The sequence below is a fragment of the Dermacentor andersoni genome, chromosome 8 (assembly GCF_023375885.2).
Source record: "Dermacentor andersoni chromosome 8, qqDerAnde1_hic_scaffold, whole genome shotgun sequence".
Lineage (NCBI taxonomy): Eukaryota > Metazoa > Arthropoda > Arachnida > Ixodida > Ixodidae > Dermacentor > Dermacentor andersoni.
The window spans coordinates 11565734-11854091 of record NC_092821.1 but is presented as its reverse complement, the minus strand read 5'-3'; the positions used below and the strand labels follow the sequence as shown (position 1 = coordinate 11854091).

The 288358-nt window shown below is 46.6% G+C and overlaps 1 protein-coding gene and 3 long non-coding RNA genes across 7 annotated transcripts; 2 read left to right on the top strand and 2 right to left on the bottom strand.

Moving 5' to 3' along the window:
- Window positions 1-2319: 2319 nt before the first annotated feature.
- LOC129383615 (uncharacterized) lies at window positions 2320-4782 on the bottom strand. Its single transcript, XR_008611481.2, has 3 exons — window positions 4696-4782; window positions 3708-3846; window positions 2320-2705 (listed from the first exon to the last, which is right to left on the bottom strand). It is a non-coding gene; the product is annotated as an uncharacterized lncRNA (long non-coding RNA).
- Window positions 4783-9713: 4931 nt separating this feature from the next.
- On the top strand, window positions 9714-16175 carry LOC129383616 (uncharacterized). The gene is made up of 3 exons (XR_008611482.2): window positions 9714-9770; window positions 10909-11045; window positions 16130-16175. It is a non-coding gene; the product is annotated as an uncharacterized lncRNA (long non-coding RNA).
- A 41310-nt stretch (window positions 16176-57485) lies between these two features.
- On the top strand, window positions 57486-227378 carry LOC126526600 (uncharacterized transporter YutK-like). 3 transcript variants are annotated; one of them, XM_055068336.2, is made up of 8 exons: window positions 57486-58127; window positions 83474-83635; window positions 142511-142636; window positions 146799-146923; window positions 159765-159933; window positions 172057-172209; window positions 196187-196367; window positions 227202-227378. In XM_055068336.2, the coding sequence occupies exons 1-8, from the start codon at window positions 57897-57899 to the stop codon at window positions 227216-227218; spliced, it is 1164 nt and encodes a 387-aa protein (XP_054924311.1). In that variant the 5' UTR covers window positions 57486-57896; the 3' UTR covers window positions 227219-227378. The 3 variants fall into 3 exon arrangements, with proteins under 3 accessions (XP_054924311.1, XP_054924309.1, XP_054924310.1); XM_055068334.2 differs by having other exon boundaries at window positions 227185-227378; XM_055068335.2 differs by lacking the exon at window positions 142511-142636 and having other exon boundaries at window positions 227185-227378.
- Window positions 227379-248777: 21399 nt separating this feature from the next.
- LOC129383617 (uncharacterized) lies at window positions 248778-256297 on the bottom strand. 2 transcript variants are annotated; one of them, XR_011896225.1, is made up of 5 exons: window positions 256208-256297; window positions 253778-253920; window positions 252743-252811; window positions 251607-251687; window positions 248784-249301 (listed from the first exon to the last, which is right to left on the bottom strand). It is a non-coding gene; the product is annotated as an uncharacterized lncRNA (long non-coding RNA). The 2 variants fall into 2 exon arrangements; XR_011896224.1 differs by lacking the exon at window positions 256208-256297 and having other exon boundaries at window positions 248778-249301; window positions 253778-254246.
- Between the last annotated feature and the right edge of the window lie 32061 nt (window positions 256298-288358).

Genomic DNA, 288358 nt, shown 5'->3' with positions numbered 1-288358 from the left:
TAAAGATAAAGCTTTGTGCCAAATATGGCACACCATGAAGATGGCTGAGCGCTCTTGCTGCCATGGGCGGAAACCAAAGCTTCACGGACGGTGGCCTTTTAATGTGATGTGGGGAATGAAATGAAACAGTTGTTTGCTGCGTTCAGGCACAGATGAATGTTTCACTTCCTCTATCTTACCAACGACTTGTTTGTGCAAGGTGGCCGCTTACATCTTTGTTTCTTCTCTTCAAATTCTGGCCAGTGGCTGACTTGGTCAGATCGGTCGTCTTTGGGTGGCATTGCGGCCGCTGGTCCCTGTGCTTTTTTGACTTGAACATGGAATTCGATGTCCTGACTAGAAGTCCTTCCTGGTCGTTAGTTGGGTAGGCACTTGTTATGCGAGGTAAGGCATTCTGCAATTTCTGCTTTTAATTGAGCCAGCGGTAGTACTTGTCTCCTCCTAAGCTGCTCCTGCACCCTCCTGTACAATTCCCATGCTGTTAGTACCGATAAGTTTAGCATAGGCGTAAAAATTCGAAAGTGCCATTTCTTCGACATCTGATATGTATGCAGTAAAGTCCAAACAGAGAGTCTAGCAGGTCGACACCACCCATGTGCCTGTTATGGACCTTTACTACGCTGGGGCAATCAATTTCGCGAAACACCTTGGCGGAGGTAAACCAGCGCTGAGTCTTTTGGACTGGATCTCTCCCAACAAAGCTCGACAGAAATGTCACGGCGCGGTTGTCGTATCAACGCACGCACGATAACTCTACGTCATCTATCGCGCTTGTGAGTGCCTCTGAAGCACCACTTCCTTTACATTTCAGTTCCTTTTCACTTTTCAGGCGGCTGTTTGGTAGACAATTCGCCCTCACCGTACCGATCGTCAAAATTACATCTTGTGATAGAGTGACCTGCAGCTTCGGGCTATTGAACAGATGGCAGCACGTTACCATATTTTGTATTTCAAGTTCATACTGTGCCAAATATGGCACACACCGATTTCGGTTTCTCTGCTGTAGTTGCAGGCAAAATTGAGAAAACTAGTAACTGCCTTGAATTGGCGAGGCCAAAAAATATGCCAAAATAATTTTTCTACGTTTCTGCGGTCGAACTTTTCAGAGAAAAAAAAAACCCAATTGCTCGTGTTTGCCCCCTCCGAGTTTCATGTCGCATCCCAAAATCTACTTCACCTCTGTTTTGCGAATCACTCAAGAGATGGCAGCACTTGCCCATAATAAGTGCGCATAACTACGAGATTTACTCTGACGGTATCACATTCTCAACTGGGAATCTCACACACGCGAAAAAGAATGGTAACCGGTATGTGCCAAATATGGGACGCCATGCAATAGAGGGTTAAAAGCGACGCTTTCCGCTACTCTATGTTCGTACTATAAGAGACTGGAATACTCTACCACCTGACACTGTCTGTATTTGTTCAAATGATGATTTCTTCCATGCTTTATGAGTGTAATTCTGAGTGTTCATTTATATGAGTTGTACCCTCCCTGCTGTAATGCCTGAATGGCGAAGCAGGTACCCAATAAATAAAATGAATAAATAAAGAAATGTTTCATTGTCATGATTTTGTTTATATTGTTGCACCTTGTTAAGCAGCAATTACGAGCACTATGTGAAATCATGCGTGCAAGAAATGCAATGTTGAAGCAACTCTTGAGTTTAAACAAAGCAGTAGTAAGCATGAGTGTCTGCTATTTAAAAAAATCCTGCTCCAAAAAGTGCTCGGCATGTCTCGTTTGTTGCTATACGTTTTAATATGTGCTATACAGATTGCTCTGAACGACATTTCAGTTGCTGTGTAACTCGTGCTGTGCTTGCGTGTCACACATGAACAGACATCTTCAGCTTTGGAACAATGCATACTGCACAGTAAAATAGGCATCGCAAAGCAATATTCAACAATGCAAGATTGGTTGCCATTCACCTTGGAAATAACCTTTATTTAAACAAAATTTCCTGGCGAGACAATATTCAAAAGCACAGTGAACAAAGCAAAGGAGTAACATAATGGCACATGGTTACTTGTCACTGCATGTGTATCTGTCATGCTCAACACAGACAAATTATGTGCTTTTCACTACTGCAGTATGCAGCATACTACGATTAGCCACATGTGAGCACACGCAATGTGTTATCTTGAAGTGCACGGCCTATTTCATGAAAAGAACAACAAAACATGTTACACCAGCACACGTCTCCGCCTCATTTGCCAGCGAATGCGCCGGCGCACACTTCGCAGGTAGGCAATGCGCAAATTTCTGGGCAGCCAAAACACACCAACTATGGATTCGCGCACCGCACGGCCTCTTTGAAACAAAGCTTGAGAAGGCTGTACAGGGTGCGCCTGCGGTGGCACCTGTACTTGAAGCGGCACTTGTGCCTGGGCTGGCTCCTGTGCGCTGTCGTCATGTGCACCGTCGTCACCTGGGTCGTCTGGCAGAGGCACGCCTGCTGCAAGGCAGAGGTTATGCAGCGCTGCACAAGCTGCAACAATAGTGGCTGCTTTCTGAGGCGAGTAGTGGAGCACCCGATACCTCTGCAGGCATCGGAAGCGGCTCTTGACGACTCCTATGCACCGCTCAACGGCATTTCGCATTGATGCGTGTGCCTCATTATAGCGCCCCTCTGCCGTGAGGCGATTTGGGTGACCAGGCACAGGAGTCATGATCCATGGCTCTAGCGGGTACCCAGAGTCCCCTGTAAGGTGTTGCACGTCAGTGGACGAACGTGGATACATTAAGGCACAATGCAAGAACACAGTCTACGCCAGGGCCCTTTTACAACAGCAGCGGGTCTTGGATTTATTGTTGCAATATCTATCGAACATTGACCTTCCCAAAAAGTTGTAAAGAAAGTTCGACTCATTTTAAAGAAAACCCCAATTTCACCTGTTGTCTCGGCTGCAAATCTCATTCTCGGGTTAAGTTGGACATGTAATATTTATTTCATACTCGTGGTTTTCTGCTCCGCTCATCCCATTTGCTTCTCCCTAAATGTACATCCTCCACTAAAACTAATTAGCTCTTCTCTCTTCAGAAGTGTTATTTCATAAAACACTTCTAAGGTCTACTCTCGAATATGCTGCCAGTATCTGGGATCCTTACTCTACCTTTCGTACCTCTTCTCGTGAAGGTACCCGAACTCGAGCTACCCGTTTGATCCTTTCTAATCACTCCAGCACCGCATGTCGCTGCAACAAAAAAATTGCAGACATTGTGACACAAAGAAAAATAGCGCAACTTGCACTATTCTACAATATATACTACACCGATCACTAACGTCGATGCCGAAAGTTTCACGCACACGCTTATTCCTTCGTTCCAAGGACAGTGACCAGGAACCAGCTACCCGAGTCCATTGTCACCAACCCTTTTCCATCATACTTGAAAACTGCCATTTCGACGTGTTCTGTAGAATTACACCCCTGCCTGTAACGCTCCACGTGGCATTCAGTGTATTGAAATTAATAAGTAAATAAACAGAATAACATGTCAGCTGTTGTATACATGCTGGTAAAAATATCTGCCTTCTAAGAGAGACATGTTTCTCTCGACAGTCGCTGCAGGTTCATTAGGTACTGCTGCATTCACAATACATTTCTAGCAAATCACGCTTTCTTAAAGCTTGCTAGGATGCAAAACTATTTGACTGTGTATGTTTTACATGTGGAAGAAGCACTGCTACTTTAGGTGCACTTACCAAGCAAGACTTCTCCATGAAGTAACAGGCCACGAGTGAGGCGGCGGCGAAATGCAGAATGCCTTCAAACGAAATAATCGTGGCACGATCCCGGAAACCGTGGGTCAATTGCCAGGATATTCAGCTTTGCATCACACACCTCGTAAGGGAAAGCAAAGAGAAGGTGTCAATGCCACTGCAACAAATATCTGGCACACACTTTTGCTTACAACACTACTTGCTAATCAGTTACTGTTCAGTCAGCCAACACAATTACAGAAAAGGAGATATCAACATACGCAGTAGGCAGTTGAACTAATCATCGGCATGATAACAATGTCATCTTAACCTACAAATGCAATGTTGGCATGTGTACATGTGCTCATGTATGGCGTGCGGTCACAACACAATGTGCAAAATAATTCCTTTGGTTTCTTCCGTCCATATTGTACAAGATTCTGCTAGAGAGTGCCACCTGTGTTTTTTTCTTGTTTTTCCAGACAAAGTGCCTATTACAAGCGAAAGAACGTGGAAGTGGCAGCATGTGCCGTATTAACAGCTAGAGCAAATGGGTGTCCACACATTCTCATTCGCCCTCACACCATTTTCATTGATGGGATGCTCCTTTTCACGTTTACACTCTGTTGGCCACAATGCTTTAGTTTTACATCGAATAAGAATCACAAGGGCTCGTCTTCTGTTAGGATCGCTCGCAGACGAAGACTCCCTTCACTGCTACGGCGTCTATTCCGGTTTAAGTCGCGCGTAATGTGTTTACATTGTAGCATCGAAAAGGCTATTCAACTGTGATTAGAGAGCACTGAAAAAGTGCGGCCGGGTTCTATTGCCAAGATGAAAGTCGTCATTACACATACAACACAAACGCTACTTTCTCGAATAGGAACGCAAGTATTACCGGCAATTGATGAAAAATAACGAAACGAAGTTTTTTACAACGTGCACTCGCGCAATCACATATCGAAAATATTTGTCAATGAACAATACTCACGACCATGCAGTTGAGGGCGTAATACCCTTTACGGCTCCAGTACGATTCCGTTTCGCCGGGGCCGAGCTTCTTAGGGCGAACGATGGCTATCAGCGTCCACACATCCTAGAAATCCTGGAATTTTTCCACGGCTAAGAAAGCCTTCCTTGACGGCGGCTTTCTGTTGCGCCGTGGATGGGAATCTAACCCATCCTTTTTCTTTGCCCACAACCGTAATGGCCTTGGCGACGGCTGTAATGATCCGGCTGACCGAAGGCTGCGACAGTGCAATCGCTTCTTCATTCCCGACGCAGTGTTGAAAGCTCCCGGTGGCAAAAAACCGCAGCGCGCACAGCACTTTCATCGTAGTGTCGACACCACGAAATCTTTGACGTCCGAGATGTCCTTCCAGCTCATCGCAAAGACGTCACACTATGTCTTTGGAGAGCCTAAAATGCCTTCGAAACTCTTCTTCGGCCATGCCGAACGCGTCGCGTCGTTGCCTCTCGTCGCGTCGTTGTCTTTCGGCACTCGCCAGCAACACAACCAAAGGAGCCGCCATTGCCGTCTCTGTCTCGTCTCGTCTAGGTGCCGGCTCGCCAGCTGGCGCGAGATTAGCCGGCAGCCACGGTTGCCCTAGCAACCCTCGACATCTTGTTCGCCCCCGCGCGCGACCCTCGAGAGAACTACTTCTCCGCGGTTCCTCTCCTAGCAGGGAACCGGTTCCTTTCCAGAAGATTGGCAACCTGTGTGACGTCATCAAAATTTGTCGTCCCGCCCACCAGGGATGACGACAACGAAGCGCCGACCAATGGCAACAGCCAAAAGGAACCGGTTCCAAAAGGAACCGCTACAGAATACGGCCCCTGGTTGACATTAGGAGGAAGAAGTCGTGCTTGGCAGACATTGCAATGCGTAAGGGAGAGAACTGCTGGTCTATTGGAGTTGCAGAATGGGTGCTAAGGGAAGGGAAGCACAGTCGAGGACGGCAGAGAATAATGTGAACGTGATGGAATTGGGAAACTTGAAGACACATGGAACCAGTTAGCACAAGGCAGGGGTATTGGAGATCGCTGGAGAAGCTTTCGTCCTGCGATTGACGTCAAAATAAGCTGATGATGATGATGATGATGTGAAGACATCCATGCCAGCTTCGCGGCATGTCATTCATGTTATGACATGCATGCGTGTCATGCACGTTCTGATAGCTCGATTTGCGTCGATTGCGGGGTGGGGGCTAGTAGCGGCGTAGCCAAGTGGGGCACGCCGGGCACTTGTAACGCTCACTAATAGTAAATTTTTTGCTACTATGGCAATGGCCCCGTCCTTCCCCCTCCACGGTCAATTGGGACCCCACCCCCCCTCACACGAAAAAATTTTCTGGCTACACCACTGTGGGGAGGGGGGTGTAAGATTGCTCCTGACCCCTCCCCCCACTTGTCAACGGAAACGAGGGAAGGTTGAGCCGCTGCCACCGGGCCGCAAGCCTTAGGCAGCCCAATTACCGGCTGCATTTCCCCTTGGACGTGAGTACTGCTCTAATATCATTACACTGTAGGATTCGTGGCGGTTCGAGGGCCCCCATGCGACAATAAAAAAAAAAAACACATACAGCCATCAGCAAGTCTTAGCTTGAGCAGATGTTCGGGAGCTGGGCAAGACTCTCATAAAAAAAAAAGCTTGGCACCCCTCTTACATGCATTGTCAACTCTCGGTCACCGCTGACTGCACATTTCCGGTAAAAAAAATCACACAGGAACTCCTCTCGGATTTGTCTAAGTATGCGTAAGCATAGTGACTCTTCCTCATCCACACGCAGTCCATGTCGTTATCAATGTTATGAGACTTGATCCGACGAGTATAAGCGACAGCGCTGCGGCGACACGAGCTGCTGTGGTCGGCGGCACCAAGTGAATGGCGCAAGCAAAGTACTGCAGGTGGCGGGGCCAGGTGCGCTATGACGTTACGTTCGTTTTGAGCCGTTATCGCTCTTTAGCACTTCTCAACCACGTCGAACCATTATCAACCGTTCTCCGGCGGCGGCGGCTGCTTGTGGCACGGCCGCGCGAACCGTATCTCGAAAGCGAACTGCAATTTGGACAGAGTGCGCCCACTGCTGAAAACTCCACGCGCTGTGTTCTCACCGTTTACTTCGCTTTGAAAACAGACGCACGTACACCTATCATGAAAGTGATCTGCGAAAAGAGCATAGTGCGACATAAGCTGAGAGCTTCGTGAGCGCTGTGTTCTCGCCGCTTCAGTCGCGTTGAAGCGAGAGCTAGCACGAAGGTGAATTCACTCGCTGCTGCGGGTTCTATTTTGAAAGGTATCGTGCGGTACGGACTGACGGACGGATGGTTTTTATTTGTGGGTAATTATAGAAATGCTTACGTTATAAAAAAAAATCGCAGGGTTCGCGGATGTCGCGATAACAACCAACTCCGTCTTGATCGCACCCTCCCCACCCCGGGAAAAGGGACACTACGCCTCTAACTCAGTTGAAGAAACGATGATGAAACGTTAACGACAAGAACGGCATTTTCTAACGCGTTCTCTTATGGCCTCCGAGATTTGCGCGCAAAGCTGGCGCGCGCGAACCTGGGGTGCCATAATTGGCTGCTTAATAGCATTAAAGGACAAAAAGATAATACCAAACGACACAGTAAAAATGCAAACAAAGAACTGATCTTCGCTATACTGTTTGGGGAAAAGAAATAAAAAATTAGACAGCCGCAACACACGCCACTAAAGCCACCACCGCCGGCATAACGCGGAACCAACAGTTGGCAACATTCATTCGCGCGCCATTGCTTCGTCCCACGGAGGAAGGAAACTAAGGAGAGGCCCTACCCCCTCCGCGCGCTAGGAGAAAAGTGTGGCGGAAATGACGTAGTAGGTTCTCATTTTATTGCTGCTTTTTCATTTTTTTTGTTGTATGGCCACGCCTTTTGGGCCACAATGGCGGCGTTGTTATGGTTTTGAGCGCTCACACGTGTTGCTCTGGTAGGTTTCGGGCCGTGGCAAAGGCGCTGAGTGGGCGGGTTTGCGTTAGTCACCGTGTCTTGTTGCGTTGTGTTACCTGCACCGTGCTCTGCCAGATGTTGCGCGAGCGCGCGCGCTCCGCGCGCGACACCACGCGCAGCGCGGCGTGGTTTCGCGAAAGATGTAAACAAGAGAGGAGGGTGGCCCAAAAGGCGGAGCATCGCCATGAGCAACGCCAAATTCCGGCTTCACTTTTGCTTCACAAAGAGTGAGGTCAGGGCCTCTCCTTAGTTTCCTTCCTCCGTTCTTCGTCCGCTTCGTCTCCGCAACGAGAGCCGCCATCCTTTCGCGCCGGCCGTATTGTCATAGTTTTGTTTTTCTGCAAGTCCGCGCACGCAGCTCATCGGTAGCTGCACGGGTGCACGGCGTCGCATTGCGACCTGCGGCATTTTCTCGTGTTCGCGCAATCGGTGTGAAACATGTCGCATGTGAAACATTTGATAGAAGTGCCTCACGTCCAAGTCAAGCCGCCGTACGGGTGTATGGGCGTCTTGCGCTGGAGTTTGAGGTATAGTAGCGGCGCCTGGTGGTGGCGCGGGAAACGACGTCTGGGTCGTACCAGCTTGGGTCGTATTGAGCCCTGGCTGTGGCGAAGCACGTTTCTAGGCCGAGTTTTGCGTCGATTCGCACTTTTTTCTGCCCTGTTGCGAGTGCGAAAAGGCTCGTCACTTCTCACAGACCACGCCGACCACGCTGCGAGCTAGCCGCAGCCTATAGTTTCACGAAAACGGACTCTCCGTGAGACGTAATGCTGGAAGCAGAAGGAATCGGCGACGCCGATCCGGAGGGACCTATCTCAGCATCGAAAAAGCGTCACCATCGATACTGCTGCGTCGTGGGCTGCCATGAACAAGAAGGCCTGAATCCCAACATCCGATTCTATCGTTTCTCTTCAAGGCCTCACGAAGCGGAGCGTCGGGCGCGCTGGATAACTGCAGTTCGTCGCGCTGGGTAAGCGAAACTTCGCGCCATGCTGACTGCTTCACCTGTCTTGAAGCTTGCTTGATTATAGATCTGCGTTGTAAAATTAGGTCTTTTGCACCTACAGTCCCGACGGCAGACCGACATAGCAGCAGGCATGGCTAGTGATTCACGATTCGAAACCCGGCCACAGTGACAATTAACAATTCGACCGGTGCGAAGTGGTGAGGTGCCCAGGTGTGTGCAAATGACCACAAATGGCCGGGCTGATTAGGTGACAATTTACTACCCCACTACGAGCAGCACAGGTTAGAGAGTTAAATGTGCTCATACTAGACCTCAAGCCAGCATGTTGAGGCAGCGCAGCTAGACAGTATTGAGTACAGCAGATCGATGTTCGAGCGTTGTCATTAAAAGCTACATCAAGCGAGCAGCGCACAAGCTCGTGCTGCAGCGCGATTCGCACGTACGTGCGAGCTCATATGCATTGCATCCGTTATTACCAGTTACTAAAAGGGACAGATGGCCGCTACTACAACGCAGGCATAACTACTTGTTTAGCGACATGCAGTCAACAAAGATTGCAGGAGACCCGCCGTTTCGCGGCATGTCGAAAGACCGCTGCCGTCGCGGCGCGTACCGTCGTGTGCTCGAGCAGTTCCGTACACATGATGTCTGCTTATCGCTGCTGTGGATTCATTTATAGCAAGCATTTCCTCGCGTTTGTGCGCCTGAATCTAGCAGCGTGCAAACCTTACCTGAAGTTCCACTTCGTACGCGACTCGCTTCACTTGCGATTGACACCGCGCTAAAACTTCGCCGCTTAATTCTTGAACGGCATACACGTATTCGGCACTGCATAATTTCTTGCCTTTACGCAGCGTGCCACCCTTGAAAAATATCTCCGGCGCCCGATATTCGCTGCAGGCCGTGATACAACACAACCGAAAGTGGCGGGTCCATATTGTAAACGTGCTTTCCGAAGCAGACGACCGAGCTTGGTACGACCCATTTTAGGACAGAGGGCGCTTTTTAGCGCCTTTTTCGCAGCGCCCCCTGGGCAATGTAAGAGCCCCATGGCTGTGTGCCCCGTTCTCGGAAGCGTCGACGGGTTTCCGGCATGCGGATTTCAGGTACGTGCAAATGCGTTTCGCCCTCCTATTGAGCTCCGGAGCAAAGCGTGCAATATTTCATGTGAAATTGCAGTGCCCGTCATCATGGTGTGAATTTCGAGCGGCAAACGAGAACTGTGGCACTTAGAGCACACCGCGGCTGCTAAGTCAGCGTTGAAATTGTCTTACGTTACCGTAATATGTTGCTGTCTGTCTAATCTGCGGCTTGTGGACAGCTAGCCCATTGACTTTTGCTTGTGGCAGCGATAGGTATATAAATGGAAGCGGTAATAATTTTCGAAAGCAGACATTTGTTTCGCGCGATGTTTAGTCGTGTTCATGGCGTTATGAAAGCTAGAAAACTAACTGGCTTGATCGTGCTTAGTCCAACTCTAAGAGGCGTAACGTTGGCGCTGTATATGTTTGTTTTCCGTGCCGCGAGTACCACTTTCATGCTTTTGTTGCATGAGAGTGGTAGCTGCTGCATGCCGTCTGGGCAGAATACAATAAAAGCAATTTCCTCACTTTCATACGTATGCAATGTGACGTAACAAAATTTCCAGTGTTTTATTCGGAGCGTAAATGTCCAGTATAGTTTAGTAAGAAACTCAAATTCTGTCTTAGCTTAGTAGGCGTGAAACAAGTGAAACTCTCATTCCTTTTTGAATTGTTCGCCCAAACCGCACCGCCCGCAGATGCGTCATCGGGTAATTGACAGTAGCTTCGCTACGTGAGTTGTTTTATGCGCCAATATTGCCCGGTTAAGTATCCTGTTAATTTATGCCGACGCTCGTTCATCTTGATTTTAAGCGATTACTATCCCCGAGTACCGGACGATGCCAAACTTGTTGTGAGGTGTAGCAAACGCGGGAAATTCAAAGTGGCGTGGCTGCAAGTTCCTGTGTTTACGTTTCTTGCATTAAATGCCAACAGACACAGTATCACTGATTTATTTCCATTTCTGCTGTACTTGATCAATCTAATGTGACAGCTGCATTTACTCTTTATTGTTCTCCATTTATGTTTATTCAGCTTGGCTGCCAGAAAATGCTTGAATTTTTTTCAGTATCCAAGTGACGAAATATTTCACTTACGGCCGTGTGTGAAACACGCAAGATGACAAAACTGATAGCAAAATGATGAGATGTTTCTTTTATAGCGTTTGGACTCGACTTTTGGTGAGGATGTCGATCGACCTTGGGCCTGGTGACAGCACACCCGACATGGCCAAAGTGCAGCCTATCAGTTGAGTGCCCCCGAATGGACCATCAACATCGGAAAATGAAACAGAGCCAGGTAGGGGCAATTTTTACTTTGGAACAGAATACTGACAGCTGCCTCTTTTTTTAAGAACTAAATAACATATTTACAAACCCATCCTTTCTCTTTGTGCAGCCTACATAGAATTGTTTTTTGCTTGTTATACAGATCTTCAGAAAGCAGTTCTTCTGAACCCTTTCTGCATGCACAAATAAATAAAGAGGAGTGCACTTTCTGAAGAAATTGATGCACTGAAATGTGCGTTCGACACACAATGAGATGCAATATAACCAATAACATTAAAGCGGTAAAAAAAACAAGTTTGAAACATGTTCTAACATCATAACCCGCCTGGCATACGGATCTAAATATAACAGCAACAGAGGTGCATGCAGAGAAGTGTTTGTAAATGTTTGCAAGATATGTACGTTGTCTAAGAAATTGTTTTTACTTACTCGGAGCTTCTTGGTGCCGTGGCAGTACAGTGAAAGCCCAAAATGATGCCCCTGCTCCTAATAAGGCACCTTTAGATATTAAAATAAATTATGGGCTTTTACATTCCAAAGTCACAACCTGAAGTTTTGGGAACCTGGCCTTCTTTAATGTACACCCGAATCTAAGTGCATAAGCGTTATTGCATTTTACCCCCATTTGAGGGCAGCTGCCATGGCCTACATTGAAGTTAGGACCAGCATGACTGAGCAGCATGGCATCATAGTAAGTGGGCTATAACACCAGGTCAAAATGAGAAATACTGCTTAGAACTACCAACTTCTTGGCTCACAAGCACTTTGCACTAAGTTAAAGGAGTATGGAGTACTGACAGCGACCACTTATGTACCAATTTCTTTTTAGGCTGACTCTGTTATTAGGGTGCGAAGCTTCAATTAGTCAAAACCAGCCTAAATTACAGAACCAGCTCAAAACATGCACCATGTATAGCTGGATTGGGACATGAAAATGGAGTCAATTCATGTCGCCGAAAATGGAGGTGGCAGTCACACTATTTCATGCATTTTGCCTAAAACATAGTCAATAATAATTAATCGATTTGTAAAATATTCTTTTCAAAAAGTTTTTTTCAAGCATGAAAGGGGGAGCCAAATGGTGTTCAGGTGCACGAGTGGTTAGTTGCATGGCACTTTTCGCATGTATTCACTGGCTTCTTTCAAGCTTGAAAAAAAAAACTTGTTGCACCTATTGAGCAGTAGAAAGCTGGATTGGTAATTTTTCAGGATGCTCTACAATTTTCGCACTGACACTCTTGCTTTGAATATAATATTTGAGCAGTTAAATAATCGTTAATAACTAATTACCTAATTAGGAAAAATGCAAGAATTGGTTTCACTTCCTCAAAACAATGGCAAACGACATTACCTTGGTGCTTTCCAGCTACGTGGCACTTTTTCATATTTAAAGCTTGCACATGTCAGACAGACCACCTGGTAATTACAAGGCATATATAGCAGTGGCTAAGTTGTGTGAGCCAGCCATGTGTAGCGAATCATGCGAAACGGCCATGTTTCTTTGACTTAAGGGCATGATAAGATTTACATGCTCGACACCTTGTATCAGTGGGTTCTAGGCCTGTTCGTAGTTTAGCTGCTACATGAACAATATTTCTCCACGTGTAAGCTCATATGCATCTTTCAAGTATATTCCCTCATGTGTCCAAAATAAACCATCCTCGCGCTTCCTTCATTATGTCTTCATCTGTTGCTGTGCTAAATTTTTAACATGCAACTGCACAAATTTTCATCTAGTTTTCATATTTCCTCGTTGTTTCGTGGCTTTATTTCTGAACAAGTTGTTTTCGTTAAACCCTGTTGCACACAGCAGTACACAGCATTTCTGCCTAGAGTGGGAATTTTTTTTTCAAATTGACATTAATACACCTTGCCTGGGCAATGTAAGGCATTCTACATAACACGGCCCTGCAATAATGTTTTATATTGCATTCCAGCATCATGCAAAAGCTGTTTACTTACCAGATTAGAATATGTATAAGTGTTGGAAGTAACAGAACTGGAAGAAGCCAGCAGATAATGAGGCCAAGGAAAGCATACAGGAACATGTTTTAAGTTTTTTATATGAAGTATAGAAATGATAAATTCTAGGTAAATGAAAGTGGATTAAAAGATATCCACCTGTGGGTGAGGAACGGACCCATAACCTTCACATTACGCATGTGATATACTAACCACTGTGGTACTACGGCCGTGTTCGAGCGTCGACAATCTGAGGGGCCATTGTGGACGGTTGAATGCTGCCTCGGTGGCACAGTGGTTAGTGCATCGCATGCCTAATGCAAATGCTGTAGGTTCGTTCTCCCCCATGCCTGTTTTTTTACCATTTTCATTTCTCTTTATCATTTCTACATTTAAATAGAACATTACAAATAAGTTTCCACGTGCCTTCCCTGGCATCTGCCAGCTGTGATTCAGAAAAAGTTTGACCCTCAGTATCCTTTCTTCTCATTTGGAAGAACAGGAGCTTCATTTTAAAAATGATGAGTTCACATTGTTCAGCATCTCAATGTGGTCTCAAATCTTATCACAGCATGTGTATTACTAAGTGAAGTTTTTGTTAAGATGATGATATAGCATGGGACCTAATTAGTAGCCTTTGTGTTCAGATATATGACTAGTCTAATAAATAGGAGGATTTGAAGAAGCACTTCTAACATGGTCTGATCATGTGTTTAAAAAAACTAATCTAGCATGATTTCAGGTATAACTGTTGCCCCTGAAAAATATTTGAATCATCTGCATTGGTATTGTTTTTAGAGAGCACCAATACTGCTTTGGTTGAAGTAGCCTCGTGGAACATGAAGCATCGCTTCTTGCTGAGTCAAAGAAATATCTGCATATCTGAGGTGCATGTGTCATATGCTCGAATGCTGTTTAAAGGCTGCTAATAAGAAAATTACTTCACTTGCCTTCCAGAGATTGCTTCAGTAGTCTATGCTACTCGATCATAAACAATTTACCAGCGTGAACATTCATCACAGTTGGCTTTGCAATGTTTATGCAAAATACCACAATTGCCTACTAGACATGTGACTGCACTAAAACTTGGAATTAATGACCAGTAAGATTTATGGGACAGCAAAACTTGTGTTTATTACTCCAGAACAAAATGCCAGCACTTCGGTTATTTCTGCCATAGAATTTCTTACAGTAATTACTAGACGGAACTCTGGCGCTCCAGTCGTACCACCATGGGAATGATGGGAAGCATATGGATTTGTCTGATATTCGTGCTTGTGAATTCAGACGTTCTTGTGGCTTCGTATATTATACGCTATATAAATCTTATTGTCGTAAATTTAAGCGCAGTCTATACTCTTCGAAGTGCAGAAGACGGCGCCAACACGCACAATTGCTATTAATTGCAACGATTGAGCTTGTCCAGGTGGCCAAATCGAAAGGCGCCAAGCGTCTCAAGGCACTGGTATGCCCGCGATAACTTCATCAGGGCGTTGCACTCGCTTGTCGTTACATGCCTCCGTGGCTTAATGGTTTCAATATCAGACTTCTGCTCAAGAGTTCCTGTGTTTGAATCCTGTCGTCAGACGATTTTAATGTTTATTTATTTATTACACAGTATATTGTTGAAAATGACTAGTTTACAAAGTCACAAAGCCACTTGAAGCCAAACAGACGATGTTTAGGCAAATCCATGTACTTCCCATAATTTCCATGCTGGTACAGCCGTTCTTGTTTGATCTACTGTAGACACTAATGTCAGAGTTCCCTCTAGTAATTATTGTATGAAACTGATTTCTGCACCTCACTCTTGCAAAAGCGGCACCACACCTGCTGCGTAAACATGCACTACCTTTCGTCCAAGTGCACGGACTGCTGTGAACTCGCCCTGTACAAAGCCTGCACTAAGTAAAACAAATCACAACGTGCAGTTGCTGTCACGTTGAACTGGTGGAATGAGTATTGAAATGCAGCACCTCCTGAACTAGTTCAGGAAGTGCAGGTTAATCAAGTGGAGATTATATAGTAACAGAAGTTGAGTGATTCTGCATTATATTCACGAAAGATATTTCATGATACTTTTCCATTTATTTCCTCAGTTATTAAGAATCCATTTTGCATTGTTGGACAAAACTACAGAATGCCAACATATTTTCTAGCATTCACTGGTAGCAAACATGTCAAAACTTGTTCTAGTTTCTGGATTGCCGCTTCAACCGTTAACCCCCTAGTTAATTCCGGAAAAATGTACAAAATTTTCCAAATTTTTTACGTACTCAATTTTTCGGTGTCATTCTCATTCTAAAAATAATCACTTCATTGGTCTCTGGTTAGAAATAACACAAAAATAAGAGCTGCTCTTGAGGGCAGCTTTCCCTCAATGCCGACTGTAACTCATCTTTGACAATAAGAGCAGCATAACATCGGGCAGAAAGAGTGCGACTCGTCATTGGCGATATTGGTACTACCTGCAGTCACTAGTACAGCTTGGGATCAAGGGTTAAAGGTTGCGACTTCGTTGCTGCCCAATTTTAATTCTGCAGCTGTTACACTTGGGTGTATCGTGTATATGTACGTGTGCATGCATTAAAATGACTTCACGCTAGAGCAAAGCAACTGTAGCGCAGAGAGGCATTAGTCATCTTTGTATATTTGCTTTGTAAAGATGCGCTAAGTTTATCTTTTGCAATATAGACTTGGTGCTCTTTGGCCAAAGATGACCTTGTGCTACTAAAACCTATCAATTAGCTTTGTGCAGTAGCAGGTGCTTATTCCTTTTTTGGGATTGGTGTGAGAGTTTTAATTTGTTTTTCTTGAACTGTGCAATTCCCACTCAGAGGACTGCATGTGATCTGAGGTGTTCCTTTTTCAATCAAGAATGTTGAGGTTGTGTTTGTGAAACTCGATTTCTTGCCTCAAACGAGCTTGTACAAACTGACCAAGCTGATAATTCTACCTGCTTATATATGAAATATGTTGCGGTTATGAACCCTCATAATGAATGACACATAGTACCAAAATTTTATCTATTAAAACAATTTAATGAAATTTTTCACGTTTCTCGCGTTCGTGTTCACTTCTCTACTCTCGTGTCCTGTCTGCATGCCTCACCTCTTTTTTACCACAATGCAGGGGGAAAAGGTTCCGGTAACACCATGCATTCAGTATGATGGCCCAGACGTGTATGCAAGCAATCTCCTTCATGTGGACCAAGAGCTACTCTGCAGTGTCTCGAAGACTTCCATGCGAAGTCCTCAACATTCTCGTCTCAGTGGAATGGCTGCTCATCTATCTGCGTGTCCATCACCAAGACGGCCAGTTGTAAAGCTCCTGTACCCGTTTAAGAAAGCTTAATGATTTTTTTATTTAGTTTTCACGGTTGGCCGTAGAATCTTAACATTTTTGATGTTTATAACATTTTTACCTGGCACAAAGTGGTGCAATAACTTTAAAACAGTGTAATGTATTTAAGTGATGCTCACTCTAATGCCTATCTGGTTTTGTTAGTGTTTAAGAAATTTGTATGTCTGATGAGGTAACAGCATTTGAATTTGTCATCGTGGCTCGTTTCAATGAGCTGCTAGGAAAAAATGTCGCAAAACTTATCACACGCCAGTTGTAGCATTTTTGGTTTCATGACTATAGTATACACGTTTCAAAAGATGGAAAGTGGGGAAAAAACCTGAAGAACATAATCATCCTAGGATTGTCATGTCCTTACAACTCTGCAATGATAATGCCTCATACATCTTGGGAGCACATTGGTCACAATGCCTACAGGTATACTTGATAAGAGAATAACTTGCACCCAGATTTGCCACACAGTTGATAGCTGATGGCTTTTGTTTATCGTCTTCATGTTACTACTATATACTCAATATTCATTTAGATGTAAAGGACACTAGAGGCACTGAAGTACCAAATGGCACTTGCATTTCAGGGGACAAAGTGCCCAGCATGCCTGTCACAAAACGTGTTCTAGGGGCTACCTTGCCTCTATAGGTAAATGGATACCAGATGCTCTGTGTACAGTGTAATCGGTGTACTTGTCTGGAGTGCTTGAAAGATGTGCTACGGGCTGTACTGGCACTGTCTGAAGATAAGGCATGGTTCTAGAAAGCCTGCAGCTGAGCATCTGCCACCATACTGAAGGAACTGTCCTAATTTTGTTGATGTTGGAATGTAGGAGCTGCAATGAATGTGGCCGTACTGCCAAACTAAAGCACAAATTACACACCTCGACTCACACAATGCACTCTGAAAATTTTGCTACGTGGTAACTGTGTTTGCTGCCTGACCTTATGGCACCTTTACGAGCAATCACAGGTGATTGCAGGTGCTGAGGCTTTATCAACTGGCAAGTTGAAAAAATAATGCTGTGCCACCAGTGTGGCTGCACATTCCGAGATGCAAGCTATATTGAACCAGGTGTTCGGTAGACAGTACCTGTGCAGCCAAAACATGGTGTTTGAGCCCTATAGGCAACTACGTTCACAACTGCCCACAAGTGTGCTGTCGGAACAGAAAGTTGAGAACAAGCAGCATGTTTACCGGGGTTCAAACATTAGTGCAAGTCATACTTTCACCAAGGCTGGTAATCATGCATATGTAATGAGAACAGGGCATTTGTTACACACAAGGGGTCATGTGTCAAGTTTAATTAGATCAGTAATTTATGAGATGGAATTATAAAAAGTGTACCTTTCGTTCCTCAGTGGTCTCTTGGAGAGATGACCAGTTCCGGCAGTTTAGTTTTGCCTTATGTCTAGATTTGGTGTGCATATTGCAACTATAACTAACAGTCAGTGCTCTGTCCTGCCCAGTTTTTATGCTGCTTTTGTGATATTTGCAATATTTTGCAGTTCAGCTGCAAAATATTGTCTATAGTATTATATATTGTCTATGCAAGTATATGTCTTTACTATTACTAGTTTTCATGTTCAACTTTTGTGCAGTGCTCACTAGTTATTACTAGCCATGTTTTGTTCACACATGCTCTTGGATTGTTGCGCGAAGTGACACGGACACAGACTACAAGCACACAGGATGAGCGCTAACTCTCAACTAAATATTTCTTGAAACGAAGAACATATGTATATATATATATATATATATATATATATATATATATATATATATATATATATAAAGTGATTGCAGAAAACCGCAGCATAAGAACATGACAAGGTATGAAGAAATCAGTTAAACATATCAGGAAGTAGGGAAGTCAAAAAAGGAAACAACAAAAAGACACTACTTCAGATTAACACACGTGTTGTGAAGATACTGAAATTCGCATTCTAACAGGCAAAGATGCATGACTAATGCAAGTCTCTCCTAATCTTTTAATGTGGAATGCCTTGATTATTTCCCGTGTGGTTTGACATTTGTCTCGAAAGAATTTTTGTGTCTTCAAACAAAGGTTTACAACCGCACTTGAAACAATGTGATGCTAGATGTGAAGCATTAGGGTTGTAAAGTGAATGTTTGTTTTCTTTTAGTCTAATATTAATGCACCTGCCGCTCTGTACAATGCAAGTCTTCCCGCACTTGAGAGGATACTGATAAACTATACCATTGTTACAAGGCACAAAAAGGGACACATGTCTAACGCCGCAATTATCTTTTCTGTTTTGCCACCCTGTTCAAGTTTCCTATTTATCATAGGCACATGATAGACAACTTGCGGGGCCAAGAAAACGTTATCCACATCATATGTATTGGCCACGTTCCATAAACCATCTGATAATCTATGTATATAGGGCACCACAGCAAACCTTTTTCTGTTTTTCTTGTTTCTTAGCCTGGCCTTTTACCCATTTTAAAAGCTTTTTGCAGGTTAGTGATAATAAATGCACTGGATAACTAGCCTTCTCGAGCCTATTTGTTGTGAAAAACTGTTTCATATTGTGTGGACATGACTAGCTTACTCAGCTCTTAAGTTTGCCATTACTAATGTCCACACAATATGAAACAAAGTTTTTCACAACAAATAGATAGAGAGGCATTCCACATTAAAAGATTGGGAGAGACTTACATTAGCCATGCATCTTTGTCTCTGTTAGGATGCGAATTTCAGTATCTTCAGAACACGTGTGTTAATCTGAAGTAGTCTTTTTGTTGTTTCCTTTTTTACTTCCTTACTTCCTGATATGTTTAACTGATGTCTTCATACCTTGTCATGTTCTTACGCTGCGGTTTTTTGCAGTCACCTATACATATATGTTCTTCGTTTCAATAAAAATTTAGTTGAGAGTTAGCGCTCATCCTGGTCTGCTTCTAGTGTGTGTACGTGTCACTTCGCGCTACAATCCAAGATCATCTTACTGTACCAACTCGCCCAACTTTCTATCCTTGTGTTAACATAGACACACTCAGACTTGTTCTTACTTATGTGACCGCTTATTTTTGTACTTTATAATAAGATGCAGTGCTTTTCGAATGAAAACGTGATAGTTCGTAGCGAGATTATTTTAAAAAAACTTTTCTGCTTAAAATTTATTTGAACAAGCCTGTGCCATTATTCGGCGCTTATGTCTTTGTATTGGTATGGTTTAACTTCTTATCTTCCTTTTTACTTTTAAAATGTGCAAACATTATTATGTAAGCATATCTCTTTAATGAAATAATAAATACTTTTCTTATGACTTTTCGTCACAAATTTTACAATGATTTTGTTCAATTAGGTAAGCTTAGACTAGCTGATTGTTATTCTGATAGCTTAACTTACTATGCCTGTGGGATATTCAATGCAAGCACATGGTGAAAAATAAACTAAATTATTGGGTATAAGCAGGTCACTGGCAGTAAATGGAGCATACATATATTTCAGGAAATAGTGCATGCTTATATATTGAACAGCATGCACAGCTACACATGCTGTTTTGTTCGTAAATGCTGAAACAATATTCGAAGTGGAAGCGCTTTGTTGCACTTTGTTCTTTGGCTTTCAGTACTACCTTTAAGTCCTATATGTGAAAGTACTAGTAGAAGCATCCCTGGAGATAAATGACAACTTTGATGAATAGAGGTATAAAATGTGTGCTTAAAACGGCAAAAAACTGCTTCACAGGCAAACGTATGCTTCTGTAGTACTGCACTTGTTACCGTCGCCAATCCATGCATTGCTTGCGCTCTATTGCATTCAATATGAGCTACGACAACGAGCTGTGGTGTCTTTCCCTCCTGGTCGAGGTGGTGTTGCGAAAAAGTTTTGACCAAGTGGAGGTTTTTATTTATTTCTGAAATGCATGCAACCATGCTTTTGGCTGTGTGCTGTTTCCAGGGAGTGATAAGTACTGGTGCACCAAGGTACGGGAGATCCTGTGTCCTTTGTGCAGCACGTGTTGTTATTGCGCTCTGCATCCTGCCGGCAGTGTACTATCACTGCAGAGGAAGATTACGAAAAGCATAGGATGTGTGCATTTCTGCGATCATGAAACTTAAATTTTTTGCCTGAAAGGGTCGCACGTTATGCTACCACATGACGGACCAGAAGCGCAATATGACGACGCCTTACAGATTCTGGCTCATACTGAACAAGGTAGTACCATAGCTAAGGCTAGGCAGCATTCACAACAGCTAGTCTGCCCATTAACTACATGGCTGTAGTGAACGCTAAAATACTTGCAGGGATAACACCCTTTCGGAAGGGTGTTGTCCATGCTACACCCATATTGAAAGGGTGGTGTCTGTGTTACACCCCATATAGAAAGGGTGTCGTTTGTTTTACACCCATAGGCAAGGTGACGTCATATTAACACCCCTTCTTTTGTGGGGTGTTAATTTGCATCCCTTTGCTTGGGGTGTAGCAATACACCCAAAAAGGGTGTCACCCATGGGACAAGTCATTTACACCCTTAAGGGTGTTAAAATTTTTAGAGAGTGTGCATATTCGAAGCCATTCGCGGTGTCTTTTTTTGCAGGCGTAGCTTTATAGTTCCCCCCGTCGCACCGTGGAGATCAATGTAGCGGCCGCGTTTGCACCATTTCTGTTGGTGTTTCAATGCCGTGGTGCTCGCTGCGCATATTCGAAGCCATTCGCGGTGTCTTTTCTTTGCAGGCGTAGCTTTATAGTTCCCCCCGTCGCACCGTGGAGATCAATGTAGCGGCCGCGTTTGCACCATTTCTGTTGGTGTTTCAATGCCGTGGTGCTCGCTGCGCATATTCGAGGGCATTCGCGGTGTCTTTTCCTTGCAGGCGTAGCTATATAGTTCCCCCCGTCGCACCGTGGATATAAATGTAGCCACCATGTTTGCACGCTTTCCGTTTGTGCTTCGATGCCGCAGTCCTCGCTGCGCATATTCGCGGCCATACGCGGTGTCTTTTCATGCGTAGCTTATGGTTGGCCCCATCGCATCGTCGAGATCAATGTAGCAAGCATGTTTTCACCCTTTCCGTTTGTGCTTCGATGGCATGGTGCTCGCTGTGCTTATGTGCGGCCATTCGGGGCGTCTTTTGTTTGGATGCGTAGATTTATGGTTCCTCCCCTGGCACCGTGAAGATCATTTAGTGATCGCGTTGTAGCCTTTTCGTTTGCGCTGCGATGCCGCGGAGCAGGCCACACTTGTTCGTGGCCTCCATACGCTTGCGTGTTACCAGCGTTCGCGAAGTGAAATGTCGCGTTAACATTTTTCTCTCCTGTACATTTGTCCTCGGGTGCGTGAATACATACACATGCATATACTTACTGACATTCTCTCTCGTCTGTCATGGCCTCCATGCTTCTATTTCCCTTTGCAATATGAATAAAGAAAGTTGTGTAAGTTAAAGGATTTATTTAAAATAAAGTGTGAGTAGACAGAACGAGAATAGTTGTGAAAGCACCCAAAACAAGCACCATATCAACCTTTTCGGGCTTCACGATGTGCCATTCTTCACTTAGTGCAATAGGTTGTATGCAGGAAAGCAACGCACTAAAGATTGAACAAAGATAGTCGCATATAGATTTCCTTCCAGACTTTCCCTTGTTCAATGCTTTCTGGAATTGTAGAAGGCAGACTGGTCAAGAACGTTTGACAGTTTTTTCACCAGCAAAAGCCCGAAGTTTATTCCGAGACCAATTGAACTTTCGAACTAATTCTGGGCAACAGGTCCATCGCGAATGGTGGTGACATTCCTGAACATCCTAAATGAAGGGTCATGTGTATAGCCCTTGAATTCAAGTTTCTCAATGATGCCGGCTGAAAACGTGAGCGAGCTAACAATTAAGCTAACCCGCGTATTCGACCCTCCAATCAAAATGCACCTTGAGGGAGGGGTTTCGTTTCAAAAATCGTCCCCTACTCGAAACGCGCCATGAGTGAAGGAAAGCTCTAGCGTTTCATTCAAGAACCTCAAGGGAGCCCCGCAGCTACCTTGAATCGCTGCTTTAGTGAAGTTAGTGCGTAAAGATGGCTTCCTTGTGATCTGTTGTTAGACTCGTAAGTTTTTTTCCGATGGACGCCAGATGCTTCCGTAGCTTTTCTTTAGTTAACGATGCTGCGCCTTTTCAAGGGTTTTGTTTAGGGACCCACACAACCCTCTGGAGCGCTGTGGCAACGGAATTATTCCACTTCGGCGCTGAGATGGATCGGCCGTCCTGTCAAGAAGATCGAGCTCTTCGTGCGAGTTCTCCAAAACTACTGTTGGCTACGATACATGGTGCCAGAAGTGGGATGCGTATTCAAGCACGGCTTTGATATTCGATGGACAGCGCAGCAAGGATTATGCAATGGATTCATTGATGTCGCCTGGTCCGCTAAGCACGACGGGGGAAGCGAGGAAAAATTCGCTGTCATTTAAGGAGAGATTCTAGCTCTTCCTTGTGGCATCAGAACCGAATGACAAGACGCGATGAGTATTGTCGAAGACAGCGCTCCTTCACAGTGTCGCAGGTGATGACACCATCGAGATATTTAATGCACTGAGTTTCGCAGAAGGTGAAGACAAAACCGACTGGACGACGATCATCAAGAAATTTGACGATTACTTCAAGCTGCAGACCAACGAAGTACATGAACGCTACATATTTCGAAAGAGAGTTCACAGCGAAGGTGAGCCATTTGAACACTTCCTGCGGTACCCGTAGCCGCAGGCACGGGCGTGCAATTTCGGCACGCTTCTGGATTCCATGGTCGAAAACCAGATTGTGTACGGATCTAACGACGACAAGGTCAAAGAAAAGCTGCTCAGGAAATGTGAATTGAAATTGCTGAAGGCTGAGCACATTTGCAAAGCAGCCGAAACATCAGCTCTCCGCAAAGAAACCAGTAAAAGAGGTCAATAGCAAGTAGACACGGTTCGTAATGCTTACCCGAACTCCAAAACGCGCAAGCCAAGCTTTACAAATGCTTCACGTGCGGACGCACGCATCAGCCTAGAAACAGCCTCGCGTTTCGATGAACGTGCAGAAAATGCCAAAGGAGAAACCACTTTGCAATATGTTGCAGAGCTTAAATGATATTGCGCGGCAACAAAAAAAAAACAAAAAAAAACGACACGGACGTGAGAGAAGACGACACACAAAGCGCTTGGTGTGTCGTCTACTCTCACGTCTGTGTCGTATTTTTTTTTTTTTTGTCGCGCAATATCATTTAAGTAATGGATTACCAACTCGCCTTATTGTATTTATTGTATTTTAACTTATTGTATTTTAGCAATGGAAACAAATAAAGAAAGAAAGAAAGAGTGTTGCACTCATCATGTTGCAGAGCCTCAGCACTGGTCGGTGAAATTCAAGATCACAAGAATGGCTTGAGTGTTTCAAAGGTGTCTGCAAGAGGCGTAATAAGCCAACGTGACTGGATGGTTTGAACGAACGCCAACAACGTTTTGTTCGAACTAAAATTCGATACAGGCTCTAAGGCGAACTTGCTGCCCGTTGGAATATACAATAGGAAGCGTCCAAGCACTGAAATAAAGCATAGTAGCGTGGTGCCATATTCATATCGTGGAGACGCAATCAAGCATCTTAGAGTCATCCGAACGGGAGTAGGGCTGGGCGAGTGAAGTGTTTCTCCCTCTCGAATTTTTTTATGGCATGCAAAGGTCGCAGAATCCTAAGCCTGCAAGCAACCGAACAACTTGGATTGCTCTCGTGCGTCCACAGCGTATTACAGGACGACTGCGATGAAATCGTGAAAGACTTTCGTCACCTTTTCATCGAGACTGGCTGCTTGAGAAAAGTGTATTACATGGCTCTTCGAAACAATGCCGTGCCAGTCATCGAACTACTTCGACGTGTGCAGTTGGTCCTAACAGAAATATCATTAGGGGGTGAACTCAAGAGGATGGAGACCGCCGGAATCATCACAAGAGGCACCGTGCCTACTGACTGGGTGAGTCCCCTGGTGATTCTTCGGAAAAAAGAAAGGGAAAATTTGTGTCTGCATTGACCCTAGGAAAGGCGATGAGTGTGTAAAGAGGGAGCACTACATGATGCCGCAACGAAAATAGAAGCCGAGTTAGTTGGTGCAATTCTGTTCTCCCACTTAGAAACTAAATCTGGATTCCACCAAATACCCTTGGTTTACTCGACATCGCGGATTTGCACGTTGTCTGAACCGTTTGGTCGTTACCGCTTTTTACGATTACCCTTCGGTATATCGTCCGCCCCTGAGGTGTTCCGAAAAAGGCTGAATGAAATTTTCGGGCCTTCCCGGCGTTAAAATATACGTGGACGACATTTTGGTATGGGGCTCGTCGGTAGAAGAGCACAACGAACGTCACAAATCTGTGTTTCTAGCAGCAAAACGCGCCGCAATTACCTTCAATTCTGATCAGTACAGTATCGGGGTCCAGGAAATTAGGTTTCTTGGAGATGTAATCGATAAAGCAGGCATAAGGCCGAAGACGACACTGACTGTTTTGTGCTGCACATGCCGACGCCAGAAGACGGGCTCGCGGTACGTAGGATGCTAGGTGTCAATTATTTCGGCAGGTTTCTTCCATCATTAGCTCAAACAGCTCTTTTGAGGAGCTTGATAAGACAAGATGCCATGTTTGAATGGACCGATAACAACGAGAAGCAATGAAAAGAATTGTGTGACTACCTTAGCACACAACCCTTGTCGGTTTTTGATCTGGCCAAAGCAACAAAAGTGTGATGCGTTGCATCCCGAAACGGAATAGGTACCGCTTTTTTGCAGTGTCAGAACGACCGATGGCGTATGCGTCGCGAGCGCTTAAAGAAGCACAACAGCGTCATTTTGAAATTCATAAAGAAGCTATGGCCATGGTGTTTGGCTGCAAAAGATTTTTTCACTTCGTCTACGGTCGCCAGTTTACTGCAGAAAGAGACCATCGCCCTTTTATTGCTATCTCCCAGAAGGCGATGATTTTTCCTGAAATTGCTGCTTTATGATGTTAAATTAAAATTTGTTCCAGATAAGCAGCTCCTCCGGGCTGACATGCTGTCACGTGCCACAACAAAGACAACGGCTTGCGACCTCGACAGCAACAATGTAGAAGTACCTGCCCCGAGTACGCTTGTCTCATTTGTTAGTGAGCGCACATGGAGGCTGCTTGCTGCGGGAACGGCGCTTGACGAATAGCTAAGAAGCGTGCTGCGAGACTTAGAAGGTGGAAAATACTTGAAGGGGTGGTGGAAACGATTCGGGGGTGAAATGTCACTCGTGAAAGGAGTCCTGCTCAACGGCTACAAATTGTTTATTCAAGTTAGTGTGAAAAGTGCAACACTGGAAAGAATTCAACAAGGGCACTTGGGAATCAACAAGAGCAAAGCTAGATTTTTGGCCGGGAATGAACTCCGACATGCAATGGTTCGTCCACACGTGTTCTATCTGCAAAATGTATGCATATACCCAACCTTGAGAGTCTTTACTGATTCGCCTCATGCCGGAGTAACCGTGCTAGTGTGTCGGCATTGACATTTTTGAATATGGCGGGAGGGGAGGTCGTACCTGTGTGTTTGCGACGCCTTGTCAAACTTTTCCGAAATTGAACTGCTCAAGGACACCACGGCACAAACCATAGTTGACGTAACAAGTGCGGTCTTTATTAGGCACGGCATTACCATAGAAGTATGTTCTGACAAAGGCCCTCCATTTTCATGTCCTGAATTCGCGTTGTTCTTAGAAATGTACGATTTTGGGCATGTCACGCCTAATTCGGGATACCCACGTTATAATTGGCTGGCAGAAAAGGGTGTTCAGATAACTAAGCGTATCCTCAAGAAAACGACTGAAGCGAAACAAGATTTACGGCGTGGACTGCTTGCTTTCAGGACCATTGCACTCGACTGCGGCGCATCGCCCGCTGAGCTGCTGATGTGACGACTGCTCCGCACAACATTTCCCGGCGTTCAAGGCAACCCCACTCACGCGCTGCTCCGGTGCCTTCTCAAGATAGGTGCATGGGCGACGAAAGCGAAGAGTCTCAAGCTTGCTGGCTACCCCAGGTCGTATGCAGTCATAACAGAAAATGGCACGATTTTAAGGCTCAAGAGGCAGCACCTGCTACTGACCCGCGAGCCCTTCCGACGCAACGTCCAGGAAGACGGCGACGACGACTTCGAGTGGAACTCGGGCCAAAAAAACGGGTCGGTACTTCGTTACAGCGAATGCACGGCCCCATGTATTCCCGCGATGCCCGGTGCCCCGAAAATTGCCTCGTCCACACCAGCCCCATGGGAATAGCGCAGACAACTTCGACAGCCTCAACGTCTGGCCTATGACCAGAACTTCGCGCAAGTGCTTTGAACTAAAGTGCCTGACAATTTTCACTGATATTTTTTTTCCGTTTGTTGTTTTGATATTTCGAACGGAGGAGGGTGTATCGTACCTTTGGCGACGAGCGCTATACGTGTGCCACGCAAGTGCCTCGCATGTCAAGCCACATGCGCCATGTGTTTAGGATTCTAATGAAACAACTTATCTGTTATTGACGAAAAGACACACCCCTTTCGAAGTTCTATATGTGTACACGTGGGGAAGAAATCGGCAGTTCTTGCCGCACTGCCCTGGTGCAGCATGTTTGGCTTGCTGCACGTTACTATACAGGGCAGACTTCGAACCTATAAAAAGAAAACTAAGGAGATTCCTGCAAATAGCGCGTGTATTGCTTGTGCAAGCGCCGGCAGTTGCACGGTTTGTACTAAGGTGGATCGCCAGTAACTACGCTAATCCAAGGACGGCGAAGCTTACCGCAGCAGAGCGATCGTCTCTATCAACGACCAGGTGCGTTCATTTCAGTTTTATTGAATTTTCTTTAATATTATGCAGCTAGTTGCGCTAAGGAAATCAAAGAATGTACTGTAATATTGCGTGGACCGGGCGCATTTGGTAAAATTTTAAATTGTATAAAGTAGTTAAGTCAGCCTTGCATCAAAATATTCAGTTTAATGAACTTATCATGCCTATGAACATCCGAGCCAAGCGAGGAACTGACCAACCATGAAACGGCATTTAGAATGATACACGCATGAGTGAATAGCTAAATGGATTGTTTTATTTGATTAAAAATCACAGACTAGCAATACAACAGAGTACAGTTTTTGTACATCACATTATTTTTATTGTAATAAAAATAAAGCTGCACCAGTCCAGTGACAGTTCCTAATACAGACATTGCTAGCAAGTGGTAGCAGATACATCTCGCATATATTTGTTGCGAAGAGTCCTGTTGTACCCGCCGTGGTTGCTCAATGGCTATGGTGTTGGGCTTCTTTGCACGAGGTCGCGGGATCGAATCCCGGCCCCGGCAGCCGCATTTCGATGGGGAGAAAACCCGTGTAATTAGACTTAGGTGCACGGTAAAAACCCCAGGTGGTCGAAATTTCCGGAGTCCTCCACTACGGCGTGCCTCAGAATCAGAAAGTGTTTTTGGCACGTAAAACTTTTTTTATTCCACTTCTCTAGAGGCTTCATTATGTGTGTGTGGCAGCTCGCTGTATGTCGGTCTGGCTGCGCAAGCGCTATACCAGCCTAAAAGTGTTTCTTTGGAAATATTGTCACGCGGTGGTGATGTTGAAGAACATAGTAGCAATACTGTGAAAGACGAAACTAACTTTTATTGGGCGAACCTGTGCCCACAAAAACAGGCTACACTTATAGCACAACGATAGCGGCGAACACGGTCGGCGATCGTCGAAAATCTGATGAGCAGGTCAAGCGCGTCGGCTTTTATACATCAGTCGTCGAATGTTCCAGAGTAATCACTGGGACCCGAGTGCCTTCCTCAAAGTTCTAAATTATTCGCGTCGCACGCACATGCAATCAGACTACACAAGGTGCGGTCACAGACAGCGGATGGAACCATCGATAACATTCCAGAAACTTCCGATACATGCAGGCGCGTCGTGCGCTGTGCGATAACATTTGTTAGGCGGTGAAACATGTCGCCCGTTAAAGACAAACAAGTACACGTGTGAATACCCCCCTCATAAAAAGCATCGACCCGATGCTGCAAGCAAACGAAAGTAATAAAGAAAAGCACTCGTGGCAAAGAAAACAGCAACATAAGGAAAGTTTGTCAGCGTCCGTAAAAGGGTTTAAGACGCACAATGTGCACCACTTCAGATCGTGCGCGCCGCCGCTGTGAATGCGAAATGCCGTCTGGCACGACCTGATAGTCCAGCGCGCCAATACGCCGGATGACCTTGTAGGGTCCGAAATAGCGTCGCAATAGTTTCTCACTCAGTCCTCGTCGGCGTATCGGTGTCCATACCCAAACACGGTCGCAGGGCTGGTACTCGATGAAGACTCGTCGGAGATTCTAGTTTCGGGTGTCGGTACGCTGCTGGTTCTTGATCCGAAGGCGGGCGAGCTGTCGGGCTTCTTCGGCGCGCTGGAGATAGATGGCGACGTCAAGATTCTCTTCGTCGGTGACGTGTGGCAGCATGGCGTCGGGAGTGGTCGTCGGGTTCCTGCCGTAAACCAACTTGAACGGCGTAATCTTTGTTGTTTCTAGCACCGCCGTGTTGTAAGCGAAGGTCACATATGGCAGGGCGGCGTCCCACGTCTTGTGCTCGACGCCGACATACATTGCTAGCATGTCGGCGATGGTCTTGTTCAGGCGCTCCGTGAGACCATTCGTTTGCGGATGGTAGGCAGTTGTCCTCCTGTGACTTGTCTGGCTGTATTGCAGAATGGCTTGGATGAGCTCTGCTGTAAAAGCCCGTCCTCAGTCGGTGATGAGGACTTCTGTGGCACCATGTCGCATCAGGATGTTCGCGACGAAAAATTTCGCCACTTGGGCTGCTGTGCTGCATTTTGGTAGAGCTTTAGTTTCGGCGAAGCGGGTGACATAGTCCGTCGCCACGACGATCCACTTATTCCCGGATGTTGGCGTCGGAAACGGCCCCAACAAATCCATCCTAATCTGCTGGAATGGTCGGCGAGGAGGTTCGATCAGCTGCAGTAATCCTGCTGGCCTTATCGGGAATGTGTTGCGTCGCTGACAATCTCGGCATGTCTTGACGTAACGGGCGACGTAGGCGGTCAGACGCGGCCAGTAATACCTTTCCTGTATCCTCGACAGCGTCCGGGAGAATCCGAGGTACCCAGCGGTTGGATCGTCGTGTAGGGCGTGCAGTACTTCTGGACGCAGCGCTGATGGTACAACAAGAAGGTACCTCGTGCATACTGGTGAGAAGTTCTTCACGAGCAGGTTGTTTTGTAGCTTGAACAAAGACAACCCGCGCTTAAATTCCCTAGGGACAACGTCGGTGTTCCTTTCCAAATACTCGACGAGGCCTTTTAGCTCCGGGTCTGCTCGCTGCTGCTTAGTGAAATCTCCCGCTGATTATTGCGAGGAAGGCGTCGCCATCTTCGTCGTCTTCCGGCGGGGGATCGATCGGGGCGCGTGATAGACAGTCGGCGTCTGAGTGTTTTCGTCCCGACTTGTAAATTGCCATGACGTCATATTCTTGCAGTCTGAGGCTCCACTTCGCCAGCCGTCTTGAAGGGTCCTTTAAGTTTGCTAGTCAACACAACGCGTGATGGTCGCTGACGACTTTGAATGGCCTGCCATATAGGTAAGGGCGGAATTTTGCTGTAGCCCAAATGATGGCGATGCATTCCTTTTCAGTCGTAGAATAATTGCCTTCCGCTTTTGACAGCGACCGGCTACCGTATATCACCCGTTTATGTCCGTATTTATTCTTGACTAGGACGGCACCGAGACCTAGGCTGCTGGCGTCAGTGTGGATTTCGGTATCGGCGTCCTCGTCGAAGTGTGCAAGTACCGGCGGCGATTGCAGGCATCGTTTGAGTTCTTCAAATGCCTCCGCCTGAGTGGTTTCCCACTTGAACTTGGCATCACATTTGGTTAGATGTGTTAGCGGCTCAGCGATGCGGGAAAGTCTTGACAAAGCGCCTGTAGTACGCGCACGTACATGCCAAGGAATTTACGCACTGACTTCTTGTCGGTGGGCTGCGGGAACTCTGCGATGGCAGCTGTCTTCTGCGGGCCGGGGCGTACTCCAGATTTGATGATGACGTGGCCTAGAAACGGAAGCTGATGGTAAGCGAAGCGGCAGTTTTCCGGCTTCAGAGTTAGCCCTGATGAGTTGATGGCCTCTAATACTGTCGCAAGCCGCGTAAGGTGATTGTCGAAATTTCCGGCGAAGACAACGACGTCGTCCAAATAAACAAGACACGTCTGCCACTTCAATCCTGCTATCACTGTGTCCATGACGCGCAGAAACGTTGCAGGCGCCGAGCACAGTCCGAATGGCATGACCTTGAACTCATAGAGGCCGTCTGGCGTGATGAAGGAGGTCTTTTCGCAATCTCTCTCGTCGGCTTCTATTTGCCAGTAGCCAGGCTTGAGGTCCGTCGACGAGAAGTATTTAGCGTTGCAGAGCCGATCCAATGCGCCGTCTATCCGTGCAAAGGGCTACAGGTCCTTCTTCGCGATCTTGTTCAGTCGACGATAATCGACGCAGAAGCGTAGGGTTCCGTCCTTTTTCTTCACCAGGACTACAGGAGACGCCCACGGGCTTTTCGACGGCTGGATGATGTCGTCGCGCAGCACTTCGTCGACTTGGTGCCTAATAGCTACACGTTCTAGCGTCGCAACTCGGTAAGGGCTCTGGCGGAGCGGTTGAGCGCACTCTTCGGTTATTATGCGATACTTTGCAACTAGTGTTTGTCGAATCCTCGATGACGTAGAAAAGCAGTCTTTGTATCGTCGGAGAAGACTTCTGATCTGTTGCTGCTTACTCATAGGAAGACTTGAATTTACATTGAAGTCTGGTTCGGGGACTATTCTCATCGGGGTAGATGCGGCAGAATCTGAGAGGATAAAGGCACGGCTGGTTTCCACAATTTCCTCGATGTACGCGATTGTCGTGCCCTTGTTGATGTGCTTGAACTCTTGGCTGAAGTTGGTTATCATAACTTCCGCTTTCCCACCGTGGAGTCGAGCGATCGCTCTTGCCACGCAAATTTGACGGTTGAGTAGATGTTGGTCGCCCTCGATGAGTCCTCTTACGTCAGCGTGTGTTTCGGTGCCGATGGAAGTAATAATGCTGGAGCGCGGCGGGATGCTCACTTGATCTTCGAGCAAACTGAAGGCGTGGTGACTACGAAAGCTCCCCGGCGGTATCGCTTGATCTTCCGACAGCATTATCGATTTTGACTTCAGGTCTATGATTGCGCCGTGTTCGTTTTGTAAGTACATGCCGAAAATGTCGTCTCGTGAACATCGTTGGAGGATAATGAAGTTGGCAGGGTAAGTCCGGTTATGAACAGTAATTGTTGCCGTGCAGATTCTACTCGGCGTAAAGAGGTGTCCTCCAGCGGTTCGAATTTGAGGGCCTTCTCATGCAGTTTTAACTTTCTTCAGCTGGGCGGCCATGTGTCCACTCTGTACGGAGTAACCGGCCCCTGTCTCCACTAAGGCGGTAACCCTTGTCTCTCTACTGGTGCCTCCGTTGCGTGACACCGCGGAAAGGTACCCATCCTGTGACTTCACAAACGGAGACAGCGCCGCCTGGAGCAGACTCACCACCAGGGACGCCTATAATAACCTGTATTGTATATTTATAAGTTTTCTTTGATGAATCACCCCTATGTAATGTCCGCATGGGCCTTTAGGGTATTGAAATAAATAAATAAATAAAAAACGGCGTGGCCGTCGATAAGCTCGTCGAGGTCGGTGGTTCTCTGTCTTGCGTTACAGTTAGGTCTTGGCGTCGGATCACCGCTGCGTCCCGTTGACCTGTGGCTGCTATGTGGCGTCCTCAGGTCGTCTTTCTCGGGTGTAGTCTTTGCTTCCTGACTTCTCGGGACGACGGCGTGTCGTTATTATGTCGTCGAGATGGTCTCTTCGTCGTCTTCGTCAGCGGCGGAGGATCTTCGTCAGTTCGACGAACAGCAACCACACCTCCATCGCTTGCTGCCTTTAGTTTTCCGGATATGGGCTTGCAGAGCGGCCCAGGCTGAGCCGGTGTATGGTTGGCGTTGCGGCGACAGCTAGCGGCCTGGTGACGGCGAACGGGACGGTCGTCGAGGGCTCCACTGAGTGGCGGCGTTGTAGTCGGCGACATCGCGAGGTCCTTCGCCAATCTGTGGTCGCAGCGCGTTAACGGCGAACCCTCGTAGTCCCATCTCCCGGTGCGGGCATCGACGGTAGATGTGCCCGGCTTCTCCGTAGTGATAACAAAGCGGACGGTGGTCGGGGGCGCGCCAAACATCAGTCTTCCTTGGAATGCTGCGTGGGGCGATGGCTTGGCGTGCTGGCGGCGGGGGTGGTGGCGGACGACGGAACTGTGTCGTCACTGGGCCCTGCTGTGGGCGCGGAGGGGGTACGTGACGGCGGGCTACAGCGGCGTATGTCATCGCTTGCGGCTGAGGCGGCGGCGATTCAGGGGATACTCCGAGTTGATGTTGGAGCTCCTCACGGACGGCGCCGGCAATTAAAGCCACTAGAGGCTGTGATGAAGGGAACAGCTTTTGTAGCTCCTCCCGCACGACCGCTCGGATAGTCTCGCGCCGGTCGTCGGTGGCCAGTGACTCAACTCCGGCGTAGTTTGTCGAGTTAGCGCGGCGGTTGAATTGCCGGTTCCACATTTCCAGTGTCTTCTCAATGCTGGTGGCCTCGCGAAGAAACTCGTCGACGGTCTTAGGTGGGCTCCTTACCATTCCGGCGAAAAGTTCCTCCGTTACACCACGCATCAGTAGGCGGCCTTTCTTTTCCTCGGACATTTCCGGGTCGACGTGGCAGAATAGGTGGCTAATTTCTTCTGTAAAAATCGCGGTGGTCTCATTAGGCAGCTGCACTCGGGTTTCTAGTTGTGCTTGGGCTCGTTCTCGGCGTACGACGCTTGTGAATGTCTGCAGGAAGCCGCTTCGGAAAAAGTCCCAGGTCGTCAAGTGGCTTCTTGGTTCTCGAACCACGTCCTGGCAGCGTCTTCCAATGCGAAGAAGACATGTCGCAGTTTGTCGTCGCAGCTCCAGCTTTTAAACGCAGCGACCCTCTCATACGTCCCAAGCCAGTTTTCCGGGTCCTCGAATGTTGAACAGCGGAACGTCGGAGGCTCCCTGGGCTGCTGCAGCACGATGGGGGACGCTGGGGCTGCCATTGGGGTTGCCTTGGCCACAATCTCCTTGGTCTTCTCAGGTAGAAGTCCGTGCTCCGGGGGCAGCTGTTGAAGACGTGGGCTTGCTCGATGGTCCAGGACTACGTTGGTGTCTTTGCGGTCCGGGCTTGGATCACGGCTGGTCGGGGGCGTCCGGTACATGAACGAAAAGCACCTCCACCAGAATTTCACGCGGTAGTGACGTTGAAGAACACAGGAGGAATACTGTGAAAGACAAAACTAACTTTTATTGGGCGAACCTGTGCCCACAGGCTACACTTATAGCACAACGAGAGCGGTGAACACGGTCGGCGATCGTCGAAAATATGATGAGCACGTCAGGCGCGTCGGCTTTTATACATGAGTCATCAAATGTTCCAGAGTAATCACTGGGACCCACGTGCCTTCCACAAAGTTCTAAATTGTTCGCGTCGCGCACACATGCAATCAGATTACACATGGTGCGGTCACAGACAGCGGAGGGAACCATCCATAACAGTCCAGAAACTTCCGATACATGCAGGCGCGCCCTGCGCTGTGCGATAACATTTGTTAGGCGGTGAAACGTCTCACCCGATAAAGAAAGGTACACGTGTCAATATAAATATAAACAGTTGAGCGCATGAAAGTAAAAAAAAATCGTGTTCCAGAACACAAGTCTTAATCGAATGTAATAAGTAAAAAAGCAAACTAAACAAAACGAATACAGTACCTAAGCTTCTTTTCATGGGCCTTAACATCATTTGATGTTTATCACGAACCTCTTGTCGTATGCAGGAACGAGGCTGCCAACACGAGCAGGCAGAGCAACTGCCTTTCCAAGTGTGCTGTGTGTGCTGCGCTTGCATTCCTGTGAAAATGGATAAGAGCCCCAGTTAATGTGTCCTGCTGGACTGCAATATTTCTCGCGCTATTCTCTCTAAGATGTCTATGCTACCGCACCTGACATCTTATCAGCTCAAACGTCACCACTAAAAGCAGTCTGAGTACATGCATTTGCCTTCATAGGCACGTTGTAGCTGAAGACATTGTATTTTTCCTCCAGGTTTGTTTTGTTCAGCCATATTTATTAAAATAGTATGTACCCCTTATTAATTTCTGGTCAATCTATGTGCGAATTTTTTTTCTGAAACAACAAATTGTCATTATGCTTGTCTTTCCGTACTTTATAATATGCAAATACAACATAAACTCTGATCCTATAAACAGGAACTTACAAATATATTTTGGTATAACACACCATCGGCGTTCTAGACAGGAGCCTGTCGGGTGTAAGCACCCGATGGCATACAATGGTAAAGTCTTGCAGAATATAGGCTGTTTCTGCTTGGTGCTAGCTTCAGCTTGAAAAGAATTATGAGGGCCGGAAGCATGAATTTCTTCCATTGGATACTGACGACAGCTGGCTTCCATGGGGCTTGCAGAACTTCAGCAATTGACCGAGGAACAATATACCGGGTAGTAGCGTGTCTTATGGGAAGCCGAAATGGGCCAGTTGGTGATGCGGACTGTCACAATGACTATCATGAAAAATATAGTATAGAGTGCATTGCTAACGCTACATCAGACAAGCCAAGATCAACCATCAAAATCATGGCATATTTCTTCATGTACACTTGCTCATATGCGATAAAGTAGCTTCGGTATACCACTAAATACTAAAGTGCTGTATGCAAGTGCTGCGAAATTGCTTCATCACAAATTGTGGGCAGTAGAAAGCATACGTCGCAATCGCAGCACATCACAATCGCACATGATAATCGTGAATATGTGATTTCCAAAACAAGTTTATGCGACAGTTGAAGAGGAATAAAATACCAATTTGATTTCATTATGACATAGCTATTTCACGTTGATGGTTCGAAATAGCATGGCGTCGATTTCGCTATTTTGTCCGTGTAGGGAGGCGTGACATCAACATTATTACAAAATTTATTAAAATAGGCACAGATAAATTACAGTGTAGGTTAGTCAAGTAATTCAGCACCTAGGTTCTTTCAGTGAAGCGAGGTGGCGCAATTGCAACAGGCAGGCGCCGTATCTATCGATGCTTGCAGTTCTGCCACAAGCCTTACTGTGCAGCACAGACCTTGATTGCAGGTTTGCCACAAGCCTTACTGTGGAGCACAGATGGTGATTTTTTTTACCAGCTGGCCCTCCCAAGGCCCACATCCGGCACGAGAATGCCAAAAATTTTATGTCCACAGGGCGTTCGCGCACAAAAGGAATTAAGCGTACCTACGCAACGGAAAAAAAAAAAGATGACACGACAAAAAAAAAATGTGGCCATTGCGTGAACTTGAAAACGCAGTTTATGGAAGGTGCCTCAGATGCTCCCACATAGCACATTGAAAAGAGAAGGTAAAAAACACTAACGTTGGTGATAAACTACTGACACGTGCATTTTTAGAAGAATAAAGCTTTGCGTAGCGTATATGTGAAGTGAGGAAGCACTAGAAATGCAGGGACAAATGCTGGTTCATTGATCATATGTGCTAAAAGTTGAACAAACCGACTAACCACCATGGTTTCTAAAACGAAGTACAGAACTCAAAATCACTTTTCTTCAATCTGCTCGTGCTACGCGCTAAACCATATGCACTCTGCCACATGTATACTATAACTGCTTCTCTACTGAAAGATTTCCTTACCGATACTGGAATGATCGTTGGACACAGGCGCCGATCCTTACATTCTGCATATTTGTTTAAAAAGCGGAACCAATAACAGATTGCCGTGCCGAATCTCCCACAAGCTTCAACTTAAAAAAAAAATGTTTTGCGCAAGATTATGCTGCCTCGAATATGCTTCAGGTGCTAATGATGGCATATTGGAAATGTTTTATCGGCAGCCCCGCAGCAACCTCGTGAAAACTGCTTCAACATAATGTGCTTCCATGCAGAAATGGCTCACTCACTCATATTTTCTGTCCTGGTGTTCCTTTCAGCAAATTTTCAGGACCACTTGTTATTGGAGGTAAATAAAGCTGCCCATCGGCCGTTCCATCTGTGGTTTCCTCGAAGTCAAACCGACTCGGTCACCATACACACGCGGTCAAAATCGCCTAAAATAACCGCGCTTAACAACCGCAACGTGAACCATCAATCAAGCACTAGGAAACAACGAGCAGCGGACAAGTGCCGGCGTAAAGTTTCTTTCTTTTCAGCCAAGCGCCATGCTCTCAGCTGTTGGAGTTTGATTGTAGCAGAACCTAAAACAGTGCTCCGGCTTAACCTATCAGTCGAATGCTCACAGTCACAGCGTTGCGGATGTAAAGTTGTGCATTGCGCCATGTAGTCTCTTTATTAGGAAAACGAATTAACGGTAACACATGCACGTCTTAAAGAATTGTAGTTTGGTAAGCACATTTAAACGCGTTTCTCGGTCAGTGCACTTCACTCGAGTCGAGGGCATATTTTCAAGGCGTTCCTCGGCGGAGAAAAGGTGGAGTAGTGTTCTTGAAACGCAATGGCAGCTTGACAGATGGAAGCCTCGTCGCCTCGACTTGGCTGAATGGAGGAGAATAGTTCAGTGAATGCGTGTTTAGGAATACTGGGCAAGTCGCCTTCAAGTCTAGCGTTGTCTGGCGCAGTTTCAGTCTTTGTCATTTAACGTGTATATATATATATATATATATGTATATGTAGTGACACGTTTGACTGTCTTTCACGGGTGACCTCTTTTCACCGGCATGTGTTATCGGTCAGCGCTTGACGCCCTCGCATGTATCGGAAGTTTCTCACTGGTTCTATTTGTTGTCTGTTATCACCAAAACTTGTGTAGTCTGATTGTATGCGCAACGCGAATTGTGTAGTACTTTCTGGAAGACACGTGGGCACAGCCATTTATTCTGGAATCTTCCATGACTAATTGTTGTGATCGGCCGTTTACCCGGAGACAACCTCCGGTCACGGATAGCGCGATTTTGGGGAACGGACCAACAGCGTCGCCCAAATGTTTCTCAAAACGGTTGATTTATGGCAGGCACTGGAGTACCTCGGTCAAGAGAGGTTTGGATAATTAGCGAGGATATGGTCCCGTCACCTGTCAGCCGCCCAAAGTGGCACGCCTACACCAGAGACGGAGTCAGCGTACGATCTCCCATCCCCTGTTTGTGCCCTGTGATGTGCGTGTGTTTCCGACAAAACTATCTTCGGATGGAAAGGGTAACAAACTTCCGGATTGGTGGGACCTGAGGTCATCCGTCTCCTGAGGCTGGTCTCCTATCTTCATCATCTGGCGGTTCCCCTTCAACTAACGGCGCAGATCTTTTGCTGTAGCAGGCGGAGCGTAGTTTTTATAGGCGAGGGTGCGGTCTGGCAAGGGTCTCGTCCTTTCTGAAAATATTTGATGACCAAGGAGGTTAACGACTGGGGTGCCGAGGGAGCTCTTCGGGACAGTTATGAGTAAGCCGTGGTTGTCGAGACGATGGAAAAGTTGGTGAAGGTACTGGCGGTGATCTGCTTCGTTGGGATAGAAGACCAGAATTTCGTCTACGTAGACGAAGCAGAGGTGCAAGCCGCGGACGACGTTGTCGATGAAGCGTTGGAAAACTTGTCTCGAATTGCGGAGGCCAAACTGATGAAAGAGAATTCAAATTATCTGAAGAGCGTGATGATTGCGGTCTTTGGGACGTCATCCGGGTTGATCGGAATTTGCGTGTAGTCCTTTACGAGGTCAACAACCCAGAAGATGGTGTTGGAATGCGCTGCAAGGCTGAGCTGAGCGAGTATAAGCAACCACGCGTCCCAAACAACAACTGAACTTTTATTCACTCCGAAGCTCACGAAGAAAAGTCTGGTGATTCCTCGCGCATGCGCTCTTGGCATTGTGCACGGAACACCTTTTTGCGGCGCTACAATACTCCACCCCTAGTGAATGGGTCAACAATGAGCTGTTCATAAATTCATTCGCAACGGAGGTCTTGTGCGCCGTCCACTCCGTGTGAACCTTTCGACGACTGGTTGGGCCGGTTCAGTCTGGTCTGCTGGTAGTCCTTGTGGCTGTGGAACTCGAGATGATGCACGCGCTTCAATGTTGCTGTCCACGTGCGCTGGTTTTACGCGATCAAGCGAAACCACGTCGTGACGGCCAGCTCGGTCGATCGTGATGTGCTTTTCTCCGCGTTTGAACACTTTGAGCGGCCCTTCAAACGGGGCTGGAGTGGACGCTGTACGGCGTCATGCCTTACAAACACGTAAGAGCAGGAGGAGAGATCACTGTGGACGTGAACAAGCCGTGGTGCCGGCAGACGTGAGGGACAGCGCGTAGCTTGCTCATAATGTCCCGCAGTCACAGAGCGTAAGCGTTGGTGGCCTGGGCGTTTGCGTTTTTACTGTCAGCGACAAACTCTCCAGGAAGCCCAAGTGTTGTGCGTACACGAGTTCAGCTGAGCAGCAGCCAATGTCCGCTTTCAGAGCCGTCCTAATTCCCAATAAAACCAGGGGTAGCGCCTCTACCCAACAGTGACTTGAAGTTGCCGTCAGGCTAGTCTTCAGCTGGCGATGGAATCTTTCCACCAAACCGTGGCTGATGGGATGGTATGCCGTTGTTCTGATGCGCCTGATTCCCAGGAGTCGCGTAGTGTTCCCGAATAGGGCAGACTCGAATTGCGTTCCGCGATCCGTTGTCACTGTTGATGGAACTCCGTATCGCGCTACCCAATGGTAGATGAGAGCACGGGCACCAGTATCTGCAGTCATATTTGGGATGGGGACAGCTTCCGGCCACCGCGTGAAGCGCTCGATGCAATTTAGTAAGTAGTTTTGCCCTTGGCAATAAGGCAATGGTCCCACAAGGCCCAAATGCACATGGGGAAATTGAGTGTCCGGCTCGGGGAAGGACCCTAACGGGGTCACAGTATGACGCTGCACTTTGGAGCGCTGACATGATATGCAATCCCGTATCCAACGTCGGACGCCCCGGTTTATTCCGGGATACACGAATCTAGCTGTGCACAGCCGTTGAGTGGCTCGAATCCCCGGGTGCGAGATGCTGTGCAGCAATTCATAAATGTTGCGGGGAAGATCGGGGGGCACGAACGCCCTGGCCCTGCCTGAGGACATGTCGCAGCATACAGATCCTGTCAGTCCATCCACCCATTGCAGTTTCAAGGGGCTGGTTGTGGACTTCAGCAGGTGTTTCAACTCCTTGTCTCTGCGTTGAGCTATCGTTAGTACGGTGAAGTCGATGCCGCTTGGTAGGCTGATGGCGTTCACTGGGCTGCGTGAAAGAGCATCCGCCGCTGCATTGTCCTTCCCACTGACATGTCGTATATCCGTAGTGAATTCTGCGATGTACGACATTTGGCGGAGCTCTCTTGTCACGTGGGTACCCTTATCTGAGTTGATCGCGCGCAATGCGTAGGTCAGCGGCTTGGGATCAGTGAGTACAAAGAATTATCGCCCTTCTACATAGTGGCCGAAATGTCATATAGCAGCGTATATGGCCAGGAGCTCCCTACCAAAGGTGCTGTACCTTCGTTCGGACGGACTCAATTTTCTGGAGAAAGAAATCGGCCACTACCTCCCGCTCGACTTCTGCTGCAATACGACTCCAATAGCTGCGCCAGAGGCGTCTACCGTTACGCATTGCGGAACACCGGGCGGCGTGTATGCGAGCCGAGCAGCATTTGCGAGAGCCTCCTTAATATGCAGGAACGCTTCTACGGATTGGTCGTTCCACTGAGTGGTGCTTGCAGCGTTCTTGATGCTGCTAGTAGGCTGTGCAGCGGGTGAAGGATGTGGGCGCACATCGGAACGAACCTACGGTAGGCGTTTACGAGTCCCAGGAACTCTCGGTGCTGGCGTATGGTTTTTGGCTGTGGAAACCATCGTACTGCTTCGACCTTGTACTGATGTGGTCGCACTCCCGCGCTTGAAATGCAGTGGCCCAAAAATTATAGCGACGGCACCCCGAACACGCACTTGGCCGTATTGATAACGATGCCGCGCTCTCCCAGTCGCTGTAGCACACAGCGTAGAAGACTCTCGGGCTCTTCTGGCATGCGGCTAGCAATCAGCAGGTCATCCAGGTAAACCTTGCAGAAGTCGAGGCCCCGGACAACTACATCCATGAACCGTTGAAAAGTTTGGCCTGTATTCTTTCAGCCGAAAGGCATCCGTAGAAATTCGAACATTCCAGAAGGCGTTGGTATTGCAGTCTTGGGAACATACTCTGGTGCTACAGGCATCTGATGATATGCTCTCACCAGATCAGTTTTTGAGAAGATATTAGCATCATGCGTGCAAGAGGTGAGGTCGTGGACGTGCGGCAATGGGTAATGGACCGGTACAGTCACGCGGTTTAGTGCCCTATAATCCCCATAAGGACACCAATCGCTTCCTTTTGTTTTGGGGACCATGTGCAGAGGCGACGCATGTGGGCTGGACGAAGGGCGTACTATACCGAGTTCCATCATATGCGAAAACACCTGTCGGGCTAGCCGCAGCTATACGGGTGAAAGGCGCTGTAACTGCGCGTAGACCTGTGATCCTGTTGTTTCTATGTGATGCTGAACATCGTGTTTCACTTCGGCGAATGCCTGTTGCTGTCGCGTGAGCTCTCGGAACTCTTGCACTATGGTGGTGAAGCGCGATTCTCCGGACGGACGGAGTAATGTCGGGCTGAGAAGAGGACGCGAACAGGGCTTGCCTTGTACCACTGCACGACATACAGGATGCTGAAGCCGTTTGTTCCGAACATCAACCTACAGACCAAAGTATTGCAGAAAGTCAGCGCCCAATACGCCGAACTTGTCATCAGCTGCTATGAACATTCATTTGAACGTTCAGTTGAAACGGAAGTCCAGCGTGAGCGAACGATGTCCGCATGTTTGTATCACCGTGTTATTGACGGCTTGTAGTGGTGATGTACTAGGGTTCTTCCTATCGGTTTGTGACGCGGGTATCACGCTCACCTCGGCGCCTGTGTCGACTAAGAAACGAGCCCCGTTGTTGCGGTCGGTAATAAAAAATACCGAGGGACGACTTGAAGGTAACGTAGAAGCAGTGGTCGCCTTCGGTGCTTGCCGCCGTCGTTTCCCGAGGGTGGAGCACATAGAGTCACAGGAAAAAATTTCAGAATACCGCAAAGGTCGGGATTTCACTGGCAACACTGAGCGGCCACCGCCATATACCTTCCAAGCCGACTGCGTCGCGGGAAGGCCGCCGGGTTGGAGGAGCTTGATATACGGTGACACATCGGGTTGAGTGTTTACTGAAGTACAAATACTTTGTGGCCGGAGATAATGGTTGCTAAGAACGAAAATAAAATGTTATTTTGCGCGAAGTAATGCAACTGGTCGTTGTTTTGCACGCCGATCGTGTTTACTGCTGGAACTGTGCTACGATTGTAGGCAGCAGCTTAGCGCTGCTATCGGGAGCTTATGCACGCGTTTTTTTCCCTTCCGCTGAGCGAGCTACAAAGGAAACATTTCGTCACTTCGAGCCGCAATGAGCCAAGCTTGTGCTTTTGGGCATGAACATCGTGTACCACCGCCGGCTTTTTTTGAATGTTTCCAAGCAGGACGAAACTAACACCTGACAGTGTCACAGGTACGTACGTTTATTGTATAATTTCACAAGCTACATTGGATACATTTACTTTAGCTTGTAATCGGGTACCGTGCGTTCCTGACTCTGCCGGGCGACTTTGTCCGCCGTATACGCACGATACACTGCGACTGCCGTGTGCGCACCGGTGTTTGGCCGTGATCGTAAGACGATCTGTGCACAGCAGGTGTAAAAACCAACTTCAATGGCCATTTTGCGCACTAAATCTTGTGGAAGGCCAATATGAGCCATTTGCGTGATTACAGCAACGTATATGTACTTCTGTACACTGATAATGAGCGAGAGTTTGCTACATTGTGATTTATGAACGCGGCTGTCAAGTGCGTTCATGAGCGGCTACTCTTTTCAACTTATTTATGACTGTTTTCTTAGACTGCCAAGACTTGCTGCCTGTGTAAAAACAAAGGCAGCAACGCCCGCTGGTGACGCAGCACTTTTCTTCCTAAGTTACATGGGCGATGTATAAAATTCTTGCGCTTGTAGAGCGGTTTATGTAACATGCATAGTGACAGAGTGAAACTAAAGCTAATGGGTGTTCTGTTGTTTTGTATTTCTTGTTATGCATCGAGCACAACATTATTTGGGTATGCACCGTAGCATTTCAACATAAAACATAATATGTATGCTGACTTCAGTTCATTGCATGTGCTCGGCTTACAAGCTCAAAATTTGAAGCATGTGTTGTGAAAATCACCTTGTCGTTGGTTTCAACCTCAAAATGCGTATGTATAAATGAGCAAAGGATAAGTGGAATGGCCATCCACTCTAGGCTTCTCAAAGTCTTCAGCACAAAAGTGGTCCTGCAAATGTTTGTTGTATGGTTAGAAGCGGGATGCTGGTCACCCTAACGCTGGGCTGTCCAAGGAGGCTCCCAGGGCTTTCTTCAATGAAGCCCTGTTTCGGACATGTGAAACAAGAAAACATGGAAGGTAGCTGTAATAATAAGTTGAAAGACAACTAAAGAGTCGAAGAATACGTTATAAAGGTTTAGAAGTTTACGCAGTGAGACAATTAAAATAGCTCAATTGAGGTGTAAACGCGCATGTGGCCGCAAATGCGCAGCTTCAAGGATTGCTAACATTTAACCCATTTCTATTTTTCTACCAGTGCCAGCACAACTGCACAGAAAGCGGCCCTTATGTGGACTCACGACAAGCACTGACCATGTATTTATTGACTGCAATCGTCACAGTCTGCGAAAAACAAGTGCCATATGGGTCGAGTAACTCGAGGCGAGAGCGCGCTCACGTGCGCAGAGAAATAATGCGAGCACCTGGTGCACGTGAGGACGCGGAATTCTCGCACGACAAGTGTGTCTTCGCATGCCACGAACACGGAATAACCGCGTGCGTCGAGCAACAAACGCGTACACGTGTACCCGCGTCAAGCATGCTAGACGCGAACGATCCCTGCAATGAACTCCTATTTTCGTGGCATCGCTAACACCGCGTGCACTTCGCTTAAATATCTTCTAAAACAGTGCCTAAAAGCACAAGCAAGGTGTACTTATACCTCGCACACGCGGGTGGTTTTTGTAGGCTCGAAGTTCTCCCCGCCGATTCTGTGTAACCACGCAGAACGACGCTCTCGGTCATTTTCCCCGGTCGGAATCGAGAAAAAAGTCTTTCCAGACTCGGTTCGGTTGCTGCATCCGAAGGCTCAGCAGCCAGGCATGATTTCCTTGCAGTCAAACGCGAGCGCGACAATCGGAACACAAAAAAACGTAGGGAACCAGCGCTTCCTTCGCTCTAAGCCGGCGCGCCCGGCGCTTGGAAGGTATATGGCACCCCAAAGTCACGTGGTACGGTTGGGCCAATGAACGCGTCGGCGGCGCGGGGAAAACGAATGCAGTACTCTGAAATTTTCGCCAGTGATTCTAGGAGCACAGTTACGCGCAGCATTTCCGAACCGCTGATGATACCAGAATATATTCTTCCGCTGAGGTTGTGATAGCGACGTATTTGGCTCGCTTAAATGTTGTGCTTTTCTGCTTGTGCGCAAAGCTGATAATGTCTCGGTAAGTCGAGAAATATCTTCACGCATTCGCTGAAGTGCGTCCTGAGCCTGAGGTGCTCGCACGGCAGCCGGTGATGTGGGCGTAGTGATCGCCATGAGCCGGTCTGCAAGCTCGGCTACCGCAGGTTGGTCTTTCTGCTCTGACGCAGCGACAACCAAGCGGACACTTGATAGCAGCTTTTACAAAAACAGTTCGCGGAATAATGCTCCGTCTACAGCATTTGTTGTTTCGCCGCGCAATAGTTGCATGTGCCGCAAAAGCTGACTGGGAGTACGGTCGCCGAGGTCCGTGTCGCGAAGCGATTGCTGTAGTCGCTGCCACTCGGGGGGCGTGGCACCGCGGATGAGGGTTTCTTTTATCGTGGCATATAATGTTTCAGCAGTTGGGTCGACTAAAAGATCCCGTATTTCACTGGCTATGGGCGGCAAGAGACTGCTTACGACGCAGTGGTATTTGGTAAGGTCTGCAGTGATGCGTCGTGCTGCGGACTGCGCTTCTACTTGAATAAACCAGAGTGTGGAGTCTGCAGTGCAAATTGGGGGCAGCTTACCGTCGACTGAAGAGACTGTCGGCGTAGCGTCGGTCGTGCACGTCGAAGTCATAGTCGTGGAGTCCGTCGTTGACGTCGAAGTCCATAGCGACGTTGATGCTCTACCCCGGTGGCTGCTTATTACGTCCGGGTCACCAATGTTAAAAATTGGAGGACGCTTAAGCTTCGTTTTCGCGCCCCGTTCGCACCGCCTACTCAAACGCGCTACGCCAGCCAAACGTCGCGATCGGCACAGACAGCCGGGCCCTGACGCGCCATGAACGCGGACGCGATCATGGGGCGAGTGGCGCGCCACGTGTTGGGGCGGCGCCGTACATTGCGAGGAGGGCGTCTTCTGTGTTTGCCGCAAGATGGCTCTGCGTGTGCGCAGAGCGCAGGAGAAATGTACCGGAAACGTACTTCGCTACTCGTGAAACGGCGACTTCTGTAAGTTACATGGTCATAATTACCGATATGCACCGCAGTATAACTTTCTGCGGCACGTTTCTAAGGCAACACCGCATTCACTAGAGGCGACTTTGTCCCGTTTTGAAAGAACTAGCTCGTGGCTGAATGGTAGCGTCTCCGTCTCACACTCGGGAGAACCTGGTTCGATTCCCACCAGCCTATCTTCCAAGATGTTTTTTATTTATGAAGTGCCTTCTGGGATTTATCGCTCAAGGCGCTGACGCCGACGTCGACGCCGACGAAACCGGCTTTTCTGCGACACGAGCTCCTTAACGCTGTCGCGTTAAAACGCGCTGCAAGGCTGAGCTGAGCGAGTATAAGCAACCACACGTCCCAGACAACAATTGAACTTTTATTCACTCCGAAGCTCACGAAGAAAAGTCTTGTGATTCTTCGTGCATGCGCTCTTGGCATTGCGCGCGGAAGCGCCGTTTCGCGGCTCTACAATGGTGCTTTTCGTGTAAGCGGTGGGCAAATTCCTCTATACGACAGACGGGGGGTACCTGTCGGGGATTGTGCGGGCGTTGAGAAAGCGATAATCTGCCCAGAGTCGCCGACCATCGGCTTCTTTGGCACCAGACGAAGCGTTGAGGCTTAAGGTCCCTCCGAGCGGCAGGTAATTCCTTTGCGGAGCATGGCTTCAAACTCGGCTTAGGCGATTCGCAGGCGGTCCACATGAATTTCGTAATTCAGCTTATGTTTTCTTGTATAGGTGTACGGTAGTGGGATTAAAAGACGGGACAAAAGAAGACACACAAGGACAAACGCAGCGCCAACCTCCAACAATTTTTATTATCGAAATCCAGGTAATACTTACACACTCAGACAACGTGAGTCACAGACACGTGAACAGATAAACGCTCAAAGCGAAACATCTTTACAAAGGATATCTGAAGCCGCGCACAAAAATTTCAGTTCTTTTTCACAGAGAGCCCATGACGGTTTGCTGATACAAGAATCCCCCATGGGCAGCAATCTGCTCAGCTTCTATTTGAAGTCTTGTCAGTTCGCACTTACTTCTACCAGTAATGGTAGTTTATTCGAAGAGGGCTGAGCTCTTATGCTACTTACAATGAAGAGAGAGAAAGCCATCTGACGCAAATCTGTCGACTTTATTTTTGTGTCCGCGCAGCCTGTCATTAATGCATGCGCCCTAATGTCCGACGTAATACTTTCCACACGATAGGGGTACACAATGTATAATTGAAGTCTTACATCTCTAAACTTTTTCTTGTGTTTAACTTCGCAGCTAGGATCACTTTCTTTGTTTTCTGATTTGTTTTCCTGCACACGACTGGTTACGACCTGCTTTTCAATAACAAACATTGTTGATATTTAGCACTGTATGCCGCTGTTTGTCTTCTTTTGTCCTGTCATTTAATCGCGCTACCGTACACTTATTCATGATGTGTTACCGACAAGCTCACATCGGAACCCTCGTGAACTTCATGTTTTGTGTCGTAAGTTGGAGGCACAGCTCTCATGCAATGGTTTCCATAGTAATGCTTCTGAACTTCTAAATCTTCAGCTTGTAACTCTCTCTTCATAACACCGCTTTCAATCATTAACGAGAAGAATGGGGGTTATCCAAGGGGCCCGATTTTATTAGCCATATCATAAGAAGCCAACAAACACTGACACCAAGGACAACATAGGAGAAATTACTTGGGCTTAATAAATTAAATAAACAAACGATAAATTAGTGGAAATGAAAGTGGATGAAAAAACAACTTGCCGCAGGTGGAGAACGATCAGGTAGGGAACTTAATCTTAATCCTAACCTTTTCGTATGGCTTGAGCATTTTCTCCTTAATCGGTCACAGTATGTTGTGTCAAACAATCAAATGTCCCCATCTAATCCTGTGGACTCTGGTGTGCCCCAAGGATCAGTTACAGGCCCTCTTCTTTTCTTAATTTACATTAACGATTTACCCAATGACGTTTGTTCTAATATTTACCTTGTCGCAGATGACTGTTATCCTTCGTGAAATCTCGGACAAATCTGATAACAAATTCTTAGAAGACGATATGAACGCCATCTCTAACTGGTTTGACATATGGTTAATGCAACTTAACGTAACTAAATGTAAATGTATGGGTGTAACTCGCAGCAATATTCATCCGCCGAACTATTACCTTAATGATGCTCCCCTAGAGGTCAGGTCGTAACTTCCTATAAATACCTAGGTGTCCACGTATCCTCGTCACCTTCCTGGTCGTTGCACATCGACAAGGTAATTAACAATGCTAATAGCATGGTAGGTTATATTGCCCGAAATTTTTCTTCTGCTCCTACATCATTAAAATTAATCCTATACAAAACGCTTATTAGGAGTAAAATGGAGTGCGCCTCATCCATCTGGGACTCGCACCTCGAAACCCTTATTCAATCACTTGAACTAATCCAAAACAATGTCACACGTTTCATTTATAGCAATTACGGCAGCGCATCAAGCATAACTGCCATGAAAAACTCTAGGCTACTTGCTCCTCTCTCAGCCCGGCGTAAGTGCTTTCGCCTTGCTTTATTTCATAGACAATATTTACACAATTCCTACCTGCGCGATAATCTTATATCATCTCCTACCTACATTTCCTCTCGCATTGATCATAGCCGTAAGGTTGGAATCATTAAATGCCACACAAGAACCTGTAACAAATCATTTATTCCTAGGACCTCTCAGGAGTGGAACCACCTTCCCGCCGCAGTTGTCACAATCAAAGACAACTCAAAGTTTAGTTAGGCCTTATCAGACATCATCACTCCGGGATACAATTAAATAATCAATTTCGCGGTAATAAATAACCATTTCTTGATGCTTTGTATATTTACTTGTGTATGTTTTTTACCCACTCCCCTCTGTAATAGTTCCGTGTTGAAGGTATAATAAAATAAAAAAAATATATATAAAGAAAGGAACGGCTTTTATAGCGGAGCTTATTCAAGCCATCCTGCAGTATAGCCATTCAATTCACTGGAGGATCACTGTCTACCACACGCAGACGAATGGCCTAAGAGAACGTCTGAAGAAGACGCTTAGCGACATGTTAGCAATGTACGTCAACGTCGAGCACAAGACGTGAGATGCCGTCCTCCTTTACATAACCGGGATCTACCTAACAACGCAGATCACGCCATTCAAGCTGGTTTACCGCAGGAATCCGCTGACGACTCTCGAAGCCATGATGCCTCACGCCACCGACCAAGAGAATCTTGACGTCGCCGCCTATCTCTAGCGCGCCGAAGAAACCCGACTGCTCGCCCGCCTGCGAATCAAGAAGCAGCAGACGGCGGACGGCCGGCACTACAATCTTCGACGATGCTACGCGGAATACCAGCCCGGCGACCACGTTTCGGTTTCGACTCCGATATGCTGACGAGGGCTTAGTGAAAAACTGTTGTGGCACTATTTCGGAGCTTCCTAGCTCAACCGACGCATTGGCGCACTTGAATACGAGGTCGGGCTAGACGGCCTTTCGCAATCACAGCGACGCCGCTAACGACGTGACATAGTCCATGTTGTACACCTGAAGCCCTTCTACCAACACTATCCAACTATGTGACTTTATTTCTTTGTCGCTTTATTACTTCTTATTTACTAAGTGTGATTTGGTTTTCGCTCTCCTGTTCGTAGCATCTGGAAGATGCTTTTTAAGAGGAGGGCATTGACCCATGTGCTTATCTGTCTTTCTCGAGTGTCTTCTTTTCGCAAACAAATGTTATCGCTGAGGGCGGGACGCACGCGCATGTAGAAGGTGATTCAGGAATGGTACCAAAGTCCTATCCATTGTCATTTTTTCGCAGTACCTTGTGGAAGAATGTATGGACATTTTTCTGAGCTAAACTGCGATAGGCGAAAGCCTATCGCAGTCATAGAGGCTGTTAGGTTAAAACCTATCTATGACGGCCTCTGTTGCTGTTGTCTGATGTTCTGCAAACGGACGCCCCCGTGGCCCTAAGCATGGGATGCAATCACCGCCATATGACTGCAAGGTTTGTCGTTGATGTGCGCGCACCCCACGCGCCTGTCCGCGCTCTCCCACGCGGCTGCTCGCACAGCGTTACTGACATGGCGCCTCCTCTCCTTCCTCCCCTCGCCGGTGGCGACTCCTCTCCATGCTACCCTTGCCGATGATCACCGCTTTCCCGCGTCCATCACAGATCGCGCCCGGACACTCATGAACCACTAAAGGCTTACGCCTTAATATGATTGCATGTATGCGCAAAGCGAATTGTGTAGTACTTTCTCGAAGACACGCGGGCACCAGCGATTATGCGGGAAATTTCGATGACTTTTGTACAGAATCCGACGCGCTTGCCCCGGAGATCAGATTTAGATGATCGCCGACTACGTTCGCCGGTATCCTTGTGCTTTGAGCGTAACTTGCTTTTGGTGGGCACAGGTTTGCCTAATAAAAAGTTTTGTCATTCACCGTTTTGCGAGTTTTCTTCATCGTCACTACAACGTGGCAATCTGCATACATATATATTTTCAAACAAGTGCTTCTGTTTCTCTCATTGAGTAATTCGAAAGAACAAGTGCGCATTAGTTCGAGGTCTGACAGTAAAATTTATAGAACGTTATGTTTTATTTACACAAGGTGTCATTCAAACCTACTTTCAGATGCATGCAGTCGGCTTCATGCCTGCACAAATAAAAACAGCTTTTTCTTCTAGGTTGTTGCAGTGTAGTCCGAATACTGATACGGTCAGACTTTGCCAGGCGCAGTTGTGGCGGTAAGATTGAGCTTTTCCCGAACTTTGTTCCCCGGAAGAACGCTGCCTGGACAAAGAAGAAGCCGTGTACTCGCTGTTTTCTTGACCATGAACGGGCATGGGGTGGGTGGCAGCGAGAAAAGGGTGGCGCTCGGCCTCGCTTCGACCATAAACTCGTACTCGTACTGTTCTGCTATAATGGGACCGAGGTTGTGGGAAGCATGAAAGTGTCGTCCGAGCACAGATTGCCGTGGTAGAAGCCGGTACTACAGACAGCATTAGTGGCAAAGATTACACGACGTCGTCTGCACTTATGCGTGACGGCTGGGCCAGTTTACTCGCGAAGTATGGACTTCTGGCCTTATTGATATTTCATGAATAGCAAGGCCAGTTACTATCGCTCGAGGGCAGTTAGGGATTTTGAGTCTTGCGTGGCGGTGTCTCAGAATTTGTTGGTGAAGTTGCTTACACAAATTCATTATCCATGACGACAAACCCAATGACACGGTAGTGTTCGTGGAGCTTCGGGAAGTTTCACAGCCGAAGAAGCTGTAGAGGCACTCGTATGGCGTAGAGGCGGCGCATCTGACGCGGCATTTGTTGTGCCATGACAGCATCGCGGGCCTGATCACTGAGCCTTCTTCTAGCCAGCATTTTTTTTTACCTTCATTGGAGTCACTGCTCAGTGCAGTTCCACTACATAATCATGCACGTACAGCATCACCTTAGCAGCGTTGTAACTGAGGCTGTGCGCGAACAATCGTCCGCAATAAATGCGCGGTCAGATGATCTCGAAGACCGATCGCGATGGAAAAGTCTTATCTTTCGCGGCATGAAAAGCAGTGCTGACGAAAACTAGTTCCGGTCAGGGAACCATGTTCGGGATATCCTTCGTAACGTTCTGAACCTTTCAACGCCTGATGAAAGCATATGTCGTGCATATGTCAAGCTCGTACATGGCAGAGGATTACATGCTTGTTATTGTGAAGTTCGCTTCCTCAAAACTAAAGGACAACATTTTCTGCCAGCGTTCCAAACTTAAATATTAGGGCTTTTCCATAAGTGAACACATTTGCCGCGCCACTAGGCAGTCCAGGCGGAAACTAAATGAAATTTCCAAGGCTACTGGCCGTTCGTGTTCTTTTCGGTCAAATAAAATGTATACCGATCATAAATGCTCTGAAGAATCACCGACCGTGTCTGCCACTTATATCGCATGCCTAATCGCGCCGCTGCTACGAGGACCACGTCTTCTATAGTCACCGACAGTTCCCCGACTTCAGTCCCATAGGAAACCCAAAGGTGCCAGGGCAAAAATCACTTCTGTTGTTTTTTTTTTTTTGCAATGTACGAAATGTTTTAATAAACACGTTAATCTGTCCGCTGCCATTGACTCGTGCACTGCAAACGTCCTCGTTCTGACCAAGACCTGGCTTTATATAGCCAACGATGAAATATTTGAGTGCGAATGTACTTCACGTTTTATCGCTGGGATCATAACTTGCAGTCAGATGCAGACGTACTGTTGGATAGAGGTACGTAGTTAGCGAATGCAAGAATTTTATCTTCTGTGCCCGCCACACTCTCCCGCTGCGTTTTGTGCCGACCTACATGATGCACTACAGAAGCTCGTCACGCGCTTTTCGTCATCAGCTCTTTTCGTTCTACATGATTCTAACTGCCCGGCTATTACATGGTGCAATGGTTCTTTGCCTACGTGTGATTGTTCTTCGAAGTGCTATTCACTTATTATTCCATGTTTGGGCTTCAACCTTAAGCAGCTTGTATTTCAGCCTACCCGACGCATGCAGCACTCTGCTGACATCTGAGGCCTTATTCTAACGATTGCGCCCAATTTAATCCCTTCCTTATCTTTCCTACCGGGATTCAGTATTAATCACTTTGACATTCAAGCTTCAGTCTCTACCAAAAAATCATTGAAATTCGTTCGCGACTACAAAAATGCTCATTTTGTTGTTATAAACATCAGACTGGAAGAATTAGTTGCTTACTATGTTCGAAGTTTTCAAACCCAGTTCGTCAAAGAAAATTTGACTTTACTCAACGAAAAAGTCACTGCGTTAATTACTGGGCACATTACTCAAAGACTAGTTGAATTGAATTCTAAAGCTCCATTGTTTAACGCACCCCTAAAACGCTCCCTAGACAAAACAAAAAGACCATTTCGGCGTGCTAAGGTGACATAGGTAGCTGATCGTAGCGATGCTTACTTTATTGCTTATGATGCATATAAGGAGGACATTAAGCTGAGTTTGGCCAGCGAACATTAACGCCTTCCTTAAAAATAATCTTAAAAGATTTTGGAAGGTGGTTCGTGATAAAAACCCCAATGCAGTAGTTCATTACAATTGGTGCAATAACCCTATAAATGATCATGACAGCTGCAATATTCTCAATGATCTATTTTCCTTGTGTTTTTCAACCACTTGTAGTACCAATCAGCAAACTGTTCGTAATTCTGAATTTATTGCGATATACTCTCTAGTTATTGATTCTAGTGGCATTGCCTCTGTGGTGTTAAAACAAGCTTTCCTCCTCCGCCGGCATCAACGGCGTTGTTATCAAGTCTCTGCAAAATAGTTTCTTACTCGTCATTCATTTTGAGTGAAATATACGCTGAACCAGTGCAGTCTTACCTTCGGCTCCTTGAGCATGTCATCTACTCGCACCTTGTTTCTTTTCTTGAAACTAATTAACCTTCCACATCATGTCCACATTGTTTCAGAAAATCTTTGTCGTGCAAAACGCAGCTGGCTGCTTCCACAAATGATTTGTTTCAGGCCATTGACGACGGAAATATTGTAGACTGCATTTCTTTTTTAATTCGTCGTAGCTTTTGATAATGTTTCTCATTTACTCTTTATTAAACTCAATGCTCTTAGTATAGATGACGACATATTAGGTTTTAGTGTTTTTTGTCTAACCGTTCTCAGTATGTCTCCCTTACAACTATAACTCGGCTACTACGCGCGTAAAATCCTGTGATTCGCAAGGTTCAGTTATAGGGCCGCTTCTGTCCCTAAATTTTGTTACTTACTTACCGACACAAGTAACCTCCGATGGAACATTATTTGCAGGCCACTGTGTCATGTACCGCGTTATTTCTGACCCCACTGACAGTGCCGCTTTATAATATGAACTTAAGCCAATATTTTTCTTGTGTACAGATTGGTTCATAAACTTTAACGTCGCTAAATGTAAACACATACTAGCCTCCCGCCGCCTATATAATCATCCATGCTCCTATTTTATCGGAAGTTTTTCATTAATGTAAATAGCATCGTATAAATATCTTGGCGTTCATATCAGAAATAATCTCTCATGGAAAATGCACGTTAACTTCATGGAAATGCACGCTGATTGCACGCTTCGTTTCCTTCGCCATCATTTTGCTCTGCCACCATGCCTGTAAAACTTCATCTTTATAAAGCTCTAATAAAGCCCAAACTAAAATATGCATGCACAGTTTGGGACCTTGGTCATCTAATCCTGTCGCAGGCTATTGCATCCATACACAACCGTGCTACCCGCTGTATTCGGTCTAACTACTCAAGAACTGCAAGTGTATCTCCTGTGAAAATTGCGCTTAATCTTCCCGACCTTGTTCTTCACTGCAGCTACTTTCGGCTTCGTCTGTTTCGTAAAATTTGCCATAACATCACTCTTAACAACTAATTGCTTTTTTCTCCATCCTACGTGTCATCCCGTACCGACCATCAGATTAAAGCAAGTGTTTCGTTGTGCCACACCGATACCCGCCTGAATTCCTTTATTTTTCGCTATTGTAACAAATGCTATCACCTCCCTGCCTCCAGTGCCACCACAATCAACACTGACACTTGAAAAAGTGTGCCTACAATTTTGTACGCCCCTCCTCTGTGTAAGATCCTCAGGCCTTCCAAAGTATAAAAATCAATAAATAAATAGCGCAAAAGTGTAGTCAGAATTTTTCTTATGCGCTTCTCACCGCAGACTATTCTTGTGATTTCATGCAGGAATTTTGCGACTTACACCTGTTATTCGGTGTAATCTCATGCAGGTTGAAGCCCATCTCGTGCGTAGTCGTCGTCGCTCTTTTTCTCGCCGTCGTATACGACGCGCGAGACAGCCTGATGAGGCTCAACTCGCTCGGCGGCGTCCTCGTAACTCTAGTCATCGCCGTAGCTGCATCTGATGACTGGTCGAAGGTGCGTCGGTGAACCACTTTTGCCTCGATTACGTACAGTATAGCAAAAGGACGTTCGGAGGAAACTATACAATATTATGTCTGTAACATTGAACCTGCCCAGCAGCTTGCAGCCAAGGGTCTACAGCGTGTACTAAGTAAATAAATACTCGCGCAATAGCAAATGAGACCTAATATTTTTAGCAGTTTGAAGTGTTCCGTTGGCATGCACCAATCCGCATCTGATTTCAAAGAAAATATTATTTTTATATTTGTTATATAGTCGCGATTCCGATACCCTCACCGCGGACCTCAACAGTCCCAAATAGGGCTCCACGTGCTGCGGTTACCACTTAGCTGACGAACACTAATAGCGGACGGATGAGAGCTCTCCAGTTTGTGCATGATTCAGATCAATAGTTTCTATATGCGTGTTTCGTGTCGACGCGAGTGGAACGGTCTCTCTTATCACTCGCCGCCAGGGCTCTCTGTAAGGCAAGAAATTTGTTTGTCCTAGAGAATACAAAATTTATGCTGGAAGCGAGATAACCGAAGCCTTCTGGGAACGGCACTGAGTAAAATGAGTTGTTCCACAAAAGAGATCCCTACGTTTCGCTGGCCGAGATTTTCAATACTTATTACGGTGGAAGCAACGCTAAACCAAGTCAATAAACGCACAGAAGCAAAGAACGTCAGAACAATCATTTCAGTCCGGTAGTTCCATCGCATGGTTTCGCGTTGTTTCCACCGTAATGAGCGCAAGAGGAATCACCTTGTGTAGGAGTCAGCCCTGGCTTTCTTGAAAAGCTGCTAGGCAGTGATCGAGTGAAGCCGTGATCAATGAAAGTGCCCCTACAGCTTCGAAAATGGGTGGTGTTGGGAACGGGTACACGTGGGCAGCCACTCAGGCCAAATTGTACGCCCTTCCACATTCGTCACGCAAGGGAAACATACTGGGCTGACTGGTGCTGGTGTTATTATGGTGACTTCCGGCTTTCCTAAGCAGTGCCTGGTATTCTTGCATCCCGTACACTGATCGGAAATGTGCGGAACCGGGCTGGTTGGTGCATGCTTAGAGGCATTCAACAGCCCAAAAGCCGGGACGATTTGTAGACGACAGACACAGCGCTTTACCAATCGTCTACAGTCGGTCTCGTATTATGGGCGACTCGATCATTTCTAGGAGATAACAGTTACACGAACTATATCGATTGATTAAAGCTCTTTGACATTCCAAAGCTGCACGGCTTTCAGTGACGTCGGAGTTCTGGAGATCATATTAAATGACCTAACCTTATTTATTGTGCACTTGAAGCAAAGTAAGGGAGTGTTTTTATTTCGTCTCCATCAAAAGGCGGGCACAGCAGGCAGGAATTGATCCCATGACCTATTGCCCAGCAGTTTAAGGCCATATTCACTGGGACTGCATGAATCCCTACAATTGCAAGGACGACAGCAAGAAATATGGCAGGCTTTCTTAAACTCAAGAAGTAGAAAGCGATCACAATCGAGCCCCACCTTCACTTTAGATTTCTCAGCGTGGGACCGTTCTAGGTTGCATACCCTTAGGATACCCTTAGCCACGTTCCTTATTCCGCACTGCTTGTTCTATTTATTTTGAATGCGTACTGAGCTGATCCCCGATAAATGTCAGATGTGTCACACACTCGTTTTTTATGCGTTATTCGACCCGCCCGATGACATCGTAAAATTTCAGTATATAGTACATAAGTAGGTAGAACATATGGCAGGGACCGCCTGTGAGCAACGGGGGGGGGGGGGGGCGGGGGGCCGGGGGGCCGTGGGCCCCGGGTGCAAGAGGCTAGCGGGGGGGGGGGGGGGTGTCACATACGTCTGAAGACACCCGGAACTTGTTGATATCCTCGCGTTCCTCGACTACACCCGGGGGGGGGGGGGGGGGGTGACAGAACACCTATGGGCCCCGGGTGCCAGAGGATCTAGCTGCGCTACTGCCTTTGTGTCTCTTTTGCCTGTTGTGTGTGCGCCTTTTGCGGCAATTATGTAACACATATTGCAGAGAGCGGGCCTAATTGGAATTTCGACATTTGATGCATTTCCAGCGTTTAGGTGGAGAAAATAAATACTAGGAGAAAAAACGACAACACTACAGGGAGGACGCTGGTCTTCAACTGATTTTACTGCTCAAAATATACACCCGTTGGTCACCTCCCAACCGACGCCAGAGCTTCAATTGTGACGCGTGCCTGTGACAAGCCACGCGTCACAGATGTGTGGCGAACAAGGTTAAGCACAGATAATCGGCCCCTTTAATTGAGAGTGTGATAGAAACAGTGATAAAATATTTAACGGACTCTGTTTTGATTCCGTAGCCTCCAAGTGTCAATGTGCGTTTTTCATCGTTGTAATTTTACGGAACACGTGTGCTGTGACATAAACATAAGGCACTGGTACTGCTTACTGTCGTCTGCGATGTAAAGGGTTCCGCCAATGCTCGTGCCTTCTCGCGATGACGTCTTTTTTATCTGTCATTAATGTAGCACACGGTTTTGTCGATACGGCATCTGCCACTCGACAGAGGAATGATATAAGGCACCCCTATACTACAAGTAACGAAAAGGGTTGCAAGCTTTCCTTTCGCAGGCAGCACCTGCGAGCGTTTTGTGGTACACGACTGGGCACATACGATTCATCTGCTCCTGCGCTAAGAACGACACGAGAGGACCGCCTCAGTGGCCGTCCTTTTGAGGTGCTGCTGCAGGTGGTGCACATCTGGCACAACTGGCTGTTTTCTGGTCGAGCCCAGATGCCTTTTTCTTTGTGTTCCTTGCAGTTTACCTCTTTGAGAAGGCTTTCTAGCGCAGAGGTAATGATCTGTTGCAGAAAGCCTGCCTTGCACTGACGTTACAAGTACTTGGTTTGCCAGGCTCCTTGCCAATCAGTGCTCAAATGATTTACTGAGGGTCGAGAGCAGGTAGTTGGAACCTATAGCACGCTGGATCGCCTTTTATGAGCTAAATTTGAAGTTAATATGTCCTTTCTTCTTTGACGGGGTTTCTGCTAGCATAGGAATTCGCCGACAAAAGTCGGGAGGCCCTCACTACAGTCGAACACTTTTGAACAGTGTTCTTAGCGAGCCCGAATGCTTCGCACCAAGTCTTAAATTCACAAATGAGATGCCTGTTTACGTGCGTCTCAAGTTTCCTGAAAAAATTTTTTTCTGCAAATTCGTATGCTGAAGCATAACTGCGAGTCGGCCTAGTTGGAAGAGATTCATTATTTAAAAACGTTTTGTGCGCAAACAAACAGGGACAAAGAAGAGGAGCAACACAAGGACGAGCACTTTCTAACAACTGTTTCAGTTGTTAGAAAGTGCTCGTCCTTGTGTTGCTCCTCTTCTTTGTCCCTGTTTGTTTGCGCACAAAACGTTTTTAAATAATGAATTCGTATGCTGTGTGTATTATGCACATTCGAAAAAGTGGATTTCAAATTATAGTTGACCTCAATAAAATGTGGCCAAGCGGCGCATAGCTGCGAACTGCCTGGGCTCAGTCCTCATTAATTCGTGTGAGCACCGCCTGGTAACAAGGTTGCAAGAGCAAGTACAACGAGTGAGCAAGGAGGACTTTCTGCAACAGCCAATTGCCTCTCTGTTAGATAGCCTCCTCAAAGAGGTGGTTCAGGGAACTGAAGCGAAGAGGCGTCTGGACTGGGACAGATAAACGGCCACTTGCAGTCTCTCATCGGTATTAGTTATACCTGCACGATACATGCCCACAAACATATGCATAAATCTCTGAATTGATAAATATAGAACGCTAAATTGCATATACATGTCTTTTCTACCCCTGTTACACACTATCCATCACCACCTCACAGATTGACTGGGTACTGGTGGCCCGTGGCATGACGTCACAGTACGCTATTGCATTTCTTCTGCTGCGCTGGACATCCGGCCGGGCGGTGCTGTCGTGCATCGCCGGTCTTGTCACCGGCTTCTTCGGTTTTGCTACCGATGGCTCGGCACATCTCTTCGACTACTTGAGCACAGGCCTTAACTTGAGCGCTGTGATGAATGCTTCTTCTGGTGATCCAGAGGTCGTGTACGCAAGCCTGGGGCCCATCTTCGCCTTTCGGGTGAGCTTGTTATCACGATCTCACAAAACACTTATTCCTTTCGCACACGTAATGCACAAGCATCGCACGCGTAATTCGAAGACGCGCTATCGTTCCCCACCTGCGGCTAGTTGTTTTTTCATCCACTTTCATTGCCACTAAATTATAATTTTCTTTAATTCATTTAGCAAGTACAAGTAATTTCCCCTATACTTTCCTTGGTGTCTTTGTTGGCTTCGCGTGACATGATTAATAAAATCGGGCGCCTCGGTTGACTCCCTTCCTTCTTATTCTCCCCTTTGTGCCTTTTGCCATGAGTGCACTAGAAAGAGTGATTTTTTTATGCGGCACAAGCTTTCTGCAGTACCATTTATAAAAGGTGTCGAGTCAGCCTGATTTTGAGCGACAAATCTAATATAATGTCGAACATGTTTTCTAATAAACACTGTATGAGCTGAGCTAAAGGCAATCTGAATGTTCCATGGCTCTGCGACTCTGCACTCTGGTGAGGCACTGATGGCCAAAATAGGCCTATACCGAAATCCGCCTCTAAGATCGAGAACATTACCCCGCGGTCAACGAAGAATTGATTGCTATCACTACACGTGTGAATGAGGCGTCGAAGATCGCTCTTTACAAGAAAAGTTATAGCTTTTGAAAATATGACTGACGTCGAAGCTAAGTTTATTCTACTAATAACAATGTGTCATGGATTAGGACTGCACTAAAAGAACTAGTCGCCATAACGAAATGTCAGTTCCGCTGCGCTAAGCTAAGGTTCTTAGCAAATCCTCTTGGGGAAGTATTGCGAAGCAACATCGCCTAATTTGCAGCTGTCCGTCATCAGAAGCACTCATATTTAAAATTAAGATTTACCTCGCATGATAACAAATAGTAAAAAAAAGTTCCTCCCGAACTCATCTTTTTAAAAATTGTTTGTGGCCAACAGCGTAATTGTAGTCCTGGAGCTGAATGAAACCATGCGACCGACGTTACTTGCAGGAGATGTCTAAATGCATGATTCACTTAATTAGCAAAAATCACTTCTTAACTATTTAAATATTGACTTTCCTGTACATGTTGCTATTTATAAATTATAGTCGAGGAGTTCTCATGGCACATCACCGTGCACCGACTGCTAACAAACGCAAACGAAATTAGACAAACCGAAGTACCTTGGAAGCGCACTGTGGTTTCTATCTCAGATCTGCTGGTAATTACCTGCATCTAAACCAAGAAACAATAAACAAAACTGCGCGGAAAGCAGTAGACATACGGTACGATTCGGCGTCCGATCCGACGTGCGGCGCTGCATGCCGCGCCGGAGAGTGGCGTGAGATTTTGTGGCGAATGGACGTGCTTTTCAGGGCTCTGCGGCGGTGACGAAATCATAAGCTTTTGCGCATGCTTTGAGCTTGCTTCTGTTATTCATGTGCAGATTTTTTTAGACTTGAATTAATAATTGGGTAGTTATTGTTTTTCTCTCTCTTTTTCGTGTGCGCGGGTGTGTTTCGTGTGCATTTGGTTTTGCCGCATAGTCAGAGCGTCCATTCGCGCCTCGTGCTTCGAAACGTGCAACCGGGTGGGACGTTAAGTCTTTATAGCCTTTAAATAGTAGCTTGGGGGTGGCAAGACTAATAGCTATTACTAGTTTTACTGTGCGTGCTCTGGTGTCGGGAATATTGCTTTGGTAGGCAAGTAAGAACGTGGCCGCGTGATTGAACACGTGCGAAAACGTGTCATACGGTAAGTCTATGCTTTGCATTAATTTCATTGATGCTTAAGCATTGATTGTTTTTAAAACATTCGTGGGAATGACATTGCGACATTTTAATGATTTAGATCCTGTGTGTATCGGTTTTTGCTAGAGGGCACGTGCTCTGCATTATTATAGTATTATAGTACTATAGTATTTCCACTAAAAGAAGCCGTGCAATACTTGGCAGAAAAGCCGGGAAAGCGTGAAGTGTTCGGGGGGTCCTTTAAGCCAGACGAGGGGACGGCTGAGAATGGAGAGGGAATCGAGTCAATCGGCACACACTGTGAAGTCGATGCTAGGCTGAAGAAAATGGAGGCTTTCCAGGAGGAGCTTGCCAGAGAGGTTGAAGAGTTCGAAAATGAACTAAATAGGGAGCGTAATGCGCGGAATGTAGTGGAAAAAAGACCTCAAGCAGGCGAGGAAAAGCTGAACAGGGCCGCCATTGTGATCGAGAATAATCGTTATAATGGAACGGAGTCCCCCAATGTGACAGGAGATGGACCGTCAGCAAAGCAAATGGAATGCGTGCAACGTGGGGAAGAGGTAGCTGGAAAAAGCGGCACCTACCATGAAAGTGCCACGCACGAAAAACAGGATCGCGGGGGTCAGTGCCTCTTTTCGAGTGTTAATGACGCGGTAAAGGACAACGCAAGCAAGGAGAGGTAGGAGACAGCGAAATGGTGATTATCGCCGGCGGCTAAAACCTGGCTAGGTGCTCACAAGGAATTGTGGAGAGGGTGAGAGGCGATAAATGAGTGGCTGTAGGGACATTTGCAGGGCGGACACTGGGCTCTGTCATGGAGCGAGCAAAAGCAAAGCTCGCGGAAAATACCCACGTGCGCAACCATGTCACAGTAGCAGGTAGGCTAAATGACGTCCTAAACAGGAAAGGGACAGGACTAGCCCAGTGCTTGGCGAAGGGGTGGACGACTTGCCCGAACTATCCCTTTAGGTGTAGATCATGGTGTGCACAGTGCCGGAGGGGCCTGTACATGACAGTCACGTACAAAGAGCCTTAGTGACTGCTAATGAGGCGATATGGAAAATGTGCCGAGAGAAAGCTTTCGAGGTTGTCGAAGTCAACAGGGTGGTGAGAAGGTGTGGTGGTTTTGAACAAGACGGGATCCAGTTGAATTACAGGCTTTCGCGAAAAGTGGAGTGGCAACTTGCTGGTCGCACTGTTGCTTTTTTAGGGGGCCCACGGGCGCTCAGAAGACCAGAGTAGGTAGTAATCAAGAAGGTCCCCTAAGGGAATCTCAAAATAGCATCGCTGTCAATAACAGAAAAAAGAGGAAAACAAGAAAGAGAACTCGCCATGCAATAGGCTACATAAACATGCAGGGCTGCAGAAGAAAGGAAGTGGGCAAAGCTTGAGGAGCAGTTAAATAGAGAACAAGATGGTTGTATGCGGTTGCAGAAACGTACCTTAGAAAATCGGAAGAGCAGCGAGTGATTGAGAACTATGTTTGGGAAGGGTGGAACAGAACTAAGTCGTAAAGAAAGGGAGTGGGAGTTGGAATGCTCATCCATCAGGGAGTCAAATGGAAAAGCGTAAATTCAAAATGTGAAGAGCATCTTTGGTTATCAGATACAATGCGTGGGGAAAAAAAACTTGGCTGGTCGTTACGTATTTGTGGACCGGAAATAGTTGCACAGAGAAAAATAAAAAGTTAGTGGAATGCACAAGTGCTAATATGACGGGTTTCGGGAATGATGCTGAAATTATCCTATTAGGTGACATCAATGCCCACATACAGGATTTAGATCTCTATACGGACAACAACGGGTAGTCAATGCTAGACCTTTGTGAGCACCATAACCTTGTTACCGTGAGTACAGGGCCTACGTGTTTAGGGCAGATGACATGGCAAGAGGAAAACCGGCAATCGACCATTGAATAGTGTTTGATGACAGAAGGAATTCATGATAAGTTGAGAGAAATGGTCATTGACGAGAAAGTGCATAGCAGCATAGGGAGTGACCATAAACGCATCATTTCGAAAGTTGGATTTGTAGTTGGGAAAGAGAGCAAGGAGTGCAAAATGAATAGTCCACATTTGCACGCTGTAAAATAACAAATATAGTCACTATAGTTGAGGAAGAACTTGGCAAATGGTCAAGGGAAGAGTGGAAATATAGCGAGCTTCTAAGTGTAATAACGACAGAAATATGGAAAGAGAAACATGTTCGTTGGAAAAGAAAAAAAGAAACCGAAAAGCTGGTGGAACAGGGAGATACGAGAAGCGATCGCCGAACGACAGAATGCATTCCGAGAGTACAAGCAGACAAAGAAGGCTATGTTGCCGCAGGATGATGTAGCCATTAAATTGTTAATATACAGACAGAAAAATTTTATAGTTTAAATACTGGTGCAAGCAAACGTAAAAAATGAAAGTGAGCATTGGTTGTTAGAAATACGTGATGAAAACAAGGCCGAACCTCGAATATTTTTGAGGCACATAAAATTATTAGGCAGGAAGTCAACAACAATACAACAACATATCCTAGACGAAGATGGAAACAAACTGAAAGGGAAAGCGGCAATAAATTACGTCCAAAAAGTAACAGCTGATTCTCTCCAATGTAATGAAGAGGTTCTCGTAGGAAGAAACAAACACCATGAAGGAGAACCAGATGGTAAAGGAGCTGGTGCTGACAAATCTCAACTGGAAGAAAGCAGAAGAGAAAATTCGTAAGCACAGAGCCACAAGGCTAGACGAGGTTCCAGTTAGGCTGATTAATGAATTAGGATAAAAAAGTATGGAAGCTCTGGTGAAAGCAGTGGAAAAAAATTTTGAAGATAGACGAATACCACACAGTTGGCGAAAAAGCAGAATGGATTTAATTTATAAAGGTAAGGGGGAGAAACATAGAATTCACTCGTATAGACCGTTGACCATAACATCGGTAATATGCAGGCGAGCAATGCAGGCAATCGAATTAAAGCTGCAAGCAAGAGAATAATGGCATTTTGGGAGAACTTCAGAATGGCTTAAGAATATAGGTAGGCGTTTGGATGACAACGTTTTTGTTCACACTCAGTGTATTGAAATATCAAGAGTAGAAAGCAGACAGTTATATGTGGCCTTTTAAACATTACAGGAGCGTATGGCAACGTAGACCGCAACATTTTGTGGAATATTCTGGAAAGGGAAGGCTTAGATGACGATCGTCCAAAGCTTTTGAGAGAGATTTAGCTAGAAAATACCGTTTACGTCAAATGGGAAGGGATGAGGAGCGAGGAGAAAGTTGATATAAACAAGGGACTGAGGCAGGGGTGCCCTTTATCCCCACTACTGTTTGTGATGTACATGGTGAGGATGGAGAGGGCGTTGGAAGGAAGTAATATCGGGTTTAACCTCCGATCAGAACAGCCGGGTATAGTAGTAGAGCAGCAGCTTCCCGGTTTATTTCATGCGGACAACAAGCAAAGTGATCGGAAACGCCTGGCTAATATCTGTGGACAGGAAGGCGAGAATTTAGGTTTGAAATTTAATGTTAGAAAATCAGGTGTTATGGTATTCAATGAAAGCAGTGAACAGACAGTGGCAATGCCGGGCCTGGAAATACCTCGGGTAAAAAAATATAAAGACCTTGGTATACGGATAAACGAAGGCAATAGATATATGTAAACAGAAAAAAAGTCAATAACAGTAAAATAGAAGAGATCCGTAGCCATAATAAGGCGCAGAGCGCTATGGGGACACAATAAACGTACAATAGGTACGAGGTGCTCCGGGGTACGTGGAAAGATGTAATGCTTCCAGGACTTACATTTGGAAATGCGGTTGTTTACTTGAAATCAGGGGTAGAATCAGGACTCGATGAGAAGCAAAGGTCAGTGGGACGCCTCGCACTGGCGGCCACGGGAAGTCTACAAATGAAGCTGTGCAGGGTGATATTGGCTGGACTAGTTTTGAAGTGAGGGAAGCTCACAGTAAAATTAATTATGAAGAAAGACTGAGGAACATTGAAGAAAGTAAATGGGTTGGGAAAGTGTTAAAGCATCTCTACAGGAAAAACAATGGTTCACAGTGGAGGAAAATAGCTTACCCGCAAGTATGCGGCCTGTAGAGTGAGCAACACAGCAACAAAGAATGTCTAGCGGAAAGTCAAAGAGGCTGAAATAATCTCATGGGTGGCGGTAGTGGAAAAGAAACCTGCCATGAGTAACTACTTAAAAAGAAAAAAACAAAGTCAGGAAAGAAACACTTTATGGTAACTCAAAGGGAAGCTCATTATTTTTCGAATCGAGATCGGGATGCCTTAGAACACGCACCTATAAAGCGAGATATAAGAAGGAAGAAGAAGCATATGCTTGCTGCCGTAAAGCCTGGGAAACGATAGAGCATATGTTATTAGAATGTGAATACGTCTACCCAGCGGTCGATTTAGGCACCACTGAACTCCTTGAAGCGTTTTGGTTCAACGAGAGCAGTGGAAAAGTAAACACGTCCACAATAGAGAATGGTAAGAGGCGATTGGAAGATTGGTGAAAGAAAAGTAGGGTAACGACAAAAAACGGAGGCGCACAAAAGCAAAGTTCGGAATAGGGGGTCAGAAATTTTGGTTGTGGGTGTTCATAGTGTTTTTTTTTTTTCTTTTTTTCTTTTTTAACGAAGGTAGGACATCAGGCAGTATAATAAAGAGCTTGATTGGGCAACCGAGCGCCCCGTTCCAAAGGGGACGCTCATAACATCCATCCATCCATTCATCCATCCATCCATCCATCCATCCATCCATTCGGCAAACGACGATGTGCACTACTATGTCCAACCTTGTCACATGATCAGGTAGTAATCTACTTGTACTAACGGAAACGTGATGGAGCTCCGACATCAGTTACTCAGAGATACTGTCCGATCTGCCCAATTTTCGTCTATTCTGTACCGATCGCAAAGATACTCACGGGGAAGGAGAGCTCATTGCCGTCAACGACCTTTTATCATGTTCTCAATTTAATGTCCCATCCGACACGAAAATGCTGTTGGTCATGTACCGTCGTGCTTTACCACTAATACTATTAATTTGTTTATGTTATAAGCCCCTTCGCAGTAGTCCAGGGGCGCTATAACGTAGAACTATTCCAATCTTTTTTTCTTCCAATTCTGCTATTCTGCTATTCTTCCAATTCTCCACTATTGGTCAAAAACTTTTTTCGACCACCCCCACTTCACCTGTCTGTCACACGACGTCACGAAAACCGCGATACGTCCTCATCTGATATGATGCGTACACACTTGTCATGCATGATTTGACAGAAAAAAGAAAAACAGTTACTTTTGATTCGACGGCTTTTCGCCATTAGTCTCCGGCTATTGGTCTAAAGTTTTCGGGCTGCACCCACTTCACTTGCCTGTCACGCGACGTCACAAAACCGCGAAAACTCACCACGTCAAAGTGACGTGTACGCATTAAAGATGCATTAATATGCCGAACAAAACTGAATTTTCTTCTGAATAGCCGCAGGCTGCCCCGTTCCTAAAGGAATAAAAGATGGCTGCCGCCGATCGCTCAGGCGCTGGCTACTCGCACCTGCCGGAGAGCATGGGTGTATTTGCGCATAATAAAACTTCTTGCGTGGCCGTGTAACGTTTTCGAGCACTTTCGGCACGTTTACCACCTCATTCTTCCAACTCTTCTTTGCTGAGTGTCCCTTTTAGCGTCATTCTTAAGCTTCCGTCGCATGCCGCCGCGATTTTCGACCAGCCACCGCAAGCTATGTAAGGGAAAGCCGACCAATCGCAGACGCCGGCACCACCCTCTTTATCTGGTTATCGATTTTCAGTGCACTGGCTCTGCCCCATCGAATCCCTCTCCACTTGAGCGTTCTCCTCGCCTCTTGTCAGCCAATTAGATACGACAAGCCGCTCAGCGTAGGCAATGTTATTCGTTTTTCAAGCAAACAAAAGTGAGCCTGCCGTGCGACAGCACCGAGGCACTTCTCTTCCCGGAGGCGCATTCATCAGTGACCGTGCGCGCCTTCGCGGCGCTGCTCGAATTCTTGGACGGCGCCGAACTGTACGAGCGGCTGTAGCCGCCGCGCCTTCATGACGTTCCTTACCGCTGGGCTTTCTCAACTCTATACTCTGTTTTCTTCGCTACACTTTTTACCCCTCTCCCCTCACCCGTACAGCGCCGTGGAGGTGCCCTCGCACGAGAGGCAGTAACGGCGCTGTACTCATCTCTTCCTATTCTCCTTTAAAACCACTCACACACACTCCTATGAACGAGGAGAGCGTTTTATTGGTGTGTTCAGACAACCCTGCGGGTGACCGCCCGGTGCTTGCGTCGGTGGTTACGCTAATTTGACGTCAGGAGATTGGAATAGAAACATATTGGAATAGTTTTACGTTATAGGGCCCCAGACTTGCCCCACAAGCTTCACAACTCCCTAAATTTACTATACTCAAAGCACCTAAGCGTCTTGCGCTCAGAGATAACTGAGTTGTTAGTGGCCGAAATGCAGCCCCCGAGAAAAGAATAAAAAGCGCACGTGTCAATAACGCTCTCTTAAAAAGTATCGTGCCGAAGCTTCAGACACATACGAAAGTGAAAACAAAACCATGTATAATAAAGAAAGAACAACAAAGAAACGAAGTTACTAAGTTCGTCTGTGGGCGTAAAAATGCTAAAGCTCACCGCATTGGTGACTTCAGGTCGTGAACGGCGCCGCTCTGATTGCGAAATGCCGTCTGCCATTACCTCTTAGTCCAGTGTGCCAATACATCCGATGACCTTGGAAAGTCCGAAATAGCTCCGCAAAATTTTCTTGCTAAGTCTTCGTCGGCGTATCCGAGTCCAGGGCCAAACACGATCGCCGGGCTGGTACTCGACGTAGCGGCGTCGAAGGTTGTAGTGCCGGCTGTCGGTCCGCTGCTGGTTTTTGATCCGCAGGCGTGCGAGCAGTCGGGCGTATTCGGCGCGCCGGGTATAGACGGCGATGTCTACATTCTCTTCGTTCATGACACGCGGCAGCATGGCGTCGAGAGTCGTCGTCGGGCTCTTGTCGTAAACTAGCTTGAACAGCGGGATCTCCGTTTTTAGGTAAATCCCGCTTACGTAAGGGAAGACAACATCCCACGTCTTGTGCTCAACGCCGACATAAATTGCTAGCGTGTCGGTGAGCGTCTTGTCCAGACGTTTTGTTAGCACATTCGTCGGCGTGTGGTAGGCAGTGATCCTTCGGTGACTTGTATAGCTCTGCTGCAGAATGAATTGGGTGAGTTCTGCTGTAGAAGCCGCTCCTCTGTCGGTGATGAGGATTTGTGGGGCACCATGTCACAGCAGGGTATTCTCGGGGAAGAATTTCGCCATTTCTGCTGCAGTCTCTTTCGACACAGCTTTCTTTTGAGCTAAGCGAGTGAAGTGGTTCATCGCCACAATGATGAAATTGTTTCCGAATGTTGACATCGGAAATGGTCGCGACAAATTCATTTATATTTGCGGGAACGGTCGTCAAGGAGGTTCAATCGGCTGTAGAAGTCCCGTTGGCCTTGTGCGTGGTGTCTTGCGTCGCTGGCAGTCACGGGATGTATTTACGCAACGGGTGACTTCGGCGGTCAGGCGCGGCCTTCAGTACTTGTATTCTCGCTAACGTAATGAAAAAACCCCAGGGGCCCGGCGGTCTGATCTTCGTGCAGGGCGTGGAGTACTTCCGGCCGGAGTGCTGCGGGCACAACGAGAATGTAGTTTGTGCGAGCTGAGAAGAAGTTATTTCTTACGAGGATGTCGTTGTGCAAACAAATGATGACCGTCCACGCCGAGATACTCAAGGGACAACGTCGGTCTTGCCTCCTATGTACTCCAAAATGCTTCGTAAACCCCGGTCTCCTCGCTGCTGCTCGGCGAAGTTGTATGCTGTTATTGTTCCTAGGAAGGTGTCGTCATTCAGTTCGTCTTGCTCTGGCAGGTCAATAGGGGCGCGTGAGATGCAGTCGGCGTCATAATGCTTCCTCTCGGACTTATACACCATGTTGATGTTGAATTCCGGAAGTCTGAGACTTCACCGTGCTGGGCGACCTGAAGGATCCTTTAAGTTTGCCACCCAACACAAGGCATGGGGGACGCTTACCACTTTTATGTTCCTGCCGTATATGTAAGATCTAGATTTCGCCATAGCGCAAATGATCGCAAGGCACTCTTTCTCTGTCGTAGAATAATTCGCTTCCGCTTTTGACAGTGAGTGCCTAGCGTAAGCTATTACGCTTTGAACTCCATCATTCCTTTGAAGTACCACGGAACCCAGGCCTATGCTACTTGCGTCGGTGTGGATTTCCGTCTGGGCGTCTTCGTCGAAGTGGGAAACCAAGTTTGACTCCAGCCGTCATTTCTGCTCTACAAATGCATCATCTTGCCGTGTATTACATCACCTGTGCTGTGAAATCTGTATCACTATATGTTATACTTAGTGCTGCTGCACCATGCCGGAGGACGATGTTGTGGATGAAAAAGTGCGCGACGTCACTGGTAGTGGCTCGCTGAAGGCTTCTAGTTCGCAGTATCGCGTTACATGATCAGTCACAGCCACGATCTAGCGGTTGCCAGAAAAACACTTAGTGAAGGGCCTGAGCGAGCGCATGCCGATCACTTCAAATAGTTGTGTTGGTGTAACATGCTTCAAGAAACCGGCTGGGTACTAATATGGAGCCTTTCGATGTTGGCAGAGACGGCACATTTTCACGTAATGCTTGACTTTCTGGGCCAGCTTAGACCACTAGAAATGTTGCGAATTCGGGCCAAGGTACGCGCGCATTCCAAATGGCTTAAAGAGGGCTCATCGTGGCAAGTGGACAGAATATTGGCATGCAGAGTAGACGGAATGACAAGGATATGTCCAGTCACTGATGGGTACTTTTTTGCACAACCAATCGCTGCGGAGACATAACGAGATAGTGAACGCGCGAATGCCCGTCGGGGACGTGAGCTGCGGCCTTCAAGAGAGTCGATAAGTTGCCCGAGTTGTAAATCGTGTCGTTGTTGTTGAGCCAAGTCAGACATTTTGAGAGACCAGAGGAAACGACTGTCGTCATTGTATCACTTGACACGTTTCAAGTGGAGCCCGCGAAACACGGTAAGCATCAGTCTACCCCGGCCAGATTTGTAAACTACTGTTTCATCAAATTTTTGAAGACGAAGGTTCCATCGGACGACACGTCCTGAAGGGTCCTTGAGGTTTGCTAGCTAACAAATGGCATGATGGTCGGTAACAACTCTGAACGGACAGCGGCGTAAAGGTGGCGGGAACATAGCTATCGCCAAGATGACAGCTAAGCATTTCTTTCCAGTGATGAGTAGTTCGTTTCTATAGAAAGTTTGTTACGGCTAGCGCAAGCGATAGCCCATTAAACAGCATCTTGCCACTGCACGAGGACTGCACCAAGGCCGATGTCGCTAGCGTCAATGTGCATTTTAGTGTCGGAACATTTATCAGTGTCCAAGTAAGGGCTGTGTCTGGAGAAACCGCCGGAGCTCGGAGAAAGCGTCCCGCTGCTCCAGTCTTGAAAAAAGAAAAAAACGTGATAGCTTCCTTTGTTAAACAAGTCAGAGGTTCGACGATCTTGAAAAAATTGTCCACAAAGCGTCTCTAGCATGAGCAGAGGCCCAAAAATCGGCGCAAGTCACGTTTGTTGACTGATGGTGGAAATGCGGCAACCATAGCCTTATCCGGGTGTGCCCAAACACGTTCACTACTAACATGGTCGCCGAGGAATTTCACTTCCTTATAACCTGAATGGCACTTCTAAAGTTTTATTGGTAGGCCTGCACAATTAATTACAAAGAATACGGGCTGAAGTGGCTGGAAGCGTTGCTCAAATTCAAGCGAACAAAACAACCACTTCATCCAAATAGACGAGACATGATTACCACTTAATAGCGCGGTGTCCATCATTCTTTGAAAGGTCGTTGAAGCTGAACATAATCTGAAGGGCAGCACCTTAAATTCGTACAAGCCGTCAGGAGTTGCCGCGACGTCGTTCATGAACTTCTATCTGCGAGTATCCGCTGTGTGAATCCATTGAGGAGAAGTGTAGGCGAAGAAAAACCAGGCAGACACTGGTGCCTCGGTTCCACAAATTATATTTTTAGCGGAGCCCGCTCAACCAGGCTGAAGCCTGATTCCACCGACTGCACTGCTCGCGCTCCGACAGCGTGCCGGACATGTCCTCGTCGTCTTTTTTGACCGGACCATTGCGGCACGTAGTAGTGCACTACAGAATTATCGGACATGTCGAAGACGGTCTAGAGAGTCATCTATGTGGTAAACAGGCTAGACGTCCTTTTTCGTCACCTTGTTTTCGCGGGAAGTAATAAACATAAAACGGAAGAGTGCCGTCCTTCTTCACAAGTATAGCGCGGGACGCCCATGGGCTGGTTGAGGGTTGAATTACGTCGTCGTCGAGCATTTGCTTCATTTGACGAGGAATCGTCTCTTGTTCGTTATGTGGCACTCGGTAGGCGTCCTAAGGCACGGGATGTTTGGTCAGGCCCGTTATCATACGGTGCTTCGCGAGGGGGTCTCTGTTACTTTTGACGTGGATACAAAACAGTCGCTGAATATGCATAAGATTCGCTGTTTCGATGTTGTTGAGAGCTGAGCGTTTACGTCAATTGTACTTACAACCATGGTGTCGCTCTCGACGTCTGCAGAAAGCTCAGCAAGCGTAGAGCATATTGCATTCCCAATATTTTCTAAAGTGAGCAATGGCCTTTCACTTTGCCAGGTATGAGCGAACGGCAAGTGCTGGCCAGATGACATAGGATGTCGACGAGACGGAAAGCGGAACTGGCGCTACGGGAGGGTCGCAGGCTTGTGGCTGGCCAATTACTCGGCAATAGCTCGGGGACGCTCACCATCCAGTGAGCGACTCCGAGTTGGATGACTGGTTTACATGCGTCTGGGCGAAAACCGGGAAGGCCCATCTGGAGGTATGGGCACTCTCCGAATGGTTTACAGGCTTCACCACAATGGCAGCATAATGACCAATTGTCTGGAGTGCGCCACACACTGGATTTCTGCAAATTTCGACTTGGGCTTGCGGAAGGCAGAGTGCTTGTGAAGTACAGCGTCGTATGTTGCGTGGATGAACAGGACGGGTAGCCGACTTCCCGAATGGGAGCTCTTGAAGCTTTGGCGCATGGAGAGAGCACTGTGGTTGGCAGCGCGACCAGCGGTTATACCAGCAGCCTGACCGCTTCACAAACCATATCACTTCAAACAGTAACGTGGGATTGACGAGATACTGCATGAACTTGTTGCAGCTTCTCACCTACAGTAGGGCGCACGAGCTCCCTTAGGGTCGTTCATTCACGGGTTGCCATCGACCCCGAGATCCAAGGTTGCTTGGCCACTTGTACTAGGACGACCACTGCCGTAGTATACGCTCCATCGCTGTTACGTCGTAGATGAATTAGGCTCCAGTACCTAGTAGATTGAGCAGTGGACCTGCGAACTACTGCTCTTTCACGCCCTGCATATGCAAGCGTACTTTCTTGTTATTCCCGGATCAGCTCTACGGAACAGCCACGACATGTTGTCAACGAACATGGCGACACTCACTTTTGGTCTCTGATTCCTGGAACTGAGAGCACGCTCTGCTTGCTCCTTCTGGTCTGAACTTCCATAGGTATCGCGCAGCTGGCCACGCAATATTCGGTTTTTAAACGAGATGCTCGCCAAGGTCCTTGAGGGAGAAGTAGACAAACCGGAGCTTCCGGTGATCGTCCATTCCATTGACGCGGCCAACTCGCTTGTAGTTCCCCAGGCAGTCTTCCGGATCTTCGAAAGCGTCACCGTAAAAAAACTTTGGGGCTTGCGGCGTGTTCAAAATCCATGGAACAGGCGCAGAGGTTGTCTCTCCATTCTGGCTAGCCGCTGAATTGGTCGGCATGGTTCTACACTTTAGTGAGAGAGGGTCCAGCTGTAGTGGCAGCCCTAGCTGTCACCCGCGGCGCCGAATGGCAGCGCCCAAGGTGTCGCGATCGAAGTTGGGAGCTTCCTGTTGGTCGCAGTCCATTGAACAGTTTACCCGGCACCTCCACCAGTCACGCTACTATATATGGCAAGGACCATTGAGTTTTTTTCTAATCGAAGCACCCGGTTTCCGTCCTACACCTTCGCAGAGAGTGCGTCTTCATCGTCATCGACACCCAATTAACGTCGTCCTGTTCAGCTTCCGCAGAAGATACAAACTCACAACATAGCCAGCGGTTATGCACGAGGCCATATGTGTATGTCATATTTTCAACAGAGGTTATTTGTTCGTTTCCACTACCGAAGAACATGTGTTTCTTCCCTCTTTTCCTATGTCTGCATCGAGCCTGAGATTGCCTGAATACCTGATATTTAATGCAATTAGCATGCTTCGGGTGCCTTACGCACTACCTAGAACTGACTATTTACCTATGGAAAATCTTTTCTGTGAAACCCCTTGGGTGGCTGAAATTAATGAAAGTGAATATTTGACATCCACCTACTTTATAGCATGAAGGTACAAAGAAAACCCGCATGGGTTTCTCAGAAACAAACCTTCGCAGTTGAAGAAAACTTCTCCCCGGGCGAGGAGGAATTTCTGAAAAAATTAATTCCGACAACAATCTCAGACAAGAACGAATTACCTTTGACATTTACAGAAGCAAATGTTGCACATGAATCGGCTACCAGGGCGTCCTTCCGCATATAGCTGTTTATCAGACGTTCAGAGCGCCAGTTAACTCATGTCAAGTCATAATGGAGTGGCTTATGATGGCCTGCAAGGAACTATGGCCGGAGGTCAAGTTGGACTTTCAAGATCTGAGCTTGTCAGGAATCGCCATCCAGCGACGTATGCATGATATTATTGCACAATACTTCACAAAACACATGAATATTTTAAATTGTGGCCGAAAATGCCGGTGAAAACTTCCGAGTAGTGGGCGTTGCGTTTGATTACGAATCACGAGTGCAAGTTGAAGCATGCAGAAACATATGGAGACGATGGGCAGGTGGCTGACGCAACCGGAACCGTGTTCTTCAGGCCTGAGTCATTTAGCATGAGGTGTTCCCTACCCGTTTTGCTATACTCGTGTCTAAACGGGAATGGCTCACAACAACACGGCCACGTTTAACGCACCTGATCAAGTTATGCCGTTACAAGTGTTATGTACTGGGAATTACTTTATTCCTCACATAGTACACATAAAGAACGTAGGCTTGTCGGTGAGATGGCGACTACACTACATCATTTGGCGCGAACACACTGTCCACATGATTGTCCCATACCAGGGCTTGCCAGGGATGTGGCTTCACCCATCGGCACAGGGGGGAACGTTCACACGTAGTTCTGAACACTGCCACTATGCGGCGGCACCCGTCCGCATTCGAAGACCGAAACCCGAACTCATCACGGACACAACAACAAGCAAAATATTCAGGTCATGCGTGCAACGTACCCTGCGGGCTGTGGTTCTGGCTTTTTGTGTGGTGCGCAGGCGTTATATACGGGTGCTTGGCTTGAGTTTTCTGTCTTGTTGTTTCAAGTGTGCGGAACGCGTGTGGAACGTGTGGTGCTTCACTTTGTAACGGTACTGTTCGTTTATTACCCCGGCTGAAAGCATACTTGCATTCCCGTGGGTCAGGAGAGAGCGGGGTGAAAGTACACTACGCAGAACAATGTTTTCCGTACATTTCGATTAATGTTACATGAGAAGCTATAAATGTTTTTAGTTTGCGTTTTTCACACAAGTTTACACTTATCTGCTAATGAATAAAAATGAGAGACAAAGACTTGCAACGGCATGAAGTGGAACAATAAATACGGTCTTTATTGAAAGGATGGCCTTACGTTCTGTGAGTGGATGAGGTAAAAATATCGCCACACAGAACTGTACACAGGATGGAGCCCAAAGCAAAATATTACAGAGGAGCGTGCTGTACGAGGTGATGTTCATCACCATTTTTGTCAATGCAGACTTTCTCATAGGCGGTTTGACGACGTCTTGTGGAATCCAGGAAAGTCTACAGGAAGTGCGTGGCGTCCACGGGTTCATCACAGTTATGGCAGGGGAAGCGGTTAGCTAATGGCAAGAAGTAGGTAATATTCATTATTTGTTGGGTTCACTGGAACCACGGTTTCGCTTATAATGTTAAGTAGCGTCAGGTGTTATGGTGTTAACGAAGCCTGTGTGGAATCACCTGTCTTTTTTGGTCATCCCACGATGGTCACAGCGCGCGGAGGATTTAGGCCACATGTATATAGATGGTGGTCGTTTTTGTGGACTAGGAGGCGTAGTCTGGGGTCAGTAATAGAGGGGGATGTGACATGGTTTGTAGCTTGTTTGAGAATAAGCGGGATGCATTATACATGAAGCGGTATGAGCCTTTGTATGAGGATAATGGAACGACCTATCCTGAACTGGTATGCATAGGAAGCTATCCACCAGCGATGACGTCACACAAGGTGCCTTTCGAACTAACCGACAAGACAGTCATCCGAAAATCACCTTATAGCATGTCAAGAGAGCGCAAGATATGGTTGAAGAAGGAATTGCAGGAGATGCTAGACGCCAATATAATCCGGCCTCCGATGTCACCCTTCGCCTCTCCCATAACTATTGCGCCGAAAGAAGATGGAACTTTCAGACTGTGCACAGATTACAGGGTTCTCAACCGACAGACAGAACTTATACCATTTCCCATGCCGAAGATAGACACGATTATAGATGAGACAGGTGGTTGCCGATGTTTTTCACGTATCGACTTGTGCAAAGGTTTCTGGCAGATCCCGCTAACCGAAGAAACAAAGATGTACAGTGCTTTTATCACGCCCTTCGACCTGTACGAGTATAACCGGCTTCCTTTCGGCAAGAAAAACTCACCAGCATGGTTCCAGAAGATTATGAACGAAGTCCTGAAGCCTTTCCTAGGGGTCTTTTGTAACGTGTACATAGACGATCTTATCGTCTTCTCCAAAACAGAGGCGGAGCATCAGGAACACCTGTCCCAGGTATTAAATGCCTTGAGCTTGGCACACCTCAAGGTAAATTTTAAGAAAAGTGCGTTCTTTCAAAGAAAAGTTGTGTTTCTTGGAAGAGTCTTTGATGGGACTACCAAAAGCACGAAACAAGAGTCCGTCGAGAGGATATCCCAACTGGTAAAACCATATGACGTAGACTCATTGCGTGTGTCTTTGGGATTAGCAGGACATTTCAGACCATTCATAAAAGACTTTGCCATCCAAACAAGATGCCTCACGCGCCTAACGCAGAAAGAAGTTCCATTTGAGTGGGATGAGGAATGTGAGAGAGTCTACCGTGATCTGGTGCACAGAATCTCTGCTGACCCTATTCTACGCATAGCAGATTTCACTTTCCCTTTGAACTGAATACTGACGCCTCACACTATGGGACAGGTGCAGTCTTGTACCAGAAATGTCCAGAAGCATCCGGCTGAGAAAAGCGACACGTAGTAGGTTACTACAGCTACACCCTCAAGCCACCTGAAGTCAGCTATCTCACTACTGAAAAGGAAGCTCTTGCAGTCCTTAAAGCAATTCAGTACTTCCGTACGTACCTAGAAGGTGCGAAGTTTACTTTGTTCACCGATCACCAGGGCCTCACTCATCTCTTGAATATGAGGGACGTATCGCCAGATGGGTAAACTATTTGCAGCAGTTCGGTTTCACCATCTCCCACAGACCTGAACCCCTTTTGACTGATGCAGATGCATTGTCTAGACTGATGATACAGGCCAACAACGAACAATTGGAAGAAATCAATGAAATTAAATTGTGGGAAGGCACTGAACAATTGATTTTTATGGAAGGTCGTTATCAAGTCCCGCCAACGCTGGTTTCCAGGGTGCTTTATTTGTACCACGATAGCCCAGAATCTGGAGGACACGACGGATTTTGGCGCACCTACAACAAGCTAGTCAAGAGCTTTACGTGGCCTCACATGAAAGAAGACGTCAATAGATTCGTTCGTGCCACATTTGTCAAGTCAACAAAGTGAAATATAAGCAGCCTACGGACGCCATGATAATACCTTGCCACTCGAACGTGCCTTTTGAAGTTATACACCTGGATTTCGCCGAGCTAAATAAGAAACGAGAAGGAGTCCGAAAAACGCAAGTTTTCTTCTGGCCATAGATGAATGCACTAGGATGGTCGCGGCACGGGCAGGAAAAGAAGATGCGAATAGTGTCATCGCCCCTCTCGAACGGGGTATGTTTAGGACAAGCAGGACGATTGTATGCGACAACGGTCCACCATTCAAGAGTGAAAAGCTAGCAAGATGGGCTCAAGACCACAATATATCAATCCAATTCTGTGCGCCATACCATCCCGCAGCGAATGGGCTTGCAGAGCGTGCTATACGAGATGTGAAACAATACATCAGGATGTACGATAGTTTCCCTGGTGGTTGGAAATACTCTTTAGAAGCAGCTGTAAGACATCACAATCGCTCCTACACCAATGGCTTGGGATGCAGCCCGCAGTTCGCTTCTTCAGGATAAACCCCTATTCTTCAGGCGGACCGTGAACTGGGGCTGTTAGAAAATCTCAAGATCGTCGAGGAGAGGAAACAGAAATCGCAGGAGGAGAGGTACCGTAAACGAATGAAAAAATAATGTGACAAGAGACATTGCTCAGATATTCCAGACATTCATGTCACCGACCCCATTCTAGTTAGGAAAGGAGTAAGAGAATCTAGTGCCAAATTTTATGGTCCTTACTCTGTGTCAAAGACAGCCACTCAGAAAGGAATATTGAAGACTATGTGGTACATTGGCGAACGTGGCTCAGTTGAATGTGCTTCCATTGGAAACGTTTTCAAGTATTACCCCAGGAGGGGTTAGCAAAAGAAACCTGGAAAGGTGAAGCGGTATGAGCCTTGGAATAGAAGATGAAGAAGCGCATGAGTCTGGGTTCAGGGGAAGAGAAGAAGGAAGCGAGAATAAAATGGTAGACAAGATGGACGCCAGTTCCATAGCAATACTTTCCGTCTATTGTGTCCTTTAACTAGGAACGCTACAATAGATGCAGCAGTTCATCCAGGAGCCCACTAGATAGTTATCTTGCAATGTGTTGGTGCTTCAGCTTATGAATCTGCTGGGACATTCGCACGTTGAATAAAGTCAATTTAATTCCATTGCTGCTTGTGCTGAAAATGCTCTGAGCATGATCCCAATATCCACCGAAGAGCTTGTTGCGGCAGCCAAGGAGGCCAAGAAGAATAAACCCCTCGAGCCGATGAGATTACAAACGCTATGGTTAGAAACCTTAATGATAAAGCCATAGGAACTATCACAAGTCAATTTAATGAATGCTGTTGGTTTGAGGGAGAGATCCCGGAAGATTGGAAAACTGAAAAAAATATCACAATGCTAAAACTTTCAAAGAAACTATTCCTGCAGGCGTTCATACCCATTTAACGACGTCTTGCGGGGGAATAGCTCTTCGAACGGGTCACATACACTAGGCTTCAAAATTTAATTTAAGACAGGGGCTTGTTCCCGGCAACCATATTGGGCTTCCGCAACGCCCTCTCGACACCAGAAGTGTTCCTCCTATTACAGGAAGAGGTACCAAAAGGCGTACATAAGGGGGTGGGGGAGCACCTATTGCTAGCTCTTGACCTGCAGGGCACCTGTGACAGTATTTCACATGAAGCGATACTTTCCGAGCTTAGTATGATCGGCTACGGAGGAAATGTATTTAATTACAATAGCAAATTCCTCACAGGGAGGAAGGCTACGATAGGAATATCGCATGTCAAATCCAATCTGTTTCAAATGCCGAACGAAGCTACGCCTCAAGGAGCGATCATCTCTCCTCTGCTGTTTAACATTGCCATATGCAGACTTGTGTGAACACTAGACGGTGTCCCGCTACTGGGTTATACCCTTTGAGCGCACATCACCTTATGTACCACAAGAATAACGTACAGTGCGAAGGACAAGGACTGCGAGAGATGACATACACAGCGCTGGACCACGATTGAGTCCCGAGCGAAGAAGGAACAGACCCTCCAAGAGGTGGCCACTCCGTTTAAAAACTTTGCCAAAGCGAGCGGTCTCAGCTGTGTTCTCGAAAAATTTGAAATAATATGCATCCACCAGAAACGATGTAAAAGTAATGGAAATATAGGAATCTGAATCGGCAGATCAAAGGGGGTCATCGTTTCTTGGATCCTGGGTTCAGAGCAACGGCGCCGCCAGCCACACCGTCAATTTGCTAAGCTCGGCAACAAAACAAGTGGCATTGATTATTCAAGCAATCACCTTCCCTAAACAACGCATAGTACAGGCGCTCGTAATCAGCAGATTAACCTACAGCTTCCCTTTTCACACACTGAAGAAAAATGAGGAGGAGCTGGTTGACCGAATTATCAGAGGCGGTTAAAAGGTGGCCTTGCGCTTATCTGTAGGCGCCCCGATTGACAAGTTCCGTGGACTTGGTGTAGGCAACACATACGCCGAGCTCAAGGCGGCAACTTCAATTTCACAAAGAAACCGACTTAGCCAGACGAGATAGGACAGGGAGATCCTCATGATGGCGGGTATTTCACCACACCGCCAAAACATGGACGAGATACTGGTGGACATTCCCGTACCCGTTCGAAGGAGGATGTCAGGCGCTCCGGTCCCGAGAAATATGCACAAAGACGGAAAGAAAAAGTGAAGAGAGGGTGAAATGGCTACGTGATCTAGCCAGAAACAATGAAAATACCATTTATGCTGTTGCCTCTCACTATAACTGGAAGCGTACGGCAGTCACTGCCATAGGCAATGAGAAGAGCAGCATAATCTTTAGCGCCTCCCTGATCACGCCCTCGATTGCCAAGGCAGAATGTTTCGCCATCGCCTTGGCAATCAAGGATCGGGAACGGATGGGGTAGTCGTACAACAACCATCATCTTAGACTCTCAGGAGGCGTGCCGCTCCTTTATGAACGGCGTCTCCCTTTCAAGGTTGCCAACCTCCTGGGAAAAGAACTTGAGAATACATACAGACTAGTCTGGTGCCTGGGACATGCAGGCCTGGAGGGAAATCAGAGGGCTGACGCTTTAGCTCGAGAGCTCGCAAACCGAGCTGTGCAACCACCACCCTCCCATTTGTAACAACCCGCCACTTCACAGGAAAGCCATCGCCAGGAGGAGGGTAACGATCCGGCACGCATGGCACCACGCGATATTCTTGCTCACGCGCGCGGCATGCGTCAAGAGTAAGCCCCCCGCCATACATCTTTACAAGGGGAAGTCGCAATAAATCTCCGCAGGGTTCAAACGGGGTCAAGAGCGTGGTAGTTTGCGTGAGTTGGTATGTCATGACTTTTTTAGGCTTGTAGCGCAGCTCAGAAAGAACAAAACTGAAGGTGGAAGATGTAATGGAAGGGAACGGAGAACAGAGGGAGCGCTAACTTCCAACTGATGGTTTATTTCGTGACACAGAGGCTACTTAACACTCGGCGAACCATGCGACATCATTACACAAAACCAAGCAATAAAACCGATAGTAACCATATGAAAACATATTCAGACAGTCTGTGGCTGCAGTCGGAGATAGGCCAATTCATTGCTTGATAATGATAATGAAGAGCTTACACATGCATGCCCCAAACCTATGATAGCGTTTGCTTTGATGATTGCTGTCGTGAGCTGATTACGACTACGACCTAGAATGACGAATTTCTCCAAGACCGCTTCGCAACCACACGTTTTGCAGTGCTGCAGAAGAAACCCCCAGGTGTAATACAATTCTTGGCATTGTAACCATGTTCGCGCAGCTTGCCATTCAAACATCGGCCAGTTTACCAACGTAACGCTTTCCACACTTGAGTGGAAAACAAACAACACAATGTGTTGAATTAACGAACTCCTTTTTGTTATTCTTATTACAGCTAGGAGGACCCTCCTTATTCAGATTAGTGAGCTTGCAAATCCTCATAAGCTTGTTAGGGGCCGAAAACACTACAAGAATATTCGCTCGCTTGGCGATTTTCTTACGATTATGTGAGGCGGTGTGAATATAAGGAATGATGCTTGTCCTATTCCGTGTAGTTGCAGGATTATCTTCGTGCTGGTTGTCTTTTCTAAACTCTCTCAGAATCCGTTCTGCTACTGACACTTGTAGGGACACGGGATAACCAGCCAGCGAAAGCCGTAGCCTCTGTGTCACGAAATAAACCATTAGTTGGAAGTTAGCGCTCACTCTGTTCTCTGATCCCTTTCATTACCCCTTCCACCTTCCTTTTTGGTCTATCTGGGCTGCGCTAAAAGCCTAAAAAAATTCAAACGGGGGTGTACCCAAATTTATTAAGATGAGGCGAAATCTTTCCGACGATGTATGAGCGTGGCTGTCCACGGGCTGCTAAATATTCCGCCAAGTTTGAATGCCTATTTAGCTAGGTATACTCTGAAACAGTAGAGTAATGGGAGGCACAACTCTGGAGCTCAGACCGGAAGGTGCAGAAGGTTCTTCTGACGGCTGGCGGCAGAATCAAGTGGATCCCTGGACTTGGGGCCCCACCCATCAAGCTCCTAACCCCCATCCCCATTTCCCCAATTGAATAAAGTTATTCCCTCTCTCTCTCTGAAATCAATAACATTACTGCTGTTTATTATTTCAGGTCACATTGCTTTTATAGCGTCTCTAACGGTTCCGACCACTGTGGTTACAGGCGCATTGCTTTAAGGCGGTTAATAAATTTGACCCCTGTAGTACAGGAGGTTGACTATAATAAGCAACCCAGCCGCAGTGCTTGTCAGCGTATGCCGTGCTATGAGGAATCCTGAAAACTATGAGACTTTCGTTCTTGTTCAAATACAACAGCGTACGGCCATTTCTTCTTCTGGAGCCCAGCTTTTCTTTTTAGCAGACCAGATGTTCTTATGGCCAGTGTAGACGCATCCGGCTTTCCAGCATCCTTGGTGATGCAGCCGTATCTGCAATGTAGTGATGGAGGCACAGACCTGAGCGAATCTGAGAGTCAATTAGCTACTTTTGAGTGTTCGTTTTATCAACAAGCTCTTGCAGGGTATTTAGAAGAGTTGGTTCTCTTGACAATCGACAAGGCGTTGTACGCGTGCAAGCACGGTAATGGTCCGCACCGCTTCCGCGTTGAGCAACTCCAGTTGATGCACTATTTATTCGATAGGTGCTAGTAACCTCACAGGACTTTCGGCTGGAGAAACGGTTTAATGAAGTGTTTCGCCAAGCCAGTCCGCCCAACGCCAGTCTTCGGCATAATCCGTCGAATATGAAGAAGCGTCGCCGGACCCAATCGTTTGATCTTTTTATTTATTTATTTATTTATCATACCCTCAAGGTACGGTTGTACATTGCAGAGGGGAGGGGCAAAGTAAATACAGAGGCAAATCACAAAATAAGGAAGGAAGGCAAACAACATGGCAAAAACATCGTATACAATATAAGAATGGTAAATAGAAACTTGTAAGCGTGGCAAAAATACATGGCGTAACAAAAAAAGAAAGAAAGGAAAGAACATACGATATAAAAATACAAGCCCTAATGTAAAATTATGGCATAAAAGCAGTTATTATACAGAACAAGCAAACGCAACATTTATTTATAACATGGAGCTTTGAAGTGTGCTTTTAAAGTTATTGGTGTCAGTTATGCTTGTAAATAATGCGGGTAAGTTATTCCAATCTTTGCTCGTTTTGGGAAGAAATGAATATGAAAAGCCGATGGTGTTGCAGTGCGGAATGTTTACCTTTTGGCGGTGGTCTATGCGAGATGAAATGTATGGTGGTGGTTGAACAAAGATAGAACGTAAATATGTGTTGTGGTAGTAGATTTTATGAAAAAGACATATGCGAGATAGTTTTCTACGGGTTGATAACAGCGGGAGGTGAAGGAGAGCTTTCATGTTAGTGACACTCGCATTTCTTTGGTAGTTGGTGAGAATGAAGCGGGCTGATCGATTCTGTATTGCCTCTAGAGACTGTATGAAGGTGTCATAACCAGGGTCCCATACTGATGATGCGTACTCTAGTTGTGGACGAATGTAAGTTGTGTACAATAAGAGTTTTAGTGATGATGGTGCTTGAGAAAATTTCCGACGAAAGTATCCCAGTGTACGAGTGGCCTTAGATGTTATGTGATCAATATGAGTTTTCCAGGATAGATTGCTGGCAATGTGAACCCCCCAAGTATCGATATGATGTTGCAGATTCTAGTGGGATGTTATTTAGCGTATAGGTGGGGCAGATCACGTTAGTACGAGAAATCCTCATAGTCTTACACTTTCTAATGTTTAATTCCATGCGCCACGTACGACACCGCTCATCTATGTTATTGAGATCCTCATGAATTAGTAGAATATCTGAAGAATTAGTTATTTTACGATACAAGACGCAGTCGTCCGCAAATAGACAAATGTTCGAGGAAACGTGAGTGGGCAAGTCATTAATATAAATTAGGAATAATAAAGAACCGAGCACAGACCCTTGCGGGATGCCGGAGTCAACTGGGGCTAAAGGTGAGTTAGCGTCATTAGTGACTACAAATTGAACACTTGATGTCAGAAACGCGCGAACCCAATTAATTACGGAGGGGTCTATGTGTAGAACGCCTAATTTATGAAGAAGCAATGCATGGTTCACTTTGTCAAAGCTTTAGAGAAGTCGAGAAATATGCAGTCTGTTAAAAAACCAGAATCTAAATTGGCATGTAGGGCATTAGTGAAGAGGATAAGCTGAGTGTTACAGGAGACGTTTTTACGGAATCCAGGCTGCATAACTGTGAAGAAGTTGCTATTTTCAAGAAAATTATCCAGATGCGTGTATTATATGCTCGATAACTTTGCATGGTACAGATGTAAGTGAAATACGTCTGTAGTTCTGTGGATCATGGGTTGGTCCAGTTTTGTGAATGGGGATTACTTTGCCAATTTTCCAACCATACGGTAAGGTGCCAGAGTTGTAAGGTTGTGAGTAAATGCATTCTAGTAGGATTAACAGTATTCAGCTGTGTTTTGTAAGAATATAGTGTTAATTTCATCTACCCCACATGATGCTTTAGGTTTTAATTTTTGTTCTATGGCTTTGATACCAGTTGAGTCGAAAACGATGGGATCCATGAAATGGTAGTTAGTTGATTTTATCTCGGGCATCGGATCAGGGGTCTGAGGTGATGAGAATGACTGAGAGAAGGTATTGTTAAGCACAGTAGAACACAATAGGTCAGGTACTGGGTCCCCAGAAGTTGTTAGCAATGATATTCCAGTTTTATGGTTATTTCCTCGTATGGCTTCCCAGAAGCGCATTGGATTAGTCTTCAATAAATTTGGAAGTGTACAACCAGTTGAAGTCATAGCTTTCAGTTACCCGTCTGACAAATGGGAACACAGAGGACATTGATCTGTTAGCTTTCTTTAACAACACATCGAGCAACGTGAGATGTCAACGGGTTGAAGTGTAAGTCCATTATTGCCTGTTAGTTCGCCACTCCTACGAGCACGTAGGACAATCTTGTTGCTAAAGTATATTTTGGCTGTGCATGGCTTGGTACGAAGTAAATTTCGGTCTAGAGTTCCTAATGTTGCGTGTATCTTTAGGTAGCCGCCAATTAATACGTTGTCATTCACACCATTGCGCCATGCAGGTGTTTCCGGTGGTCCTGCTGGTTGGCTCGCTGGTGAACCTGCTGTTCTACCTGAAACTCATGCAAGCCATTGTTTTCCGGGTGGGCGGCATCATTAGCCTTTTTGTCGGCTCCACCGTCTGCGAGTCCGCTTGTGCTGGTGCAAATATATTCCTAGGAATGGTAAGTGAGGTCTACGCCATAATAATAAAAAATAAATCACTGGACACGTCGAGCGCTACTTCGCGTTATTTGACGCCCCGTTCAGGTAAGCTGACCAGGAGATATCTTCACAAAGGCTAATTTGGAAAAGCTGTGTGTCGCCGGAACCTTCAAGCGAATGCAGAGATTTCACAAGCATGCCTGCTAGGGGAAAATAAACTGCCTCGGTCGGGTTTGCCGTAAAAGGCATCGCACGCAACCGATTCCGGAAATGACATCTCGTCTTCGCTGAGTGCGTTCCAATGCTTAGTGAAGTTGCCTTCTCCGAGCGTGCGTTTTGACCGCGTGTGCACACACTTAGAGTTGAACCCGCAAGAGCCATCATGTATGCTGCCATTGGGTAACGCTGAATGTGCATCATTGCGATGCGTCATGACTCTGTTTGTAACTGTTAGCGCCGCTGCCGGAACCTCACTCTTGTCTCCCCTGCGCCTCTTCGCTTGCATGTGCGACACGCCTTTGCAGTTGCTGCTCTCCGCAACAGAGCGTGTCGACACAGAGCGACCAGTGGAGCTCACGACAGTGCTCCACGCCTATCGCTCAAATATACATTATTCGTCGGAATATGGATTATTCGTCAAATTGTTTATTTCTTTGTGGTTGAGCACTTCGTTGATTTGTTGGCGCCGTCGTTCCCTTAATAGCTAAGAGCTTTTATTTCAAAGGCGTAATATAGGGAAGGAGCCGTGCCTCAGCAGTAGGAATAGACAACTGATTAATTAATGGCAAGAAAACATCGTTTCAGTCATTATAGTCATTATTATAGTGATTATAACAACAAGCTTTTATAAAACCAATCTACATAACGCGAGGAGCCAGTACAGTAAAGAACCTCAAACGCGTTGAAGAAAAAGCCGGAAGAATTTACTAGAAAGGACTGCCAAAGTGTGCAATTAGTTTTTGGTCGGTTAATTCATTGCACCTAAAATTGATATCAAGAAGAGCTATTTATTAAAACTTTTATCTTAATAATGAAGGCACTGCAGAGTGAGGGAAGATAACAAATAGCGTGCACTACGCCTGCGTATATATAAAAGAAACATATCGCGTATGTATGAAAAGCTCAAGCAGAGCATTTAAAACAGACACAGACGAATGATGAGGGGCCGATAACCCAATGAAGGACTGTTCAGATGTTAGTTGATGTGACTAACACTGAGCCGGTAATCACATTTGCAAGAAGTGAAACGTGCTGCGTGGTTCTCAACGACTTCAATTAGGTCAATCAACGTTAGCTTGATGAGGATTTTGTATTATACCGATGCGCGTTGCGATTTATGGAAATTAAAGTACCGTAGGACCGCGCGGAGCAAACGAGTTGTAAAAAAAAAAGAGTTTTGATAGCTTCGGCATGCAGATTTTGGGAGAGTTCTGGCCTGTTGGGTGTCATAGGGCCATCAAGGTATTTGTGGAAGTGAATGGAACGCAGGAAATGAGGACTTTACATCACACAATGCTTCCGGCACATACGGAGATGACCTATAATTTGTGACGGTGAGCTGCATGAGCCCTCTGACTATATTATCTTTACCTCGTCGGTAAATCAGGCAGCAGGAGTAACAGGTTGTTCCTTGAGTTTTTGGGGATATACATTCCGCAGTCATCGTCAGAAAAAAAAAGAACTATATTCAATACAATTATGAAGGTAGGTCATGCACTACCGTATTTACTCGATTTTAACGCCACTTTTCTTTTATGATTTTGTTGCTTGAACATGACCATCGCGTTACGTTTGAATAAGGGCAGAATTCACCATTTAAAAAAAATATCGTAAATCTCTGGGTTTAAATTGTTATGTTGGAAATCTGTACATCTCTATCCAATCCATAAGCAAGTTGATTTAAAATAAAGTTATGGTGTTTGACGTGCAAAAACCACTTTCAGATTATGAGGCACGCCGTAGTGGAGGACTCCGGAAATTTCGACCACCTGGGGTTTTTTAACGTGCACCTAAACCTAAGTACACGGGTGTTTTCGCATTTTGCCCCCATCGAAATGCGGCCGCCGTGGCCGGGATTCGATCCCGCGGCCTCGTGCTCAGCAGCCCAACACCATAGCCACTGAGCAACCACGGCGGATGCAAGTTGATTGAATTATTAACTCGTTTTCCTTCGTATCGACGCTATTGTCGCTGTCTTTGTGAGTATTGTTACGGTTACGGTTACGGTGCGGCAGCACCCTGAGGCCTTTCGCGCTTTGACTCCGTTTATTCCTGACGTTACGGCGACGTAGCGCATTCGGTTTGACGCCCGCTTCGAGAGACTCATTTTTTTTCTTTTTGATGGCTGAGAGGGTACAAAATTCCGACGTGGCTCAGCGAGTCAACCTCAACAAGTCATCGATTCACGAGTGGTAAGGCCAATAGCAGGCTCTCTTTAAATACGAGGCTGGTCGGAAGGGCTCTGTGCACCTCGTAGTGGCCTCGTAGCATCGCCGAATGAAATGGCTTTGCGGGCTCTCTAGAAGTACTTAATCTGGAACCAATTGGAAGGTGATGACACAACACTTGTCGGGGGAGTTCGCGGTCCCATGTCACGCAAAATTTCGCGAACGTGAAGCTTTATCGTGAAGGGATTGCCCTAGAGAACTACTTTACTGTGATCTCTTCAATAAAGCTACCATTTCTTCTTCCTTTCATCTCGCGTTACGTTCACGGATTTTTTTATTATTTTGATTGAACAGGAAGTCCACCCTCGCTTTACAATCATGGTGACGATAAAGTCGAGCAGATACGATAATACCTTGTCATAGGAGATAGTTTTGATTGCAACTGAAGCCAATCGGGATAGAGCTTTAACAGCGATGCTGTTTATGCTGGTGGTTAGGCCGGCGGACGTGTGCAGCAAAACCTCGCCGAGTGATGACGTCATCGCCCGCACCGGCCCCGCTTCACCGTAGCTTTGCATCGTCGCGCCATACGTAGACCGCGCATGCGCAGATGCGGATCTAAGCCGTGATGTCACCACAGGGGTATAAAAGCAGCTCCTCTCCGCCGCCGCGCCGACAGAACAGCAGGGTCTCCGACGAAGAGTGAGATGGGGCGACAGAAGAAGAGCGGAACTCCCAAAGAAGAGGAAGCGCGGCGCGAAAGCCGCCGCGCTGCTACTTTGGTCCAATCCCAAATATGGCGCAGGTGAAGCGGTGGCGAAGCGTCAGCCACTTGCAGAAGATCCGGACCCACGAGCTAGCGTTACCCAGCATAAGCGTATGTGCATACTTTAATGCATGTTGTACATACTTGAACGACCGAATCGGTCTTTGGGGGGCTCACGTTGACACCAAGCACAAAACTTGACCGTGTCTCGAAGCATAACCATGTTGAAAACTTGGCCCAGTCTCGAAGCATAGCCACACGCAGACTTAACCAAACCAAGAATAACCTAGGTGGGGCCGCGAACGTTGCTGTTTGCCCAGTCCTTGCGCCACTAGTGTGAAGCTGCCCCAATTTTTTTCGATTGTGATTGACTCCTTTCTCCAAGCAGGGGAAGTGAACAAATCGCCTGAAGGAAATTCGATCCCGATCAGGCTTGATCGAGATTGAAAGCGCTTCGTGTGACTGAAGTACAATATAAGATGAAAGGCTTTTGAATACCAAGAATTGTGGCACTTCAGATAACAATTTAGCGACTGTGAATTGTTGATGACCCACCGTCGTGGCCTAGTGCCTGCGCCGTTCTTCTGCTGAGATGGTGGGTTTGGCGCCTGGCAGCCGCCTCGACACAAGGATGGGGCGGAACGCTCCATAACACGCACGTGACTCACATTTAGGGGGAGGTTAAAGAACTTGCCCCATGGTCCAAAATAATCCAAAGGTTGCGACTACGGTGTGCCTCATAACCAAATTGTGGTTATGGCACGTAAAACCTCGGAATATATTTGAAGTTTAGCGGTGCCCTAATCGCAGTGTACAGCAAGCGTCGAGTGAGGAAGCAGTTGAACCACGACGATATCGGAAGGCCGAGTGTGTCAGTCGGGAATGTTTCATCACTTGCCGTTGAATAGGCACGCAATCAAAATCAACGGAAGAGCTTAAGCGTACTAGCATCTACTTCGAAAAGAAAGCCAGTCCTTAGAGAGAGGTTGGTACTATATACCAAAAGTTGCGTTTCGCATGAGCTTTCAGCCCGGATGCCATGTTGCTTGCACAAACCGTATCCAGCTTTTCTGGACATGAGGGTTTAGTTCGCGTGAGTGCCACCACGTGGCGTACTAACCTTAAACTTTTCAAACTTCCCGCGCTGGCGCGTGATGACGTCAACGAAACAAAATTAAAAAAAAAATAATAGCTATCCCTGCGCATTGAACTTCGCCACAATGCTTGTCCCGCCGGTGTTATCAGTGGTCTTGGTCAAGCGTATTCGCTCGTCGCCTAGAAATTACTCGTCATCCTAAGAGCGTTTAGTCGCGACGAGCAATGGTTGATTCTGGGCTTTTGATGCGGTTCTTTTTTGTTTCTTATTTTCTTTTCCTTTTCTTTTTCTTTATTTTTTATTCTACGGAGTAAAGAAGCTAGCCTAATCGTCAGAAGTACTTCGGGGCAGCCTTTCTTCAGTCGGCACACATTGTTAACGTCCGAACATTGCACAGCGTCTACTAGAGACGCCGTCGTGGACGGATTTTGATTTTCCACTATCGAATTCGTTAAGGTGCACACAATTATTTCACTAGCGACATTGCAATGCGCACTCATGGGCTACCGCCGCAGCTGCAAATCTAGATGTGCTTAAGCATTAAGACATATACATGGATAAGTTGGTTTTTCACCTTAACACAAAAGTCACGATACAAGAGTTGAGCAAACTGTTCCTGTGTCGTCGCAGGGTGTGAGACCGGGCTAGTTGGTATTCCATGCTAAAGTGACTAGCGCAAGAGTGGACACGGGACACTAGAGGCGACAAGGATAAGCGCAAACATCCAACTGGGCGCTTGTCCTTGTAGCGTCTTTAGTGTTCCCTGTCCACTCTTGCACGAGTCACTTCAGTTTGTGTCGTCGTTCGTTAGCATGCTATAGCCGAAGCTGTTCGCAATATTACGTCTCCATTTACTGGCCACCAGGCCAGGTACACCATTGGGTACGACACAAACAGTACTGCAGTTAGTTTCCAAAGTAGTCTCCTATGGCGGTTGTCCACGTGCGTGAAGCAAGAACGATATTTAAAATTATTGTGCAGTAATATATGCGGGATTTGTGTGTTCACATTCTCTACCATGTTGCCGTTCCGCCTTTATTATACAGCCGCAATGTAGACTAGCAGCTATCGAACGCCATAAAGGCTATCCACATACTCAAAGACCTCGCGCACAACACTTGACACTTAATTGTATTCAAGAGTTGTGCGACTGCCCAGGATATCCTTAACGAATGTTACATAACACATTATGAGGTTTTACTTGCCAAAACCACGATTTCATTATGAGGCACGCCGTAGTGGAGGATTCGAGAATAATTTAGACCACTTGGGATTTTTTAACGTGTGCCTAACCCTAAGGATGCGGGTTTTCGCATTTCACACCCACTGAAATACCGCTGCCATGGTTGGGATTCGACTCGAGACCTCGTGATGAGCAGCCGAACCCAATAAAAGCTAAGCAACTATGGAGGGGAAGGAATGTTGGCAGTAGGAGGAAGGTGAAAGCCGGAAGGTGAGACAATTTGTTCATATCCTCATTGCGCGAAAATCGGTACCATCTGTCGAAGAATGACACCGTAGAATGCACTGTATTCAATGAGTGAAAAAATTATGCGAATCCTATGTATGTGCGAATCGATGTAAGCAAAACTTTCTGCGTTTGTTGTCATTGTCATGCGTAATCTCCACAGAGTAGACAGGCACTCTCTAATGAAATGCTGTCAATGTTTGCCTGATTACGCCTGCCATTGTGATGCAAATAAACGGGCGCCTTCAACTCTTTTTCTCAGAAATAAACGCTGAATGAAATGCCGACGTGATCCGAAACAAGATCAACAAGCGCCGAAGTGCTCGATCTTACGACGCCCATATTCGTAAGCTTATATTCGTGATTATTTTTTTTTTGGGGTGGGGGGGGGGGGGGGGGGGGGCGTTATGCTCTTGTACCCTCGAAATGTCCCTCGGACGTTTCTGATGTGCTCGTTTTTATTCTCAAGTACGCAATGAAAACTCTCATCGCTGCAAGTTCATGATGTATTGGTGGCAGGCCACCATGGCGTGTCGCGCAAGTATAACCACGCTGATTCGTTTGGGTTAACATATACTATTTTGTGTGTCTTACTTCGCCACATTCATTTTTCAAACTATGCCAGAGCTCGAAAAGGGCGGCCAACTCACTACGTCCCTTACCTCTGATTACTTCCGCAAAATGTGTCTTTATCGCTGTGGTTACCAAATACGCCCAGCGGTATGCTACGACACAAGCCTTTCTGGCGGCTGAGCAACTGAAGTCGCAGGCTTTATTCAACATGGCGTCGACGTTCAATATGGCTATCCTCAATTACTTTTCGCGGACTTCGCTCACCGCCTTCTCTCCAGTGTCATCTCTTACGCTACTCGCTCCTGCTAGACACAACACAAACACGCAACGACCTTAATGAAGTATCAATTACACGCTAGTTGACACACTGTCGACGTATATTTCCGCTGAGCACCGGGATTGGAGCGTTGTCCTGTCTATGGTGACATTATCCGTCTACAGCCTCTCTCAACAACACCGGTCGTTAGTCATCACGTTTTTTTTTTTTGTTTTTTTTTTTGTCGGCAAGAGTATAGTGTATTTCCTCTGAATGTGCTTTCGGCTTTAGGCGTGACCTTGCACGCCCGCTTATTCTGTACGACCGTTGTTGTCAGGATGCCCCCTCATTCTGAGCTTCGCAGTCACCAGAGAGCCCAGAAAGCTGTCTTCACAAACAAACCACCGAGATTCGAGCCCATCTCCCAAATGCTCCATCTTGCATTTGGGAAATGGGCACGCTAACCATTGCGCTACCACCTGCCTCCACCAATTTCTGTTTATCTATCTGCCTGGAGCAATTGCCGGACTTGTTCGCCAGGCTAAACCCGCCTGCTGCTACAATTCACCACCACCACCACCACCACCACCACCACCATCCCACTTCACGTTTTTGCCGCAGACGCAGGCAGAATGGATGCAGAAACGAAAAAAAAGTAAAGATTGCTTGAGCGGCCAGCTGACACATGACCTTAACTTTGACAGGTTATTCTTATTGGAGCGCATGTAGGCTTGCGGCTGTGTGCAGATTGTGGGTCGCCTTAGCTTTATTGTAAATTTGCTTTCACCGACTCTTTTCAGCTAGAACTCAAATGCCGGAAAAAATGATACCTACCGTTGAATATTTTTTTCTTGTTTTCTTGGTTTCAACCAAAAACGCTGATTTACACATATAGTGATCTTTTTAAGAAGTGGCATAAGGATACTACATTTCGAGGTCATGTCATTGTGTCAATACGGGCCGGCACCATGTATCGACGAAAGGGCTTCACAGTGCCGATGGACGGGGTAGGTTACTCAATGAAAAAAACAGGAAGCGACTGTTTTTGAGTTCTCGCAACATATTGTAACAGATACGAAAGGCACGGACAAGAAGAGAAGAAAGAGAGGACGAAGAAAACGAGGAGTTAGAGAGGCCGGGCTGCGCTACGACCACGCTACCATCATCGTCCAATTCTCCTGTAAATAGAAACATTTCTTCGCAACTCCTCGTAACAGTTGTGGTGGAAGGTGCTGCGTAATCGACACCCGAAGACGGAGGCTGAACCACAAGTTCTTCGACGGAGCCGTCGCCTTGCTAGACTCCCACCGAATTCACCGGAGCTGAACATGTCCCACGACGCAGAAGAACAACGGCCCATTCCAACTGCTGCCCCGACAAGTTCTGTTCTGCAACTGAGAGATGCGCGTCCCTTCGCCTGAAGATCGGACGAAGACGTCGAGGAATGGCTCATCCATTATCACCGGGTGAGTGCCGCCAACAGGTGGAACAGCGCTTCCCAGCTTTCGAACGTCGTGTTCTTTCTAACGGATACTGCGTTGGTGTGGTTCGACAACCACGAGGAAACATTCACACCATGGGGAAGATTTGTTTTGGAAATCAAAGAGCGATTCGGCGACTCCGCGACGAAAAAGAAAAGGGAAGAACAGACGCTACTGCAACGTGCGCAAGTACCAGGCGAAACCTGCACGACCTACATTGAGGCAGTAATAAAACTGTGTAGGATGGTGGACTCTGGAATGTCCGAGGAAGACAAAGTCGGGCACATCCTAAAAGGAATTGCCAAGGATGTTTACGATTTCCTCATTGCAAAAGGCAGCCTGGCTTCCGTCGCTGACATCATTCGGCACTGTCGCACTTTCGAGCAACTAAAGACGAGGCGCATAACGCCGAAGTTTGGCAGGCTAGCCAATGTAACGGCAGTTGCAAGCGTGGACAGCAACCAGCCCCTTGATCTTGAATCAACGATCCGACAAATAATTCGGGAAGAACTCAGCCTGCACGCGCAAGTGACCCATCCAGGCACTCATAGCTTCCGCCTACCCCTAGATTTTGAGCCAAACGTGGCATCCTTCTCCCCGTATCCTGCGGCAAGGGGCACTGAGGATTATGAACTCACGCCCCGACAGCAGTCACGTCTCTACGACAGAGGCCCTACTTATGACGCTCGGCCACAACGAAAGCAGCTGCGTTTTTACCCCCGAGGCCCTGCGACTTCTGTCAGGCCACGACAAGAACAGCACCAACCCTACTACCACGACGCGACTTATGAAATATATAACGGATTTCAGCAAGCAGCAGAGACACGTTATCCACATGGCCACGAACTTTCTCGCCGCCCGCAGCCGTCTACCATTCGTTTCGAGGAAGACGCTGTGAACCGCGACCCTCCCGTGTGCTGCAACTGCGGTTCCACAGGCCATATAGCTCGGTATTGTCGCCAAGCCCGTCAATCACGTAGGACACCATCGATGTTCTCGCCACTCAGAACCCGTACTTCATATGACCTGCGGACGACCGATTTGCTTCCAAGGGATCACTTCTCACACGAGACCAGACGCAGTGATTCGCCAGCATCTGAGCGGAGTTTGACGCCACCAAATAGCCGTTCCCGTCGCTCTCCGTTCCCTCGGCGCCGTTCTTCCTCACCACCCCCGGGAAACTAGCATCCGCGGCCAGTGGATGTGTGGTCGCCGGACAGTCTTTGCAAGAAATACCTCTGCCTGTTGTGATGTTCAAAAACACAGTGAATGTCTCGATTAACGGAATACCGACCATGGCGTTAGTTGATACTGGGGCGACTGTGTCTGTGATGAGTCTCGCTTTCAAAAACCGGCTAGGCCACAAAGTTATGTTTTCTTGGAACGACGGTATTACCTTTCGTGGAGTAGGCGGCGAGTGGCTTCATCCCCTTGGTGTTTGTGCTGTGAGTGTTTTGTTGGCTGGGAAAGTGTTTGTGTCGGAATTCCTTGTTCTTTCTCGTTGTTCGCACGACGTTATTCTTGGTATCGATTTTCTTGAACAGTGCGGCGCTTCCGTGGACTGTGGTTGTGGCGAAATCTCATTGAACAAGTTATTTATATCAGCACATTCCGAACAAAGCTTGGGTATTGAAGACGGGGACACAGACATACTCAGTGTTCTTGATGAAGTGATTGTACCATCGTGGTGCCTGACGCCCGTTCGTGTTTCTACAACTACTGTTGATGCTGATTGTGTTGACCTTGTAGTTAGGCCTCTCCGCATAAACTGTGCTAAAAAATATACTTGTGCCCTGCTCTGTCGTGTGAATGACGAAAGGAGTCGCCACATTGTGGGCGCTGAACTGTTCCGCCACGCCGGTTGTCCTTCCTCGCGGTATGAAAATCGCTCTTTTCGATGAAGCCGCATTTAGTTCCATAGCGGCACTAACTACGGACGTCTCTACAGCTTGCTTTCCTTGCGATAATCGCCATTCTGAAGAGCTAATGCTTGGCATGATCAGCAAGGCTCTCGGTACATCGGAACGGCAAGCACTGGTACAAGTCCTTGCCAGGCATGAGGCCGCATTCGACTTCACGCATGGAGATGCACCCCTTCATTTACCGTCGTCCCGCGCTCGTCACAGAATAGATACCGGCTCAGCACACCCCATCCGCCAGAAGCCCTACCGAGTGTCATCATCCGAGCGCAAAGTTATTGCCGAGCAAGTCAAGGAGATGATGAACAAAGGTGTCGTTCAAGAGTCATCTAGTCCATGGGCAGCCCCAGTAATCCTGGTCCGAAAAAAAGATGGCTCCTGGAGATTCTGCGTGGATTACAGACATATAAACGCAGTGACGAAGAAGGATGTCTATCCACTACCGCGAATCGATGACGTCATTGATTGCTTACACGCTGCTTCTTACTTCTCAACACTTGATTTGCGATCGGGATACTGGCAAATACCTATGGACCCTGCCGACAAGGAAAAGAATGCTTTCGTGACTCCAGATGGCCTATTCGAATTTAATGTTATGCCTTTTGGCCTTTGTAATGCTCCTGCCACCTTTGAAAGATTCATGGACACAGTACTACGTGGTCTAAAGTGGGAGATATGCATGTGTTACCTCGGTGATGTTGTAATCTTTGGCCGCACGTTTGAAGAACATAACGAACGCCTCAGCCTCGTTCTCGACTGTATTGAGAAAGCTGGACTGGTCCTAAACTCAAAAAAGTGTCGGTTCGGCGAACGTCAAACACTGGTCCTGGGACACTTAGTCGACAAGGATGGCGTCAGACCCGATCCTCGTAAGATTGAAGCAGTGAGCTCCTTCAAACCACCGCAGTCAGCACGAGAACTCCGCTCATTCATTGGCCTATGTTCGTATTTTCGTCGTTTTCTTCCCCGGTTTGCCGACATCGTTTACCCGTTGACAAGTATTTTGCGACAAAATGCATCCTTCAATTGGACACCAGAGTGTGACGCATCATTCTCTCAACTGAAGTTTATACTAACGTCAGCACTCCTCTTGCGTCACTTCGATCCATCTTGCCCGACTGAAGTTCACACTGATGCGAGTGGAATCGGGATAGGAGCGGTGCTTGTACAACGTCACAGTGGCGCAGAACATGTTCTCGCATATGCCAGCCGTTGTCTGAGCAAACCTGAACGCAAATATACGGTTACGGAACAGGAATGCCTGGCAGCCGTTTTCGCCGTACAAAAGTTTCGATGTTATCTTTACGGTAGACCATTCAAGATTATCGATGACCATCATTCTTTATACTGGCTGGTAGGTTTGCGTGATCCCTCTGGTCGCCTCGCACGTTGGGCGCTGCGCCTCCAGGAATACGACTTTGTGGTATCGTACAAGAGTGGCCGTCGTCACGCTGGCGCAGACTGCCTCTCTCGGATTCCTCTTGCGACTACCGACTGCGGTGCTGAGAATTTTGACGACTGTCTCGTTGCTGTTACTCCTACGTTCCCTGACGCGGCAGACTTTCAGCGAGAACAACGGGATGATGTTACCCTTGATCCGCTTTCTGTCGCCGCCCGTACTTCTAAAGGCAGCGGTCGCTTTACTGCCCGTGATAAATTGCTGCACAAAACTAATTACTCCGGGCATGGAGCGCGTTTTCTGCTTCTTGTCCCCGAGAGTCTCCCCTCCGACGTTCTACGCGCCATGCATGACGATGTGACATCCGGCCATTTCGGCTTCGTACGAACGCTGCACCGCACGCAGGAGCGCTTTTACTGGCCCAAGATGTACGAAACAACCAAGCGCTATGTCGCTAGTTGTGAAACGTGCCAACGTCACAAGCGACCGACCACCGCAGCCCCGGGTCCCCTTCGGCCATTGACACCACCCAGTACGCCGTTCGAACAAGTAGGCATTGACCTTTTGGGTCCATTCCCGTTATCTAACAACAGAAACCACTGGATAATTGTCTGCGTAGACCATCTTACACTGTATGCAGGAACTGCAGCCATACCGTCTTCCACCGCTGCTTGCGTGGCGGCCTTCCTTCTCCGTTCCGTGGTCCTTCGTCATGGCCCACCACGTGTCATCATCAGCGACCGTGGTCGCCAGTTCACGGCTGATGCCATTGAAGAGTTACTTCGTTTGTGCACTTCACAGTTCCGTCATTCCACGCCGTATCATCCACAGACCAATGGCCTCGTTGAAAGGACAAACAGAACGCTGACTAACATGCTTGCCATGTACGTCTCCTCCAAATATAAGAACTGGGACGACGTGCTGCCCTTCATCACTTATGCATACAACACGGCGAAGCACGAAACCACGAACTATAGCCCATTTTATCTCCAGTATGCAAGGTTACCGCGAAGCCCTCTGGACACTTTCTTACCCTTCGTTCTGCACAGTGATGATCCTGTATCGAAGACTTTGTGTCTCGCTGAAGAAGCGCGTCGAATAGCTCGTCTTCGTACTCTGGCCTCGCAAAGTCGTTCGAAAGAGCGATACGACGACCGTCACATACAAGTATCGCTGCAAAAAGGTGACTTATTCCTCCTTTGGACACCGCAACGCAAGCGTGGATTGTGCCAAAAGTTCTTGTCACAATATTCAGGCCCATTTGTAGCTGTGGACCGCCTGAGCGAACTCACTTACGAGCTCGCCTCCTGTGCAATGGTCGGCCATCAAACAGAACTCAGCTGACTCATGTTGCTCGCCTGAAGCCTTTCTACCCTGCTTGTACATCCTGACTCGCCCCACGGGCTTCGTCTGCTTGCGGGAAGATGTAACAGATACGAAAGGCACGGACAAGAAGAGAAGAAAGAGAGGACGAAGAAAACGAGGAGTTAGAGAGGCCGGGCTGCGCTACGACCACGCTACCATCATCGTCCAATTCTCCTGTAAATAAAACCATTTCTTCGCAACTCCTCGTAACAATATTGTACACAGAACACAAGACACCCACCACCATGACGTTTTATTTTTGACAACTGCGACACAAAATGGCGGACTGATATACTTCCTAAAGGGGTTTAATTTTATTTTTTCATCGCAGAACCGCAAGCACAGGCTGCGTCGCGCGTATACCGCAGCCACGTACTGTGGCCGCACTCCTTTTCCTCTAACAATGCGGCCCCCGGCGGCTTCACGCGCTCCCGTAGGTGGCGGATTGGACTGTCACTCCAGAAGTTTAAATACACAACCTCATTACATAGAAACGACGGCATGATTGTTATCACATTGTTGGCTTGGATATGTTTGGCACGAGGCCCAAGACCCTGTCTTCTAACACGTTCTTATGTTTGCGTTCGCGTCTCTGTCTTGAAGGGACTCACACCGTGACATGCTACAATGGTGCTTGCGTTGGGCGTATGTAAGGCGAAAAACGTGGTTCTAAAATGTCTGTTAACTAACTTGTGCAGTAAACCCATGTTTATAGTATTCGCGCAGTATAGTAGTAGTACAGTAAGAGTCACGAGTATGGCATCTGTAACCGCAAGCGCCACGTTATAGTCGTAACTTGTCGGGACAGCGTAGTTGTAATCCACAGACCCTGCCACTAAGGAATACGTGGCTAGGCATGGCTGATGAATAAGTAATTGCGATGATTGGTTTTCAGTAAAGGTTTGTTACCAAGAACGGTGGGAGCCTAGACTGCCGCAAAGGACGGATGCTGGGCGGTGACTCCAATCATTTACTCGGCACATCACACATCTACACTGGAATTCAACTGGTTTCGCCAACTCTTGCTTATATTCTCTCGCCTCTAAGCTGCGACTTCGCCTGCCACCCAGGCCCCAGCTTTTCCTCTTTGTCCCCCGCTTCTTTCCCAGTCTGCTGAGACGTGCTTCCACTGATGCTTGCTCCTCCTTTTTCTCAATAAATAAAGGCATTCATCCATGCATGCCTAAGTTACTGCAGAAAATAGCGTGTCTTTATCTCCATAACCACACTTTCTCTCACCTGGACTCTCCCATCGCAAAACAAAGTTGCCGTGTTCCAAATGGCTGGGCGTCACATATACAACTTTCTAGGAATGGCCAGTAGCACGGCGGGCAATTCTCGGTGGGTGACGAGACATTATATAGAACACCTTCTCTGCCATATCCACACTCAGTGCTCTACTTCGTGAGCTACTATTAGCCGCTACGACGATGTACGAAATGAAAGAAACCAGCTGGGCTGGTCACGCACAGCTCTTTTTGGATTCGTGATGCGTCAGTTTAAAATAATAATATTTCTTATCTAAGCCTAAATGGCAGCGATATAGGCGAGGTGAGTTACGGTAGCTAGTTGGCTTGGACTAACGACGCTCTTCACGCAGCACTTTCGTCTTATGCGTGTTTGCGAACGGGAATGAAAGACAGGAGGGTAACACGCATTCCTGAAATGAAACATTGGGAATAACCCTTTGTTTGGCGGTTGGACATATGTCGAGAGTGCCCAATACGAACAATCTGCAAGTCTGTATCACCTTGCAAAGGGGAACTCAGATGAAACGTTGTCAAACGAATAGGCTTTTAATTATCGTAAGTAGATCTTTATTGAAATTCCTTACCATGAAGTGAAAGCCGACTAATAAGCATTTAAATTTTCTGTGTTATTAAAACATCCTGTTAGTAAAAGGTTGCTGTGCTTTACAGCCCCCTAAATTAAAACGTAAGTTATGGAAAATAAATTGGTGCGGTAAATGTGTAAACGCAGACGCAAGAAAAGGCCTAGTTCATTTCCCAGTATTCTCTCAATAAAGATGGAGCACCTCTATACTCTCACGTTGTAGAAATGTCAAGAACAAAACACTTCCAAAAGAGTCAGTCACGAATGTTACTCATTATAAGATAAGCTTGCGCTGGAAAAGAAAATAACACTCAAAGATACCGATGGCTGCGCGCAAAGTGCTTCCTCTGATTCCGATCTACGGATCAAGGCGTCGGTTCGTCAGATTGGAATGCTCGTACATCGCAGCGCAATCTCGGGTCGGCAAACGTGATGGAGAATGTACGCCAGTATTCGATTCACGCGCGCAATCTGATAAGATAGCGCTCTTTCGCTATTGAATTCGTGCCAACATACTGGATATTAGAAACACATGAAGGCGCATCTTGAGCTAACTGATAACTTTGGAACTGTGGTTAGACGCTAAAAAAAGCCCCCCCCCCCCCCCCCCCCCCTTAGAAGAAAGAATAGAGTTGCTTTCAATATTAGCTGAAACATAGTGCTGGTGGTATAAAAAGGGCCCCCAAAACTGCACAGCGGTGCCGATTGACATACAGGAAATTCAAGAGTGAACCACTTTACAATTACTGGTATTTATCAAACCAGCATATCGTGGTTTAACGTAGCCCTGTATTCCAGGGGCCAGTTCCACCACGGGTACTGTGTCGGAGCTCATATTTCATGTCAGCATTAATTGTCACAAAATCAAAGCATTTTTTCTTTAGATCTTAACATTAGACAGCCGAAATACATGCAGCGAAACCCTCACCTTAATATTTCAGTACTTTTCGTTCTAACGTACATATCCGTGCTGATCCATATGTTACAAAGTGCTGAAAATGTACCCAATGCTTCCCTCCAGGAAGCTGTTTTTATTCCTTATGATGCCACGAAGCCGAGTCTGATGCCACCAACGCTCAGAAACCTAATCGGGAGCGCGCACAGTGTTCTCGCACACCTTGTGGGATGTACCGTAGCGCTGAGGTGCTTCTTGTATAATGTATGAGAATCGGTTGTAAAGACAGACGTGCAAGGTTGGGTCATGTGCTTAAGCTCATGAAGTTGATTTGTGCCAAGATAAGCTGTCCAAACTTTCACACTTACTTTATAAGAAGCCTATATACAGCACCATCAATATGCCGGCTGCTTTTAACTGCACGAAACAAAACTATTCGAACGATGCAAACAATGTTAACATCATTTTATCATTCAAGTGTTCAGATTGGTAACCTCTAGATGCGGAGTAAGTTGAGAAGTTGTTTGCGTAATTAACAAAGCTACGTTAATTAAATTTTCAGTAATGGTTTTTACGTGGTTAAAGAAAATGAGCAGTTTGGAGCCCGTCCTCGAGATTAAGCAGCCAAGCGAACAAATTTCGACTAAATATGCTTCTGTAAGAACAATGCGAACAAAAATTTTCCAAGTAAACACTCTTGGAAGATGTAACTGATGCAGAAAAAGAACATCTGTAAAGTCAAAGAAAGAACAGCACTTCACGACGGGACACACACAGGAGGAACCACACACAAACTGCGCTAACATTAGGCGCTGTTGTTTATGTGATAATGAAGCAACTAGCCCGTCAGTCATTCCTTCCAAACCTGTAAAGTCAACCTGACCACATCTAGCCTTTTGTGATGCTGTCATCAATAGTATGGCCCCGTGAACATGTTCCCCATGGTCACATAGTCGCGTTCCATTTTTATTCACGCTGCTTTGTCGAAGGCAAGCATTTTAAAGTTTTAATGCCAATACGGCAGTGAACGTGTGCCGCCGAAAGCTTGCTTGTTCGCAGAAGAGATGCATGACGGAATGATGGTGCAGATTTAGCGTGTCGTCGGTATCAAGACAGTGCACTGCCGCCGAGGGAAGGAAGATAACGAAAGTGAACAGCTTGGTAGCTGCTCACGGAGCCGTGCCGATGGTGGCGGTGCCATCATGACAAAATCTGAGGCGGCGATATTGACGGCTTTTTTTTTACAACGAAGACGTTAAGAGTATGCTTTAACTCGGGCCCAACTCCGACGTGGCCTATTCACATAAATGTAAAACGCCGAAACGATTTTCTGAGATAACCCCTGGGCCGATTTTAATAAATTCTGCTGGATTCGGGAGAGAAAGGTAAATTCTAGTGACTATTGGAAGCGGAATTTCTATTTAGGGCTTGAATTCTGGTAAAAGATTTTCAAAAATTCGAAAGTGCGAAAAATACAGAAGCACGAAGTTTACAAATTATTAACTCCGCATCAAGAACTGATATCGCGGTTATGTAAACAGAATCCTTTAGACAATTCAAAGCGGACAAATCCAATATGCCGATTTATATCTTACGTGAACTCGTTACGTTGTGAACAAGGGTTGTGGAAAAGCTGTATTTCCACATTACTAATTTTTTTTTAGATTCATGCGTAATATATCAATTTTGTCCGCTTTAGATTTGCTGTTAGAGGCAATGTACAGAATTGTGATATCAGTTTTGATTGCCGAAAGACAGAGTTGTAAAGTTGGTTTCGTTTTCTGAAAATTTGTGATTTTTGCCAATTTTGAATAAACAAATGATGACCTCAATAAAACATTCTAAACCAACAGTCACTAGATTTTAAGTATGTCTTCTAAGTGCAACAAACCTTGTAAAATTTGATGCAGTGGTTGTGGAGAAAAACGAATTCTCCTTTTACATGTATTTATATAGGACCACCAGAGCTAAAGGTTCCTCTTAAGGGCTACGTTCCCCACTATCGCGTCCGCGTATAGAGCAAAATCCCGAAGATAGCGTAATACCGGCCTCACCCACAGCAGAGGTGCAGCAAGCGTTCAGCTCTCCCCATACGTGGGCTGATCCCGAATGTAACGCCATGCCAGGCCGACCAGCGGCGGAGGTGAAGCAGGCATTAAGCACTCCCCATACGTGGACCGATCCCGAAGACAGTGCAACGCGGTGCCGACATACGGCGGAGGTGCAGTTCGCCATTAAGGGCCCCACATACACAGCTTTGCTGGTCATCTTTCTTCACAGAGTGGGAGGGCACTGAGATTTTGTACTTAACAAACATCAGGTCATCGACGGCGAAACCAGGGACACCAAAGCCGTCCTCGGGCTCCACCTAGAAAGCGCCTTCGACAAGGTTACGCACTCTGCCATCCTCGCGCAGGTATCGCATCTAAACCTAGGCGAGAGGTCGAACGAATATTTCAAAGGCTTCCTCACCGGCAGATGGCGGAGCTCAGACCCGGCGACCTGAAGACGGACGAGAAGACATTAGGGAGCCAGGGCACTTCCCAAGGCTCCGTCATCTCACCAATGCTATTTAATCTTGTTATGATTCAAGTTGCCAAAAGACTATGCCAGCTTGAAGGACTGAAGCACACGATATACGCGGACGACATTACGCTGTGGGTGGACGGGGGCAGTGATGCCCGCACAAAATCCACGCCACAGACGGCAGTCGACACGGTCGAAGAAAGCTTGGAAGGTACTGGACTGCGTTGCTCCCCAAGTAAGTTGGAGCTCCTGCTTTACCAACCGATCAAAACGCACAGAATCAAGAAGCAAAGGAAACACGAAAAGATCAAGATCCGCACCAGGGATGGTAACACAATACCGACGGTCAGCAAGATCCGAGTCCTGGGCATGACGATCGAAGCGCTCGGCAGGAACGGAGACACCATCACCCGCATCATGGGTAAGGCGTCCAATGCCAGCAGACTGCTGAAGCGCGTTACCACCAAGAAGGGAGTCATGAAGGAGGAAAACTTCATCAGGCTTATACACTCCTTCGTAGTCTGCCAGTGTACGTGGCAGCCTTCCAAAAGTGGGTGAAAAGCGAAAAGAACAAGCTAGACATCCTAATCCGGAGGGCTTACAAGACAACCCTCGGTCTACCTGAAACTGCCAACACGAAACGTCTCCTCCAGCTGGGCATACACAACACGCTCGACGAAATCGTCCAAGCGCAAAGAGCCGCTCAGTTTGAAAGATTGTCATCAACAAAGGCCGGCAGAAAGATCCTGTGCAGTCTAGGCATCGGTTATCACGAACAGTAGGGACCAACATGCCCCGTCCCCGACCACGTACGATGAAACGTGCGGGTTGACCCCTTGCCGAAGAACATGCACCCGGAATTCAACGAAGGCAGGAGACGCGCTATAGCCAAGGCACTGACGGACCTGCACGCGGAAGACACCGGTGCCAGATACGTGGATGCAGCCGAATATGCCGGCCGCAACTGCTTCGCCATCGCGGTGGTCGACTCCGTGCGGGCGACTGCCAGCACATCGAGCAAGCAAGTGGAGGAAGCAGAAGAAATAGCCATCGCCCTGGCCATCGTAGCCCGAGAATGCCACATGATCCTCAGCGACTTCAGACAGGCGGTGAAGAACTACGCCAAAGGAAGAATTGCCCCAATGTCGGCACGCGTCCTGCGCCGACAGGCATACCGCGACAAGAGGACTCGAATCAAGTGGTTCCCGGAGCACGCAGGACAAGCGTCGGAGAAACATGCCAATCGCAACGAAACGACACACGCCCGAGCGTGAGGATTAACCGACCGCGCCCAAGGCAATGGCTGCCCGCAGTGTTTCAGCGCCAAAAACCGGATGACCACCTATAACGAACTGACCAAGGCTTTCGGCTGGCCCGTAGACTTCTCCCGCCGCCCTGCAAAGGGCTGAGCAGGTCGCAGGCCGAGCTGTTCAGGTAACTACAAACGAGAACACTTCCAAGCCCGGCGCTATTGCATAGGATGTACCCAGAATCGCACCCCCATGACAAGTGCAGAGCGTGCTGCAGGGAGAAGGCCACATTCGAGCGCATGCTATGGAATTGCTCCAAACATCCAAGCCAAGCTAACTCAGGACATATACCGCCGCAGCTTGAGGAAGCAACGTGGAGCGAAGACCAAGAAAAACAACTACAGGCCGTCCAGCAGGTCATCGAGGCGATGGCTAGGCAGGAGCCTGGCGAGCCGGCAACGGCGAGCGGGGATCCTCGCAGAGCACCCGCTGTAAGAGTTGGCAGTCGTAGCTGTAGGGAGGACCTTGTGGCGACAGGACTAGGCGAGCAGGATTTATTTACCATTTTAAGCAAGATACATTGGCAGTTTAGCGCGACTCCCATATGGAGCCCGCAAGACTATCATACAGCAAACAGCTTACGAGCACACAGCTCACTAGTACATTTCTAGCATGACAACGAGCACTCACCTCCCGACGACGAGCACGCTCTAGCAGCCAGTAAACGCTGCTTATAAGCTCTCCGCTCGACGTCATAGTTCGACGTCATCGTTCGACGTCACCGTTCGCTGTCCCCGTGGACCAGCCCTTCTGGCGGAGGGCTCACAAACACGTGCCGCATACACGCACAGGGGAAAAGGGTCCGGAGCCGACGTCAGAGGGCTTCGTAGAACTCTGCTTTGTCTCGGGTGGCGCAGCCGAGTACCACATTCCTTAGTTGACCGCGCGCCACGTGGCTGCCGGTCATCCGCAGTTCTCTGAAGTGCGCCCTGTCTGTTGGGATTGGAACACGTGCTGCGGGCTGAAAGCTGGCACGTTGCCACCCCGTACGGCCATTCCGAACACCGCCACGATGACGACGTAGGCCACGTCCGAAGCGCGCCTTCGCGCTTTACTGCAGGCTCAATAAACGTTTTCCCAATCTAATCCAATTACTTATGCGCGTTTGTCCTGCATGCGTGTGCGATAGAAACCAGAAGCAGGTATGCATAGAAAATCTGAGGTGGCGGCGGCAGGTCGTAGCGCAGAAGTCAGCATGCCCAGCCCCTCCACGTACTTACATCTGCATTGACATGGGTTCGTGGTAGTGATAGCGACCACAGCTCTACTTTTTCTGCGCGCGCTAGCCATTGTGAAACTAAGGATGTAGTTAGCATGCCAGCCACTTAATGCAAACTGCAGCAGTTACGAGTGGTGGAACCCCGCTGGGGCTGATTGTGAAGAAAGCTTCCTTTCTCTGCCCACTCTCGCGATGGTGAAGCTAAAATGAGGAGGAGGCCTGACGGACGCAACGTTGATGGCCACCATAACAGAATGGATGGACGACCTGCGGAAGGGACGAAGCACAGCAAGTTTTTAGCACTTGGCCTAGAGTAAAGCGCTACGATGGCTAGTATGGCCTCACGGAGATGATAGACCGAACTGCTTCTCACTGCTAACACTGGACTGATACTAAGAAAATACTCCGTTCGCAGACACCACGCTACACTGAAATTAGCAAAACAATATCAGTTTATGAACTGATAGTGTCAATTATCTGGTGTCCTTATTGTGCGTGTGAATGGCATAAAGGTCCTAGCAATGAAATGTATAGTATCTTTGTTTTTGCTGCTGTTGCACACAAACAAAATTTGTTGAAGTGATCGGACAGCGATCTACCAGCAGAGAAGACCAACCCGCAAATGAAAAATAATTGCTGGTTTCAGATCTTCCGATGTACTTCGCGCTCAGCTACTATCTGTAATATTTTTTTTTCTTTTTGTGCTCTTATGAAGAGGAAAACTCCACATTACTACAATAACAACAACAGTGCACAAAATAGACTGGCTTTGAAGCTGTGACCACGCACTGCACTTTTGTACATTCAGCACATGTAGTATTGGGCCAACGCGTTTGAGCAAAATGATTAGGTCTTCGGTGAAAGCGCCGTGACAGGCGGGAAAAAATCGTTGTCATGCCCGGTCGAAATAATACTATCTGAAATCTTATTTACCTAACATATTTTTTGAGAAATCACTATAACCCTTTATACGTTTGCTTCGTATGAGTTATGTACTAGCTTGCCTCGTCAATCTCAAAAATGTATTGTCTTTGTGGGAGAAGGCTTTCGAAAAAACGGCCCAACATAACAGTAAAACATCCAGCATGGTTTCTATTCAGATGATTGACGAAATTCTGCACTGAGAACGTGTCGATTGAAAGTTGAATTATGATCGTTGTAAGCTTGTGTTGCGTCTAGCACGAGCGAGTAGAGTTAGCGGTGTCATTGGTGTGAAAATGGTCAGCTCGGTCTGCGATTTGTTTTTGTGGATCTCCACATTGAACGTCGCAGTCGTTACGATGAGAGCACTCCCGTGACATCATTAGCTCAGTGGGCTGGGAAGGCTCGAGTGGTAGCTCACCTTGAGGGATATAGGTAACAATTATTGATATACGTACTTTGCGATGATGAAAAATATGCAGAAACACCACTGGTGTTGTCTAACTATTCGTAAACAGGCCCCCAACTTTCAATTGGCCCATCCCAAACATTTAGTAGGCCCATCCCCAAATTTCAAGTTGGCACACCCTCAAATTTAAATTGGCCCACCCTCAAGTTTAAAGTCGGCCACGCCCGATTTTCTTTTTGCCCAGCCTTAAACTTCAAGTTGGCTCAACCCCGAATTTCAATTGGGCCACCCCTAATTTTCAAGTTGGTCCAGAGACGAATTTCCATAAATCGTCCTCCAAATTTCGAGCCGACGCACCCCAAAATTTAGGTTGGCCCACCCCCATATCGCCCCCAAATTCAAATTGGCCGACCCCGAGATCGCTCCCACATTTAGGTAGGACCAATCCCATATCACCCCCAAATACAGATTGGCCCGCCTCCACAACACCACCAAATTTAGGTTGGCCCACTCCAATACCACCTGCCACTCGAGGTTGACCCACCCCCATATCCGCCCCAAACTAACGCTGGCCCACCCCTCGATCAACTCAAATTTAGGATGGCCCACCGCAAATCGCCCACCAACTAAGGTTAGTCCACCCATATATCACCCTCCAATTCAGCCTGGCCCAGCCGCGCATCAACCCCATGGTTAGGTTAGCCTGTCCCAATGTCAGCCCCAAATTTAGGTTGGCCCACCCCCATATCATCCCCAAATCCACGTTCGCCCACCCCCATATCAGCCCCAAACTTAGCCTAGCCCACCCCTCTATCACCTCAAATTTAGGATGGCCCACCGCAAATCACTCCCACATTTAGGTTAGCCCACCCCCGTATCACCCCCGATTCAGCTTCGCCCAGCCCCATATCAGCCCCATGGTTAGGGTGGCCCACCCCCCATATCCCTCCCAAATTTAGGTTCTCCCACCCCCGTATCCTCCCCAAATCCAGGATGGCCCACCCCCCATATTCCCCCAAACTTAGGCTTACCCACCCCTATATCACCTCAAATTTAGGTTGAGCCACCCCCATATCAGCCTCAAATTCAGCTTGGCTCACTACCATTTCACCCCAAATTTATGTTGGGCCAATCCCATATCACTACCACATTCAACTTGACCAACCCCTGCATCACGGCCAAATTTATGCTGACGCCACTTCCAATTTCAAGTTGGCCACCCCACCCCTTTTTATAAAGACCTATGTATTCATATGGGAAATGGGTCAAGTTTTTTGGCGTTACAGACATGATTTCGGACGATTTTGCTGCCAGATCACTGGGGCACTCACCAAAGAATGCTTCGCATTAAAAGCAACTGCACCGAACGTGCGACGCCATGTGTTGATCCTAAATACTGACGGCTAGCCAAGCTAGCTTCTCTGTAGAGCGACCGGGGCAGACACAGCACGGGACATTTATTCAAATTATTTTTTTACGGCCACACCTACGGATTCATACCACTTGGCTGTAGGGAAGACATTACCAGTAGCTATTAATCCACACGCTGCACATCTTCTCCTATTTGGTGCATTTCTTAATTGGATGAATCTTTAGAAATAATTAACGTTCGGGCAGCGACTCAGCTTAGCAGACACTTTGTTCCGCACGAATGTTGCATAGGAATGGCACTGGCCACCGGGTGGCATTGTGGCCCAGGTGGACCTCATTCGCTCGGAGTATGTGCCATTAAGGACAGGGGAAAGTCGAAGAAAACGCACCTTCCAGAAGGACGCAATAAGAATGGCCATTTTGTTCTCCCAGGTTCCACGCTACAAAGCACGAATTTTTTTTTTTTTTGCATAGCACAAAGCTTTGCGCAAGCTTCTAGTTATGATGTCCAATGAATAAAACCTTCATAAATGCGATGACTTAACAAATGAACACGACATTGCTGTGTTTTAGGAAGGAAAAATAGAAAACATAATATTTCAAGAGAACGACTGGAAACCAGAACCGAAAGCAAATCATGAGTTTTGTGTTTTTTCCATCTGGTGGGAGACTATAAAACTAAGTCCTATGCGGCTATAAAAAAAAACTGCGCCGCTGAAAAACCTGAACCGAAAGCAAATGCTGGGTTTTGTGTTTCTGCCATCTAGTGAGAGACTACAAAACTAGGTCCTATGCGGCTAAAAAAAAAGTCCGAAGCGAGAATCGAACCGCGGCCACCGCGAAGCGTGACTAAAGGTGCGCGCAATTCTACCGCTCGGCCACGGCTTCCGAGGGTGCGCAGTGTGGTACGAACATCTTTTTATTGATACCACACGAATTTTCACGACAGTGTTACAAAAAACGCTTTTGGGAACAGTGTTACGCCATGTGTGGAGAGTCGAGCTAGGCATCAATCGAAAGCTGAGTCTCCGGACTACATACGCTGCACTGCGTATTACGATAGAAGCCGTAGTGTAATCACAGCCACGGTTCTTGCCTCGAAAATGGAGTACAAATTTTCGTCGTTTCCATAGGCTTCCATTGCTAAATCTTTAACCGCTGTGGGAACAAAATTCTTACGTGCCATAGAGTGATGACTGCATTTGGCTCGTGTGGATTGTCTTCCAGAACACGTCTGTCACCTGCGTTTTTTGATAATCGACCTGCAGCTTTTGTTATTCACGAAAAACCCGCTCGTTCCATTGAAAACGCGCTAGCTTTGTGCCGGGGTCGCTTGGGGCGCTAGTTGGTACGTGTCCAGGAAAGCTGGATATGCGGAAGGAGTTTGCCTCGAATTCAGGAATTACAGGCAATGCAGGTAATATTGTACGGTAAGTTGATGCATCAGTCAGTTCATCGGTTTTAAACATTGTACCCACTTAGAATATCTTCAAGCTACTGAAAATTCGGTGGCTGCCTATAGACTCGGTGAAACAAAATTTCAGAAATTTACTAGTTCTTACTTTGGTGTATTTACTGGAATTTATCGCGACGAGAGCTCTCGAGGATTGACGGTATCGTACGTTGTAGCGAAAATTCGGTGAATGCAGAAAACGTGCCACAAGAAAGGGCAATAATAGCTAAGTGGACTCATTTGTGAATGTAAAAAGAAAATAAGGACTCTATCAGACCGGCATTAGGATGTGAAGCCGTGGTAAACGAGACGGACACACGTATATTCAGTTACAAGGTCTAGTTGTGTTCAAAAGAGAGATATTGGAGCGGGCGTGCACAGCGTACCGGAAGTGGCGAGGGCTTTACAGACAGAGGAGGAAAGAGGGAAAAGGAGCATAGAGAAGTGCGGTGCGCGGACCTAGTGCGAAAGGAAAGCAGTAAACAAAGTAATCAGAAAGGGGAGCTCGCGCACGACCTTCGGCACAGCGAGTCGGATCATGTGTCCGTGTGCCTGGTGTCCAGCACTCACGAAGGTCCGCTTACGGGAGGCCCGGCCCGCGGAGTTGTTTATGGCTGCGGAGGTGGTTCGCAGCTCCCTCTTCACGCCGCTACAAGGAAGACGTGAACAATTCTAATATTTCCGGTTATCTCCACCCCTGGAGATGGTAGCATTGGACGTGCTCACGGTTGAGAGAAATTAGCTTGTTTGCCCAGAGGTAACTCATCAGGCAGTCAGACTTAGGGTTGCTAAGATCGATGAACCATCAAACGATTAAAAGTATCCTGCAAAACGATTATTCTTCATGGATGTCCACTTTTCGCATAATCAACCTAATCGATTAGACATGATCGATAATTCGTTTTCTAAAGCATGACAGGAGTGGAGCGAAGCGTTTCAAGTCGTATTAGGATGGCGGAGCACAAGCAGTGTTTGTACGGCTGTGATAGAGCAACTATTGACTGCTTTCGAGAATCCAGAGTGATGCTGAGCCGAGTGCTTTATTCCCCCGTACCACACACGCCGCCCTCGCCACCCGAAGCCGGAGTCTTGAAATGGCATCGCAGTCCAAGCCATACTATAGCAACCCAGTCGTTGATCGTTATGTCACTCCCAGTCTGAAAGACATGGCACAGCATTCACGCTGCTTTGGAGAATGTATACGACATAGCGATTGGGGTAAACATCGCAGCCAATTGACATTCCTTCGCTCTGTAAAAAAGAGACTGTGGCTTAAAATCCTAAACCAGAAATTTTATTTTCGCATGGGCATTATTACAGTTTCTTTCATACTTTAGTTGGACTTAACCTTTCGCTTTTGAAATTTTTCTAATTTCTAGCTAAAAGGGAACTTGAAACGATCTTGACGATTTTGCACAAGAGTACTGAGTTGTTAGGGTACGTCTTTCTGATCATTAATTGACGCATCTAAGTGCTCCGCGTAAAGCATCCAGGAAAAACACGGGGAAGGCGGGAGATGGAAATTCAAGACTATGAGCAAAACCAGAACAATATGGAAGCAGGAGCCAACTTTTCGACATTTGGGCTTGTCTTCTTCAAGGCGACATATGCTTAAGTCGCCTTGAAGAAGACAAGTCCACTTGTTGAAAGGTTGGCTCCTCATTTCACTTTGTTCTCGCTTGCTCACCGCGTAAAGCATGTAATGTATTATAAGATTTTAAAAATGTACATGGCAACCGATCGCAGCATCTCACTCGGCTTAGTTTTCAGCCGGCCCTGGCCAGGTGACGCGAGGGGACCATATGATGCCAGTAGGGCGAGCTATCCGATTGGCATCCCAGGGCGCGTCATCAATAATTTTTTCAACTTTATAGCGAAGAAATGTTCTGCGTGATAGTTGGAATGTTAATCAATTTGTTTCTATAAAGAACTCGCACTTTCGCCAGAAAGGGAAAGCAAGGATTGCGATAGCAAATTACTAGACAGCTATACAAAGCAAGGATAGTAGCTTTGTCGGCCGTGTAAGCTTGGGAACATTCACTTACTAATTGAATTGACAAGCATGGTGCTAGCGCGCAAAGAAACATGAACACATCACACTCAATTAGCGCCGACACTCGCTGTTAGAACGCTGGTGTGAGCAAGCGCGGCACCAGCAGCGAGTGAAGTGACTTTCGTGCTGTCCATCGCTTCATCGCAAACAGCGGCGAGCACACAGCGCGCACAGAGGTGTGAGGCGTCTGCAGGTGCCTTTCACGATACGACGCGCGCGACTGCGCGTGGCCGTGCAAAGTACGCGCTTGTTGGCGGAGTCGAACCACGCTGCCTTCCGGCTTTCCTTCATATTTGACGCCCTAGATTGAGCCCCGATCGTCAATTCCTATTACGGCCGGTCGTGTAACGCGCAGTTACTGACGGAGCACAACGCCATCCGCCACGACCTCTGGCGCGACAGAAGACTATACGTTTGCTCTCCGCTTCCTTCTTTCGCGCGCGCCAGATTGCGTCGCGATTGCCAGCTTCCCCGGTTGGTTTCACTCGCATATACAGCATACAACACTGCGACGGTGTTATCGCCCTTGGACTTTATACGAAACATCACGGCGACGCCAACGGTGACGGCAGAATGCGCCTGGAGTGTCCATATAAATGGTATCGCAATAAGTAGAAAATGATACACAGAGAATGCGCAATGACCATTTATTTCTACACTCAAGGCTTCCGGCACAGAGCGAATGTAGTTTGCTTGTGTTACAACGTCCTCCGTGTTGACGAGAGCTCCGCGGTCAGTGTTGTCTCGGTCATCCTTTTCGCGAGCACTATGGTTCACCTTTATTACGTTGTGGGCTGTAAACCTAGTGACTGGCAGTATATCAAGCTTCGACATCTTGTCCATCTGCAAGGCAGCAGACGAGTGGAGTGGCTGCAGCGCATCGGACTGTCGGTATCCGATAGGCGCCACGATCTGCGCGTTTGCAGCATTCACTTTACGCCAAAGCATTACTGCCACATTTGTAGAGAGTTTTAGCAGTGCCGTATGATCGTACCGCAAGTGCAGTATACACTAGGGCATTACCGTTCCGTACTAACAGTCCGTGTTGGCCGAAGATGTTTTAGCTGCTTGTGCCGCTTGATGCGTACGGTAATGATGATAGTGGCTAACATGGAGGTCTTGCAGAATGCAATAACTATGCCTTGAGCCCAAAATACCCATTTTGGCGAATACAAGAAAGCTTTAGCTTGTCCAAACACATTGTTCTTTAGGGAAGTGCCGGGTTACGGCAAACGTAGACGCAATTCAAAAGGTCTGTAGCGACATCTTGTGACACGTCGTCCTACAACACGTGAAACCTTATTTTGTTAGATAGGTGTTCTTGTCTAAGCAATATATAAAAAAACTGTTTGTTTTAAATCGCACCGCTGTCCACACTTTACACCAGCAGATAAGTAGAATATAGTTCGTTACAGCAATACGAACTCTGCGTCCCCTGTATGTAAACTCTGCGTCACTAGATGGCGCCAGCAACCAGAAGTGTTTGAGGTATTTCAAAGAGTATCTCAGACCCGCAGTGGTTGCTCAGTGGCTATGGTGTTGGGCTGCTGAGCACGAGGTCGCGGGATCGAATCCCGGCCAGGGAGGCCGCATTTGGATGGGGGCGAAATGCGAAAACACCCGTGTACTTAGATTTAGGTGCACGTTAAAGAACCCCAGGTGGTCGAAATTTCCAGAGTCCTCTACTACGGCGTGCCTCATAATCAGAAAGTGGTTTTGGCACGCAAAACCCCATAATATAAGGAGTATCCCAGAGAGTGCTGATGTATCTGTACAGGAAAAACATTGATTCACAGTGGATGGAAAGAACAAGCAATCTTACAAACAAGTATGCGGCCTGTAGGGTCGGCCACACAGCAACAAAGAACGTCAAGCGGAAAGTCAGAGAGGCTCAAATAATCTCATGGAAGGCGGCAATGGAAAAGAAACCTGCCATAAGTAACTACTTAAGAGGAAAAAAAATGGAATCAGGAAAGAAACAATTTATGATAACTCACAGAGAAGCTCATTACTTTTCGAAGCGAGATCGTGATCTCTTAGAACACGCACCTATAAAGCGAAATATAAGAAGGAAGTAGAAGCATGGGCTTGCTGTGGTAAAGCTTAGGAAACGACGGAGCATGTTTTGTTGGAGTCTGAAGACGTCTGCCGAACGGTCGATTTAGGCACCACTGGCTTCCTTGAAGCCCTTGGGTTCAGCGAGAGCGGTGGAAAAATAAACATGTCCGTAATAGAGATTAGTAAGGGGCGACTGGAAGATTGGTGGAAGAAAAGTAGGCAAACGACAAAAAACGAAGACGTACAAAAGCACAGTTCGCAATAGGGGATCAAAACATTTGGTTGTGGGAGTTCATAGGGGTTTTCTTCTTTTTTTTCTTTGTTTACCTAGGTATAACATTAGGCTGTAAAAAGCAAGAGCTTGGTGGCGCAACCCACCGTCCCTTCCAAAGGCGACGCTCAGAACATCCATCCATCCATCAATCCATCCATCCATCCATCCATCCATCCATCCATCCATCCATCCATCCATCCATCCATCCATCCATCCACCCACCCATCCATCCATCCACCCATCCGTTTTTTTTTTTGCCACTTTTCATTTCTGTTTTTATTTGACAAGATTTTCGCTGTCTTATTATTCCTTTTTTTTCTCGTTCAGCCTGAATATGATACTTGCTGTGACGAAAGGTACGGTTACAAGTTCTGTTCAACTCAAGTTTGCCTTCCTGTTAGAAGAGCTGTCATACTGTCTGTCACTTCGTCGCATCCCAGAAGGTGAATTAAAGTTATCTCGTGCCTTGATCCTATCACGGTGAAAAGCGCACGCGAGACGCGGACATGCACGACAAGGACTCTGGGCCAACGTGAGTTTCGCGCTATCTTTATTTATTTATATTCATTTATTTATTTATTTAGCATACGTTCAGGGCTATTACGGCATTATAGATGGGAGTGCTTACAAGCAGAGCGGGAAAATTGAACAAAATAGAGTTTTTAAAGCAAAATATTATGTATGTACAGAAAGAAATGGCACCTAGATATACAAAGTTAGCTATGATATTCGTGGGCACAGGTTGCACAATGCAAAGGAAAAGGTTCCTAGTTATGCAGTATTAGCTATGCCGTTTTTGAAAATTTGGTGATCTGCTATGGTGACCGTCGAGGCAGGAACCGCCCTCCACACATGGGTCAGTTTGAGTTGAAACTCAGGAACCTAAGCCGTTAATACAAATGACAAATAGGAGAGGTCCAAGCACGGAGCCTTGCGGTACGCTCGAAGAAACTGGACTCATAATCGAGGTTACTTCGTAAGCGGAAACGAACTGGGAGCGGTTAGTCAGGAACACCTGAAGCCAGTACAGGATTCTGAGATCAAGGTTTCGTTGGTGGAGTTTCTAGGTTAATAAGCTACGACATGCACTATCGAACGCGTTTGTGAAGTCTGAAAGAATTTGCTACTAAGAAGTTGGCAATATGAGAAAACGGAACGGAAGAATGAATGGATGGAAAACTATTATTCGAGAAAACAGAATGGGCTTGAAAATTTTAAATGGTATACTGGGTAAAGAAATAAGCTGATAGTTATGTGGGAAATGTATGGTACCTGCTTTTTAGAGCGGAATCACCTTCCCCACCTTCCATTCAGCATGCAGTGAACTTTTGTCAAATGATTGCTCGTATACCTTAGTAAGAATAACAGAACAATGTGTGTTCGTGTTTTTTAGAAATTTTGCAACAATTCACAGACAGGAGTTGATGATTGTTTCAATGATGTGATTATTAGAGCGATCGCTCTAGTACTCCAGGTACAAACCCAGAGAACATCTGGTTCCATAAATCTGAGCTTCCAGCTAAGCCAATTGAAGTCAAAATGGGGCTTCGCCTGCCACTACCGGCGGCTGCTGCGTACGCTGTGCGGGTTCTCATATCTTGAAAGTAATCTGTGATGTGTGCAAAGTGCGTCGGGTACTGGTAGCTTAGTATCCGCTGTGCGTGCGTACGACGCTTAGTTCACGTTTGAGCGAGACACAACGTGAAGGCTAATTCGCTCGCTGCTGCCGCGCCGAGCAGTGTCTGTGGGGTGCCTTGTGGATGCCGTTCTTGCTGACGGCTACGAGCAGTGTCTGTGTCCTTTCCTGAAGCAAGATCGCGATGTGCGATCGCGCGCCAAACTTGTTTTAACCGCGTTCAGCCACGGTAATGTTTTTTTCTATGCCAACGGGTTCAATTATTAACGGGTACATGGCGGCGTAGTCGTAAGATTGCAGTTGGAGGCGTTTCATAAGCGCATTTAGAAAAGTTGCGTGTAAAAAGTCTTTAAGATAAATGCACAATCAGCAGAGAGAATATCGTTATGGTGTCGTCATATATTGGGTTAATAGTGCGACAGAACATTTTCGTATCTGTAGTTAGCATGGATGGCAGTGTGTTATATAAAAAAGTTATCTATACCTTGCCTACGCGCTGTCTTGTAGTCATATGTAGCACGTTCGTGCGCTGTCCATCTTTCACTGTTTGCTGATGTTTTACCTGATCTCTAATATGTTTCTATTTGTTAGAAAGGCGCTTAACATGAGTGGTATACAGATGAGCATTATAATTAAAGGAAAGAGTGTAGGTGGGGATACCTATTTTTTCGTTAGTTCACTAGTTTTAGCAAGGACGACAGAAAGCTGAGCTAGTTGGTAAGAATTCACAATGCAAAGAAGCGGTAAGGCGTGCAGACGCTGACACAGGAGAAGAGAAGCGGACAACACGAATGTTGACTATCAACTGAAGGAAGCACTCACTATGCACTCAGGCGAAAAAAAGACAAACAGAAAACTCATATGTGCATGCTCTAGAAAGGTAGCATCACGTGTCAATCGGGCAGACGTGCCCGTCTACATAAGAGGTAACTGTTAAGGCATTTGATATCTTCCTTATGTAAGTTAATCTAAGGCAGAATCACGCACGCACTTCCACCATTACAGATATGTCATGCCTCAACCATAAGACGCGTAACTTCATTCCTATGCCTGTACAATATCATACATTCATCTACCTCAGGCGTGCAGTTAAAATCTTGGCAGTCTTGGTAGTGTATACGGAAAGCTTAGAAGGCGATCCACCGGTTAACTATCTTTTCCACTAACCTCAAATTCCATTAGCCTATGATTGATACACCGCGCCGTTTGCCCTACGTAGAAATGGCCACAGCTAAAGGGAACATTATATACCACATGCATACGACCACACCCAATATAGACAATGCAACCACTTTAATATCCGTGTCCGTGTCTTTTATTCTGTTGTCAGCGTCTTATTCTTTTGCGCCTAGAACCATTTCTCAAATGCTTTGGCATGCAAGCTGTCAACAGTGGCTGTCTATTTCGCGTTGACTACTGCTGTTTAACCAACAATGGCTACGACATGACTCCGCTTTGAAGTGCAGAGTGCTAACTGTGCCTTTCAAGCGTGCCCTCGACTGCTGCTAATTATAGCTACCTAAATGAGTATCTTGGGCCTCACTAAGCTAATTATGTTTCATAATTGCACGCTTATTTGCAGCACTTTCCTGAGCCAGATAACCAAAATAAACAATGCAACCACAAAATTATGGTTTGATATGCAAGCTATTAACAGTGGCTCTTGATTTCGCGGTGACTACTTCTGTTTCACCTAAAATGGCTACGCATGACTACGCTTTGAAATGCAGATTGCCAAAGGGGCCTTTCAAGCGTGCCCCTGACTGCTTCTATTGCAATAAGGGGCCCAATAAGCTCGACGGTGGTTGCCCAAATGAGTTTTTGGGCCTCACTAAGCTTATGATGTCTGATAATTGTTCTCTCATCCGCGCTGCTTACCTGGGTCAGATAACGAAAATAAAGAACGCAACCACATAATTATGCTTTGCCTGGAAGCTGCCAACAGTGGCTGTCATTTTCGCGTTGATTACTGCCGTTTCACCAACAATGGCTACGACATGACTGCGATTTGAAGTGCAGACTCCTAATAGTGTTCAAAAGGCGCAGCGCTATTGAGACGGAGATAAAGAATCACAAACCAAAACGCAAGCGCTGAATAACAGCTGGTTTTAACGAGAAGACGACACGCTTCGCCTCGTCCAGGCTCTGGGGATCAGCAAAGTAACGTATAGCATGCCATATCACTACCACTCGTAAAAGAAACGCGACCAAGAACAAGTCGATGCCATCATCAGAGGCGCTTAGGAAACGGCCCTAGGTCTCCCTGTCACCACCTCAAACGACAAGTTAGCGGCCTTCGGGATTCACAACACCTTCGCTGAGCTGTCGGACGCGGTTATGACTTCGCAAAAAGCCAGAATACAGGACACGGCGGCGGGCAGAGCCATCCTCCACCGGGCCGGAACGGCAACGGAGCTCCTTGCCCTGGATGGGCAACGATCAATCCCGCCCGAGTTCAGAGGCAAGGTCAAGCGAACCCGATACCGAAGCGCATGAGTTATGAACTCCATGAAGGACGACGCAAAGCTCACGTCGACAGACAGCGCCGACAATTCAAGGGTGACCCGTACGTAACGTACGGGGACGTGGCGGCGAACCCTGTAGGGGGCCTCTTCGCGGTAGCCGCCGTGAACGGGAGAAACAACTCCTAGACCTTGGCGGCTTCCGGCAAGGCAGAGACCCCAGCTGCGGCTGAGACCATAGCCGTGGCGCTAGTAATAAAGCAACAAGACAGGGTAGTCAGGGAAGTTCATGTCGTTACCGACTCGCAACAGGCCTGGCGTAACTTTACCAACGGACGAACACCGCTGCTGGCGGCTCAGATTCTAGGCCCGAGGCTGCCATATTCCCATCAAATCGCGTGGACGCCGGGCCACGCGGGAATGGAGGGGAACGAAAGGGAGAACGCCTTAGATCGAGCGCTAATCAACCGAGCGGGGGAAAACCAATCGTCTCAGCAATCCCCACCATTTACCTTCGTGCCCCTGCCACCTAATTACTGCGCCCGACTTGAGATCCAGCGACCGATCTCAAGTCATCCTCCCCCTGCCAGAAAGCTCAGCACTGAAGAGGCAGTAGCTCTCAGACTTATTAAGACTAACACATTCTCAAACCAACACAGATAGCGCAAAATGTACCAACAAACTTATCGCGGCATCTGCCCCTGGTGCGGCGACACACGCCCTACACTCTTTCGCATCTAGGGGGAGGGGGGCGAACATCAGCACTTAAAGGCGTGTAGCTCGTCTTTTGAGCCGTGGGAGGTACAGCTGACCAGCCATACCGTGCCGGGCAAGAAGCTCTCCTCCAGAAAGTAGGTCGAGCAGCCATGGCCAGTGGAGTACTGGAATGATGGCACCAACCACTCGATCTCAAGAGCAACGACCACGACGGTAAAAATAAATGTTCTCTCTCTCTCTTTATTTGCACGTATCGCCATGTATCTCAATGCTTCGGCATAGGGTGAAGTCACTATGCATAAGAAAATATTGTCACGTGGTGGTGACGTTGAAGAACACAGTTGCAATACTGTGAACGACCAAACCGTTATTGGGCGAACCTGTGCCCACATAACAGGCTACACTTATACCACAACGATAGCGGCGAACACGGTCGGCGATCGTCGAAAATCTGATCAGCGGGCCAAGCGCGTCTGCTTTTATACAGCAGTCGTCGAACAGATAACATAGAATCAGATAACACAAGGTTCGGCGACAACAGAGAGCGGATAGAAGCATCGATAACTTTCCAGAAACTTCGGATACATGCAGGCGCGTCCCGCGCTGTGCGATAACATTTGTTAGGCGGCGAAACGTGGTCGCCCGATAAAGATAAGTACACGTGTCAATATGATAATGAAAACAAGGAACATGCGCACAGAACAAGGTATCCACACACTTGGTTTAAGCAGGCTTCCGTAAAAACAAAAAGCATTTAAAATGGGGTGAAACTTTTCAGACATAAACAAAACCTTCAAGAAGTTCAATCTCATCGTCACTAAAAAATATGGATAGCTTGCTGGCGCAGTTGTCCGCCAATATTTTCATAAAAAAGCTTCCACGATTTCTCGATTGGTCCTTTCTTTGTTTTCATCAGAAACTTATGGTCGTCCAATTTTGGTTTGCAGCTGCACAGCTTGCAATGTTCAGCCAGAAAACTGCCTGTCTTCAATCAATCTTCATTTCGCATTCATTAATTTACAAAAAATGAACGCTGGGACAAGAACTAAATGGTGCTGCTTTGCATCTTGACAAGGTTCTTGCCCGTATTCATGACAGCGGGGACATAATAAAATACAGTTTATTACGTACATTAAGATGATGCTCCCTGGCCCGCTCGTTGAAACATCTCCCTGTTTGGCCTATATACCAGCGACCACAACCCAAAGGAATTTCACAGTCAACATTTGCCAAAGAGTCTGTGAATTTATTTCTGTGCTGAGTAGTGCATTGTGGCAACTTCATTTTGTTTGTCATTGTACAAATTTTTACAACTTACATGGCGCAGAAAATACAATCGGAACCTCATGCTTCGAAGCAATGTTGTTGATGCTATGTGATGATTTATGAATAATAATTTATGAATATACGGAATCATCTGCACCGGCCTTTGTTGCTTATCAGGCTTACTTTTTGGATCAGGGGCCTTGATCTTTCGAAGCAGCGTTTCTGATACCACAGTAACTAAAATCGATGGCTATCCAGCTTCCTTCAGCCGCGGTTCCTGGAAGCCGAAGCTTTCTCTCATTACGTGGAAACATGTTTTCGTTAGGACTAACTGAAGGCGATTCATGACAATTTCTCTTTTGGCAAGCTTGGAATGGGCAGTACTAAAGGCAGTAGCCCCTTTTTGGACCTCGGCTTATATTTCCAGCATTTCTGGTCATCCATAAATATTAACAACAGGTCCAGATACTGTAGCCGGCATTTTTTTGAAGTATCCCAAGGGAAGCGAAGCCCGGCAGAGTTGGATGAGAACACCTTAATATTGTCAGGAATAGCAACCTCCAGATCATCGTTTGAAACATTTCTCAAAATTACGAGAAAAATCATCTACATACCAGCATAATTTAACAACGCGAGGATCCTGCAGATATGAGAGAATGCGGGTCCCGACATAGGCCATAAACACGTCACAAAGAACTGGAGCAACAGCTGAGCCTATACATGTTCCTCGCTTTTAGAGGAAAAAGCTTCCCTCAAGCTTCATAGCAGTTGAGTTCAAATAAAATTCTAACAAGTTTAAGAAAGCGTCATTTCGAATTCCTTTAGCATTCTGAAAATCGTTTTCTCGTAAGCCGCTACCTTTTCTTTTAAGACACTTAGCAGCTCTTGATGTGGAACTGAGTAAAACAATTCTTCTATATCAACTGAAGACTTGTTGTACAACCAAGGTGACAGTTTATCCAAAATGTTACAATGTCCGAAGAATTCCTTATCGAAAAGAATCTCCGCTCACTAGAAGCTGCAGAACCTTTTGAAGGTATCGAGCGAAGACGCGTTGCCATGAGCCATGTTGCGAAACTATGGCGGGCAGTGATGCTCCTGGTTTATTGGTCTTCAGGGTGAAAAAACGTCAAAAAACCCTTTTTGCTCCTTCGTTGCTTGATTAGCAAGGCTCACTAAGCGCAGATACTGCAGCAAATCAAGTGCTCTTCTTTTTTGGACCTGTGGCACAAACTTTACTTTTTTTAAAATTCTTGTCAAAGGCACGATCAGCTTTCTCCCGAGCCATTGCCTTTGGCAACACGTAAAACCAACTTCCTTATCATCTTGCAGAACAATAAGGTTGTGTTCTTCGAGGGCTTTAGAAATCTTCGTAAAAGGCAATTGTGCCCATTTTGTGTGACAATTCATATTCATAAATTGTCATACAGCATCAATAAGATTGCTTCGAAGCGTGAGGTTGCGATTGTATTTTCTGCGCCATGTAAGTTGTCAAAAATTTGTACAACGACAAACAAAGAGGAGTTACCACAATGCACTACTCAGCAAAGAAAGAAATTCACAGACTCTATGCCAAATGTTGTCTATGAAATCCCTTTTCGTTGAGGTCGCCGGTATATAGGCCAAATGGGGAGACGTTTCAACGAGCGGGCCAGGGATCATAATCTTAATGTACCTAATACGACAGGCAGCTTTGTGGCTCAACATTGCAAGCTGTGCTGATGCAAACCAAAATTTGACGACACAAAGTTTCTCACGAAAGCAAAAGAAATGACCGAGCGAGGAATCGTGGAAACTGTTTTTATCAAAAGGTTGGCGGACAACTGCGTCAGCAAGCCATCCACATTTTTTAGTGACGATGAGATTAGGTTTTTGAAGGTCTTGTTTAGGTCTAAAAAGTTTCACCCATTTTAAAGGTGCTTTTTTTTTCGTTACAGAAGCTTGCTCACACCAAGTATTTGGATACCTTGTTCAGTACGCATTTTCCTTCTTTCAATCATCATATTTTCTTTTGCATAGGGACTTCACCTAAGGCCGAAGCGTTGAGATACGTGGCGATAGTAGACTACGGTCGATGACCATATCTTGTTCTTACTGTTTCTGTGGATTTAGTAACGTGTTTTTAAACGTTTGCTGTGTCTTGCTTTTGCTTGATCATAAGTGACCATATCTGTGGTAACTGCGATGCTCAATGGCACGCTTTCTTCCGCATAAATAGGCCGGTTTCAGTGCAATTAAAACCAGTTGTTAGCGCTTGTGTTGTGGTTTGTGTTTCTTTGTCTCCATCCCTCTCGCGCTGCGCTTTTTGAATAGCCGTGAGCCAACTAGCCCAATGATGGAAGAGAGAATGGAACGTCGATAATGAAGACGACAATGGAACGACGACGTCGACAATAATCTAACGACGAAGATAATGGAAAAAAGATTAAATTATTGGGATTTACCTTGCAAAACCACTTTCTGATTATGAGGCACGCCGTAGTGGAGGACTCCGGAAATTTTGACCACATGGGGTTCTTTAACGTGCACTTAATCTAAGTACACGGGCGTTTTCGCATTTCGCCTCCACCGAAATGCGGCCGCCGTGGCCGGGATTCGATCCCGCGACCTCGTGCTCAGCGGCCCAACGCCCTAGCCCCTGAGCAGCTACGGCGGGTACGATAATGGAAGAGAGAATAGTCTAGAGGAATTAGAAATCACACAAGTAACGCCAGAAGTAAAGAAAGCCTTGGGTGGTATGCAAAGGGGAAGGCAGCTGGGGAGGATCAGGTAAGAGCAGATTTGCTGAAGGATGGTGGGCAGATTGTTCTAAAGAAACTGGCCATCTTGTATACGCAATGCCTCATGACCTCGAGTGTACCGGAATATTGGAAGAACGCTAACATAATCCTAATCCATAAGAAAGGGGACACCAAAGACTTTAAAAATTATAGACGGACCACCTTACAGTCCCTTGCCTACAAAGTATTTACTAAGGTAATCGCAAATAGAATCAGGAATACCTTAGACTTCTGTCAAGCAAAGGACCAGGCAGGATTCCGTAAATGCTACTCAACAATAGACCATATTCACACTATCAATGAGTTGATAGCTTTCATCGAATACGAGAAAGCGTTTGATTCAGTCGAAACATCAGCAGTCATGAAGGCATTGCGGAATCGGGGTGTAGACAAGCCGTATGTAAATATACTGAAAGATATCTATAGCGGCTCCACAGTCACCGTAGTCCTTCATAAAGAAAGCAACAAAATCCCAATAAAGCAAGGCGTCAGGCAGGGAGATACGATCTCTGCAATGCTATTCAAAGCGCATTTACAGGAGGTATTCAGAGACTTGGATTGGTAAGAATTGGGGATAAGAGGTAATGGAAAATACCTTAGTAACTTGCGATGCGCTGATGATATTGCCTTGCTTAGTAACTCAGGGGACCAATTGCAATGCGTGCTCACTGGCCTGTTGAGGCAAAGCAGAAGGGTGGGTCTAAAAATTAATCTGCAGAAATCTAAAATAATGTTTAACAGAAGCGGAAGAGAACAGCAGTTTACGATAGGTAACGAGGCACTGGAAGTGGTAAGGGCATCTACTTAGAGCAGGTAATAACCGCGGATCCAGATCATGAGACTGAAACAATCAGAAAAATAAGAATGGGCTGGGGTGCATTTGGCAGGCATTCTCAGATCATGAACAGCAGGTTGCCATTATCCCTCAAGAGAAAAGTGTATAACAGCTGTGTCTTACCAGTACTCACCTACGAGGCAGAAACCTAGAGGCTTACGAAAAGAGTTCTACTTAAATTGAGGGCGACGCAACGAGCTATGGAAAAATGATGGGTCTAACGTTAAGGGATAAGAAAAAAGCAGATTGGGTGAGGGAACGAACGGGAGGTAATGACATCTTAGTTGAAATGAAGAAAAAGAAATTGAAATGGGCAGTACATGCAATGAGGAGGGAAGATAACCGATGGTCATTAAGGGTTACGGACTGTATTTCGAGAGAAGGGAAGCGTAGCAGCGGGCGGCAGAAAGTTAGGTGGGCGGATGAGATTGAGAACTTTGCAGGGACAACTTGGCCACAATTAGTACAGGACCGGGGTAGTTGGAGAAGTATGGCAGAAGCCTTTGCCCTGCAGTGGGCGTAACCAGGCTGATGATGATGATGATTATGATGAACTCGCCCAAATCAAAGTTTTACTGCTAATGGTGCCCTTCAAGCATGCCCTAAACTACTGCTATTATTAGCTACCCGAATGAGTATTTTGGGCCTTACTAAGCTAATGATGCTTGATAATTGTTCTCCTATTGATATTACATGCCTAAGCCAGATAACCAAAATAAAGAATGCGGCCACTTGAATGTACTTTGGCAGGCAAGCTGATAACAGGGGCTCTCAATTTCGCGCTGACTACTCGTGTTTCACTGACAATGGCTACGCTCGCTTTGAAATGCTGACTGCTAAAGGTGCCTTTCAAGCGTGACCGGACTACTGGTATTTCATAACAGTGCCCGTCATGCTCGATGGTGGCTGCCCAATAGAGTATTTTCGACCTTCTGACATTGGCATTATTCATCTCAACAGGACGCAAAGAACAGTAGGGGCAGCACAACTACCTGGAAGCGGGCTGCCCAAGTCGGGCATGTCTACTCTGGATTGCTCTTATTTGTTAAGTTGCTTCGTGAAATTAACAGTGACTGTGCGGTGGAGTAAACCGAGCCGACACTGCGTTTTCGTTATTGTTTGGCTGCATATATCAGCCTTTAGGGGCATTTAAAGCTAGCTTGACGATCGCTCCAACACGGCTGCTATTGTTTTCTTTTCGACATACAGGCTGCCAACACTGGTGGTCAATTTCGGCTCGGTTGCTTCTACTTCACCATAGGGCCCGTCAACTCGAGAATGGCTGCCCTAAAGAGCACTTTCAGCCTGACTAAGCTAATGATGTTTTACAACTCTTATTTCATCCGCACTACTTGCCTGAGCCAGATCACCAAAATAAACAATGCCGCCACATGAATGTGCTCTGGCGTGTAGGCTGCTAAGAGTAACTTTCAATTTCGCGTTGACTGTCAAGCTTGATAGTGCCTGCCCGAATGAGCATTTTGGGTCCACATGGTTATTCTGGGTTATTAACTGCATATGCATTAAGATTTTCAACATTTAGGCATGTTTCCTTGCCCGTACTTAATTTGAGCATGATCTGCGCAGGACGTTGCTTCTCAAAAATTGAGCGTACAATAAAAGGAATGTGTTACCAAAGGAACTGCTTATTTATTTGAGAGGTCACGGGAGAAAGATTACCTGTTGCTAACCCACCAGCAAAATTTTAATAGCCCTAAAAAGGCTGTTCTTTCGTTAATAAGAAGCTGTTATGCTTTATCGAGTGGCTCAATGCCGGACAGCTCGCAGTCAGAGTCGCTTTCTTCAGTGTCATCTTCACCCAGTTGGATAATGAGGGGTTGGATGTTGTCAAGCCTGAGCTTTGCTTCCGGGTCCATCACGTGGTGAATGTCTTTCCTCCAGTCTTCCGCTTTACGTGCTTGATTTTTTCCTTCAAGACGTTTTCGACCGTGACCGTGGAAAGCTTGACGTTTCTGTTGTCCGCAGCGATGCCATTTTTCAGTTATGCCCGAACGAGCTCGATAGGATTAAATCCGCAGTGGTACGGTGGGAGCTTGAGTACAATGCAACCAGACGTTTCAGCTGCATTTTCTACACTGTAGCTCCGAAAGCGCGACTTCACAGATGCTACCAACTCAAGCAACTGCCTTTTCACCATCCCTTCGCTGGAGGTGTTGTTTCTGCTTTTGAGCCAGCCCTGTATTTTTTCCTTCTTCCAAGCTGTCATCGGCAATTTCTTATCTCGCCGGGTTTGGTAAGGTGTATTGTCCAAAACAATGACGCTACAAGCTGGGAATTTCTGCAGAACGTCATTAAACCAACGTTCGAAGCAATTGCCGTCCATTTCTTCGTAGTAGTCGCCCGTTTTTTGGCCTCGGAATACATCCAAGCAGCCGTAGACGAAGGCATCCTCGCTGCCAATGTGCGTCACAATTAGGCGCTGGCCTTTTCTAGAAGGCCGTTTCAGGCCCGTCGACAGGTCATTTCCTCGAGCGTACAGGTGTCCCCGCTTCTGCACCGCGGTGCCTGTCCACACGATCGACCGAGTGTGTCCCGCCGTCACCCATGTCTCGTCCAGGAAAAATATCTTTCGGTGTTCCGCCCGATATCGCTCCACCTCATGAATGCAGCGATTCCGCCATTCAGCGATGCCATCGCGGACGATAAGCAGCGAATTGCGGCGTCTCTTGTCGTGCTTGAATCCGATCTCTGACAAGCAGGCGACGCACAGTACACCGCTTCAGTAATGGGTAATCCATACGCTTCGAGAGCACGCACAACGTGAAGCTGTCACACTTCGTGCCGCGTGTTCTTTTCTCCGCATTTCGTGGACGCTTTCGCGAAGGCGGGAACAGTTCGCCAACCAAAATATGCGGCGCTTTGACCTCCCTCCTCACCTTGAACACTGTGCTTTCGCTTACACCGAGCATTTCGGCAACAAAGGCAAAACAAAAAAAATATAAATTTTATGCTATTAAAAGCAAGAGTATTTATATAAAACAAAGAATGAAGCATTTTTGTGCCTTTCCTGCCTCAACTGTATTCCCGCCCCAGGTTTGTAATAGTTGCGATAAATGAATTGTGTTTATAAGTACTTGTTCAATAGCAACAGATTCAGTTTGAGAAAAATAGTAAATGTGCCATCTACATGTAAACCAGAGCAAAAGCCATGCAGAGCTCCTGTTTTTACTTTTGTCACTTGCTATGAAGCTAAATAGCAGATGACCAGCAGCGTTGTAGAAGGCACGGGGACATTTTTCTCTAGCGTTCCGGCATGTGCGGTAGCACATTAGCGCTCTACTAAACCAGTCATCAAAATGCGAAATTCTCTACTTATACCGGGAATTGCGCGTTGCAGCAGCACGATTTTTTGAGTGGCACTATTTAATCGCGGAGGCAATCGGCTGTCGCGCTTCGGTCCTAAGGCGAGTCCCTAAGGCGGGGCCTCACCTTTGTTCAAAAGTTGTACCCGACTATAGTGCCATGTGAACAGGAGCCCACTCAATAGTGGGAGTTGCGGGGTTCCCCGGGTAGTCGCTTTGTTTCAACAATCGATAATCTAGGTATGCGACCCAGCTATTTTCGACCTTCCGACAGGCTCCTCGCGAATCGGAGATAATAGTTTGCGATGTGCAATGACAAGGTGCCAATGCAATGGCAAGTTTCCCCGCATGTGTTATGTTCCGGGCTCAGAAAGTGAGCCCGTTAGCTGTTCGGTTAACGTGAGCGAAAGCGGCCGTTTATCATACCGATGGTGTGGGCCGGAGGCGTCCACGTAGAACACGCTGGCTTTCGATCCATAGTGGCGGGCTAGGGCTTCCGCCCGCTCCAGCCACCAGCCTTTATGGTCTTCTTTTGTCATGTTGCTTGGATGAGGGTGGACGTGGAAGGCGCATCTTCACTCGAATGGGAGTTGTACGTTATCTTCCGTGATGTTGGTGTGTTGGACGTGTAAGCGGGCTAATAGGCGGCGACCCGCCACCGTCATTGAAAGATGAGTGGGCTGATTTGTGAGATGGGCCTCTCCAAGCTCCCGAAACATCTTGACCATGCCTAGGCGCAGAAAACACTCGTTCGAGGGGTTCACGGGGAGGTCGAGGGCCCGCTTTGCAATTTTTTGGAGATGACTGCAAGTGCATGCTCGTCTGGGCGGAGGTATGGAGTAGAACATCAAATTGTACTGGTTACAAATGTATGTGCCCGCCGCAAGGCATTCTTGCACCGAAACCCCGCGCATTTGTTAAAAACCCGGTGGACCATGCAGCCCACCTGGTCTCCCACTTTACGGAGTTTGACCAACGTAGTGTCTGACCGTCTGTTTTGAGTAATAAAGAACCGCAGTACCCAGACTTCTTTTTGTTAAGGGATTGGACCTATCTCCAGCAAGTGTTCAATTGCGGCTGTGCATTAGAACGACAAAAAGCTGAGCTAGTTGGTAAGGATTCATTATGCAAGAAAGAGGTGAGGCGTGCAGACAGGACACAAGAGTAGAGAAGTGGACAACGCGAACGCCGTAGGGGAAGATGGAAAAGGGCTCAGAGTACTAGAAATGAAGCTTAGAACGACAGAAATCTGAGCTATTTTGCGGTTACGGCGTTCGTGTTGTCCACTTCTCTACTCTTGTGTTCTGTCTGCACGCCTCACCTCTTTCTTGCGGCTGTGCAGTTTGGCGTGGGGCGTATGTGCACGAATTCTGATTGACGACCGCATTAGTGCGCATAGCGGTCGACTATGCTCGTGGCTCGCTGCAGGTTTGCCGCTATGTCTCCGAGTGTGCCTTGCGTGGCCCACATGGTTATGTTAACTGCATACAATGCGTGTTGTATAACGGGCACACCAGCCAGCTGAGCCAACAAGTGCATCATGGCCAGATTGAGTACTAGAGGAGACAACACTGCAGCTTGTGGTGTGCCTCTAGTCCCTAAGGGAAAGGGCCGTGTTCCTTGACCTGCATGCGGATGTAAGATTGTCTTTCGCTTAAGAACTGCCTAATGTATTGGAACGCTCTCAAGCGGCAGCCGATTTGTGAGGTAAGAAAGAGCGTGTTACTGCGGTGTTGATTTCGCCTTGTAATTAATTATAAAAGGAGGCAGCTTCATAGGAGTGCGATAAAACACACCAATTATAAATTTTTCGTGATTTATTTCGACAGTGCCCAGAGTATTCCTAAGATATTTCCAATAATATTGTGCTGAGAGAGTAGGTACTTATTAATTGCCCGAAGGAACGCCAGCACCTTGAGGCTTGGTACGGTCACAGCGATAAACAGAGAATCACTGTGCTGTTGAGATTTCATGGTGCCCAGTGTGTGGATGAAGCCAGGTTTCGGTAAGTGCTATGATATCTGGATTAAACGTGTCTACTGCGGAAGTCGCTTTTGTTTTTGATGCTTCGAATGTTAGTGAACGGGACATGCACGGGGGATAGGTGGTCTTCCACTGCCCATCGCGCTTCCCAATAGAGGATTAGATGGTGCACTACCCTGCTCGCTGTGCACACGCTCGTGTTGTGACGCACACTCTATCACGCTGTCTGTCACACGATCGCACATGTGCTGCTTCTTGTTTACGATTACTTTGTTGTATCGGAGATGAAAGAGGACTTTGCCCTGTGCCTTCCTTGCAAAGGAAATCACTATATTTTGAACATTGATGGTAGCAGAAGAGTATTTATCGCAGATCGAGATGTCTTTATTTTTTAGCACCTAACGCGCGGACAACAACTTTTCCTTTACTTTGTGGTTGCGGAATTTGGCAATATCAGGGTGGCCTATATCAGGCGTATACAGATCGACTGCTGTGTGGGATAAATTACCAGTGAGGCTTGCTAGCGTATAAATGACGTCGGCTTCCGATTCGTTCCATAATTCACGAGAATCATGGTTGCGATGAAAAATTACACTCTTTCTTCGCGATCTTTCCTCTACGTTGTTAAACCGAGAATGCAAAGAATCAATCTAATATTTACAGGTCTCTACAGATTTCTAGAGGCTTGTGAGGTGCTCCTTAAACTCATCGGATGAATTTGCTCTTTTTTTGGCTTAGTGCTATTCGGATCCCAAAACACAGTGAAAGTCGAGCCTTATCGACTCCTTACCGCCTAGTATGCTGTACGGAAAATCTTCCCGTACGGTAAAGTGCCCGCATGCGCAGTCGCAGGCCGGTGCGGTAACTTGGAACTGCTCAAACTCTCAAATGTTTCGCGTGTCCGCTATTCGGGGCAAACGGAAGCGCAAGTGGGCTGGGTCTGGGTGTGTCACGGCAGGAATGCTGGCGCAAACGTGAACTATCTGCACGGGGCAGCTGCATGGTGGCACAGAGCTCAACTAAACACAGAACTAATGTCGCACTGAGGAAGTGCATTCCAGTTTGCTGAGTGTAAATTTTATGCAGGAGCGTAATCATGAAAACGTTGTTTTTCTAAATATTTAAAATATTTTACACTTGGTAAGAGCAGTATTAGCTCTTTCTTTGGCTGGCTAAGCTCTGCGCCACCAGGTGGCTGGACCCTGAAGACCGATGAGGCCGCTCAAGTACGTCTGCGCTAAAGCTTCTTCATCACAGAAATAGTAGTAGGGAGGTGCTTCAGTTTGCGCCTGCTCCCATCTGTCGAAACTCCTAGCTCGCCTGTGGTTACCGGAATACCGGATACACTCGGCGCTGCCACAGAATGCTCGCAACGCACGCTGGTTCGAGAGCCCTCGCTTGTCACTGGCTGCCAGGCGGCTGGCAGAGCGGTTGGAGAGACTGCGCGCTGGCTCCGAGACAACCGGAAGCAGTCGACACAACGTCCCATCATGACGCAGACCCAGCGAAGGCGAAGCTGAGCCTCCGTGACTCGGCGAACGAGTTGAGGAGAAAATGCATAGCTATGGTCGAGTGTAACTTGTAATCGTCCGTAGCTCTCTTAATATGAGACGCTTCACGCAAATTGTGGTGCGAATGATTTACCATAGCTGCACCCTACGTCTCTAAAAATTTTTTGGAACCGTTTAAGGGACCTTTTAACTGTACTGTGCAGGGATTCAGTAGTGTCATGTGTCTTGATTCCGCGTGGCCGCACTTCGATGGAAGCGAAATGCAAGAACACCTATGGTTCCGAGCATTGGGGGCACGTTAAAGATGCTCTGGTGATCAGAATTGTTCCGCAGTCCCTCACTACGGCGTGCCTCATAATGAAATCGTGGTTTTCGAATGTAAAATTCCCGCATTCAATGTATCTTGTTTAATTCTGCTCGAAGTGTCATTTGATAAGACATGTTGTTTACCTTTACAAAGGACACTATGTTAAAATTATTTAGTCTTTAACAATGAAAGGTTGTTCTTGATGAAAATCTATGCACTTCTATTTCTAACTTCGCTCCACGTATGAAACTATAAGTTCCTACAAAAGAAGACAATTGCATTTCAAACTTTCTAAAGTGCCTGTTAATAATTTCCATTATTCAATAAATCGATGAAAACCCCTGAACGTAAAGTGGCTTATCGGTTAATAGCTAAAGGGATGGACTAATAGTTATTCGAATAAAAATATCAATGGACCATCCCTAGTCCGACTTGGGAAGCAATCTGATAACGGGGACAAGCGAAGCTTGCATGTTCTCTGCTGGCCAATTATAACACCTGGTACAAATTATTTATAATTTGTTTACAACAAGAGAAAGTGGATTACTCCAAGTTATGCTTTTTCAAGAATCCGTCATCTCAATGTGCGCTTTTAAGCATCGACCGTCGTACCTGGGCCTCAAAACCTAACACGACCATTGCATAACTGCAGGCAGACACCGTACTGCCCATCCCCGCCTATTGTTATAATCAACCTTTACAATGACCCACTGCCTTGCTTCAGCAGCTTTTACGATTACTCTGCGGAATCAATGGCATACCATGTGATATATGGTGCTTTCCTTGTCATATCCTTATCAATACTTGAACACTCGCCGAGACATTGCCCTTTTAACACTGTTTCATGAATTTCACCACTTTTCACTGGTTCACCACTCGAACACCAGCGTGCTTAAAACGACCGTACTCCACGTCACATAGGCTTCCTAATCAGTTCACCTATATGCCCGCATTTAGGGTTCTAAACGTGCATTCCATTACTCTGCCGTTCCTCGTGCTGTTAGATTTTGGAATTCTCTCCCGCAAGGCATTGTATGTTTGCCAAAATACGATTCAATCTGTGACGCCTTGACCGACTACATGAATTAAAATACGTGAGGTTTTACGGTTGTTGCACCATGCTTTCCTGTATTTGCGCTATGTTTTGCACCTTATGGTCGCGTTAGTACCGCTATGTCACAATGTTTACCGTTCTGTTGGAATGTTACATATCAGTACCGTTTTCTTTTTAAGCATTTGATACCGTTTAAGACCCTGGTCTTGTTAATTAAACGACTGGATGGGAAATACCCTGGGTGATTCACTCCTTGTTATTAAACTATATTTTTTACTAGTGAATCGTCGACTATGTAATTCCTTTTAACCTCGGTTGCAGTTACGGTTGTAGTATGTAAATTGCTATGGTTTTATGGATGGCATATATTCTATGAATTTTCCATGTTTATTTTATATATGCCCCATTACTGAATGCCTGCATTTGGGGCCTGAAAAATATTTATAAATAAACAAATAAATATTACTTCAAGCAACGCACACTTGGCTGTATCAGTTGGCACTATCGATTGGGCAAACCTGCACTGGAAATTAATATATTACATGAGCTATTGTAAGGAACCGCTTTATTTCAGCCGAGATCGTGCTACTATCACGGGGACTAAGCTGTGCTGCTGGTGATAATATATACAGATGAAGATGTACAATGGATAATGATACATGGAGATGACGAAGTTTAAAGTCAGGCATGTGTTACACTCACACTAATTCCCTCTCGCTGTGGAGCTGCCGCCTGGCCGCGCGGAAGTATTATGAAATGCGTCGAGTATATGGCTTTAAGCAAGCGACATGGGGCCGTATAACATAAAACTATTCCAATATGTTTTTATTCCAATCTCCTGGCGTCATATTTGCGTAACCGCCGACGTAAGCATCGGGCGGTCACCCGCAGGGTTGTCTGAACAAACCAATCAAATGCTCCCCTTGGTCATAGGAGGTCACTTTTGTTTTCTTGAAAAACGAATAACATTGCCTGCACTGAGTGGCTTGTCTTATCTATCTGGCTCACAAGAGGCGAGGAGAATGCTCGAGTGGAGAGGGATTTCATGGAGCCCGAGCCACTGCACTGAATATCGATAACCGGATGAAGAAAGTGGTGCCAGCGTCTGCGATTGGTCCGCTTTCTCTCACTTAGCGTGTAGCTGCTTGTCTAAAATCGCGGTGGCGTGCAACGGAAGGTTAATAATGCCGCTAAGACGGATTCTCCGCAAAGAGGAGTTGGCAGAACAAGGTCGTAAACGTGTTGAAAGTTCTCGAAAACGTTACACGGCCACGCAAAAAGTTTTATTACAGGCAAATAAACCCATGCTTTCCAGCAGGGGCGAGTAGCCAGTGCCGGCGCGATCGGCGGCAGCCATCTTTTATGCCTTTCGGAACAGGGCAGCCTGCAGCTATTAAGAAGAAAATTCAGTTTTGTTCGGCATAATAATGAATCTTTAACGCGTACACGACACTCTGACGCGGTGAGTTGTTGCGGTTTTGTGACGTCGCGTGAGAGGCAGGTGAAGTGGGTGCAGCCCGAAAGCTTTTGACCAATAGCCGAGGGCTAATGGCAAAAAGGCGTCGAATCAGATATAACTATTTTTGTTTTGTTCGGGCAAATGATGCATAATCATTGTGTACACGTCATATCGCGGTTTTCGTGACGTCGCGTCACAGACAGGTGAAGTGGGGCTGGTCCAAAAAAGTTTTTCGCCAATCGCGGTGGGCTGATTGCAGAATTGGAATAGAAAAGTTTGGAATAGTTTTACGTTATAGCACCCATGCAATATCTTTTTCCCAAGGCAATGGGAATCGGACGGCGTTCTCAGGGGCGAGACGCGGTAATTGACAGATGCTGTCTGCTCAACGACCGTGTAAGGGCTAATAAGACAGAAATTTCTCGAATAAGTCTGGAACACGCGCAGGAGTCAAAAATGAGAACTTCGTCGCCAGGAGAAAAAGTCACAGCATGGTGGGTCGAGTCGTAAGGAAACATGTGAGCGTCCTTGGAGATGTCGGTGTTAAGGCGGGTGAGGCGACTACAGTCCTCGAGGCGCGACAGAAACCCTTCCGAGAAAGGAGCTTCTGGGGGTAGAGGAGTCGAAAGGAAGGATACATCAAGAACGAAACTTTGTGAACGGCCGTAGACAAGGAAGTAAGCTGAAAAGCCGGTGGCACGTTGCATATCCGTGTTGCAGGCGATTGTCAAGAACAGAAGGATTGCATCCCAGTTCATGTGGTCGGGGCAGTTGCACATGGCAATCATGTCGGAGAGGGTACGATGAAAACGCTCCGTCAAGCCGTTGGTCTGCGGATGGTAACTGAAAGTCGTCTTGTGAATTGTGTTAGAGGCGCGCAGAACATCGCTATGGACAGAAGGGAGGACGAGTCTGCCGCGGTCGCTGAGGAGTACGCGCGGAGTGCCATGGCGTAAGAAAATGTTTTGTAGAAAGAAATCGGCGACTTCAACAGCAGTCCCGGATGGTAGAGATGCTGTCTACGCGTAGCGTGTTAGATGGCCTACGGCCATTAGAATCCAGCGATTGCCATATGAGGTCAGGGGAGGAGAACCGTACAAGTCTATGGTGAAGCGGGACACGCGAGAGGATGTAAATAGCCAGAATGAGCTGTTGTCGGTCGTTTCCTACTTTGACAATGAACGCAGGATACAACGTACTTCCCAACGGCTGAAAAGCAGCGACTTCATATTCAGCAGCCAGGAGCAGCGACTTCATATTCTGTCGTAAGTCTTGTGGTAGCCTAAATGACCGGCCGTCGGGTGATCGTGAAAGGCTTCGAGCACCTCACATTTAAGAGAACGTGGTATGACCGCGACCCATTAGTTGCCATCGAGGTTACAAATGTAGCGATGTAAAGTCCCATTGTGCACCTTGAATTGATTAAGTTGTCGACGAAGTTGACACGTTGGTGGGACACAAGGACAGATGAGCTGTTGGGTCTTAGCCAATCGAGGGTTGTGATGGGTAAAGCCATTGAAGAGGACCCGGGACGTACGCTAGTACGGAGAGGTGATGATTTGGCAGAGGGTGGCGAGATGGAGCATCGGCGTCTTGATGCTTCGTTCCAGCCCAGTAGGTGACATCGAAATCGTACTGCTGTAGGCGAAGCACGCAGCGACGCAGGCGACCTGATAAATTCTTGAGCGATGAAAGCCAGCGCAAGGCGTTTGGTTTGTAACGACTGTGAAATGGGCAAAATTGTTGCACTGCTCAAACAACAGCAACGCACTCCTGCTCGGTTATGATGTGATTCTTCTCTGCAGGGTTTAGTGTACGACTCGCGTAAGCAATTACTCGATCGCGGAAGGTGTTCTCACGTTGTAGGAAAATGGCACCGAGACCATGACTGCTAGCGTCAGTGTGAAGGATGCTGGGCACGCTCGGATAGAAGTGGCACAGTACTGGGTCCGACGTCAGGGCATGTTTCAAAGCCAGGAAAGGACGTTAACATTCGTTAGACCAAACAAACGGCGCATTACTGGCCATCAGTTGATAGAGTGGAGACGCAAACGCAGCGAAGTTGCGTATGAAGCGCCGGAAGTAAGAAGCAAGTCCGAGAAAACTGCGCAGGTCTTCGAGGGCCGCAGCAAGGTTCTGAGGGCTCGGTCGAACACCTCCTTTGCTGACTATGTGCCTCAGAACTTTGATGGTCTTGCTGGTGAAACTGCATTTTTTTGGCGTTGAGCTGCAGGCCAGCGTTTTCAAGACAGGCAAGGACTTCATTAAGAATTTGCAAATTTTGTGAGAACGTGGTTCAAAACATACAATGTCATCGAGATAACACACACAGGTTTTCCATTTCAAAACACTCAAGACATTATAGATCATGCATTCTAAGATGACAGGCGCATTGCAGAGTACAAAAGGCATCACATTGAACTCGCAGAGCTCATCAGGGGTAGCAAAGGCCGGTTTTTCTTTGTCGGATTCGGACATCGGTATAAGGACAAAACTAGAAAAATATTCGACCCATGGAGCGAATCTCGTGCTTCGTCGATCCGTGCCAGGGGCTAAACATCTTTCCGCGTGATATTGTTCAGCGCATGGTGATCGCCGCAAAAACGTACTGAGCCCTCTTTCTTCTGCACTAGAACAACTAGGGAGGACCAGAAACTCGAGGAAGAACGCGATATTTCCTCTAAGCATGACTGATACGTTTTCCTCGATGATCTTGCGCTCGGTAAGAGACACGCGATAAGGGCGTCGCTGAGCAATGCGGGAGCCATCAGTTTGTATTCGGTGAGTAGCGGCGGTAGTCATACGGAGGACGGGCGAATGGGACGTCGAACAAGGAACGGTGTTCGTTCAATAGCGTGAGGAGTTCTGGACTCTGGGCATGCATTAGGTCAGGGCTCATGCTTGCCAACAATGGTGTGGAAGAAGCATTACTTGGCGGCAATCTTGACTCGAGTGGCACTGTCGAAAGTGTGACAATTGCATCGGGATGAGTGTCAACAGCGCAAGTAACAGTTGATCCACGAGACATTTGGGGTTGGGAAGTTTGCTTAAGGCGGTAAGCAATGCAGACCCCTCAGAGAAGCGAATAAGGCCAGGGTTAATCAGAATCCCTCGAGATATGGTACGGGGTAGGGTAGAATGAGTACGTTGCCATCCACAATGTCGCAGCCGTTTACACTTATCTCTTCACTAGATGGCCAAAGAACGTAATCGGAGGAGGTGACGAGACGAATGCGTCCTTCATGGTTAGGAAGAGAATTGCCTGTGACATCCAGTTGTATGAGGCGCTGACGACAAGAGATAGAAGCGGACACGGAAGATAAGAAGTCCCACCCAAGATGAGCTCGGAGGTACACTAACGAAATACCGCAAAAACAATGTGGTGACCAATTCCGTCTATGGACACCCGAACTGTACACTACGCAATTGGACGAATAATAGCGTTGGTCACTGCACAAACAGAAGTGCCGGAGTAAACCGTGGTCACTTTTCAGAGGCGGGAACAAAAGCCAGCGTGAATAGTCGAAATGGCAGTGCCTGTATCAACGAGAGCTTCGACGTGTACACCTTCTGCAAACACTGACAACAAATTGGGCGGTCATTCCGGAGGAATTGTAGGCTGTCCAGTGAATGCAGTTTCCCCTCCTCAAACTGCATCGGGGAATTTTCCGAGAGGGCGTTCGTGACCTGAGAAGCGAGTAACAAAGTTGACATCGAGCGACAACATGGACACGGCGACCTGCTGCGAGATTCACAAGAATTCGCAGGGATATCAATAGGGTAGGAAAGAGAAGGTGAACGGTGATAAGAGGAGCGATAAAACGTGCGCTGATAGCCCAATGCTACATGGGCGCTTGTACATTCCTCGGGAGCGTAGCCACGTTGCTCATCCTGTTGACGCCTTCGAAAAATCGGGAGATGTGTCCTCGATAGCCACAGTAGTAGCAAATGGACAGGACGTGCAGCATAGTAATGCTGTACACGCACTGGCGGTGACAACGAAGCCACTGTAGGGTGGTCGCCTGGTGTGGGCCGAGGGCTGGTGATGGCTGGAGAGAGCACCGCAACGTCGGCAGACGCTGGTACCTGATAAGTGCAGGGGCCTACGGAGCACGGTAGACGCGATGCAACGAGTGGAGCAGCGGCCTCGGACGTGCCGGGATTCGATGAAGCGAGCATAGCCGGTAGTGTCATGCGGTGACCCGAGCGGAGCTCCGGTGAGAACGTGAGAGAGGTTTTGGGGAACGAAAATGCACCACCCAGTAGTTGTAAGGAATCGCTTTATTCCAGCCGAGCTTGTGCTACTATTACGATGATCAAGCTGTGCTGCTGGTGATGACATATACAGATGAAGATGTACAATGGATGATGATATGTGGAGATGATGAAGGCGTCAGGCGTATGTTGCGCTCACAATATGTAAATCTTTCGCTGCCACGGCCCTATACATTGTGACAATCCTGGTGGTAACAGCGCAAAACGTAGAATGGTCAAGAGACGAGAAGACGACACCATAAGCGCTGATTTTCGACGAACTTTCAACAACGTTGTTGAAAGCCAGAGCTCGTGGTGTCATTTCCTGATCTCGTGTCCCTTTTACATTTTGCGCTGTTAACACCGGGATGAAAAGCAAGCAAACCCAAGCTGCTATTTCAGCGATTGTGACTAGGTTATAAGAAGCAACAGAAAAGGGTTAGTTGAGGAAAGGAGTGAGAGCATTCAGGCTACACTGTGACTTACTATCTGCATGATGGCCCTGAATATCCATCGGCAAAAGCTGGAGGCAAGAAGTTTTGGCAAGAAAACATAGTGACCCTCTAACTGAGCACTTAATTTTGTTAAGGACAGTGTTCAAATGTGTCTAAAGGGATACAATCAGGATGAAAAACATAGGTTGAGCTGTATCAGTGACCTACATTTCTACAATGCCGGAAAGTCACTCTCAACGTTAGAGCAGAAAAGTAAGCGCGAGCGGACGCCATCCGAATCTAAGGCGTTTTAGTGCGAGGACGGCTTTGCTACCTTGCTTCTTGTGCTTAAAGAGCGCGCTTCTTAAAGGCCCCTTCTGCAGCGAGCGTCGGCGGGGGTGTAACCGAGCGAACGAGCGCACCAGCGAAAGCGAAGCGGCAGATGAAAGACGCGAGCCTCGAATGGTGCCACGGAGGAAGGAAACTCAGGAGAGGCCCTGACGTCACTCTTTGTGAAGCGAAAGTGAAGCCGGAAGTTGGCATTGCTCATGGCGTTGCTCCGCCTCTCGTGCCAGCTCTCCACTCTTGTTTGCATTTCTCGCGAAACCACGCCGCGCTGCGCGCAACCGTGCTGCTCGGATCCGCGCGCTCCGCAGCAACACTAAACAATCGTTAGCACGTTAGCATAATTCCGCCAAAGAGGGCAAAATTTCCCGCGGATATTCCTTCGTTCGTTGCCATTGCCGTGGCGCGGTACATTGCGTACAGAGTTGCATGCGCGTTCATTTCATGAACTTTAGCTCCTCCTGTCCCACCTGGCCGCAGAAACATCGGGTAGAGCACGGTCCAGATAACGCAGTGCACCAAAACACGGACACCAACGCAAATCTGCCCGCACGGCGCCTTTGCCACGGTACGAAACCGGCGGAGCAACACGTATGAGCGCGCAGAACAATAACAAATCAGCCATTGTGGCCCGAAAGGCGGGGCCACTACAGCAATGAAATAAAAAAAAAAAATCAGCAAAACAAAGGAGAACCTACTACGTCATTTCCTCCACACTTTTCTCCTAGCGCGCGGAGGGGGTAGGGCCTCTGCTCAGTTTCCTTCCTCCATGAACGGCGCATACCGTTGAGAGCGGCCCCTTCAGTGACGTGCGCGCGGGAAAATGGTTTCACGCGGACCCACCCCACCGCTCGATGCGCACTCATATCTGCTCTCAGCTGGACCGTTCCTTTCGTACTATCGTTTACTCGCGTCAGCTCTCGCTCGCGCTTGCTTGGCTTGGCCTCATTGACGCTTGTTTCAATTGTCATGGTTTGCAATTGTTTTGTAACCTGATGATACGTACGACGCGAATGGTGTAGTAATTTGTCTAAGCTAAGCGGAACGAACGATTACAGTGGAGTCATATATAAAAGCCCATGAGCTTGACCCGGAGATTGATTTCGAGGATTGCCGACTCTGCTACATGTCTCTCACTAATCTTTTGCCTTAAGATATCGCGAAATGAAAACACGTATACAGCTGCGCTAAAATTTTGCCTTAAGGGTAAGCTTTAGGTGGCGCCCAAACCAACGCGGTCTAATCAAATATATGGAAAACGCAAAATCGTTTCTCGGAGATAACCCCTGGACCTATTTTAAAGACATTTCTTTTATTTGACAGAAAAAGTTAAATTCTAGTGACTGCTTGAAGAGGAATTTCGATTTACGGGCGCAATTTGGTTACAAGAATTTTCAAAAATTCGGAAGACTGAAACAAATAGAAGCACGAAGTTTACAAATAAATAGGTCTCCATCAAGAAGAGATATCGCGGTTCTGTAAATGGCATCCAATAGATCATTGAGAGCGGACAAATTTGGTATGTCACTTTGTATCTTACAAGAATTTTTGAGTTTGGGCACAACGGTTCTGCGAAAGCTGTATTTCCATATTACAAGATTTCTTAAGATTCAATGTAACATCGAATTTCTCCGCTTTAGAGGTACTATTAGATGCAATTCACAGAATTGTGGTATACTTTCTCGTTTTTGAGTTACATAGTTCTAAATTTTACAGTTTTGTTTGCCAAATTTAAATAAAAAATTTGCGAACTAAATCAAAAATTCGAAACCAACAGTGACTAGATATAAAGTTTTTCTTTTAAATACAAGATAACAGGCCAAATTGGCCGCATTGGTTGCCGAGAAAAACGAATAGTCCTCTTACATAAATTTAAGTAGGAGCACCCGAGGTCAAGCCCGGGTGTTCGGGTGTCAGCACTAGCGATAAAAAATTGGAGGACGCTTAAGCTTCGCCTTCAAGAGTGGAACGCGATAGCGTTATCGCACCCCGTTCGCACCGCCCACTCGTTCGCTCGGTATGCTCTTGAGTCACACAAAGACATAGTTTTTATAAGCAACGCTTCTAAGTCCACAGCACCACTTCTTTCTAATTATTTGTTCCAGGAGCATCACGCAGACGCATGACTCCTCGCCAGCAGCACGGCGCACATCGCAGGGGACGCTTTCCCACCAGACGCGCTACGGCGCAGCGATCACGTCAGAGGCGTCCCGCATCGGACGCTGCACCTAGGAATCGCGGTGTGAGCGGAAAGAGAAGCCGCATCGCCTAAACACGACGGTTCGAGTGACGCGCGCTGGAAGGTCGAAGGGGAAAGAGCGAGAAAACTTATTAAACGCAAGGGTATTGGGGCATCCTCGCACCGGTCCCAGCACGGCCCCAATGCCCTCAAACGAGACGAAGGAGAGGTGGATGAATGTATGGATGTTATGAGCGTCCCCTTTGGAACGGGGCGGTGGGTTGCGCCACCAAGCTCTTGCTATTATACTGCTTAATGTCCTACCTAGGTGGAAACAATAAAAAAATACAAAAGCACTATGAACTACCACAACCAAATTTTCTGATCCCCTATTGCGAGCTGTGCTTTTGTACGTCTCTGTTTTTTGTCGTTTGCCTACTTTTCTTCCACCAATCGTCCAATCGCCTACTACTAATCCCTACTGCGGACATGTTTGCTTTACCACTGCTCCCGCTGAACCCAAGGGCTTCAAGGAGGCCAGTAGTGCCTAAATCGACCGCTGGGTAGACGTCTTCACATTCTAATAAAATATGCTCCGTCGTTTCCCTAGCCTTACCGCAACAAGCACATGCTTCTACCTTCTTATATCTCGCTTTATAGGTGCGTATTCTAAGGCATCCCGAACTCGCTTCGAAAAGTAATGAGCTTCCCTTCGAGTTATCATAAATGGTTTGTTTTCTGATTTCGTTTTTTCCTCTTAAGTAGTTACTCATGGCAGGTTTCTTTTCCATTGCCGCCACCCATGAAATTATTTCTCGCTCTCTGACTTTCCGCTTGACCTTCTTTGTTGATGTCTTGTCCACCCTACAGGCCGCATACTTGCTGGTACGCTTCCTAGTTCTTTTCCTCCACTGTGAATCAATGTTTTTCCTGTACAGATACCTGAACACTCTCCCAGCCGTTTCACTTTCTTTCATATTCCTCAGCCGTTCTTCATACTCAATTTTACTGCGAGCTTCCCTCATTTCAAAACTAGTCCAGCCCACATCACCCTGCACAGCTTCATTTGTAGACTTCCCGTGGGCGCCAGTGCGAGGCGTCCCACTGACCTTTGCTTCCCATCGAGTCCTGATTCTACCCCTTATTTCAAGTAAACAACGGCATTTCCAAAAGTAAGTCCTGGAACCATTACACCTTTCCACATACCTCGGAGGACCTCGTACCTATTGTATCCCCATAGCTCTCTGTGCTTCATTGTGGCTGCATTTCTCTTCCCCTTTACTGTTGTGGCGTTTTCCTGTGTTTCAATATATCCATTGCCTTCGTTTATCCATATACCAAGGTATTTATATTCTGTTACCCGAGGTATTTCTTGGCGCTGTATCTCCACTGTCTGTTCACTGTTTTCATTGAATACCATAACACCTGATTTTCTAACACTAAATTTCAAACCTAAATTGTTGCCTTCCTGTCCACATATATTAGACAGACGTTGCAAATCACTTTGCTTGTTAGCTAGCAACACAATGTAGTCCACATAAAATAAACTTTGGAGTTGCTGCTCTACTACTGTACCCGCCTATTTCTATGAGAGATTAAACCCGATATTACTTCCTTCTAGCGCCCTCTCCATCCTCACCATGTACATCATAAACAGCAGCAGTCCTTTGTTGATATGAACTTTCTCCTCGCTCCTCATCCCTTCCCATTCGACGCAAACGCTATTTTCTAGGTAAATCTCTCTCAAAAGCTGTAGACAATCGTTACCTAAGCCTTCCCCTGCCAGAATATTCCACAAAATGTTGCGGTCTACTTTGTCGTAGGCTCCTGTAATGTCTAAAAAGGCCACATACAATGGTCTGCTTTCTGCTTTTGATATTTCAATACACTGAGTAAGAACAAACAAGCTATCATCCAAACGCCTACCTATTCTGAAGCCATTCTGAAGCTCTCCCAAAATGCCATTATTCTCTGTCCATGCTTGAAGCTTTAATTTGATTGCCTGCATTACTAGCCTGTATATTACCGATGAAGCGGTCGAGTGGCGTGCCACCTGTCGGGGCAGCGCCGTACATTGGCACAGGGACACTGACGGCCGGTCACACACACTGCTTCTCCGTCTTCCCGCAGCTCTTTGTCCTTGAAATCGACGTTGGATATGTGATAAAAACATGCATAGGCGCGCAATGTCTCTAAAAAGGCCTTCATTGCAAAGCCACTTCTTCCTCGTCGTGTGGCCAGCGGTACGGGAAGGCTGGACGATAGCGCCCTTATTTGCCTCAGAGATTTTACGGCTTGCCTGTCGCTGTTCTATCTCAGACGCCATACATTTATTTCTTTGCTTCTGGCGCGACAAGTGCGCGGCTCACTTCCGATTGGTGATCGTTCACCGGCTGGCGCTGAAGATGGGGCTGGCACCCACTCGTGCAATTGCCGCGCATTGTTGCCGCTTTTGGTGAATCTTGTGGGTGGTTACAGCATCGCTCGCCGCGCACGCCCTCACACACGCGTTTCTCTCTCTAGTGTAGAAGTACATGTAGGGGGCATCGTAATTGTCGGTGAATCTTTTGTGTCTTTATTCTGTAAAAGAAATGATGTGCACTGTATAGCATCCCAAACGGAGCCAGAGACTCAACTTTCTATTGGAATAATTATGTCTCTCCCGAATAGTAACACAAATAGAGTTTTGAAAGTGCAACTGGTGAGTGTAAACTAATTTCAGTGTTTTTCTTGAGTGTTCCCCTAGGGAAATTTGGAGCGTACCTTGTGATATCTCCAGGAATTCAATGCAAGCGCATTAGCCAGTGGTAAATCTTGGAGTCTTAAGTGCTAAACCCTGTAAAATAAACCTTCGCATTGTTTGCTTTTGTAAAAGCTGGCACCCATTTATGTTACTTATGTTTTTCTTATTGACCGCATAATTTCGACCATGAAAAGCAAGAGCAGCTGTGCAATTCAAATGCGGAATGTGTTTTGTTTCTAAAAAAGTGTCTCAAATTATGAAATTTCGGTAATCTTGGATGTGCTTTTCTTTCTGTACGAGTATGTTACTTGTCTATGTATGTTAAGACTAATTCGCAACTGAAGACCTTCTTTATTCAGTAACTAGTGTCCTGCATTGCTACTTTTTGAAATTGAGTAATAAATAGTCTCCTCAGTTATTTTCTGGATTCTACTCAGAACCGTGACTTAAATGCATTAGCTGTGTAAGTCCTGAATGTCCGCCTAATGCTAAAATGATAAATATCTGCGGAGCTCGAGCTGTCCCCTTCCGTAGAATCTTGCCCGTCATTTCACTGATGCCTTGCGTGCACGCAGACGCAGTCGTCGCTGATGATCAGTCCGTATCTACCGGCTCTGACGAAAGCCGAGCTGCACAGTGTCCTCACCAGCGGCTTTTCAAACATCAGCGGGAGTTTGCTCGCCCCCTTCGTTGGCTTCGGGGTGCGCGCTTGGTCTTTTCTAGATCATCAAGCGCTAGTACAGAGCTGATCTTGTGTCTGTGTGTGAAGAAAACAACACTCGGGTGAGAATGTCAGGTAAAAAATAGCCCTTCACTAAGCTGACACTTAGCAATCAAAAATAATAAACTTACAAGATGGCGCGAAACTAACGCCGAGGAAGTTGTCTGTGCAGTCTATCTCTCAGAATCGCCAGCGAGAGGCAAAATTTAGCCCAGATTGCACCATGCGGAAAGCGGTGCCTTTTGTGCTCGTGATACGTGGACGATCGCGTTATGGCTTTTGTCCTTTACACAACGATGCCAAAGCAATCCTCGCATGTTTACAAATATATAAGTGATAATAGTATGTTATGTTTACTTTGCGAGCGATTTTGGCATGCAGCCCCCACACCGAACTGAAAGACTTTTCACGCGACAAGCTGTAACGCACATCCGTAGACAACACGTAATAATGCGTCCGCACTGAGCAAAACTAAGGTACTACAAACAGCTCTGAAATATGAACCACAACTGTGTCAGTAGAACTTTTTGAATATCCTCGTAAACAGCGTAACAATTTCAAGTAAGATGCAACTTTAGATATTGAGTTTGTTGTCTTGAGACGTTCTAGCAGATGTAGTTTACGGAAGAGCAATATGGGGAAAACAAGGGAAATACGGGAGATGGAAATTCAAGACGATAAGCAAAACGAGAACAAGGTGAAATTAGGAGCCAACGTTTCGACAAGTGGACTTGTCTTCTTCAAGGCAACGTATGCATTCCTCGCCACAGTATATATAGGTGGGTTTCTTCTAAAGCGGAGAGGGTGTAAGGCGAGAAGGTGTGGCAACGAGGGAAGGTCTGTTAGCGTATCAAATTGAGAGTAAGGGAATGCTGTGCACAAGTCCAAGTCCAGGGTCACCCCCCCATTCCCGGGTCTGTCAACGCGCGCGTGTTGGTCTGCGTGTCAACGGCGTCTCACACGCCGGCTGAAAAAAGATCGAAAGGAAAGGAAAAAAAAAGAGAAAAAAAGGGGGATATACGCCAAGAAATCAAACTAAGTGTGCTTGCCTATAGCTTGAAATTTAGCATAGCGAATAGATTCTAAAGCTCCCTTTTAAACGTTTATGCCTATTGGTTGCAATGTCTTGAACTTATGGATAAGGTATGATTCTCTTTATTTTCTTTCTCGTTCAGAACGGAAATTTGACTGTAAGATGTAGAGTTTAAGTTCATGAAAGTTATGACCTGGTTGGTTGAAATGCTCGGCGACGGCTTCGGGAAGCTTTTTTTCTGTGTCCGCGCGGTGTCCATTTAATATGACGTTCATTGATTGTCCTGTTTCACCGATATATTGTTTTTTACAGAAGGAACACTCCAGCATATAAATCATATCCGCACTTGTGCAAGTGAAGATAGATTTGACTTCATGTGTATGACTATTTGCGGTGCTTTTAATTTTAATGTCACTTTGAAGGTGCCTGCAGGTTTTGCACCTGGGACGACAACATGCTTTTATTACGGGGGAATGCTGTTGGCTGACTTTTGCGTGTACTAAAATGTCTTTAATGTTCCTGTTTCAGCGATAGGTAACGCTAGGTACATCCGGGAACGCTTTTTTCAGACGCTCGTTACTTGATAATATTGGGTGGTATTTTCTTAAGACGTTGTTTATGTATGGGAGTGCATTAGAATATCTTGTTATAAAGGCCAGCGGTCTGTCAGGTTCTAGTCTGGGCTGTTTCTTCGCCAGTCTCGACTTTCTCTCGAATTTTGACGAGGCATCATAAGCTCTATCTAGGGCAACTTGGGGATATTTCCTTTCTGCTAGCGTTGTTCTAAGGTCATTTAGGTGGTGGATATAAAGGTGATCTTCGCTGCAGATTCTTCTTATTCGTTTCGCTTTTCCGACAAAAATTCCGTGCTTTCAATATCGCGAGTGATGACTGTTGTAGTCTAAATATTGCTGGCTATCTGTAGGCTTCCGGTAAAGTGTCGTTCTCAGTTTTCCGTTATATATGTAGACCGTCGTGTCCAGGAAGTTGATCTGACTAGGAGAGTCGTAAACAGTAAATTTAATACTCGGGTGAAAGCGATTCAAATGGCTAATTAAGTCGGTTATGGCGCTTGTGCCGTCTTCCCATATTATAAATATGTCGTCAATGTAATGAAGATAGGTGTGGGGTTTTAAAGGTAGGATTTCAACAGATCGGCTTCAAGCTGTCCCATGAAGATGTTGGCATACGTGGGAGCGAATGGCATACCCATGCTATTGCCGAAAGTTTGCAGGTAATACTACCTGCAAGGTAGCAGGGTAGCAAGTAGCAAGGTAGCACTACCTGCAAACTTTCGGCACTAGCATGGCTAGGCGATTAGCTCCTACGTATGCGAACATCTTCGTGGGACAGCTTGAAGCGGACCTGTTCAAATCCTACCCTTTAAAACCCCACACCTATCTTCGTTACATTGACGACATATATATAATATGGGAACACGGCACAAGTGCCTTAACAGACTTAATTAGGCATTTCAGTCGCTTTCACCGGAGTATTAAATTTACTGCTCATCAGTCCCCTAGTCAGATCAGCTTCCAGGACACTACGGTCTACATAGATAACGGAAAACTGAGAACGACACATTGCCGGAAGCCTACAGATAGCCAGCCATATTTAGACTACAACAGTCATCACCCCCGACATTGCAAGCAAGGAATTTTTGTCGGGAAAGCGAAACGAATAAGAAGAATCTGCAGCGAAGATCGCGATTACATCCACCGCCTAAATGACCTTAAAACAACGCTAGCAGAAAGGAATATCCCCAAGTTGCTCTCGATAGAGCTTATGATGCCGCGTCATAATTGGAGAGACCGTCGGAACTGGCGAAGAAACAGCCCACACTAGAATCTGACCGACCGATGGCCTTTATACCAAAATATTCTAATGCACTCCCAAGCATTAACAACATCATAAGAAAATACCACCCAATATTATCAAGTAACGAGAATCTGAGAAAAGCGTTCCCGGATGTACCTAGGGTTACCTATCGCCGACACAGGAGCATTAAAGACATGTTAGTGCACGCAAAAGTCAGCCAACAGCATTCCCCCGAAATAAAAGCATGTTGTCGCCCCAGGTACAAAACCTGCAGGCACCTTGAAAGTGACATTAAAATTAAAAGCACCGCAAATAATTATACACATGAAGGCAAATCTAGCTTCAATTGTACAAGTTCGGTTGGGATTTATATGCTCGAATGTTCCTACCGTAAAAAACAACATATCGTTGAAACAGGACAATCAATGAACGTCAGATTAAACGGACACCGCGCGGACACAGCTAAAATGCTTCCGAAAGCCGTCGCCGAGCATTTCAACCAAGCAGGTCATAACTTTGATGAACTTAAACTCTACATCTTACAGTCAAATTTCCGTTCTAAGCGAAAAAGAAATTGCAGAGAATCATACCTTATCCATATGTTCAAGACAATGCAACCAATAGGCATAAACGTTTCAAAGGGAGCTTTAGAATCTATTCGCTATGCTAAATTTCAAGCTATAGGCAAGTAAACTTAGTTTGATTTCTTGGGCTATTCCCCCCCCCCCCCTTGTTTTCCCCTTTTTTTCCTTTCCTTTCCTTTTTTTTTTTTTTTCAGCCGTCGTGGCACACGCAGTTGACACGCAGGCTAACAGACGTGCGTTGGCAGACCGGAGGGGGGGGATAGGGGCGGGGGGGGGGGGGGGTGTGACCCTGGCCTTGGACTAGTGCACAGCATTCCCTTACTCTCAATTTGACACGCTAACACACCTTCCCTCGTTGCCACACCCTCTCGCCTTACACCTTCTCCCCTTTAGAAGAACCACACCTATATATACCGTGGCGAGGAAAGGATAAGTCGCCTTGAAGAAGACAAGTCCACTTGTCCAAACGTTGGCTCCTGCTTTCACCTTGTTCTCGTTTTGCAACAGCAATATGTGTTTTTGTTGGAGAGTTATGAATTTGGTAACTTCGAGCTCGCATTTGTGTGAAATTTCTCTATTTCGGACAATAAATAAGAGACCCTTTTATGTCTTGCACTACATCTGCTTGCTTCTCTGTTTTGCATGCAACAATCTTCATTCGAATCGGTCAACTGGTGCGCCATCGCTTGAAATGCTTCACTGTGCAGCTGAGCGCCGACTTCCTGCTGACCGCATGCCTGATGAGTGTGCCCTCGTCGCTGCTGTGTTCCAAGCTCTTCTACCCGGAGAAAGAGCAGCCGCTGCCTTACGCCAGCCTCGACATGCTTGCCTGGTGCGGCACCGCTAAGCTCACCCGCACATTCAGCCACTGAGGTGCACGTGTCTCCACGCGCACCTTTCAATTGCGCTGCTAAGTTTATTCATTATTTTAGGCGGTATAGTATGGTTAATGATTTCTGGCGCATTGTTGTACATTTTCTCCTGCATGAATGAATTCAGTAAACGGTAGTTTGTACAGGGTTGTGCTGCGCAACTCCTAAAGAACCTCTAAAGTCTACGTCCGGGAACCGTTGCATCAAAATAGGACAGCGTAGTGGGTATAAAACGCTTGTGTATAAAACACGCCTCATGCCAAGCGTGTAGCAATTACACGTTTCCCCAGTGGGAGAAGGTTTTCTATAGATGATGATCGGCACAGTAACTACACTGGAAGCAATGCTATAGGAAGGTTGAATTTTATTTAGAAAATGTGCGGATGAATAAGTGCAAGACAGATCATTTCACAAGTTTGAGCGACGACTAAAAGGAACAGCTTCTCATTCTTGCACAACGTCATCCTGTAGGAGGAGCGCAGCTTGCACGTAAAATTCGGTAATTCGCAACCTCGCCTATCCTTAATGACCCCTGATTACAGGACATTGCCAAGAAATGCATTAAAAGGAAAGATAACAAAAAGGCAAGTCGCTCATCGCAGGTCCATTTTGGCGATGAAATCTCATCACAGCCCACATTTTGATGGGCACTATACTTAGTGATTAATTAACGGTGGTTTCACGTCCCCAAACACCATATGGGCTATGACAGGCACCGTAGCGGAGAGCTCTGGATTATTGCTACCGCCTGGGGTTAGTTAACGTAGATCTCAATCTAATTGAATTTGGCAGATCTTACAGATCGGACTCAATACGTTGAAATAAATGGTAACAAATCTAACCAATTAAAAATAACCTCAGGCGTTCCACAGGGATTCGCTTTAGGGCCACTTCTTTTTCTAGTTTACATAAATGATATTGCTCACACATAAGTAACGACATAACCATCCGTTTATTTGCAGACGATTGTTTAATATATCGTAAAATCAATAGCCAAAATGATCAGGCGTCACTTAGTCAAGCCCTTAAAGCTGCAGAAGTCTGGGCCGCAAAAAGTAAAATGAAAATTAACGAATCTAAATCAGTCAGGCTCAGAGTTAAAAACAAAACAAAGCATGTTATTGAGTGTAATTATGAGATGAACTCAACAATTCTAACCGAAGCTGAAACGATAATATACCTAGGTTTAACAATTTCGGAAGACTTAAGTTGGAAATCACACATAGAAAGTATTTGTGGAGCTGCAGAAAAAAGTTATGGTTCCTTCGCCGAAAATTAAAGCAAGCAACCACACCCGTCAAACTACTTGCATATTTAACTTACATTAGACCGACGTTAGAGTATGCCAGTGTCATTTGGGATTCGTTTCAATCAGGAATAATAAATCGCATTGAGAAGATAAAGAGAAAATCTGCAAGGTTCATTCTTTCCCGGTATTATCGTACTGACTCTGTTTCCGAAATGCTTCGATTGCTTGATTTGCCTCCACTGGCTCAACGGCGGAAGTTGGCTAGACTTAAATTTCCTTTTTTGGTAATAAAAGGCCACTTCAATATTGAAACCACACCCTATCTTGCTCGAAGGCAGGCTAGAAACGTCAGGTCAAGCAATCATTGCATGCTCTCAATTCCTAAAGCATATCTGGACATGTACGCTTATTCATTTTTTTCCGCGAACGATTAAGGAATGGAGCAGTTTGCCGGAGTCTGTTTTGCAGTCGTGTAGCATTAAAATCTTTGAGGAACGCGTTAAACACCTTTTATGAAATTGAATCTTAGTAGTGTCGTGCAAACGTTGTTACACTATTCAAGAAATACATACAATAGTCTTTCTTTTATACTGCTTCCGATATATCTGTCACAATGTTACTAACATGTATTTCTTAGCTAAATTATTGTATCTGTATTTAGTTATTTGTTTTGCATTTTATTTCCAACATTCATTGCTTCATGTACTATTTACGTTTGTAAGGTGTTTACATATTTTGCGCTATGTGCAAACGTGCTGTACCCACCCTGTTACGGCCACGGCCGTCAACAGTACTTGAAAAGAAATAAAATAAAAGTACACAAGCGCTTTTGCGTTCCAACGTCCATCGAACTGCGGCCGGCGTGGCCTATGCTGCGTCAACCCGCCACTTTGTGCTCAGCAACAAAATGCCATTGCCCCTGCGCGGCACGTTCAGTGGGTGCCCTCTTCTCGTGACACGTGCTAATGCGAAAATAACCACAGCCTGGAAATAAGAAACGCTTTCACCAATCGCTGATATTGTCACGTGGCCACGAGAGGGACAGGAATGATGATCACCAACCAGACGAAACAGACGATGTATTGAGACTAACCTAAGTTTCGGCCATACTAGTTGTACCGGCCATATCTTCTGCACAGTAACCACGGTCACATTCAACCTTGTATCTCTGCCGGTTCCATTTTTGTTGGAGGTGCTGGGCTTTACACAAGACGGAGCTCCGCAGCGGCCTTGTCCTGGGTTGTCCTACGATTCTAACATACGACCACGCCACTGGGTTAAGCACGGCATGAGCACCCGGCTCACCCGCGCCGTCAGCATCCGCGACCCCGCAACCGTCAGTCGTCTTGACCCATTCGCTGGACCCCGGCACCTTCTTTTGGTAACGGCACCGAAAAAGTGGACATCGAAGTATGACTTGGCATATACGAACGCATCGCTGCACACAACCGATGGTACCCGACATTGATGCTCGTAAATCTTCTTTTCTACCTCCAGGGACCAGCACGCACCTGGTATGGCACATGAAGAGTTGACCAGCTGGGACGTATGCAAGCAAAAACTTCGCGACCTCAACGGCAAGCTCGCTGGTTGCAAGTGCGCCGCTGCGAGATACCTATTCTGTCGGGCTCAGACGGCTACCGAGTTTTACGTTGCGTACATCCTTGATGTCCTAGCTCTTTGCCGTCGCGTCGACGCCAGTATGCCCGAGGCTGACAAAGTGAGGGACATACTGAAAGGCACCTGCCATGATGCGTTTACCTTGCTCGTCTTTAAAAAATTCTCAACGGTAGACGAACTTACCCGTGTGTGCAGACGTTTCGAAGACGCAAAGAGCCGTCGCATTGCCGGACAGTTCGTGCGGCTTCCCAACACCGCCGCTAAGTCGTCATGTTAAGACGCTCACTCGGCCCTTCGATCCTCCACTACAGATAGCGTTGTCCGAATTGTGTGGCACGAAATCGAGGCTGCGTCGCCAGCTTCATTCGCGCACCCTTCTGACGATAGGCAATCGACGATCTTCCTGATCCACGCCGTTGTCGGCGAAGAAGTGGCCAACGCAGGGATTCAACGCGTGTGCTCTATAACACGCCTTCCGTTTAGCCCTGCCCCTCTTCATCAACCTCCACCGACGTTCTGACGCTATCGAAATCCGGCCCAATGGTGAACCCTGGACGACAAGCCCATATGCTTTCATTATAACGTCGTGGGCACAATTGTCGCTATTGCAGTTAGCGTCAGCCCTCATTTTCCCGCTCCACGTTCTACAACCGCCACAATGACAATCAGCGCCAGCCAAATGACCCGACATACCATGAGCGCGGCCCTTCTGCGTCCATAAGACGCTCGATCCGTGGGCGTCGCCGCACGATCGTCGGTCCCACTGGACCCTGCTACGTCGTTTTTCATCGCCTCACCCTTCTGTACGCTCATCGCCGGAAAGCTGATGGATGCAGCTCCCGGAGGTGACGCTGCATTCGACTCTCGACCTGCAAATCCTCTCATTACCTTGCCGACAGATCTGACTTACCTTGCCGAGATCTGATGGTGACTATGTCGTCACTCCCTGTGTCACTGCCTTGCTTTCCAACGGCGTGTCTTTTCCTCACACCATAGTGACCGTATCGGCTAACAAAACTTACCTTCCGCTCCTCAATTTCGGATTCTGCCCTCAGTTACTACCCAAAGGGGTCTCTCTCACGTGTCTGTTGCCATCGTACGAGTACGACCTTTCTTCCCTCTCGCCTCTTCCGTCTTCCTCCAACTCTCCCGCCGCCTGTAATTCTCATTCCGCCACGTCGCCTCCAGCGCATGACAACATTACCAAGATGGTAGCCCTGGACCTTACTCCCACTCAAATCAACGATCCTCGTCATCTGCTCACATCTTATTCTGACATATTTTACCATGACGATCGGCCTTTGGGACAAACCTCTCAACTTCAGCATCGCATACATACCGGCAATGCACCGCCAACTCACAGACGGCCCTATCGCGTGTAGCACGCTGAGCGCCGGGTAATACAACTGGAGGTTGATAAGGTGCTTACCAAGGGCATTATTGAACCATCGTCGAGGCCGTGTACTTCTCCTGTTGTCTTGCTAAAAAGAATGACAACCCGTCGCCATTCTGCGTAGGTTACCGCCATCTAAACAAGACAACAAAGAAGGATGTCTATCCACTGCCCCACATAGACGGTGCATTGAATTGCCTACACGATGCGACGTATTTTTCAAGGATAGACCTGCGCTCCCGTTACTAGCAGATTGGCGTTGATGACATGGACCGGCAGACAATCGCATTTGTTACGCCAGATGGTCTTTATTAGTTTTGCAACGCTTTGTGCAAAGTTTGTGCAGTGGCTTGCGCAACGCTCCAGCCACCTTCTAGCACACGATAGAGACGCTCTTGCATAGCTTTAAGTGGTCTATATGCCTTTGCTGCTATATGCAATGCCCTATTAACTCGAGCGTACCGGAATCTTGGAAGAACGCCAACATAATCCTAATACATAAGAAAGGAGACGCAGAAGACTTGGAATATTATAGACTGATCCGATTACTGTCCATTGCCTATAAAGTATTTACTGAGGTAATCGCAAATAGAATCAGGAACACCTTAGACTTCTGTCAACCAAAGGACCAGGCACGATTTTGTAAAGACTACTAAAGAACAGACCATATTCACACTATCGATCAGGTGATAGAGAAATGTGCGGAATATAACCAACCCTTATATATAGCTTTCATTCATTACTAGAAAGCGTTTGATTCAGTCGAAACCTCAGCTGTCATGCAGGCATTACGGAATCAGGGTGTAAACGAGCTATATGTTAATATACTGAATAATATCTAGAGCGGCTCCACAGCCACTGTATTGCTCCATAGAAGAAAGCAACAAAATCCTAATAAAGAAGGGCGTTAGGCAGGGAGATACGAGCTCTCTAATGCTACTCACCGCCTGTTTACAGGAGGTATTCAGAGACCTGGATTGGGAAAAATTGGGTATAAGAGTGAAGGGAGAATGCCTTAACAACTTGCGATTTGCTGACGATATTGCCTTGCTTAGTAACTCAGGGCACCAATTGCAATGCATGCTCACTGACCTGGAGAGGCAAAGCAGAGGGGTGGTTCTGAAAATTAATCTACAGAAAACTAAAGTAATGTTTAACAGTCGCGGAAGAGAACAGCAGTTTACAATAGGTAGCGTGGCACTGGAAGTGGTAAGGGAATACATCTGCTTAGGGCAGGTAGTGACCGCGAATCCGGATCATGAGACTGAAATAATCAGAAGAATAAGAATTGGCTGTTGTGCGTTTGGAAGGCATTCTTAGATCATAAACAGCTGGTTGCCATTATCCCTCAAAAGAAAAGTGTATTACAGCTGTGTCTTACCAGTACTCACCTACGGGGCAGAAACCTGGAGGCTTACGAAAAGGGTTCTACTTAAATTGAGGACGACGCAACGAGATATGGAAAGAATGACAGGTGTAACGTTAAGGGATAAGAAAAGAGCAGATTGGGTGAGGGAACAAACGCGAGTTAATGATATCTTAGTTGAAACCAAGAAAAAGAAATCGGCATGGGCAGGACACGTAATGAGGAGGGAAGGTAACCGATGGTCATTAAGGGTTACGGACTGGATTCCAAGAGATGGGAAGCGTAGCAGGCGGTGGCAGAAAGTTAGGTGGGCGGATGAGATGAAGTTTGCAGGGACAACATGGCCACAATTAGCTCATGACCGGTGTAGTTGGAGAAGTATGGGAGAGGCCTTTGCCCTGAAGTGGGCGTAGCCAGGCTGATGATGGTGACCTGGACGACATCGACTTCATCATCATCATCATCAGCCTGGCTACGCCCACTTCAGGGCAAAGGCCTCTCCCATACTTCTCCAACTACACCGGTCATGAGCTAATTGTGGCCATGTTGTCCCTGCAAACTTCTTAATCTCATCCGCCCACCTAACTTTCTGCCGCCCTCTGCTACCCTTCCCTTTCCTTGGAATCCATTCCGTAACTCTTAATGACAATCGGTTATCTTCCCTCCTAATTACGTGTCCTGCCCATGCCGATTTCTTTTTCTTGGTTTCAACTAAGATATCATTAACTCGCGTTTGTTCCCTCACCCAATCTGCTCTTTTCTTATCCCTTAACGTTACACCTATCATTCTTTCCATATCTCGTTGCGTCGTCCTCAATTTAAGTAGAACCCTTTTCGTAAGCCTCCAGGTTTCTGCCCCGTAGGTGAGTACTGGTAAGACACAGCTGTAATACACTTTTCTTTTGAGGGATAATGGCAACCAGCTGTTTATGATCTAAGAATGCCTTCCAAACGCACCCCAGCCAATTCTTATTCTTCTGATTATTTCAGTCTCATGATCCGGATCATGATCCGGATCCCCTGAGTTACTAAGCAAGGCAATATCATTAGCGAATCGCAAGTTACTGAGGTATTCTCCATTAACTCTTATCCCCAATTTTTCCCAATCCAGATCTCTGAATACCTCCTATAAGCACGCGGTGAATAGCATCGGAGATATCGTATCTCCCTGCCTGACGCCTTTCTTTATTGGGATGTTGTTGCTTTCTTTATGGAGGACTACGGTGGCTGTGGAGCCGCTATAGATATCTTTCAGTATTTTTACATACGGCTCGTCTACACCCTGATTCCGCAATGCCTCCATGACTGCTGAGGTTTCGACTGAATCAAACGCTTTCTCGTATTCAATGCAAGCTATATATAATGGTTGGTTATACTCCGCACATTTTCTATCACCTGATTGATAGTGTGAATATGGTCTATTGTTGAGTAGCCTTTACGGAATCCTGCCTGGTCCTTTGGTTGACGGAAGTCTAAGGTGTTCCTGATTCTACTTGCAATTACCTTAGTAAATACTTTGTAGGCAACGTACAGTAAGCTGGTCCGTCAATAATTTTTCAAGTCTTTGGCGTCCCCTTTCTTATGGATTAGGACTATGTTAGCGTTTTTCCAAGATTCCGGTACGCTCGAAGTCATGAGGCATTGCGTATACAGGGTGGCTAGTTTTTCTAGAACAATCTGCCCACCATCCTTCAACAAATCTGCTCTTACCTGATCCTCCCCAGCTGCCTTCCCCCTTTGCATAGCTCCCAAGGCTTTCTTTACTTCTTCCGGCGTTACCTGTGGGATTTCGAACTCCTCTAGACTATTATCTCTTCCATTATCGTCGTGGGTGCCACTGGTACTGTATAAATCTCTATAGAACTCCTCAGCCACTTGAACTATCTCATCCATATTAGTAATGATATTGCCTGCTTTGTCTCTTAACGCATACATCTGATTCTTGCCACTTCCTAGGTTCTTCTTCACTGCTTTTAGGCTTCCTCCGTTCCTGAGAGCATGTTAAATTCTATCCATATTATACTTCCTGATGTCAGCTGTCTCACGCTGGTTGATTAACTTCGGAAGTTCTGCCAGTTCTATTCTAGCTGTAGGGTTAGAGGCTTTCATACATTGGCGTTTCTTGATCAGATCTTTCGTCTCCTGCGATAGCTTAGTGGTATCCGGTCTAGCGGAATTGCCACCGACTTCTATTGTACACTCCTTAATGATGCCCACAAGATTGTCTTTCATTGCTTCAACACTAAGGTCCTCTTCCTGAGTTAAAGCCGAATACCTGTTCTGTAGCTTGATCTGGAATTCCTCTATTTTCCCTCTTACCGCTAACTCATTTATCGGCTTCTTATGTACCAGTTTTTTCCGTTCCCTCCTCAGGTCTAGGCTAATTCGAGTTCTTACCATCCTATGGTCTCTGCAGCACACCTTGCTGAGCACGTCCACATCTTGTATGATGCCAGGGTTAGCGCAGAGTATGAAGTCTATTTCATTTCTAGTCTCGCCGTTTCGGCTCCTCGACGTCCACTTTCGACTATCCCGCTTGCGGAAGAAGGTATTCATTATCCGCATATTATTCTGTTCCGCAAACTCTACTAATAGCTCTCCCCTGCTATTCCTAGTGCCTATGCCATATTCCCCCACTGCCTTGTCTCCAGCCTGCTTCTTGCCTACCTTGGCATTGAAGCCGCCCATCAGTATACTGTATTTTGTTTTGATTTTACCCATCGCCGATTCCACGTCTTCATAGAAGCTTTCGACTTCCTGGTTATCATGACTGGATGTAGGGGCGTAGACCTGTACAACCTTCATTTTGTACCTCTTATTAAGTTTTACAACAAGACCTGCCACCCTCTCGTTAATGCTATATAATTCCTGTATGTTACCAGCAATATTCTTATTAATCAGGAATCCGACTGCTAGTTCTTGTCTGTCCGCTAAGCCCCGGTAGCACAGGACGTGCCCGCTTTTTAGCACTGTATATTCTTCTTTTGGCCTCCTAACTTCACTGAGCTCTATTATATCCCATTTATAGCCCTATAATTCCTGCAATAGCACTGCTAGACTCGCCTCACTAGATAATGTTCTAGCGTTAAACGTTCCCAGGTTCATATTCCAATGGCGGCCTGTCCGGACGTCGACTTGTTCGCGCGGAACTTCGCAACACACCTCGAACGCTTTTCGTCTATTCTTTCGGTCTTTCGTGCTGCTGGGCTGCAAATTGGTCGCCATTAAATTACTATGCTGGGTCATCTCGTCGACTCATCAGGCGTCCGCCCCGATCCGGTAAATGTTCGTGGTGTTCTAGATTTTCCTGTGCCGACCTGTGCCTAAGACGGGCGCAGTTTTGTAGTCTTGTGCTCTTATTTCTGTCGATTTGTCAGAAATTTTGCGTACATTGCTGAGCCTGTGGCTGAACTTCTGAAGAAAGGCGCCCCCTTTTCATGGGGTCCTGACCCACCTGCTGCCTTCCAACGCCTTGTCACCCTGTTCGCTACTCCAACAATTCGTGCTCACTTCGACCCATTTGCCCCAATAGTGGTCCGTAAAGATGGTAGTGGCTATGGAATCGGCGCGGCTATGGCTCAGTGTCAACGTGGGCGTGACAAAGTTATTGCGTACGCAAGTCGCCTGCTTTCACACGCTGAGCGCCGTTACTCCATTACAGAGCGCGAGTGCCTCCCACTTGTCTAGGCAGTGAGCGAATTCCGGCCGTACTTATACGGTCGACCTTTCAGTGTTACTACGGACCAATGACGCCCTCTATTGCCTCTCGACGCTTAAGGTTCCAAGGGTTGTCTAGGTCGTTGGTCTCTACACAGTAGTGTACAAGTGCAGTAGGCTACACCAGGATGCCGATTGTTTGTCTCGGCACCCCGTTGATGCTCCAGACTCCAGTGATGCAACCGATGGAATATTCATGCTATTCACCTTCCACCACATCGGCGAGGAGCAAGCACGCGATACATCCTTGCGCGACTTCATCAGGCGCCTCCGTTCTGATCTGTCAGACCCCTCGTTTAGCGTGTTCCTCGTTTTGGACCGCTTCTAATGCCGCCGAAATATGCGCACAGAAGAAAATGAACTGCTAATAATCGTTATTTCACATCTCCGCGCAACTGTACTCCCGCAACTCCATGATGTCCCCCCCGCTGGCCAACTGGGTGTTTCCAGGACCTACGACCGTGTCCGGCGTCTGTACTCTACCGTACCTTGCGACGTTATGTCCGTGCTTGCGAACCATGGCAACGTCGTAAGAAGCATACTTTGCTTCCGGCTGGAACCCTTCAGCCAATCGATATACCCGCCGAACCGTTTTATTATGCTGACCTCAACCTGTTGGGCCCTTTCCCTATATCCAGAGCTCGATGTAAGTACATCGCCGTTGCAACGGATTAATCAACCGGCTATGTCGTCACACGAGCCATCCAGACCAGTTGTGCTACCGACGTCACAGACTTCCTGCTCCAAGACGCCATCATAACCACGAAGCGCCTTGCCAGCTTTTCAGAGACCGGGGCCGCTACTTTTTATCTCGGGTTATTGTTAGATCTATGTCGCTTTTGTGCCTTGAAGCACAAGTTCACGACAGCACACCACCCTCATACAAACAACCTCACTGAACGCCTGAACCGAACACTTTCAGATATGCTCTCGATGTGTGGCTCCTCAGATCACGGCGACTGGGACACTGCCCTTTCATTTGCGATGTTCGACTACAACTCATCACGTCACGACACCGCTCTCTAATCCCACTTCTTTCTCCTCTTTGGTCTCGACCCGACATTGCTTTCGACACAGGAAAGACAGAAGTCTCTTTATGACAGCAGTCGCCGTGATGCCCAGTTCTCTGCCAGCGACCTCGTCTTCCTTTGGACTCCTTCACGACGTGTGGGCCTATCGGAAAAAAACTGTTCTAAAGTTCATTGTCTGTCTGTCTGTCCCCGTATTCTGGCCCTTACTGAGTCATCCGACAGCCCGGTGATCTGACTTATGAAGTAAGTCCAGCCGGTGTTTCCCATTCGTCCACGTCAACTGATATCGTCCACGTGGGTCATCTCAAGCCATATCACGAAGCCACCGTCTAGAAGACGCCGGGTCGGCGCTTTCGCCGCCGCGGTTTATGTCATGGTGCCACGAGAGGGACAAAGACGACGATCACTAACCAGACGAAAGAGATGACGTAGTGTGGCTAACCTAAGGCTCTGCCATACTGGTTGTACCGGCCATATCTTCTGCAGAGTAAACACGGTCCCACTTAACCTTGTATTTTTGCCCGTTTCAATGTCTATCGTTCGCGTGATTTTTACAGCCCCACGGTGTGAGCTGGTTATTTGATCTCTCATGGCCGAACGGGCTAAGTAATCTTGGCAACATATTGCTGACGGGCACCGCTTTGGACGCTCAGCCCCATGTAGAGCCATGTGACAATTTAAAGAATCCCATCCCCTGCTGCGTCCTTCATACCCTAGTGAGCTGTATCGGTACATTTAACACTTGAAACTCGCAATGCCTCAGTGAATTCTGGGAATATTGGCGATGTAAGTCAGTTTCGCTTAGCCATGCAGGACAGTTCCTGGTGGCTAGTGCTTTCTTCACCACATCACTCTGGCCTTGCCAAAGAAACTGACATATGCCGTGGGAGCACGTAGCTGCTGCTATGACAAGTGACACCGTCGCCTCAGAAGAACGAAGGTGGGCAAAGCCGAACATTTTGCAGGAGGTTTTTGCTAAAAGTTGTTGTTAACATTTGACAGTCCCTTTTGGTAAGATTAAGGACGGTAGTTACAATGAACGAATTTCATAATAGATACATCCGATTCCTTTTTATGTCACTTACTGTCACGCCTGGTCAATGCTGTCGATAATTTGGCTGGAGCACCGCTTTTACAATGCAAGAAGAGCGAAAACAAAGCGTAACCAAAATGGTCTCATTATAGATATTTCGGCCTAGGTGCTCATTGCGGCGAGATAATAACGCTGCGACGATTTGCAAGAAAGGATAGTCTAAAACATATACGTGAATTTTCCGCAAGAATATAAGGTGCCCAAGAAAGACAGACACGAGCAATGTGGGGACGAAATGTCAAAGCAACAACAATAACAATATTCTAGGCGCGTTGCAACGTCTAAAACTGACAGCCTACACTTGGTTACCTATGGATCCAAGAAGAAATAAATATATATTGGCTCAGTTTATGGTTTGAGGCTTCACTATTCTGAGCAACATAGCAGTGCGTTTATAAACGACCTGTCGTGGACAGTTGGCAGTGGCGAAGCTGAATTTCGGTAAATCATCGTACAGCGCCGCAGGCGCTTTTACTCATCTACCAATAAATGATATTTCTCTGATGGATACAATCCGTGAGTTAGCGCTCGAGATATCACACGACATGACAAAAATACGACAAATGGAAATGGTCTCGTGTTTCTCGCTGGGCTGTAGGAAATACTTGTTTGGTTGCTATTGCCATACAGTTACTTAGTGCCAAAGGTGGCTCCATTTAGAGGAGCCACGAGCCGAGGGAAATAGAGTGATGGTATCGACACCACTCAATATCTGCAATTTTTCAAATTAACATTGCTTTTCATTTATTTGTGAAAAATGAAAAAGGGTTGTCGTACTCGGGGAAATCCCTCGCGTTCCCGCTCTAGTGATATGGGAAATTTGGTGAGATGGCTATGTTTTGCATAGATTGGTTTCTTCATGCAACGTTCACCGACTATATCTTGCCATCAAGCCATCGAGTCTCTGGTCGGTCAGTCTCACAAAACATGTGCTAAAAACTTAACAGTGCACATCTAATGAGCAAGCCCTCAGCCCTGCTTTACAAAACCGATGTGATTATTGAAAAATGCTGAAATCCACCTTTAGTAACAAACAATTTTTACACAGAAAGTAGAACCAAAATGAGATATATGTTGCGTAATCCGGCTTCCTAACGCCGTTCTGATTACGATGACTTGATGAATGGCAAAGTCACCGTACAGATTACTAAGGTGCCGAGAAAGCTTTACAGAAAGTTAGACCACACGTGGCTTTATTTTGACACGGTTTTATGGAGGGTGAAGTAGACGCTGTGGGCTCGCACAACTTTGTAGCTGCCCGCTGGCTCGCGGAGTAGGCTCTTAGCCTCAAAATTTGATGCCGCTCGTTGAACGAAGGGTTTCCTCGTTCAGCCAGGAGGCGTCGATGCTGGAAGCGTGCGTGGTGGGCTGCCGCCGAGCTGTGCGCGTGGTGGGCAACATTGTGGCCCTGTCCATCTCTTTCCTGGGCTGCATCAAGACATGCGAGAGTCTTCTTGCCTCGCTCAGCGACAGCGCCGGTCTGGGTGACGTCACGCTCGAGGTACACCAGTATATCTTTGCCAAAGTCGTTATCGACGAACTGGGCGATCTTGCATACATGTTGTTGGATTCTTTGAAGTTCCTCCATTAAGTACTATAATTGTACGATTAATATTGCCTAGCTTATTATCGCAACAGTTTACCTTCGCCATGTTATATCTTTGCTGGGATCTGTGATATCACTGAAGGTATCGCCACAGTACTGCGGCACAATGTCGGCAGCATATTTGCCCATTCTCTGATCACGACCCGGGTGGCCGTTTCTCGCAAAAGCCTGCTATGATTGATCGCTAAGACAAACAGTTTGATGAGTGCACCTACACTATTCTCATCCACACAAATTCTTCAAAATCTCACAATGAACCAATGGCAATATCTCGTATTCACTAAGACTGTATTTTTATCATGTTGTTTGCCTCGTTAGCATGAAGTGAGTGCTGCTGTGTTTTTCTTTTCTTCATCCAAATAACTCTCCTCTACTTAATTTGCATATTTAATTTTCGTCGATGCACTGACTCTGCACTGTTGCTTCTCTACTAGAGAGGAATCGGTCATGAATTTCTCGAAATTTCATGGCCGAACAATTATTATTATTATTATTATTATTATTGTTATTATTGATAGTAGTCACCCTGGACTGCTCTCTGCGAGGCGACAAGTAGAGACGCACGCGCACTAGCGTGCCTGGGGTAGCTGAGTGCTGCAGTAGTCTTGCGGAGAAAGAAAAAAAAAAGCGGTGCGCGTGCTTACTGGTCGACAAGGGGAGGACGTCGTCCACGTCCCGCAGCGACCGCCGTCGTAGCTGCCAGCTTGTCGCCTCGCAGAGAGCAGTCCAGAGTGACTACTATGACGAGCAGGGGGGCGAGGCAGGCACTATTACGTTGAGCGGCAGCCCGCAGCAAGTAGAGACAAGCTGGCAGCTACGACGGCGGGTGCTACGGGACGTGGACGACGTCCTCCCCTTGTCGACCAGTAAGCACGCGCACCGCTTTTTTTTTTCCGCAAACTACTATCAGCACTCAGCTACACCGGGCACGCTAGTGCGCGTGCGTCTCTACTTGCTGCGGGCTGCCGCTCAACGTAAAAGTGCCTGCCTCATCCCCCTGCTCGTCATAGTAGTCACTCTGGACTGCTCTCTGCGAGGCGACACAAGCTGCTAGTTCCAGTGACAGTTACGGCGCGCCAATAACGATTTCTGCGCTTCACCTTGGAAGCGATACTACCTGCGCGGGTTTCGACAAGAATTCCTTCAATGAACAGTTTTCCCCTTCTAACGCCTGTATTGTAGATTAGTTTCCCGGCGGTTGTACATTAGCATATTTTTATATTGTATAACTAGTTTTCTAGTACAATGGGAAAAGATGACAGCTGCATTTCCTGTCATAAGGCTCTGCCTACTGATGGAAAAATAATGACGTGTGCTCAATGCAAATATTCGTATCATCTAGGACAGTCATGTTCTGGAATAGCAGCTAACACTTTCACTACAACGGGGAATGCTAAGAGAGATGCGTGGGTCGGTAAAACGTGCAGAAGTAACAATAAACTAAACAGCGGCACAGAGACTGAACTTGAGGAAAACAGTGGTTCTGAGTCTTCACTGTTGGATGAGCTAAAGGAAATCAGAAAAAGTTTGCAATCGTTGCCGATTCTTCATAAGAAGGTTGACTCTCTCCTATTGCTGCAGGAAGAGTTCACGGCTGTGTCGAAATCAGTTAAGGAACTAGAAGGATCGGTGTCGTTTTTGTCAGAGAAGTACGATTCTGTTTTGAAACAACAACAGATCATTCAGGAACGTCAAATGTCTGATTGCCCTGAACTGGAAGCTCTGAAAACAACGGTGTTAAGAAAGGCAGTAGTAATACAAAAGCTAGGAGAAAACCAAAATTAAAGTGAGCAGTACAGCAGACTAAAGAACCTTGAGATCCACGGTTTGCCAGTGAAAAGTAATGAAAGCCTAACACAAACAATCGCACAAATCGCAGCAAATCTGGACCTCTCAGGGTTTTCGTCTGACGATATTGCAGCCGTACACCGCTTAAAAGTCAAAATCAGTGGTACACCTGTGGTCTGGGTGCGCTTTAAATCTATAATTTGGAAGGAAAAATGGCTTGAAGCGCGGGGAAAGCTGAAGAAACTACGTGAAAGTGCATCATTTCCAAAGATCTACTTCAATGATAACTTGACCAAAGTTAACGGTGATCTCTTCTGGAAAGCGAGAACGAAGGCAAAGGAGGAGGGTTATCGGTTTTGTTGGACGAAAGGAGGCAAGATCTTCGTGAAAAAGAATGTAACAGCGTCTTTGTACGATTTGGTAAACAAGGAGAACTGGAAAACATTGCTTAGCCAACATGCCTTTTTTATTCAGTGAACTACCGGACTTCAATTCACTTAAACAAGAATTTCCGTGCAGTTCTGATGACGATGTTACCATTGTGAGCGTTAATATTCGAAGTCTGCATAAATACTGGGACGAATTTCAATTTCTGGCTGAATCGGCAGTTAACCTTGTAGACGTATTTGTGATTACAGAAATGAACGTTTCCCAGGCTTGCCTTGATACGTTTACCTTGCAGGGCTTTTCCGCACATTTTGTCGCACGAAGCGGGCGTCGTGGCGGAGGCAGTGCTCTTTATGTAAACGACAACTGCGAAGTTTCTTCTGTTGATGCTTCTTTTGTACATGCCGAATCTATGATGGTCAAAATTTGCGAGAGGTCATTTTCTGTCCATATCTTATCGATTTATCGACCACCCTCATGCCGCCTTTCACGGTTTCTTGTTGAGTTTGAAGAAGCTCTGCGGTAGCGGAGCTCAGCGGACCAATTTTGCTTGATCGGAGACTTGAATATCAATATTTTATGCCCTGAAAAAGTGACTGTTTGTGATTACTTCTCTACGTTGTCCGCTTATGGTCTGGAATGCACAATTGCAGCTCCTACTAGAGCGCAATTAGTTAATAATAGCCTAGTGCAATCTTGTTTATATCACATAGCGGTCAGAGCTCCCAGCTGTTCATTTAGGTCATGTACTATTCTACAACGGATGGCGGACCATTATTTTGTAGCATGCCGTCTTGTTTTACCAGACGCGTCTGGAACGTCATCGGTGGAAACTGGATCTGGACAGCGTAAATGCCTTGCCCCTACTGTTAATCAATCCAAGCTAGATAACCTTATCGCTTCGTTTGACTGGGTATCCTTCACAAAAGAAGATTCTTCGGGCAAAGTATATGAAAGGTTCTGTATGCAAATGAAACATTTTGAATTACGTTGCACACGGCTGATAGCTAAGCCGATAAGAAAGAGTCACTGCTGGATGGACACGGAAATCCTTGCTTCCATTTCGTATCGAGGCAACTTGTGGAAACGCTGCAAAAGAAATCCCAGAAACCAAAGACTGCGATTAGAATTCAAGTGGGCAAGAAATAGAGTTGTTGCTCTTCTGCGTGCCGCCAAACGCTGTTACTTCTTTTATAAATTCCAACAATCTTCAGATAATGTAAACAAAACTTGACCTTTGGTAAATCATCTCAGAGGAGTGAGTTCCAATAACCGGTCTATTTTCGGTGCTTTTCAACAACCTCCCACAGATGTGGCTGATGCTTTCAACAGGCACTTTGTTAAAGCGTCCCAAAAGGCCATCTCTTCATATACAAACACTCCGCCGTTAGGGCATTCCGTATCTGCGTCGGCTTTCCTTCCGAGAATTTTGAAGGGTGATTTGGAAGAAATTATTTTCAGTTTCCGTCCTAACAAGCCCACTGGATATGATGAAATTTCTTCACACCATCAGAAAGAACTTCAATGCGCTGTCAGATATTATCCTGCATATACTGAATGGTTTTTTGGAAGGCGGCGAAATATCAGAATGCTTAAAAACTGCAGCTGTTGTACCACTACACAAGTCAGGGAAGAAAGATAGTATTGAAAACTATCGGCCAATTTCAATATTGCCGATCATTGCGCAGGTCTGAGAAAAATTTCTTTTCCACACTATGTCTTCTTAACAAATTTTCTATCCTGACCAATCTACAGTTTGGCTTTATTTCAGGGCGTGGTACTGTGCACTGCTTGAGGAATTTTCAGATGAACTGTTCTCGGCATTCGATCAGAATCTTTTCACATGTGCGCTATTTTTAGGTGTATCGAAAGCGTTTGACACCCTGAATCATCAAATCTTGTTAAGTAAACTGCATTTTTGGGGATTTCGTGGGCCTTTTTACAAAGTTCTCGAAAATTACTTGAGCAACAGATTTCAGGTGGTCTCTACCGATGATAAGGGCGTATTTAGTTCTAAGCTGTCGGTAAAAGCTGAGGTTCCTCAGGGGTCCATTTTGTCGCCATTGTTCTTTAATATCTTCGTTAACGACTTCCCTTTGGCAATTTCGAAATGTTCAGTATTCCAGTATGCTGACGACACTGTATTATTAGCGAAACACCTTTCTTATAAAACGTCCACCGATATGTTGCAAAATGATGTTTACAAGGCAATGCTTTGTTCTCTAATAATGGAATTGTTGTAAATGCCCAAAAAACAAACCTTGTTTGTTTTCGCTCCCCACTTAAGACTACTGTTATTAACATTTAGTAAAGCAATGAAGGGTCTAGTTGGTGAACGTTCATGGTTGTTTTGCGCTCAGTTTTACACAGACGATATTAAGGAAGGACAGGACGCGGACGGACGTAGCGCAAGTCATTATTAGCGCAAGTCATGTTATTAACATGCCTCTCTACTTGCATGAGTCAGGCTGTGTTCATTGTAAATGTGCGCCTATTTCATACGTGGATTGTGTGAAATATCTCGGAATCTTTTTCGATAGTAATTTGTCTTGGCAACATCACTTATCACTTATTTGTTCTAAACTGAGGTCAGTAGCGTGGCTGTTCTTAATATCAAAAGTATTGCACCCTTGTCTGTAAAAAAGATTATAGCACATGCACTAGGTTACAGTGTGTTGAGGTACGGCATTACAGTCTTTGGCTTTTGTTCTCATCGTTGGAGATGCAGGGTAGACCGGATTATAAAAAAACATTCTGAAAAATGTTGCATACAATTCCCCAATAGTAACATCTGCTAATACCTTCCGTGAACTTGGTCTACCGAACTTCCATTCATTACTTATAGAAACAGTTGTCGTTAAACATTTCTGGAATTCCGCTTTCAAACAAAAAAGTGCCGCCACAAGGGAGCTTGGAAAACATGTCCGTTATGTAGTTCCGCGTTCAGCCACAAGGTATGGCGCGGCCAGACGCTGTGCTTATGTGCCTGACATATTTAACAAATTGCCAGAAGAAATTTTTAACGCGACATCAAAAAGCACGCTGAAACACTTTTTAAAGCAGCTAGAGTAAAATTACCCTTTTACATATTTTTTTGCATGGCAACATTTACCTCTTCAACTTTAGTTTTATGTAGATAACCAAATGTTATCTTTTTCTTTTGAATTTTTTGCCATTCGTTTTTTTTTCTTTTTTTTTTCATGTCTCATGAATTTATGTATATTTTGTTGCCTTGTCTATCATATTCATTGGCACGGTCCTACAAGCCAACTAAGGCTTATACCGGCCTGCTTGTGTTGTTTTGTATATTGTGTGGCAATAAATATTATTATTATTATTATTGTTATTATTATTATTATTAATATTATTATTATTATTATTATTATTATTATTATTATTATTGCATTGCGCGTGAGCGCCACACCAGACAATATTAATATAAACAAGTGCTGCACGTTTGTAAAACGTTAACGGGATAGCCTGATTGGTACACATTTTGTGACACTTAAGATACGAATATGAAGAATTGTGGCAACTGTTCATCGGAGAGCTAGACAGAAGTCAGGGAAATCGCCCCACCTACTGGTGGAGGGGCTGGTGCAGTCAGTGCCTACGCAGAGGGAGGGGCAGTATGGGAACGGTGGCGTAATGAGCGACGTCGGAGCCAGCTGTGGAAGAAGACGATGAACACGCGAGCAGGGGTACGGGCGCGTCTCTGTGACCACGTGACGTGTGAAATCAGGCATGCACTAGGCCTACCCGTAGCAATCCAGAACCGTGGAGCATCCGTGGCTTCAGGGAAGCCGCAGTGGCGTTGTTCGCACGCACCGTAGTTGACATAGGCCGTTTCAAACAAGAGTTTGTTTCCATGATGTCACGCTTGGACGATGTGACGATAGAAGCTTTGGAGCAGCCTATCACAACTGAAGAGGTGAGGTGCGTGATAGAAACCATGAACTTAGGAAAATCGCCAGGCCCAAATGGCCCTGGTGCGACGTTCTATGAAACGCTTACGGACAGTCTCTCCAAATCTGACGCATTTATATAACGAAGCTTGCGAGCTTAATTCGCTAACCCCATCTTTTGCTATGGCGCATACGGTTCTGATCTCTACATTTGATGATACAGCAAAATTACGAAATGTAACTGCCTGCTGACCCATAGGCTTGACCAACAGCGATTATAAAATATTTATGAAAGTGTTAGGTAAAAGACAACAACCTGTAATCTCGGAAGTGGTAGGGCCGCATAAGACATGCGTAATTAAAGGGCACCACAGTGGCACACGGATCCAGCACGACGCAGTTAATAGCTAATAAAGTCGTAGGCGAGCGCGTTCCAATGCAAGAATCCCTGTATCAGTGGTGCCCAATATCAGCATTACTGTTTTGTTTGTATGTTGAATCTTTTTGTCTACGTGTTATTGCAAGCGAGCATATCCGTGGCCTTAAATTGCAATATGTAGAAGAGTGGTTGCTGGCCTAAGCCGATGGCATTGCCACTATCTGTACGGATTACGACGGTGTTCTGCATGTTGTTAAAATTGTGAAAAGCCTTTCAAGCGGAAGCTTCGTGAACTGGGGAAAGTCTGTTGTGTTTTGGCACAGCATCTGGCAGTCTACTCGAGACACTTTTGTGAATTTAAGTTTCGTGAGCACTCCGGTTAAGTAGTTGGGAGTGCTCTTAGAAAATTATCATGATAGCGAACCTTACTGGCGCAGCGAAATGAGCCCCTTACGCGACAAAACCAGTAAATGGAATGGTTGGATTGTGCCAGTCTTTGCAAGAACGACAGTACAGCCTATTAGCAGTGTGTTCAACAGAGCTGATTCGATCCTCATTGGTTCATCATTCCTGTTTTATGACAACTTATACTTTATAATAAAGCTCTAGTATGTGGTGTAAGTGATCCACTGTTCAAGAATGAATGTACAAAACCTCCACCAAATATCTGCTGTGTTTGCTTGGGCCTCCTCGTAGGAACGAACAAGCGAACCGAATTGTTTAGGCGAGTCGGCGATGGCAGGTTGTCGTTAGGCCATTTTTATCTACGCCAAATAGTTAATTGCTTTATGTTCTTGAGAGACGTAAAAGATTGCTTTTTCGAAAAGTGTGCCAGACGCAGTTGGGTAAGGCCGTATCAAATGTTGTGGTCCCAACAGATCATGTGCATGGTTGCATTCGTAGTTATTGAGAAGAGGTTATGTCTACCCGATTTTTGCGCGTGTGTTTTCTCTAATCTATTTAGGTGATGTTAGTCGAAAAATGTTATATAGAGATCTGTGTGATGTGGTGTAACCTATGCCGCTATAAAGGTATTCGTACAATGCCACCAGAGAAAAGGAGGTGCTTAAGCTTGTTTGAAAGGTGATGGTACCACCAGTTTCTTTTGCTTCCACTCCGAAAACTGACCTTCAAGATATGGATGGCGGAAAGCGGACTTTTTCTGCCTTGCGGCGTATAGTGCCAAATATGTAAACCTGAGAAAATAATTGACTATGTGTTTTTAGAATTTCGAACGCTGTGTTCCTGTGGGATATTCTACAGGGGACCCCTGAGAACGATTTCTCGCTGCACCATCAAGGAAGCCGGTTTTGGGCTGTCAATATGGAAGAGGGAGTACCTTATGATGTCATCATGCTCATTGTATTGCACAGCGCGTGGAGATGTCGTATGGCTCTCCGAAATGCAGACTTTGGAGCCAAGCAGTGCGCCAATATTTCAAAGAAAGAATTCACGAATATGTTGAAGAACAGATATCACAACTTCCTGAGCCATACTGGTTGCCTCATGTAGAATTGCTTTTGACTATGAAATTTACTGACACTAACGTTCTCCAAAACAGGCAAACGTTTTTAGCATCTCTAATTTCATGTATTTCTGTTCTGTGATCCTCGTAACAGGAAATAAAAGAAATACCAGCCATGGCTTCCGGGTAGCGTGCTCGTCTCGCACCCCGGAGGCCTTGGTTCGATTCGCACCCGGACCGAAAAGCACCAAATTCTCTTTCGAAAACCACTAATTTACATTGTTTACCGGAACCTACCTGAGCAATGTGACGTCAATCCCAGCATTTGTTCACGTGATTTTCCTTCTTGCGGTGTCGACCATTTTTGTCACGGCGCAGCTTTGCTAACGTCACCGCCGAGGGCACGGCCAACATAGAGGCCTAAGGCTTTCGCCTTAAAATAGTGCTCGAACATCAGCACGCACGGAAAATTCATTCTTAAACAGATTTTCTTTCGAGTTCACCAAAGAGAGAATACAATGCTAGAATAGAGGAAGCATTTCTACATCATCGCTAATCTGTAATAGAAAAAGTAGGAGTTTTGCCCAAAACGCGAAGCATAGATTGCGATAAAAAAAATAGATAGCTGTACGAAGTCAGGATACAAGTTTCATCACGCCTATAAAGTCGCAAACATTCGCTTGTTAACTAAATTAACAAGCATGAGAAACACGGGCGCCGAGGCAGACATGAAGACACCTAACTCAATGAGTGAAAACACTCGCTTTCCAAACGTTGGCGTGAGGAAGAGCGGCAGCAGGGAGGGAGGGAGGAGAGCGGCGTTTTGCTCGTGCAACAACGGCGCATTTCACGACCGGGCGGAAGGGGAACTGACTCTGACGGCTCAATCTCGCGCGCCATGTGCGAAGGAAAGCGGGAGGTAGCGCGGAGTGAGAGGGCGGCGGACTCGACTCCGCCAACAAGTGCCCAATTTGCAAAGCCGAGCGCGGTGGCGCCTGCTATGTTCTAAAGGAACCCGTGAATGACTCGTACTTTTCTGCACGCTGTGTTCTGCGCGCTCTTACGTAGAATCGATAGACCTCACGAAGGTTACTTCGCTCACTGCTGCTGCCGCGTTTCTTCACACCAGCGTACAGCGCTTGTAGCGAGTGTCCACGCTCATCGAGTGTGATGTGCTCATGTTTGGTTGTGTGCGCTGACACCATGCTTATTATTTCAGTTTGTGTAGCTGTGACATGCTGAAGAAACGGAGCGAACATCTAATGAAGAAGCCATGATGTAGACATCTGGTACAGCACGACTCGATATAATGCGATCGAAATAATAAGCAGAACACATGCGAAATGTCATAGTTAAGAAAAAGTTGTTTCGCTCGAAAGGTGAACCATCGATTGCGATAGCGAATAAGTAGGCGGCTATACGAAGCAAGGAAAGCAGCTGCATTGGCCGTATAAATTCGAGAACATTCGCTTACTAAATAAATTAACTAGCACGGTGTCACGTGCGCACAGGTAAACATCAACACATCTCACGCGATGGGCGCGGGTACTGGCTGTGAAAACGCCGGCGAGAGGAAGAGCGGCATCAGCAGCCGCACCATGCACAGCCACCGTGGAACCCTCCCCGTTGCCTTGCGTGTGGTGGGAGACGGCGCGCGAAATCACGCCATCATCCATGGCTTACCCTCGCGCACTTTCACTCGCCCCTACAGCATACAGCGCGTAGCCGCGGTCTTATCGCACTTGGGCTTTATAGGGAACCTCATGGCGATGGCGAGAATGTGCCTTGAGTGTCCAAATAATTGCTGGAGAAATAAAAAATCAGATGTATGGTAGAGGTAAGGGACATGTTCATTACAGCGCACAGCTTTCTCTATAAACACCTACAATATTTTAGCTTTATAACGCCAGTTGTGTACAGCTAAATACTAATGTACTCTAGACCTCACGATACAAATTAATTGTCAAGCAGAATTTTTACTTCGAGCGCAAGTGTGTGCCTCTTGTTATAATGCCGACAATGGGAAGAATTTTAGATTGATAGTACTCAGTACGCTCATCGCATATGAAACTTTCTGAAAAATAACTGCGAGACCTTTTACAGTGCTGACGAAATCTGCAGCGTCATTGCCGGAGCGAACTTTATTCGGTCACTATCACGCTCTTCCTCTTAGGTCGGTAAAAAATTGACTGAGTCTTTTCCGGGTTTATGGTCGGCCGAAGCTAAACTTTTGAGAACCTCATGTATTCTTTGTTCTAGTTTACCATCTGCCATTCCTGAAAAGAATATTGCGGTAGCATCGGCGTACGCGACCTACTGTGGATATTCGGTGAGGTGCACTACGTTATTCACCTATATACAAAATAAGAGTGGCCTTAATATACTCCCATGGGGCCCTATTTTATCTGGTTGCATCATTTCGCAGTGCCAATATCAATGTACTATATTTTGTGTACAAGATATTGCTCGAGGAGGGCATGTATTTCTGGACCTTTGGAAGAATACTGGCGTGATTAATAAGGACAAATTATTTCGAAAATATTGTAAGAACACGTATTACAACTTCTTTGTTATTGAACGTTTCTATAATGATTTCTTCTTGTTTAGATAGTGCGGTTTCCGTAGTACAATGTTTCCCGAAGCCGTGCTGGAAATATTCAAGGAGGTGTACTCAAGGCGCTGGGCACGGTGCTGTTGAAAGAAGACGACGACGAGAAGCGGTCGCTTGCCCGCTTCGCCACGGCACTGACTGACTTGTTTTGGCCTACCGCTGCAAACCTACGACTAGTGCTGCCAGGCAAACATCCCCGTTGTGTTTGGTGGAGTGGCTGGGTATCAAACTCTGTACCCTCAAACAACACACACAGCAGGCGTGTTCGCCTAGCAGCACTAGTCGTATGTTGTGTTTATTAAGGTAGGATGTGAATCGAAAGGGCGTTATGTACTTCATACATATTGATAATACCGATATGACTGATATAAAAAGGTGGTTATTTAGAATGTTCTTGTCGCCATTCTTATCTATTGGCGCAGTTTGCTTTTTGCTTTTGCAAGAAGAATGTCACGTGCTGCCCAGTCTCTAAACTGAACCATTACCGGCACATTTGCATTACCCAAATTTTGAACGTAGTGGTAAGCTTGTAATTCGCTTTCGTACAGAGACACACTTAGTGCCATTACAACCTTCTTTAATATTTCCTAAGTAGCCTCAGCGGATACCTTAGGCACACCTTTACATTTGATACGCTCGTATTTAATAGTCGACTGTACTGCTCAATTTGCATATGTCTGACTTAATGCTTTTTCACTTCTGTCCTGAGGGAACCGCGCTCCTCTCGCTAAGCTTTCATTGCTATCTCGAGTTCCTCATTTTTTTCGCTCTCTGAAACACAGGCGTTCACATGTCCTCAGGATTGTGAATAATATAGCTCACGTTTCAGGCTTTTGCGCATTTCTTGCTCGAACTTTTGGTCTAGTTTGTCAAGAAGCTTAACAAGTTCCTCAGGCATTACGTGCCAAAGAAAAAAAGTAAATAAAAAGTATAAGAAGACGTAGCAGTGGGGGGGGGGGGGCAGCAGCTAAGGCAGCGATCTAAAAGTTCAAGGAAAAGAAGGTTCCATTGCTATCGCCAACTGGCACAATGTGCAAGGTGAAAGTTGCAGCAACGAGCGTTTGCGCCACCTCATCTGCCAAAATGACGTGGTGCTGGCTGCTGAATTTATAGCTGTGAGTACTTGTTACGTTAAGTAGAGTGGCCAATGGGAGACGCCTTCCTGTTACGTTGTTTCGACATGATTCACACGTTGCAGATGCGTAGAGGCGCAGGTGAATTCACCTCAGTAACATAGCACGATTTTTGCTTTCTAGCAAAGATCGTTGATATTTGCTCGATCGTTCAGCAGAGATCAGTTGATCTTGATGTAGCAGGTCCGGATAAGCGACTTCTGGAAAACGTACGAGGTGAAATTTCTACCGCCCGTCGATCCTGCCACCACAGCTAGCAAAACTATGTTGCTGTCAAACTATGGGGAGATTTATCATTTTGTTTGCATCGTATTGCTCAGTCCTCAAAATCGTTTTCCTCTTCTGAGCAGACAGCCATCGGCTACATGATGACACCTTTGTCGCTGGCCATGGGTGTCTCCTCAACGGACAGCATCATCTTCGGCAGAATCGTCGGCGTCAAGATCGTCTCGAACGAGGTCGTCGCCTACGTCACTCTCATGAAGCACATCAAAACGCTGCAGGTGGGTGCAAAGAATGGTGTGCTTAACGTAGCGGAGGCTCTCGTGCGGGCGAGCAGGTATTGCATCTGCCATACATAAATGTATTTTTAAATATCCTATGGTAACTAGAAAGCGATCGATGCTACCACTTTTCGAAACCGCATTATGCTTGTTTTCTTCTTTTTTTTATTTCACAATACTACAGGCCCTCGTCGGGCCCATGCAGGAGTGGTTACAACATGGAATATAGTACAAAAAAAAGAGAAAAAAAGTGAAACTACTGTATCCAAAACAAAAAGCCTTAGCACGCACAAAAATGAACATACCCAATAAATACATACACTCTGCTTAAATGATCGGTTAGTGAAGCAGAAAAAACAACGTTTACCATAAGTATGCATCGACAAGAGGCTGCATATGAAATACAGGTAACTGCAGTTACTTATCACCATTCAAATTCCAGATTCTCCATACCGTCGATAATTGCGTTAGCAGATGGGCAGTTTACAGCTCTAGAGGGTAGTTTGTTCTAATGGGAAATGGCGTGTGGGAATAAAGAGTACTTGTGAGTGTTATTATGGCTCGGATGGTGCCGTATTCATTTATTATGCTTCGTTCGGGCAGAAAGTCTGATTGGCGCTTTAATGTATGTTGCTTGTGGTATTCGATAGGAGCCGTGATAAAACAAGTCTAGAAATTTTAATCTCGAAATCATTCTACGCTGAGCCAGTGGTTGAACATTAGCCTTGATGCGCAGGTTCGTAATGCTCGTTTGACGCCAATATTGTATATATATTGACACGTGTACTTATCTCTATCGGGCAACCACGTTTCCCCGCGTAACAAATGTAATCGCACAGCGTGAGACGCGCCTGCGTGTATCCGAAGTTTCTGGAAAGTTATCGATGCTTCTATCCGCTGTCTGTTGTCGCCGAATCTTATGTTATCTGATCTCATCGCGTGACGCGAATGGTGTAGAACTTTGTGGAAGGCACGCGGGTCCGAACGATTAGTCTGGAACATTCGACGACTGCTCTATAAAAGCCGACGCGCTTGACCCGCTGATTAGATTTTTCGACGATCGCCGACTGTGTTCGCCGCTTTCGTTGTGCTATAAGTGTAGCCTGTTTTGTGGGCACAGGTTCGCCCAATAAAATCTAGTTTTCCCTTTCACAGTATTGCTACTGTGTTCTTAACGTCACCACCACGTGACATCTGTTGGAGGTGCTTTTGGTCCATGTACCGGACGCCCCCGACAAGCCGTGATCCAAGCCCGGACCGTAAAGAGAGCACCAACGTAGTCACGGACCATCGAGTAAGCCGTCGTCTACAACAGCTGCCCCCGGAACACGGACTTCTACCTGAGAAGACCAAGAAGATCGTGGCCAAGACAACCCCAATGGCTGCCCCAGCGACCCCCGTTGTCCTGCAACAACCTCGGGACCCACCGACCTTCCATGGAGCAGCAACTGAAGACCCGGAATCCTGGCTGGAGACGTACGAGCGAATCGCGACTTTCAACAACTGGGACTCCGACGACAAGTTGCGGCATGTATACTTCGCCCTAGAAGACGCCGCCAGAACGTGGTTCGAGAACAGGGAGTCGACATTGACAACATGGGACCTGTTCCGTACCGGCTTCCTGCGCACCTTTTCAAGCGTCGTGCGCAAGGAAAGGGCCGAAGCTATGCTGGACGCCCGAGTGCAGCTACCTAACGAGAACGTCGCCATATTCACGGAAGAAATGAACCGCCTGTTCCGCCACGCCGACCCGGATATGCCCGAAGAGAAGAAAGTCCGCCTTCTCATGCGTGGCGTGAAGGAAGAACTTTTCGGCGCAATGATACGAAGTCCACCGAAGACCGTAGAAGAGTTTCTTCACGAGGCCACCAGCATCGAGAAGACACTCGAAATGCGGAACCGCCAATTCAACCGCCGCACGAACTCTACCAACTACACAGGAATTCAGTCACTGGCCACCGACGACCTGCGCGAGACTATCCGAGCGGTCGTGCGGGAGGAACTACAAAAGCTGTTCCCGTCACCGCAGACTCAAGTGGCTTCGATTGCCGACGCCGTACGTGAGGAGCTCCAACAACAACTCGGAGTAGCCCCTGAATCGCCGCAGCCCCAGCCGCAAGCCATGACATACGCCGCTGTAGCCCGCCGTCACGTTCCCCCTCCGCGCCCACGGCAGGGCCCAGTGACGACACAGTTCCGTCGTCCACCACCAACCCCGCCGCCAGCACGCCAACCCGTCACCCCACGCGGCATTCCAAGGAAGACTGACGTTTGGCGCGCCCCTGACAATCGCCCGCTTTGCTATCACTGCGGAGAAGCCGGGCACATCTACCGCCGATGCCCATACCGGGAGATCGGACTCCGAGGGTTCGCCGTGAACGCGCCGCGACCACAGATTGGCGAACGACCTCGCGATATCGCCGACTACCTCGCCGCCACTCAGTGGAGCCCTCGACGACCGTCCCGTTCGCCGTCACCAGGCCGTTACCTGTCGCCGCAGCGCCGACCATACACTGGCCCAGCCCGGGGCCGGTCTGCGAGCCCATATCCGGAAAACTAAAAGCAGCAACCGATGGAGGTGCGGTTGCTGTTCGTCGAACTGACGAATATCCTCCGACGCCGACGGAGACGCCGAAGAGACCATCTCCACGACGTAATAATGACACGCCGCCGTCCCGACGAAGTCAGAAAGCCAAGACTACACCGACAAATGACTACGTGACGACGCGACGTTCCAGCTTCAGTTTAACACGACGCAGCCGTGATCCGACGCCAAGACCCAACTGCAACGCCAGACGAAGAACCACCGACCTCGACGTACTTCTCGACGGCCACGCAGTCACTGCCTTAGTCGACACAGGGGCCGATTACTCCGTAATGAGTGGACACATCGCCGCCCAGTTGAGGAAGGTTAAGACTGCATGGGAGGGCCCCCAAATTCGGACCGCTGGAGGACACCTCATTACGCCGACTGGAATCTGCACGGCGAGAATTACCATTCATGACCGGACTTACCCTGCCACCTTCGTTATCCTCCAACAGTGTTCACGAGACGTCATTCTCGGTATGGACTTCCTGAACCAACACGGCGCAATCATCGACCTGAAGTCGAAGTCTATAACGCTGTCGGAAGATAGAGCGACACCGCCGGAGAGCCCTCGTAGTCGCCACGCCTTGAGTGTGCTCGAAGATCAAGTGAGCATCCCGCCTCGCTCCAGCATTGCTATTTCGGTCGGCACAGAAACACCCGCTGACGTAGAAGGCGTCATCGAAGGCGACCAACGTCTATTGCTAGACCGTGAAATTTGCGTCGCAAGAGGGATCGCTCGACTGCATGGAGGGAAAACTGAAGTGTTGCTGACAAACTTCAGCCAGGAGTTCAAGCACATCAACAAGGGCACGACGATCGGGTACATTGAGGAAATTCTGGAAACCAGTAATGCGTTTGTCCTCTCGGATTCCGCCGCATCTGCCCCGACGACCATGATTCCCGAACCAAACTACGACATTAATCCAAGTCTCCCCATGGGCAAGCAGCAACAGCTCAGAAGTCTGCTCCGACGATACAAAGCCTGCTTTTCGACATCATCGAGGATTCGACAAACACCAGTCGCCAAGCATCGCATAATCACCGAGGAGTGCACTCGACCACTCCGCCAGAGCCCTTACCGAGTTTCGCCGCGAGAACGTGAAGCTATAAGAGAACAAGTCGACGAAATGCTGCGCGACGACATCATCCAGCCGTCGAAAAGCCCGTGGGCGTCCCCTGTTGTCCTGGTGAAGAAAAAGGACGGAACCCTACGTTTCTGCGTCGATTATCGTCGTCTGAACAAGATCACGAAGAAGGACGTATACCCCCTCCCACGGATAGACGACGCATTGGATCGGCTCTGCAACGCTAAATACTTCTCGTCGATGGACCTCAAGTCTGGCTATTGGCAAATAGAAGTCGACGAAAGAGATCGCGAAAAGACCGCCTTCATCACCCCGGACGGCCTCTACGAGTTCAAGGTTATGCCATTTGGACTGTGCTCGGCGCCCGCAACGTTCCAACGGGTGATGGACACGGTTTTAGCAGGATTGAAGTGGCAGACCTGTCTCGTTTACTTGGATGACGTCGTTGTCTTCGCCGGCAATTTCGACGATCACCTTAGGCGGCTTGCAACAGTACTAGAGGCCATCATGTCATCAGGACTTACTCTGAAGCCGGAAAAGTGCCACTTCGCTTACCAGGAGCTTCTATTTTTAGGCCACGTCATCAGCAAATCTGGAGTCCGCCCCGACCCGCAGAAGACAGCTGCCATCGCAAAGTTCCCGCAGCCCATCGACAAGAAGGCCGTGCGTAGATTCCTTGGCATGTGTGCCTACTACAGGCGCTTTGTCAAGGACTTTTCACGCATCGCGGAGCCGCTAACCCATCTAACCAAATGTGATGTCAAGTTCAAGTGGGAAACGCCGCAGGCCGACGCATTTCAAGAACTCAAACGACGCATGCAGTCGCCGCCCGTACTTGCGCACTTCGACGAGCACGCCGATACCGAAATTCACACTGACGCCAGTAGCCTAGGCCTCGGTGCCGTCCTAGTCCAGAGAAAAGATGGACATGAACACGTGATAGCTTACGCTAGCCGGTCGTTGTCAAAAGCGGAAGGCAATTATTCTACAACCGAAAAGGAATGCCTCGCCATCGTTTGGGCTACAGCGAAATTTCGCCCTTACCTATATGGCAGGCCATTCAAAGTGGTCAGCGACCATCACGCGTTGTGTTGGCTAGCTAACTTAAAGGACCCTTCAGGACGGCTGGCACGGTGGAGCCTCCGACTACAAGAATATGACATCACTGTAACATACAAGTCCGGACGAAAACACTCAGATGCCGATTGCCTATCACGCGCCCCCATTGACCCGCCGCCGCAAGATGACGAGGATGACGACGCCTTCCTTGGCATAATAAGCGCGGAAGATTTCGCCGAACAACAACGAGGGGACCCGGAGCTAAAAGCCCTAGTCGAGTATTTGGAAGGGCACACCGACGTTGTCCCTAGGGCATTTAAGCGTGGATTATCTTCGTTCACGCTTCAAAACAACCTACTCGTGAAGAAGAACTTCTCACCAGTCCGCGCCAACTACCTTCTTGTTGTTCCGTCGGCGCTGCGTCCAGAAGTACTGCAAGCCCTACATGACGATCCGACCGCTGGGCACCTCGGTTTCTCCCGAACGCTATCGAGGATACAAGAAAAGTATTACTGGCCGCACCTAACCGCCGATGTCGCCCGTTACGTCAAGACATGCCGAGACTGTCAGCGACGCAAGACACCACCGACAAGGCCAGCAGGATTACTACAGCCGATCAAGCCTCCTCACCGACCTTTTCAGCAGATCGGGATGGACTTGTTGGGACCGTTTCCGACATCAACTTCCGGAAATAAGTGGATCGTAGTAGCGACGGACTATCTCACCCGCTTCGCTGAAACTAAAGCTCTACGGAAAGGCAGCGCAGCCGAAGTGGCGAAATTTTTCGTCGAGAACATCCTGCTGCGACATGGTGCTCCAGAAGTCCTCATCACCGACAGAGGAACGGCTTTTACAGCAGCGCTCACGCAAGCTATTCTGCGATACAGCCAGACAAGTCACAGGAGGACAACTGCCTACCATCCGCAGACGAATGGTCTCACGGAGCGCCTGAACAAGACCCTCGCCGACATGCTAGCAATGTACGTCGACGTCGAGCACAAGATGTGGGATGTGGTCCTGCCGTACGTAACATTCGCTTATAACACGGCGGTACAAGAAACAACACAGATCACGCCATTTAAGCTGGTTTACGGCAGGAACCCGACGACGACGCTCGACGCTATGCTGCCGCACGTCACTGACGAGGAAAATCTTGACGTCGCTTCCTATCTCGAGCGCGCCGAAGAAGCTCGACAGCTCGCCCGCTTACGGATCAAGAACCAGCAGCGTACCGACAGCCGACAGTACAACCTGCGACGACGCTTCGTCGAGTACCAACCCGGCGACCGTGTTTGGGTATGGACCCCGATACGCCGACGAGGACTAAGTGAGAAGCTACTGCGACGCTATTTCGGACCCTACAAGGTTATCCGACGTATTGGCGCACTGGACTATGAGGTCGTGCCAGACGGCATTTCGCTATCACAGCGGCGCCGGTCACGACCTGAAATAATCCACGTTGTGCGACTCAAGCCGTACTACCAGCGTTAATGAACTTTGGGGCTTCGCGTAACTGACCTTTGGACTTTGTTTCTTTTCATTGTTTTGTTACTTATGTTTAATAGGTGTCCTTTTGTGTTTCACTCTCTTATATTTATAGCATCGGGACGATGCTTTTTAAGAGGGGGGTATTGACACGTGTACTTATCTCTATCGGGCAACCACGTTTCCCCGCGTAACAAATGTAATCGCTGTGTCCGCAAATGTCCGCTGTCTGTTGTCGCCGAATCTTATGTTATCTGATCTCATCGCGTGACGCGAATGGTGTAGAACTTTGTGGAAGGCACGCGGGTCCGAACGATTAGTCTGGAACATTCGACGACTGCTCTATAAAAGCCGACGCGCTTGACCCGCTGATTAGATTTTTCGACGATCGCCGACTGTGTTCGCCGCTTTCGTTGTGCTATAAGTGTAGCCTGTTTTGTGGGCACAGGTTCGCCCAATAAAATCTAGTTTTCCCTTTCACAGTATTGCTACTGTGTTCTTAACGTCACCACCACGTGACAATATATAAATCTCAATGCTAAGTTCTGCATGCGTTCTAGTTTGTCGGTTAAATACTTCTGGTGCGGGGCCCAAATAATGTCAGCATACTCTAAAGCGGGTGTAATGAGGGTTCTGTATGCATTTAACATTGTATGCATTTGCTTCAACACTTTTTTCTTCTTTAGTTTAAGCGCGTGCTTCACTGTCACTGCTGTGTGCCTAAATATCATAACTCAGCACAGCTATCACTGCGAGATGCACGGCTTTGCATGGATTTAGTTACAAACGTTTGCGCGTCAGTTGTGTCTGGTAGTGAAGCGGTATGCAACGCTTTCACTATGCCACTGCGCCGAGAATGGTGGCATGGCGCCTCAGTTTGACAACACCGCACTTCCTGTCCACTTGCCCTCGTCACATTATTCCTTTCCACAATACTACCAGCGACCACATTGTAAAAAAAAAAAAAAAAAACATTCTGGTTTCTCATAGAGAGCTATCACCTTATATGCTCTTTAGAAAACGAATATAATATATCGTTACTACCACGAAAGGTGTTTATCGATAAGCCAGTCAGAGTTCGTCGCGACGGCCTTGATCAGCTGAGTGTCTATCGAGATTCAGCAAGCCAGCCGCACGACGTCTTTCTCCACTTTACCCGTCTTCAATGCCCAACATACTGTTAAGGCGTAAACCCAGAACGCACGTAAGGGTGTCACAAATATTGACAAAGAAACCAAAAGTTTTGCTTTCGTCTTCTGGCTTAAGCAGCTCCACGTGCGGCGTCACTCATCACAGATAGACATGCTACTTCATCGCCGACATCTTGAAAGCTTTCCGAAGATTTCATTTTTCGCGTGTATAATAGTTCACAGAATATGCAAGTATCGGCAAAATGCAGCAAAACTCTAGCACAAAAATGCAAGAATACGTCACTGGCAATAACACTGCAACATTGCCATGTTCCTGAACCGCTCTTATGCTTCTTTAACAGTCCCGGCTAAGACATAAACGCCGCGAGTTCATCGAAAAAGAAAGAAGTTCAATAAGCAGTACCAAGGTATATAGTCTGTATTCGCTCACGAGGAAAGTTAAATATTATTCAAAGGTAGGAAATTTACTGTAAAAATGGACGACATGTTCTTGTCAGCCAAGGGTGAAAGAGATTTGGAGAAATATTACGCCCTGAGGTTGAGGATTAGGGAGGGTAGACAAAATTTATGCACAAAGGGTGCATTGTAAAAAAAAATCTCCTCGTTTAACGGCAAATGTGCTGGTAATGCGTGACCGAACGCTTTTCCGTAAATAAAGAACGGTCATTTCTGTAGAACAGACAGCCGTAATGAGAGACCATAATACGAAATAGAGCGAGTGCTTTGGTATCTAGAAAACGGAAGACTATGTATACAGAATCAGTAGTGTAACCGTTAAAATATAGCTGCTTCCAGTATTCAGAAAATGCCGAGCGAGCGTCGACCGAATTTTATTGGTGCGCCATCTGCTGGGGTCCACCGCACTAACATATGCATTCGCAATGTGCCTACGTGACCAACTTTTTCCGGTGGTCTTGAACGCAGAGATGCAATCTGGTCGACGCTCGCACTTCCAGGGTATTTTTGTCCGCCATAATACATATCCTTTAATGCAAATGTCATGAAGGCAGATCATACCTGAAGCAGCAGGTCACCAGTGAGAAAATTGTTTTTCCAACACACTCAGATAGCTGAAAAGATAAAACACTTTGCACGTTGTGAAATGAATGCATTGCATAGCATATATACAGAAAGATGCAAAATTTCAGTCCTCAAGTTCTTTATATCACAGAAGCAACTTTATTTTCTTCAATCACTCATCTAGTACTTGTTTCTGGTTAAAGTTCTTCTTGACCCCCAACGCCTTGCAATGATAAACTTACTGCTCCTTGAGGAAACAAATAGTATTGGTAAATATCCATACCAAAGAAAGCGGCAAAGAAGGATAATCACAGAAAACAACAAAGCAGTAGCTTTTGTGTTAGGAAAATATGTACGTAAAACAACAAGTTTGGAACAAGGGATGTTGCGGTAGCTGACATTTCAACAAAAGTGCTTGTCATTTGGGTAGCAAGTGTTTTACTTGGCAGCGTACTTTTGTGCTTGTCACACTGGCCCCTACGCTTATTGGGGTGGAGAAGCTGGTGCATATAATAGGTCAAGAGAAGCCAAAGTGCTAAACGAAAGGCAGGAAGGGTGTGCTTGGCCGTGGTGATAGTGGTGGAGTGTGTAGGGGCACTTCTGTTATTTCTTGCAAAGAGTAGGGATTACCAAAACAAAAAACTATCTGCACATGTAAGCAATTAATCCAGTAGACTTAGTGTCCGCAGAAGTCAACATAAGACTTAAGATAAACTGTTTGCACATTTGGAAAAAAAGCAACGAATTTTGGAAATTAATTTTGTATCAAGATACATCTGGTTAAGATCAGTGTAAATAGTAAATGAAGGATCATTATGAATACACATTTTGTTGAAAGCTGATGAAGAAAAAATAAATTGACCAAATATTAAAAAATGAGACAAATATTAAACTGGGTAGGACCATGAAACAATAACGCACAGCCTTGGAAAAGAAATGGACTGTGCAATATAATAACAAGTAGTAAGATTGTGAAAACTTGAGCGCTGTTTATATTCATGCCGCTGTTGATGGCTTCCAAGTTTCTGACTTCCTGTGGAAACTTTGCCTTACTTGAAAAAGGAATGGATCATTTCTTAAGCAAGTCGAAGTTCAAATGCTGTTCAAAGTTTACCGTTATATAATGAAATAAAACGTTATGGGAAGTTCTCCTGGACGGTCAGTAATAGACGCAGGTGTAAACTCACAATTTGGTGGCCTAAATGGACCTTAGCTCCTGGCAAACCATTTGCTGGTCTTTTATTCTGCACAGATGCTTACACATTATATATGTTGGCAGGAGCGCTAGCAAAGTACATCATATTTTATGCCCCAACCAAAGTGAAGTTTGGTAACAATGAATGAGAGAAACAAACAGCATTTCTCGATGCTCGTTCAATGCATCCGGGCAAGTTACTAAAATTATTGTGCCCCCGCCCCACTATACCCACAATTACACCCCACACTTACTATCATTGTGTCGATCATGCTAATATAATACTAGGCATCAAAGGATGGGAATTAGAGTATCAGAAGGCACAATTTTTTGTAGAACATGAAATGTGCTTTACAATAAGGCTATATTCCAACTAACAAAGGGACAGCCGGTTTATGAGATGGTAACCAATGCATACAAAAGCTCATGATATTCTGTGCATCAGAACGTTGCCGTCGAGGTGTTATGCACACAAGTGCACTCTTTAAAATGACATCCTGAAGTCAAAACTTCTTCAGACGTGCCAAACGTAGAGTTTGAATACCACAGTGTAAGGGAAAGTGTGCTAATTTGTTAAAAATTACTAAAAATTACAAAACATTATTCAGTTATTAATAATGTTCGCTGTTCGTTAATGATTCACAGACTGTTCAGTACGGGTGCTGTGAACAGGCACCCTGCTTTTACAGTCATAGCAACGATGATCTGTGGCGCATACAAATAGAAATACTTATGAAGTTTATGCAAGGATATGCCCTACAAATTACACTCCACTTCACATTCGAATCTGGTAGAGGACGAGGAAACAATTTATTTTCTTGTGGAGGATGCACACGCCTGAGTAGAAGAAACTATAGTGTACCATAACCATTGCTGATGCCAATGCCTGTGCACTAGCAGTTACACATAATATCGCAGTTACAAGTATTTTTCCACAAGCTGTATTTACTGCAAGGTGCTGCCAGTTCACCGATACACAGCTGTAAAATACATTTAGGGCAAGTTCAAACGCTCTAAAAATTTATCTCATATGGCAAAATTAGAATGCAATATTCTGCAAATGAGTCAAGCACTATGTGCCATCCCCTACAATGAAACACCTTTGAAGAACCACAATTGCCACCTGGGACGTGACGAGGTGAAGAGCGTGTTCTGTGTAAACAAGTGCACTTGTATAACCTAAAGCTGTGGAGAGTGCATTTAGTATCAGTTGTGAATGTTTCTAATTTAAACGGCACAGTAAAAGCCTCCATGCAGTTTTGCAAAATGCCAAACCCCCCTTTTTGTTGCCTAAAGGTAATGACACGTAGGGCCATAGCACGTACACGATGGTCTTCATTCCCAAACAATCAAAGTGATTAGCACCACTCTAAGTGTTATGTGCCTCCTGTCTCACATTTGCTGTCAAAAATTGTTAGTGTGGGATGCTGCGGCCGGCCGAGAAACTGTTTTGGAGCAATATAAAGTATTAAGTACTGTGATCTCACTTCTTTCACTGCAGTTTAAGCATTATCGGTTCTTGTAGTAAAAAAAAAGAAGAGGATTAAACACATGTATATTTCTGGTCGCAACCTTTATGAGCGAGGTATTTAGTAGCCTCAGTTATAAAGAATTCCACAATCCTATCGAAATAGAGATTTTATTCCACTGAAAGAATGGCGTCATGTCAATGATTCTTGCAATTCTTTTTTGAATTGAACTTTAATTTATTTCCATCTGTAGTACACAGTAGCACAAACAGGTGAAGTGTAATTGCGGAATAAGAGGTCCCGAAGTAAAAGCTGTCGGGGGACCTCCTAAAAAAGAAACAAATGGGGTTAGAACAACTGTGGCAACAGTAGCAGGCTACTTCATACGAAAGGTTTTGTTTGTCAGCAAAAAAAAAAAAAAAAGAACTGGATAAAAAGAAGCAGAACAAACAGAGCTTTGCATACAAAAGTGCGGTAGTAGTGTGTGGAACATGCAACGCGGAAAAGTCTTCATCGGGAAGAAGAAAAAACAATGTTTTAATACAGAATTAGGTGGTGGCCACATGGGGAACAAGCAATGCTGTAAAGCATTGACAGGGACAGAAAAAAAAATAAACATATATATATAAAAAACTAGGAACAGTACAACACAAACATATTTAATAATGTTTACTTCGCAGAAAATATACTAGGAGTTCGGTAAAGAGTTAATATAATACGCCTTAGCTATTGCTTGAAGGCTTGAAATGCACATGATTTGATATCGGATGGAATCCAATTCCGTAATGATATGCCTGAAAACATGACAGTAAATTTCCCATAGTTCGATTTTTAGTCAGGAGCAAATTGTGACGTGCCGTATACCTTGTGTTATTATTATTAGTGAGGTCAGTACTGGTAAAACTTTCTATACCTCGCTCCGTATTTATGAGGCGGAACATTATTAGCAACAGCTTATGATTGAATAACATGCGCAAGGGGAGAAGATTTAGGGAACGAAAAATGGGAGCAGACTGAGACGTAAAAGGTTGAAATGTCATCAATCGTACCGCTTGCTTTTGTGAAGCTTCTAATTGGTGGAGATGAGTGAAGTATGTATTAGCTCATGATGAGAGGCAATATGAAATATGACTATGAATATTCGCGTAATACAAAGACAAAAGAATACTTGGTTCAAAAAAGGAGCGCGATTTCATAATGACGTGAATGCCGAAAGAAGTTTCTTGAACAAGAGATTGGGCATGGCGGTTGAGTTTTAGGTGCTGATCTAAGATAATGCCTAGAAGTTTGGTTGGCTCAGATCTTGTAATTATGTGATTGTTAAGTGATACAACTAAGTAATCTAAGAATAATGTTTGAGGAGAATGAAATACTATAAATGATGTCTTCAATGGATTGATATATAACATGTTTTTCGGGCACCATGCATGAACATTACCGAGATCATTGTTTAATTTGTTTAGTAGTGTGACGGAATTTTTGTCGGATACGAAAATGGCTGTGTCATCAGCATAAAGAAGGCAGCGAGCATGTGTTAATATTTGTGGAAAATCATTAATGAACAATAAAAATAACAATGGCCCAAGTATCGATCCCTGAGTGACGCCTCTATTATTAATTTTAGGTGAAGAGAAGGAACTATTCACTTGGATTATTTGTGGTCGGTCTGTTAGCTAGTCAGGAATTACCTGCAAAGGTGGGCCTGAAATGCCATAAGATTCTAGTTAGTGTAGGAGGATGAAGTGAATAATTGTATCGAACGCTTTAGTGAAATCAGTAAAGATAGCGCCGACTATATTGTTTAATATTGTTGTTGTTTTAATATATATGGTATTGTTATATATTGTTTATATCGATATGGTGCTATATCTATTTTTTTTTAGTCGAGATGTGCATGGGGGGGGGGGGGGCATTGTGAGTGATATCGCTTGACGAGTTCAGATTGACTGTTTTCCAATTTAGGCAAATTCGTATTCGCAAATAACATTGTGGATGATAGCAAGAGCTTGCTTAGCAGACGTATATCGTCAAAATTTACAAGATACGAGGCTCTTGAATGCATATGTAAGCCTGGTGTACATGCCACCCTCTAATCTCATCAGCAAGTTTCTAGAAATCATCTACAAGGTTTCTTATGGTGAATGTAAATGTGCTTGTACGGGAGAAACAGGGAACCTAAACAGGTTAATTTTACAGCATAAGAATAATGTCAGCAAGAAGCAAGCATCAAGGAACACTGAATCACGAAGCACTGTTTCTCGACAGGCGTAGACTATCAAACACCAGAATTATTGAAAGTATTTAAAATTCTGGCAGTGATATGAAATCTGTCTTCTAATCCATATCCTAACTCCTTGATAATTCAGTCTATTACCACTACCTTCAGCAGAAACGTTCATAATCACTATCCTATGTACGCCAAATCATCCTGTCTGATATTCAAGCTTTCATAAGCTGCCCTTTTCACTGCTTATTCTCTGCGGAAAATAGGTGTCCATATGAAGATTTCATGCTTCCTAGGCTTCCTCTCCAGTTGTGAAAGTTGTCTTCATTACACAAATAAGCGATGCAAATAAACTAGGAACTTCAACATGCTAACACAACGTCGGCCATTCGAAAGAAACCAGCAGTCTTTTTGGCTGCTAGCTTGCCTCGTGCAAGTCATCTATGCCACAGTACTTGCTTTACCCGGTACCAGCTACTTTAAGATGCAACGTGTTCAGAGCCCTTGCCGTCTGTTTTTCTGCTTTGTAAACAGTTTACTATGACTTCATATGGCGTCGAAAAAGCGGACACAAAGCACTGCACTACTGATTTCTAATCTTTTGCTGGATGCCGCTCTGCGCGCCAGATGCAGGTGATACCTGTAAAGGTGTGGTGTAGGGAAGCGGCTTGTCCTGCAAGCAGGGCGTGCGGTGCGCTAACTATTGCGTGTGATCAGATATTGCTGCCGTAAACATTTTTCTTCGTGGTTTTTCACATTTTATAAGATGTTGTCTCTACATGTCTGGTAAGCGCTTTTATGACAATTTGAACCCGTATACGAGAGTGTTTTCTCCCATAAAGCGTGTTCTCATTTACGAATGTTTCCAGTGCGCGCCACCTATGTTTGCGGCGCTGTGGGCTCTGCAATGGTAAATTTCTGGACGCCTCCTCGAAATATTCATCTGACCTGCTTGGGTAGTTTACGGCACAGCAGGCAGTTATCTTACATGAAGAAATGCTGCACACCCGTGCAAACAAAGTGCGGCTGCAAGGTCGTGAAGCACCAACTTCCCGGACAAGGTTGGCGTTCAGGGCGCTCGATGTGCTATCCGTCCCCTGTAGAAGCGATCAGTGGTGTGGACCCTTTTATACTGGCTTTCCTTTCTGGTCGGAACCTTGGCAACATCTCACACCTTACATTTTTGAACCTGCAACCTGTGTAGAGAGAGTCGCATCACTGTGCATTGATTCTGTGGCTTTACTTTTCTAAGCGAACCGCCTAATCATTTTATCAAGTTATTCCAAGATACAATTGGCACTTCTTTACTAATGCATATGTACAGGCTAGTAGCTAGACAAGTGAAACATGTTACCAGCCTTCTGACAGAATGCAACAATAGAAGCATGCTCTAGAAAATTAAACTACAATTTAAATTTACGTGACACTGTATGAAACATGTTACCAGCCCTCTGACACAATGCAACAATAGAAGAATACTCTAGAAAATTAAACTACAATTTAAAATTACGTGACACTGTATGTGCACACAGTATGGTTACTGTATTAGTACTTATTCTGAGTCATCAAACTGCATAATCAATGTTCGAAGTTTAGACATTGTTGGCTTTTGATTGCCTATGTGAATCGTTCCCTACTTATACATTCAGTAATCCCACTTGAACTGGAAAAATGAGTTAGAAAAAGAAATACCGTGATAATCTTCCACATTTGATGAGGGCCGCAGCAATGGCCAATAGCACTTGGTTGAAGCTACATGAATACTAAGTTTTGACACAGCTTAATTGTTCAGTATGTAATGATACGCTGTGCACTTCTGCATGACCAATTCGATCGGTCTACTTCAGATTGCACTGAGGCTGCTGCTTGGTACTCTTCGGCGGTTCGGTGTTAGTTTTCTGCTATAGAGAATTGTTTTGGTACTAGCAGCTTTATTTGCGATAAAATGGAACTTGGAGCACTCGTGATGTGGGCAAACTAACGCGACTACAAATATAACACTAGAGGAGGACTATAGGTCTAGTAGAAAAAAAGAACATGTGTATTACGATAATAATGTGATGTGATTCCACAATGAAGCAGAAAGCAACGCATAGAAGCGGAATGCGCTTCCATGCCACCAAGGTTATTGGACAGGCAGTACTTCAGAAGTGCCCGCGGAACAGTCAAACAAGGCGAAGCCGTGTTTCCTCGTGTGTGTTTGAACACAGCTCCACAGCTGCGCAGTTGTTTAGAACGCCGCAGTTTGAAGTGCCAGAAAATATAGAGAAAGAAAACTACAGTATAGTCTTGTCACAAACAAGAATGTAACGTGAAGTGCAATCTGAGGTCGGAAACTGGCGAAAAGGAAAATCTTGCATTGTATTCATGCAAATTAGTAAGCTGCATCACAAGTTTGACATCATAACTTTTCATGATGCACGAGTGTACAGGGTTTTATAGACAAAGTCAAATACATTAGGTGCAAAAATCACACTATGATAGTATTTAATAATGGTAATCTCTAATATTGTAAAATGTGTGGCCTTGATGTTTCAACAAAAGGTCACATTATTTAATCAGGGGCCTGTAAATTTTAGCCTGCAGGGGCACCACTTGGTTAAACAATAGTGATGTAATATGTATTCATACAACTATTACCCATGCGTTTCTGCCGTTGTTCAAAAGAAATCAATGTTCTCATTAGGTTAGGTTAGGTTAGGTGAGGCCTCATAGAAGATTTGAACTAAAGCATACATTTTATGCAGTCACCCTAACAGGAACAAACCTCACTTGAACTTGACAGTAAATAAAAGCTCTGTTGATGCCAGCCTGTTATAACGATGAACCTTGCTGAATGCTTTACAGAGAAATAGTGGTAGGACATAAGTGTAAAGCTACTGAGGACTGCAGATGTACACATCTACAAATGTCCCACTTGATGTGTAACAGACTAACTGATTTGCTTGTACTGGTTATCTAGTGAAAATTTAAAACATTTTAGACTGTTTAGCATTTTCGCCTGCAACAACACAATATAATGACATCCAATATATAATCCAATATAATTTCGCTTATATATTAACACCTTCGCATACTACCACAGCTGCACTTTGTCAAATGTGTTGCCATAATGAAGGGGTGCTTGTCCACTAGCACGCCATGTCACTAACAGTGATCATCTACACAGCTAAGTAGATGGTCATAATTCAGGTAGCAAAAAGCAGAGTGGAAAAAAAATCCACTCATTTTCAGAGCAACAGTACTGCAATAACTTGAGAGAGAGGCACCTATTGCAGGCAGCAGACCTCTTCTCTGCTTCAGCAGTACAACAGCAACTAGACTTTCAGTAAATGATTAATTAATTAGGATCAGCTATCTAGTTCCTACTAAGTATCAATACAATATGATTTCCATGCATTTCTACCCTCTGCTTAGTAACAGAACGGAAATTTTCCTAAAATACAGCCTATGACGATTGCATTCGCTTCCCTTCTATGTCCACATTTTTTGCAACAGATACAACATGCACAGCTTACTTACTGACACGAATGCCTTCACTGCCCTGACATCATTGGAAGCAAAACGTCTTGCTGCACTGCAAGCAGGTGTACCAAAGAAATGCACTGCAAAGCAGCCCGAGTGCAGAACATTTTTTTTTTGTAATTACAATAAAAACGTGCATTCGAGCAAAAAGGTAACGATCACACGTCGTGGGCCACTGCTATTATCTCGAACGTTCAGTTCCGTATTCTAACAGAAGTTCTTGCTGTATCGGATACAGTATGCTCTCAAGCTGGTACAAGCGTCACTACAAGTGCACAACTGAATGTAGTTTTATTCTACTCTTTTAACGCAATTGAACAAGACTTTATAATTGTCACAGGGAAAATTGCTATAGCCATCGAGTCGATCACGGTACCGTTGAAATTGATGTCAAAAGATATGTGATACTTTTTCCCATTCGTGCGACATTTTCGCCCTATGACACAACTTACTGGCCTTTTGAAGCAATATATCTGCTCGCGACGCAAGCTTAACACACATCATTTTAACACCTACGTTATACATACCAAATAAAATTAAAATGGGCTTAACTAATGAGCAAGTTACGAGCGCGCGTAGACTCTTGAACATCCGTTGAGAGCAGGCAATCGCGTGTCCAAGCGCATACATGCACTCGAACACAGCAGAACGTCTTCGATGCCGCAGTGATGAAGAAAAACAGATTTAGCGCAAATATCCCTGCCGTATGACGGCACATGACGAGCAAACTAGCGTACATCACAGAGCGACAAATTCGGAACTTTGCCGATTGAAACATGCCTAGACTCAAGCAGCGTAACCATCCATCGCGTTCGTTCTTCGCCCCCGATGCGTCAATCTTTCTTCCTTGGCGCCTTGGCCCAATCTTGAGTACAAATCAAGACATATTGGCGGTAAAGTAACCATTTTTGCAGCATGAAACGATAAAATCTGCCTGGCCAGGCTGACTACACATGTGCAGCTTTCTATACCACTCCCTAATTAGGTGAGAACATGGAGGAAGGAAAAATATAGGAGGGAGCATTACGTCATGGGGCCAGCCTTGGCAAGCGAACGCTCTGTGAAGCCACAATGGTGGCCCAACACGTGACCTCTCGCGTCGACATCACAGAGGAAATTCGAGAATTGCCGAAAGGTTTGGTTACCGGTAGTTTTTATTCGGTACGCGCTCGGCTGGCAGCTGCTAACTGCTCAGATGGAGGCCTCCATGGCTGCTCAGCTGCTCTGCCTGTATCTTTGGTCGCATTTTTCTCGGGATGCTTGTTTCGCTTCGGCAGTTTCCTGCAAGGCATGTGTTCCACAGTTTGGGCGAGTTGTGAGCGGTTCATAAATCAACGTCAGCGCATTTAGGCTACAGGTTATACACGCCAGCCTAAGTAAACAGACCGTTGTGAGCGACAATAAGCGATATGCATTCGTCGTATTTTTGACCGAGGCCTTGCCTGTGTGTACTTTGACCTGTTATGCAAGCATTATTGATTTGTATTGTAGCTCGATCAGTGGCACCTCAGGCATGAGCGTTTGCGTGCATGCGATTGATCGCATTGCGAGAGCAGAGTCATCCTTGCAGGCCAAACGAGGTGGAGCTTATTACCTCAAATGACACTGACTCCCACAAGAAACGGTGAGTTGCATGTGCTGCGTACGGGCTGTGCTGTTCTCTCATGAAAGACGGTGCATTGTCAATTTATCTGCTCCCAAGAAAAGCAGCAGCAACTGCAAACAGCGTTTGTTCCAGCTTTTGGCGTCTGATACGGATATACGGCCGGCTCATGCGGTCTCCGCTATGTTCCCAAGCACTGGCCCTACTTCGAACACAGCGTACTGCAGACACAAACAAGCGGAAGGTCATCGGACGCATACGATCTTATTACAAAAAAAATGGGGTTTTACGTGCCTAAACCGCGATCTCATCGTGAGACGTGACGCAGTGGCGCACTCCGGAATAATTTGGGCCCCCCGGAGTTCTTTAACCTGCACCTAAATCTATGTACACGGATGCTTTTGCGTTTCGCCCCCATCGAAATGCGGCCACCGTGGTCGGCATTCCATTCCGCTATATTGTGCCTAGCAGCCCAACACCATAGCCATTTAGCAACCACGGAGGGTACAACATAACATGTATCGGTGAACGAAAGAGAAAGGTGTACTCCAACTCCAACTAAATTTTACCTTATCCCTCACACGAAATAAGACCGGCTTACAAAACAGTTTTTACCGTCCCTTTATAAGTAAACGATATGCGTGCTTAGCTTCTGAAATGACAACAGACATTACTATGCAATGCACTGCAACACGAACCTCAGCGCACATTTGCCGCAATAGCGGTCACCAGTGTAGCAACGCCACGCACCTTTCGGATAGGCCTGCAACATTTGCCTTCAATTTCCGACAACCTTGAGAGGCAATCTCTCTGATACGGCTCGCCGAATGGACACCCATAGCGCAACACCGCGATTCGATGCAATCATGGATACCACAAACCAGAAATTTAGAGCGGCATTAAGCGAACGTGCCGCGGCAGTAGCGATCTTTTGTTTATTTGAAGAGCTTCAAATTATTTCGAATGTCTATCGAAAAAAAAAATCGACCGGGAGTACTAAAACCTACCGCGCGCTTTGATGTTTTTATCACGTGTTGGGCCGCCGCAACTGATTCAATCGCGTTGAGGCATGCTCCCTGCCATTATTGCCTTCCTCCATGGGTGAGAGGCGCAGCGCGTGCTGCCCCCTGTTGCCGTACTCTGTGAGCACGTAGAACAAAACATAATCAGTTTTGTTTTCGAATTTGTGCTCCAGTTGCTGGAACAGTAAAATAATTGCTTGACAAATAATTGAATTCTGAAAAAGAAGAGCGCTTTCTTCCTTACAAGGTAGTGCACTTTATACAAAGAGATAGAAAATGCAAGAAGAAGAAAGTCAGGGAGGCCAACCAGATGGCTGGCTACTGGGGATAGCAAACCCCAGTGATGCAATGCAGTGCACTGCGATGCGTCAGTAAGCTCCAGTGTAGGGATAATTTGGGCTGGTCTGTGCATGTAATGAACGGGTAAATAATTAGTTGTGTCATAACATTTACCCATACATAAAACACATGGAACAAATGGTGTTGCACGCTGGGTCAAAAAGAAATTAAGCTTGAATCATCACGCGAACTCGGCCGTGGGCGCTCTTTCTTTCCTTTTCCTATTCTTCTTTTTGACAGCACGCACACTATTACCATCGTACTAGGTCGTTCATCGTCAGTCACCATCCCGTAGTTTGCACACATATCGGTGCGTGCATGTTCGCGATTTTTATTCTTCCGTAGAAGAACGTGCGTGCTCACCGGTCTTGTTTCACGATGAAGCGCCAAGTCATTGCATTTACATCTTACCGCAAGTATTCACAATGCATGAACAGTGAAGATTATGCGTAATGGTTGAGTGTCAGTGAATGGACAGTTTAGAATAAAAAACAGGAACAGCGCGACAAAGGACGAGCGAGTAAAGAGCACAGGACAGAGCACTGACTAGCAACCAAGTGCTTTACTTGCAGAATCAGCTTATAAAGACATCATTGAAGCTGACATAAAGAGCATAAATATCCTGCTTTTGCAAATAAAGCATTGGGTTGCCAGTCAGCGCTTTGTCCTGTTTTCTTTACCCTCTCGTCCTGTGTCGCGCTATTTCTGTTTTTTTTTTATTCTAAAGTTGAACTAACCAGCCCCTGCGAACACACTGCTAACGAACAGGCAGTAATGGACAGATACGAGATATTGCGGAAATATTATGGGAATGAGTTAAACCAACTACATTATGGTTCAGTAAAGCCCTTTCACTATTGGGTAAATTGCTTCCCGCATTCGAAAATTTTATCTAGCCGTTGAACTTCGATCTATACACCACCAATTCACTTCTAGACGATTTGTTGGAAAAGGTATACGCACTTACGGTCATTGTATCACTCCCTCCATTCCAGTACTGATTTATAGTGCGCACAATTTTTGGCGTAGAGTACCAATGTCATTCCCAGTACACCAGCAGCTGGGTGTGGCAAGTTTGTTTACATTGGCACGTATTGCCTCGGCTTTTGGTTTACTTAAAGATATATACTGTATTATTAACTGCAAAGGGCTTAACTTGAGAACATTGCAAACGCACGCATATATTTGCGCATTGGTAACCGTTATACAAATCCCGTATGCGCAGCGAACTGTGACTGGAATAGAGGATGCGTATATATATTTATACGATCTGTTATTTCAGCTTTTGTTAAAAGGATAGCTCTCACACTTTATACGTATCTTCATAACGCGTACAGTTTGCGTGTTCAAAAAAATATTGTGAGATAAAACTTTGTGAGTACAAGCGCTCATTCAGACAGAGTGTATAGTTTTCCTCACAAAAAAGACGGATGTTAGCATAAAATACGGAATTCTGTCTGTTTCGCGCAAAACAGTGTAGCCACTTTATTATTACAGTGAAATGTTCGTAAAACCTTAAACAGAGAGCAGCTTGCTTATATTAACAGAAGCTTTTGCTGTATCTTTGACATACGGCATACTTTCCGTATTTCTACAGTGTGAATGGGGACGGGTAAGTTTCTCGAGGTGAGGATGAGGTTTAGGTGAGGATGAAGCTCCTGTGTTGATCGCGAAGGAAGAAATCAAGAAAAAAATTTGGCCATTTGCCTGGTCTTTGGTCGGAAGCCAGCGCTGCTTAAACGCAAAGTGCTTCAAGGATTGATTTAGGTATAGCACGACAAGCGATACGCAAGGCCAAGGACCGTTGCCAACCACGTGTTACTCGCACGCCTCTTAGTGATTATTATGACTTGTCCTGTACGGCTCGCTGCTCTCAGCATCTGTAGACGCCTATTTTAGCTCAGAAATCAGATAGCTCAAATTTTTTTTTTAGAGTCCACGGACGAATACCTCAAAAAGCAGGCTAAATACAGTATTTCCCATAAGCGAGAAGTGTTTACCACTGGTAGGCCTCAATTTCGCAATTTGATCATGTGTCTCCGTGTGAATATTTAAATAGGGTGGCGCTTGGCGAGAACAATTACCGGCAAGTCTCGGAAGGCTAGATCTGACTTCAGCACTCTCCTCCAACTTCTTCCTAAAGTAAATGATGGCTTTTAATATATCCTGAACAATATAGCTATTTACTTGTACATTGCGATTCCTTATGCAATGAAGTTGCAGGAATTAACTCGAAAAGGCGAAACAGTTCATCAGTCTCAGGCGATACTTGACATATCTCGTAGCAGTAAAAAAAAAAAAAAAGAAAACGGCACATGCTTCTGACATTAATGCGTATTGTGAAAGAGATGTTACGGATAAGAAGAAAAAAATTCGCAGTTCCGCCCGAAAGGCGAAGCACCGATTCCGATAGCAAATGAGTAGGCAGCTTATCGTCCGCATAAGCTTGTAAACTTTGGCTTACAAACTCAATTAGCAATAATAGAATGTGTAAGCGTCAGTCAGCGAGGACGCAGAAACAGACGCACATAGATAGCGCTGTCCTTGTGTGTCTGTTTTTTTCTGAGTCCTTGTTCAGTCGCGCTTACACATTCTGTAATGGATTCCAACCGACTAGTCCGCCAACGTGTTTTAACGACATTAACCATCACAATGTCACGCGTGCACAGGTAGACCTGACCACATCTCGGTTGACGAGTGCGGAAACTTGCTGTCAAAATTCTGGAGGGAGGAATCGCGGCAGCCGCAAGCGAATTGACCTTCATGCATCTCTCGCTTCAAGGCGAACGAAACGTCGAAAGCACAGCGCATACGCAGCTACATGCACTCGCTGATCGCTTTGCAGATGAGTCCCACGCGGTCGCGCACTCTGGCTACGTCGCAGATCGCTTTCAAGACACACGAGCGCTGGAAACGCGTCCTTGCAGCGTCCGCCGAAGGCACCTACTACGATGTCTGCGATTCACGTGGCCAAGGCCGTAGTAGATGTTGCGGTTGTCTTCATTCTGTACGGAGCGCAGGGCGGGGAAAACATCGAGACACCAAAACAGCCGCCGGAGAACACCCTCCTTGGTCACCTGACCCCCCCTGCCTCGCGTGCAACATGCGGGCTGTGTTCGCTCGCGCACGCGAGATGTAACAGCGTTCGTCGGCTCACCCTCTACGCTCTCACTCATACGGAGCCTGACGGCGACGGCGATGCCGGCGGCAGAAATGTGCCCTGAGTGTGTAAATAATTGTTATCGCAATAAAACAACAAATTTCTCCGGCGGGGGCACTTACTATAACAACACGCACGAGGACTAGAGAGCATCTACCAGAAATGTAGCTCAATCCAGCAGCGCGAAAAAGGTCTGTGCTATTAAGAACTCTATGGGGGCGCAGTTTTGTTGTTAAGAAGCGTTTTGTTTTGATGAGCTTTTGTTAGTGGAGCACCACACAGGAGTGTCTCACAAGCAGTGCTTGTGAGACATTCGCTTGCAGATTTTCGGCGAGCGATAGCCGGCCTGCACTTATTTGTTTCACCGTTGCAATTCGCCCACTTAACGGACTACAATTGACGCAAAACTGCAGTTAGAGTCATGTACATATTGCGTGAGCTGGTTCTCCCTCTCGACGCATCGGCGACAATACACTGGTTTATAAAGCGTGTTTCACATAATGCGTGCCAAGATTTCACGAAATGCACGTGTGCGTAACGAGAATGTAGCGAAAGTAGTATTAATTCTTCACGGTGATCTTCAGCAACTCCGAGTATTGTTTTACAGTGGGCTTAGTTTATAAACAATAATAATAATGAACTTCTAAAGTATTGTTTAAATGCAATATATTCAATTGAGAACTTGTAGCCTATTAAGAAATATTCAAATAGATATTTCATATATATAGCTGCTGACGTTTTCACTTTCGGGAGCTGCAATAAAGCGTGTGTGAGATTTGAAAACTTGCCGCATGGCTAGGCACCTGCGCACAGTGACATTAGTGCACTCAAACATGCCACGAATGGATGCTGTTAGACTCTCTGAATGATCAAATATTTAGGGCTGTTTTTTATTTTCATTCTTTTTCGAATAGAGCGGCAAAATGCTCTACCGTTCATTGTGTACCCTAAGAATTGTGTACCCTAAGTATAAGAATTGGACGTAGTCATGCTTCTATGCGTATGGAGCACGCGCCTCCTAAGTGAAATTTCTATCGTTATCTTCGTCAGCGGAGGACAGTGATGCTGGCCACCTTTGCGCTCTGTGGCTTCGGCAACCTGTGCTCCGTGGGCATCGCTCTGGGCACCCTTGGGGCGCTCTGCCCTGAGCGGTTGTCCACCGTCGCTGGGCTCGGATTCCGTGCCATGTGGGCCGGCTGCATATCTTCGATTCTGAACGCTTGCGTCGTTGGTGAGTGTGATTGCTCTTACTATAGCTGCACTACCTGCATATCTCTGTATCTCTAGCTTGCGTTAGTTTACTGGGTCTCACACCACAATGAGTGTTTGCTTCTTCATACATTGAAACCATTGCTCTCGCTTTACGGATCGTTTCAGTTGGTAATCAACGTCTAATAACTGGCTTCAACGCTGCAGCTAACATATTAGTACTGCAAGAAGGCAACCCAGGACGGAAGAACAGTTTACGTGATTTTAAAAGTGCTGTCCGTTCTTCAAAAATTGGTGATCAACAGTACAGCTTCTGTCGCTTTCATTGAGAAACTGGCCGCACCAGGATCACCAGGAGCACTGCCCTTCATTCCTGCCCTCATTTGGTCTAGAACATAACGGGCTTCACCGCCAGTGTACGCCATTTGTCATGTTATCTCGCATAGTTCATATGTCAGTGACTGATCATCGTTAGCTGTCCTTAGGCGCGATCACAGATTCGATGCCCCAAGAGGGGTCGTATTCTTATGAAATTCCGCCATATTGTCAAATTTTAAAGCGGTGGCGCTTTCAGCCAATGAGAGAAGCCATATCAGCCATATTGGCCAATCAGAACTGAATAGATCACGAAATATATAGTTCGGCGAAATTTAATATTGTCCGCGACGTGGGTGCAGCTCTGATCTTTAAAAAGAGGGGGTATATGGCCTTGCGCGGCTTTTCAAAACTTCTCCCATTTAGTTGAAAAGAAACTTCGGTGAGTTGGTGGTGATTCATGTTTTAGAAATTAAGCGCGCAGAACAGTCAAAGACGAGGGAGACGAAGAACACGACACTGGCGCTGACCCACAACTGAAGTTTATTTTGAGGAAAGTCACATTTATATACACAGCTCAACACATGCCAGCATGTCAACAATTGTGCCATTGTGCATGCGCATTAGGGGCCATCTTGGTGACTTGTCGAAACACACGTGCAAAATATCAGTGCGTCACTACGTGGATAAAACCACTGCGTCAAAACGTAAAACATCATAAACCCAAAAGACTTCCCTATCAGACTGAACAACAATCTACCGGGAAACGCTTTCTTCAAAATATCTCAATTCTTTTTTATTAAAAGTCACAGATGATCTACTGACGCACCTTCCCCTTTCCTATCAATATGAAAAGATCCCATAATCTCCATTGTTGTTCAATCTTTCGCCAGACCAAACAAACGGTTTTTTTTCCGCTAACGGTTGGCGCGCACGCTCCCTGTAATGCAAAGGCAAGTGCAAAGCCCCTGTATTTTTAATAGTGACAAGTGCTCCTTTAATCTTTAGTTCACGCAGCGGCCTGTCTGGCACATATAAACCTTCCCGCATGACAGGGGCAAGCTGTACACAACGGAAGGGCTATATAGACCACACCTATTTTTTAACTTCTCGGAACAGAAACTGCAGTCCTCGCCATGGCCAAAATATTTTTTGTGCAAATGACAACAAATCATACCAAGTTTGTTGGGCGGAGATATGACCACACGCACCCCATACTACTAGCCACGTCCTTGAAGCAATGCGTAAATTTCTGGAAACATTGCACCACCACCGGTCTTTTTACAGCGGAGGTGTATACCTCTACCGTCCAAGAAAATGTTCGTGTCGTTGGCGTGGTAAGCAAAAAACTCCCCATATGTGGGCCGATCCCGGAGACCACGCAATGGCGGGCCGACTCACGGTGGAGGTGAAGCAGGCGTTAAGCTGTCCCCATATGTGGGCCGATCCCGAAGATAGAGCAATGCCGGGTCGACCCGCGGCGGAGGGGCAGTTCGCCATTAAGGGGCCCAAGTACAGAGCTTCGCTGGTCATCTTTCTTCACAGAGTGGAAGGGCACTGAGATTTTTTTCACTGCAGCTAGAAACCCTTGACTTTCTTTTACATTATTAGTACTCTAAATAGTAAATAGCTAAATAGTAAAGTGGCTGGTATGTTGAAGATTTTCTAGGAAGAGTAAAGGTTGATAATTAACTTTTGAGTTGCCTGCCTTCTCTTCGATACCCATTACGTTATCAAATTATTTACACATAAATTGCTCTCGCACTAAATTGTTTTTTATTCACTATATATGTATTCCTTAATCTGCGCGGTAATGTGATTGCACAAACAAAAATTGAAGCATAAATGTCTTTTTCACATAGTCATTGTATAATGTACACATTATCTTGTTTATTTGTATTTTCTACATCGTACTTGCTTGTTTCTTGTTATATTTGCTTTTTTAGTACATGGGATCATCATGTAAGCCGAACGCGCTTAGGAGCAAGAGCCCCTGTCAGGCCAAATGGCCTTTAGCTCTTGCTTCCTCTTTCTGTAGTGAAGAAAGGAAATAAACTTCAAACTTCAAACTTCAAAAAAGAAAAAAGATGACATTCAATTCCTGGATATTACAATATGTTCTGCGAGGACCATTTGCGCTGGGTATATCAGCCTTGTTCACAAAGGCGCTTTTACATTTTTCCTCAGGACACTTAGAAATAGTAGAAACCGGTATTGTTTACGCCACGCTGCACATGGTGTTACAGAAGACGTGCGAGCATTCGTTGAGGGAGGGTTTGTTCTCCCAAATTCAGGGAGTACAGAACCCTGGTTACCCGGAAAGGGAAATCTTGTGGGCTTGGAGGTAATCTTATTAAGTGGATAAAGGATACTGATAAGGTAAAGGGAAAATCAAAGCATTCCACGTGCAAAGAAACATGACCGGTGGTGTTGCCATATTTGCAGAACACTTCGCAGTGCTTGAAGAACGTGGCTAGTATGTATGGGGAGCATGTGGTCATGTCCAAGCACAAGGAACTTGGTACAATTTGTTCTGGTTCGCACAAAAATTATTGGGCCATGGCAAGTAGTGCAGTTTCTGTTCCGAGAAGTTACAAATAGACACGTTATATGTAGATCTTGTGTTTTATACAAGTTACCCCTCTCATGCAGGAATGTTTATGTGGGCCAGACCAGCCGCTGCGTGAACTTTAGATTAAAGGAGCACTTGTTATCATTAAAAGGTACAGGGACTTTGCACTTGTTTTCGCATTGAAGACAGTGTGGGTGCCAACCGCTAGCGAAAAAAACCGCTTGTTTGTTCTGGCATAAAGATCAAGCCACAAGGGTGATTATCCAAGCTTTTCATACTGATAGAGAAGGGTGCGTCAGTAGACCGTCTGTCATTCTTAGTAAAAAAGAATTAAGGTATTTCGAAGAAAGTGTTTCACGGTAGATTTTGGGTAAGTTCGATAGGGAAGTCTTCTTTTAGGTGCATGGTTTTATGTTTTGATGCACTGGTCTTATGCACGTAATGACGCACTGATGTTTTCCACGTGTATTTCGACAAGTCACCAGGATGGCTCCTAATACGCATGCAAAATCGCTCAGTCGTTCACATGTTGCATGTGCTGTCCTGTGTCTAGAATTGTGACTTTCCTCAAGATAAACTTCAGGTGTAAGTCAGCGCCAGTGCCATGTTCTTCCTTTGCTTCGTCCTTGTCTGTGTTGCGCTGTTAATTTCCGAAACAAGATTCTCTCGTGTATATGCTTGTATATCTGTATATATCGATATATATATGTATGTATATATATATATATATACACACACACACACACACATATATATATATATATATATATATATATATATATATATATATATATATATATATATATATATATTATCATGTAGTAGTGACAGTGCAATATGTAACTGTTACACTGTGCCTGACAAAACTTCCTTATTATTGGGCGAACATGTGCCCACAAAGGCAGGTTACACTCAAAGCACACCAATAGCGGGGAACACGGTCGGCGATTGTCGAAATTTAATCTACAGGTCAAGAGCGTCGGCTTTTATACACGAGCTATCGAACGTACCGGAGAAGTCGGTGGCGCCCACGTGTCCTCCACAAAGGAGGGCACGTGGGCGCCATTCGCGTAGCGTATACATGCCATACATGCTCTACTCCATTCGCGTAGCGTATACATGCCATCAGATTACAAAAGATTCCGTGACAGCAGACAGCGGATAGAACCATCGATAACATTCCAGAAACTTCCGATACATGCAGGCGCGTCCCCCGCTGCGCATAGCTTTTGTTAGACGGCGAAACGCACTCTCCCGGAAATAGTCCACGTGTCATTATATATATACATACACACATACATATATATATATATATATATATATATATATATATATATATGTATAGATATATATATTGTTACGCCCACACAAGGCGTTACTTTGAAGCCGGGTAGAGTTAGAAGCGATGGCCTTGGTCAACTGAGCGCCTGTCGAGATTCAGCCAGCCAGCCACACGTCGTCGTCCTCCTTCACTCCCCTTCGGTGCCCCCCGCATACTGTTTGTTGAGGCGTGAACCCACTATGCACCTAAGCGCGTCACATTCGTGAACCCACTATGCACCTAAGAGCGTCACATTTCCCTCCGCGCAGACGAAGCCCGCCGGGCAAGTCAAACAGGCTGTCGAGAAATAAAGGGCTTTAAACGGGCGACATGCGAAAGTTCAGTCTTTGCTGACCGTCGGCCATTTGATGTGAGACGTGCTATGCGGTAGGTTAATTCGCTGATCCGCTCCGTAATAACATAGGGTCCAACATAGTGGGCCAGCAGTTTTTCACATAGTCCACGTTTCCTGGTTGGTTTCCAGAGCAACACAAAATGACCAGGTTCATATATCACGTGTCGGCGTCGGCGGTCGCAGCGTGCCTTCGAGCGGTCTTGTGAAACAAGAGTGCGTAACGAAGCAAGTCGTCGGGCTTCTTCAGCAAGACAGACTGTCTCTGATATACAAAGATTATCGTGGCTGGAAAACGGGAAGGGAGTGTCTAGTGTATAACGAGGCGGACGAGCGTAGAGAAGAAAGAAGGGACTGTAGCCCGTAACTTCATGCTTTGAGGTGTTAAATGCGTACGTAATGAAAGGTAGCACGCTGTCCCAGTTCTTATGATCTGACTCGACATACATGGACAGCATGTTAGTAAGAGTTCTGTTCGTGCGTTCCGTAAGGCCATTTGTTTGGGGATGATACGTGGTGGAATGTCGAAACCTTGAAGCACATAGACGAAGCATCTCTTCGACCACGTCTGCAGTGAACTGCCGCCCACGATCGCTGATGATGACTCTGGGAGGTCCATGTCGGAGAATGACAAAACGCAGCAGAAAAATACACACTTCGGTTGCAGTAGCCGATGGTATTGCAGCTGTCTCACAGTAGCGTGTCAAGTGATCGGCACACACGATAATCCAGCGATTCCCATCGGATGAACGCGGGAAAGGACCGAGGAGGTCGATGCCAACTTGCTCAAAGGGAGAGCTGGGGGTGGCACTGGATGAAGTTGACCAGGAGGAGCACTCGTCGGACGCTTATAACGTTGACACTCGCTGCAGCTGGACACATACTGGGCGGTCGTCTGGCGCATTTTAGGCCAGTATAACCTTTCTTGGAGGCGCTAGAGAGTTCGCGCAGAACCCAAATGTCCAGATGTTGGATCGTCATGCATAGCGCGCAAGACGGAGACACGGAGACTCTCCGGGACCACCAGAAGATATCGTGGGCCTGTAGTAGAATAGTTCTTTTTGTAAAGAACCCCATCACGAACACAGAAACGAGTGGATGGTGCTGATTGCCTTGCAGTAATGAGCAGTGGTTCTAAAGTTCTGTCTTTTTGTTGCTCGACCTTGAAGGTATTTATATCAGGAAATCCCGGCTCCAGTGATGCGATATAGCAGTCGAAGTTGTCCGCGTCGCAGTCCGTCGTTGGAAGCGGCATGCGCGAGAGGCAGTCAGCGTCGGCGTGCCGGCGGCCGCTTTTATAAGAAACGGTAAAGTTATATTCCTGTAAACGGAGTGTACAACGCGCAAGCCGGCCCGACGGATCACGGAGATTAACCAGCCAGCAGAGAGAATGATGGTCTGTCACCACAGTGAAGGGGCGCCCGTACAGGTACGACCGGAAGCGCTGTACTGCGAAAATAACTGCAAGACATTCTTGCTCTGTAACGGTGTAGTTACGCTCGGACTTACTTAAAGAACGACTCGCATAGGCGACGACGTGTTCTTTGGTGTCGACGCGTTGAATAAGGACGGCGCCGATGCCAATACCGCTAGCGTCCGTATGAACTTCTGTGGGAGCCGCATGGTCGAAGTGTCGGAGAATGGGATGAGAGGTCAGACGAGACTTCAGCTCACGAAAACTAGCTTCACATTCAGGAGTCCACTCAAAGGGAACGCCCTTCTGGAGGAGGCATGTCAGCGGATACGCGATGTTGGCAAATCCACGAATAAACCGGCGGAAGTACGAGCAAAGCCCTAGGAAACTGCGTAGCTCTTTTACATGGCGAGGTTGCTTGAAGGCTTCCACCGTAGCAGTCTTCGCTGGATCAGGCCGTATACCGTCCTTATCCACTAGGTGTCCCAGAACAAGTGTTTGGCGCTCTCCAAAATGACACTTCTTGGAGTTGAGCACCAAACCCGCTTTGTCCAAGCAGTCTAGCACAAGATCGAGATGTGCGTTGTGCTCACTGAACGTGCGCCCGAAAATCACTACATCATCTAGATAGCACATGCATACTTCCCACTTCAAACCACGCAGGATGTTGTCCATGAAGCGCTCGAAAGTTGCAGGCGCATTACAGAGCCCGAACGGCATCACATTAAATTCAAGAAGTCCATCTGGTGTTACAAATGCCGTTTTCTCCTTGTCTGCCTCGTGCATAGGAATCTGCCAGTACCCCGACCTCAAGTCAACAGACGAAAAGTAAGACGCTGATGAGAGGCAGTCGATAGCATCATCAATACGCGAAAGAGGATATACGTCCTTTTTAGTGATGGTGTTGAGGCGGCGGTAGTCAACACAAAATCGCCATGTACCATCTTTCTTTCTAACCAGGATCACTGGCGCTGCCCACGGACTACAGGATTCTTGGATTACATTCTTATTTAGCATTTCGTGGACTTGGTCATTGATCACCTTGCGTTCCGACGGTGAGACTCTGTATGGTTTCTGTCGCAGCGGTTGGGCAGATCCCGTATCGATGCGATGGTGTATACGAGAAGGAGGAAACAATGGTGGTCCCTCTTGCTGGAAGAAGTCAAACAGTCGGGCATGTTTTAGCAGAATATTCGCCACTTCGTGACGCTGCTTAGTGCTGAGCGACTTGTTTACCATAGTCAGAAATGAGGAGTGCGCCGCAGGGCAGACATTAGCGAAATGGCGCTCATCCGCAGAATCAAGGGCCTCTGTAAGAATGGCGAGCGATAGCACGTGATCTTCATGGTAGGCGGCAAGTTTCAGACCCTGTGGTAGTATTGCAGGTTCACTCGAACAGTTTACGGCCCATAAGTTGGTGCGTCCCTGAACGACTGACAGCGTGCAATACGGTATCAGTACATTCCTCTTGATGCAACTCAGGTGAACGGGCTCCACGGTAGCGTCAAACGTTCCGTCGGTGGTGGGGAAACAGGCGACTGAAACACACGTTGCGGATAACGGAGGCACAACTGTATCCCGGGATACACAAAGCACACTTTCACGATACGGTGGGGCTTCCATAAACGCCGCAGCAAAGCTCGTACCTACACTGATTTCACCCGTTTTGCAGTCGACGGTGGCACCACACAGTTTCAAAAAATCAAGACCCAGGATTACGTCAAGCGTAGAATGAGGTAGAACAGCGAACTCCGCGTTAAATATTTGACCACCCAAGGTAACGTCTACATTACACACGCCCACAGGATACAACAACTCCCCACTCACTCCGCGAAACGTATCGGCACGGTCCCAGCGAAACATCACCTTTCGTCCTAGGAGGCTTTTAAACGCAAGACTCATCACTGAAACGGTTGCTCCCGTGTCCACTAAGGCCATGGATGAAACCCCGTCAATTAATACAAACACCTTATTCTTAAACATACAAATGGTTGGAGGTATCTCTGTCGATATCGAAGACTGTCCAGCGGCCTCACCTCCAACGGCCGCGCTGGCTAGTTTTCCGGAGGTGGCGACGTGTATCGACGCCGCGGAGAGGGCGACCGGCTTACACGAGGAGCGGGTGGTGGTGTCAAGCTGCGATCGGATGCTGGAGAACGGTTCCGTAGCGGCTCCGGGAGCTGGTGAGGCAAGCTTCCTAAATATGTGTGCGAGGGCGAATATGTTTCGCCCAGAGGAGCGCGGTACCGCCTAGACATCGTCGATCGGTCGAACCTCGCTGGTTGGCGGCAATTGCAGTACCTGGCAATGTGACCCAAGTCGCCACAGCTATAGCACACAGGTAAACGACGATCGATGAACTGCCCTTCGAAGCGCTCAGCCGTGGGGGGTCGTGTAGCAGAGCGGAGCGGCTGAGCCTGCTGCACAGGAGGAACGGTCGGTCTGCGTGCAAACCTGCTGGGGCGAGGGTGTTCTGCTGGTCGGTGTTCGGGCGTAAATGTGTCCTCACGTGGCCATGGAGCACCTCTGTGGTTGACGTCTGTGACACATACCGCCGGTTGCCAGGAAGCGCAGGGTGCGGCAGGCGCCATGTGTTGCGGGTAATAAGCGTCAGGTTGTCGTATGACGTCGCGCGCAAGTTCCTGGTGCCGCAGCAGTTCTTCACGCACGATCTGCCGTATAGTAGACGAAAGATCGGCAGACGGGCTCTCATCGACGCTGGCAATGGTTGTCACATTCGCCAGGCGTCCATACTTTGGCACAATGCGACGTGTTTTCAACGTCTCAAACGTACGGCAATGACGCACGACATCTGAGACGGAATCAACGTGTTCCCGACTTATGAGGAAATTGTACACATCTTCTGCAATTCCTTTGAAGAGATGTCCGACTCGGTCTTCCTCGGACATCTGCGGATTTACGATTTTGCACAGCTTGAGGATTTCCTCTATGTATATAGTGCATGTTTCTCCAGGAGCTTGAGCTCTGTGAGCAAGTGTTCTCTCGGCGCGTTTCTGTTTGGCGTGGGTGTCGCCAAAACACTTCTTAATTTCCTCGACAAAGTGCTCCCACGTTGTTAGGGAGTCTTCGTGGTTTTCATACCACATCAGCGCTGTCTCAGTCAGAAAGAGTGCAACATATTCAAGCTGAGTGACAGAATCCCAACGGTTGTAGCGGCTCACCCTTGCGTAGTGCATCAGCCACTCGTCGACGTCTTCGCCCACTTTTCCCACGAACGAGCGTGGTTCCATGTAGTGCCGCAAAGTTCCAACTGGCGCTGACCTTTGAGAAGGTGAAACTGTAGCTGGCATTTGTCCACCTCCGTCCTGAGCCATAGGGAAGGTTGTTGGCAAGAGACCGGCAAGACGACGGCTCCGGCGAAGTTCTAGATGTTGCGACTCCGTGGTACCTTCTGTCGTAGCCCGCACCTCCACCACTCTGTTACGCCCACACAAGGCGTTACTTTGAAGCCGGGTAGAGTTAGAAGCGATGGCCTTGGTCAACTGAGCGCCTGTCGAGATTCAGCCAGCCAGCCACACGTCGTCGTCCTCCTTCACTCCCCTTCGGTGCCCCCCGCATACTGTTTGTGGAGGCGTGAACCAACTATGCACCTAAGCGCGTCACATTCGTGAACCCACTATGCACCTAAGAGCGTCACAATATATATATATATATATATATATATATATATATATATTTATCTTTATCGGGCGACCAGGTTTGGCCGCCTAACAAATGTTATCGCGCAGCGCAGGACGCGCCGGCATGTAAAAGAAGTTTCTGCAGTGTTATCGATGGTTCCGTCCACTGTCTTTCACCCCAACTTGTGTAATCTGATTGCATGTATGCGCGACGCGAATAGTGTAGAACTTTGTGGAAGACACGCGGGTCTAATCGGTTAATCTGGAACATTCGACGACCGATCTATAAAAGCCGACGCGCTTGACCCGCTGATCAGGTTTTCGACGATCGCCGACCGTGTTAGCCGCTATCGTTGTGCTACAAGTGTAGCCTGTCTAGTGGGCAGAGGTTCGCCCAATAAAAGTTAGTCTTGTCGTTCACAGTATTGCTACTGTGTTCTTCTACGTCACCATCACGTGACATCTGGTGAAGGTGCTTTGGGTTCATGTACCGGACGCCCCCACAAAGCCGTGACCCAAGCCCTCACGCGGAAGACACCAACGTCGCCAAGAACCAGCGAGGTAGCCGCAGGCTGCAAGGACTGCCCCCGGAGCACGGACTTTTGCCTGAGACGACTAGGAAGATCGCCACCAAGTCCACCCCAATGGCAGGCCCAGCGTCCCCCGTCGTGCTGCAGCAGCCCAGGGAGCCTCCGACGTTCCGCGGTTCAACTTTCGAGGACCCGGAAAGCTGGCTTGAGACGTATGAGAGAGTCGCTGCGTTTAACAACTGGAACAGCGACGACAAACTGCGACATGTCTTCTTCGCATTGGAAGACGCGGCGAGGACGGGGTTCGAGAACCGACAAGCCACCTTAACGAGCTGGGAACTTTCCCGTAGCGGCTTCCTGCAGACATTTGCAAGCGTCGTGCGCCGAGAACGAGCCCAAGCGCTATTAGAAACCCGGGTACAGCTACCTAACGAGACAACCGCGATCTTCACGGAGGAAATGAGCCGTCTCTTCCGCCATGCCGACCCTGAAATGCCCGAGGAGAAGAAAGTCCGCTTGCTCATGCGTGGTGTGAAGGAGGAACTTTTTGCCGGAATGGTACGAAGCCCACCGAAGACCGTCGACGAGTTTCTTCGCGAGGCCACCAGCATCGAGAAGACACTCGAGATGCGAAACCGGCAATTCGACCGCCGCACGAACTCGACAAACTACGCTGGATTTCAGCCACTGGCCAACGACGACCTACGCGAGACTATCCGAGCTGTCGTGCGGGAGGAGCTACATAAGCTGTTCCCATCATCACAGCCTCATGTGCATCAATTGCCGACGCCGTACATGAGCAGCTCCAACAACTCGGAGTAGCCCCTGAATCGCCGCAGCCTCAGCCGCAAGCGATGACCTACGCCGCCGTCGCCCGCCGTCAGGGTCCCCCTCCACGACCGCGCCAGGGCCCCGTAACGCCGCAATTCCGTCGACCACCACCGCCGCCGACAGCATGCCCACCCGTCGCCCAGCGCAGCTACCCGAGGAAGACAGACGTTTGGCGCGCTCCTGACCACCGCCCGCTCTGCTACCACTGCGGAGAAGCGGGTCACATCTACCGACGATGCCCATACCGGGAGATGGGACTGCCAGGTTTCGCCGTGAACGCTCCGTGCCCGCAACAAGGTGAACGCCCTCGCGATATTGCCGAATACCTCGCCGCTACTCAGTGTAGCTCTCGACGACCGTCGCGTTCGCCATCACCAGGCCGCTACTTGTCGCCGCAGCACCGACAATACACTGGCCCAGCCCGGTGCCGGTCAGCGAGCCCGTATCCGGAAAACTAAAAGCAGCAACCGATCGAGGTGCGGTTGCTGTTCGTCGAACTGACGAAGATCCTCCGCCGCCGACGATGACACCGAAGAAACTACCTAGACGACATAAGGACACGCCGCCGTCCCGACGAAATCAGGAAGCCAACACTACACCGACGAAAGACGACTTGACGACGCGACGTTCCAACTTCAGTTCAACACGACGCAGCCGTGATCCGACGACGAGACCTAACTGCAACGCCAGACAAAGAACCGCCGACCTCGACGTGCTTCTCGACGGTCATGCAGTTACCGCCTTAGTGGACACAGGGGCCGATTACTCCGTAACGAGTGGACACCTCACCGCCCAGTTGAAGAAAGTTAAAACTGCATGGGAAGGCCCTCAAATTTGAACCACTGGAGGACACCTCATTACGCCGACTAGAATCTGCACGGCAACAATTACCGTTCATGACCGGACTTACCCTGCCAACTTCATTATCCTCCAACGATGTTCACGAGACGTCATTCTCGGCATGGACTTCCTGAACCAACACGGCGCAATCATAGACCTGAAGTCAAAATCCATAACGCTGTCGGAAGATTAAGCGATACCGCCGGAGAGCTTTCGTAGTTACCACGCCTTGAGTGTTCTCGAAGATCAAGTGAGCATCCCGCCTCGCTCGAACATTGTGATTTCGGTCGGCACCGAGACAACCGCTGACGTAGAAGGCGTCATCGAAGGCGACCAACGTCTACTGCTAGACCGTGAAATTTGCGTCGCAAGAGGGATCGCTCGACTGCATGGAGGGAAAACTGAAGTGTTGCTGACAAACTTCAGCCAGGAGTTCAAGCACATCAACAAGGGCACGACGATCGCGTACATCGAGGAAATTCTGGAAACCAGTAATGCGTTTGTCCTCTCGGATTCCGCCGCATCTACCCCGACGACGATGGTTCCCGAGCCAGACTACGACATTAATCCAAGTCTCCCCGTGATTAAGCAACAGTAGCTCAGAAGTCTGCTCCGACGATACAAAGGCTGCTTTTCGACGTCATCGAGGATTCGACAAACACCACTCGCCAAGCATCCCACATTCACCGAGGAGGGCGCTCTCTCTTACCGAGTTTCGCCGCGCGAACGTGCAGGTATAAGAGAACAAGTCGACGAAATGCTGCGCAACGACATCATCCAGCCGTCGAAACGCCCGTGGGCATCCCCTGTTTTCCTGGTAAAGAAAAAGGACGGAAACCTACGTTTCTGCGTCGATTATCGTCGTCTGAACAAGTGCACGAAGAAGGACGTATACCCCCTCCCACGAATCGACGACGCATTGGATCGGCTCTGCAACGCTAAATACTTCTCGTCGATGGACTTCAAGTCTGGCTATTGACAAATAGAAGTCGACGAAAGAGATCGCGAAAAGACCGCCTTCATCATCCCAGACGGCCTCTACGAGTTCAAGGTCATGCCATTCGGTCTGTGCTCGGCGCCTGCAACGTTTCAGCGCGTCATGGACACGGTGTTAGCAGGATTGAAGTGGCAGACCTGTCTCGTTTACTTGGATGATGTCGTCGTCTTCGCCGGAAATTTCGACGATCACCTCAAGCAGCTTGCGACAGTACTAGAGGCCATCATGTCGTCAGGGCTTACTCTGAAGCCCGAAAAATGCCGCTTCGCTTACGACGAGCTTCTGTTCCTAGGCCATGTAATCAGCAAATCTGGTGACCGTCCAGACCCGCAAAAGACAGCTGCAGTCGCACAGTTCCCGCAACCCATCAACAAGAAGGCAGTGCGTATATTCCTTGGCATGTGTGCCTACTACAGGCGCTTTGTCAAGGACTTTTCACGCATCGCCGAGCCGTTGACACTTCTAACTAAATGTGATGTTGAGTTCAAGTGGGAAACGCCGCAGGCCGACACATTTGAGGAACTCAAACAACGCATGGAGTCGCCGGCGGTACTTGCGCACTTCGACGAGTACGCCGATACAGAAATCCATACTGACGCCAGTAGCCTAGGCCTCGGTGCCGTTCTAGTCCAGAGGAGAAACGGAGTCGAACAGGTGATAGCTTACGCTAGCCGGTCGCTGTCAAAAGCGAAAGGCAACTATTATACGACCGAAAAGGAATGCCTCGCCATCGTTTGGGCTGCAGCTAAATTTCGCACTTATCTTTATGGCAGGCCATTCAAAGTCGTCAGTGACCATCACGCGTTGTGTTGGCTAGCGAATATAAAGGATCCTTCAGGACGACTGGCGCGGTGGAGCCTCAGACTACAAGAATACGTCATCACTGTAAACTACAAGTCCGGACGAAAACACTCCGATGCCGATTGCCTATCACGCGCCCCCATTGACCCGCCGCGGCAAGACGACGAGAATGACGACGCCTTCCTTGGAATGATAAGCGCGGAAGACTTCGCTGAACAGCAACGGGCAGACCAGGAGCTAAAAGGCCTCGTCGAATATTTGCAAGGGCACACCGACGTTGTCCCGAGGGCATTTAAGCACGGTTTTTCTTCCTTCACGCTTCAAAACAATCTACTCGTGAAGAACTTCTCACCAGTCCGTGCCATCTACCTTCTTGTGGTCCCGTCAGGACTACGTCCAGACGTATTGCACGCTCTACATGGGGATCCGACCGCTGGACACCTCGGATTTTCCCGGACACTATCGAGGATACAAGAAAAGTATTATTGGCCGCGCCTGACCGCCGACGTCGCCCGTTATGTGAGAACATGCCGAGACTGTCAGCGACGCAAGACACCGCCGACAAGGCCAGCCGGATTACTACAGCCAATCGAGCCTCCTTGCCGACCATTCCAGCAGATCGGGATGGACTTGCTCGCACCCTTTCCGACGTCAACAACCGCAAATAAGTGGATCGTCGTGGCCACGGACTACCTCACCCGCTTCGCTGAAAGTAAAGCACTGCCGAAAGGTAGCGCAGCCGAAGTGGCGAAATTCTTTGTCGAAAACATCCTGCTGCGACCTGGCGCCCCAGAAGTCCTCATCACCGATAGAGAACGGCCTTTACAGCGGAGCTCACCGAAGCCATTCTGAAATACAGTCAGACAAGGCACAGGAGCACAACGGCCTACCATCCGCAGACGAATGGTCTTACGGAGCGGCTGAATAAGACCCTCGCCGACATGCTGGCGATGTACGTCGACGTCGAACACAAGACCTGGGATGCGGTCCTGCCGTACGCCACATTCGCTTACAACACAGTGGTGCAAGAAACAACACAGATCGCGCCATTTAAGCTCGTCTACGGCAGGAACCCGACGACGACGCTCGACGCCATGCTGCCGCACGTCACTGACGAGGACAATCTTTACGTCGCTATCTATCTCTAGCGCGCCGAAGAAGCCCGCCAGCTCGCCCGCCTGCGGATCAAGAACCAGCAGAGGACCGACAGCCGGCACTACAACCACCGACGACGCTTCGTCGAGTACCAGCCCGGCGACCGTGTTTGGGTATGGACCCCGATACGCCGACGAGGACTCGGTGAGAAACTACTCCGACGCTATTTAGGACCCTACAAGGTCATCCGACGTATTGGCGCTCTGGGCTATGAGGTCGTGCCAGACGGCATTTCGCATTCACAGAGGCGCCGCGCACGATCTGAAGTAGTCCACGTGGTGCGCCTTAAACCCTTTTACGGACACTGACAATCTTCCTTATTTTTGTTGTTTCTTTGCTACGAGTGCTTTTGTTTATTACTTTCGTTTGTTTGCAGCATCGGGTCGATGCTTTTTAAGAGGGGGGTATGACACATTTACTTATCTTTTTTGGGCGACCACGTTTGGCCGCCTAACAAATGTTATCGCGCAGCGCAGGACGCGCCTGTATGTAAAAGAAGTTTCTGCAATATTATCGATGGTTCCGTCCACTGTCTTTCACCGCAACTTGTGTAATCTGATTGCATGTATGCGTGACACGAATAGTGTAGAACTTTATGGAAGACACGCGGGTCTAATCGGTTAATCTGGAACATTCGACGACCGATCTATAAAAGCCGACGCGCTTGACCCGCTGATCAGATTTTCTACGATCGCCGACCGTGTTCGCCGCTATCATTGTGCTATAAGTGTAGCCTGTCTTGTGGGCACAGGTTCGCCCAATAAAAGTTAGTTTTGTCGTTCACAGTATTGCTACTGTGTTCTTCTACGTCACGACCACGTAATATAATATATACGTACCTTTTTGTAGAGGCACCTTTTAGTCACAGGCATTTAGTACCGTCCATTGGAGCAGGGCACCGACTCCCGGCACGAGCGGCGTTTGCGTTCCCCGATCAAAAGCGCTGGAGAGATTGACCAGAGCCTCCTCTAGAGGCGTTCGATTGACCCACTTGATCCACAAGAAAGCGCATAGAGAGAATGGCCCACTATAGCGTTCCTCTTCTTCGCTACTATTACCTCGGTGAAGGAAAAGGGCGACCTAACTGCTCTTCACTATAAGTGGATCATAGTATGGCTTGTGGCGCTCGAAGTTGACAGTGTCTCGTTCACAACGGTGCATGTCCGAAGACTGCTCAACAGGTTCGATCACGTAGATGGCGGTGGATGCGCGTTGGGCAACATGGTAGGAACGTCCATATTTGTGCAGTAGTTTTGAAGAGAAACCAGGTACAGCGCAAGGAACTGAGATTCACACAAGCGCTCCACAGTGGATGATGGGAGCCGAGGTTGTGTAACCGTGAGTGCTCTTCTAGCGCACTTCGTCATTGGAGGTAGAAGCCCTAGCGAGCTAGGGCTTCTACCTCTCTTGCCGTGGGAGAGATGGGCGCATCTGCATCTCTTGCCGTGGGAGAAATGGGCGCGAATCCACGTGTATCCGGCCCCTATGGTAGAATTGTGTTGATCGTGTGCGACGGGTGCCGACCGTAGTGTTGGGAAAAGGATGAAAAGTCGGTGGTGCTATGAGTAGTGGTGTTGCACGCGTAGCTCAACAAAGGCATCCCAATTTTTGTGATCGAAGACGAGCCTAGAGGTGAAGAGTTCCGTAAGGTCATTGGCTTGAGTATGGTACGCCGTATTTGTACGATGAACGACGTGGCACTCTTTAAGAATGACTTCAACTACTGTGGACAGGAAGACACGTCCGCCATCACTCAGCAGTTTTGCCAGGTTGCCCATAACGCAGGATTATTTGACGAAGCTGGAAGATGTCAACAACGCGTGCTGTAGTTGCCGGGAGGGCTGTAGTTTCGGTGTATCGCGTGAGGTGGTCGACTGCCACAATGACCCTGCGGTTTCCAGCCGATGTCAGGGGAAGATGCCCATACAGATCGGTGCGGAAGTGCCCAAGTGGTCGGCTCGGCAAGGTAAGGGTAGAAAAATGGCTGATGAGAGCCGGTGTGAAGATTTCCGGCGCTGACAAGGGGGACAAGAGTCAACGAACTTCTGAACACAGCTGTACACCCCTCGCCAGTAGTACCGCTGTGAAGGCGCTGGTACGTTTTGAAAACTCCCGAGTGCGCACATCTTGGATCGGCGTGGAAAGCTGTGCATATCTCAGAACGCAGACTACAAGGTACTAAAAACAACCAATGATGCCCGTAAAAGTTGCTTCGATCAACCAGGATGCCGCGAATGGAAAAATGGTGATCTTCACGACACAACGTGTGGGTTGCTGGTGGTGCTGATGAAACAGAAAGCAACTGTATAAGGGAGGTAATCCAATCCCCCTTGCGCTGCTCCAAGGTGATGGTGGTAAGGTTGTGCGAAGGAGCGGTAAACTGGGATCGTGAGCAGCAGGCATTATCGTCAAGTAAGGGAAAGCGCGAGATGGCGTCGGCGTCAGATTGCTGGCAGCCGCTGCGGTAGGGCCTGCGGATATTGTAATCCTGCAGTCGAAGTACCCATCGGGCAAGACGGCCTGAGGGACCTTCCGAGGACGACAGCCAACATAGAGGATGGTGGTGCGCGACTGCATCAAACTGATACAAATAAAGGCGGAACTTTGTAAGAGCCCAGGTGATAGCCAGGAATTGTTTTTTAATGTCCCAGTGTAATTGGTTTGCAAGTACTGACTGTTTGGCGTGTTGGTATTACACACTGAAGGGGGAATGGCGCAAACAAACAGTGAAGATATAGAAAACACAGACAAGCGCAGACTGAAACAATGGTTTATATTAAAAAAAAACGCCCAATATATACCCGGCATAAACACTTGTAGCAGCTTGTAGCACGTGTTTATGCCAATGTATATATTTAGGGTCTTTTTTCAAAATAAACTGTTCAAAATGAGCCCTCCCGTCTCTGTTCGTTTGCACGATTCCTCCTTGAGTGCCTAATTAGTCTCAGCTTTCGTAAGCGCACGACTTCTATAAGCCATGACATCGTCAGGAAACCCTTGTTTTTGCTGGGCAAGCAACGCACCGAGGCCAACACCGCTGGCATCTGTGTGCCTCTCGGTAGGAGCTCTGGTTTCGTAATGGAGAAAAATTGGTGGTGACAGTCGCAAATGACGGAGCTTTGTGAGCGCCTCGTCGCACTCGGATGACCACGAAGTGAGGGGCCCCTTGCTTCTAAGTAGCTTCTTCATGGGCGATATAATGGCGGCGAAATCGTGAATGATGCAAGAGCGGAGACCGATGAAACTACGATTTCTTTTGGCGGACGTTGGCTTAGGCAATTCGGCGTCGGTCCGAAATTTGGCTGGATAGGGGATTATTCTATGCTAGGATACGACGCAACCTAGAATTGTCAGTAACCGAGCCAAGGCTTAAGTAAACTGGTAGCGAAGCTTCCATAGAAGCCCACAGCTCAAAAAAATAGTGGCTCGCTGCAACCGTTGCCAACTACGTATTGTGCGGGACAACTAACTGAAAGCAAAAATAAAAATAAAAATGTGACCTCACAACCGGAAATGGCAGTGACGTCACGACTTTATGCTGCTTGGCGCGAGTGTTTGAATTTCTTTAGCGTCCGGCATTTCGACCGCTACGCTAGAATTTATATTACTTTTTAGGCTTAGGAGAGCTTGCGACTCGCCTCAACTGAAACATCAGCGTGTCCTTTAACTATTTGAGTGGCGTATGTCTCATTGTGAACATAATTGGGCTGTTATTAGCTACATATTAAGCTGTGTTAGAAGCTTGCTTAGGAAAGTGACTCAATAGAGTCGAAATGAATGACACTGCCACAGAGGTTTCAAAAGCAACTTCACTTTTATTCGTCGAGAATAACGCAACCACCGTAATTGACCAAACAAAACTTGTTTGGATGCATGAGAAGTACTATGGCCAGCAGACAGTCGTAATGTATAGCAACATATGCGGATCATTTTCACAGAATCATTCGTAATTCCTTGCGTCACCATCTATTGGTATGCAACAGATATCAGACAAGACAACATGACCCCACATTGTCATTTAGGAAACATTCGACTTACTTATTCTGCTGCCCGTCGGACACTCGGAGCCTGTGTTATACGGAGAGTAAACGAACATAGCGCAGAGCATCTTCGTGGAGCGTTCCGCATTTATTGTCACGACGAGGCAAGCGCGTTGGATACCACAGCGTGAACTTGCACGATAATAAAAATCCTGCACTCACACGTTTCGCCAATGAATGCTGTGCGCTAGATCACCCAAAATTTGAAAGCGCACGTCACGCTTTGAAAAAACACGCAAGAAAAAAAAGTCAGATGGAACAGCCGCGTTCAAGTGAGCAACGCCATTCCAGACGATATAGTGGCTGGTTTGCACAGCCTTGCCAAGTCTTGCGCCAGATTCACTAGTTGGTAGGGGTCACCAAGTACGAACTAATAAATAGAGAAATAGAAAAAATTCCCAATTTTTAGCACAACAAAAATACTTGAAACGGAATAGTTACTTGTATGATAGTATTCTGGTTAAAAATTTTCGAACGTTTTATTTTTCGCATGGGTTTTCTAGTTTCAATGTTTGTTCCAACCCCATCTAATCGCGCTTCAATTCTCTCCCACTAACTGACATCTTTGGCGATGGGTTTTGGCGCACCTTTCGTTCCACGCTTCGCGACATCTTTAGAGAGACCTTGACCGAGCTGCGAATGTGCACTTCTTTAGGTTTTATTGTAGGCCAGCGTTTGTAAACACGTCAAAACACACCGGAGCCATTGAAGGCGGCTGGTAAAGCCAGGAACAAAAACTACGATGTCGTCAAGATAGCACAAGCACGTGTGCCACTATCAGCCGCGTAGAACTGTGTCCCTCGTGCGCTCGAAAGTGGCCGGCGGATTACAATGTTCAAAAGACATTACGTTAAATTCGTATAAGCCATCGAGTCTGACAAAAGCTGTCTTCGGCTGATCGGCGTGTGCCGTGGGTACTTGCCGATACCCTGTGCGCAAACCTAGACATGGAAAGAATTCTTCCCCTTGTAGGTGCCAATCGCGCAGGAAAGGGTGAGACGTCCTTGCGAGTGACTTTGTTCAGATGCCGCACACACCCGCGAGATAGATGAGCACGTTGCTCAGTTTTGCGGGACCGTCCCATTTTCTGACCTGTCGTTAGCCTGTTCTCGACATCGATGGCGCGCCGGTGAAAATGGCGGGGTCCCTAGGGTGAAGGAAACTAGAGCATATATATATATATATATATATATATATATATATTTCATTGAAATATTGATGCCCTGGTTAAAAATCACTGCCTGTTGTCGACGCGCCCGGAGGAGACCGACCACCTTCCTCAAGAGAAATGTCGCGAACAGTTCATTACCGTGTAGCACTATATATATATATATATATATATATATATATATATATATATATATATATAAAGTGCTACACGGTAAATAACTATTATATTGACATGTGTACTTATCTTTATCGGGCGAACGCGTTTCGCCGCCTAACAAATGTTATCGCACAATGAATCCGAAGTTTCTGGAAAGTTATCGATGCTGCTATTCACTGTCTGTTGTCGCCGAACCTTATGCTATCTAATTTCATCGCCTGACGCGAATGGTGTAGAACTTTGTAGAATGCACGCGGGTCCCAACGATTAGTTTGGAACATTAGACGGTTGATGCATAAAAGCCGACACGCTTACCCGTTGATCAGTTTTTCGACGATCGCCGACCGTGTTCGCCGCTATCGTTGAGCTATAAGTGTAGCCTGTTTTTGTGGGCACAGGTTCCCCAATAAAAGTTAGTTTTGTCTGTCACAGTATTGCTAGTGTGTCCTTCAACGTCACCACCACGTGACATCAGGTGGAAGTGCTTTACGTTCATGTACCAGACGCCCCCGACAAGCCGTAATTCAAGCCCGGACCCTAAAGATAAGAGCAACGTAGACCAGGAACATCGAGCAAGCCACCGGCTACAGCACTTCTGGAACACGGAATTCTACCAGAGACGACCAAGAAGACAGCCCCAATGGCAGCCTCACCGGCCCCAATAGTTATGCAGCAGCCCAGGGAGCCACCGACGTTCCGCGGTTCCATACTTGAGGACCCGGAAAGCTGGCTGGAGACGCATGAAAGGGTCTCTACGTTTAACAGTTGGGATAGCAACGACAAGCTGCGACATGTGTATTTCGCATTGGAAGACGCCACCAGGACCTGGTTCGAGAATCGAGAATCCACGTTAATGACGTGGGACCTGTTCCGAAGCGGCTTCTTGCAAACATTTACGAGCGTCGTGCGAAAAGAACGAGCCCAAGCTCTACTAGAAACCAGAGCGCAGCTGCCAAATGAGACGATCGCGATCTTCACGGAGGAGATGGCCCGTCTTTTCCTGCATGCCGACCCGGAAATGTCGGAGGAGAAAAAAGTCCGCTTCCTGATGCGGGGCGTCAAGCAAGAACTTTTCGCCGGACTTATTCGTAACCCACCGAAGATTGTAGCTGAGTTTTCTGCAGAGGCATCGACGATCGAGAAAACTCAGCAGATGCGCACCCGGCAATATAACCGCCAGGGGCTCACGCCGCAGTACGCCATCCAAGAACTGGGTTCCGAAGACCTTCAAGAGACCATCAGGGCCATTGTGCGCGAAGAATTGCGCAAGGTCCTGCCTTCGTCGCAGCCTCAAGTGGCCTCGATCGCCGACATCGTGAAAGATGTGTTTCAGCGATCACTTGGGCTTCCTGATGTACAACCTCAATTACCGCAGCCCCAGCCAGAAGCGATGACCTACGCCGCCGTCGCACGCCGTCAAGGCCCCCCTCCGCGACCGCGCCAGTGCCCTGTGACGCCGCAATTCCGTTATCCGCCGCCGCCAGCAAGCCCACCCGTCGCCCAGCGCACTTACGCATAAAGACGGATATTTGGCGAGCCCCCGACCACCGCCCGCTCTGCTATCACCGCGGAGAAGCTGGCCATGTGTACCGCCGATGCCCATACCGCGACATGGGACTCAGACGGTTCGCCGTCAAACGCGCCGCGTCCACAGCTTGGGAGCGCCCACGTGACTTCGCCGATTACCTAGCCGCCACTCAGTGCAACTCCCGACGACCGTCCCGTTCGCCGTCACCAGGCCGCTACCTGCCGCCGCAGCACCGACATACACCGGCCCAGCCCGGGGCCTCTCTGCGAGCCCATATCCGGAAAACTAAAAGCAGCAACCGATAGAGGTGCGGTTGCTGTTCGTCGAACTGACGAAGATCCTCCGCCGCCGACGAAGACGACAAAGAGACCATCTCGACGACATAATAATGACACGCCGCCGTACCGACGAAGTCAGGAAGCCAAGACTACACCAACGAAAGACGACGCGACGACGCGACGTTGCAGCTTCAGTTCAACACGACGCAGCCGTGGTCCGACGCAAAGGCCTAACTGCAACGCCAGACAAAGAACCCTCGACCTCGACGTGCTCCTCGACGGCCACGCAGTTACCGCCTTAGTGGACACAGGGGCTGATTACTCCGTAATGAGTGGACACATCGCCGCCCAGTTGAAGAAGGTTAAGACCGATGTGCGGAATATAACCAACCTTTATATATAGCTTTCGTTGATTACGAGAAAGCGTTTGATTCAGTCGAAACCTCAGCAGTCATGGAGGCATTGCGGAATCAGGGTGTACACGAGCCGTATGTAAAAATACTGAAAGATATGTATAGCGGCTCCACAGCCACCGTAGTCCTCCATAAAGAAAGCAATAAAATCCCAATAAAGAAAGGCGTCAGGCAGGGAGATACGATCTCTCCGATGCTATTCACAGCGTGTTTACAGGAGGTATTCAGAAACCTGGATTGGGAACAGTTGGGGATAAGAGTTAATGGAGAACACCTTAGTAACTTGCGATTCGCTGATGATATTGCCTTGCTTAGTAACTCAGGGGACCAACTGCAATGCAGGCTCACTGGCCTGGAGAGGCGAAGCCGAAGGGTGGGTCTAAAAATTAATCTGCAGAAAACTAAAGTACTGTTTAACAGCCTCGGAAAGGAACCTCAGTTTACAATAGGTAGTGAGGCACTGGAAGTGGCAAGGGAATACATCTACTTACCCGCCGTGGTTGCTCAGTGGCTATGGTGTTAGGCTGCTGAGCTCGAGGTCGCGGGATCGAATCCCGGCCACGGCGGACACATTTCGATGGGGGCGAAATGCGAAAACACTCGTGTACTTATATTTAGCTGCACGTTAAAGAACCCCTGGTGGTAGAAATTTCCGGAGTCCCCCACTACGGCGTGCCTCATTATCAGAAAGTGGTTTTGGCACGTAAAACCCTACAATTTAATTAATACATCTACTTAGGACAGGTAGTGACCGCGGATCCGGATCATGAGACTGAAATAATCAGAAGAATAAGAATGGGCTGGGGTGCGTTTGGCAGGCATTCTGAGATCATGAACAGCAAGTTTCCATTATCCCTCAAGAGAAAAGTTTATAACAGTTGTGTCTTACCAGTACTCACGTACAGGGCAGAAACCTGGAGGCTTACGAAAAGGGTTCTACTTAAATTGAGGACGACGCAACGAGCTATGGAAAGAATGATAGGTGTAACTTAAAGGATAAGAAAAGAGCATATTGGGGGAGGGAACAAACGCGAGTTAATGATATCTTAGTTGAAATCAAGAAATATAAATGGGCATGGGCAGAACACGTAATGAGGAGGGAAGATAACCGATGGTCATTAAGAGTTACGGAATGGATTCCAGGGAAGGAAAGCGTATCAGAGGGCGGCACAAAGTTAGGTGGGCGAATGAGATTAAAAAGTTTGCAGGGACAACATGGCCACAATTAGTACATGACCGGGGTAGTTGGAGAAGTATGGGAGAGGCCTTTGCCCTGCAGTGGGCATAACCAGGCTGAAGATGATGATGAAGAAGACTGCATGGGAGGGCCCTCAAATTCGAACCGCTGGAGGACACCTCCTCACGCCGACTGGAATCTGCACGGCAAGAATAACCTTTCATGACAAAACTTACCCTGCCACCTTGGTTATCCTCCAACAGTGTTCACGAGACGTCATTCTCGGTATGGACTTCCTGAACCAACACGGCGCAATCATCGACCTGAAGTCGAAGTCAATAACGGTGTCGGAAGATAAAGCGATACCGCCGGAGAGCCCTCGTAGTCACCACGCCTTGAGCATGCTCGAAGATCAAGTGAGCATCCCGCCTCGCTCCAGCATTGTTATTTCGGTTGGCACCGAAACACTCGCTGGCGTAGAAGGCGTCATCGAAGGCGACCAACGTCTACTGCTAGACCGTGAAATTTGCGTCGCAAGAGGGATCGCTCGACTGCATGGAGGGAAAACTGAAGTGTTGCTGACAAACTTCACCCAGGAGTTCAAGGACATCAACAAGGGCACGACAATCGCGTACATCGAGGACATTCTGGAAGCCAGCAATGCGTTTGTCCTCTCGGGTTCCGCCGCATCTACCCCGACAACCATGGTTCTCGAACCGCTAAGTATGGACAGCTGGGCTAGTTGGTTATGATTAGCATTATGAAACATAGTTCCAGCGCACATTTGGACAAGGACGAGGAGGTGAAGGACGTGTTGTCTTTCTCTCCTCGTTCTTGTCCAAATGTGCGCTGGAACTATGTTTCATAGTTCTCGAACCAGACTACGACATTATTCCAAGTCTCCCCGTGATTAAGCAACAGCAGCTCAGAAGTCTGCTCCGACGATACAAAGGCTGCTTTTCGAAGTCATCGAGGATTCGACAAACACCAGTCGCCAAGCATCGCATAATCACCGAGGAGTGCGCTCGACCACTCCGCCAGAGCCCTTACCGAGTTTTGCCGCGAGAACGTGCAGCTATAAGAGAACAAGTCGACGAAATGCTGCGCAACGACATCATCCAGCCGTCGAAAAGCCCGTGGGCATCCCCTGTTGTCCTGCTAATGAAAAAGGACGGAACCCTACGTTTCTGCGTCGATTATCGTCGTCTGAACAAGATCACGAAGAAGGACGTATACCCCCTCCCACGAATAGACGACGCATTGGATCGGCTCTGCAACGCTAAATACTTCTCGTCGATGGACCTCAAGTCTGGCTATTGGCAAATAGAAGTCCACGAACGAGATCGCGAAAAGACCGCCTTCATCATCCCAGACGGCCTCTACGAGTTCAAGGTTATGCCATTTGGACTGTGCTCGGTGCCTGCAACGCTCCAGCGTGTGATGGACACGGTTTTAGCAGGATTGAAGTGGCAAACTTGCCTCGTTTACTTGTATGACGTCGTTGTCTTCGTCGGAAATTTCAACGATCACCTTAGGCGGCTTGCAACAGTACTAGAGGCCATCAAGTCATCAGGGCTCACTCTGAAGCCGGAAAAGTTCCGCTTCGCTTACGGCGAGCTGCTGTTTCTAGGCCACGTAATCAGCAAGTCTGGAGTCCGCCTCGACCCGCAGAAGACAGCTGCCATCGCAAAGTTCCCGCAGCCCATCGACGAGAAGGCAGTGCGTAGATTTCTTGGCATGTGTGCCTACTACAGGCGATTTGTCAATGACTTTTCACGCATCGCTGAGCCGCTGACACAGCTAACTAAATGTGACGTCGAGTTCAAGTGGGAAACACCGCAGGTCGACGCATTTCAAGAACTCAAACGACGCATGCAGTCGCCTCCCGTACTTGCGCACTTCGACAAGCACGCCGATACCGAAATACGCACTGACGCCAGCAGCCTAGGCCTCGGGGCCTCCTAGTCCATAGAAAAGATGGACATGAACACGTGATAGCTTACGCTAGCCGGTCGTTGTCAAAAGCGGAAGGCAAATATTCTACAACCGAAAAGGAATGTCTCGCTATCGTTTGGGCTACTGCGAAATTTCGCCCTTACCTATTTGGCAGGCCATTCAAAGTGGTCAGCGACCATCACGCGTTGTGATGGCTAGCAAACTTAAAGGACCCTTCATGACGGCTGGCACGGTGGAGCCTCACACTACAAGAATACGACATCACTGTAACATACAAGTCCGGACGAAAACATTCAGATGCCGATTGCCTATCACGCGCCTCCATTGACCCGCGGCCGCAAGATGACGTGGATGACGACGCCTTTCTTGGAATAAGAAGCGCGGAAGACTTCGCCGAACAGCAACGAGGAGACCCGGAGCTAAAAGCCCTAGTCGAGTATTTGGAAGGGCACACCGACGTTGTCCCTAGGGCATTTAAGCGTGGATTGTCTTCGCTCTTCAAAACAACCTACTCGTGAAGAAGAACTTCTCGCCAGTCCGCGGCAACTTCCTTCTTGTTGCTCCGTCGGCGCTGCGTCCAGAAGTACTGCACGCCCTACATGACAATCCGACCGCTGGGCACCTCGGTTTCTCCCGGACGCTATCGAGGATACAAGAAACGTATTACTGGCCGCACCTAACCGGCGATGTCGCCCGTTACATCAAGACATGCCGAGATTGTCAGCGACGCAAGACACCACCGACAAGGCCAGCGGGATTACTACAGTCGATCAAGCCTCCTTACCGACCTTTTCAGCAGATCGGGATGGACTTGTTGGGACCGTTTCCGACATCAACTTCCGGAAATAAGTGGATCGTCGTGGCGACGGATTATCTCACCCGCTTCGCTGAAAATAAAGCTCTACCGAAAGGCAGTGCAGCCGAAGTGGCGAAATTTTTCGTCGAGGACATCCTGCTGCGACACGGTGCTCCAGAAGTCCTCATCACCGATAGAGGAACGGCTTTTACAGCAGAGCTCACGCAAGCCATTCTGCAATGCAGCCAGACAAGTCACAGGAGGACAACTGCCTACCATCCGCAGACGAACGGTTACACGGAGCGCATGAAGAAGACCCTCGCCGATATGCTAGCAATGTACGTCGACGTCGAGCACAAGACGTGAGATGCGGTCCTGGCGTACGTAACATTCGCTTATAACACGGCGGTGCAAGAAACAACACAGCTCACGCCATTTAAGCTGATTTACGGCAGGAACCCGACGACGACGCTCGACGCCATGCTGCCGCACGTCTTGACATAAAAATTGTTAGAGCGCAATCACATGCAACCACAAGTATGAAGGACGGAACACAAGCGCTTGCCGCTTGTGGTTGCATACTTGTGGTTGCATACTTGTGGTTGCATACTTGTGGTTGCATGTGATTGCGCTGTAACAATTTTTATGTCAAGTATGCACCAATTCGCCCAGAAAGAAGTTTTAATGCCGCACGTCACTGACGAGGAAAATCTTGACGTCGCTACCTATCTCCAGCACGCCAAAGAAGCCCGACAGCTCGCCCACCAGCGGATCAAGAACCAGCAGAGGGCCGACAGCCGACACTAGAACCTCCGACGACGCTTCGTCGAGTACCAGCCCGGGGACCGTGTTTGGGTATGGACCCCGATACGCCGACGAGGACTCAGTGAGAAACTACTGCGACGCTATGTCGGACCCTAGAAGGTCATCCGACGTATTGGCGCACTGGACTATGAGGTCGTGCCAGACGGCATTTCGCATTCACAGCGGCGCCGCGCACGATCTGAAGTGGTCCACGTGGTGCGCCTTAAACCCTTTTACGGACGCTGACTAGCTTCTTTATTTTGTTGTTTTCTTTGCTACGAGTGCTTTTCTTTATTACTTTCTCAGAAGGGTTTGGGTGCGAGCTAGTTGGTACGGATCATTCATATTTAAATCAGCGCCAAAAAACACGGACAAGGGAGGACACCGCTCGTCCTGTGTCCTCCCTTGTCCGTGTTTTTTGGCACTGTTTTAAATATGAATTATTACTTTCGTTTGTTTACAGCATCTGGTCGATGCTTTTTAAGAGGGGGGTAATGACACGTGTACTTATCTTTATCGGGCGAGCACGTTTCGCCGCCTAACAAATGTTATCGCACAGCGCGGGACACGCCTGCAGGTATCCGAAGTTTCTGGAAAGTAATCGATGCTCCTATTCGCTGTCTGTTGTCGCCGAACCTTATGCTATCTGATTTGATCGCCTGATGCGAATGGTGTAGAACTTTGTGGAAAGCACGCGGGTCCCAACGTTTAGTCTGGAACATTCGACGATTGATGTATGAAAGCCGACGCGCTTGACCCGTTGATCAGTTTTTCGACGATCGCCGACCGTATTTGCCGCTATCGTTGAGCAATAAGTGTAGCCTGTTTTTGTGGGCACAGGTTCGCCCAATAAAAGTTAGTTTTGTCTTTCACAGTATTGCTACGGTGTTCTTCAATGTCACCACCACGTGACAATATTTTATGGACCACCTTAGTGCGTTACTAACGTCTAAACATAGGCTAAAGTAGTGTGTTTGCTCAGGTTCAGGGACTTATTTTGGGGCCGGCTAGCAGCTCATCGGAGAAAATAAAATTTTAGGAGATAGTAAGTTTTAGGGACAGTTCTATAAAAGTAATTCCATGTTTCCTCCCTCCCCTTTTTTTGTGAATAATTTCGCAAATACTGTAGAATTCGCACTTTCTTTCCTCAGTGTTAAAGAGTAAAAAATTGGAAGTTATCTTGTGAAACTGCTTTATAATGAAAGAATGATGTTCAGACACCAGAAACCTGAAACGTTGATATTATGCCCAAAATTGTCTATTTATGTCGAATTTGTTTCTCGTACCTGGTTTTCCATCATTTCGGGAAACTCAAATGGCGCTCACCTGCAAAGAATGTTTTTCCATTCAAAAGATGTTGCGGAAATACTGTTCATTGCTTATATACGTGTAATTTTATTGTAATCTTTTGCGATAAATCTTATTCTCGAGCGCCACTGTGGAGACAGTTGTCCACATATCCATATATATATAAATATATATATATATATATATATATATATATATATATATATATATATATATATATATATATATATATATATATATATATATATGTGGGCAAACAACTTAGCGCTGTGTGTGTCCCTTTGTGTCTTTTGTCCCGTCTTTGAATCGCGCTACCCTACTCCCCTTGAAGCAACGCCCATTTTGAGAATTTAAAAGCAGTTGTACCTAATTGTTCTCTTACATATCGTTGATTTCGTAACTCCCATACAAATCCAACTTTGAGAAATAGTTTCGAGAGAAAGTTGACCCTCAGATTGGCCTGAGTAGTTGGGTCGCCTCCTTCGCAGTGAAATAACGATGCGCTCACTTTTCGCCTGTACTTTAAGGCTAGCCAAAAACTCCTTTAGCGACGAATAACTTTTTCGTTAGCCGAATATGTCATGCCTAACTTAGTTTAGACCAAAAAAACTTTCGTTGTTCAAGGGGCACTACGGGGAAGAATGAGACATAGCTATGCTACAGCTAGGCACGTATTTTTCTTCTTTGGGATGGGTTGTTAGCTTTGGAGTGCTCTTGAACGTCAATCATTGCATTGGGAAGAGAGCGAGCAATCTTCTGAACGAGCATTCGCATGCGCCGTTCAGTCGTATATCACAGCCCTATAGACTGCGTACTTATAATTACGATACTTAAAATTTGGCCAAAGTGCCACACTAATTCACTTCATATTACGGCCTTGTTAACAGCACGTATTGGGACAGTTAACCTGCTACACAAACGCTTTCTCCGCAGATAGGAAACTAACTCACCAGCTCTAACCACTCTCGTTACGGACGTTAGTTAGTATGAGCGGGCAATCGCCCTATTGGGCAGGCGAGATGAGTGAAGTGAGCCTCCTATGCCTCTACTCTTTGGAAATTCTGATGTACCAGCATAACAGAAAACCAAATTCGGTGGAGCGAGTATCGATACCTCGCCCATGTCCTGATTCCACGTACGCCATTTGTGAAACGACATCGAATCTGGTAAAAAAAAAACAAAAGGCATTACCGTTAATGGTCTAGGGCGCTCTCAGTCTTCCCGGTGTTCCTTGTCAAATATCGAGGTCCTGAAAAGTTATTACACTAAAGAACTTACAAGTAAGGAAGATCATGGCACTACGACTGCTATGTCAGTACGCCGTCCGCTAGGCCAATCGGCCATCATGAGTAACTGCACAGCAGACGACGGAACGAACAGGAGCGAGAATCGAAACTTCGCAATGTCCTGCTCTCAAATGACTGCATATGTCGTGGCTTGAGGACACAGTATCTTTTTGGGAAGGAAAACCAAAACTGGCTGCAGGCAAGCGATTATAGACAATAATTGCAGTGGTCTGAGGCTTGTCACACTTTTTTTCTAGAGACACCGTTAGGTGTGAATGAAATGAACTATGATCGCCGATAAACGCTAAAGAGTATGTGCGGGTGCGACTATAGGAACGTGATTTCCGATAAGGGGGGGGGGGGGGGGGCTAGACGTGAGTGGGCATGCGGCTCGGAAAATAGTTGGTGAGTATGAGTGATTATCGACATAATGTGCTCATCTATGGCACAGGGTATGTAAAGATGGTATTTTCGCGCCGAAAGATCGATGTAACAATATTGGTACCTAAGCGCACAATATCCACCACCTCATGCACGAGCAGCATGAAGAAGCGCATGGTGTCTCTCACAACATGGCCGTAGACGGCAATATATTAAACCTGCAGAAACACGAGAAGGGCGAGATGTACACAAAAGCATATGCTGCCTTTCACAACATGGTGGCATCATATTCAGGTGACAATCGTCTTCCCGTAGCCAGAACAAGAAACTGCTGACAGTTTCACCTTGAGCGGTTTCGTGAGCTCTCTGGATGATAGCCGCAGCTTCGGAGCTGCCGGAGAAAATCGAATGTGGGACAGCAGTCACAAACAGTGCGGACGCGCTAGTCTGGATAATGTGGCATTACTCGGCATGGTTGAATTTCTACATGTATACGTCTTGAGCCAGCCAGATATGTGGTGGTAGCCTTGTGGGCTAATGAGAGCTGATAGACAATGTGACATCTTGGCGAAAATGGATGGTGTTCAGGGTAGCGCCCAGGACATGTCGCTCGGTGAAGACGGTCAAAAGACAATATTTGCGATAAGACCGAATAGTTTGCCTTGGAGGTAAAGCGCCGCAGTCCTCGAGCCGCTTTGCTATCATCGCCAGTGAAACAAATATAGGCAATTTGTTACTTGAAACATGTGCTGTGATCTTAAATTATTTTTACGTAGTGGTGTTTCATTTTCAGGTAGCCTTATCGACTGAGTTGCCAGCGCTGTATGAAAAAACAGGACGCCGTGCAGTGAGTGCAACCGGGAGGGAGCAGCTGCATGACTCTAATGTTTTTTTTACGTCTTTACGCCCATTTGTGCAGGCGTAATTCAACCTACAATTTAGCAGCATTGAATAAATAGTTCGTCTTTAACATCTGAGACGAAAGTTGGTGTCATCTTGCGGAAGTCTTGTGTGATTATCTTTCTGTATCTGAGCTCGGAAAATACCGTCACGTGCGGATATTGTGTTCTGGAAATATATTTCAGGCGTACACAACTACTTAAGCTATATAAAATTTGAAGTTATCTCATGTGTGCTTTTGTTCTCTTTTTTATGTTCCGTCCTCCTTGTGCAAACAACATGTGCTTGATCTGCGGTGTTCCCTTTCCGTTCCACTATACTGCGCCAAATTTACCCGCCCTTGTGTCTTTACATTGTCTGCTCCGAATTTGTTTTTGCTTTTTTCACGCTCTGCAGGACCGTGCAGTTCTTGAGGCAGGGATGTTTTTTTTTTTTGGGGGGGGGGGCGCACCAGCTTGACCAGGCACGGGAGGTAGAGGGTAGAGGGAGGGGGCTGAGTAGGCAGCATGCTAACAAAAAATTACGGGGGGGGGGGCGGGGAGGGCACATACTCGGTGTGCCACCTCTTGGCTACGCCATGACGCTGATGTATTGACCGATATTCAAATTACAAACTATAAATTGCTTCAGATGACAACAGGAGCCCCGTAAAATTATGGAGGAAGTAAAAGAAAACGAAACTGAGAGAACATAATAACATTCAGCGGCAGTTAAGCGGTAAATGTTAAAGAAATCGTTAGGATTAAGCCTCACCTCTTCGAGGTTCCAGATCTATAACTTAAAAGGCGCTCAGCATATTGCACAGCATTCACGAGCTCACTCGGCACACGTCCTGCCTCTATGAAGAGCAAAGCGCAATTCACGGAGGTCCGAAGCAGATCACTGTAAGTTGTTTGCATATATATATAGTTATGGCTTGAGGAAATCACGCTGGCCGCGGTAGTAAAATGAAGAAAAAGGAGTACGACGCAGGTTGAAAAAACACGGTATATTGCACTGACGTTTCGGCTGGTGGACTAGCCTTTGTCAAAGCAACATGTACATGCCTTTGGGCTTCCTTATTAGTATCCTTCTTAATATACTCTGCTTATTCAACGTCCGTCGTACCCTTTCTTCTTCATAATATATATATTGCCATATACAGTACGCGGCACGTAGAGAAAGACGAAGATCTCGCGCATTGTAGAAGAGACGATGTGGTCCCTGCCTAATCGTTCTGAGTTTGCCTGTAATTAAAGCATCCTCCTTGTTTTCTTAGTTCCTGCTGCTTGTCAGCAGTGACACTGGTGGAGGTGCTGGGTAAATGTTTGGGATGCCTGTCAAAAGCCCCACATTATGCCCAGCACGTTTTCCGCGTCTCGAAACACTCGTCCACTACGCCAGCCGTCGCCTACTAGGCCCAAAGCCAGGATCTGGTCCCTACCACGAAGTCTGCCTGTTACCACGAGCGCCCAAGACATGGCAGAGTCATCCCTGCACAGGTGACTCTTTTGACTCCTCGATCTCCCGTGTGCTTCCATGGCAAGGATTAGGGGGATGCAGATGACTGGCTCGAAGAGTACGAGCGCGTAGCCAAGTATAATGAGTGGCATGCTGGACAGAAGCTATTGCACGTGCATATCTCTCTTGAAGACGGAGCCCGCACAGGTGATTCGTAAATCGCAACGAATCTAGACAAGCTGGGATGAGTTGTATGAGTTCTGCCACCAGTCCCTCCATACGTTTGGGAGCACCAAGAGGTGTGACCATGCACAGCGTGTTTTCGAATCACGGATTCAAAAGTCTAATCAAACTTTTGCCTTGTTCGCTGAAGACATTGCTCGCCTTTGTCATCGTGCAGACCCCGATATGCCCGAAGAAAAAAGAAACAGCCACCTCATGTAGGCGTAGCGGAGCACCTGTTTGTATTGGGACCATTACATTTTTTTTAAATTTTCATGAATGACTTACCCGATAACATTTCATCAAAGATTTGCCTATTTGCGGAAGACTGTGTAATTTATTGGAAAATAACTAACCAAGACAATGTTGCCTTACTTCAGACCGACTTAAATACTATACATTCCTGGTGTCAAACGTGGAACATGGAATTGAACATTTCGAAATGCAAATCAATGCGCGTATCCCGCACCTTATTAGCATCACCACACTATCATCTTGATAATACGCCTCTTGAGTCTGTTTCATCTTACAAATATCTCGGTGTTACCGTTTGTAGTAACCTATCATGGAACCATCATGTGAGGCACGTCGTCACCAAAGCTAACCGATCACTTGGGTACTTTCGAAGAAACTTCTATATGGCACCCCCATCCCTTAAAAAGCTTCTCTACACAACTTACATTCGTCCGTCACTTGAATACGCATCATCTATCTGGGATCCCGCTGGTACTACACTGATAAAAGAACTTGAAAGAGTGCAGAATCGTTCCGTTCGCTTCATCTTATCCAATTATGACCGCACAGCCAGTGTTACCATGATGAAGTCACTACTTAACCTTCCAGAACTTACAATTCGGCGTAAAATAGCCCGGATCGCTCTTTTTCATAAAATTTACTATCACAACAATCATCTCCGCAATCAGTTCATTAAATCCCCTCCTTTCATTTCATCTAGAATTGACCACCTCCAAAAAGTTGATGTTCCTCGTCGTAGAACTGTAACCTATTCACATGCATTTTTACCTAGAACCACATCCGAATGGAATCAGCTGCCACGAGTAGCTACAGCTATCATGGATACAACGCGCTTTAAGGATTTCTTGAATAACATGCTTAATATTGCTTAATTATTTGTATTGAATTTGTCCTTCTGTTTTTTGCTTATTGTTGTTTTAGTTTTAGATGTTCAAATTACTCTGCTTTATCTTGGATGCGACTGTTTCAGTTCATTTTTGTATTAAGCTGGTGATTGTTCATGCTTCTTATTGTGATTGTATCAACTGTTTTTCCAATTTTCGTCTGTAATATGCCCCTCCCCTCTGTAATGTGCAAACCCTGAGGGTAAAATAAATAAATAAATAAATAAATAAATAAATAAATAAATAAATAATCTTGTGCGGTACTCATTGAGAAGTGTCGATGAAATTATTAAAGAATCGATAGCCATTGAGTGCGCGTTAAATCTATGCTTCTGCCTTTATAATCACCTGACCAGCAGTGGACCAGCAAGTACCGCAGCTGTTATGGTCACACACAAGGGCTCCTTGCGCCGGCTGATACGGGAAATTGTTCAGGAAGAGATTATGAAGCTCACTGCCACGCAAAGTGTACGCACAGCTGCGTCGGTGGCTGAGGTTGTGCGCCAAGAAATAAGGCAAGTAATTTCGGCTCTCGAGTCACATCTCCAGACATGGCAACACCGCCACGCAGATGTCCGTCAACCACCACCTCCGTTGTCGACGCCGCAGTATCACCGGCAGTCAGCACCGCGATGGCCTTGGTGCCATAGGGTACAGCCGACGTGACCACCGCTTCGCAGAACAGACATTTGGCGCACAGCTGACTATAGGCCCTTGTGATTCCACTGCGGGAAAGGGGGCCACATCTGCCCACATTGCCTTTATCACGCCGAAGGGTACCAAGCATTTCCGTCCACTGCATCTCGTCGCCCTTTCGACGGCAGCGGAGCGAACATGGACGCAAATTCTACGAGCTGGCGAGCCGATTCTCCCGGTAACCGGTCACGCTCGCCCTCTCCGGGACATCGTTGTTTCACCTGAAAGCTGCAGTTTCACTGACGTGGCCCGAGGGCGACCTTGCAGCCCACGCCGGGGTAACTGAAGGCCGCGAGCTCAGGGAAGATAGGTTGCCACATGTCGAAGTGCAGAAAATGCTGCATTGCCGCCCAACGAGCAACTGATACAGCCGCATGGTTTGACGACACACGAGATTGTTAGCGCTAATGTTACTGTATCAATTGACGGCCATGACATGACGGTGCTGGTAGACACTGGCGCCAACTTTTCAATTGTAAGTGAAAAACTGGCGGACAGACTTTACAAATTGAAAATGAAGTGGTTAGGGCGGTAGCTTAGAGTTGCTGGAGGCGGGCTACTGACCCCAACTGGCAAATGTACTGGAAAGATCAACATAGAAGATTCGTCATTTCTCGTAATTTGTGTATTCTTCCCGAATGTTGCAAAAATATAACCTGAGGTAGGGACTTCTTAAGCGAGTACGGCACCGTCATCAACATAGCAGAAGCTATACTAACCTTTTCTGGGGACAAAAGTGCAGAATTACAACGCAAGCCTTTGCGCATCATAGACAGCGTGACCGTACCACCGTTATCTTGCCGTCTTGTATCCGTCAGGTGCGACACAGAGTGCGATGGACAAGGCCTTGCCGAGCAGATAATTGCGCTTTCGCTCACTCAAGCCATACCCAGAAGTCTCATCGATTAAGGTAATGCGTGGGGAAACAGAAGTACTGCTGACAAACTTCAGCAAGGGAAGATGAAACATTGCAAAAGGCGCACCAGTTGCTTACCTCGACGAGATTGCAGAATTCGGCGAATGCTTTGCATTACAACAGAGAGAGTAAGACGCTTTTGCACAGCTACCTGTTCTTGACGTAGCGCGAGCTTATCGTGAGCTTGACGGGAGCGTGAGCGCAAAGGCAGCGCCTTTTGCACCTGCTGAACCAGTTTGGCGATTGCGTCTCGTAGACACCCAGGGTCAATCAGATGCCACTGACAAACCACCGGATTATCGCGGAGGAGACCGCGAGACCAACCGACAATATCCCTACCGTCTAGCACCTAAAGAACCCGAAGCTATTCATGACCACCTGAAGAAAATGCTCGCCGACAAAGTAATCCAACCATCAAAAGTTCCGCGGGAATCACCGGTAGTGGTGACCAAAAAGAAAGACGGCAGTCTACGTTTTTGTGTCGACTAAACCGGGTGGCAATGAAAGACGTATACATATTACCGCATATCGACGGTTCTCTCGACGGGCTGAGGCATGCCCGCTACTTCTCGTCGGTGGACCGAAAAAGTGGTTATTGGAAAACCGAAGTCGACGAGAAAGACATTTAAAAGGCTGCTTTAGCAACGCCTGACGGGCTTTAGGAAGTCAAGGTGCTGCCTTTCGGTTTATGCTCGGCTCCAGGAAGTTTTCAGGGACTCATGCATATGGTTCTGTCAGGCCTCAAGTGGCACACATGTCTTGTATACCTCGACAACGTCATAGTTTTTTCGCAAACGTTTGAGGAACACCTGAGACGGCTGCTGGTGGTTCTACAAACAATGTGGTTCACCATATTGGCCTAACCCTGAAAGCAGAAAAGTGTCAGTTTCGTTTCGAAGAAGTCCAATTATTCTGGTCTTATTGTGAGTCATCAAAGCATCCGCCCTGACCCCGACAAGATCACGGCCGTCACAATGTTTCCAGCGCCAACGAAAAACATGACAATGAGACGTTTCATAGGTTTCTGCGCATATAACGAAAGATTTATTGCCAATATTTCTCATACAGCTTCACTGTATCCCGCCTTACAAGTAAATACATTGCCTTCATGTGGGGCGAAGAAGAAGAAGCAGCGTTTAAAAATATCCGACAGCGCCTGCAAACACCTCCTTTTCTGGCTCACTTTCACGAGCACTCTGCTGCCATGATGCATACGGGCGCTAGCGAAGCAGTTCTGGTCTCTGTGCTCTTGAAGTGGCAAGACTCAGCCGAGCGAGTCATTGCATACGCAAGCCGGACGCTCTCACGGGCTGAGTCTAATTACTCAACCACAGAAAAGGAATGCCTTGCGGTGGAATGGGCAGTTAAGAACTTTCGCACATATCTCTATGGCCGTTCTTTAAGTGTTGTCAGCTATCATCACTCACTTTGCTTGCTGACGAACTTGAAGGATCCGTCTGGTCGACTAGCGCGTTGGAGTCTCAGGCTTCAAGAATTCGATATGAAAGTGATGTGCAAGTCCGAACGTCAGCACTTCCTGCGGACTGCCTTTCAAGGGCAAAGATTGAGCAAGAAGTCACAGAAGGTGACGAAGCCATGGCTTTGATAGGAGTTCTGACAAGGTCACCATTGCTCGTAAGCAGCGGGAACCTAGTGAACTCATTCCGGTAATTTATTTTTAGAAATCCGAATTACAAGTGCGCCCAAAATATTTGCAAGAAGCTTGCCATCATTCTGCTTCCATAATGTCTTCTACAAACATAACTTATCTGCAAGCGGAAGGAACCACCTACTTATCGTCCCAACGTCTATCCCGTCATGAGGTCTTACAAGCCTGCCACAATGAACCAACATCTGGCCACCTCGGCTGCATGCGAACACTGGTCCGAGTCAGATAAATATTACTGGCCAAGGATTGCCGCATTTATGAAACATACAGAGCGCACGTGCCTCATTTGTCAACGACACAAACCACCACATATGAAACCAGCTGGCTACTACAACCAGTCTTAGTGCCCAGGACCCCATTTGCCCAAATCGCCACGGATCTTCTCGGACCATTCCCGACTTCCCATACTGGCAATAAGTGGGTAATAGTTGCCGCCGAACAACGTAACACAGTATTGTGAAAGCAAGGTCTTTCGAAGTGGCACCGCATTCAAAGCAGCGTGATTCTTTATTGCAAAGGTGGTTCTTAGGCACGGTGCGCCAGCGGTGTTAACAATGGACTGAGGAACTGGCTTTACTGGTACGCTCCTTAAAGCTGTGCTTAGTCTCAGCGGCAGGGCTTACCGAAAGACCACAGCCTATCACCCGCGAACAAACGGCCTAGCAGAACGCCTGAACAAGACTTTCGTGGCCGTGCTGAGCATGTACGTAGACGGGGAACACAAAATTCGGATGACATTCTATCGAACATCACATTCGCTTATAACACGGCGCAACAGGAAACAATGCGAAAGATGCCATTTGGACTTCTTCATGGCCGTGAAGGGACGACCATGCTTGCTGCGATGTTGCCACATGGCTGCGGTGATACAGAGGTGGACGCTGAAGCTTCCGCTCAGCGGGCTGAAGTAGCGCGACAACTCGCCCGCATCAGAATCGCATAACAGGACTACGACGCTCGACGTTACAATCTACCGCACCGTTACATCACATAGCAGCCAGGTGAAAGTGTGGGTTTGGGCTCCCATCAGTCGACAAGGGCTTTCAGAAAAGCTGCTCAGTAAGTACTTTGGTCCTTACAAGGTCGCAGGACGCCTCAGCGACCTGAACAGTGAGGTTAACCCCGACAGTCCCTGCTTTCTCCAGGGTGAACCAGCGCCCACCAGAAGTCGTGAGATTGTGCGTATATATATATATATATATATATATATATATATATATATTATGGTAAAGAAGTCCGACACGGTTGTGGACGACACGAAGGACGCGGACAAGAAGACGCAACAGCGTAGGCTTAGCCAGTCAAAAACCAGGAACAGCGTCTAGCCCGAGCCCCACTTCAGTAGCGCTGGCGATCCGGCTGCGGAGCTCGGCACGGCGCACTGGTTGGTTTGCGTGGTTGGCTTGCTACCCTTCAAGCACGAAATTTTCTCCCACTTCGTCACTTCTAATGCTAAGGCATTACAAAGAGGCAAAGGGAGAGTAGAGACAGCTGTTAGACGAACTTCTGCTGAACGAATGCCCGTTTGAGCTTTGGTAAAAATATTCAGCACGGCAAAATTGTCCCCAACGTAATTTTGATGTTTGTTCAACCAGCTAGATTATGGCAAGCGCTGCTAAGATCACCTTGCGACTGAGAACCGCTACATCTGGACTGGCAATAAAGCTGAACAACGGTGGGAAAGGTGTTCCCTGCTTGGAAGTAGTCGACTTCATCGTGCTCTGCATAGGGAAAAATGTAGCAACAGATGGAGGGGGTCCATCCAGCCTGTATAGCGGGCGTATAGTACGTTAGCGGCGCTCTTTATGAATATCCTGACTGGTCACCTAAGACTTGTAGCATGTTTGCACCTATTCGTTCATGGAATGATTAGAACGATTACAATGCGACATGTAACTAAAGACAAGAACTAATGCTTGCAGCTACAACTAAATTTACCTTCAGGCTTTCGAATGGATCACTGTACCACCCGAACTCAAACTCACATCAAGGGTGCTATGCAGGATGCGCCGAGTTTCTCGTTCACCAGAGTTTTACCTGAGTTTGCTCGACGGCAGTCAGTGAACGGAGATAGCGCGGAACGCACCGAAGGTGCAGGCAAAAAAAAATACGTTGACAAAAAGCAGCGCTGCACCGCCGCCACCGCTGCACGGACAGGCCGCCATTGGAATATGAACCTGGCAACGTTTAACGCTAGAACGTTATCTAGTGAGGCGAGTCTAGCAGTGCTATTGGAGGAATTAGAGGGCAGTAAATGGGATATAATACGGCTCAGTGAAGTTAGGAGGCCAAAAGAAGCATATACAGTGCTAAAAAGCGGGCACGTCCTGTGCTACCGGGGCTTAGCGGAGAGACGAGAACTAGGAGTCGGATTCCTGATTAATAAGAACATAGCTGGTAACATACAGGAATTCTATAGCATTAACGGGAGGGTGGCAGGTCTTGTTGTAAAACTTAATAAGAGGTAGAAAATGAAGGTTGTACAGGTCTACGCCCCTACATCCAGTCATGATGACCAGGAGGTCGAAAGCTTCTATGAAGACGCGCAATCGGCGATGGGTAAAGTCAAAACAAAATACAGTACACTGATGGGTGACTTCAATGCCAAGGTAGGCAAGAAGCAGGCTGGAGACAAGGCAGCGGGGGAATATGGCATAGGCACTAGGAATAGCAGGGGAGAGTTATTAGTAGAGTTTGCAGAACAGAATAATATGCGGATAATGAATACCTTCTTCCGCAAGGGAGATAGCCGAAAGTGGACGTGGAGGAGCCCGTACGGCGAGACTAGAAATGAAATAGACCTCATACCCTGCGCTAACCCTGGCATCATACAAAATGTGGACGTGCTCAGCAAGGTACGCTGCAGTGACCATAGCATGGTAAGAACTCGAATTAGCCTAGACCTGAGGAGGGAACGGAAGCAACTGGTACATAAGAAGTCGATCAATGAGTTAGCGGTAAGAGGGAAAATAGAGGAATTCCAGATCAGGCTACAGAACAGGTATTCGGCTTTGACTCAGGAAGAGGACCTTAGTGTTGAAGCAATGAACGACAATCTTGTGGGCATCATTAAGGAGTGTGCAATAGAAGTCGGTGGTAACTCCGTTAGACAGGATACCAGTAAGCTATCGCAGGAGACGAAAGATCTGATCAAGAAACGCCAATGTATGAAAGCCTCTAACCCTACAGCTAGAATAGAACTGGCAGAACTTTCGAAGTTAATCAACAAGCGTAAGACAGCTGACATAAGGAAGTACAATATGGATAGAATTGAACATGCTCTCAGGAATGGAGGAAGCCTAAAAGCAGTGAAGAAGCAAGTAGGAATAGGCAAGAATCAGATGTATGCGTTAAGAGACAAAGCCGGCAATATCGTTACTAATATGGATGAGATAGTTCAAGTGGCTGAGGAGTTCTATAGAGATTTATACAGTACCAGTGGCACCCACGACGATAGTGGAAGAGAGAATAGCCTAGAGGAATTCGAAATCCCACAGGTAACACCGGAAGAAGTAAAGAAAGCCTTGGGAGCTATTCAAAGGGGGAAGGCAGCTGGGGAGGATCAGGTAACAGCAGATTTGTTGAAGGATGGTGGGCAGATTGTTCTAGAGAAACTGGCCACCGTGTATACGCAATGCCTCTTGACTTCGAGCGTACCAGAATCTTGGAAAAACGCTGACATAATCCTAATCAATAAGAAAGGGGACGCCAAAGACTTTAAAAATTATAGACCGATCAGTTTACTGTCCGTTGCCTACAAAGTATTCACTAAGGTAATTGCAAATAGAATCAGGAACGCCTTAGACTTCCGTCAACCAAAGGACCAGGCAGGATTCCGTAAAGCCTACTCAACAATACACCATATTCACACTATCAATCAGGTGATAGAAAAATGTGCGGAATATAACCAACCTTTATATATAGCTTTCATTGATTACGAGAAAGCGTTTGATTCAGTCGAAACCTCAGCAGTCATGGAGGTATTGTGGAATCGGGGTGTAGACCGATATCTATAGCAGCTCCACAAACACCGTAGTCCTTCATAAAGAAAGCAACAAAATCCCAATAAAGAAAGGCGTCAGGCAGGGAGATACGATCTCTCCAATGCTATTCACAGCGTGTTTACAGGAGGTATTCAGAGACCTGGATTGGGAAGAATGGGGGATAAGAGTTAATGGAGAATACCTTAGTAACTTGCGATTCGCTGATGATATTGCCTTGCTTAGTAACTCAGGGGACCAACTGCAATGCATGCTCACTGACCTGGAGAGGCAAAGCCGAAGGGTGGGTCTAAAAATTAATCTGCAGAAAACTAAAGTAATGTTTAACAGTCTCTGAAGGGAACAGCAGTTTACAATAGGTAGTGAGGCACTGGAAGTGGTAAGGGAATACATCTACTTAGGGCAGGTAGTGACTGGGGATCCGGATCATGAGACTGAAATAATCAGAAGAATAAGAATGGGCTGGGGTGCGTTTTGCAGGCATTTTCAGATCATGAACAGCAGGTTGCCATTATCCCTCAAGAGAAAAGTTTATAACAGCTGTGTCTTACCAGTACTCACGTACGGGGCCGAAACCTGGAAGCTTACGAAAAGGGTTCTACATAAATTGAGGATGACGCAACGAGCTATGGAAAGAAGAATGATAGGTGTAACGTTAAGGGATAAGAAAAGAGCAGATTGGGTGAGGGAACAAACGCGAGGTAATGATATCTTAGTTGAAATCAAGAAAAAGAAATGGTAATGGGCAGGACACGTAATGAGGAGGGAAGACAACCGATGGTCATTAAGAGTTACGGAATGGATTCCAAGGGAAGGAAAGCGTAGCAGAGGGCGGCAGAAAGTTAGGTGGGCGGATGAGATTAAGAAGTTTGCAGGGACAACCTGGCCACAATTAGTACATGACCGGGGTAGTTGGAGAAGAATGGGAGAGGCCTTTGCCTTGCAATGGGCATAACCAGGCTGATGATGATGATGATGATAGCAACATGAGCGCACCCTGCGCGGCACGCTGCTTCCACGTTTCAAGCGCAGAAGGCTGCACAACGAAACGCGCCAGTGCCGCGTATTGTTATCAACGGATTATCGCAACTTAGCGATACCGTGACTGTCCCGCTGTCTGTCTGCACACATGCCGTGAGCCGCTTGCTACGCCTTTCCCGGGCGCATCAAGGGCGTGCCTCCTCTTTCGGGCACTATCTTTTTTTCCTCCATCGAGTGCGAAGAGGGTACATGCGGCGCATTCTTGCACCTACACTTTCACTGTAACGAATACGTTAAAATACAACAAATAAAATAAGGAACATTTTTGGTTCTTTAAGTATCTGTTTTTCGTTTTCAACGCTAGAAATTTGTGATGACAAACGGTGATCGAGCAAATTATTAAATTTTGCACTTCCCGTGAGTCGCGACAGTGAGGCGAAAGCTTAGAAGCGGTACATTGAAGCGGGTCGCACGCACGAGGGCGTTCATACGGTGATAAGTTGCCTAGGGGCGCTGCAGTACTATTCTCAATAAAGTCGGTCATGATCCATGGAGGGTCATGGCCATTCTTTCTCTATTAGGCGAATAAAAACGCAGCGCAGCGGCACGGCTGTTCATCGCAGGCGCTTCACAAGGCTACTAAGGCCCCAGCTTTACCAAATGAAAACGACACAACGGCTGTCGCTGCAAAATGGCGGTATGTTATTTGAGAGTGCGTAGTGACGCAGTTCAGTGAAAATGTACCAGTTTATCTTTGTGCGCGAAGCCTCTGCGACACATTGCGAAAAGTGCGTGCTTCCCCAGCGACAGTAGTTGCCCGCTCAGCCGCAGTATTCTGAAAAGCTAGCCACCGCTTACGCACTGCCGCATGGATAAGCGCGTCAGACACATCTCTGACACAGTTGCTTATAAAAGAATGCTTCCTACTCCGTGGGAACATTACGAACGTAGTCGGGTGTGTCGACGGAACGTACGTAGGAATTAAGGCGCCTTCAATGTCAGCGTTACTGTGATTAACATTGAAGCAATGTTTAGGCACGCCATATTGCCAAATTTGTCACTTCTGTGTAGCCGACTTAAATTTTGTGTTAGTGACATCTCACATGCGGCTGCTTATGATACTGACTTTTTCGCTGGTTGATGACTTTTTGCCGTTTGTTCTACTTGTCTGTCAGAGGGTGCCTTCCAAATGGCTCACTTTCTTGTGAAAGAGGTTAATTAAGTATAAATAGATAAATGGATATCACAAATTGTGTGAAGTAACCTATGAATCCTAACCTGATAAAGAACTTGGGGTTCTTCATTGGTGGAGTTAATTAGTATGCACAATGCTGAATTTTGGTCATGCGTAATCTATCCGCCGCACTATGAAACAGCGAGGCATTGCACAATTTGTTGCAGCGAGAGATGTGGATGTTGCGCCAAGCGGGTTGTGCCTATGCATTTGTGGCGAAATGAAAATGCATTGAGAATCTTAGTGTGTTGGCTTGCATGAAGAAAATACTTCGGATTGTTTGCTCTGTTCACTGTCGATGCATGTGTCAGACGTTCAGTGTATTTTCTTTTTTTTGGGGGGGCGGCGTTATTCTGGATGGATAAATTGTATATGTTCGTCTCATAATGGGGCTCTAATTCTTAAGCAGTAGAACAATGCACATCCAATGCTCTGCAGAACTCTCTGTACGTGAAGATGTCATGAACCACCAAGGCAAAATTACATATCGGGAAAAATGTGGTGCAGATGCCAATGAAAAGTGGGTCTTTAACCCACCATGATAAAAGTAAAAATTGCAGAGCAAATAGACCATTTGTACAGCTTTAGAGCAATGATTACACAAAATGTGATATGCTCAAACGAGTAAACGCTTGCCGCAATGCCAAAGTAGGCAGAGCGACATGGAGCATATATTGGCATTGAACATGTCTCGTAACCGTTATTTTTATGGTAAGCCCTCGCTGTCACACCTTTCCCTTCAGCACTCCCTTTACTGAAACGTGGCACTGTCTTTCCATTGGTGTCACGATGATAATGGTAACGGCAGCAGCAAGGCTGGTTAATACTTGCCCCTTTGATTCCGGTGAGTTTAGTGGTAAAGAATATGGCACGTGCATACATACACCTGCGCTGCAAAATTTAACATTTGTGATTTTTTGGAGAGCTAATTTGTGTTGGGAAATTTCAAAGATGTGCACCATTGTGGCCTAATAACTAGAGCATTGGTGAGGTTGAAGACGGTGTATTGGTATAGAAGCTTGAAATTTAATTGCACAACAATTCGACGGGACACAAAGAAGAGAAATACACACAGCAGAATGCTTTGCTGTGTGTGTTACTCTTCTTTGTGTGCCGTTGAATTGTTGTGCGATCCAACTTGAAATAGAGCATTGGGCTTCTTTGGTGCAGGACCGAGGAAGTGTGAGCTATTCGACAACATGCCAGTGCCTTGCCACACAATTATGGAAGTCTGAAGGTTTGCAAACAAAGCTTTGCTTTCAAATCCACCTGCTCATGTAATACAGTGGCCTGTGAAAAGTGTAATTTGTATATAGACACTGTTGACATAATAGGTGCCATACCGGCCTCAAAATTGTACTGGACAGAGTAGTTTGTTTCCTATGTGAAGCACAACCTCCCATTACATGCTGTGCAGATAACCAAGCTCAGTTTGTTTTGACGTGCTACACAACATTCAGTGTAATCTGCTTTTGATTCTAAAGAAGTGCCAAACACCACCTCTTTTTCAAGGACGTCATGGGAATATTTGGCGAGACCTTTTTACAGCCTGTCATAATGGAAGTGTGGCCAGCCAGCTTTGCTTGGATGCCTTTATAGATTTCTGCTCTTGATCATTGTGTGCTATCAAGTTGCAGAAGTCTATGCAGCTAGTGCAAGGCATTACGTGTTTCTATAGGAGGCTGCGGAATCTGTACTTTAAGGCAGGTGAACACAAGCCCGCACTAATGGGCACGCACTCTAGACTGACGTCGTGCCGCCGGACAGACTCGTTGGAGAGGGACTATTTCTTTAGACGTGGAGGCAATCGGCTGCTGCGCTTTGGTCATCTGGGCAGGGCCCCTCCTGTCTTCTGAAGTTTTATCCGACTGTAAAGGATGCTGCTTTTCATACAACACAAAAAGACAAAGTGTACAAATATTTGGCCTATGAAATGGATACATCAGAAGTGTGCTATGCAAGGGCTTAAGATGTGTGAAATATAGTGCATGCAATTATAAGACAATGTTAAAGAATATGTGGTATCGAACATGCATGTAATAGCACATTTGAATCGGGGAGCGTTGCAGTCATATGCACAGTCTATAGGTGATAGCATTAAGCTCCTGCTGTTTCCTGTCTTTATTGTGAATTACACACACCGTTCCATCTTGTGGCTAATCAACACACACTGTATTCTTGCACATAGAAAGAACAAACAGCACAATGACGTTTATGCTGCATTAGTGTATTTTTTATTTACATGGTCCAAGAGTGACACAGGTTGTCTTACGTTTTTGCCTATTTTAAAGGGACACCAAGTGCATGTTACAAGTCTCCTAATATGCACAGCACAATGTTTACCGCAATAATTTTATTCATGTTCTTGAATAATAAACAAGATATTAAACTGAAAGCTCCTTTATAAGGTGCCTTCTGTGGGGTCGACAGGAGAGCAGTCAGGGCACCGATACTACTCTTGCAGAGCAGCCCTGAATGTTTTGCTGCAAAAAAGTGTATTGGAATTAATCAGCCGCATACAAACCATTATTTACAAAGAAAAATGCTCGTTGCACTATTAGTACTAAGTGCCCTTAACTGTGGAAGCCTCTAGTGTAGTATGCATAATAAAACAATGCGTTGGGACAACGTTGCTTTATTTTTCATAACTGGGGTTTTCTTTTTCAGAGCCAATTGTCATGTTGATTAGTGTGCCGGCAGCTGAGGTGGCCCCGCACCTTCACGAGTCTCTACTGTCAGCACCACAAACCTATTTTTGTTCGCTGCAAAACAAATGCCTCACCCTACAATCGCGTCTTATACGAGCTGATTGCATCCTATGCCTACAAACATATTTTTGTCCCATTACGCAATTTTCTACCATCCTCGACTGTAGTTCTCTCTCCTTGACAGCCATTTTGTTATGCTTATGTAATCACCTGTTGTGAATTGGCAACAAGTGATCGAATACGTGCATGGCCTACCTGCCGATTTCTTTTTTTTTTCCTTAATCTCATCTAGCATATCAGTTGCCACGGTTTACTACGCCACTGTCTTCCTGCCTTAATGCCATCTCCAACAATTTTTGTTACTTCGCTTTCTGCACAGTCCTTGACATATCAAGTTTCTTTGTTAACCTCCAGGTTTATGTCCCATATTGCATAACCGGTGGAATGCAATAATTCTAGACTTTTTTCAAGGATATGGGTAACGTGGCGATCACGATTCGGTAATGCCTTCCATGTGCTGTTCAACCCATGAAATTTTTGTATAAGTTTCCTGCTTTATATCAGTACCTGCTATCGATATTTCCCCTGGATAAAGGTACTCTTCCATAAATTTTGCGGGCTTAATGTCACTCATGAATTTCTGTTATCTCACGAAGTTAGTGAAGGTTACCTTCATCTTTTCCATATTTTCGCGGGCCCACTTGTATGTAAAAGCACGAACACTCATTGGTTCTCACTGCCTTCTTTAAACTGTCAGACGTTCAGTTCGTTACTACGAAAGTGACTTAATCCGTGCACTCTTATTATGCTAAATATGAAACAGTAGAAATATACTTATCTGCAGTTTGTCGATGTCTCCTTCACTGTGTTGGTAGCGAGATCCATCGTCAGTACCACCTCCTTGTCGCATCGTAGCTATATAGGATGTCTGCCTTTTGCCTACACTATGTAATGTTCGTGACGCTCTCAGTGACGCAGAGTGGAGGAACTCGGCGCACTCGCAGAAGCTGCACCGGACAAGTTGTTTCTTCAGCACTTCACCGTGAACAGTAGGTGCGCGTTGCGATATGTAAAATCGCCCAAGCTATTGGCAGTCTTTCGGGGTGCACGGAAAGATTGCTCCCGGAGGAACAGAACTATCAAAGAAATAGTGGTCATCGTCGAGCCTAATCACTACGTCGCGCACTGCAGGCTCGTTGTACGAGTTTGTTTACACTGGGCGCCTCCGATGCTTAGCCGCCATGCTCGCCCGGTGAATGGATGTCATGACGCCACCAGAGCGTTCCCTCGTGGTATAATACGACGCGTACTAAATTACAAAGCAGTCTAATGCACATTCAGTGTGCATGTTGTAAGCTTTAAAATACTTATAAACCACGTTAAGCTAACTAATAATATTGTACTAAATGCGTTTGTTTTATAACTCGCTTGTGCATGTAATGCACTCGGTGGGACGACAAACAAGTGAAAGAAAGCACGACCATGCACCGACGGTACACTCTAAAAACTAAGGGAGTGCCGGGCACTCTCTTTGAGGGAGTAGCTGCTTGTCCCATATTTCACTCTCTTTTCGAGAGTAGATCGACCCTCTTTGAGAGAGAGTAGGTCAACTCCTCCTGACAGAGTTTTGTTACTCCACCGCAAGGGATTGCTAGTACTCTTCCGCAGAGTGATAATACTCTTCCCACAGGGAGTGCTAGTACTCTTCCGCAGAGTGCTAATACTCTCCCCGCAGGGTTAATAGTACACCGCCAGACCGAGTACTTCTACTCCCCCAAACAGAGTGCTTGTACTCCTTCAGAACAGAGTGCTAGTACTCTTCCCAATACCCTCTTAGCCAAGTCGTGGTCACGCATGCAGGCAGGAAATCAGATCAAATTAGGGCCGCTGATATACTGTTCCCTAGGCGGCTCCTCAGAGACACTGGCCCGATTCCAAGCGGCCTTCAGAATAGGCGTGAGCAAAGTCATGCAGGATTTTAAAGTCATTTTTTCCTGGCTATTTGCTGCCTACCGTGAGGCGTGACTGCTCTGAAGCGGCCTATGCGTATGCGTCACGAACGCCACTGAGGAGAAAAAAAAGCGAATTAACACTTAATCTGCAAATTTCACAATCAGGAGTCACACAATCTAATTAGAATACAATTGTCAAGGGAATCACGTACTTATCAAGAATCGCAACGCTTTATACATCATGTGGATTCGAACCCGCGTACACTCGCATTTGTACAATTCAAAACACACATCATAACCATTACACCACAGCGCCGCCACGCCCAATCGTGTTCTTTTAGAGGTTATATATATACCAAACGTATTTCATGAATCGGCTGTGGTGGGTGGGGTTTCTCTGCAGTGTGCTGTGCTGTTGTGTACTGGAATACGTGTGCGTTTGCATCATTTCCATTCCTTGCTACGACTAACGAAGGAAGACAACGTAGACGACAACGTGAGAACTATTCACGGCTTGTCGTCACCGCAGGAAAATAACAAATGTGCCGTTCAGCTCATGATCGAGTGCTTGTCCAGTCCATGTTCTCCAAAATACGCGGATACAAAGTATTGCGCCAACCATCCACGTATGTGAATTTAATTCGCGCGTATACTGGTGAGCAACTGCGACGCCAGTACCAGGCATTTCGACGTGCCTCACGCTGCCGTGTAGGCGTTCTTTTCAAGTGCATTAGTTTAGAGTTTGGTTCAGTCCGCTGTGAGCTGTTGTCCTGCATTAGCAGCGGATCGTTAGCGTTTTGAAGCGCATGCATTCCAGCATTTGGAGACTGCTTATGCCGATAGCCGCGTCAAATGCATTGGCACGCATGTTTAAATGACTAATGTGTCCACTTGTTACGCGTGCACTGCTCGTATCCCGTGGCAGTGCTCGTTCTAAAAGCTTCGAAGACCATCTACACTCATGCGTGTGTTCAATTTATATATGCACAGGATGGACTTGCCGGCTAGTTGGTTGAGCATTTTAGAAGAAACAGCGCAACACAAGGACGACGCAAAAACATGCCACACCACGAAGCGCTGGTGTGGTTGATGCTTTTTTTCGTCCTTGTGTTTGCGCTGTTTCTTCTTCCACGATACACGCACACCACAGGTACGCGAAAGTTTAGGAGCATAAGTGGTTAACTCTGTTTTCCCCGTTTTCTCTCAGTGTCAATGGCACAGTGCGTTGCCCGGAATTGTGCACGCTTACCCCCATATGCAGAAATGCATCATAACTTGAAGCCCATGCTTGACTTGATCTAAACGACGCAAGTCGTGAACGCACCAAAAGAAAGGCAGTGAGCGTCTTGGGGGACGTTCGCACCAGGCGTCGTTTATATCAAGTCAAGCATGAGCTTTGTATTAAGATACATTTCTGAATACGGGGGCTAGACATCTGCTTCTTCCAGAAAATGTCGAAGAAACGCCCGCCAAAACCAGGCACATTCGTAAACTTAACTAGACAATACGAAGCTCCATAGAAAAAAAGAAGAGTGGTATTAAAAGCTTTCAGTATTTTTCTTTACTCCAAAATAGTTGCGCTCTCGTGGCTTCACTGTACACAGATAGTGCAGCGTTAGCTAGAAAGCATGAATTTCCTAACTCCATGCCAAAATAAGCTTGTAAAATTATTTAGGTGCTGGAATCCAGGGTTTGTAGCGATCCTTGAAAATCCTTTATTTCTAAAATGCCATGTTCAAGGCATTGAAAACCCTTGAATTTTTAGAAGTACTGGAAAGTCCTTAAACTTGTACACTTGGCTAGACTTAGCAGACATTGCCAAGCGCTTTTTTTCCCTTCTGTGACACTCTTTCGCATGTCACAGAAAATTGTCTCTGGAGGTCATAGAAGGAAAGCGACATCCTTAAAGTTGAAATTACAAAGGAGCTGCAGATACCAGTTTTATGCACATGGAACCGGCGACAAATGTGCTTGGAGGAGCAGAAGCAGGAAGCTCAACAGTTGAGGCATTCGAAGAGAAGCCGTGAAGAGTAAATTGAGAGCGACAGACACAATAAAAAGAAATTAGAAATGACTATTGCTTATCTGATGGTGAAAAAAGCTGAGGCAACAGATGACATCACATACACTGTCAAACCAAACAGTATTCAAAAACTGCAAATGTTGCAGGTCCAAGTAGTTAATTGTGCTATTGCAGAAAAACTTTGAGCGCTTTCTTGAAATGCTTCCTTGTGTGCGTTTAGTGGTGGGCGGTGAAAGGCAAATTAGCAGTCTTTCAAATGTTTGAAATCACTGAAATGCGATTTGTTTTGTTTTCTTTTGTTTGCATTAAAGTTAACGGTGTTCTTGAACAAGTTATTGCCTGTCCAAACTACTACACACATTGCACGAGGTCCTTGAAGTTACTGTGTCGGGGCCTCGAAAGTCCTTGAAAACCATTGAATTTTTTTCTTCAATATTGCTTCGAACCCAGTAGAACAACTGTCATGGAGTAAAAACCTTGGCTGAACAGGGGCTTATACGCAGAGCACAGGAAGACTAGAAATGCAGTAGTAGGCATGGAGGGCCCTGAAAAAAATGTGCCACATCCGCTCGTCTGCCTTATGTTTCTGCACCGACTGTCGCATTTTTAATAGAAGTGCACTTTCTGTTCTACTCCAATAAACTCAACATTACGAACTCCAGTGTGGGGCAGTCCTTCAGCCAGTGCAGAACTTTTTCTGTACATCCGAGTCAGCTCTGTCATTTTTCCAGCATTGTAGTACAAGATTTGTTAAACTGGTTTAGCAGAATATGAGCAGTATACTCTTAAATTAGCTGTTTATTGGTATGCACAAGTTCAGGTCCTCAGTTTGGTTGCATGACAAATTGCCATACCTCAATAGATACAAGAAACAATTTTATTACAGTTTAATAAAATCCAAACAGTAATAATCACAACAATATAATGACATACATTTCTTTTGGTACGTATACAGCCCATGTCTTGGCAGTGTATAAATTCAACTATACACCGCAAGTACTGTGTCCTGACCACTATTATTCACATGTGTAAAACCATCACAGCAATTCAACAAATATCACAGTAATTAGTGACATACACTTTGTAACTGCTTTACATGAGCATAATGTATACAAATAGTCCCTGTGTACCTACACATGACTAGTGCCACCCGAGTACTATTACTCACAGGTGTAATACCAACAAAGCAGTTCTTTAAAAAATATCACAGCGCTTAGTGACGTACATGCTGTAACTCCCTTGTAGAAACTTAATACAAACACGTGAGGACACAGAAAGCTAGCAGTGGGCATACATGGGAATACCACCGCCTCAATACTAATTCACAAGTGTAAAACCAACCAAGCAGTTCTTTAAAGAATATCACAATGCTTAGTGACATACATTTTCTAACTAGCTTATATAAGCTTTATACAAACATGAGAACATACACAAAGCTAGCGGTGCACCCGCATAGAAGTGCGGCCATCTGAACACGATTATTTGCAAGTGTAAGCTCAACAGAACAGTTCGTTATAGTGACGCACATTTTGTAGCTGCCTTATACAAGCTTAGTGCAAGCACAAGAATGCAGAAAAATATAAATTAAGAACTTGCTCTATGCATACACAAACAGATCAACACAAATGGTAAACACCGCTTTGAAGACAAATGTGACTGTGGCAAAGCGCAGTGCTGTGCCGGTTGAAATTGCCACCCACAAAAGTATTGAGCAATGCTTAAACCACAGGCAATAAAGTGCTGAAAGACTGCGTCTCTAACGTAACGATTTTAAATCAAATTTCTTGAATATAGGGCTCGCTTGCAGATAAGGCATCTGATCCAACTGACCTGATTTTACACCTGCTACATGCATACAATGCACTCAGATATAACTGGTAATAATAATTATAAAAGGCATTTAAAAACTTGATAGTATGATGAAGATGCATGACTAGAAAAGTTCTGTCCCCCTCGTACTTGTTAAAAAGGTGTATGTACGACACATGTTCTTTTTTCCCTCAATTTTTGCATTAATGGACAGCCGGGAACCTCGAACCGACACAAAAAAAAAGATACTGCTATGTTAATAGTGTTATGAATAATTTTTTGTGAAAGCTTTTTTACAGACAAGTTGCAGTCTCGTTTCTGGAGGTTGAGCTGTATCTTGCAAAATAACTTGAAAAGTGGTCACATGGGAGCATGACACTATATCATAATGTTAGTTTCAGTTGACTCTCTTGCCCTACAAGTCGCTGCTCACTGTGGCCAGTGATGCAACAGCAGTGTCTGTGTGATTTTCGTCACACTTCTGTCCTATGCCATTCTTACCAGAGTTGGCGGCACATAGATACCCAAATTTCGATAGTGTTGCTTTCTCAAGTGGTTGTTTTTGATTTGCTCAATATCAGTTGGCACTTCAGCTGCATCAAACTTCTATTTTACCTCTTCAACAACAGCATAAACCACAATCTTATGACACCTGTGTTGTCCTTCTAGTTGCCTACAAAGACCAGTTAATCTAGCAACAACACTGAGTCTCTACTATCTTCTAATGGGGAAGAGGTGTGTCCCACCATGTGTTCCACATTGTTGTCACTATGTGGGCTGGCTGGGGAGGCAACAACTGTAATATGTTTGCATATCTTAAAGTGATGTTTGTGCTGTGTTATAACACTTAACTTAGTCTTGCACTTGCTGCACAAGAACACTGGCTCACAGTCGTGGTGAACAGCTTTTGTATGTTGAGCAAATGAGTTGTATCCACTACAAAAAAAATCAGTGATAGCACACATGTTGCTCTACCAGGCCTGGTGTGGTTCCTTCTGACACTGCTGCTGATGCTGACGCGCTGCTGCTTGCCTCGTACACTGTTGCAGCTGCAGTAGACATGGCAGTCTCTGTATCTATTGCTGCCGTGTCATCTGTCATGGTAACTTCCAAGTGGTATCGGGCTCACTTCTGCAACAGAGATGTTGTTTGCCCCTTGAGGGCTCTCATGATCAGGGCCAATAATTTCGTAGGCATTGTCTCCTGCATCGAAGAACCAATAAGAACAGCATGAATTAATAAACATAGCCCTAAAAAGTACGGACGTCAAGACTTAACCACAAGCTTTGCACATAAGTGACCGGGCTTAATGAATAATACTTGCAGGAGGAGTTACACAATTGTTTGTGTATATTACAGTAAAGCCTCATCAGAAGATATTCAAGAGGCACGGGAAACATGTCTCTCGAAACCAAAAATTTTGAGACACTGAGGAGCCAGACTAGATCACTTTATTATGCATCATCACTAAAGTATGTTTTGATATATCTGAAGGAATAAATGCTCAGGGTGGCTTAAAGGACCCCTAAACCACTTCTCGACATTTTTTGAACATTTCAAGTAAACACGCGTATCGAAATCAGAATGCCGTCACGATCGACGAAGCCAAATGCCAGAGTGCGTAGCACTGCCGGAGCACCACAATATGAAGAAAATGACCCCGTGCGCCTCTCTGGACCTATCCTGCACCCCCCAGTTTGTCCTGACGTCACCAGGCTGTCTCTGATGATGTCACCAGTTTCCGGTGCTGTCGATTGGTCGAACGAAAGTGTACGACTGCCGGCAAGGCCTGCAAGCAAATACACACACTCCTTCTTCCTCGTCGCGTTGCGCGCGATGCCATTGTGGGCAGCCAATGGGGGCAAAGAACAGAAACGTCAACAGAAGGGTCTCCCTATGAGGCTCTTCAACACGAGTCACCATACAGTTCCGTTGCATTAGCGCCACCCCTCGCAGGACGACGGGCCAGTGCGGCAGCAACAGAGCTTGTTGGTGTTGGCCTGTCCTGTAACATTTGGAGGTGTACTAGGCAAGGAAAAGACGATACTGTCCATATGGCGTGTACCAGATGAAAGAGTAAAATGAGTGGGGACTACTTTTCGATAATCAAACACACGTAGCTCCACTATTACTGCACCGTTTCGAAAAATTCTCGTGGCTACCTGTTCATTGCCTTATTGTGTAGAACTGCAACACCGCAACTAAATTTCAACCTCGGTGGTTTAGGGGCCCTTTAAAGCAGACATTCACAGCTTTTTAGTGACTGTAGATTGTGTTAGCTTCCTTCCCAACTTCTGGAATTTAAACACTTCACTTTGCAAGCCTTGTTGCTCGCAGTACCTTTGAGGTGCTCTTAGACGCTCGTCAGCTTCAACTGCGGACACTTTCTGCCCTGCACTGTCCTCGTTGCCCTCCTTTTCTGGTTCATGCTAAAAGAGACATGCGCGATTGACTTGTGTAAGAATTGCGTGATCTTTACGCCCTTCGGAGCACACAAGTTTCACAAAGTGAATGTGTCTGGGTTGTGTCCCTTCGAAGTAGTGAATACTTAAAAAGTCATCCTTAGTAACAAAGGTGTCTCTTGCATACAGTATTGTTAACGTGGCAAACATCGGAAAACCAACCAAACCATTTTCAGATGTCTCTTACAACCAAGTGCATCTTGTAATGAGATTCTACTGTACTGAATATTTTTCAACTATGGATCATCTGCATGTACATATAGTCACAAAGACATGTTGTGTGGAATGGCGAATCGGGAAACAGTTCGTACTCTTACTTTTTGTCCCTAACATAAGCAGCTGATAACAATATGATAAAAAAGCAGGCAATGAGGCTAGAATGGAACATAATCCTTCAGCTCTAAACAGTTTTTTGGGCCCACATCATTCCCTCATATGACATAAGGAAACAACTTGATTGCAGTAATGGCTGCATGTGATCTGAGTTGATTGAAACAAACTATACGTAAGGTTGTCCTGTATGTAATTTTATCAGAGTGCTTTTTAGATGTCCTGCTGGTGATCCTGGCTGCGCGATGCTTCTCATGCTTTTTGGCACGATTCCTTTTTTTCCACTCCACTTTTTTTTCAGATTTTCTCCCTTTCCCTTCTCCCTTGTGTAAAATAGCACACTTGAAGTATCAAATCTGTTGAACTAACGTGTGTATCAAACCTGTTAACATGTGTGCTTCTCTGTGGTCTGTGTTGTATTTTTGCGCTGCACAATTCAAGATGAGAGATGGAACGTCCCTGCCTTTAGTTTAATTGTGTGTGTGTGTGTATATGTCTCTCTCATGTTTTGAAATATATGTACATTCAGGAGTGCCTGCATGCCCTTCTCTCCTGCTCCAGTGACGAAAAGGAGAGCCTGTTTATGTACCATAGTAAAAATTCAAAGGTTTTCGCTGTGCCCATTTCATCCCTTATCATATGGATCTGTCACAATACAGAATAGCAGTGGTCCATAATACTAGCCCATCCCAACATAATTATAAATTAACACATACCGACATGCTGCGAAACAGCTGTTGCAAAGCCGCTGGTGGAGGAAATTTCCACAGCACTGCAGTGGTACAGCCGAGTTCCACCTGTATAGTGACAAATCCATATGCGTGTTAGCAACTCAGTAGTTGCTGATGGTTTCATAAGCTTTACACTACACAATAAAGTAATCTAGACAACTTTGTTGGAACAAATGCACATAATTAGGACACCACTTAAACACTAACACGATTAATTGTCCCCAATCTCTCACTCACTAAGGGATAATACTACTGAAACATCGGTGGAGAGCTCAGATTAACACAGCCCATAAAGGACAAGCGTTCTTTGAGGAAAACAGCTATAATAGCGGTTAGTTTTCTTGATCATTTTATGTGGTAGCTTTGATTTAAATGTCATGCAGTACTATAAAATATGAAGTGCCGCATTTCTAGCAGCAGAAGGCGTCGTCAGGCTCATGGTACAACAGATTTTTGCACTGTTTGTCAGTGAGCCGACACATACAAAGAAAACCGAATTCACACATTCATATACAGTGTCAAGTGCACTTCTCCTTCTGAAAACGCAGCCACCAGTTCCAATGTTGCTGAAAGGAAAGGTTATATAAAGTGCCAGACTGCATGGAACTGCCACTTATGACTGTAAATGTATGGTCTGCTGATTGCAGAGGTAGTCACATGCTATTTCTAGTCTCTTTTAGAAGCATTACTAAAGAATAAATTAAAATCTATTCATAAGTCACGAATTTCATGCATCCACAATTTGGCTAAATAACCTGTGAGAAAAAGACATGTTTACCTGGAATAGCAACCTTTTTTCCTGCTGCAAAACTTTCCTTCGAATTAATGAAATAACTTTACAGCGTCATAATGCGTTTCTCGCAACTACTTGCCGGCAGTGGCGAGTTAGTGTTTATATCCGACTCATTGGGCGACAATACTGCCAAACACGAATGCTTCACAAACACGAGAACACGTCCCTCGCAGAGAATAGCAACTATATATGCCTCTGTGAGACATGATCGCACCTTTGTGGTCAAAATGTACATTGGAACGACATCACCATCTCATTAAAAAAAAAAGCCTCCGTACAAGGCAGCCGCCAACTGCATAATGTGAAATTGCAACTGATGTCCACTTACTGGTGGCCTGTGTTTGAGTCACTTTTGGCAGTTGACTGGGTGCTGAGAAATGCACGTCCTGGGTTGTCCCTGCAAAACATACAGGGTTATGTCAAATGTTGAAAATATATATATGCCGGCATTTCATCAGTCACAAAACAAACGAGTAAACTAATAAACAACTGTAATGTAAACAGAGTACACATCATAAGATAGGCTGTCAACTGTTAATGCATTACGCAAAAAACCTAATGCATAGGAAAGACTATATGTATACACACGAAGCTGACACACAATTTAATTCGCTCTAGGTTTTTCCGTGCAGTATATTCAAATTATTATGTCTCGTGGTTAGAGCAAATTTAGTGTAAATTACGAACTAAATTATCTACCCTGGAAACTTTTCTTCAATATGCACCTGTGCGCGCTTCGAACAAGTAGCGTTGTAAAATTTACGTACATGGCATTTAACATAGTTACTGAACACGGATTTCCTTTGCCCTGTGTCGTGTACAGTGAGCTACATATATCTGCCCCCCCCCCCCTTTTTTGTACTAGCCATACTGCGTGCCACTGCACCTATACGCACGTCAATAAACCTCACGACACAGAAATAAAAAAAGCGCCAATCACCCATGCCTGCATGTTGTAGTGGGCCTAACCTAACCAATCATGGGCTGTTGCTTTTTATAGTAAACACAGGCACCGTGCTCATTGCAAGTATGTATCATGTCGCTAAGCAAATATGCAATTTCATTGTACCACTATTTTTTTATCACATGGATATATCTGTTGAGAGGCAAGACAAAAAGCCGTCACTTCTCAGAACTAATCAGCTTTCTTAAAACACATTTTTAACTTTTCAATGACACTTGCTGCTATGTGTTTGTCTCCAGAGAGCATACTTGATTTGACTTTCCAATCAGAGACATTACATAAATATACCATGTTAAGATGGCTGCCTGGAGCACGTGAGAATTTTCATCTTCGTGTAACATACTGTATCTTGATTTTGTTGACATTTGGTCAAATGGTACACCCAATATACCCACATACTAGTTTTCTTGTCCAAATAACATGCCAATGTATTTTGATTTTTTGGCATTGGCTCCTCTGCACTACGTGAAGTCGCGCTGCACTGGCTCTTTCACATCCTCGTGTCCTTGCAGCTGCCTTCTTGCGTTATATAAAGCGGGTGCCTGAAAAATATCGTATGCAAAAGTCAACACAAGGGCGTGGTGCAAAACAACATGAAGACAGTCAAGGCCATGGCAATAAAAAAGTCTTAGCTCTTAGTCTTCCTAGTGAAATGCATGCAAAACATCCAAATGACTGCAACAGTCAACTACTAAACTAACTTCAATTTTTAGATTTAAGCAAAAAAACAAATAAACCACAGTTCATCCTTGTTTTTCATGAATGTTAGAATACTCCTGCTCATGAATAGAATATTGGTCATTTTCAGACGTCATAGGTCTGTCATGAGTCTGGTGTATCGCAAACACCACTTGTGACACATCCTAAGCACGTGCCCAGTGTGCCCCCCCCCCCCCCCCCCCCGCTCCCGCACCATCCCTGGTTGTGCCACTGCTGAAGCCCTAATTTGAGGATTATAGCTGCAAACATGATGCTCAGTAGGGATGAAAATATTGTCCTTCAGCTCAATGGATATATGGATGTGCCTATAAAAAGGGGCAACAAGGCTTGTTATGGCAAGCTTACCCACATTTCAATACTAACAAGTTCACTGCGGCCTGCATCTAAGCTTACTAAAAGGCATGAACTTATTTTCATGCATGAGGTGCGCAGTGGAGTTCATTTTTGACAGACCCGACTACTGCTGCAGTTTGAAATCTAGCATTTTAGATTCTTGTAGGCATGTAAAAGTTGCAGTTAAACCGCAGTTATTAGTTTATTACACCAACCTATTGTTCTGTGTACGACAGACTGGTAACACGGAATTAAAGCAACATTTTATTTTGATATTTTATTTCTCTACTAAAAATATTCAAGCGATAAACACATCTTTATCTGCCATGCTATAGCAAAATGCACACATTATGCTTGTAACCGCCAGAGGAAGGCTGATTTAGCTGTTCATATGACATAACTCTGACACGCCAACTCATATTAGCAAATGCACAGGCATGTCCAAAACAATAAGCGTATGCAAAGCGCCCCTGCAATTGTAATTCCACACAGCAGCCGTTATATTCGATGCCGATGCGTAACTAGCTGCTCGACAATTCACCGAGTTCGTAGACCATAAGCATCCTTTCAGTTTCGCACCATGCACGAAAACCGCAACAGGAGACAAAACCAGACCTATAATCACACCATTTCAACATGAGCAAAAACAGTTCAGTCTTAGGGATAAACACTGTGAGAGCGATTTAGTGCGCGACGGCGACGAGCGACGGCTTCGAGCGACAAAACGGGCCGTCGCTTGAACAGATGACTCGGTTCTGGAAATCTAGAAATCGTCGCTCGTCGCCCAGAAGTGCTATGAGCGACTAGCCAATAGCGCGAAGCCGGAACTGGATGTACTAGTACATACATCGCTCAAATACTACCGATTGTCGCGCGGAACGAGCAAATGATTCAATTTTTATACATGCAAGGATAAGAACGTACTGCAAGACCTCCGGAAATATTTTATGCTACTTTTTATAGTAAAATACATCAACGTAAATTACTAAAGCACGCGTCACGCGTGAGTGCAGCCCTCATGCCGGCAACACCGGGGAGGCGTCGCTCAATATCGTCGCTCGCACGGAGTACGACTTGTAGGCGACGAGCGAACGCGACAGCCATCTCCGTCGCGTCGCTTGTAGCTGCCGCGCGCAAGATCGCTTATATGGGGTTTATACTTTTTTCAGCATAAAACATGGATTCCTCATGCGTTTTCAGTAAGTTCAAGATAACGCGCCCAACTGACCTCTTGCAGCATGCAGCTGAATGCCTGCGGCAAAGTTTCTAACTAGCACTGGTGCTGCACGTAACTTCAGTGGTGGCAGATTCCCCCTGCGCGAGACACCGTCAAGCGCGCGGTTTATTTATAAAAGAAAGCATGCTGCTAGCAAAATGACGCCTTCTGTTATGTGATTCCTTAGTTCAACAGCGTTCCGTACACAGTAGACTGCCAAACTGAAAAAATTCAAACACACAAAACGCACGCTAATCACGCTCCGCATAGGCTCGGAATCACGGGCTGGTGAACTAACCATTTTAAGCGTCCTCTCGCCTGGCGTCTTATTGAACATACCATAGTTCTGGCAGCGTTTGCGATTTTTAAAGCTCTTACGGACAACGGCAAAGTGATAAAATCACATGCAGTTATCGCGACGACTGGCTTTTTCGATTGACATCGAGAGACAGCGCGTACGCCTAGTCCTTTGTCAATCGCGTCGGCTAAGCGCAGCGACGACTTCCTGGCGATAGCATGACATATACGGAGAATGTGCACCTAAGTTAGAATTCACTTACCGTGGAGGATTTGTTGTTATATCCAAGGCATGACGAAGGACTGTCGTGTTTTCGTGGCGACGCGAGATGGCCGACACACGATCTCCCTCGGCTGGCCTTTCCTCGCTGGACGATCACCTATCTCCGGTGATGTGTTGTTCCGCGATCTTGAGCGCGCGCGCGCGCGGTGGAGCCACTCCGAGTGAAAAAGTAGAGCGCTCGCTACGCGTTCCTTTGAACTGCGGCGGCCTGTTCTCTTAGAAGCAAAACGATGTGTTCTTTGCTCAGCGTGCATGAATGATACATTGCCATGTTCGGGGCCAGCCACCTACAGTTGAAGCAGAAGATTACGCTACGTTTTGTTTTCTATTGCCGCAAGGGTCTCTCTTTTCTATTGTCGCAAGAGTCTTTTCACTCCCTCTCTCTGAAGGGGAGAGTGAAAAGCACATTTCACTCTCTCCTTGGTGAAAGAGTGAACAATGCATTTCACTCTCCTCGACATTTTGCGAGAGTAAAACGACGCTTTGAAGAGTGAACCGGCAGCTTCACTCCTGCGATACCCTTCCTAGTTTTTAGAGTGTATGATCACGTGAGCCCCAGTTTGTCGACCGCCTAGAAGGCAACGCCCAAGGAATGATAGCCAACCACAGTGAATCTGGATAAACCAATGAAACTGGAGGCTTGTCGAAAGATAAACTGTCTCGGTACCATTCATGCTTTCATCTTGGGGTGTCGCCAGAGCTCGTGAAGATCCCGAGTTTCGCCAAACTCGGCGCATCCTGCATAGCACCCCAGCTTCCCAAGTGCAGTCTCCGCTCCCCCACCCCCTTACCCTGCGTCCCTCCCTACTTGCCCTGCCGGAGTGGGTGTCTGGCCATGAGGGGTCCCTGGTAATAAACAAGCTGATACCGTAACTCCTGAATCGTCTAAATCTAGCGCCCGCATACCTGACTAAATGCCTGAAAGTGCTGCGGGCTGAGCGTCAAAAGCATCGTCGTGCATGCATCAAAGTAGTGGGCCGGAACACTGCGTGCCCTCCCTCCCCCATGTCCTTCCATGTGTCATTATCAGGCAAACACACAGCCTCCTTCGTGATGCGCATTGATAAGCGTATCAGACGCGCAACCGGCTAGCTGTGGGGCGGCTATGCCAACGCCTTCCCCGCATACTGCCCTCGAGCACACTCATCACCATTCTACCACACCTCCCACACCGCTACTTGGCAAAGCTGGACCAAGTCCCCACTCAGCCGATGCTCTGGCCATGCCAAGTCTTTCACATCCTCTATATTAAATGGGCCATGGCGCGCACCTCACTTTCGGCACCTTCATAATCACTTGTCGTACACGGAACGGCAGTGCGGGCAACGCATGGCAACAAATAATTTTTTAAAATTTTTTTTCAAATGTTGAGGCAATGGTGAAATGAAAGTCGCGCAGTGCTGTGAATCAGCTTTTCTGTGAACATAGGCAGACTGCGTTGACGCTTATTCTTGCAGATAATTGCCGCTATAGCCCCAATACCTATAAGCAACCCAATTGGGTGCCGGAAACGCGAGTTGGACATGTATTTTCTTGGCCAGATCGGTAACTTTAGATTTCTATGATACTTCACTAATAAGAAGGCCAGTCCAAGGGACGGTAAATAAGGCTTGACAATCCCAAAATTCTTCAGAATTTTATTTTCTTTCATTAGATGAAAAGAAGTGACTTGTGCCTACGAACCTTAATGCCTTAACCTGAAACATGAATATCGCCCGTTGGTCGTCGAGCCGAAGGCGTGACCTGAGGGTGATATTGTATTCCATTGGCGCACGTTAGCGTATGAAAAGTTATCAAAACATAGCAGGCTAAGCGTTTGAACTTTTCAGATTATAACGTAGTCCGTTATCACGAAACAATTAATAGGGCCAAAAAGATGCAGTGAAACCTATGAAGTGGGATTCACCTATAGCGTATAGGTGGCGTCATTAGGTACACTTTTGTATCCACGTTTTGTTTTTGGGACTTACAGAGCCTCCTACGAGGCAACGTTCTTGCCATATCAGCTATATATTTACTAACGTACCTTGATGTTTCCGTCTACAGTTGACTTAAGAGGTACCTGCATTCGTCACTACTGAAAAAAGAACCAGAAATGCCACGCTTAACATGACGTAATGCGCTCCACTATCTTATCCCCGTTTGCATAATACAAGCGGTGTATACCTGTGGTAATTATTTAGTTAAAGTGCGTTCGAAAGTCTTCCTTTCATCAAGTAATTGCTGGGCTCTTGGCTTCGGCGTTGTAACCGCGCAAACATTTATGCTATCTATTAAATTTTACAAAAACGGTAAGTATCGGACACGCAGGCCTACCTAGATATCGAACGCTGACGACCACTTCATCAAGAGTCGTATGTGCAGCGCATGTAGTTACCAGTGATGTCAGGAGTCGTAAATAAAATGAAACTGCAACTAGCAGCCGAGATATGTCGGCGGGCGTCCCTAGGGGACGAGGAAAGTCTCAGAAGCTTATGTCGAATGCTATGTCTTTACGCTTCGTAGCGTCGGTACTTCCCTTTTTTCGAAATCCCTTTCCTGCCAGAGATGGTGTGGTGTGGAGTTTGAAGATGAGAAATAGACATAACTGGTAGGAGGCCTTCCATGCCTCTATTCGCGCTTTTGCTCTACGGTGAAGCTTTTCCATCAATAAGCGGTGTCGATACGTGATGTGACAGAAGGGTCCGTGGGTGCTTCGCCGTGTACGAGACGTCAAGTGCCTAACGTGCTTCACAAGCGATATACATGTTGGGTACCACGTGCTACTAGCAGCGAGCAGCCTGTGTACGCCGTGCAACAGCCTCACCAACAAACGAAGAATGAACGCTGGGTGAATTTGATTGAGTTAGTAAATAAGATAATATGTGCAATCAGCAAAATCTAACTAAATCAGGTAGACGAACAATTCCTCCAGAATGAAATCATTTTCAGCGGCAGCACTTACACGCCATACTACCCTCCGAAGTGCGTCAAAAGTCCAGCAATATTGCGCAAGATCCCCCAATCGCATGCACCAATGATGGTGACCGCAGTACAACAGCCAGTGCTATTACGGCAACGATAATGACATGAAAATTGCGGAACGCCGGCAACAATTGCTGGACTGAAATTCCAGACAGCCAGCGGATGCTTTAGCAAAAGGAAGGGAGGGAATCATAGCTTTGCTCAATGGCACTCGCCATCAGCACAGTGTGAGCGGGCACTGTAAAGAACTTCCATCAACGACGTCACCTACTTTAATTGTGGCAGATTCTCGCAGTAAACACGGCCACCATATCAAGAACTCGAGAACCACTTCTCTGTGGTTTCATACGTCCGCGCGGGTGGGTAATTTTATTGTATAGCCTTCTATTCTGGAATTGGGGAGCCTGCATACGCACGTGACTCCGGCAGGTGCGTATCACCTAGTGTGCCCATATACTACGAACATTGCTTAGAGGTACATTAACTGTATCAGTTGGTGATTCAAGACCTCCAATAGAGGTTAAGATTGCTCTAGTTTACGTGAAAATAACGTTGATGATACTGTCAAAAGTCCTTCTTTTTACGATGAAACGATGTGGTATAAATGTCTCTGCTGGATATTCACAACATTTCTTGAATATTAGTGTAAGGCTCAAATGTGCTATTCCCGCCGTTAGCCAGATGGCATTTTGTGCATTCAGATTACTGTGTGGGAATAGTTTAGCATATTTTTATTGATGGACCGTAAATAGAACATAAAATTTGATTAACATTGCTGAGAAATAGGAACTCGCGAGACTGCCGTGCGTATCAGGTATATTGCATATTGTTTCCTATTTTGAATGTTACGTCCTCAGTAGACGCTATGTTACAGGTACAAGGGGGAGAGTGCCACACAATATCAGTCACTTCGCGTGCACGCATAAGCGCTCACGCGTGCCCGCCTGCCGGACATGCAGAATCCCTGTTCTTCAGGATCTCACACCTCGTACAATTACATTAGAGTTGAAGAGTAATTTGAATGCGCAAATAGGAGAATAGATGCAAACATATGACATGCAAACATGATATTCATTAACGATTATTTCAGCAAGTCAAAAAGCATGCCTGTCATCATCATCATCATCATCAGCCTAGTTACGCCCACTGCAGGGCAAAGGCCTCTCCCATACTCCTCCAACTACCCCGGTCATGTACTAATTGTGGCCATGTTGTCCCTGCAAACTTCTTAATCTCATCCGCCCACCTAACTTTCTGCCGCCCTCTGCTACGCTTTCCTTCCCTTGGAATCCATTCCGTAACTCTTAATGACCATCGGTTGTCTTCCCTCCTCATTACGTGTCCTGCCCATGCCCATTTCTTTTTCTTGATTTCAACTAAGATATCATTAACTCGCGTTTGTTGCCTCACCCAATCTGCTCTTTTCTTATCCCTTAATGTTACACCTATCATACTTCTTTCCATAGCTCGTTGCGTCATCCTCAATTTATGTAGAACCCTTTTCGTAAGCTTCCAGGTTTCGGCCCCGTACGTGAGTACTGGTAAGACACAGCTGTTATAAACTTTTCTCTTGAGGGATAATGGCAACCTGCTGTTCATGATCTGAAAATGCCTGCCAAATGCACCCCAGCCCATTCTTATTCTTCTGATTATTTCAGTCTCATGATCCGGATCCCCAGTCACTACCTGTCCTAAGTAGATGTATTCCCTTACCATTGCCAGTGCCTCACTACCTATTGTAAACTGCTGTTCCCTTCCGAGACTGTAAAACATTACTTTAGTTTTCTGCAGATTAATTTTTAGACCCACCCTTCGGCTTTGCCTCTCCAGGTCAGTGAGCATGCATTGCAGTTGGTCCCCTGAGTTACTAAGCAAGGCAATATCATCAGCGAATCGCAAGTTGCTAAGGTATTCTCCATCAACTTTTATCCCCAATTCTTCCCACTCCAGGCCTCTGAATACCTCCTATAAACATGCTGTGAATAGCATTGGAGATATCGTATCTCCCTGTCTGACGCCTTTCTTTATAGGGATTTTGTTGCTTTCTTTGTGGAGGACTACGGTGGCTGTGGAGCCGCTATAGATATCTTCCAGTATTTTTACATATGGCTCATCTACACCCTGATTCCGTAATGCCTCCATGACTGCTGAGGTTTCGACTGAATCAAACGCTTTCTCGTAATCAATGAAAGCTATATATAAGGGTTGGTTATATTCTGCACATTTCTCTATCACATGATTGATAGTGTGAATATGGTCTATTGTTGAGTAGCCTTTACGGAATCCTGCCTGGTCCTTTGGTTGACAGAAGTCTAAGGTGCTCCTGAGTCTATTTGCGATTACCTTAGTAAATACTTTGTAGGCAACGGATAGTAAGCTGATCGGTCTATAATTTTTCAAGTCTTTGGCGTCCCCTTTCTTATGGATTAGGATTATATTAGCGTTCTTCCAAGATTCCGGTACGCTAGAGGTTATGAGGCATTGCGTATACAGGGTGGCCAGTTTCTCTAGAACAATCTGACCACCATCCTTCAACAAATCTGCTGTTACCTGATCCTCCCCAGCTGCCTTCCCCCTTTGCATAGCTCCTAAGGCTTTCTTTACTTCTTCTGGCGTTACCTGTGGGATATCGAATTCCTCTAGGCTATTCTCTCTTCCACTATCGTCGTGGGTGCCACTGGTACTGTATAAATCTCTATAGAACTCCTCAGCCACTTGAACTATCTCATCCATATTAGTAACGATATTGCCGGCTTTGTCTCTTAACGCACACATCTGATTCTTGCCTATTCCTAGTTTCTTCACTGTTTTTAGGCTTCCTCCGTTCCTGAGAGCCTGTTCAATTCTATCCATATTATAGTTCCTGATGTCCGCTGTCTTACGCTTGTTGATTAACTTAGAAAGTTCTGCCAGTTCTATTCTAGCTGTAGGATTAGAGGCTTTCATACATTGGCGTTTCTTGATCAGATCTTTCGTCTCCTGCGATAGCTTACTGGTTTCCTGTCTAACGGCGTTACCACCGACTTCTATTGCGCACTCCTTAATGATGCCCATGAGATTGTCGTTCATTGCTTCAACACTAAGGTCCTCTTCCTGAGTTAAAGCCGAATACCTGTTCTGTAGTTTGATCCGGAATTCCTCTAGTTTCCGTCTTACCGCTAACTCATTGATTGGCTTCTTGTGTACCAGTTTCTTTCGTTCCCTCCTCAAGTCTAGGCTAATTCGAGTTCTTACCATCCTGTGGTCACTGCAGCGTACCTTGCCGAGCACGTCTACATCTTGAATGATGCCAGGGTTCGCGCAGAGTATGAAGTCGATTTCATTTCTAGTCTCACCATTCGGGCTCCTCCACGTCCACTTTCGACGAACCCGCTTGCGGAAAAAGGTATTCATTATCCGCACATTATTCTGTTCTGCAAACTCTACTAATAATTCTCCTCTGCTATTCCTAGAGCCTATGCCATATTCCCCCACTGTCTTATCTCCAGCCTGCTTCTTGCCTACCCTGGCATTGAACTCGCCCATCAGTATAGTGTATTTTGTTTTGACTTTACCCATCGCCGTTTCCACGTCTTCATAAAAGCTTTCGACTTCCTGGTCATCATGACTAGATGTAGGAGCGTAGACCTGTACAACCTTCATTTTGTACCTCTTATTAAGTTTCACAACAAGGCATGCCACCCTCTCGTTAATGCTATAGAATTCCTGTATGTTACTACCTATTTCCTTATTAATCAGGAATCCGACTCCTAGTTCTCGTCTCTCCGCTAAGCCCCCGTAACACAGTACATGCCCGCTTTTTAGCACTGTATATGCTTCTTTTGTCCTCCTAACCTTACTGAGCCCTATTATATCCCATTGACTACCTTCTAGTTCCTCCAATAACACTGCTAGACTCGCCTCACTAGGTAGCGTTCTAACGTTAAACGTTGCCAGGTTCAGATTCCAATGGCGGCCTGTCCGGAGCCAGGTATTCTTAGCACCCGCTGCAGCGTCACAGATCTGACCGCCGCCGTGGTCAGTTGCTTCGCGGCTGCTGGGGACTGAGGGCCGGGGTTCGATTGTTGTATTCATATAGGAGGTTGTGGCCAAGTAATGCACCAGGGTGGCCAATCCTGCTCTGGTGAGAGAGTGCGTTACCGGTACTTGTCACCGGGATCAGGCCGCACTCCAGGCCTGTTTGTGCAATTTTCTCAACACACGTTTTTTTTTGTATTTTCCGGTGGAGAATTGCGCGGCACCGGGATTTGAATCACGGTCCTCTTGCACTGGAGACGGATACTCTACCGTCCCCGTAGGAGTTAAATTAAAAATTAATTTATGGGGTTTAACGGGACAAAACCACTTTCTGATTATGCACGCCGTAGTGGAGGACTCCGAAAATTTCGACCACCTGGGGTTCTTTAACGTGCACTTAATTCTAAGTACACGGGTGTTTTCGCATTTCGCCCCCATCGAAATGCGGCCGCCGTGGTCGGGGTCCGATCCCGCGACCTCGTGCTCAGCAGTCTAACACCATAACCACTGAGCAACCACGGCGGGTCCCGCAGGAGTTGTACGCCTCATTTAACCTACAGTGGTGCCCTATTTGATCAGTCAAGGTGGACCAATCTGAGCTCGGTTATACCGCATGGATGGCACTCGGCTAGAGAACCTGGTATTTATGACCTGCACATGTGAGGCCATACATATTTGAAGATATACGTCTTTTTTTTTTAGGAGGGTTCCCGTGCAGTGATAAAATAAAGGAAAAGACATTAAAAGAAAGAAAAAAAGAAAGAAAAAGGGGCGAAAAAAAAGGAACATAACAGGTGATTTGAACTCCTGACCCTTCGATGTTGCCCGGAAAGATAGCTCAGTCGGTTGGTTCGTCAGGCCCCAGGCTACTTTCAAGCGCCACAGCTCCTGCTCCGAGCCTTACACTTACGTGGAAAGAGACTCATGTTGTCCGCGATAGTCGGTTCCGAGTGGTTGGAAGGCATACTTTCTAGGGAAAATGGCCGCTCGAGGAGAAGAGCGGACTCGAGCGGCTTTAGAGGCTAGGAAAACTGCCTTAAAATATTTAGACTTGAAGGAAAGCTTCGTTAACAAACTATAACACGGCAATCAGCACTCGAATACGACGAGAGAAATTACTGAGACGTGGAAAATTCCCTTGAAAAAAATCTGATTTGCGAGACAAATGCTTGTATGTAATGAAACTCTTAAAAGATGAGGGGGGAAATATGCGCTCACCGAGAGGGCATCGTCAGCACGAGACCACCACAAGGCACCTTACAGAGATGTGGAGAGCTTCGCGGCCGGAACGAAGCCTCCCCTGTCCGCCGGCCAAGAGGGGAAAACGCGCTTTCCGATCGCTCAAGGTTGCGCGGACAAAGCATAACTCTAGCGAAAGTAAAAATAATGCCTCTGGGAGGACTAGTCAAGTGTGGTCGAAGAAGATTTGTCAGGTACTTACGGAATACATCAGATGCCATGTGATATGCATATATATATATATATATATATATATATATATATATATATATATATATATATATATATATATATATATATATATATATATATATATATTGGGCGCATTGTGTGCCCAGCAGCTCATATTGGGACGGGATTTTCTTTCTACCACCTCCGCCTCCATATGCTGTGGGCAACGCGTTCTCCACTTGACCGACACGACCTATTCACTTCATGCAGATGACGTACCCATTCACTTGCTTGCTGCAGAAGATACCGCGCTACCTCCTCACCATCAAAGCATCGTTACTATCACGTCTGATGTGATTGACTGCGGCGACGTGCTCGTATTACCATCTGCACGCTGTGTTGCAAGAGGGATAGCCGTTGCATCTGGGCTCGTTAGGTTTGATCATGGCTCTGCACTTCTCTACGCTACAAACCCGACATCCGAAAAGATTCTCATCCCTAAAGGCACTACATTGGCTTGCGCCACTGAATCAGAGTGTATGTCTGTCGTTTCCTTTAAACCAGCTTCCTCTGAAGGTCATTGTACCGGACGGGCCGCATCTCCTTCAGCTCTTGCAGCTGCCATCAGTTCCGACCTGACACCTTCGCAGTCACAACAATTGCTTGCTTTGCTCCAAAAGCATGAAGCTACCTGTGACGCGCATTCAGCTTCGTTGGGAAAGACTTCGATTACGACGCATCGGATAGAGACAGAGGGTACATCCATCGTGCGCCGTAGACCACATCGCGTATCGCTAGCCGAGAGGAAAGTCATTGACGACAACGTCACCGACATGCTCCAAGGAAATGTAATACGCCCCTCTGCTAGCCCTTGGTCTTCTCCTGTTGTTTTGGTTCGGAAAAAAACGGCTCTGTTCGATTTTGTGTCGACTACGGAGCACTTAACAAGATCAGACGCAAGGATGTATACCCTATGCCGCGAATAGACGGTGCCTTGGATTCCCTGCAGGGTGCCGAGTACTTCTCCAGCATCGATCGGCGTTCCGGCTACTGGCAGATACTTATGCATGAGGACGACAAGGAGAAAACAGCGTTTTCAACACCAGATGGGCTCTACGATTTTAATGTCATGCCATTCGGCCTCTGCAATGTGCCCGGAACGTTCGAGTACATGATTGACACCGTTCTTCGTGGCCTGAAGTGGAAGACTTGCTTGTGCTATCTGGACGATATTGTTGTTTTCTCGTCAACCTTCTCTCAGCACCTGCAACGTCTGGATGAAGTTCTCAGGTGCCTTGCCAACGCTGGACTTCAGCTAAACACCAAGAACTGCTACTTTGCGAGCAAGACGATCAAAGTTCTAGGTCACATTGTGAGCAAAGATGGCATTCGTCCTGATCCTCACAAGGTTTCGGCAGTTCAGCACTTCCCTCGTCCCGAAAAGACCAAATATTTGCGTAGTTTCCTAAGCCTCGCTTCCTATTTTCGCCGATTCATACGGGGCTTCGCCTCAATAGCGTCACCTCTGCACAAATTACTGGGTTCTAATGTTCCCTTTGTGTGGTCTCTCGAATGTGAATCTGCGTTCGCCCATCTGAAGCGCGCTCTCACATGTGAACCAGTACTACGCCACTTTGATGAAGCTGCTCCTACCCTCCTGCATACGGATGCTAGTGGTCACGGAATTGGTGGCATTCTCCTACAGCGAGACGACACTTTAGGTGAGAGGGTCGTCGCATACGCAAGTCGCGTTCTAACAAACGCCGAAAAGAATTACACCATCACGGAGCAGGAATGTCTAGCTATCATTTGGTCTGTGCAGAAGTTTCCACCTTATCTTCACGGCCGCCACTTTACGATCCTTACAGACCATCATGCATATGCTGGCTATCGACGCTGAAGAACTTGTCTGGACGACTTGGTCGGTGGATTCTTCGTTTGCAAGAATACGACTTTACCATTACCTACAAGTGCGGAAAAATACACCAAGATGCAGACGCGCTTTTTTGCTGTCCGCTTCCTACGACACCATGCAATGGACCTCCAACTACCATCCGTGGCAAGCTTTCGCTCGATCCCTCCTCAGATGCTTTCTTGTTGGCCACTGTCGACGAGATGCCAGCACACGACAACAAACCCTTCCAATTTCATCAACTTGCCGACTCTTACTGTCGGCGCATCATAGACTACCTTCAAGGAGCTTCGCGCCCGCCTAACGCCCGCCTTCGTCGGCAGCTGACGCAATTTAAGATTGACAACCGCGTCCTTTACCGTCATGTCTATCACCCTGACGGTCAACGCTGGGTTCCTGTCCTGCCACGCTCTCTACGTGCTCATGTCCTGCAGGCTTCTCACGACGACATGACTGTTGGTCACCTTGGTTTCCAGAAAACCTATGACCGCATCAAAGGTCACTTCTACTGGCCAGGCTTGGCCGCCAGTGTAGCGAGGAATGTCGCTTCCTGCGCCCTATGTCAGCGTCGAAAGCTCCCTACATCAGCTCCATGCGGACAACTACAACCGGTTCCTTGTCCGTCGCAACCATTTGAGATTGTTGGCATTGACCTATATGGTCCTCTTCCTGTGACTCTCACCGGTAAAAGATGGATTGTGACAGCCGTTGATCACTTGACACGCTACGCCGAAACAACTTGTGTGAGTTCTGCCTCAGCCTCTGAAGTTGCTGAATTCATAGTTCAATCCTTAATACTGCGTCACGCTGCTCCTCGCGTCCTCCTGAGCGACCGTGAAAAAGCATTCCTCTCGCAACTACTAGACGAAGTACTCAGAGCCTCCGGAACCACCCACAAGACTACCTCCAGTTACCATCCGCAAACCAACGGCCTCACAGAGCGATTTCATCGCACGCTGTTAGACATGCTAGCCATGTACATCGACCCGGATCACAGAAACTGGGACGCAATTTCGCTATTCGTGACTTTTGCATATAATACCGCCGTTCAACGCTCGACCGGTTACTCGCCATTCTACCTTGTCTGTGGTCGTTCGCCCTCTTCCAGTCTTGACATCTCTTTCTTCGCGCCAACTGTCCATCAAGTTTCAGCTTCGGTTCATCGGCCCCTACAAAGTCTTGGAGCAGACTTCTCCAGTTAACTATCGCGTGGAACCAGTTATTGTTCCAAATGACCGCCGCTGCCGCGCCGCTGAGATTGTCGACGTTTGCCGTATGAAGCCTTTCACGAGACGCTTACCGCCCCTTTGAATTGCGGCCAGGATGGCCGCTCTCGCCCGAGGGGCCATTAGTGTGGGATTTTCTAAGCTATTCTTTGTCATCTGTACATGATCACCATCATGTGGGGTTCATATGGGGTTCTTCATCATCGCTTGTGGGGCTGGCTCTCGAGTGTGCTCCGTGCTGTGGGCGTGGTCGGTTCGCCCAATCTTTTGACGCGGAATAAACGTCGTGAGACAGCTGTCATAAGGAAGTATAATATGGATAGAATTGAACAAGCTCTCAGGAACGGAGGAAGCCTAATAGCAGTGAAGAAGAAACTAGGAATTGGCAAGAATCAGATGTATGCGTTAAGAGACAAAGCCGGCAATATCATTACTAATATGGATGAGACAGTTCAAGTGGCTGAGGAGTTTTATAGAGATTTATACAGTACGAGTGGCACCCACAATGATAATGGAAGAGAGAATAGTCTAGAGGAATTCGAAATCCCACAAGTAACGCCGGAAGAAGTAAGGAAAGCCTTGGGAGCTATGCAAAGGGGGAAGGCAGCTGGGGAGGATGAGGTAACAGCAGATTTGTTGAAGGATGGTGGGCAGATTGTTCTAGAAAAACTGGCCACCCTGTATACACAATGCCTCATGACCTCGAGCGTAACGGAATCTTGGAAGAACGCTAACATAATCCTAATCCATAAGAAAGGGGACGCCAAAGACTTGAAAAATTATAGACCGATTAGCTTACTGTCCGTTGCCTACAAAGTATTTACTAAGGTAATTGCAAATAGAAACAGGAACACCTTAGACTTCTGTCAACCAAAGGACCAGGCAGGATTCCGTAAAGGCCACTCAACAATAGATCATATTCACACTATCAATCAGGGGATAGAGAAATGTGCGGAATATAACCAACCATTATATATAGCTTTCATTGATTACGAGAAAGCGTTTGATTCAGTCGAAACCTCAGCAGTCATGGAGGCATTGCGGAATCGGGGTGTAGACGAGCCGTATGTAAAAATAGTGAAAGATATCTATAGCGGCTCCACAGCCACTGTAGTCCCCCATAAAGAAAGCAACAAAATCCCAATAAAGAAAGGCGTCAGGCAGGGAGATACGATCTCTTCAATGGTATTCACAGCGTGTTTACAGGAGGTATTCAGAGACCTGGATTGGGAAGAATTGGGGATAAGAGTAAATGGAGAATACCTTAGTAACCTGCGCTTCGCTGATGATATTGCCTTGCTTAGTAAGTCAGGTGACCAACTGCAATGCATGCTCACTGACCTGGAGAGGCAGAGCAGAAGGGTGGGACTAAAGATTAATCTGCAGAAAACTAAAGTAATGTTTAACAGTCTCGGACGGTAACAGCAGTTTACGATAGGTAGCGAGGCACTGGAAGTGGTAAGGGAATACATCTACTTAGGACAGGTAGTGACCGCGTATCCGGATCATGAGAGTGAAATAATCAGAAGAATAACAATGGGCTGGGGTGCGTTTGGCAGGCATTCGCAGATCATGAACAGCAGGTTGCCATTATCCCTCAAGAAAAAAGTGTATAACAGCTGTGTCCTACCAGTACTCACGTACGGGGCAGAAACCTGGAGGCTTACGAAAAGGGTTCTACTTAAATTGAGGACGACGCAACGAGCTATGGAAAGAAGAATGATAGGTGTAACGTTAAGGGATAAGAAAAGAGCAGATTGGGTGAGGGAACAAACGCGCGTTAATGACATCTTAGTTGAAATCAAGAAAAAGAAATGGGCATGGGCAGGACATGTAATGAGGAGGGAAGATAACCGATGGTCATTAATGGTTACGGACTGGATTCCGAGGGAAGGGAAGCGTAGCAGGGGGCGACAAAAAGTGAGGTGGGCAGATGAGATAAGGAAGTTTGGAGGGTCAACATGGCCACAATTAGTACATGACCGGGGCAGTTGGAGGAGTATGGGAGAGGCCTTTGCCCTGCAGTGGGTGTAACCAGGCTGACGATGATGATGATGATGATGATGATGAAACGTCGTGATAACTGCTGCGTCACAATATATATACATATATATATATATATATATATATATATATATACGGACATCTGTGAAAGATACAAATTAGTACAGTATTCAATAATTACAGACAAATTTCGAAGCCGTGGCCGGCCGACGACGGGCCGTTATCGAAAGTATATATATATATATATATATATATATATATATATATATATATATATATATATATATATATATATATATATATATATACATGCAATGCTGCTAAGCAGCATTTGGCGCCATGTTATTGATTGAGCGGCTTGGCTGCAGGTAGTATTAGTCTTTCCGGTTCGAAGCACCACCCACTTTTCTTTCCAAACCTCCGCTTTTCCATTGCAAAAGCTGTAATGAATGAACTCCAGAAATGTGCTATGGCCCGCATTGTTTCAAGCACATCTGCGTGTGTATATTTGTTGTATAACTGTTCTATTTGGCTGCATTGGACGTAGTGACGAACCAGTAAGAAACTGAAAAAAGAAGATAGTGCGCAGGAAGCCTAGTATCAGGCAGAAAATCATTTATTCTATTTTTTTGGTGCTTTCGCAAACCTCTAAAACAGTAGAAGATTTTTCACGCTTACATGACACAACAGAAATTAAATAAATAGCTGATTTTTTATTTATGTATTTATTTATTTATTTAATACAGCCAGATGACCTTTGGAACCGAAAGGCGGAGTGGGCAACAGTGAAACAATAGCAGTATGAGGTATCGTTGTGTGATCTACATAGCAGACCATAAAAAAACAATCGCACTAAAAGCACTTGCGCTTAAAGACGTGACAGAACAGTTGAAACAAATATTGGCACATAACGATTGATCATACGGCAAGGGGTTCATAAGTCAGCAAAAGATAACAGGATAGGAAAAGACAACTAATAACCTTCAGGATTGCGAGATCACCGAGCATGCGACGCTATTGTAACGCAAGGAAACGGCGGGAAAAATAAATTTGATTTAACATGTGGTCACGAAGAGCGCTTAATAAGTTTCGAGATTAGATAAAATTGTTACTTCTTGCGGGATTACCATAAAAAATCTTCAAGCACCACTGCCATAGCGAAGGTGACAATTAGCCTTGAGCGTTTTCCGTTTTACCTGAGAAATGTCAGTAGTGCAAATCTGCCAGTGTTCTAAGACAACTGTCGGCGCGCAGTTGCGAGCATTTGTGAGCGTCGATGCACTGTCGACAACACGCGTCATTTAGCCATCTAAGTAGTTTCCTTTTTTATTCTCTAACGCCAAGATGTTGTCTGCCTTGTGGTCTCTTTTGTAATATATGTTGGACCTTTGTACTCCCATAATATTACAAACAAGGTTTCACTCTATCCATGCTCGAAGATGAAATGTACTCGTACTTCCTGTACTGTAACAGCACTGTGTGGCGCGTTGCCCTTGCTAGATTGTTTCAAGACATCTTTGCGCTTCTATGTATTCAAAGTAAACAAAATGTTGAAAACCAGGATCTACTGTCTACCAGGAAATTTCAGAAGCAACAAAATCAGTGAGATATTGGCAACCCAAGAAAAAAAACGAATACTAAGATTGACGAACAACAAATACGTACCGAAAAAAGTACGCCTTACGTTGGGAAAATAAAAAAAACGAAAGTTCTGAACTGTGGGCGCTAGTCAATATAACTTTTCAGTACTAAATTGATAAAGAATCGAATAGCTACATCAGCAAATAATTGAATGAAATTTATCACGACCGAAACCTGGTCTAGTTGGAAATGATTAATTATGTAAAGGAACGGTAAGGGCTTTTTACAAACTTATTATTTTTTCGTTAAACAACGAAATTCGGCTGCCGCAGCGGGGATTCAGTCCCATTTCCTCAGGCTTAGCAGTTTCTTAACCTTGGTAATGGTTTCGAAGTTTTTTCTTCAATTTTACCTGCATGTGATGCCCTCCGGCTTTAAAAGTATAGTAAACATAACTCTATCAAATTGTTTTAGAATAATGAACAGTCGTTATCAGCATCGATATTTGCGCCGTAGTGTTTTATTAACGTTTCCAGCTTGTCATTACACTGTACGTTATGGAATGTGTTTTTTCTTTAAAGGCTCAATATAATATTAGGCAGAAACCCGGCGTTTATTCGCACACTTAGGATGATTAACTAGCAACATTGATAGCCATTCAGCCGGAGCAGGCCGGCTCCTTGAGTGGCATATCATGTTCTCCACAGCGTAATTTATCGTGTCTTATGTTCACTATGGCAGTCGGGATGAAAGTTGTCAGAGAGTTGGTGGTTTTAGTTATTGAAAAGCTATACAAAAACTATTCATGCTTACAGATAGTGACTAACTGTTTGGAAAACCAAATCGAATAGGGTAATATCTGATTTGTTAGTAGAAATTTTTCATTATTCGTAAACTCCTACGCTGAACCCTATCCAACTCTTCAGGCGCTGTGTCCAAATTTTTATAATAATGATGATGTTAATTTATTCACCTCACCTTTGAAGCCTGGCGGTGACAAACAGTCGCCTACACTACTTGAACTAATCAGGTATGGTATGCATGCTTTAAACACCGACTTACAGCGCCTGCTATACAAAATATGCACCAAAATGAACAGGTTGGAAGATGGTGGAAAATGACCCTTGTGTCTATGGAATGGACAAGTAGTGGCATCTTCAGAAGTTTGGCGAAATGCATTTGGAAATGCACGAGAAAAAAAAAAAAACCTTCCAAAGTCCGACGCACTAAGCAGTATTTACCTATTCGTTTTCCTGAAGGTTCCTATCAGAAGGCATGCTATGCAATATATTGGCATTCAAATATGAATATAAGGCTCAATGGGTGCCAAATAATTGTTTTATACTTGTGACAACTCAACTTTTTATTAGGTAGCGCCGAATTTCGGGGTCCATTCTTGTGGACAATGGTGGCTCAAAGATGCCTGTAAATACATGTTCCTTTTGTCCGTATTGACATGTGGGCTTGTTAATCTTCTTCGGGTGAGTGCTTTTCACCGTCTAACAGATGTCGCGGTACGCAGGACGCCCCTGCATGTATCGGAATGATGATTAGAGTCTGATTATTAGATGATGATGATCTGATGATTAGAGAAGATGATTAGAGTCACGGAAGCCATGCTCTTGACTGTGACGTGGAAGTTGAGGCGGCCCATGCGTTCAACGCTGAGCGGCCAACTTTTGAGACGGTCGCGGCGACGACGGTATCGGGACCATACCCCTAAGGCAGAACAACGTTGAAGACTTGATCGTTCGCAGCAGTCCACAACACTGTAGGCGCCATGGCGTGAGAGGTGGACGTCCTTTGCTTGGAACACACAGGGGCGTCAGCAGAAACCATCGTAGTTATCCGACACCACGAATGGCAGGAAAAGTCACGTGACCTAAGCGGCATCGTGTCTTACCAATATGCAATGCCCGGGAACAATTTTGATGGTGTGCGAGTCAATGTGGTCATTGTCTTCTATTAGTATGCAAGTGACGCTCCCACAACGATTTTGATGGTGCTCGGGTCACCATTCTCATCGTGGTAATTAAGCTGGAGTTCATTTAGCCGCGCAAAGTCAGGACCTTCGGTGGAAGTTGAGCCCTCGAGTTTCTGTGCGAATGCAATCCACGACCTTTGGAGTTAAGGCAAAGTTAATTAAGGCACAGTTAATATTGAGGTAATTAAGGCACTCGAACGCACGACCTTTGGTGGGGGTCGCATCTTCGACATTTGGTAGCATTCGAACCCGCGACCTTCGATGTTAATTAGAACTAAGCTAATTAAGTCACAGATAATTAAGGTAAAGTCAAATAAGACACTGAAACCCGCAACCTCTAGTCGTACAAACAAGTAATTAGAAGTAACAGCCCATTCGAATGAGAATGTTATGTAATTTAATTAATGTCTGGAGCGCGCAGGCTTTCCCCTTCATCCTCTTTGCCATATGCAAAGGTGAGTGTCATTTTTTTTTCATATTGGGATACTCTTATACATTAACACTTCCATCCAATTCCCATCCGCCACAGTCGGCACCAAATCCTGACGTTAAGGGCGGTCTGAGGAAGGGCGGTGTCACGTACGTTAGTTATTTCTCTAAAGACACATAGTCATCTGCTAATAAGTCTATGTAAGGTGTTATTGCTGAACGTTAATTATTATTCTAGACAAAAAATAGGAGAGGTCCCTGGATTTCTGGCACTCCGGAGAGTAGGTTGCTGTGAGATGAGTTTTCACCTCTGAGGTGAAATATGACTAGTATTAGGTTTAGAAGTGTATACAGTTTAGAAACTTAGTAGGAGGGCAAAAGGCTACAATAACGGACTAAGTGCTGTCTCCGGGAAAGCTATATGCATATTGCACTAGAAGGCATGAACTTTTGCATTTCAAAGTCACATCAGCAACTATACAATCAGATGCATGACTGCATCAGCTATAATATACACACAAAAATTTAAGATAAGACGTTCTATATGTCTAAGCTGTCATACATGCACAGTTTGCTTTAGACAAGAAATAATGAAGTGACCCATGACAGAAAATCCGACAAAGAATTTTATTGACAAGGTCTTGAGAAGCACTGCCCTGGGGCAGAGCTACGGGTAACTCACATGGGGAAGTAGGCCGAGCCTAACCGTCGCATTGGGGGCTCTCTGGACAGCACAATTTTACTGTGAAAGTTATGAGCTCTGGATGGCAGAGCTCCATTCTTCTTTCGTGACACGACTGGGCCCCTGTAGTGTGGGGCATCGCCAGAGCATGTGTTCTAGATTGCTAACAGCCACACAGTGATCCACGAGCACTCTGACAATTTAACATGAGGGATAATTTTGTGGTAGAATGTCTGCTATTTCCTCTTCCAGAATTTGCTTGAGTTTGAAAACTACCATCAATTCTACTGATCATTAAAAATTGTTCGGGAATTCTATTACTTGCGTAAATAATTTAATAACTACATTCTCAATCAATACCGCCTTAAACCAACTCATATAAGAGGGAAAGTAGATCAAAATTTTGACGCTTATAAATGGCTCACTACAAGCAGCCTACTGAGTATCCATCCTACATTATGCGGCCCACATTTAAGCGGCGCCATTCGTTTCAGAGAATCATCGCTTGGAAAACGGCACGCATAACGCCCCGTTCTTTAAGTGGTATTTAAAATCAAGTCTGGCCGGCTTACTAAGTGGCTAAAATTTATGCGGCTCCACATTATGCGGCCCAGTAAACATTTTTGATGACCGAAATATATTTTTAATAAACTGGTGCCACCCAGAGTTCTCGCGGTTTCATACACATAGCTTATAACCACATGAAACAAAATTGGTAACACTTATCACACCAGCATGCATAAGACATTGCACAAACATTGACACACTGGGAACCGACCGAATACTCTAACCTCTACAGCACATGACTACGCAGACGCGGAGGACTCGAATGGCTGTTGTACATGCATTTGTGCTCCCAAGCCGTGGTTTTATGTCTATTGGTTGCCGTCGGCGAGCGTGTGCTATACATACAGTTTGTGTAACTGCTGCCGATGCTTCTGTGGTTGGTGATAGTTAAGATGTATTTAAATAAGTAGCGGTGTAGGACTACTGCTTTCAACAACTGCAATTTACGAGGCAAGGCTTAAAGAAGTGAGATAACACAGCATGAGAGCTGCACTAAAAGAAAACTGCTTCTCTAGGCGAATGTTTTTCTTCAATGTAGTAGTTCTGCGGAAACCCGCAAGGTGGACAGAAGTAATGAATAAAGGGAAAATCAGACATCCACCCGTTCGTTTGCTACAAAGGAAACCCATACGGGTGCCTCGAAAGAAAAGCCTCATAGCTGAAGAAAAATTCGTCCTAGTCCGGGACTCGAACCCGGGATCACCGCCTTTCCGGGGCAGCCGCTCTACCATTTGAGCTAACCAGGCGGCTAGCAGATGGCAGGGGGAAGTCGAATTTCTCGACAACACTAAGCAAGGCAAGTGGTTGACGTAGTAGTTCTGCGGAAACCCGCAAGGTGGAAAGAAGTAATGAATAAAGGGAAAATCAGGCATCCACCTGTTCGTAGCAATTGCTACAAAGGAAGCCCATACGGGTTCCTGGAAAGACCGAAAAAAATTGTCCCGGACCAGGATGATGATGATGAAGGAACATTTACTGGGTCAAAAATAAATCGGTGGTGCACGCAGGCACCAGACGGAGTGGTTCCCTAGTTACGGGACCCATGTGTTCCCAGCAGCTCCTGGCCCCTGTCCGTCAGTGGGAGGTGAATCGGTAGGGCGGGGCTGGATAACAAAGTCTCCCATCGCTCAAGGGGTTGGGGATTGGGGGTGTTGGTGGGAAGGGGAGGAGGAGGGGTATTGAGTTATGTGCACTCTGCCAAGACGTGCGGCAGGGTGCCCTTTTCTCTTCTGCAAAAAGGACAGAGCATATCGCATTCCGCAGGGTACATGCGGTTCATGAGTACGGGATGCGCAAGTGGTCCCGCCTGCGCTCGACGCAGGATCGTCTGTTGTTGCCTGGTGAGTTTGGGGTGAGGTTCTGGCAGTCTGCACCTTTCCTCTCGGTACATCCGGGTAATGTCCCGAAAGCTGGTAACCGGGTGCGCTAGCTCCTCCGGCTCTTGCTCGGCCCGGATTCACATTTCTCGGGCATGGTAGTCGGCGATGGTGTTGCCTGCTACCTGCGAGTGAGCTCTATGGCTCTTCTCGGAGGCTTGTGCTTTGCTAGAATGGCTCAGGCCGCGGAGGAGATTACCCCCCTGCGGAAGTTTCTGTAGGCTGTCTTTGAGTCGGTGACTAGGGTGTCCACGCTCGGCTGTGCGGTGCGAGGGCCACGGCCGCTTCTTCGGCAGCTGCGGGGTCTGTTGTCGTCAGGGACGCGCGGACGATCAGCCTGTCTTTTGATGTAACCACCACCGCTGCACGGTCACTGTGTTTTCGGAGCGAGGCGTCCGCGTAGAGGACCCTGGGGTTCTCTTCCAGCTTCCGGGCTAGGGCTGTGGCTCGCGCTTTGCGCCTCTCGTCGTCCTTGCCCGGCGTTTGCTCCGGGGAAGGGGTTTTGTCTGAATTATTGTTTTCCAGTCTTCCGGAAGGGCCGTCTTGATGGGTACTGGCTCGACCTGCCATACTATCTTGCGTAGGACGTCTCGTCCGTGTTCCGTGTGACTGAGCCGGATTCTCTGATTAGACAGGTGGGCTTCGATGAGCTCCTACACCGTGTTGTGGGCGCCCATGTCTAGCAGTTTTTGCGTGGACGAGTATATGGGCATGCCCAGTGCTTGTTTCGTTGCCTTACGAAGCATCGTGTTTAGGGTGTCCCTATTCGCCTTCGTCAGCTGGAGATACGGGGCGGAGTGAGCAACCCGCGACAGGACGAACGCGCGTACCAGGCGCATGCCATCGTCCTCTTTAAGGCCTCGGTTTCCGTTGGATACCCTCCGAATCATACCACGTATCTGTTCGGTTGTAGTCTTGATCTTTGTGATGGCGGCCTGTGCCTTCCCGTCACTCTGAAGTAGTAGGCCGAGAATCATAATCTGCTTTGTTGGCTTGATGGTGATGGTGACAGCGATGGTGATAATCACGTTCGGCGGCAGCTCCTTCTTGGGTTTTCCCGGTTGGGTCATGAGCAGCTCTGATTTCTGGGGAGCGCAGCTAAGTCCGCAGGACTTTGCGTACTCGTGCACGGTTGTTGCCGCCCGCTGCAAGACTTCCTTTATCCAGGCATCGGATCCGGCTCGGGCCGTCCACACCGTAATATCGTCGGCGTAGAACGCGTGGTCCACTCCTTCGATTTGCTTGAGTAGATCGGGCAGGGGCAGGAGGGCCAGATTGAAGAGCAGTGGCGACAAGACCGATCCCTGAGGGGTGCCCCTATCGCCGAGCTCGACAGGGTCTGACTTCTCCTCCCCTATCCTGATGGTCGCCGTTCAATTTGATAGAAAATCTTTTATGTAGCCGAATGTCTTTCGGCCACAGCTAGTTTTGTTTAGATTATGCAGCACGCTCGCGTGGGACACGTTGTAAAATACTACCTTCAGGTCGAGTGCGAGTATCGCGCGCGGCGCGTGCCTCGTTGCCGGCTTGAGGACCAGTTCGTGGAGTGGGACTATCACGTCTTGGGTGCTGAGATGTTGCCTCAAGCCATACATCGCCTCTGGCATCTGATCCGTTTCTTCGAGGTGCCGAGGTGCTTCTGCAGCCGACGAAGGACCATGCGCTCCATCGCCTTCCCGACGCAGGATGTGAGGGAGATGGGCCGCATGTTGTCTATCGTGAGGGCCTTGCCGGGCTTTGTAATGAAGCGGACCTCGGCGTCCGTCCATTCCTTCGGCAACTGCGAGCTCTCCCAGGTTTCGCTAATGTGCTCTAGGAAGCCGGGGACCGCTGTACCGCTCATGTTACCGAGTAATCTGTAAGTTATGGCGTCCCTGCCGGGTGCAGTTCTCTTGTTACTGTCATCTATCGCTGTCCACAGTTCCGTCACGGTAAACGGCCGGTCCAATTCGTTGTCGGGTCCTTCGTACCTCTCGGGCACCGGGCACTGGTCCTTCTCTGTCTTTAGGTACTTGGCCGTCAGGTCTTCCAGGAGCCTGTGGCCATCACCCTTGTACGTGTTTAATACTTTGGTGAGTTGCGATTGGTCGCAGTTTTGCTACTCAGCGGGTCGATCAGATGCCTCAAGAGACACCACATTTTCCCCGTCGAGAGCTTGCCCTGTAGGTCGTCGCAGGTCTTCAGCCAATTTTCCTTACATAGTTTGGCCGCGTGCTCGGCGATCTGTGTGTTCAAGACTGCTATGCGCTTGGCCGGCTTTCTGTTGTTTACATAATGAATTTCTGCTGTGCCTCTGACGTTTCCACTGCCGCGTCAACGAGTGTCGGGCCGCCAACATGTGGGTCAGTCTGGAGTCCACGTACGGTGTCTGCGACGTCGTTGCGATTTCTTGGGTAAATTTATCAAGGGCTTTCTTCTGGTCCCTCGCCCATTCGGTGTAGGTCCTTTGTGTCTCAGCTTGTCCCGATTCTTCCTCGGTCGGCTCTTCTTGTTCTTGGGTAAACTTTCTAATCTTGTCCCAATCCGTGATCCGCGCGGTCCCCAGCACAGCCGGATATCGGGAGCCCCGGATCGTTTGCCGATCACAGTGTGGTCAGACCCCCGGTGCACTTCTTCGCTTCTCCAGGAGACGTCTAGCGTGCCCGATAACTACGACTGGTCTGGTGTGGTGTCCCTCGCGGCACTGTTGCCTCTTCTGGTGGTTACGTCCGGCTCGTTCAGGAGGGCCATCTCGCGATCCTCCATTGCTTTGGCCAATGCTTTTCCTCTCGTGGACTGAAACTTATAGCGCCACGTTGTGTGAGGGGCGTTAAAGTCGCCGAGGATCAGTAGCGGCCTGGTCCCCGCCAACCCTTTTGCCTGGCTCACGATGCGGTCAAATTCGTACTGCCGTTGCGACGACCGACAGTACGCGCTCATTACAAATAAATCGCCCGAGCTGCCAATTTCTCTCGCATAAATTTCGACCAGCGTCTACTCGCACCCACCCTGCGCCGTGACACTTTTAAGTTGCCACCACGTGGTGTTGCTGCGGACGAGCACCGCCGTTCCGTTCTCCATGGGGTCCGTGTTAGTGACGTGCCCTGGAATCTTGGTTTCCCGTTTGTTTCTTGTAGAGCAATTACATCGGGCTTGTTTTGTTGCCCGTCAATGTGTAATAATAGTTTCGCTTCTGTGTTCCTAATCCCGCGCCGGTTCCATTGGTAAATTACGGTGGTATCCCCCGGTTTTCTTCTTTTGCTTCTTACTTGGCTACTGCATCATCCTTTCCGGACGTCTCGAGTCAATTGCGCCTTCTCGCGATCGCGCCTTTGATTTTTTCGGACTGCTCCTTTTTCAGGGACGCGAAGCGGTTCCTCACCGATGTTGAGGCTACTTCTGGCGCTAGGCGCTTGCGCTTCACTGATCGCTTGTGAGGCTGACTGTCGACAGCCTCGAGTCGGGCGTCCATTTTGCCTAGCCTTTCATTAATTTGGGAAATTGCGGCCAGAATGGCTGTCAGCTCTCCTTTTCGCGGGATCTGTGTCGTTGCCGTGGTCGCGGTATCTGCCGTGGTCGTGGTGTTGCTCCGGCTGTTGACATCAGCCGTGGCCTTGTCGCCATCTTGGCTCGTTTGAAGTACGGGATTTAGGCCTATCTTGCCCTTGCCTTTGGGCCTGACTCTCTCACCGGCAGTTTTCCAGCCTTGCGATCTTGTGCTTTGGTCCGGCGAAATTTCGATGCCGTCCACCTCTATACGCATAGCGGTAATCATCTTAGGTCAATGCTCACTTGCGTAATCACCGATGGTTCGATGTTCCGCTGGGGGCTTCAAGAAGGCTCGGGCTGGGCCTACCGCTCCCCCGGCCAAGGCCGAAGTCAACGTTAGGCCCAGCTGCGGACGCTCCTCTCGGCACACAAAAGTCCTCTAAATTTAGAAAAAGCGGTCTCCTACCTCGGCATTTGGGTTCCCGGTGGTCCACACAACTTCACGCATCTGGTCTATGCACTTTCGTTAAGGTGCGACTCAAAAATTCGGCAGTTCAAAGAAAAAACACGGAACCAGGTGAGATGCGCCCGCTCGCTCCCTTCGTCGTCTTCGTCCCCAGGACCAGGAGGAATTTTTCTTCAGCTATGAGGCTTTTCTTTCGAGGAACCCGTATGGGTTTCCTTTGTAGCAATTGCTACATACGGGTGGATGTCTGATTTTCCCTTTATTCATTACTTCTCTCCACCTTGCGGGTTTACGCAGAACTACTACGTCAAGCACTTGCCTTGCTTCGTGTTGTCGACAAATTCGACTTGGTCCTGCCATCTGCTAGCCGCCTGGTTAGCTCAGATGGTAGAGCGGCTGCCCCGGAAAGGCGGTGGTCCCTGGTTCGAATCCCGGACCAGAACAAATTTTTCTTCAGCTATGAGGCTTTTATTTCGAGGAACCCGTATGGGTTTCCTTTGTAGCAATTCCTACGAACGGGTGGATGTCTGATTTTCCCTTTATTCGTTTTTCTTCAATGTTTTGTCTTTATTCGCTATGCTGCGGATTGTTCGCTGCAGTCACTCTTTAACCGGGCACTTGGCTTTGTCCGAGAAACTTTGCACCTCGTTCACAAGGTTCAGTCGAATATGATCCGCCGCCAACATGTTCACCGGAAGGTATATGTAGCTATAGCCACCTATACAACTATAGGCATCTCTTCTTTCAAAGTTGCGCTGCATCAAGGGTATTACAGCAATACGGCTACGCTATTTTGAGACGTCGAAGTGGGTGCGATTTCGGCGGCACGTGTAAGTTTCTTGAATTGGCAAATATTTCTATTCACTTCCGCTCGCCTATCCGCTTCCGCTCAACGCACAGGGGTGCATCGTCCGTAAGGCTGACAGATATCGCTTTTGTGAGCCGAGAAAAATGCTCTCGAACCGTACCTTTTACGTTGTTCCGTTGTAGTTATTGACACAGTCTTTAATGTGAAGCAGCAAGGCGCGTTAGTATCTCGGTTCGTGAGCCTACCGCAACTGTATTGCAAATATCGAAACCTTCACTGCTTTACACACGCTCGCTTGTTGTCATCTCTTCACCTGCTGGGCGCATGCGACGATGTGACTAGTTATCGTCGCCATACCTGCACTGCCGTCGAGGTTGAATACGAGGCGTGGTTAAAAAAATTATATTGTGGGACGTAGCATCCCGAGACTGCTGTTGATTACGAGGGACGCAGTAATGGGGAGCTCCGGATTAACTGTGTCCACCTGGAGCTATTTGACGCGCATCCAATGGATGACACAAGCGTAGTAGCATTTCCGACAGAGTGGGATAGACGGCGCCGAAGGTCTAAAGCCACCGACTTTCTTTCGTTCTTTATTTACTTATTTAACTTAACACGGTGACTGCCGCCAAAAAAAAAACAAAAAAAAAACGATTCAGACGTTGTGAAGCTTATAACCAGGTGCAATTTTGCCGTTGTCTTGAAGTTGAAAAAAAGCTCCATCCCTAGCCCTGCAAGTCGATGGCTCCGACGCAAAATGATCCTGGAACAACCACGATTTGGCCATTGTCTCTTGTGCTATACATTTGTGTGATCATCACCAGCGTAATGACCACTTTCTGCTATTTCGAATGCAATTAATTCTCTACGCATGACTACGGCTCGTCTTCCGTGCGAACTACTATCATCGTCATCGTGATCATCATCAGCCTATTCAGGAAGAGGCTTTCTTCCTTCCACTGCAGGACGAAAGCCTCTTCCTGCAATCTCCAATTGCCCCTGTCCTGCCCCAACCGATTCCAACTAGCGCCCGTGAATTTCCTAAGTTCATCACTCTCACCCAGTCTTCTGCCATCCTCGTCTATGTTTCCCTTCTCTTGGTACCCATTCTGTAACCCTAATGGTCCAACGGTTATATAACCTGCGCATTACATGTCCTGCCCAAGTCAATTTTTTCCTCGTAATGTCAATTAGAATATCGTCTATACCCGTTTGCTCTCTGATTCAAACTGCTTTCTTTTTGTCTCCTAACGTTCTGCCTAGCAATGTTCGTTCCATTGCTCTTTTCGCAGTCCTTAACTTGCTCTCAAGCTTATTTGTCAGTCCCCAAGTATATGCCCCAAATGTCAGCACTGGTAAAATACACTGATTTTACACCTTCCTTTTCAATAATAATGGTAAGCTTCCGGTCAGGAACTGGGAATGTCTACCTTATGTGATCCAACCCATTTTTATTCTTCTGTGAATTTTCTTCGCATGATTAGGGTTCCCTGTGATTAATTGACCTAGGTAAACGTACTCATTCACTGAATCTAGAGGCCAACTGGAGATCCTGAATTCTTCTTCCTTTGCCCGGCTGTTAATCATTGTCTTTGTCTTCTGCATATTATTCTTCAATCCCACTCTTACACTCTCTCTGTTAAGGTCCTGAATCATTTGTTGTAACTGATCGGCATTGCTGCTGAGTACAAAAAATGTCGTCGGCAAACGGAAGGTTGCTGAGATATTATCCGTGGATCTTTACACCTAAGCCTTCCCAGTTTAATCGCTTCCAAGCAGGCAGGGAGTAGCATTGGAGAGATTGTGTCTCCCTGTCTGACTCCTTTTTTTATAGGTATCTTACTGCTTTCCCTGTATAGAATTAAGGTAGCTGTAAAACCGTGGAGGTAATTTCCGAGGTATTTACGTAAACGTTCGGTACTCCTTGATTACGTAATGTCGCTATGACTATGACTCTACTGAATCAATTGCCTCAATAACCTCAAATGCCTCATTAAATAACCTGATTAATGACATGGATGTTATGCATTTTAGAGTATCTCTTCTTCAAACCAACCTGTTCCATTGGTTGATTAAAGTCCAGTGTTGCCCTTATTCTATTGGAGATTATTTTGATGAATGTTTTATATAATACCGGGAGTAAGCTAATGGGCCTTTAATTTTTGAATTCTTTAATGTCTCCCTTTTTGTGGATTAGTATAATTTTTTTATTCTTCCAGTTTTCTGGGACCCTTGCAGTAGATAGACACCTCTGGATAGCCTCAACTGGATAGCCTCCAGTTTTCTAAGCATTATGTCTCTTCCATTTTTGGATAAATCGACTGTTATTCCATCTTCTTCATCCATTCTTACTCGCTTCATGTCTTGTATGGCACTTCTCACCTCATCGCTAGTTAGAGGAGGAGCTTCTGTATCCTGTTCGTTACTGTTCCTAATGGAGGTATCCTGACTCCTATAGGTACTGAACAGGTCGGTACAGAATTTTTCCACTGGTTTTACTATATCTTCCAGATTGGTGATTATATTAGCCTGCTTATCTTTTGATGCATACATCCTGTTTTGTCCTATGCCAAGTTTTTTTCTCGATGATTAAAGGCTGCTTTCATTTTTGCGGCTTCATCAGTCTTTCTCACGTTATAGTTTCGAGTATCACTTATTTTCGCCTTGTTGATCAGTTTTCAGATTTCCGCGAATTCTATCTTATCTCTTGAGTTGGACACTTTCGTTTTTTGTTGTATCTTTATTAGGTCATTTGGTACTTGGGAGAGCTTGCCTACTGGTTACCTTGGTGCCTTGCCTCCCGCTTCAATTGCTCCCTCTGAAGCCAACCTAGTTACAGTTTCATTAATTAGCTCTATGCCATCATCATCTCTCTGTTCTAAGGCTGCATATTTGTTTGCAAGTACCAGCCTGAATTTGTCTGCTTTTACCCTTACTGCCTCTAAGTTGACCTGATTCTTCTTGACCAATTGTACTCTTTCTCTCTTCAAATCGAGGTGAATTCTAGTCCTCACTAACCTATCATGAGTGCACTTTACCCTACCTAACTCTTCTACATCCTGCACTATGCTGGGGTCGGCAGAAAGTACGAAACCAATTTGTTTCTTGTTTCGCCATTAGGGCTTTTCCAGGTTCACTTTCTGTTGCTGCGCTTCCTGAAAAAAGTGTTCATTATTCTAAGGTTATTCTTTCTGCGAATTCTACCAGGATCTCAACTCTAGCGTTCCTAGGATCGGCGCCGTAGTTTCCAATTGCTTGTTTACCAGCCTGCTTTACCTCCTTTTTTGCATTGAAGTCGCCCATTACTACAGTATACGAAGTTTGCACTTTTCTCATAGCTATAGCAACATCTTCATGAACTAATCTAAATCCTCATCATCATGACTGGATGCTGCAGCGTAGGCTTGTAGTACCTTTAATCAATATCTCTTATTAAGTTTGACTACGACTACTGCTACCCTCTCATTAATCCTGTAGAATTCGTCAATGTTGCGCACTATGCCCTTCTGGATAAGAATACCACCCTGTTTTGCTTCTTATCTGGGAGATCTCTATAATACAGGACATACTCGTTATTCAGCAATGTATAGGCCTCGCCAGTTCTTCTAATCTCACTAAGGCCGATGATATCTCAAACAATGACTGACAGTTCCTCAAAGAGTCCTGCTAAGCTAGCCTCATTCGACAGGGATCAGCTGTTAAAGGTTGACAGCGCCAGTTCCATTTGCGGGCTGTCCGGACTAACACATTCTTAGCAACCTCTGCTGCGTTACAGGTATGAATGTAAATAGAGTAATATTAAGGGTCAGAGAATGTGCCACACACTTGTCCCAGCAAGATTCAATACACGCCAGATTTACCTTCACATCGTGACCAACATCCTTTACGCGATTTGCCTCCCAACGCCAGGCGTGGAACGCGTACTTCGAAAGTACCCTAAAAAGTAAATAACGAAATTACAATAATGGTATGGGTCAGAGAATGCGTCGGGAATTTGTCCGAGCAAGATTCAATACATGCCAGACTTACTTTCTCACCACGACCAAGCTGCTTTTCGTTATCTGCCTCACAAAGCCAGGTGCCGTCCGTGTACCTCAAAAGTACCCCATAAAGTAAGTAATGAAATTACAGTAATGCTTGGGGTCAGAGAATGCGCCGCGACCTCTTTCCAGCGATATTCAATACGCGCAATATTTACTTTCTCATCAAGACCAAGCTTCTTTTCGCTAACTGCGTCACAACGACTGGCGCGTGGCGCTTGCCTCAAATGTACCGCGGAAAGTAAGGAAAGAAATAAGAATAATGTTGGTGTCAGAGAATGCGTCACGAACTTGCCCCAGTAAGTATCAAGACACGTCACACTTGTATTCTCACCACGACCAAGCTGTTTTTCGCTAACAGCCTCACAACGCCAGGCACGGTGCGCCTACCTCAAAAATGGCCCAAAAAGTAAGTTACGAAAGTACCCGTAATGTGAAGGTTCACAGATTGCGTCACGAAGCTTTCCCTGCAAGATTAAATACACCCCAGACTTACTTTCCCACCACGGCAAAGCTGCTTCTGGCGAACTGCTTGACAATGCCACGCGCGGAGAGCGTACATGGAAAGAACCGTAAAAAGTAAGTAACGAAAGGACAATAATGTTTGGGTTCAGCGAAATTGGTCGCGAACTTATCCCATTAGATTCCATACTCGCCAGATTTACTTTCTCACCCTGACCAAGTTGCTTTTGGATAACTGCTTCGCAACGCCACGCGCTGTGATCGTACCTAAAGATACTGTAAAATAAGTAATGAAGTTTAATAATGTTGGGGTTCAGAGAATCCGTCACGAACTCCTCCCAGTAAGATTCCATACACGCCCGACTTAGTTTCTCAACAAGACCAAGCTGCTTTCCGCAAACTACCTCACAATATAGGGCAGACGAGCGCACCTCGAAAATAATCGGAGAATTAAGTAACGAAAGTACAATAATGCTGGATGTCAGAGAATGCATCACCAACTTTTCCCAGCAAGATCCAATTCACACCAGACATACTCTCTCCCCATTTCCAAGCTGCTTCTCGCTAGCTGGCTCACAATGCCAGGTGCTGTGCACGTACCTCGAAAGTACCACAAGAAGTAACGAATGTACAATAATGTTACGGTTCTAAGAATTCATCACTAACTTGTCCCCGTAAGGTTCAATACACGCCGCACTTTCCCACGGCGCCCAAGCGGCTTTTGGCGAACTGCTTCGCAACGCCACGCGTTGTGAGCGTACCTCAAAAATACCCCAAGAATTAAGTAACGAAAGTACCATAATGGTGGGGTTCAGAGAATGTGTCCCCAACTTCTCCCAGTAAGATTCAAGACACTCCAGACTTACTTTCCGATAATTTCCCAGCAGCTTTTAGCTAACTGCTTCAGAACATGCGGCGCGACGAGCTTACCTCAAAAATACCCCAAAAATTAAGTAACGAAAGTACCATAATGGTGGGGTTCATCGAATGTGTACCCAACTTCTCCCAGTTAGATTCAAGACACTCCAGACTTACTTTCCCATAATTTCCCAGCAGCTTTTAGCTAACTGCTTCACAACATGCGGCGCGACGAGCGTACCCCAAAAATACCCCCAAAATTAAGTAACGAAAGTACAATAATGGTGGGGTTCAGAGAATGTGTCCCCAACTTCTTCCGGTAAGATTCAAGACACGCCAGACTTACTTTGCCATAATTTCCCAGCAGCTTTTAGCTAACTGCTTCAGAACATGCGGCGCGACGAGCGTACCTCAAAAATACCCCAAAAATTAAGTAACGAAAGTACCATAATGGTGGGGTTCATTGAATGTGTACCCAACTTCTCCCAGTGAGATTCAAGACACGCCAGACTTACTTTGCCATAATTTCCCAGCAGCTTTTAGGTAACTGCTTCGCAACGCCACGCGCTGTGAGCGTACCTCGAAAATACCCCAAAATGAAGTAACGAAAGTACAATATTGGTGGGGTTCAGAGAATGTGTCCCCAACTTGTTCCGGTAATATTCAAGACACGCCAGACTTACTTTGCCATAATTTCCCAGCAGCTTTTAGGTAACTGCTTCGCAACGCCACGCGCTGTGAGCGTACCTCAAAAATACCCCAAAATGAAGTAACGAAAGTGCAATATTGGTGGGGTTCAGAGAATGTGTCCCCAACTTCTCCTAGTAAGATTCAAGTAAGATTCAGTAAGGTTCGATACACGCCGCACTTTCCCACCATGACCAAGCTGCTTTTGGCGGACTGCTTTGCAACGCCACGTGCGGTGAGCATACCTTAAAAATACCGTAATAAGTAAGTAACGAAAGTAGAATAATGGTGGGGTTCAGAGAATGGGTCACGAACTTCTCCCAATAAGATTCAATACACGCCAGACTTACTTTCTAGCCACGACCAAGATGCTTTTAGTCACCCGTACACCATATACATTTATTAAATCATGCTGAAAGAAGTAGTAAAATGCTAGTTATGATGGCATTGCTCAATATTGCACATGCATTTACCGATATTGTTCAATAATAACTTGCCATTTCAAGTAGACGCATAAAAGCAGTGAAACATTATATTGCGTTGAAACGAGGCAGCAGTTGTAACGAACTGTATATTGTGTTAGTCATTAAAAGGTCGTGTGGAAGAAATAAAGTGTTTGAAATGACCGAAATATGCTTCACAGAAAATGTCCAAGAGTAACGAAAACAAAAAATCTATGACATAACAGGAAATTTGATGACGAGAAATGGAGCTTTATAGAATTTTTCTGTTTGTTGCCGACAGAGAAAAAGACCTGTGAAATAACATAAAAACAAACACGGAACGCTGAACTTTACTAATATTTTTTATTAGTTTGAAACCGAAAAACCTGTGAAATGACCAAGAAATGTAAAAGGAGAGAGCATTAAATTATGAGGTTTTACGTGCCACAACCACGATCTGATTATGAGGCACGCCATAGTAGGGGACTTCAGAAGTCAGGACCATCTTTGAGTTGCTTAACGTCCACGTAAATCTGTGTACACGGGTGTTTCCGCATCTCGACCCCACCGAAATGCGGCCACCGTGGGCGAGTTTTGATCCCGCGACCTTGTGCTTAGCAGCCCAACACTATATCCACGAAAAAACCATGGCTTGTAAGAAAGCATACCGTAACAGAAACTCTCAGTCGATTTCACAGATCTTCTCTCTTAGTTGCCAACAGAAAAAAGCCCTCTGAATTCACAGAA

Bases quoted from the DNA above. Each gene is read 5' to 3' on its own strand.
- LOC126526600 (XM_055068334.2), top strand. From the start codon at position 57,897: ATGACGTCACAGTACGCTATTGCATTTCTTCTGCTGCGCTGGACATCC. The intron at 58,128-83,473 runs GTGAGCTTGTTA...TGCGCCATGCAG, and splicing joins GGCCCATCTTCGCCTTTCGG to GTGTTTCCGGTGGTCCTGCT. The intron at 142,637-146,798 runs GTGCGCGCTTGG...TTCACTGTGCAG, and splicing joins CCCCCTTCGTTGGCTTCGGG to CTGAGCGCCGACTTCCTGCT.